The sequence below is a fragment of the Halichoerus grypus genome, chromosome 9 (assembly GCF_964656455.1).
Source record: "Halichoerus grypus chromosome 9, mHalGry1.hap1.1, whole genome shotgun sequence".
Taxonomy (NCBI): domain Eukaryota; kingdom Metazoa; phylum Chordata; class Mammalia; order Carnivora; family Phocidae; genus Halichoerus; species Halichoerus grypus.
This window is the reverse complement of record NC_135720.1, coordinates 73,714,245-73,947,994: the sequence shown is the minus strand read 5'-3', so window position 1 is coordinate 73,947,994 and position 233,750 is coordinate 73,714,245. Positions and strand designations below refer to the sequence as shown.

The window sequence follows — 233,750 nt, the reverse complement described above, 5'->3', positions numbered from 1 at the left end:
CCAATATTCTTCGTTATACACACAAAAAAGATGCGGTTTCGTGCCTACAAAGTGTTCCACAAGTAATGTGTACTGGCAGCCTTCCCCTGTGCGCCAGGATACATTGCTTTGTAGGGCGGGAGTGTTGAGGAGGACCACGATGGATGGCTCTGCTCCATCACCTTGGGGGGAAAAGAATCAAGCTCTGCATTTTGGTGAGAAGTCACTGCCATCTCCTCTGAAAATTGCCGGCTTCACCAGCCTTTGTCAAAAATGAGAGTTTATTTTGATGACAGTGACTTCTATTTAACTAGCACCTGCCACACCTTTTCCTTTTCATTGCAAAGTAGCCACCCTCTCCAGGAATTTCTGGGAGTCCCACCTGTGTTAAGAGATGTCCTGAGCTGACTCTGCAATTTTCTCTGGTTTCCATGGTCTCTCTTTAACCACTACTGCCCTTTCTCAGGGAGCATTTCATTCTCTGGCTGGTCTCAGGCACCCCACTGATGCCCTGGTCCCACCAGGTTGCCAAAAATGATGCTGAGAGTTAGTACCTCAAGGGGAATGAGTGCCTCACTCCCTATGTTGTGATACATTCTCTTAGATGCCAAACATTGCTGCATGTGCCGGGGGGCTTACAGAATTTTTGGTGAAATGGTACATTCTGGTTTTACTCTCTGTGTCTAGGATACAGACACATGTCCTTGAGCTAGGGCAAGGATATAATGCAACAGCAGACCCTGCACTAAGCTGACTGTCTTGACCTTGAGGCCTTGGAACTGGGTCTACTCTGCCCTGCCCACATACTCATAGCTCAGAATGAGTTTCTTTTCAGGGCACAACTCAGACCTTCAAACCAAGGCTCTCGTCATGGGCCTGCCCTGCCAGATGATCCAGCTTGCCCATTCATGCTTTAATCCTAGCCTTGGATGTGGCTGGGACCCAAGCAAGGGCCTTATACTTTACCTTTACCTATATACAAAAGGAATAAATAGGACTTACATTGCCAAAGACTCATTTCTCAATCTTTGTCCGGACTGAAAACAATATAGTATGGGAGTCAGTATCCTACGTATTGTCCCCAAGACCATCAGTAAGTAGCATTCACAAGTTTTTAGACCCTAAACAGATGTGACTGTTAATTTTTTTTTTCCATATTAGATGCCATCCACCTAATAATGTGCCTAAACTTCTCATAGAGGATTTTTTTTCTATGATTAAATTAGCAGAAGTAGTGATGAAAAGATAAAGAAGCTTAAAGAAGTATAATATAGAATAAAAAATTATTTACGTAATTCACTAAATGAAAGGAATAACTTATGAACTCTTTACTGCTTCTGGAGCTATTTCTGGTGGTAATTTTTCAGAACCTATTTTTACATGCTTGGTGTTACCATGCAGCAATACTTTTTTTCCTATCAGAAACACTAATAATAGACATTAATTATGGAAGAAGTATAGGTTTTATAGAAAAAAATAGACATATATGATAATTCAAAGCTTAGCTTTGTATATATAGTAGACTGCTAATTTTCTCTGCCCAGCCTGATAGGAGCACAGACCACCCTCCTCCTCTAGCACCTCCCATCCCCCTCCAACCCCCCCACTCCCACCGGCCACACACACACACAGAGACACACATACAACACTTACTCTGAGGAACCGCCCTTTCTCTGTGTGGTTTGGGAGAAGTAATTGGGAGCCTTCTAGAGAGATGGTTTTGACTCTTGCTGCTTAAATCCATAGTGCCACCCTCATTTCTGGCCTACTGAATGTTCAGTTGTTCAACACTTCTTTTGAGCTACCCAACATCTGCCCTTTTTTTCTTGAAAGTCAGAATCAGTCTGAATCGCTTGGAATTTAAGAATCATGATATTGTATACATTATATTTTTAAATGGTTATTTGGAAAGAATGCTCTTTATAAATATTGCAGTGTCTTTTTAAAACTTACTGATTAAATCAATCTTTCTTCATGTATGTTCTCTGCCTCTCATTCCTTACTGGTCTGTCTTGGGCTAAAGGCTGAGGATACTTGCATAGTGGATTAAGGAGTGGACCAGATGAGTTGACAGACATAATACAAGGACCTCTAAAACATCCCTATATTAAATCAGAAGTATGTTGCCTATGAATTTGAGTTTCCATATATGACTGTTTAACATGCCAACCATCCCTTCAGAGAACTTGTGAAGGCCTGAGGGAGCCTACTTGAGGTCTTCACAGAACCCTTTTGAACAGAACAATTTTCTTTCATTTGCTTTATCTTATGTAGCCCAGTAGTAAGTTGAAAGAATAGGTATTTTCTGAAGATGACATGGTTTGTTCAAAAATCCTTGTTTTATACAGAATCCTGATTTGCCTCAAAATTCTGAGCCCAGTGGGTCTCCCTCATAAGGTCTACATGGTAGAACTACTTTCCCTGCAGCCTGGGCCAGCTAGAGCAGACTTTTTCTGGGCCCAGTTAAAGCTAGAAGCATTTGGATCAACCCATAAATCAGTTGAGCAGTGGACACAAATTTCAAAGAAGCCCAGCAAATAGTGAGGGGCCTCCTTAGTCATAGATGGAACAAAGTACACAATTAGTTATTCCCTAAGGAGGTCACATCCTAACATGCATAAGACATTCGACCTCCACAAATTTGGCTGAGGTGGCAGACTCTTGTGCTTTCATGAGATCTTAGCAGGTATTCAGGAAATCTAATGATGCCTGTGCGCTAGGCCCAAGAACATAATGTCATCATCAGTTTGTTAGACCAGTGTGATACCCTGTCTAGCAGTGAGATGATCAAGGTCTGGTGTCAAGAATTATATTCTGGCACAGAGTCAGAGAGTTAATGGAACATTGAAAAAAGACAGTCTGTAATATTGTTTATTGGTAGAACAAACTGCTTCGGTGGCCCTCTACTTAATGGAATATAGGAAAAAGAAAAAAGCATTGGCCTAATCAGTAGCTACAAGAAAGATAACCTGTCTGTCAGCTACAGTTGGAATCACCATCTGATTATGTTAATATGATCCAAAGATCATATTGAGTCAAGATGTGGTAAGAATCACACCCGCTTCTTTTAAAGCTTTTGACGGCGAGACTTATCGCTGCAAATCATTGGATAGTTCCAGTCAGAATAACCCTTTTGTGTGTGTGATTAGGAATCCAATGTGGTGATAGATGATGAGGAAATTAATTCTAACTCTTCACTGAGAAAATGACTAGACGATGGATTTGTTCCTATATAAACTTAGTCCTAAGCATACACTTAGTCCCATAGACCACAATAATTTCTGAGACCCTAGAAATTTGTATTTGTTCAGAGCTCTTGTTGCCAGGTGATTTCCAAAAGGACTAGTGGTTTCCTTTCTGCAATGTATTGTTATTCTAGTAAATGGAACCTCAAAGGAAGATTTTGGATATTACAGAGTTCATCACCTTAGGGGTCTTTCATTCATATCTATGCATGGCAATTTGCTGAAGGCCTTGACACCCTATATTGGTGGCTCTAGTCAGGTTTTTCTGCTGTTGTTATTCATAGCAAGTAAGCCCTACATTGGGTTGCCCACCTGTTTGGTCCTAAGCCCAGCTGATATTTAGCTGATATACACTGGTGTGTTTGTACCAGTTGTATACACTGGCACTCGTTTTTCTTGGTCAATAACTGTGCTATCCTAGTTGTTAGATTTTTCAACATCATTTCAGGCTATGAGACCCAGTGATTTACTGGCCACCACCAAAGATTTCAGTAGGCCAAACTATGCCAATTACAGTGGACCAGCTTCCTTTTATAACTGTTTCCACTGTGTCTCCATTTGGAAGCACTGCTATTCAGCCTCTATCAACCCTAAGATTCTGATATCTCCATTAAAATAGGGAGCCCCCCCAAAAAATAAATAAATTAAAATAAAATAAAATAGGGAGCCCATTAAAAAAATAAAATAAAAAATAAATTAATAAATAAAATAAGGAGCCCATTTTAACCACAGCATTTCCCACAAGTCTCCCAGAGTTATTAAAATGTCCTCAATTTTAAAAAAGTCCTCAATAAAATGCTGATTCCATTAATACATTAAAAGGGTCATATACCATGAACAAGTGGGATATATTCGAGGGATGCAAGGATGGTTCAACATCAGCAAATCAGTCAATGTGATACATTACATTAACAAAATTAAGGAAAAAATCATATGATCATCTCAATAGATGCAGCATTTGACAAAATTCAATATCCATTTATAATAAAAACTCTGAACAAAGTGTTTACAGAGGGCATAAAAAAAGCCACATATTATAAGCCCATAGCTAATATTATACTCAGTGGTAAAAAGCTGAAAATTCTTCCTCTCAATCAGGAACAAGGCAAAAATACCCATTCTCACCACTATGTTATTCAACATAGTATTGGAAGTCCTAGCTAGAGCAATTAGGCAAGAAAAAGAAATGAGGCATCTAAATTGGAAAGAGAAAACTGTCTCTATTTGCAGATGACATGATACCATATAAATAGAAAACCTTAAAGACTCTACCAAAAATCTTGTTAGAACTAATAAATGAATTCAGTAAAGTTGCAGGATACAAAATCAATATACGAAATCTGTTGCATTTCCATACACTAATAACAAACTATCATAAAGAAAAATTAAGAAAACAATCCCATTTACAATTTCACCAAAAAAAAAAAAAACCTAGAAATAATTTTAACCAAAGAAATTAAAGATCTGTACACTGAAAATTATAAGACATTAATGAAAGAAATTGAAGACAACAAAAATAAGTGAAAGGTATTCCATGCTCATGGACTGGAAGAATTAATATTGTTAAAATGTCCATACTGCCTAAAGCAATCTACAGACTCAATGCAATCCCTATCAAAATTCCAATGGCATTTTTCACAGAAACAAAAAACAATCCTAAAATTTGCACAGAACCACAAAGAACCCAAATAGTCAAAGCAATCTTGAGAAAAAAAGAACAAAGCTGGAAGCATCATACTCCCTGATTTCAAATTCTATCACAAAGCCATAATGATCAAATAGTATGGCACTGGCATAAAAACACATATAGATCAATGGAACAAAATAGAAAGCCCAGAAATAAACCCACGCATATATGGTCAATTAATTTACAACAAAGGAGTCAAGAATATACAACAGGGAAAGGAGAGTCTTTCAATAATTTTGGAAAACTGGTCACAAGCAAAAGAATGAAACTCAGCCACTATCTTATACCATTCACAAAAACCAACTCAAATGGATTAAAGATTTGAATGAAAAACCTGAAACCATAAAAATCCTGGAAGAAAGCATAGGTGGTAATAAGCACCTTGATGTCAGTTTTGGTGATGATTTTTTGGATTTAACACCAAAAGCAAAGGCAAAAAAAGTAAAAATAAACAACTGAGACTACATCAAAACTAAAAAACTTCCACACAAAGAAACCATCAACAAAATGAAAAGGCAACTTACTGCATGGGAGGAAATATTTGCAAATCACATATTTGATAAGAGGTTAATATCCAAAATATATAAAGAACTCATACAACTCAATAGAAAAAAATCCAGTTAAAAAATAGAGAATCTGAATAGACATTTTTCCAAAGAAGACATACAGATACATGAAAAGATGCTCCACACCACTATCATCAAGGGAATGCAAATCAAAACGACAGTGAGATATTATGTCACACCTGGTAGAATGGTTATCATCGAAAAGAAATAAGTGTTAGTGAGGCTGTGGAGAAAAGAGAACTTATTTGTGCACTCTTGGTGGGAATGCCAATTGGTATAACCACTATGGAAAACATATGGAGATTCCTCAAAAAATTAAAAATATAAATACCATATGATCCACAATTCCACTATTGGGTATTTATCCAAAGAAAATGAAATCGCTAATTTGAAAAGATATCTGCACATCTATGTTCACTGCAACATTATTTTCAACAACAAGATATGGAAACAACCTACATGTCCGATAGCAGATGAATTGATAAAGAAAATGTATAATACTGTGTATATATTCATATATATATATGTAGTTCAGTCATAAAAAAAAAATCTTGCCATTTGTGACAATATGGATGGACCTTATGGGCATTATGCTAAATGAAATAAGTCAGAGAAAGACAAATACTGTGTGATTGCTCTTATATGTAGAATCTAAATAAATAAATAGGGATGTTATGTACAGCATGGTGACCATAGTTAATAATGCGGTATTGCATATTTGAAAGTTGCTGAGAGTAAATCTTAACAGTTCTCATCACAAGAAAAAAAATTACTGATGGATGTTAACTGGACTTACTGTGGTGATCATTTTGCATTAATATATACAAATATCTAATCATGTTGTGTATGCAAAACTAATATAATGTTAATTATACCCCAATATTTTAAGAAAATGCTTTTCATGGATGCTGATATTCCCATCACCATTGTATTTCTCAAGGCTTTAGTGAAAGGAGGGTCAGTGATAGGTCTTCTTGGGAGACTTAGGAGATCACCAGGCTTAAAATGGTCTCACTGCACATGACAAATCCACTCCAACATTCCTATCATTGAAATCTTTGAATTCCTCTAACATTATTTCAAGGAATGCTTGCATTCTCGATTTCATTTAATGTGGGCCATTATTAAGTGTACAGTTCAGCCAACTAAAAGTAGAACCAAAAGTAGAATGACTTTCAGCTGCTCAAGGCAACACACTGAATCCAGAATCTATGGCAAGTGCACCCCTATCAATCAATTCTATCCAATCCAAAATTGCACTTCTCCTTTCTCAGTACATTTCAGAATCCCATATATTTTCCCTCAGGTTTTGAAAATATAAATAAGCTAAGTCAAGAATTCTTTTGGTGGGAGTCTTCTTATGGGTTTCCCTTTCTAACTATCTACCACAGCTCCTCTCTGGCTCTGATATTTAGTGTGTGGAGGTAAAGAGGAATAATGTGGGAAGAGCAGGAGGTAAACTGAGGGAGCTGATTACAGGATCTTCAAGCAAGGCAGTTAACAACCTCTTTAGACAGGAAGAGCTCCCACTTTGATTAGCAAGGGAGGACGTGTCCATTCTTCCAGTTTGCCTAGGGGAAGACAGATTTCCTGGGACACAGGACTTTCAGTATTCAGACCTGGGTTATTGTTCACACTAGCTTAGGGTATCACACGTCTTCCAAATCCCTCTACCCATAAATCCCCTTTCCAGATCAAGGTCCTCCTGTTTCTGATCAATATTCTTAAATACAAGGCCTGGTGAAAGCTGTGAATGCAATTCCTGGTGGAATCTGGCAACCAGTAGGATCAAGAATGTTCTTGTTTTCAGTTATTTCATCCTTACAGCTAGCAAGACAGAAAAGATTCTTCAGGCAAAAACATAGGCATTTTTCTCGTTTTTATGCCATGCCTTGAACTGATTTAAGCCTTTGAGCCTCGATAATCGCTTTCTTGACGAACCCATCTCTGTAGAAGCAACCACCCTTTCCCACAGTCCTGTATTTCTCCCCACTTTACCCTGTTTGATGGCAGCAGCCGTTTGTCGGCCTTAACCTTCCCAGCCTCACATAACGCATTCCATCCATTTTTTGTTTCATGGTTGTGTTTTTGAGGTCCCAAAGATATTTTGCTACATTAATTTTTAACTTTATATTTTTACTATTTATATTTAATTCTTTAACCCATCGGAAGTCTCTGTAAGGTAGGGTTCTAGTTTTGATTTTCTCCATGTGGTAGGCCCGTTTTCCCAATTCTTTTATTAAACACCCTATTCCTTTTATCTGTTGATTTTTGGGCTACCTTTGTGATTCACATACTCAGGGGGTCTGTGGGCTTCCATGACTTTGATGTACATGAAATTATCTGGATTTTGGAGGTTAGTATAAGGTAATGTAAAATATTTCATTAGTATTTTTATATCAATTACATATTGAAATAATATTCTGGAGGTGTCAGTGTACATAAAATAAATTATTAACATGGATTCCACCTGTTTCGTCTTTTTATGAGGCCACTAGAAATTACACAAGTGGCTCACTTCCTTTTTCTATTGGACGATGCTATTCTAGACTCCATCTAGTGAAGAGAGAACAGACTATGAAGCAAGATTAAACAGGGAGCTCACCTCCTTCACTGATTAGCTCTGTGGACTTGGTAAGTTCCTTCAAATACCTACTTTGTAAGGAACTTGTAGGGACTACAGTAAATAAGATAATCTATACAGAATACTTGAAACCTAGTAAGTAATCATCCAATGCTTGTTTCATTATTTTTCTCTGAGGATAAGAAAATAGTTCATTTATCATAATATACAGCAAATATGACAACACATGTATTAAACGAAGGTCATGCTGGAATTACCTATTAGAATATTTTTAAAATGTATAACCCGTCACATGACTGCTGAGATGCAGCATTATCATTTTACAATGTAACAATATTTTAAGAGAAACAGACAATCATAATTTTATTCATTCACTTTTTCTATGCTTTAATCAATCCTTTGCATAGGTAAATACATTTAGTTAGAGCTACAAGACAACATGAAACAAGAAATCAGCATTCTGGATCTTTTCAAAGTAACTATATTGAGGAAACTCTTGACTAAATGTTACTTTCTGAAATACCCCCACCCCTTCTATTCACACCTAAAACAATCTGTGTAACCGTCAACCTTCAATAAATCATTTTATAGTATAGTTTATCTTGAACATCTTCTTATACTTTTTAAAAGCTTTACTTCAAAAACAAAATCCTCCAAATAATTCTACAAATAAATAGCAAATGTTACTGCACCTGAGCTTAAGAATTTAAAATTGTTTCCATTCGTTCAGTTATGAACATCTAAAGTAAAACTTGAAATTAATATTAATTTCTGGGCTAGAACTACTGATGGTAATTAGAATATCTCAATACCTGACGTCAAGATGATTTCTGATACTGGGGAACTGGTTACAAAATTTCCTCCAAACCCAGAGGAAAGTGAGTTTGTTGTAACAAGTGAGCTCCTCATTACCTGAGCTAATCAAGGCAACACGAGGGCAGGTCACTCATGTCGGAACCCAGCTTGTCTGGGAACCATGCTCTCGATCCTGACTCTGGAGATCTCTGTCCTAAGAGGTCGGCTCCACAGGCAGCCCTTTCTCAAGGAGATTATCTGCTCCCTCTCTCAGCTCTTCCCATGGCTCGAGCTATACGGAACTGAGGATACCAACCTCAGGACAGGGACCACAGGCTGCAAATGCCTGGCAGCAACAGTGCGAGGAGAGGACATTCACCCAGGGGCCGAAGAAAGGTGCTTTTAGAAGGGATATCTGACTGAGGACCAAGGTGATAAGAAGATGTCACAATGGTGGAAGAATATTAAAATCTAAGGCTGCACAAGGCATTGTAAACAGCAACGATCTTTCTTAGAAATGTTAGAGTTCAGTTGCACTAAAAGAACTAATATAATCTAGGATTGGAATAAAAATACCTGATAAGTTATTTTTCTCTAGGCAACAAAGTAAGCGTCGTTTCTGTTTTTAGCAAAAGTTCACCTATGCCTAAATTCATTTGTCTTTATAAAAAAAGAGTAGATTTTTAACAAAACAGTCAACAAAAGAACTATGGATTTTAATGTTGAGTATATCAATTTATTACTAATTTTGGTCTTTCCATTAGTTCCCTGTATAAAAATGATGTGTTTCTCAGTAGTACGTACAATAGCTTTTAAAGAGAACTTGGGCAAAATAATGAAGAGAGAAACCATAAATAACAAGAAAGTAAATGAAGCAAAATTGTCTAGTGTGATGTTTACCCTAAAGTATATTAATATCCTTCCATGAACTTTTATTGTTAAAGTAAAATTCTTAGTCTAATGAATTATTATAAAAGATTCCAATCTTTAAAAATTATGAAAGACTTTAAGATCTCATTAACAGAATTAGAAATGTCAGTTATTATGCTACTGGTCAAGTTTGGTCTGTATTTTCTGGGCCTCTTTAGGCCAAGAATAACAATCAGGTAGAATCTGGTCATAATTAGTATTATACATCTGAGAGCGGACAAAGGCTTCCTTGTTTGGGGGTTCAGGATAAACTGTGGCTGTCTTTTCTTGGTAAGCATCATTCACAATCTAGGAATAAAAAAGAATATTAATTACTTTAATGAATAGAGTTGATGATGAGTACATGTCAGTTTGTATCTGTTTCAAAAAATTAATTTATGTCTTGTCTAAAAAATTAAGTTAGATTATAATAAAAGCACACATACACAAAGAGGGTATAAAATAAAAATGCAATTTTAAATCATATAGCAGGAGGAGAATATGATCTCAGCAACAGAAAGTGTGCACAAGAGCGATTTATCAAATGTAATCATAACAGGATTTCACAGATAATCCAGTGGTAAAAGTCTTGACATGACCTGAATGATAATTAACTTGAACTAAATACCTTAATATTCCTGCTAAGTTTGAACTCAGTGTGCAGTTTCAACAATCCCTATGCTGACCACAGCCTCCTACAAAATGTCCTTATTATAACCCTGCTCACCTAATCAGCTGGACTCTGCAGTCAGTTTGAACGCTCCTCGCCAGTATCACAGAATCTCGTCTCCCTGTCTTGCTGTCACACTTGCTATTCTGGTCCCCGGTCTGGGGAACCCTCAGTGCTGGCTTTCTTCCTTCATGGTTGCCTCCTGAGATGCCATACTTTTCCTAATCCTACCTGGGTCCACGTGGTCACACATTATGCTTTTATCCTTTTCTTTAAACAAACAAGAACCCTTTCTCTCCTAGTTCCCACAAGGCAATTTCAAACCTTCCTCTGTCAAATCTGCATTTGACTGTCATCACTGGAATGAGAACATTGCAGCTAATCAGAGAAAACAATCTCAATTTCCCCTTCCAACAACTCAAAACTATCTCCTCTGTATCTTTAAACATTCGCTCTTCCTTTACTTTCTTTGAAAAGAATGGATTCTCCCTCTTGTCAAAATTAATCACTCTATGCTCTTTAATTCACTCCAGTTGTAAAAAAGTAGTCACTGGGGGTTATTTATGTAATAGAGTTATTTGGATAAGTCCGATTTTGAAGACTATTGGAATGATTAAGTATCTCTTCTCAATGCAAAATTATGCCTTTATGAAAAATTATGGTTACAAAGACTGTGCCATATTATGGAGAAATGTTTGTGAAAAACATGAAATAGATGTATACGCCATGATTAGGATGATGTTAGCAAAGAAAGCAAGCAAATGAAAAAAGATTGGAGGCAAATACACCAAAACAATAAAACTGCTTATGTTAGAAAAATAGAGTATTGGGTAGTTTCTTCTCTTTTTCCCAAAGTACCTATAAATTACTTTTTAACAGCTTTTTTGAGGTATAATTCAGACTACAAAATCCAAACATTTTAAGTGCACGATTAAATTATTTTTGTAAATTGGCAGAGTCGTGCAACTGTTATCACACCCAGTGATCGAATATCTCCATCACCCCAGAGGCCCCCTGTGCTACGCATTGTTGCGTTCCTGACATAGACTATGTTCATCCCTCTTTCTGCTCCCAGGACACACTGTACCAATGACGTCCTCTCTCAGTGACGTCTTCACTCTCTCCTTGTCAATGCCAGACTCCGCAAGAGCAGCTTGTATTCTCTTGCTTTCTGAATTCTCCCTAACTTCTGTGCTACTGAAATTGCTTTTGTAAAAGGTTCTGATAACTTCGTAGGCACTAAAAAGTTCACCTGTGTTTCTCACAACCACAGCTGTGTCGATCATAACTTCCACGCCCATCCTGACACTGTGCCTTGTCTAATTTCTGACCCGCTGCTCCGTTCTGAGTCTCTTCTTAAAATCCTGACTCTCTTCACTGGCTTCTTGCCTCCGTCTTCTGGACAGTATAACAAACCATGTTCTATCCTTGGTTCTCACCTGTCTATACTTGCTGTCTGGGTAGCCCCAGCCACTCCCGGGCCTTCCCCTGGAACCACACGGAAATCCTGCCCACACCTGGACATCTAGTGTCTCTTTAAGTTTCAGTCATTTCCATAGACTTGCAGGAATTGTGGGAATTGTATACGAACGTGCCCTGAAACCTCAAGCTTGAGGTCCACTTAGACCATCTTCCTCCCTCAACTTGATTCTTTGTCCTGACTTGCTAGTTTCTGTCTCTGCTCTCTGCGTTTTCCCATTATTCTAGGAGTAATATCTGAGTCTGTCTGAACTCCCCTGAGGTTCCTTGCTTTTGTACTTTCTCCTCTAATCGTAAGCTAACACCTTCTCATTTAAATCTTCATATTGAACTTAACATGATAATGTCCTGTTCCGTGCATTAACAATCCAAACTCGTTAAAAACTAGGAGATATAAATAGTAGAAAATAGGATACTCTTTCGGGATAGGTAACTAAGCAGATTATCTAAACTTTTTTGAAGTATTATATGGTTTTTGAAGCATGTGCCCTCAATCAACAAGACAAATAATGGTATGTGAATCCTAAATATGGTATTGCTTTGATAAATTTGCTAATGGTTTTGATTTTCAACCAAAAGTAATTTTGCCCCTGAGGGGACACTTGGCAATGTCTGGAGACATTTTTGGTTGTCACAACTGGGCAGAGGCTACTGGCATCTAGTGGGTAGAGGCCCAGTATGCTAAGCATTCCATAATGCCCAGGATAACCTCCACAACAGAGTTATCCAGCCAATATGTGCATAGTGCTGAGGTTGAGAAACCCTAGTTTAAACATAAAACATATAAACATAACCATTATGGGCTGACTTCTGTCACCCAAAATTCATCTGTACTAACCCCCAGTACCTCAGAGTGTGATTCTCTTTGGAGACAGGGCCTTTAAAGAGGTAATTAAGTTAAACTGAGGCTGTTTGGTGGGCCCTAACCCAAAGTGAGTAGTGTTCTTATAGGAAGGGTAAATTTCTCATACCAAGAGAACCAGGGATGTTTGTACACAAAGAAAAGACCACACGAGGACACAGTGAGCAGTCATCTACAAGCCAAGGAGAGAGCCCTCCAAGAAAATCAAGCCTCCAACTGCCTAATCTTAGATTTTTAGCCCTCAAATTGTTGTTTGAGCCATCGGGTCTGTGGTATCTTATTATGGTAACCCTAATAGGCTAATACATTTATATTGCATAAAAAAAAATCAAATTTCTCACTCATCTTAATTAAAGAAAATTTCTCTGAGTTTTAGGTTCTCCTTGGCTAATTGTTCCAATAGCTCATCTGTCGGCCCAACAGCTTTGAGTTGCTTGCCCTCATTGTTTTGCCCCCTGCCCAGTATTATCAGTTGTGATCTTGAAGATGCCATACATCAAGGCAACATGGATAAGACAGGTGACTCAAGGTCTAAATATTACTCTACCACATCTGCAGTATTTTGGTGACTATCCCAAGTGTGATATGGAAAACAATAAGTAAAAAAAAAAAAAAATGAAGTGGGGGAAACCTAACTGAAATGAAACCCTACTAACTTAGATTATGGAAGAGAAAAAGAATGATAGGAAAATTAATGATTCAGCCCAATTCTTCAATTCCTAGGGATGAAGTGTAGTTCTTAAGTTCTGCTGAGGCACTGTGTCTCATTTCTCTGACTTCTGACAAATAAGTTGATTCAGATATACATTTCAAGGAAGTGAATTTTCAGTACCTAAAAATGCATATTTAGCAATAGAAGGAAGGAAAAATAATGAGACTCAAACAAGAGTGGTTTTACCTTTGCTGCGATTTTCAGAGAAACATCTCTAATGGTGTCCAAAGGAGGATAAAGCCGGCCCTCTTCCAAGTGTTTATCTGATACTTGCTGGGCTATAACCTTTCAAAAAAAGAAAGACAAAAAATGTTTTACTTATATTTAAGAGGATAACTAGGTGAATGGTCACATATGGTGATGTACAGAAGTGGGTCACATTAATGTGATCACCTAATTTCATCTCCCCCTTTGTCAATGGGAAAACTGAGCCCAGAGAGACTTGGGGATTGGTGGGATCACACCATTAGTAAGATGGGAATAGAATCTGCATTGTCTGCTACTCCAGTTCCTTTTCTACTGTGCCATGAAGTGCTGGAACCTTTCCTTCTGATATACTAGAGCAACGGGGCGGGAGAGGAGCAAGGAAGGCAGAGGAGGATGACGGAAGTGAGGGGAAAAGTAATCTGAGAGTATAGGAGGGAAGGGGGCCAAGGCTGATCACGCTGCTTCTCCCGGCTCACATATTCTTTTTTTTTAATTAATTAATCAATTAATTAGTTTTTAAATTCAATTAATGAACATATAATGTATTATTAGTTTCAGAGGTAGAGTTCAGTGATCCATCAGTCTTATATAACACTCAGTGCTCATTACATCACATGCCCTCCTTAATGTCCACTACGCAGTTACCCCATCCTCCCATCTCCCTCCCCTCCAGTACCCCTCAGTTTGTTTCCTACAGTTAAGAGTCTCTTATGGTTTGTCTCCCTCTCCAATGTCATCGTGTTTTATTTTTTCCTCTCTTCCCATATTCTGGCACAAGCGGTAGAGCAGGAGGCTGAGACAGCCATGTTGGAGCCACACTGCAAAGAGGATTTCAATTTACCCAGATTCTGGATTATCTAAATCACCTAACTGGCCGCGGCATTCACTGTCCCCAGACCCTTCCCTATTTCTAAATCAAACGGCATATACTTAAACATCTGCTAAGAGGGTAGATCCTAGGGTAAGTCTTCTTATCTCCCTCTCTCAAGCACTCTCTGTCTGCCTGTCTGTCTCACACACACACACACCACAAAATAATAACAATAAAGAGAAGAGGAAATGGCTTTCGGCAGTGATGGAGGTATTTATGGTGCACGTGTTGGTGATCATTTCACAGGTGTATTCTTATCTCCAAACTCATCTAGTTGGATAACTAAATATGTATAGCTTTTTGTATGCCAATCAGACCTTAATAACATATTTTTTTAATTAGACAGATTGACATTATATGCCTCCTGAGGTAGGATGCAATTATTAGGCTGTTGGTGCTCCTAACAAAACCGCACACCAGGAATTCAATCATGAGGAAACAATCACATCAACCCAAAGTGAGGAACACTGTAAAAAACAACTGGCCTATATTGCTCCCAAATGTCAGCGCCATAAAGAAAAGACTGAAATATTCTTGCAGATTAAAGGATTAGTCTAGAGGCTAGAAAGGTCTTTTCTTATGGATAATTGGCAAAATGTTAATTTGGACTGTACATTAGATAATACTATTATATCAGTGTTAAAGTTCCTGAATTGAAAATGGTAGAGAGACCACGTAAAAAAAAAAAAAAAAAAAGTCCTGAAATATCTAGGGGTAAAGGGACATAATACTGTAAGTTGCTCTCAAATGGTTCAACAATAAAGTTCTATATGCTCAGTTATTTGCGAAACCTTCTGGGGCACAGAGGCGGACTCAGCAACCTTGAAGTTCCCTCCAGCTCTAAGACTTTGATTAGGTATTTCAGCAGGGCAAGTCTAAACCAGTGATAGACCTGAGGATGCAGAGAGGAAGGAGAAAATCTTCCTCGTTTGAAACATTTTGAATAATCAAACACTTATTTTTCAGTATCTCTTAATATCTTTGAGATTTTTTAATCATGAAATTATTTCTGCTATTCCATCAGCAAATATGAAAGACACTAGGCAAGCATAACACCAAGAGAGGTTAAAAAGGCAGTTCCTGCCCTTGAGAGAGTTATAATTTAGTGAGGGAGAAAAAGAAAATGCTGAGAGAGGACAGCCTAGGCTAAAGGTGAAATGTGAGTGTTAACGATATCCAGAGGAACACTGGAGGGAGCTTGAGTACAGGACTGAAGGAGAGCTAGAAGTTATACGAACATGGAAGCGGTGGCCCTCCAGAAAGAAGATTCAGACCAAAGGCAGAGATATATGAGCTGGACTCAGTGAGCTCAAGTGACCTGATCTGTGGGGGGGAATGTATAGAGAATAAGGATTGGAGCATTGTCAATGCCAAATTAAGGAGTTCTGGTTAAATCCTATGGGTAACTGAGGACTTCTGAATAAGGATATTTAGGCCGGTGTGTGGGGTGAAAGAGAGCAAGATGAAGTTACTATTATAACTGTTATTTGATTAATAGAACATCGCATATTATGCAAAATATTATAATGTATAATTATATTCACAAAAGTTGATCATAAAGAATTTTATAATAAAGACACTGTTTAACTCATTTATTTCTTGTCTTTATAACAGGATGTTGAGTAAAACTTCTCCTTTGCCCCAGATTTGGTGATCAGGGCCCCCAACTCTAGCGCAAAGAGAATTAAGTGTTTGACATTATAATGAAGCCACTAAATAAGTGGGGACTGCCATCTTCCTCAGAACCTAAGAAGTGGCAGAATCAGCCCTGCCACCCCCACAAACACAGCCACCCCTTCCCAGAGGCTGAGATGGGGAGAAACAGGGAGAGTCGCTAGAACCATGATTTGGCCGAGTGGATAATGCAGTGGCTTTTCCTCCTCCTTGCTGCATGCTGCCTCCTCTCGAAAGCTTGAGGTGCCTTCAAGAAGGAGAGACTGGCATTCTGTTCTCCACTTAGCCTGAGCAGTTAGAGACCTATGTATATAAGGAGAGGTGAAGAGAATGGGAAGGGGGGGTTGCTGGGGAGCAGCCCATACCCCTAGAAGGCATGCGCTTCAAAGGCTGAGTGACCACTGCAGAGGATGATCCAACAGGCTGGGAAAGCTGAGGAAGGGCAGGGAGGCTGAGCTAGAGCCAAACCACTCATGTCTTGCCCTAGAGGGTCCTTTAAATACTTGTATACATGCCCCATAAGAAAGCCAGATCTTGGCCCCTGCCTCCAATGGTTTCATGGCCTAAAAAAGTGGAGAGTTAATAAAAGCCATGTTTGCCCTTTTCCATCTCCTTCTTTTCTGTATCCAACACATTTGAGGAGATAGGGCTTGATGAGAAGAGGGAGGAGGTTTTTCAGAGCCTGGCCACACTCTTTGCCCCAAGCCCCTCGAGGTGCTGGAAGGCAGGGGGGGAGAGAAGGTGGCTCTCTGCCGGCGGCTGTTGCAGGCCTCTTGTACTGAAAGGAGAGGGCATGCTATCTGAACTGGGTACATATTCTGAACTCGACAGATGTTTAATTATTGTTCACTGAGGTAGCCCCAGCACCCAGAATAATGCCTAGCACATAGTAGGTACTTAATTAACACTCGTTAAAAGAATGAGTGAATTGAAACAGAATTGAATGTTACTGAGATGCCATTAAGAGAAAGAAAAGAGAGACCTGAAGGAGAATTATTCCAAACAGTGATTAGGGCAAAATAAAACCATTTTATGTTGATTCCCCATTGAATATAGGCTGCTTAGAAAATCATGTTACTTCTTGTTTTTCTTTTTTTTTTTTTTAAAGATTTTATTTATTTATTTGACAGAGAGAGAGACAGCGAGAGCAGGAACACAAGCAGGGGGAGTGGGAGAGAGAGAGAAGCAGGCTTCCTGCCGAGCAGAAAGCCCGATGCGGGACTCGATCCCAGGACCCTGGGATCATGACCTGAGCCGAAGGCAGACGCTTAACGACTGAGCCACCCAGGCGCCCCACTTCTTGTTTTTCTGCAAAGGATTTTTAGCAGATTTAAATCAGTTGGCATTTCTTAGATGTTAAAGCAAAAACTTGCATGGGGATCCAGTATTGTTATTTACCCAGATAGAGAAAAAAATGAGTAGCGCAATCTTGAAAGGACAGAATTTCATGGTGGTTGAAAGCTCAGGCTCTGATGGGAGGTAGGTCCATATTCAAATTCTAACTGCAATAATTACTATTTGCTTGAATTCAGGCAAATTAATTAACCTTCCGAAGCATAGTTTTCTCTTCAGTGATATAAGACTAATAACAATTCCTAAATCAGGGGATTAAATGAAATAAACACCAGTAAGGAATTTACCACATTGTCTGGGAAAGTAAGTGTTCAATAAATCTTAGCTATTTCACTTTTAAAAGAACAGTTGGCAGCCAGCATGGTAGAATGGAAGAAGATGGCTGAGTAAAGAAGAATCAGTCTGAGTCTTTGCTCTCCATGGATGCCTGTCATACAGAGAGGGAGCCAAGAAACCATGGAACAGAGTCAAGCAGCAACAGGTGACAACGGGGAGCCTACTGTTAGGAACGAAATCACTAAAACGGAAGGGACTGACCTGGGGAAAAGAGAGAGTATAAAACAGTCTTAGTGTCATTCTCACCTATTAGCTCATTCACTCAAAAATTTTTTGCTGCTCTTGATATGCCATTGGTGTCTCTCTAACTACACTGGGTCCACTTTCAAATGATCTCTCTTCGTTTCTAGATTTTCACTTATCCAGTGACTTAAATGAATCCGTTTCCTCCAGATGCTGTTGTCTATGGTGATCATCTCTAGTGTCCTCTGGACAAACATCAGAAAGGGGTGGGCGAGCCAGGTGAGAGGACACAAAGCAGGTGACTCAGGAGGAATAGTGTAAGGATAGGAGGCCAAGGCTTGCTTCTCAGATGTGGACAGGAGGTGAGGAATCTGTTCCCAGGCTCCTGTACAGACAATGCAGGGCCAGGGGGGCTAACCCAGGGGAGCACTAAGTGTTCTTATCAGAGGTCCAGAAGGCTGCCAGAGTACCAGGAAAGCCAGGAATCTCTTTGTGATATAAAAATGCCCAGAAAATCTTCAGGACTGATGTTGATCCATGAGATTTCCAGTTCCATTAAGAGACCCAACTAGTATTTCAGCAATAATCCTAAATTAACAAATTTTGGGTTGCCAAACAAAAAGATTCACCTAGATCTCCCACATGTAACTTTTGTTAACTACAAAATATAATCTAGACAAGGACTTCCCTCTTTGGGCCCTCTAGCAATGAGCATCTGTGGTATTGTATTTATTCTTCTTGCTAAGATATATGACTAGTTCTATTTAGCTCCATTCAGTATTCACTAAGTTTCTATTATGTGCTTTAGCATTGTACTAGGTGCTAATGGTGTTTTTAAAGAAGTATATGAAAAACTGTCTTTAAAGAAGATAATTTACAATTTAATTGTAAGGCAACACTTAACTGTTTAAAACATAAAGCTATCAAGAGCATAATACAAGTAGAAATTAAACTAAATGTCAAAGTGTTTGATAAAGACAGCCATGGCTAAGGAGAAAGATCAAGATGAGCCACAGTAGTCACAAAAGGATTCAAATGTGAGGTGGGACCTAAGCAGTGTCCAGAGGGATAGGCTTAGATAGGTGGAAAATAGTTCTCAGAGTGTCCAGGCAGGATAATAGAGCAGTTATACAGGCGTATGTATGCACAGTGTGTCTGAAGCTTTGGGATAAGGGAGAAGGAAAGAATGTCAGGCTTCTAAGTTTTAGTGTCTGCTTAAAAAGGGGTGTCACTAATAGCAATGCAAATATTGAGGGTGAGGGAGGGTGAGAAGGTTTTATGCATTTGTGTTTAAGGAAAGAGCAGGGGATTTCTGTGGAAATATCCATCAGGTAACTGGAGACATGGGAAAAGATGAAACCAGAAATACATAGATTTGGCCACTTTTAGAATTAAGATAATGGAAACAAGAATGGATGAGATCCCTAAAAGCATAACAAAAAGGGAAGAAAAAAGGACAAAAAAAAAAAAGAATGCTAGAAAAAAGCTCTCAGTTTAAGGGACAGAAAAGAAGACAAAGAAAACAATGAGGTGGTATGAAAAACAGGAATGTTGTGTTGAAGCCTGAGAGAAAACCAAGGGAAAGGTTAAAAGATTTCACCAGAGAGATCACTATCTATGATAAGAATAAGACTATTGACATTACATTTTTTTTTTCTTCAAAATTTTTTGGTAGTGATTATTACTTTGCCTGGATAGTAAATGGAAGGATTTTTTTCATGAACCTTGTCACTAGATGGTGCTGGAGTTATTTAGGAAAGCAAACATGGACGGCAATGAGTAAAAGATTTTTTTTCCCCTTTGATGTGTCAGTTACATAGAACAACGATTACATTTTCCTTAATGTATAAACAGCTTTGAAAAGCTCTCTGAGTAATTAGACATCTACTTATGTTTAACAAGATTTTTGAGGTAAAGAAACTCTGAGACAATGTGTCAGTTACATAGAACAACGATTACATTTTCCTTAATGTATAAACAGCTTTGAAAAGCTCTCTGAGTAATTAGACATCTACTTATGTTTAACAAGATTTTTGAGGTAAAGAAACTCTGAGACATCAGCTGTCATGCTTTTAGTGCAGTGAAGAAAGAAAGGAGCAGAACATTATAGCCTTCAGACACCTGTTCTCACAGAATGAGGCCAAGTGTTAAGCACTGGGATTATAATCCTTGGATCACATTAATAGCATAAGACTCTTTATCTATATTCTTAGAGTTCCCCTTCAAAACAGAAAGAATAGTATGTTTGCAAGATGAAAATATTTGAATTTTAATCAATTTTTATTTTTATTTAGCTCGGTTTAGTTATAATGTTGTATAGCGGTTTAATTTTAGAGGAAATTCACTCAAATTTCTCAATCATGAATTGCATCCTGTTCAAACATGGTATCAACCAGATGAACGTTCTGATTATCAAAAGCTCATGATTTTACAAATATATGCCCAATCATTGTATCATCCCCCCTGAAGCTTGTGGGGTTAGGGGAAGTGATGGGAACCTGAAGTTTGTGGTACCTCTTATGCCGTAAGTAATAAAGGCATTTGTCTCTGACCTAAGGGTTTTGTGCAGTATCTATGAAACTATGGCAAGCTAACTTGTTAGCTTCCAACTCAGGTAAATTTTAGATCCTTCAGTTCCTAAGAGTAGCTTAAAAGTCCCTCTAGTGGGTCTGCTCTGTGATATTTTGAGAATCTTTCCCGAAGGCCCACACTCAAACCCACATCTGTCCTTTTAATGACTTTATAAACACTAATTCCCTGTTTTAATTTTCTTTCTGCTTAAAATATTAGAGTATTTACTGTTTTCTGCCCTGAACCCTCAATGATAAATAAGACTTTCATCTTCAACCTCCAAAATGCTGTTATTTAGGAAGGTTTGGAGAAATGGAGAAATACTTACCACTTCATTATGATGTGGAAACAGTATTTTTAATTGTGTCACTACTGTCACAGAATTCGATTGGAAGTGTGAAGACAAAAAAGGGTTCCTTGTAAGAGATCAGAACAATTTTTCTACTGGCCGCTGAAGAACAGTCTTCTATTTAGTGACTCAATACGAACCTGCTACCCACCCCTTACTGTCCACTAGGAGAGATTTTCTTCCCCTTTCGACTTTGTACCTTATAGGGAGCGAGATGAGATGCTATATAAATAAATCATTAAACCACCTACACTGAGCTCATTTGGTGTTTTATAGCCTTGGTGAACACAGAGTATTTTACAATACCTCAGCAGTTGTGAGAAAAATCTTATCTGTGATATGTCTCAAGCCACACGCCACGACACCCAGAGCCACTCCGGGAAACACATAGGAATTGTTTCCTTGGCCAGGATATAGGGTCTGTCCATTCGGAAGAGTGACTGGATCAAAAGGACTGCCACTGGCGAAAATTGCACGCCCCTACAACACAGACACACAACCAACTTTAAAAAGAAGGGCGATATTTGAAAACAAATGTATCATAACAGAACTACGCCATAGTTAAAGTACTGAGTGTTTAAGACTAATTTTCATTAACTCTCTAATAAATCCGGGCAAGTTTATATGATGTTGGCAGTAAGTTCTGGAGTGGGTGATTACTACTCTTCTCTGCCTCACTCGCCTCAGAAAAGTGTGCAAAGCACAGGATACCCCAAGACCACCACTCTGTTCTCTGCAGGGGTCCAACCCAAAAGCCTATCAACCATTTCTATAGGGGCTTCAGATTATAGACTTCTGAAGATAAAAAAGTGATATGTTAACATTAGAGCAGTGGAAAGAATGACATTTTAGGTTAGAGTTTAGGGATCTACGCATTTCAATATAATCACTGGGACAAATTTTATGTATTTCTATATTGTAAAGAATTATATAGAAAATCATGTAGGAAACAAACTCATTAGCACAAATGGGATTGGCAAATAAGAGGAAGGTTAAATTATCAATAATTGTCAAAAATTATCATGTTTTCCCTAATCTTCATATTTTGTCACACTGTTTTTGAGAAACCTCATATATTGCATGCTTTAGATGGCAGTGACCTAGGGCCTACCAGGTGCTGCAATTCCATACTGCTAGTCAAAAAGGAAGAGGGGCACCTGGGTGGCTGTCAGTTAAACGTCAGACTCCTGCTTTCAGCTCAGGTCATGATCTCAGGGTTGCAAGCCCCATGCTGGGTATGGAGTCTGCTTGGGATTCTCTCTCTCCCTCTCCTTTGCCCTTCCCCACTGCTCACGTTTTCTCTCTCTCTCTCTCTCTCAAAAAAGAAAAAAAAAAAGGGAGTCTGTTTGATCTGCGAAGATGAGGGTGGAAACATAACTGAGAACAGTCAGGCTTCTAAAATAGGTATAGGAAACCCTTGACAAATAAAGCATCACAATCTAAGAAATCCATTTGAGAGGTCCACAGCACCAAATCCCCAAAGCATCATTTAAATTATCACAGGCCGGGCTGTAACTTTCATCCCTATTTAGAGTCTAAATCCCTTATAATGTTAATAATATTAACTTAATATTCATTTTTAACAAAGACCATAATATACTTTTTGTATATAGGTAAAGTTCAACCTTCATCAGGGTATAAAAAGATGAAGACAGATGAGAAAGAAAATTGAAATTCTCATCTAGATGTCTGTAGGGCACTTCTATTTTATAGAACATTAGGTTTTGTTTTCAGACAAGTCTGATACCTTCAGCTCTGTTTAGCAGATAAAATAATTACAAGCAACTTTCTAATATAACTTAATTATTACTTGATATATATATTATATATCTTTAAAAAACTGTATTTGAGAAAAAGACCTGCAATATTATATATATGTTTATCTCCCTCCCTGCCTTCACTTCCTGCCTACTGTTTTAAAATCATCATTTTAAGGAGGAAGGGCACTCAATAAATGACAGCTATTAGACATTCTCATGGATATGGATTGTTAATATGGAGAAGAAAATCTCTCCATACTATTTTTGGATTATAGTGTTTCATGATTCAATAATCTTTCTTTTTTTTTTAAAGATTTTATTTATTTATTTGAGAGAGAGAGAATGAGAGAGAGAGAGCACATGAGAGGGGGTAGGGTCAGAGGGAGAAGCAGACTCCCTGCTGAGCAGGGAGCCCGATGCGGGACTCGATCCTGGGACTCCAGGATCATGACCTGAGCCGAAGGCAGTCGCTTAACGAACTGAGCCACCCAGGCGCCCTCAATAATCTTTCTGCATTTTGCATTTTTAACCTTTCCTAATGACCTTTCACCTGTGCCTGAGTCTCTACTCGTCTTTGCTTTGCTGTAATCCTTTGGCTGAACCAGTATTTAAATTTTTAGCCTCAAAATGACTTTCAATTTTATTTCAATTCTTTTTTTTTAAGATTTTTTTATTTATTTGACAGAGAGAGACACGGTGAGAGAGGGAACACAAGCAGGGGGAGTGGGAGAGGGAGAAGCAGGCTTCCTGCGGAGCAGGGAGCCTGATGCGGGGCTTGATCCCAGGACCCTGGGATCATGACCTGAGCCGAAGGCAGATGCTTAACGACTGAGCCACCCAGGCGCCCCTATTTCAATTCTTTTTAAACAACACAGAACATTAAGTAAGAGGATAAGAAAGAGTTTAGGCCATTTATATCAGACACATTCAAATTTAAAAATACAACTACATAAATTTGGCTAATTTTGTTTATGTCTATTACTGGTGAGTCTATAAACTCTTCACACCTATTGAAATACGAGACAAAATAATTACATAAACATTTATTATGTGCTTACTATGTGCAATGCACCATGCTAAAATTTTATTGCCCAGAGGAATCTGATTTCCCTTGTAAAGACTTAAGAACTACTGAAGGGATGCCAGGCAAATTCCCCAAATCTTGAGATGGGTTGAAAATTAAAATTAAATTTTAATTAAATTGAAAATTAAAATTAAAATTATTGAGGACACTGATGTCATTCCAAATAGATAAGAGAGTAGCTCCTTGCCAACAATTTCAATAATTCTAGTAATGAGCTTTTGAGGTTATAATATTAAAGAAGCTGAGCCATCAAGTTCTGATTTGTGCAGAGTGACTTAACTTTGTGTCATGTTTACCTTTTCTAATTCATTTTGGATTTATTTCCAAAATAAATGTGCTAGATATATATGACTCAACCTCTATTTTGTTGTAATGACATTTTCAAGTCTTTGAAGGGAAGAAAGCTCTTGTCAACCTATCAGTCAAATATATATTAATACAAACGCAGTATAAAATAAGCCATTTTTTTGGAAACAATAAAGTACTGAAGCTCTGAGGACTCCTATCCCAACCTGGCTGGATGTCAAAAGAGCTGCCCAAATGTACCACCCATGGCATCAAAATCCAAACCCAGGCTTTAGCAAAGCAAAAATAACACTGTGGTTTTATACTGTATGCTTCAATGTTCAGAAATAGCTAGTTAAGAGTTATTTTAATAAGCGTCTAGAATCAAACTTTTTCCTTTTTAGCTTTCATATGTAAATCTTAGATACTTCCAAATCACTTGGGAAAAATTATCAATAAACACAGCAGAGTTTATTTTGTTTTACTGAAGAGGAGGATTTATACAACAACATTCTAGAAAAGGAAATAGCTCTTATCCCTTCTGACTTACTCACTTTTCTTTCAATCTTGGTTGTTTAATTTTTAAAGATTAAGTGGTAAGAACCTTAGATATCCTTGGCTCCCCTATAATGGATAAGAATTAGATTATTAAAATATCAGAGTCTACGCCAGCATTGGTGGAGCTGGGGAATGGGGGGGGGGGTAGAAATCAGTTATACTTTTGCTTTACCTTGGTTAGTTTATAGCACTGCTCTGCAGTACATTCTGCTTTGCTAGTTGGATTACTCAAAGCAAAAATAATAGGCCGTTCATTGAAGGCAGCCATATCTTTGAGAATTTGTTCTGAGAATGCACCACCAATTGCAGCAACTCCTAATGTAAAAATGAGAAACCAGTGAATAGACTATTATTGGTTAATTAATCTAAGAAGTTCATGCCCTCAAAACAATGAGACATGTCAGGTCACTGTCTAATAGACCCTAAACAAACTATAGAATATTTACATTAAAGTGACAAAAACAGATAAGTTTACTAATGCCAATGATCTTGAGGGTTACAAATCTACAAGTATCTATACAAAAAATCACAGATATAACATTTGGCTCATAATACATTGAGTTAGTGACCCATTTACTAGGTATTTTGATTACAAACATTTATATCAGGAAATTAAAATGTGCCTAATATTTATTATTTCTCTATAAACAATTCTATGAGTATATTCCAGTCTCTCAGGCTATAAAGTAATTATGTTTTATAAACCAGCGCTAATACTTAAGACAATCATCCAATTCAATTGTAAAATTGAAGTTATCACTCAATGAAACAAACCTAACAGAAGAATAAAGCAATTAGCATAATGGAAATGGAAAAAAATCATATTCCTAATATAATATATTTTGTTAAAAACAACAATAAAGGCTTACTGCAGTTTTTGTTATAGAGTATTTGCTTTTATTATGATTATCATAATTGTTCTCAATGCTGTCATCTGTTTCACAAGAGCTTCTAGGTATGAAGTATAATACAAAGTAAGGACTAACATCATATACACACAAAAATAAGGCATAAAGTTTTATAACTTCGACTGAGTTTTTTTAACCACATTAAATTTATTGACTATATTAAAGATCATATGTGCACGTGCACTGTGTAAGCTACTGTGTTAAGTGCTATGAGGATTGTAAGTATGGTCCCTGTCTTCAAGGAGGGTCCAGTTAGTTCAGTGTTTCTCAACCTCTGGGATATTAACATTTTGGGTTGGATAATTGTTGTCAGGGGGAGGGCTTTCCTGTGCATTGTAGGATGTTGAGCAGCATTCTTAGTCTCTACCCACTAGATGTTAGTAGCCCTGACCACCCTACCCCCGACCCCTCCAAAGTTGTGACAACCAAAAACATCTACAGACATTGCCAAATGTTTCTTTGGGGGCAAAGTCACTCCCATTTGACAACCACTGTCTATCTGGAGTTATTAAGCCTGGTGAAGAGTTGATTATGCCAAGGATCAAGAGGTTGACCGAGTTAGCAGAGGGGGACCCCCCACTTCAGCTGGCATCAGTAAAACTGAGAAGACAGTAAGTACTAAATTTATAAATCTAGGTGTCCATGGGGTACTGTTGATTCAGTGAACGTGTAATTGTGTTTGTGAATTCCAAAGGTTAAAATTTCAAAAAGTTAAATTATGCCTCAAAAATCAGTATGAAAATGAATCAGGCCAAAATGGGGTTAGGGTAGGGTTTACTGGAAAGAGGGAGAAGTTTACCTATGAGGGCAGTTGGTTTTATTTCTCGAACAATGGCTTCTAGGTTCTTCATTTCTTCATGTTCATGGGCAAATTCCTCCTTCTCTTGTGTTAAGGCAGCTCGTCCCTAAGTAAAGCAAATAAAAAGAAATGTTAAATCTGCCAAACGTATGTGGGCCAAAGAAATTTCAGAATATTACACATATTACTGGTATTTGTGTTCAATATCTTCATGTATCATGTGTTACAGCTGTTCTTAAACTCTCTTCTCCAATTATCGGAGTATTCTTTCATTCAGTCTTTCAACAAATACTGTGTCTCAGACAACGTTCTAGGCAATGGGGATGTAACAGTGAACAAACTAAAGTCTTTCCCTTTCTTAACTATTATTTAATATTAAAAATTTTAATTCTACAGACATTTGTGAGAAACTGGCACTAATAAATAGCAATGCGAAATGTCATTTAAATATCATTTACAAAACATTATTTGTGTTAAATAACACTGTCTTAGAATGCAGAGCTGGCTTTAGCCACAGCACTTCCAAATTATGTATCATTGAGTAAAAACAGAACTTGATGCCATATTTATATCATAGTTTGATTTTCTGAACAAGAACTAGCTTTGTGTATTTTTATCTTAATGTTTTGTTTATGAATGTATCATGTATTATCTAGGAAACATCTAATTATAATTTTCTAGCTGCAAATTTTTAAGATTTTGACTTAAAATAATAAAGCACTGCCTAATGTTATATCATACTTTAGGACTTACAAGTTGTTTTCATATATTTCATATGATCCCCTCAACAATTTTAAGAAGTAGGGCAACTATGGAGTGCCTGGGTGGCTCGGTCAGTTGAGCGTCAGACTCTTGATTTTGGCTCAAGTCATGATCTCAGGGTCGTGAGATGGAGCCCCTTCCAGGCTCTGAGCTCAGTGGGGAGTCTGCTTGAGAGTCTTTCCCTTTGCCACCCCTCCCACCCCAGTCCTGTCCCCGCCCTGCTCGCATGCACTTCTCTCTCTCTCTAAAATAAATAAGTCTTGAAGAAAAAAAAAAAAGAAATAGGGCAACTAATTAGAGTCATTTTACATGAGGAGACAGAGGCTCTGAGATGTTAAGGGACTTGCCCAAGGCAGATGCTGGAACTCAGTCTCTAATAATACAGCACAGTCCTGGAGAAAAAGCTTTACAAATGGTATGTTTGTTTTGGTACATTTGTTTTTAAATGGTATATGTCAGATTGCTTATAAATTGTTACCCCTGAAGATGGTACAATTTTCTTGTTTTGAAAGGTTATTACCATTTTATTTCTGTTTTTAAAGATTTATTTATTTATTTTAGAGCGAGAGAGAGAGAGAGAGAGAGAGGGAGAGAGAGCAGGGGGAGGGGCAGACGGAGAGGGGGAGGGAGAAGCAGACTCCCTGCTGAGTGTGGAGCTCCATAGGGATCCCACAACCCTGAAATCAAAACCTGAGCCAAAATCAAGAGTTGGATGCTTAACTGACTAAGCACCCCTAGGCGCCCCTATTTCTGTTTTTAAAATACACAGTCTGCTTGGGATTTTTTCCCTCTTCTTCTCTCTCCCCCTTTGACCCTCCCCCTGCTCGAGCTCACTCTCCCTCCCTAAAATAAATAAATTTTTAAAATCTTAAAAAAATAAATAAAGTACTTAGGATTATGCCAGGTTTTTCTTTCTTTGTGTGTGTGCCAGTTTTTAACAAGAGCTCAACATTAGTTGTAGTTGTAATTAAAATTATTGTGAAGAAGAAAAAAAGTCATAATTGCAACAGTTATAATTTTGGTACGTTTCTTACAGTTATCATCATTAGTCATTTCTGAGTTCTACGAGGTTATTTATCTTACCTTTTCTTCTGAGACACTGTGAAAAATAATCTTAACACTAACTAGAAAAGATACCTGTATCCCCATGTTCACTGCAGCGTTATTTACAATAGCCAAGACATGGAAGCAACCCAAGTGTCCATCAATAGATGAATGGATGGATAAAAAAATACACACACACATATACACACGCACACAGAGAATACTATTCAGCCATAAAGAGTAATGAAGTCTTGCCATTTGCAACAACATGGATGGACCTTGAGGGCATTATGCTAAATGAGGTAAGTCAGACAGAGAAAGATAAATACCGTATGATTTTATTTATACGTAGAATCTAAAAAAAAAAAGGAAAAAAGAACCAAAAAACCCCAACAACCCTGAATTTATAGATACAGAGAACAGATTTGTGGTTGTCAGAGGTGAGGAGTGGTGGGGGGAGGGAGCAAAACGGGTGAAGGGGAGGTCAAAAGGTACGAACTTCCCGTTACAAAATAAGTCAGTCTTGGGGATATAATGTACGGCTTGGCAACTATAGTTAATACTGTACTGTATATCTGAAAGTTGCTAAGAGAATAGATCTTAAAAGTTCTTATTACAAAAAAAAAAATTTCTAACCATATGTGATGACGGCGTTAACTAGAGTTACTGTGGTGATCATTTTGCAATATACACAAGTACTGAATCACTGTGCTGCATACCCGAAACTGGCACAAAATGATATGTCAATTATATATCAATAAAAAAATCTTACTTCATTCAGAATCAAATTTGAAGCTTACCATTTCACATTCACTTGAGAGAACATTCTAGTTTTCAGTAATATTAAATTGAATATAGTTAGGTCACATTCATCTTATTTATTAAGAAAAAGTCAAAAGTGTCATATAAATTCAGTTTCCAATTTTATCAGGAAGCATCAAATTGTTCAATAAAACCTATCTATCATCATAGGCTTTACAGAATTAGTTATAAGTCTAACAACAAATAGCTTACGCAAACCTAGACTGATTTCATGAGTTAAACACTAAATATTCTCAATTTTTCTTTTGTATTTATGAGACAAGATTTTTTTTTTAAATTGCCTTTTAATAATATAAAGAAATGTATGACAATACTGAAATCTTTACAACTCTCACCAAATTGAGGGGAAGGCCTACCTGGTGCCCCCATCCTCGTCTCTCTTAGCTTCTCAGCCAGAAAATCTATTTCACTTACATATCTCAATTACAGAGATTAATTCAACATTATCCTAGTACATAAACAAAGGCTAGGTTTAATAATTTATTAGTCACAAATGAAAAAACAGAGCCACTTGGAGTACCTCAGAATTCCCTCCAAATATTTTGATAGTTCAGACTTTGACTCAGGCCCCAATTCCTCATCATCCATTTCCTGTGTCAATGTTCTTTGTGCTGTAACCTGACAGTTCCTTCCACAAAAGGCAGTTTATACTTTCCAAGCTCTTGTCTTTGGACTTGTACATGTAATTTCTTTGGTCAATAAAATGTATGCTGAAATGAGAGTGTGCCAGTTCCAAGCTTAGGCCTTAAGAATAACTGGTGTTTCTGCTTATTCTCTTGTGCCTTTGCCATTGTGCTTTAAAAGTGCGTCACCTGGCTAGCCGGCTGGTCCAACGAGGATGAGAACCTTGTGAAAAAGACCTGGACCCAACCTATGACTTAGAGCCACCCAGCCAACATCATCAGAGCTACTCTACCTAGCCCTCAGGGGTGTGAGAAATAAATTATTATTGTTGTATGTCACTGAGATTTTGTGGCTTTTGATAACCCAGCAATAGCTGAGTGATACAGGGGATAATTTTAATTTTGATTATACATCCCATCATTTTTTTTACTCATTGTTCTTATCTGTTGCTTTGGGAATAAGAGGTTCCCTTTCCTGAAATGATTTAATGAAAGGAAAGCTTTTGCAATCTATCTGCTACCTCAATGCTCTTATTACTGCTTAGTTATTTGGCAAAAAAAAAAAATAATAATAATCTTGCATTATTGGAAAAGTAGGAAAAATTCTGGTCCTGGATAGGAATAAGAACTTGGAACCATTTGAGAGTTACAGTATTTAAATTATTTCTGAACTATTTCTGGAAGTCATATAAGCTAAAATTCATGACTATTTTTGTTCTCACAACAATGAAATTTCTAGGACAGGTACTAAATAAAGCTGCAGCTTGGGGAGACATATTTCCTGGGAATAATAACTTTTAGCTTCCAGCATTCTAAACTAAACACGGCATAGTTTTGGCTTGTTGCTCTTTCCCAGAAATGCATATACTCTATTTCAAGTATAAAGGCAAGAAATTAGACTAACGTCTACCTGAGGCTCTATATGGCAAACACTACAGAACTCCAAATTGCTTTTGGCATGGTTCCTGCACACTTGAGGCTAAAGGGCTAAACTAGATCTTGCAGCCAGAGTTTCTACTTTCAACACAGCAATCACCAAGCTGAGGAACCTTCATAGGATCTTGAGGGAGAAAATGCACATCACGAAGTAGTCGCCATATGGCTCTTCCCGAAGCTTGTGGTAGTGCTTTTTATTTATTTATTTGAGAGAGAGAGAGAGAGAGAGAGAGCAAGAAAGAGCACATGAGCAAGGGGGAGAGGGAGAAGCAGGCTCCCGCTGAGCAGGGAGCCCAACGTGGGGTTCCATCCCAAGGTCCTGGGATCATGACCTAAGCTGAAGGCAGACTAAGCTTAACGCACTGAGCCACCCAAGTGTCCCATGTGTCTAGTTCTTCTAAGGTTTAAAGATTTGCACTTCAGAATGTTTTTATGGACAAGGGAACTTTAATGTGTGCTATGTTCTCAAACAGAGAAAAAGATCCCAGGATAATTATTCAAACTACTCCAAACCGGCTAGAGTCACCTCAGCACAATGTTATGTAGTCTAGAGAGCTGCTGAGAAAATGGATAACTCTTAGAGAAGACAACGTATCACAGGGTTTGCCTACTGGTCTTTTTGATTTTCCACCTGACAAAGTATTAAGTATTATGCAAATATAATTCAATAAATTTACTATCGTATCTGAAAATGTCATATTACATTTTTTTAAAGATTTTATTTTTAAGTAATCTCTACATCCAATGTGGGGCTCAAACTTACAACCCCAAGATCAAAAGTCACATGTTCCACTGACTGAGCCAGCCAGGCACCCCTTGAAAATGTCATATTAATTTTATGTCCAAATCCTGAAACCCTTTTCATGCTATGGTAGAGAATCCTAATTGTCCACCAATATTCATGCTCTCCTTTTTTAATTCTTTTTTTTAAGTTTTATTTTTGTAATCTCTACCCAGTGTGGGGCTCAAACTCACGACCCCAAGCTCAAGAGTTGCATGCTATTCTGATTGAGCCAGCCAGAAACCTCGTGTTCTCCTGGGTTTTTTTAAATTATATTATTGTGAAAATACAATATGAAATCTTAGATTTTTAGGTGTATAATCTCTCCTTTTAAAAAAAAAAACTTTTTTCATTCACTCCTTTTTAATACTAAGATTTTCCAGTTTTGGCCAATCACATTGCTACCCAGGTGGAGACTGTTTCTTAGACTCGTTGCACGTCAAGTGGCATGAGACTATCTCTGGTCAAGAGGATGGAGTGGAAGTGATGTGTGTAACTTCGGACACAGCCACCTCCCCAACCATGCTCCAGCCAGCCCCCACACTCTCCCCCCAGCTGGCTGGGACAGTGAGAACTGGAAAGCTTCTTTGTACCCCGGGACAGATGGATGCACAGATGCCTCTCTTCTGCCTACCTCTATACTATTAGGTGACAAAGAAATAAATTTTAACTTGTTTAAGTTACCATATTTTGGGGTCTCCTTGTATAGCAATTTAACTTAAAATCTAACCAATCCATACCTTTAGGCTAGTAGTCTCTTCATTTCATATCTGAAAATAGCACACACAGTCAGGAGGAAATTGCCTTGACAAACCCTTTTCTTCTGGGAAGGCCAATGACCAAAACATTAAAACCAAGAAATTGTCTATACATTTTTAAAGATTCAAGGCAATGTAAATTCTATCATTTCTCTATACTTAAACAATTGTTTTTTATTCCCAAATTCCTGCTTACTGCAATTTAATACAATTTCTTTTTGTTCAATTTTGTAACATTGCCCTTAAATAATCTTTTGTGTTGGAGGTGGTGCCTGGGTGGCTCAGTCGGTTTAGCATCTGACTCTTGGTTTCAGCTTTGGTCATGATCTCAGATCTCGTGATCAAGCCCATCAATGAACTCCGGCACTCAGCATGGAGTCTGCTCATCCCTTTCCCTTTGCTCTTTCCCCCCCTTCCCCGCTTGCACTCTCTCTTCTCCCTCTCTCTCTCTCAAATAAATAAGTAAAATCTTTTAAAAAAATAATATTTCGTGTATTTGAAAACAGATACTGAATCACACTGTCTCCTTTCCCAGGTGAGGAACCCCAATGTTTTTAATCTACTTTCCTACTTGAACCCATTTCTCTTCCCTATCATGGGTTAGTGGCTCAACTGAACTCTCAGATGCTCTTGTTCCCCTTTATATACCACAGAACTGAAAACTGCACTCCATCAAAGGAATAAACCAATGTTGCATATGGTCAAGGAAGACCACACTTCCTAGATCTGGCTTTAAATGTTGTATTACTGCATTCTAGTATCATGTTTCCTTCTTTAATAATAGTAAAATATAATCAGTCTTTCCTTGGGATTTACATTAAGTAGAAAGGAGAAACCCCACAGAAAGGATGGTGAGAGAAAAGAACATTTTTAAGATTTTCAGAATTATCAATAGAATAGGAATAGGAAATACTAAAAAAGAGGAAAATACGCCACTGCTTTATTTATTTTTTTAAGTGGTTAGGCTCGTCAAACAGTAAGATTCCACACAATCCATGGAAAAACAGCCTTGGCCCAAAGCATGAAGTAGAAGAATAAGGACCTCACAGTGAAGGCTTGCTGAAAGCATCTGGTGTTCCCAGTCTGAGAAAACAACCAGTTTTTGACCATTCAACTGCTGACAAACCACATGGCAAGGCAAATACAACCAAACTGCTTCTGGTAAGTTTAAAATAAATTCACATACGATCTCCATAAAAATGGAAATCTGTTCATTTTCATTAGATCACCAGGCAAGAAATAGCCTCCCACATGAGAAAATAAAACTAGCATAAAAGTCTTAGAAATGATTTTTTTTAGCAGCTGAAATAACTGAATTCAACCTGGTACAACATGAACTGTGCTGCTGCAAAATGCAAACAAAAGAAGGGGGTCTTGTCTATTTATATTGAATGTGGACCTGCAAATCCATGATGTAAACTGCAGTCAAATGCTCTACCACTGAGCTATACCCCCGCATGATGTAAACTGAGTTTAGAAGACACTGAGTAATCTGAAAGTGACGGACATGATTCCCATTCTTAAGTCAATAATTCAAAGTATTTTCCTGAGAACTGTGTCTCCGATTATCCAAAACTATAAATTTAAAAAAATTTTAAATGTAGGGGCATCTGGATGGCTCAGTTGGTTAAGAGTTTGCCTTTGGCTCAGGTCATGATCCCAGGGTCCTGGGATCGAGCCCCACTTTGGCTCCTTGCTCAGCGGGAGCCTGCTTCTCCCTCTCCTTCTGCCCCTCCCCAGCTTGTACTCCCCTCCCCCCCAATTCTGTCAAATAAATAAAATCTTCAAAAAAAATAAAATTTTAAATGTATTTTACAATGTTGTCCACACAATTGATTGCTGTCAATATACAATTAATTTGTGATAAATTTTGTTGGCTAGGGACATGAATAAATCACTAGTAGCAGAATGCATTCTAATAGCCAACAGCAAATAAATTTATGTTACTCCTGATAACTACTCATGATATTCAGAAAAGTAAATAAAAGCTCCCGAGTGAGACACAGAAAATGCCATCTACAAATGCTGGAGACAGAATATGGGACTAAGGCTCAGGATCACAGTCCCCAGGCTCTTCCCTTTACTCATGACCTAGGGCATGTCCTTTGAGACTTCCATGGATGTTGACTTCTCCATCTATTGAAACAGTCTGGATTAGTGAGGATGACAGTGTGATGAAAGTGAGCCAGATCTGAACTTTCCAAAGCTAACTGAGCACCAGACTCACCTCAGGAAAGAGAGATTCCTGAGCCCTGCTTTCAGATATTCTAATTCAAGTCCAGGAGGAGGCTCTGGAATCTGGGCATATTTTTTTTAAAGTCTCCCAGGTGACTAGGATGATTACCAGTTTGAGAAACACTGCACCAAACAATTTATCAGATTTCTACTAGATGCATTTTAAAAAGATACGTGGTATGTTTTCAAAAACATATAAAATGATTTTTCTTTTACTAAAGAAGAGAAGTTTCATAATAACAAATTATTAATCACAGATTTCTAGTACTGCTTTTTTTGACTGACAACTTTAAATATAATGAAAAATATTTAATGTGGTTTAAATCCCCTATATTTCCTGGAATGAGAAGCAAATCACAAAGAAAATGGATACATATTGTATGAAAGGCAAAGATGTATGCTTTCAGCATGAACACTTTACTTTCTGAATCACAGCAACAGCATGGGTAGCTCCCAGCCAACCGAAGCCAGATCTTGACCAGAAGACATCCACCCAGTAAGAAACATAGATTACCCACAGCCTCTCCCCCAAAGGATTGATTCTTGCTGGAGATTTAGGAAGGCCAGGAATCATGAAATGGAATACTAGCACTACCGAAAGCCTCTACTTGCCAAAAACAGAATAATCAAAAGACAAAAATAAAGGTCTCTCTGGTAATTTCTATACCATTTTCAAAGTCTATCTGAAGATCTGGTTTAGATGAATAAACTGCTGGAATGTGACCTCTATATCGGCAACATTAAGGCGAATGCCCACACCCTCATGAAGACGTTCGGTTTTCTGCACCAATGGCTCATTTTCCTACTTCTTGCAAAATCTAATTGGGAATCCACATTCTTTACACTACTCCTATCAGTTGGATATGGATATAGAAGACTTCTTTTCTGTTCATTCCCGCTTCCAGGATCCCTTACTGAAATGCTTTTTGCCTTCCTTTGGCAAAGTGCACATAGGCATTTCTTACCGAAGAAATCCCAAATCCTGTGTGTTTCTCTTTTTTTTAAGAGTCTTTAATTATACCAAATGTATCACGGATAGCTGAGAATTTCTTTTGAGTGTTATTATTTCCTCAATCTCCCCTATCCCCTTATTTTGTGCTGATTCTTAGGAGAGGACAAAAGATACGGCTAGCCATACTGAATTACCACCTTTTTCAAAAGCACAGATGTTCTGGTACGGGTGGAGAGGATAGGTGGCAAAGACCATCAAGATTTGGGGTTAGCACTTCATGACCCAGAATAGGTATAAAAAATTAACTATGGATTGTTTCTGATAAATATTTATTCCTTCCCACACACAGGCACTAGAAGACCTCTTCCACAAGTGCTTTTGTTTGCCTTCTCTTGGAATCCACGCCTGCTTGGACATTTTGCCCCATGGCACTGGCCCAGTTCTGCTGTCAGGTCATTAGTTCATCAGAGATGAATCGGGCCTCTCTCTGCATCTATAGACAGGGCCCTCCTTGCGGATACCAATGCCATTTCACTGTCAGAATAATTATCATCTGGTCTGATGATGATGGAATTCCATAAACTAGGCAACCACACAGTATACTTTTTAGTTTTTGGTTTTATGTCTTTAAAAAGTGAAGGAGTTTGGTATATTTTTCTGTATTATAAACAATTACATGACAAGTTAGTGAAGTTAATAAAATGATTCTTACTGGTTCTCAGGAGAGGTTGTGAAAGTACGAAGGATAAAGAACAACAAACAAAAAGTCATGAAAATTTGAAAGCAAGATTATATTAATTTACTAGTTATCCTCAGACTTATTAGTTCCGCAACAAAAATCAACATAATTTTGACTTTTTAAAAACTTGAAAAAAAAAGTGGTTAATTGAAGCTTCATGTTTCTTTTATATTAAATAGCGCACAAGCTGTTAAATATATAACAACGTTTTAAAATGTAACTTTATCTTGGCAAGCAGAATATATGCAGTTCTTTATTTTGGCAAGTAAAAGACATGAGGTAAGAATGACCGATTAGGTCTAGGCAACAAACTTCACAGTTATTCCAAGTATTGTAATCCATGGAATTTGGAGTCTCAGTTCAGTAAGTCTACACTAAAATTATTTGAGATGCTAAAATCTGTATATTTTTATAAAGATTTCACATAAAAATGTCATTAGAAATCACAAAAGAAATCCATAGTCACAGACTTTCACTTTTTAAGATATTTACATGTATTACATCCCTAAATACAATGCAATTTGTATAGCTTTTTCCATGGCTCCAACTTTTTACATGCAGATATTCCCGAAATCTCTATCTCCAGGAGCCCAGACCCTTATCCTGAGCATCAGTCTTGTACCTCTGATTGCCAAGGGGACCTCTCCATGAGATGTGCAAAGGTACCTTAAACTTGCTATGTCCAAACTGGATCGCGTTATCTTTGTCTTAAACTTGGTCTGTTCGTTATTCCTTTTCAACAGTAATGGTCACATCATTTTCCAGACACCCAAGAAGCCCTGCTAGATTCCTGCCTGTACTCTACCCTACTCCTCCTTCCATATTTAGTGGTTACTAAGCATGCCAATCCTATTTGCTAAACATCTACTGAATCGATGTCTTTCACTCACCCCCCATAATCACTGCTTTATTTCAGGCATCAATTAATTTTTATCTGTATTACTACAACAGCTTTGTAACCAGTTTCCTTTACTCAGTTACACCTCATTTCAATCCATCCTCCACAATGCCTAGATTGACAAGACACAAACCTCCTCTGTATAAGTTTCTTCAATTGCTCATTGTCAGGATTTAGAAGAGCCTTCTGCTTCCTTTCAAATCTAATCCCTAAATACCTCTTATAGTGAAATATTTCCTTTTGCAAATGCTGTTCTTCTGCCTGGAAGACCGTTCATCAATCAATTCATGTATTAACAAAATATTTACTGTCAATTATGTGCTAGACACTATGTAGAGCTTTGAAGACACAGAGATGAAAGACATGATCCGCAGGTTCAGCCAAGATCTAGTGAACTTTCCATTATACTTCCCTGTCTCACTTTCAGATAGGAGATATTTCAGATGTCCATGGAGACTCAAGATAAACTCCTAACTCTTCCTTTCAAACTGAAGTGAAGAGACACCTTTTCTAGCAACCCTCCTCGGCATTCTTATTATTCTTGTCAGTGCAGCTGGGAACATCATTTCCAGGGCACCCATGGCACTAAGGACATATTTCTTTTCTTTTCTTAAGATTTTTTTATTTGAGGGGCGCCTGGGTGGCTCAGTTGGTTAAGTGACTGCCTTCGGCTCAGGTCATGATCCTGGAGTCCCTGGATCGAGTCCCGCATCGGGCTCCCTGCTCGGCAGGGAGTCTGCTTTGCCCTCTGGCCTTATCCCCTCTCATGTGTTCTCTCTCATTCTCTCTCTCTCAAATAAATAAATAAAATCTTTAAAAAAAAAAAAAGATTTTTTTATTTGAGAGAGAGAGAATGAGAGAGAGAGAGAGAGAGAACACATGAGAGGGGGGAGGGTCTGAGGGAGAAGCAAACTCCCCACTGAGCAGGGAGCCCAATGCCCGACTCGATCCCGGGACTCCAGGATCATGACCTGAGCCGAAGGTAGTCGCTTAACCAACTGAGCCACCCAGTGCCCAGGACCTATTTCTATAACATTTTCATATAGAGACATAACTTTCGGCTTGTTTGAGTTTTTCCCACTAGTCTGTGAGCCTCCTGAGATCAAGGGATTTACTGAGTCCCAGAGTCTAGTATAATGCCTGACCCAGGGGCAATTTCATTCAGTAAATCTCATTTCATGACCATAATATGAGTGGCCACAATGTACAACTTTTTCTATTTATGCTGATTCTTGAAAGCCATAGCAGTTTTTAAGCCAAAAAACTTTAAACTTTATGCTTTCTTATATATTATAAAAAATTACATTTCAAGTTAATACAATTAATAAGATGATTATTATTTGGTTCTCAGGAGGTATTGTAAAAGTACTTCCTGTCTTGTTTTACTTCCTTATAGATACTCATTTGCCACAAAGAGTTAGGCATACACTCTTTAAGGCAAAATCTGTCTGTATTAATTAAAAAAAATTTTTATAGCTCTAAAAGAACACAACTGCTAAGAAGAATTTGGAATATAGAGAAAGGCATTAAAAATAATATAAGTTTTAAGCTAATACATATTTTATACATTTACTTCTGTAATTTTATATGCAACTCAATGTTTTTTAGATTTATTTATTTATTTGAGAGACAGCGTGCATGCATGCAAGCAGGGGTGGGGAAGGGGCAGAAGGAGAGGGAGAGAGAGAACCTGAAGCAGACTCCCGCTGAGCACGGAGCTCTACACAGGGCTCAATCCCATGGCCCAGAGATCATGACCCAAGCCGAAATCGAGAGTCAGCTACTTAACTAACTGAGTCACCCAGGCAGCAATGCAACTCAATTTTTAAAATAAAATAGTAACATATAACATGGTCTTTTCCTTTTTTCATCTAACATTATATTGCTAATCCTTTAATGTTATTTATTGTTCTTTAAAAAAAAAACCTTAAGACTGTATATTCTATTCATCTGGCTACTCCACAATTATTTCACAATCATCCTTTATTTAGGTAAACACATCACTTTTTTTTTCTTCAGCTAAGACAGCAGAAGACAGCATATTACTATTATAATGGCTGTATAATAAAACATATCACTATTCTAAGTAATGCTGTGATAACATCCTTAAACATAAAACACTGTGGCACAAAAACAGACACATAGATCATTGGAACCGAATAGTTTGTTGTCAATCTCCGACAAAGCAGGAAAGAATATCCAATGCGAAAAAGAGTCTCTTCAATAAATAGTGTTGGGAAAACTGGACAGCAACATGCCAAAGAATGAAACTGGACCACTTCCTTATACTATACACAAAAATAAATTCAAAATGGATAACAGACCTAAATGTGAGACAGGAAACCATTAAAATCCTAAGGGAGAACATGGGTAGTAACTTCTCTGACATTGGCTATAGCAACCTCGTATTAGATACGTCTCCTGAGGCAAGGGAAACAAAAGCAATAATGAACTATTGGGACTACATCAAAATAAAAAGCTTCTGCACAGCGAAGGAAATAAACAATGAAACTAAAAGGCAATAAAATGGGAGAAAATGTTTGCAAATGGCATATCTGATAAAGGGTTAGTATCCAAAATACATAAAAAAATTTATAAAACTCAATACCCCAAAAATGAATAATCCAATTTAAAAAATGGGCAGAAGACATGAATAGGCATTTTTTCAAAGAAGACATACAGATGGGCCTACAGACACATGAAAAGATGCTCAATATCACTCATCCCCAGGGAAATGCAAATCAAAACTACAATGAGATATCACCTCACACCTGTCAGAATGGCTAAAGTCAACAACACAAGAAACAACAGGTGTTGGCGAGGATGTGGAGAAAATGGGACACTCTTGCAGTATTGGTGGGAATGCAGACTGGTGGAGCCACTCTGGAAAACAGTATGGAGGTTCCTCAAAAAGTTAAAAATAGAACTACCCTATGATCCAGCAATTGCACTACTAGGTATTTACCCAAAGAATACAAAAATACTAATTTGAAGGAATACATACATACACCCTGATGTTTACAGAAGCATTATCTACAATAGCCAAATTACGGAAACAGCCCAACTGTCCACTGACTGATGAATGGATAAAAAAAGATGTGGCATCCGTGTGTGTGTGTGTGTGTGTGTGTATTCATATATATATCTGGATGAGATGTGCAAAGGTACCTTAAGCTTGCTATATCCAAACTGGATTGCATTATCTTTCTCCTAAACTTGGTCTGTTCGTTATTCCTTTCCTACACTAATGGCCACATCATTTACCCAGACACCCAAGGAGTCCTGCTAGATTCCTGCCTGTACTCTACCCTACTCCTCTTATATGTATGTATGCATAATGGAATATTACTCAGCCATAAAAAAGAATGAAATCTTGCCATTTGCAACAACATGGATGGAGCTAGAGTATTATGCTAAGTGAAATACGTAAGTCAGAGAAAGACAAATACCATATGATTTCACTCGTGTGGAACTTAAGAAACAAAACAAATGAGCAAAGGGAAAAAAGAGAGAGAGAGAGGCAAACCAAGAGAGAGACTCTAACTATAGAGAACACACCGATGGTTACCAGAGAGGAGGTGGGTGGGGGATGGGTGAAATAGGTGATGGGGATCCAGGAGGGCACTAGTGATGAGCACCAGGTGTATGTAAGTGTCAAATCACTACATTGTACACCTGCAACTAATATTACACTGTATGTTAACTAACTAGAATTTAAATAAAAACTTAAAAAAAGAAAAAAAAATAAAAGACTGTGTACATCTCTAGCCTGTAAGATATATTCTTACAATGGAAACTATTGGATCAGAAGCATAAAATTTTATTTTTTATTTTTTTTTTTTAAAGATTTTTATTTATTTGTCAGAGAGAGAGAGCACAAGCAGGGGGAGTGGCAGGCAGAGGGAGAAGCAGGCTCCCTGCTGAGCAAGGAGCCCAATGCGGGACTCAATCCCAGGACCCTGAGATCATTACCTGAGCCGAAGGCAGATGCTTAACCGACTGAGCCACTCAGCCGTCCCAGAAACATAAAATTTTTAAGGCTTTGGATACACATAAGCTAGTTTTCCAGAAAGTTTGTACACCTTCACGACATTTGCTTCTATATTACATTCCTGAAGTCTGTGCTTATCACTGGTTATTTTAAAAATTCATCTTCATGTAGAAAGGAAATTTACAAGTATTTTTTTCTGTCGGTTTAAGGAAGAGTGCTTAATGTGCACAGATGGTAGAAGTGATATTAATGCCTTGTAACTATGTAGCAACATGGTCAACCTACCTAGTCTTATTTGGTTCTCACAATAACCTACGAAGTAGTTCCTGTTATCTCTATTAGAGCTGAGGAAACAACCTTGTAGTTAACATTGAAACAGCCCATTTATTAAAGAGCTTCTCAGAATTCCCATTCAAATCCTCAAGAATTTAGTCGAGAGAAAGTAGCAGGCTAAAGAGCAGCTATTTCATCATCTGTTGTTTGTTTTCCTTAGGGTGCAGTTTGACAGACAGCCCTTAATAAAAGGCGTTATACCTAGGTGTTCAGCTGTATCAGCATCGAACTGCCTCCTCTGGAGACTAATGCAAATGCACTGACAACCCACAGAGTTGGAAGGGGCCTCCGTACTTCACGGGCCAATTCTGTAGCTGAGCCAGTCTTCTTTTTCAGAAGAGTATCCATATTATTGTACGACATGGCTATGCATTTAACACAGTGTTGGGGGTTAGGACGAGTGGAAGTAGTAGTAATCTTTGAGATGGGCATCCAGAATGGCATATTAATTTTTATTCAGTTGAAAATGACAAATTCTTACCTTAACTATTAATCCTTTTGAGTCGACCAACCATATCTTTTTCATGGCTTTCTCTTTTGGTAAACCTTCTTTACTCATGGCCATAACAATCAGGTGTGCAATCCCTAAGGCAGCCTGTGAAGGGCGTTATGAAAACAAAACTTTAAAAAGTTGTTCCACATAATAACTTACCAAGAGTTACGCTTCACTCCATTTTATCTGTGTTAATAAGATGGAAGAGAATGGATCTACTGACCGAAACAGTTATATTCATTCCTTTATACTGGGAGCCAAGTATTTTTGTCACATTTGGGGTAAGCTAAAGGACAAGTATTTACTCTTCTCATCACAACAGAACCACCATTATGTGGCTTGTTCTATAGCTACAGATAAACCAGTGATATCCTTGATTGTCATCATCTTTAATCCTGTTAATGCAATTAAGGTTTGCTCCAACGAGGAAATACTGAACTTAAAAGAATGACCTGGTCAGCCTTGCTTATTGGACTGTATTGTTTATTGTTGGGCCCCAGCTCCTCTAATTGAATTTGAAGAATGAAGCCTGGTCATTTGGATGGGAACCTAACCAATTAGACAACAGAATAAAACACATAAAATCTCTGTCCCCAAGCATTTATTTACTCTATTAATTTGGACAAAGAAAGTACTGTGAAATCTCTTGCAAGATTAAAGGAATCAACTTCTTTGGTATTTGATAAATTTTGTGATAATCTGTGAATGTCCAAAACCTTTTCAGGGACAAACAAGTGCCAGTTTTGAATCATCCAACCATGAATACCTCTGCCCTGCTGAGTATTAAGAACTGGCCTGTACCATTCATCAAAAACCCTTTGGAAATTCAAAGAATTTGAACTCAAAGAAGTTGACTAAAATTAAATACAGCATGTAACAGCCACACAAATAAAAAACTCAAATTTTAATAAGATGTAATTTAGCCTTGATTTTTATTTTGATGTGAAAATGAACTTGTGATTTATATTCTGAATACTCTGACATGTTTACATCTTGGCATTTAAGTTTCAGCTTTGTGTATTTCATTTTAAGAACAAGTAAAATCAAAACCAACACTATATACACAATTTCTACCAGTGTAATACACTTAATCATATTCAATTTGTTTATTTTTAAAGATTTTATTTATTTATTTGACATAGAGAGACACAGTGAGGGAGGGAACACAGCCGGGGGATCGGGAGAGGAAGAAGCAGGCTTCCCGCGGAGCAGGGAGCCCGATGCGGGGCTCCATCCCAGGACCCTGGGACCATGACCTGAGCCAAAGGCAGAAGCTTAACGACTGAGCCACCCAGGCGCCCCAATCATATTCAATTTGAAAATTTAAAGCTTCTTAAAATATATATAGCCACAAAGTATTTCTCCATTCATTACATTCTATAATTCTGAACAGATTTGGGCAGTTTTCTCACAAGAAAAAAACTCAATTGACATTTTAATTTCTATTTTGGGGGTGAATTATCATTGGAGTCTAGTTTTCTTCTTTCAAATGATTAACTCATAGCAAAAGAGAAAAGAAAACAGCCCACTTTTGTCTTGCTGCCATCTCCTTCCAGCAACTGTAAATGTTTTGGTTCTTTTGCATGTGAACAGTTATAAATCATGATAAGTCTCCAATTCAAATATTTTTCTCTTAAAAACTTGTATATAGTTATATAAGTGCGCACTGACTCGTGAGTCAAATTAAGAAAACTCATATGTGCCACTGGAGGATACTAAAAGCATCAGATATAATAGCTTAAATACTTAAAGGCTTTTTTACATAATCACACAATGTAAATTTTTTGTTCCCGCAAAATATGAAAAACAAAAACCCACGCCACCATTTGATAATCTCCAGAAATTTAAGATTGTGAAAAGTATACCTCTATACTAAGTCTCCTATGGCAAATGAATATGCCTCAACACTTAACTGGGGAATCTTTCAATAAAACCTATAGCCTGCAATATACTAAAAATTGAAAGAATACCTCAAACTTCAAATTGATGAATAATTAAGATAAGCTCTGTTCATTAAGGGAAAGAAAGTATTGTATAAGGCAGGTACCTCTCCAGCTCCTTGGAAGAGTACTGTTTGATCAGACAGTTTGTTCTTGGTTATTCGAAGAGCCGCAAGGATGCCCGCCACTGCTACAGACGCTGTTCCTGAAACAAGTAAGAAATCACCTGCAGTGATCCTCAAACAGATCCTGCCAAATCCAAAGCCTGCAATCTTTATTCACATCTTGAGCTCATCACACAACAGGGTAACTGGTACAGAAAGGGAACCTGCGGTTGTCTGACCCCATGTTTATAGATGAGGTGAAATTCTCAGGCTACTGACATCAATATTTTAGGATAGCCACTCACTACTATTCTTGATAACTTCCCAAAAAGATTCTGTGACTTAATGTGGTGATTTAATGAATAAGAGCATGGGGTTTGGATTCTTTTTTTTTTTTTTTAATGTTTTTTTTAAATTTATTTATTCATGAGAGTCAGAGAGAGAGAGAGAGAGAGAGAGAGGCAGAGGCAGAGGGAGAAGCAGGCTTCCCGCTGAGCAGGGAGCCCGATGCGGGGCTTGATCCCAGGACCCTGGGACCATGACCTGAGCCAAAGGCAGACACTCAACCATCTGAGCCACCCAGGCGCCCCTGGGGTTTGGATTCTTATGTGGACTCCAGCTCAACCTGTTTACTAGCTGGATGAATTTAGAGAAATTATTTTGTTTTTTTGTTTTGTTTTGTTTTAAAGATTGTATTCATTTATTTGAGAGAGAGTGAGAGAGACAGAGCACAAGCTGGGGGAAGCGCAGAGGGAGAGGGAGACCTTGGGATCATGATCTGAGCCCAAAGGCAGATTCTTAACTGACTGAGCCACCCAGGCACCCCTAGAGAAATTATTTTGTATATCAGTTCCCTCATCTGTAAAATAGTTGCACTGTGTGAGATAAAACAGTACTAAGTGCTATTAGATTCTCCCACCTAATTACTCTAGGGACTCTGAAACCTACTGCTGATCCCGTCTACACAAAGTAAGTGCCCAGTAAATGCCTGCTGATAACGGTGGTGGTGGTAATGAGGTTTTCAATACATTTGAATTTAATCTTTTAATCTTCAATCTGAAAAACTGATAGTTAATAGCAATTAAAATCTGATGTTATGCGTCCTTTAATTGGCTTCCTACCTATGATAATCATGGGTGGATTCCGAAGGTGCCAGACAAAATTAACGTAAAATTTATTTAGGATGAAGACTGAGTTGTTTTCATCATGCCCCAGGGTCACAGAAACTTCACCAATTCTACATTTACTACGTTGACATATAAGCTTTCACGGATCACAGAGCAGTTTTCTTGCTTTTAAACATAATTACATAGCTCAACTACTTTATTGGCTCATGTCTGAAATAAAACTTTGGACCCTCCTGCAGTACTTTCCAGCTGTATCTACATTTTACTCCTCTAAATAACACTCTACCTATAATGGTTCCAAATCACTCACAAGGTAGCAAAACTTAGTTAAACTTTAAACACCCATATTTGGTTTAAAAAAAATAGATTTAGAATAGGTTTGATGAATGACATAATGATGAAGTGTTACATATGCCAAGTACCAAAGATGAATTAAACATTTTACCATCAGTATAGTATGTTTGTTCTTTTCAATCTTTTGGTTCTTTGTTTCTTTCTTGTAGAATTTGGTAGTCATAAATAAGATCACGATAAATGATAATTATTGAAGACCTGTGTGTCGCATGTTTTTTATTTAGAAACAATGGAAAACATGAAAATAAAATGCTTGCAATTTTGAGCCACCATTATAATAAAGTATGAACTGTGGTAAGTCATACATTAAGTAGAGGCTACTCTTCTATACATTATTTAAAATGAAAACCTGTTTTCTTTGGGGAAATACCTAACAATGGAATTATTGGATTATATGGTATTTATATTTTTAGGTTTGGGGGGAATCTCCATACTGTTTTCCACAATGGTTGTACCAATTTGCATTCCCAGCAACAGTGCACAAGGGTTCCTTTTTCTTCACATACTTGCCAACACTTGTTATTTCTTGTCTTGTTTTATTTTAGCCATTCTGACAGGTATTTATAATCTTATTGTAGCTTTGATTTACATTCCCCTGATGACGAGTGATGTTGAGCATCTTTTCATGTGTCTGTTCGCCATCTGTATGTCTTCTTTGAAAAAATGTCTGTTCAGGTCCTCTGCCTATTTTTAATCAGATTATTTGTTTTTTGGTGTTGAGTTGTATAAGTTCTTTACATATTTTGGATATTAACCTCATATTGGATATATTTGCAAACAAATGAAAACACTAATTCAAAAAGATACATGTACCCCTATATTTACTGCAGCATTATTTACAATAGCCAAGATTTGGAAGCAACCCAAGTGTCCACTGATAGGTGAATGGATAAAGAAGGTGTGGTGTGTGTACACACACACTCACACACACACACACAATGGAGTATTACACAGCCATAATGAGATCTTGCCATTTGCAACAACATGTATGGACCTAGAAGATATTAGGCTAAGCGAAGAAAGCCAGACAGAGAAAGACAAATACTTATGTGTGGCATCTAAAAAACAAAATGTCCCGCTGTGTGGACATCGCAGGCAATAAGTTCTGGACAGGAGGTGAAGACACCAGACTATATTTCTGGGACCTGAGGAGCTACCAGAGGTTGCAGCAGCACAAATTACGGCATGAGATCTTAGCATTACCCACGGCCCCAGTGAGGAGTGGGTGCTAATAGGCCTGAGAACAAGCAATATCATAATTCTCCACAAGCACCGGAGGGAGAAGTTTAAGGCAGTCCTTATACGTCCACCACCACAACCTCAAGTTTGCCTTCTATGGGAGCTATCTTGTGACCACACTGGACGAGGCGATCCACTGAACAGCCACACCTTCTCTACAAAGGCTGTTTCAGGTAGAGGAGCCTACGGATGTCCTGTGTTGTGATGTGTCTTCTGACAACCAGTATCTGGTCATGGGCTCCAAGAACAGTGCCATGGTTTACGAGCTCTTGCACTGAAGTTTGCTTGCCGTGTTCCTGCTGGTGAAGACCCAGAGGAGGCTGGTAGGCTGAGGGGATGGCAGCCCCCACGCCCCAATATCTCTGCCTGATCCTTGGTGGCCAGGCCTCTGTCCATTCCCTGCCCCCAGGACACACCTCGCCCGTGCTTGAAGGTTTTTATGATATGGTGTAGGGGTTTTTCCTATGTTATTATTCTTACCACTGATTTCTGGGTTTGGGTGGGGAAATTTGCCTTTATAATTAACAAAATAGAAAAGCAAAAACCAAAATAAATAAATAAAGAAATAAATAAACAAAAAGTAGAGTCAGATCTATAAATACAGAGAATGAACAAACTGATGGTTGCCAGAGAGGGAGGATGGGCAAAATGGGGGAAGGGCAGTAGGAGATACAGGCTTCCAGTTACAGAATGAACAAGTCACAGGGATAAAAGGCATAGCGTAAGAAATATAGTCAATGGTAACGTAATAGTGTTGTATGGTGACAGATGGCAGCTACACTTGTGGTGAGCACAGCATAACATATAGAGTTATTGAATCACTAGGTTGTACACCTGACACTCACATAACATTGTGTGACAACTATACTCAAAAAAATAATAATAAATACAATAAAATGAGAGCCTATGTAAAACTACAGCGATCTATGTAGAAAAGACAACACAACGGTATCAGAATGGTTTGTTTCTTACATCAAGACAGACTCACAGAGCTGTTAAATAGAAAAAAAGAGAATTTTAGAGAGGTGTTAAGTATCCAGTCACTAGATAAGTAGTTATTCACTAACAGTAGCTCAAGCTATCTCAATCTCAGGCTTTTTGAAGTAAACTGGCCCAAAGTTTGGATTTGAGGGACTTTAAGCTCCCTTCCAACCCTGAGATTCTATCATTTTAAGGGTCTCTATAGATTCTACCAGAACCACAAGATTTAACCAGCTGAAGAATCAAAGTTGAAGTATTATCAGCAATCACTGTGTTTGTATTATCATTTTGATTTTAAATAGACCTGGGCATTTACGAACAGATAGAATAAAAATTTCAGGAGATCCAAACTATAATGTGGTGACATCTTTTTATGGTTATGCTGGATCATTCTGTATTAAAAGCCAAGATGTTTTAAGTTTGTACATATTACCTCAAATAAGAGAAAATAAACCTCTGTCTACATTGGATGGCAGAGCCTTCTATTTAAAAGTATATTCCATAACATCTCATGAGGACATAAACTTCTCTTCATAGAATTAGTTAATAAAAATCAAAAAGATACTTTTAGCACTACCAAAAAGTTAATTGAACATGATTCTTGCACATGTCCTAGTCCTACTTCCTGGTACTACTTTGATTTAAATTTCACTACAGTCAAGGGAGTAAATGCAACTGAGCCACCCAGGCACCCCACGGCAAGACAATATTTCACAAAAATGCAAGTTTCACAATAAATTGTTCCAAAGTAATTTTTGTTTTGAGATTGAAAACTAAAGTTTTAGTTACGCAAAGATAGGCTGAAGTTTATGTCTATACTATGACTTTTAGAGTACTTAATATTTAACACTGATCAAAGGATGACGTTTACTAATGCAGTAATTTGTTAAATCTGATTAGAATTACTATGTATAACTAGCAAAGGAGACTGATATGTAATCAATTATAATCCTCATGTGCCATTAACTAAATAGATCAGACAGAACTAGAAGCAAGGGGAGCAGGAGTAACTTTGTTGCATCAGGGGCCACAGCATTAGGAGTATATGCTACCCGAGCACGGTATCGAAGGATTAACATAAGAGGTCCGGGACCTCCGACAGGGCAAGCATGTGCAAAGACATGGAGGCAGGGTGGACTGGCCAAATGAGGGACTGAACACATAATTTAGTTCTCCCTCCCCCAAATAAACTCTACTAAAACAACAGAAAGACGATTAAAAAAAAAAAAAAAAAAGATCAAGGAACCAGAAGAGGATAGTAACAAAATTTTAGAAGCTAGAAGGCAGATGGGCAAATGGCAACAGAGAGTAGATGTAAAAAAGCTGAATTCTTGGCCAGCCATGGGGAATGCTAAGAAGCAACTGGATTGAGAAAGCAGAACTCTCAGAAGGCCTGGCTTTAGGAGGCACCAAGTACCTCTGAAAGTGCAGATGGAGAAGAGGCGAAAAACAGGGGGCTGCTCAAAAATCTGCTGAGTAGTAGTTATAACCTAGGTCCATTTTCCTCACCTTCTAGCAGATGGCTGACCCTTCACACTCTGGAGGTTTATTTAAAAAACTACAAGTTTATTTTCTAGAAAGGATATCTGGATTGTAAGACAACAGGCATAACTGTCAGGCATCAGGTATAATTGGGTACAAGGATGCCATACTTGAAAACAAGAAGATTAAATGCAAATTTACATACTCAATATGGAGGACCCCCAATCTTCCCCTACTTGGCTCAAAGAATACTGGCAAAAAGCTCATCCTAGCAGAAAGCTACTATCAGGGGTGCCTGGGTGGCTCAGTCAGTTGCTTAAGTGTCTGCCTTTGGCTCAGGTCATGATCCGGAGTCCCGGGATAAAGCTCCGCATCTGGCTCCCTGCTCAGATGGGAGGCAGGGAGTCTGCTTCTCCCTCTGCCCCTCCCCACTTGTGCTCTCTCTCTCTAATAAAAAAATAAAATCTTAAAAAAAAAAAAAAGAAAGCTAATGTCAAGAAAGAAGACTGAAAAAATCTTCTCTGTGGAATCTGAGCAGTGTAAGAGAAAAAAAAAAAAAAGAAGAGACTGGTAAGGAGGATTTCCTTAAGGAAATGGCTCAATCAAGCATCTTACAGTAACGACCCAGAATACAAGCTCCATTTGTATACCAAGCCTCCCAAAATGTAAAAGGAGCAAGAACACAGAACAGATATGAAACTGTAGGTATTATAGTGTTGCTGATGCTGGAGAAGTGTTGGGATAAGATCATGCAGGGCCTTCTACTACATACTAATAGTAATTATATATATGGTTTTATATACATATAAATATATAATGTATACATATATATACTACATACATAAATAAAACTAAAATTATAAACTATATAATTATAAAATTATATAACTATAATCTATTACAGGTAACAGACGGCTGCTGAAAGAGTCTAAATTCAGAAAGCAGTTGAGGGGGAGTAGATTTGAGAGTTGGAGGCTGGTGGTATGTAGACAAGTTAGGAGGTCTTGCAATTACTGAGGAGAGAGGATATGGCAACAATCCAAGAGAGAAGCAAGTTGAGAGGGAGGAAATATTTAAGAGATAAAAATCAACAGGCCTTAGTGATTAAATGCATAGAATGGGTGAGGAAAAAGTCAAGAATGATCATACGTTTTCTTGTTTGGATGACTAGAAAAAAAGTCTGCAAGGAAAAGAGTTCAGTTTTGAACTTACGAGCTTGTGCTTCCTATCTGTGTGCTGCTGGCGGGGCAATGTCAAGAAGGTAGTTAGATAGACAGGTCTGGAACTCAGCCTAGAAATCTGTCACAGATAAAGCTCTGGAATTTGAATACCTGCAGTTGTATTTAGGTCATGTGGATTGATAACACTATTCAGTGAGTGGCTAAAGGAGAGAAGCCAAATGAAGATAAACATTTAGGGAAAAGGGCAGAAGAATGTGATACAGGGGAAGATGGCTAAGTAAAAAAAAATGATCAAAAAGGAGTGGGAAGCAAGAAAGTATATGGTACCATGGAACCAAAGGGAAGAAGTAGCAACAAACAGAAGAAAGGTCAGTCAAGAAAGAAAATGCTAAATAACTACTGGATCTGGTGATTCCATCCTGGTGATCTTTCAGAGAGCCATTTTAGTGATATATGCTAGAGCCGAAGCTGGAGGGCAGTGTGCTGAGGAATAAATAAAAGATGAAGAACAGAGACAGCAGGTGTACAGTAGTCCTTGGAAGAGTGTAGATAAGAAAGAATGAGATGGAGATGGAGAAGGAAATGGGAGGGAAACAGGGTCAAGAAAAATATTTTATTTTTATGTTTTTATGGGAAGAATGACAAGGGCTGTTGGAGGAAAGAATGTTAGGGTCAAGGCAATTATTTTCAGAATTAAAGCAATTTAAGCATGGGAAGAAGGCAGTAGAGAGGAAGAGGCTAAAGACACAGGAAAAGAAGCTATCCACTAATTCTTTTTTTTTATTTTATTATGTTATGTTAATCACCATACACTACATCATTAGTTTTTGATGTAGTGTTCCATGATTCATTGTTTGCGTATAACACCCCGTGCTCCATTCAATACATGCCCTCTTTAATACCCATCACCAGGCTGACCCATCTGCCCACCCCCCTCCCCCGCTAGAACCCTCAGTTTGTTTCTCAGAGTCCATAGTCTCTCATGGTTCATCTCCCCCTCTGATTCCCCCCCTTCATTTTTCCCTTCCTACTATCTTCCTTTTTTTTTTTTTAAACATATAATGTATTATTTGTTTCAGAGGTACAGGTCGGTGATTCATCAGTCTTACACAGTTCACAGCGCTCACCATAGCACATATCCTCCCCAATGTCTATCACCCATCCACCCCATCCTTCCCACCCCCCACCACTCCAGCAACCCTCAGTTTGTTTCCTGAGATTAAGAATTCCTCATATCAGTGAGATCATATGATACATGTCTTTCTCTGATTGACTTATTTCACTCAGCATAATACTAATGAGCTTTTCCTAATTGGTCTGGTTTCACTATTAGGAAAGCAAAGTCATGTTTGAAAAATTCTGCTCAATTAAATTCTCTTGTAAAAAGAATATTTGACAAAATAGTCCTGCATTCTAATTCATGTGCCTCTTTTTTTTTTTTTTTTTGGATAAGTATTTGACAAATTCTAATATAGCAAAATAGTCTACACACTTTTTTGTCTTCTTAAGATAAAGACATCTTAGCGGAAATGCAGGGAAATGTAATTATGGCGTCTACATATAAAATAAAGTCCTTTGGAATATTAATGTTAAATCAACGGAGTATTAACCTAGAATCTACAAATAAGAGGAAGGAGTGTCATCAGAATACTATTTTCCTTTTTTCTCTGTATAACTTATCTTGTATGATACAGTTATATCTAATATTCCTTCATATAACTGGTATCGATTAAGTGGTGACATGAAAAGTGTCTCTTCTAAGAGATGACAGCAAATACCAAATTACAACATTAACTAGTAACAGTACCACTTTGAAAAGAACACTAATCAAAGCAATAGGTTTTTGGTACTAAGTAACAAAAGATTACATATTTTTGTGTTATGGCTCAACAACTCAGTAAAAAGTGCTGTCTTTTTACACTTGAAAAATTTATTCATAAGTACATGCCCATTGTAACAAATGCATTAAACAGTTAAAATCCAGATGGACAAAGATGAAAATAATCACCTATAATCCGACTGCCTAGGTCGAATCATTTACAACATTCTGATGAATATTCTTACAACTGTTCTCTATATCTGATATATGCAAACTAAAGAAAATTTTAATTTGTAAAAAAATATCTCATGCCACGCCTACTATTTTAACATACTTTCTGTCACTTAAAAATATCTTATGACTACCGTACCATGTCAATAACATATTTTAAAGTATTTTGTATAGTTATAATATTCCATAATATAAGTCATAATTTATTTAATGTCTATTTTTGGATAATTAGAGGGGTTCTCATTTTTTGCTATTAAAAATAACATTACAATAGAGATTGTATTCCAGAGATGGCAATGGGTAACGAGGGCCATCCTCGAACCTAACCCAATCTCCTTCCCCTGCCCTGGGGGGCAGCCCTGTCACCTGCCACCTGGAAAGGGATATAGGAAGGTTTGACCCAGACTCAGGACGTGCTGTGGTTAGGCCAGGCTCCAAAGAAGCTAAGTAACTGATGCTGGACTCATTGGCTCTGCTCCTGCCATACTCACACTGCTTGCTCCAGAATTCCTTGCGTGTGGCGTCAGGTGCCCCATTTGGTATCAGCTGAAAATGGGTCTCTAAAATGCAAGCTCAGGAGTGCCTTGGGTGGCTCAGTCGTTAAGCATCTGCCTTCAGCTCAGGTCATGATCCCAGGGTCCTGGGATCAGGCCCCGCATCGGGCTCCCTGCTTGGCGGGAAGCCTGCTTCTCCCTCTCCCACTCCCCCTGCTTGTGTTCCCTCTCTTGCTGTGTCTCTCTCTGTCCAATAAATAAATAAAATCTTAAAAAATAAATAAAAAATAAATAAAAATAAATAAAATGCAAGCTCAGCTTAGGAGAAATCTTTGGACAGTCTTGCCCTATCCTCTAAAATTGGATCATGAAGGGATTAGAAAAAATGACTTCTGGATGTTGCTTCTAATGCTTCATGTGCTAGTGGATGCTGTGGAACCAGAAGAGGTATCAGAACACGTCATCAAGTTACAGCTTGATGAGGCAGAGGGGCAGTTAGAACTCAGAGGAAGCAGTGGGTCCTCCATAGTTGCAGAAAGCCCTCTGGGCGTCTTTGCTAAAAGACTATGGTTCTTTACCAACTGAAAAGGGCAATCAGAGAAGTGGAAAAAGATGCTGGCCTGTGGGATGAAGAAACAATGTTCCAGGTGCACACATTTGAAATTTTCCAAAAAGAGCTGAATGGAAGTGAAAATGCACAGTCTTCCAGGCTATCTATGGCCTCCAGAGAGCCCTGCAGGGAGATTATGAAGATGTGAGCAAGAAGGAGAGCAGCATGCAGCACCTGGAGGCCTTGTGCAAGACTACAATAAAGGAAAAGACAGAATGTGTGGGACTTCCGGCAGCAGGAAAACACCAAGGTGAAGCCCTCAAAAATACACATCAAAACAAAAGTTTATCCATGCTTGATGATATTCTTGAAGATGGGAGAAAGGCAGCATATTGCTCTGAGGAAGATATGGAAGAATACACTTTCGATGACAATACCTTCTTTGACCCTTCGGTCAAAGAAGGGGTCAATTTTGAGGCAGCTCTGAGGGTGGGTGGAGGTAGAGTCCAACTCCAAGCAAAATCGCACAAAATGAGAAATGGAGTATGATGTGGGTCTTAGTGTGCTGACTGACTCCCAGAACAACCCCAGAGAGGCAACAACCCCAGCTGCATTGCACCACTTCACAAAGAACACAGTTACCACAGGAATGTTGTCTTTACTTGTAGCCGGCTGTTCGCAACAGGACCGCCTACAATGTTTCATTACACTATTTGTGGTACACTTGGGAACTCCAGGAATAAATAGGATTAAGTTTATAGTACAAGTGGAGACATTAGGAGAATTTGGGGTTCTTTACTCTTTTTCTTACTGGCTTAGAATTTTCCCTAGCAGAGCTAAAAGGTAGGGAAGATTGCCCTACCAGGACTGTGTCATATGACACGACTAGTGATTGTATTTGGCTTATTCTGGGGACACCTCTTACAGATCAGACCCACTCAGAGCATCTTTATTTCTACTTGCTTGTCCTTATCGAGCATACCCTTCGTGTCCATCATGGGTAGTGCCTGGGGTGCAAAAGTAGCCCTGACCATGCTGCATGAAATGCTCCAAGTGCAGAATGTGCTGCTGGGCTTCCTAGTCATGGCTGGCCTGCCGACACTTATCCAAGCAGGGGCCAGTACTGATTTCAGTATTGTCATGGCTGTCCTGTGAATACTGGCTTGTTGGTCAGATTCTTTTCTCCACATATGCTGCTTTTCTTCTATAAAATTGTTATAAAGATTTACCTCATAGGACCATATTGTCTAAAGCTGTGTATGTAAAGCAAAGGGAATAAAAAAATTCGTATCTTAGGAATCTCTGCTTTCATCTTTTTAATGTTAATAGTCATGGAGCTGTTGGATGTCTCCATGGACCTGGGCTCATCTCTTCCCAAGGCCACATGGTTACCGAGGAGATCCTGTCTTAAATTAAGCCTCTTTGTGACTTCTTGGTTTTCATTTTCTTGGCATCCATATGTAGGTCTTCACCTGTTTCCCACTTTTGTGGTGTAGGAGCTCACCATCCTGATGGTCCCTACTTTGTCAGTGGTGATCATGAAGTTTGCTCTGGCATCTCTGGTTCTTGTCTCCTCCTGCTAAAGACCAGCGTGGATGTCAAGTGGATCGTGGCTGCGGGGGCCTAAGGGAGCGGGTTCTCTTCCATCTTGGGGGCAAAGCACACAGAGCAGGCATCGTTTCTCAGAGGTGCACCTCCTAAACCTCAGTGTGACCATGCGCCGCCTTTTACTGGCCCCAGTGCTGTGGGGAGCTGCATTACCACGTATGTGCCACCTCCAGAGAGAAGGTCAAGGCCCTGAGGGCACCAAGATGGCCCATGACTTCACAAAGTGAAAACTGTGTATGGGAATGCAGAAGCTTGGGACACTTCTGTGAGCCACCTACATCAGGAACAAAACACTACTGGGCGGGGGGGGGCTTCATATCAGCACTGCTTTACAACTATTACGGCCATAGTTTAGGCTCCTCCAGAATAATTTACTGCATTCAATTGATCAAGAACAGAACAAATATAATGCTGCCTTTACAAACCATCTTTACTATTTTTTTGGATGTGTCTTTTCTTTTGAAATTAATGTTAACTTTCTATTGTTATTCATTAGTTCATGATTTTTTGGTAAAAAAAATAATTAGGGTTTTATTTATTGTTCAACTCTAGTGTGTTAAGATTTGTTATTAACATCTTCGTGATGTGAAATTTTAATTCTGGGAATGAGTTTGGAAAGTTATTTTTAAGGCTTAAAGCCTATATTTTCTACAATGAGACAAGTACCTTCTAAATGTCTTTGTTTTTATTATAATAATTTAAAATAAAACACTCATGTCAATTTTTATTAGGTATATCATTCTTTTGAAATATTTGTTTTGAATCACAAGAATATGCACACTTTAAAAAAGATCATTTGTGATCAGAGTATAATTAATTGAAAAAATAACACTCAATAATAATGTTAACAATAAATAATGTTAATAACAGTAAATATCCTTATCTAAACAGACATTTCTCCAAAGAAGATATATAAATGGCCAACAGGTACATGAAAAGGCTTTCAGCATCACTCATCAGGGAAATGCAAATCAAATCCACAAGAGGTATCACCTTGTGTCTGTTAGAATGGCTATTACCTGAGACAAGAAGTAACAAGTATTGGCAAGGATGTGGAGAAAAGGGAACCCTGGTGCACTGCTAGGGGAAAAGTAAACTGCTACAGCCACTATGAAAAAAAAGTATGGAGATTCTTCAAAAAATTAAAAATAAAACTACCATATGATCCAGCAATTTCTCTTCTGGGTATCTAAAGGAAATGAAATCACTATCTTGAAAAGATATCTGCACCCTCATGTTCACTGCAGTATTATTTACAATTGCCAAGACATGGAAACAATGTAAATGTCCATCAATGGATGGAAGAATAAAGAAAATGTGATACATTACACAGACAGGCACATACACAATGGAATATTATTCAGCAGAAGGAAATCCTAATATTTGCGACAACAGGAACGGATCTTGAGGGTATTAGGCTAAGTGAAATAAGTCAGATGGAGAAAGACAAATACTGTATGAGCTCACTTATATGTGGAATCTAAAAAGAAAACCAAAAACCCAAAAAAACAGACTCATAGATATAGAGAACAGATTGGTGATTGAGATTGGGGGTGGGGGGGGTGGGAAAAGGCATTAAGGTTGTCAAAAGGTACAAACTTCTAAGTAAGTCCTGCAGATGTAATGTGCAGCATGGTGACTATAGTTAACAACACTGTATTGTACATTTGAAAGTTGCTAAGAGTACATTTTAAAAGTTCTCATCACAAGAAAAAAAATTGTAACCATACGTGGTGATGATGGATGTTAACTTATTATGGTAATCATTTTGCAATATATACATATATTAAATCATTATGTTGGACACCTAAAACTAATACAATGTTCTATGTCAGTTATATCTCAATTAAAAAAATATATACATATTTAAAATAAACAAATAAATACCCTTGTACATTTTCTTTACACACCTTTATTTGCTCAGGATAAATTTCTAAAAAGAGAATTGTTGGATCAAAGAGCTGTAGACTTTTAAGGTTTTTGACACACACTGCCTCCCCAAGAGTTGCACCAGTTTATATTTCCATAGATATATAAGGGTGCATATCTTCTTACAGCATTGTTAACACTGGGATTATAATAAAAATCTTTGCCAGCTTGATAGAGAAAATCAGTTTCTCATTTGCTGTTTTATACATTTTTTAAAACTTAGTGGCATTAAATTCTGAAGCTATTAAACTGTTTTCTGGCCAGTGGTCTCCCTTCTTTTGTGAAAAGTCTGTTCTACCATGTCTGATTTTGATCTTTTCAATTATCAAAGCATTTAGTATAAGATTAAGCTATATTTACCTTATTTTTAAAAAAATCTTAATAATCATCCCAGGGTCCTGGGATCAAGCCCTGCATCGGGCTCCCTGCTCATCGAAGAGCCTGCTTCTCCCTCTCCCTCTGCCTGCCACTCTGCCTACTTGTACTCTCTCTCTCTCTCTCTGTCAAAGAAATAAATAAAATCTTTAAAATAAATAAATAAATAAATAAATAAATAAATAATCTTAATAATCAAACTAGTTTATTATGGCTAACACTTCTACATAAAATATTTACAATGTCATGGTAGAGAATAGCCATTCCAGAGAGGCCATTATGAGAACAACTCTTTTTATAATGATTTTAAATGACCAGAGGATGAGACCTTATTATTTTGATCTGAATTTGCTGAATTCTGATGGCCTCCTGATTATATTATTAAATGTCCAATTTCTTAATAGATTTAACCAGCACACTTTTCCGGTTAAAAATAATTTATAGCTAGAATGCATTAAAGTCTAAATCTCTATCCAAGACCAAAATCTCTATCATTTAAAATTATTTTAGATCACTAATACAGAATTTTAAGTATTTTTAAAATCAAATATTTTTCATAAACTATCTTTAAATAACATATCTGTTAAAAAAAAAAAAGTTCTCCCAAGGGTTCAGTGTGAAACATTTATTTACACGGTGAGGTTGTAATAGCTACATAATTATTTTCCTTGGCACTGGAATGCAATTTCTATGCCCACAGTGGGGAAAGTATTACATTGTGAGCAAAATGGCAAAAAACATAAGGTTAAAAAGGTAAAATAGAAACATATGGGGAAAAAGTGTCATTAGGGACACTATTTTGGTATGGAGAAATGCACAAAATAGTTTGGTCATTTCTAATCAGAACCCCACTAACTTGCCAAAAGTTTTCTCTAGTCAGAGATTGGGCCCATTTTTCTCAAATCTGTCTTTTTGTTGGCTAAGGCAGTAATACTCTTAAATTCCTATGTGTAAATACGTAAATATGCAGATGGTATTTTAGGACAGATTAGCTGGGGTGAAAAATTAATTATTTAATGCCTCCACTGTGGTGACCCGCTGGGTGCAGGAGGGAATATTCTGCAGTGGAGCCTCCAAGGCAACTCCACATGTAGTGCTCTTGGCCTTGGCTTAGCATCTGCCTCAGATTTTCTGTGCTCCTGACTTTATTCTGATGCAGCGCAGGCCTTGACCTCTAAATTCTTAATCCTAGTTGATAGGAGTTCTGACCCTAATTCCAAAATGTTCATTTTGTTTGATGATTTGAATTTAGCATTCTCTGTCTTAAACTGAACTCTGATGCCTATTAATTCTGCATAATGGTTCAAAAGTATGTAATATTAGTCTTTTAACTTCTGCATGGACATTTCTGTGGGACCCACAAAATCAAAAGATAAGAATATTAAAGAAAGGACAGCTTGTTTAATAGTTTATGTGGCTATTTTATTTTTTTTAAGATTTTATTTTTAAGTAATCTCTACACCCAACATAGGGCTCGAACTCACAACCCCAAGATCAAGAGTCACATGCTCTACACCAACTGACCCAACCAGGCGCCCCTAACGTATTTTAGAGACCACTGCAAAATGGACTGGTAAGTGACTCAGACACTGGTCTACAAAATCTGTTTGCAGCATCGAAGGCACGTTATCATTATACATGTATCCTCAAGTTAGGGCTATAGCTGTGTAAAATTAGACTCTTTTCTTCCCTTCTGAAATCCTCCAAATATTCACTTCTCATGAATAAATTCTCAAAAACAAATTTAATAAAACAGGAAGAAAACAAAGTTGAAATAATGTAAAGCGTCTTTGTCATGAAAATGGCACTAAAGTAACAATGTGATTAACATCACAAAGGATCTGGGGAAAAGAAAGATTCAACCCATTACTTTAGTGTGCCCCAAAAGGTACAGAGACTCATCATTTTTAAACACATTTATCTAGCTATGTCACACCATAGATTTTAAGCATAGTGAATTTTAAAAATTATATTTGTAAAGTACATTTTAGTTCATAAAGTACAAATGAATATTTGTTCTCAGTAACGAACTATGGATAGAGAAACATTATCATCCTCATCTTACATTTAAGCTTTTCTTTGACCACCTCATTTCCAATAGCATTCATCTTATTTTACTTTGGCTGTCTCCCTCCAAAGTTCCATGCTGGTGCTTACCATCACTCAGATCTAATCCTTCATGGAAATACTATATTAGAATACCTCACTCATGGTCTACAATCTCCCACCTTTCCAGTTTATTCAATTGTTCCCATTATATCTATTCTTTAACTTCATGGGAGTATCTGGGCCCTCCTGTCTTGTATCTTCACTTCCCTCCCCATCCAGCTTACCTTGAATATCATCATTGAATGTGCAATACTGGTTTTGATATTTCTTCAGGAGACGAAAGGCATTTATATTGGCAAAATCTTCAAACTGAATAAGGCAATTCATCCCATACCTATAAGACAAAACATTCACATGAGAAGAGGTCTGTGAAATAACATACAAAAATAAACCTTTAAAATTAGCCTATAGAAAAGACAAAACATTTTCTTCTAAAGGTCCTATCTTGCTACTTAGTATAAATACGTAATATAATGTCCTTCAGAAAATATTCACTGTATACTTACTATAGGAAAAGCATTGTGTTGGCACTGTGAAATAAAAAAATGACAAAAATACAGTCCCTACCATCAAATAATTTAAAATTTAGTATAAACAAAGTATTTTGAAATAAATGAAAAGTAATGTAAAAGTGTATTAAACAAGGAATTATAGATGTTGAGAGGACAGATACCACTTCTGGCTGGGGTCACAGGCCAGGTAATAAATGAACTGAGTTTTAAGGAACAGCTATGATTTCAAAAATAGAGATATAGGTTTTTACAAGCCAGGTAAATACTAGAAGCAACACAACTGAGGTGAAAACTCAAAGAGAAAACATTTTTCAAAAAATAGCAAGAAGCCCTATCTGGCTGTCATGTGGTGATACATGTGAGGGTGTACTAAAAGAAAAGGTCAGAATTTTATACTGGAAACCCTAAAATTCAATCCTAGGGTTCTGGTTTTTATTCTACAGCAATGGCCAAACACTGTAGGGCTTTGAGCTTTTGAAGTATATTGGACAGATTTTTATTTCTGATATGAACAGCTTCCTTGTCTGACCCTTTATTCGTATGATCATCCACCTACCTAACCTATCCAAGGCAAAAGAAATTAACATTACTGATAACCCAAGATTCTAAGCATTGCCAGAGAAAGCCATATAGCCATGAACATCCTTGCTATTACCAATTTATGGTCTCTACCCTGGGCTAGACTCCCACTGCTACTCTATGTGTGATTCCTCTTATTTGTTCTGGGTCAGCTTTCACTTCCAGTACACCCAATGGTTACTCCTAATGTTTCCCAATCCTTTTAAATCTTGCTTTCTTCACTTGTCTCCTACATGTGCATATGGTTTCCCTACTCTAGTATACTGCGCCATTAATCATGTACACTGTTCCTGTTTGTTTTTACAAAAGGAATTTTAAATTTTTTTTAAAGATTTTATTTATTTATTTGACAGAGAGAGACAGCGAGAGCAGGAACACAAGCAGGGGGAGTGGGAGAGGGAGAAGCAGGCTTCCCGCTGAGCAGGGAGCCCGACGTGGGGCCCGATCCCAGGACCCCGGGATCATGACCTGAGCCAAAGGCAGATGCCCAACGACTGAGCCACTCAGGTGCCCCAGGAATTTTACATTTTTATGTAGTCAGATCTATCTTTTTATTTATAGTTGCTGTCCTTGATGGTATGCTTATTACAGTCTTCTCCACAAACGTTTACTTAAATATTAATCGAAAACTTCTTCTAGTGATATCATCAATTTAGGAAATAATTTCTATATCTGGTATTATTATTATTTTTTTTTTTTTACTATTTTGAGGTAGTTTTTTTAAAAAAGATAATAAAAATTTCTGTTTTATATATTTACAAGTCAGTATATACAGTTGGTAATTAAAACCGTGAGACTCTATTAGGATGCACACACATCTATATACAGTAGCCAAGGACAGAGTAATAGGAAACACCAATGTTTAAGAGCTGAGGATGCTACCAAGGTGAAAGAAGAAATTATCACATGTTTAGGAGAAGGCACAGAAAAGTATGACATCCCAGATGTCTAGGGAATAGAATTTCAAGAAAAAAAGACAGTTCACCCAACTATGCCAGCACTAGTCTACCATTTCCTCTCATCACCTGTAACCAGATACTATATTCTGTTATATAGTAAGGTTGGTTTCTGTGCTTTTCCTCTTTTATTCTACTATTGCTAGTGGCAACAAATATTTTTTCACTCCTAATATGCATGTGTCTGTATACACTTGTTTATTCTTTACAACCACTCTATGATGCAGATAGTAGTATTATCTTACATATGAGAAAACAGGCACAGCATATTGATGCTGCCTTGTAATAATAGTCCAATGGTAATGATTAGTGTACTGATCTCTTTATCTAGAAAAAAAAAAAGCCTGTTTTCATTACTACAGTTTTTTTTAAGGATTTTATTTTATTTATTTATTTGTGAGAGAGAGAGAGCACAAGAGGGGGTAAGGTCAGAGGGAGAAGCAGACTCCCCACCGAGCAGGGAGCCCGATGCGGGACTCCATCCCAGGATCCCGGGACCATGACCCAAGCTGAAGGCAGTCGTTTACCAATTGAGCCACCCAGGCACCCACTACAGTTTTTAAATATCTTTAATACTTAGTAATATTTATCTCTCATCTTTCTCTTTATGTATTCACTTGGCTGTGGCATTGGTTTAAAACACAGGCTTTAGAGTCAGAGCTCCTGGGGTGTAATCCTGTCCTCACTTATTCTGTATCCTTAACTGTCCTGTGCTTCTATGTCTCCACTAGAATAAATGAGAATAATAATGGCATATTATCATAAGTTTGTTATCAGAATTAAGTGATTAATATAAGTTCTCAGTGTGCGAAGACTGACACGAGTGCCCTATAATCACGAAATATTTTTTACTTAATAGCAACAACAGAAGCAATAGACAGTGGGTATCTTCAAAGGCCTAACAGAAAATAATTGTCATCTTCGAATAGCATGTCTACCAAAGCTATTCTTCAAGAGTAAGGTTGTGATTCAACTATACTTCAATAAAAAAAGTGAAAATAAAGAATGTTTTTTTTAAAGTAGGGTTGAAACAAAGACATCTTCAGATAAATAAAAACCAAAAGACTTCAATTAAAGGAATTTTTCAAGGGTATATTTCAGGAAGAAAGAAAATAATCCTGCAAAAAGTCTATGATAATATAAAACAGTAAAATATAATAACAAGGAATTTTTATCCCTATAAAATATTAAGGGAGAACAGGCCTGACAGAGTGAGGAAGCTGGGAAGATTTTTCCCCAAACAGCAACAGTAGAGCAGAACAAATCCTTCAAAACAACCATTTCAGGGCTCTGGAAATCAACTAAAGGCAAAAGGGGCAAAAATTTAAAAGTAAAATGTGGGAGTAAGGTCAAATCTTGAAAGGAACATAACATTTTTATGCTCCTTATATATATGAGGCCATTCTAGTAAACTCTTTAGCTAGCTTTATTAAAAATCAACTAAAATGTTTTTAAGAATGGGCAAAAAAGTGTTTCTCTGGTTAGAAATTACTACTTTTCTTTTACAACCTTAGCAAAGAAGCAAACTTTGTGGTAGCAACTGATTACCCCAAACACAAATATCAGTCGATAATCATCTGGTGCTTGTAATGGCTCCTTCCCTACTTCTCTGGTTTCCACACAGGCCTTTAGAAAGTAAAGGCTGCACGCTTTTAGACGGTGTCCTCATACAGTTTGCTCCTGATGGGTCATGTACTGATGGTCTAGCAACACTAGACGATCTGTCATTATGTTCAGAAGCAGCAGAACCTGTGGTTTCAGTACGTGAAGACGAATCAGAGCCTTCTCAGTTCTATTCCCGGATCTACTACTTACTTGGGTCCTGCGGTTTTGGACTTGTTACAATTTCTCTGCGGTTAAAATGAAATCCCCACATTATGGTTTGCCTTCAGTGTTTAGGACACAATGTGGTCAGGCTACAGTTTTATAATATTTTCTAAGTAAAATCTAGGAAGAGCCAGCCATAGGGAGTAAAATGCTACACTAGATACTTTATCATTTACAAAAGTTTATTTTAGAATTATCCCCTGAAGAATATTGTGTACCTTTTTTAATTTCGTGACTTTTCTCTACCTGATAGTTAACTCTGATTTGACTCTTAAAGATTTAGAGAGAGGCATCCTGGATTCATTTTGTGATACAGCATCCTGCATCATATAATAAAAGAAAACCATGTAGGAGATATTTTGTTTCACGTTGAACCAACCTTGTCACTATGAAATTATAAGTAGAGGAACACAAGGAAGTTAGCCAATTCAATTCTACATAACTATGAAAAGAACCTACTATTTTATGATCAAAATATCACATAAAATAGTGGGTATAAATGGTTTTAAAAGTTAACAGAAATACCACCCATAAAATTAACCTGTGAAAACTGCAAATTTTCTCTTGTGGCATTGTTAAATCACAGAAAACCTCATTATAGTGACTAATCACCACATCTAGCACTCAGTGAGTGCCACGCATTGTGCTCCACTCTTTACATGGATTATGTCATTTAAATTCTCTCATCAACCCAAAGAAGAAGGTAGTTATTACCCATTTTACAGATGAAGAAACTTAAGCTCAGAGAGATTAAGGGCCATAGCTGAGTGCACTACTGCTAATAAGTGGTAGGGTCTGGACTGAACTGCAGGGCCCAGGGTTTTAACTACTATATATACCGGCTCCCACAGAGCACCAATGTCATGATCAAGTCAACGAAGTGAACAGTATATTTACAAATAAAAGGACTGCAGTGATAAAGGAGTTATCATTTTATAAAACTAGCAAGACAGCATTTGTATGTATTCAATAATCTAGGTATTATCATTATAGAAAGTATATAAACAGATATTGGTGAAAACAATTAGTCTTTCTTTGATTATAAACTATTAAGAATTCACTGTAACCAGGTCAACCAAACACATTTTGATTTTCCCCAAGAGATACAGTAAATGTCGTTCTTTTAGGATTTATTGCATACATGGCACTGTGTAGTAGTTAAGATCTAGAGCACTTTAGTTCTGATGGGTACCTCAAAGATAATTTGTTACAAATTACTCATTTTTAATAATGTAATTGAGGTCTGAGGGTGCTCAAAGAATTAAGCAGCAACAGGACACATGGATCTGGTACTTAAAATGCTTACAGTCTCACTGGGAAGACAAAGGATATAAGCAAAAATTTAAAGGTTCAGGTTAAAAGGAAAATCAGGAGTACAAAAGAGACCACTATGGGATTTAGGGAAGACAACATGAATTAGAGGAGGCTTCAGCTGGGCCCTTGGCTAGGATTCAAATGAGGAAAAGAGCCGGGAGGGGAATAAAATCACAGAGGCCTTAAAGTTTGTGCTGGAGGACATGGAGGATGTTAGTTTGAGGAACTTCAGAAGATCAGTACTGGTTGCCAAGTTTCAGATTATGAATATTCTAGAATTCTAGGATAAGTAATTTGAAGTTCACTGAGGTTCCCTCTGGCCAAGAACCACCCAAGTGTAATTCTTCCTTGTAGGTAAGAACTAAGAACAGAAAATTGTTCACTCCCGTGTTAGCTCACTGTACTAGGGCTCTACTTCCTACTACTTTACTTTTGTATCATTGTGTAACATTTAGATATTCCTCTCATTTTTCTTATCACCCCATCTATTATATTTTGGCGACACCTCTTAATTATTCTCCATGAGTGTGGAGATGATAAAGATTCAGCAGTAATCATCTATTCGTTCATTCTTTTCCCTCTACAATCTTCTCCTTATCAAGTTCACTGATTCTTAGGGATTCATTCATCCGTCATCTTCAGACAAATGACTTCTAAATCTCTATCTCTGTTGCTGATCTTTCAAAGAAGCTCCAACTCTCTGTTGTCAAAATGCCAGTAAAAAGGACAGAGAAATGTTACATTATGGATCTTTTTTTCTTTAAATGAGAAATAAATATTTAAGATAATGTTTTTATATATTGTCAACCATTCTTTGTAATGGATTTCTGTAAAATTTTCTATAGCATCAAAAAAAAAAATTAAACTCTTTTATATCAAGGACAACCAAGAATCACAAACAAAACTGAGTCATTTTGTATAGGTGTCAACTGCTTCCCCCAAAAAAATAGCAGTTTGTGAGACTGTGAGTTCCTTAAAATTCAACAAATTCCAAAGCTGCATTTATAACTTAAATTTCCACTTAGTATATTTTACTGAAAAGCATTTTAAAAGTTACTTCTTGCCTCCAAAATCAGTACACTCTTTTCCTTTACGGTTTTAATTTTATATGTATATATAAAGCTCCTAAAAATTTTAAACTTTTTCCTTACAAAACTTACTATCCAAACTTTCCCTATTTCTATCATCGGCACCACCAATGTCAAAGCACTATAAGCATTTTCTTTTTTTTTTTTTTAATTTTTTTTTATTAACATAATGTATTATTTGTTTCAGGGGTACAGGTCTGTGATTCATCAGTCTTACACAATTCACAGCACTCACCATAGCACATACCCTCCCCAATGTCCATCACCCAGCCACCCCATCCCTCCCACCCCCCACCACTCCAGCAACCCTCAGTTTGTTTCCTGAGATTAAGAGTCTCATGGTTTCTCTCCCCCTGCAGACATCAAAAAAAATAAATAAATGAAATAAAAAATAAAAATGAAATCTTGCTGTTTGCAACGACGTGGATGGAACTAGAGGGTATTATGCTAAGCGAAATGAAACAAGACGAAACCGGAAGAGCATTTTCTATTTTGCCTTTCACCTCACATCCCAGTGGTCAAGTTCTGTTATGCATTCTTCCTTCTTTCATATTAATTGTTATGCTTTCTCTTCTAAGTGCCTCAATTCAAGGTCAGGCTCTTTGGACCACATGATTGCAACAATACTACAATCTCCTGATTAGTCTCCTTGCTTTTATTTTCTTTCCCACTGCAATCACTTACATACTAAAAAAAATTTTGTCATGGTATTTTAATAGGTACTATGTGATGAGATCTTGTCCAACCTTATCTCTGCTATTCTCAAAAAGAAATCGTATCCTTCCTTCTTTCCCTTATTTATTCATTTATCAAGTAACATACCAAATGCCAACTAGGGGTCAGGAATTACCCTAAGTGCTGTTGACACATTCCTGCCCTCACAGAGTTTATAATCTTGTGGAGGATACAGTAAATAGGAGATTACAATGCAGTGTGATAAGAGCTGTAATAGAGGAAATTTAAGGCACCATCTAGAATTAAGGGGATTAGGAGAGGCTTTCTAGAGGAAGCTAGAGCCTAAAGGATTAGTAGGAACTTGCCAAGTTAAAGAGAAAGAGGAAGAATTTGGGAGGCAGAGAGAACATACTCAAAGGCGAGAGTTAAATAAATCAACATCATATTCCAGGAACTGAAGTAAACTAAATATGATTGAATCACAGTGTTTAGAGGGAAAGAGACAAGAATTAAGGCTAGAGAGGTAAACAGGGCCAGATTATGCAGGGCCTCTCACTGGTATTAGGGGGTTTATACTTGGCCCTAAGAGTGGGACGTTAAATCGGAGTGTGACATGATAGTTTCCACTTTAGACTCACGGTGTGTGATCAGGGTGAAGAATGGATACCAGAGGGGCAGGACTAGAGCAGGAAGCTTACTTAGGAGGCTACTGCAAAAACCCAGCCCTGCACTTGGAAACGAGAATGAGGGCAGGGACAAATAGATGGATTTGAGAAACATTCATGACACAGAATAACAATATCAAGTGTAGAGAAGCAGATGATGCGAAAAAAAGAAATCAAGAATGAATTCCAAGTTTATAGCTTGGGCAACTTGGTAAAGGATGGATTATGTTTAAAAAAAAAAAAAAAGGAAACCTCAGGAGAAGAAGCAGGTTTGATAAGGACGATTTTGAGTCCAGCTTTGGGTAAGCCACATTTGAGCAACCACAGACATATGTAAGCAAAGGAAGTTGTCAGGAGATATTAAGATGTATGACTTTGGTATTTTAGAGTCTGAACAGCTGCAGGGGAAGATTAGGCCCATGATAACGGCCATGAGTGTGTATCTCAAGTGATGTAGCACTAAAGGCCATTAGAAATGAAGATCTTAAGAACGAGAAAGGCCAACATACAAGAAAGGTCATTGACATGAAAGTTAAAGGGAGCTGAGAACAAGACTTTGAAAATGGGCAAGAACGGGGGAGAGTAGTTAAGAAACTGGGCAAAGATACACAGATGATAAGCTACTTCACATAAACCTCAAAAAGCATGTGGGGGAGGGGGGTTACCTAAGGACGGAGGGCTGATAGTCTGAAAGGGACAGAGGAGAGAAGCCACTGATCTCATCTCCCAACCCTAAAATGTTGTGTGGACCAATAAGCATCACTGAAAGCACTACATGAAAAGTGGAAGTCTTAAATGGGAGCCATGTTGCCATGAAGCAAGATGGGAAAGGGAACATCCAGTCAGGAAGTGAGGACTAAGGGAGCCTTTTATTAGCAAGACAGTGGAAAGGTTTGAGAGGGAGGGGTGTGTTGGGAGTGTTGGTTCAGTGGACATGAAACACAAAGCTTGAAGTATGGAAAAGCATCAAGTATGTGAAAGAGTATATGGAACTAGACAAATGATATGTTACTTTTACATTGTAACAATTTACATTTTAACAGGAAACCAATTATAATGATGACATGAAGCAAGATTTTCTAAGAATTATGTCTAGAGGCCATCTAATGGACTGCAAAGGTGGCGTGTGGAGAGCTGGGTATCTGGGAAGGGGCAGATTGCATCCCGGTCTCTCCAGTTTGAGGGCAGCACCCATATAGGCTGAAATGCTCAGGGCAATTTTGGCTCTAAAGGACCGATCTGTGCTTCTGCATACCACTGCATTGTGACCTTCCACTTCTAGCCTGCATCATTTCTCTTGGCCAGAACGCCTTCACAGAAACTTAGAAAATGTTTTTATAAACTCCATCTGCAGATTTAACATAGAGAATTAAAGGTCTCCTCAAATGCAGGTTTCAGTAAATACCTTATCCCCAACCTCAATCATGTCATTTACTTCTGCAGTTTGAATCACTAAATCTGTCTATGTCTCCTTCTCAATTTAGTCTAAATCAAACTGCTTATTTCTAAAAGCCAACAACTTCCACAAAACACTAGGGATCAAGTTTTGAGCAGCAAGAGAATTGTATGTTATTTTGCTGCAGGTGATTAGAGTCATAAGATTTTCAAACTAGAAAGATCCTTAGACACCATTTAGCAACAAGTAATGCCCAGGAATGCTGATTAACACCCAAGATCATGGGAACAGACATATCAGTGAGTACTGCCCCTAAGAGAAAGACAGAAAAGTCAAATACTTGGTATTAGGATCCTAGCAGATAGTAAAATCCACTAAAAATCTAGTAAATCTACTATAACCAGTTGACTGTTTCAATGTTCTATCTTGTAGGTATGGATTTGAACAAATATTTTGTAAAATAAGAACTAGATCCAAATACTGACTTGGGGGGCGCCTGGGTGGCTCAGTCAGTTGAGTGTCTGCCTTCGGCTCTGGTCATGATCCCAGGGTCCTGGGATCAAGCCCCACGTTGGGCTCTCTGCTCAGCAGGGAACCTGCTTCTCCCTCTCCCTCTACCTGCCACTCCCCCTGCTTGTGCTCTCTCTCTCTGTCAAATAAATAAATAAAATCTTAAAAAAAAAAACAACAAATACTAACTTGGATCAATATCCTCATTCTTATTATTCCCAAGAATCAATATCAGCCTCAAAGGATTTTTCTTAAAATGTCATCATTGTGATATTTAAAAGAATTGCTATAGGTTCTAAGGATAATTTTTAAAGAGGCATTCCAAAAGTATTGTGAACATTAACAGTAATTATTTACAGAGTTCCAGGGTATTACTTTGGAAAGAGATAATACTCATTCAGATTTAGCTTTGCTTTAAAAAAAAAAATCCATCACATTATTCTATAATGAAACCTCAAAATCAAAGTAAAAATGAAAGAAAGACTGCATGTGTAACTACTTAAAATAAAAACATTGAGAGATTATATACATTCTTGTGCCACTGAGTAACAGAAATCTATATTCATCTAATATAGATTTAGATCTAATAATCATATTATTCAAGACAAATCTGAGAACTGTACATTTAGAAATAGCCGAAGGCACAAATCCAATGTAAATTACAAATCTGGCCTTTTTGGCACAATCATCAGGACTAATGTCAAAGTTTGAACACTAACCATCTTCTGTAACTAGAGGCCACCTACCAATAATGTGTCCTGAAGTTATGCCTATTTATAATTCCATGTTAGTGGTATTTCTTATGGGAGTATTATTGCCTAATACCAATAAAAATACCAGAATATCATGTTCCCTGCTTTATTAATAAGCTCTTTTCTTCGCTGGGGGCCTTAAGAACTAAGCTATTATATGCTCCAGGGGTACTGAAGGTCTTTTAAACCCAAACTGGTTTAAAACTATTTCTTTTGGCAACTGTATGGGTACATTTACCTGCATGTCAATGTTTCTCCTTTAAAATACCTTAATAAATTGGTTGAAGTGATTTAATCCAACATACTAAAATTAGAATTCTATTGTAGAATCCCTACTTAATTTTGAATAATTCTTAGGAACAAAATATAATCTAGTGCTAAGAATTGTTTTAACTTCATTTTGCATTAAACCATTTTTAAATGACCATGATACTTTTTTGAATTAACAAGTACACTTATATTTCAGTCTAAATTTTTAAGAATGCAACTCTGTCTCTGACAAACTGACATATTTCCAAAATCTGATTAACAAAGATATCTTTGTGTTAGGAGGGTAATTTTGGATAGTTTACCGAGTTTACTACCACAGGGGTGTGTGGAAGTATAATTTAAGATTTGTAAACTACTAATTTTATTCTGGTATCACTGGGAAATATAAGCCAAGACAAGTAATTTCTGTGCCTAAAATAATACTTATTGAAAGGAACCCTTAAAATGAAGTTTATAATCCAATGGGTTTAGAACCTAACTACCAGGATTTCAGTTCTGCCTTTTCACTTATAAACTGAATCTTTTAAGTCAAATTCTCAGTCTTTCCACTACCCTTCTAAGAACTTCTTTGGCAATTCTAAATCTATAAAAAGAACTGGAAAAATATACTCAACAGAGGTCAAATTAACAACCCAGTCCACATAATTGTATGTAAAATACTCAGTTTTTGAAAAAATTTGACTCTGTTACCAATCTGATTTGTGAAAGTGAGAAAATAAAAGTCTGATAATTTTGTTCTCACTTATTTCGTCTTTTTGATATGAGCCATCCTGACAGGTGTGAGGTGATAGCTCATTGTGGTTTTGATTTGCATTTCCCTGATGATGAGTGATGTTGAGCATCTTTCTATATGTCTGTTGGCCATCTGTAGGTCTTCTTTGAAAAAATGTTTATTCAGGTCTCTGCCCATTTTTTAATAGAACTGTTTGCTTTTTTGGCATTGAGTTGTATAAGTTCTTTATATATTTTGGATATTAACCCCTTCTCAAGTATATCATTTGCAAATATCTCCTCCCATTCAGTAGGTTGCCATTTTGTTTAGAAGATGGTTTCCTTTGCTGTACAAAAAAAAATTTTTTTTATTATTATTTTGGTGTAGTCCAACAGTTTTTCTTTTGTTTCCCTTGCCTCAGGAGACATATGCTGCTAAGGCCAATGTCCAAGAGATTATAGCCTATGTTTTCTTTTAGGAGTTTTATGGTATCAAGTCTCACATTTAGGTCTTTAATCCATTTTTTAAAAGGTTTTATTTATTTATTAGAGAGAGAGAAAGAGAGCACGCGTGTGTGCGCATGCATGAGCTGGGAGAGGGGGAGAAGGAGAGAGAAAAGCACACTCCTCACTGAGCACGGAGCCCAGAGCCCACATGGGGCTCGATCCCAGGACCCTGAGATCATGACCTGAGCCGAAGCCAGATGCTTAACCAACTGAGCCACCCAGGCACCGGGTCTTTAATCCATTTTGAATTAATTTTTGGGAAGGTGTAAGAAAGTGATCTAGTTTTCCCAGTACTATTGAGTAAAAAGACTATCTTCCCCCATTGCATATTCTTGCCTCCTTTGTCATAGATTAACTGACCATACATGTGTGGGTTCATTTCTGGGCTCCCTATTCTGTTCTGATTTATGTGTCTGTATTGGTGCCAGTACCATCCTGTTTTGATTACTATCATTTTGTAGTATTTCCTGAAATCTGGGATTGTGATACCTCTGGCTTGGTTCTTCTTTTTCAAGTGTGCTTTGCCTCAAAAAACTTTTTAACAAAGGATTTCAGTGAAATGGTATAGTTTCCTGCAATGTATTATTTTATTTGGATCTATAAATAGGATGCCTGCATGTGAATAACTTTTAGATATGCACCTATTGTTTCACTACTAAATACCTATTTGAAAGAATATTTTAATCGTAGAGAAAAGCATTAGAGAATAATATTAGCTAACATCCTTGTGCTCCCTACACAATTTTGTGAAATGCTGACACTATGCCGTATTTATTTCAGACCAAAAACAGGACCACACATCACTTGAAACCCCTTCTGCCCCTCCTTGATCCCACTTCCCTCAGGTAACCATCCTCTTAAATTTGATGCTTATCATTCCCATACACGCTATACTTTTACTACAAATGTATGCTACCCAAAAGCAAACCTGACATTGTTCTTAAGCTTTATATACATGAATAAACTGTATATGCATCTGATGGGTGTTGAATGGTATCTCATTCTTATGAAATGACATCGGAGAGCCACTATCAACAGCTCAGGGTGAGTGGATTGAACTGTTTCCTTTTGCAATTTTTCCCTCAATCCTGTAATTCTTAGATATATTCACATGGACATATGAAGCACTAGTTCATTCCATTTTTATGTGCTGTACATTACTGTACACTCTATATACAGCACAATTTATCAATTCTCCTGTTGATGGGACATTTAAAATACTTTCCGTTTTTCACTACTTAGAAACAATGCTGCTCTGAACATTTCTTTTTTATTATGTTATGTTAATCACCATACTGCTCTGAACATTTCTGAGCATGGCTCCTTACGAACAAGTTTCTCTGGGTGCAAATGCCACACAGTAGGTTATGATATTCCTAACTATACTGCCCAAGTGTTTTATGAGTTTGTGCTCCTGAAAGCAGCGTATTCACCCGCCCGCAGTCTTCACGCATTTGGCACTGTCAGATTTAAACATCTCTGCCAGTCTGACGGAGGTGATATGGTACTTGGTATCCATGCAATGGCTGTGCGGTGCTGGGCAGCCAAGGAAAGAGGTTGCTTGGATTGCCCTTCAAGAAAGAACTTGCCTAAAGGTGCAGCTAGACAGCTGCCTCCACCACAGTGGTTTAAGATCAGAGATACAGCATTCCATCCATAGCCACACTCTTCCCGGGGGCTCCCCAGTCAATTACTGAGCACAGCAGTACTACTAGGGCCAGGTCATTTATACTCAAGGTGAACTCATCTAACAAGCAATTTTGGCTCTGGAGCGCCCTATTAGGTTGGCTGAGACTTTGTCAGACATATATTACAGTCCGAGGTGCTCTCTGCCCAATTCTGCTTCCCAGATGTGCATTATGGTCTGAAGGCTTTTTTCCTGCCTAATCCTCCCTCCTCATTAATGTGTCACAGGCATTACCCCTAATACACTTCTCACACTTCAACACCATCTCAGGAACTGCTTCACGGAAAATACAAACCGATATAATGGGTAGATTAGAGCTCAAGCCTTTACTGAATCAAACTGCTTCTTATTACCTCTAGAAATCGGGCAGGTTATTACTCTGTATCTCAGTTTCATCTCTGAAATAGGAATAATAACAGTACCTGCCTTACAGCTTTGAGGGAATTAAATTAATAAAAGCCCTTGGAACAACCTCAGGCACATAATAAGCACTCAGTAGGTATCAGTTTTTATTTGTCCAATGTGATTTCCTTATTTATCACAAGAGTTGTGATTAAGCTTGAGGATATGTGAAACCATAATTGAGTAAACAATGACCTGGGAATATTTATGGGTCCTTTCCTTGGATATGTGTGTGTATTGAGGTAAGTATTATAACATGTTGGTAAAGATAGGGCAATCTCAAATAAAATACTCCATGATAAATAGTTGCAATCTGATTATTGTTGTCAATGATAAATCTATATTCTTTTTTTTAAAGATTTTATTTATTTATTTGAGAGATACAGAGAGACAGAGATAGTGAGAGAGAGCACGAGTGGGGAGGAGAGGGAGAAGGAGGCTCCCCGCTGAGCAAGAAGCCCGATGCGGGGCCTGATCCCAGGACTCTGGGATCATGACCTGGGCTAAAGGCAGTGGCTTAATCGACTGAGCCACCCAGGCACCCCAATAAATCTATATTCTAAAACGTGTTCCTCTACCATTTGTGTTTTGATTTTTTTGCTCATAATAAATTACATATACAGATAACATTAAGGAATGCTAACTATAACACTTAAGAAATATTCTTGGGAGGTTTTGATTAAATAAATGCCTTTTCTATCACAAACTACAGTATACATTAGGATTTATAGTCTACAAATATTGAGACTGTTCTATTAGTTTCCTTTAGGGGTGATATTAAGAATCAGTCAAATAATATCATAAAAATTTCCTAATACAGAAGTCAGAGCTAGTATTCTTTTTTAAATCGATTTTTTCCCTGAAATTATTTTCTCAGTAATGTCCACCAGTTCCCCTCTTCTTTTAATCAGTAATTTTTCTAAAATCTAGAATAATTATAGCCCCAAATTAATCTATCTATGCAGAAAGATTAAGAGCTCAGCAACTAATGCATTCTTCCTATACTCTTGTCCTCAGAGACCAGGTTAATAAGAATTTGGAAAAGAATTAAGTCTTTAAGAATGACCCAGTCAAACACTTATTATAAACAGATTCTATTCCCTATCTTCAGTTTTAAAACTAGGGAGTTTGGCCAAATATAAACTTCTAGAATAAGTAGAGGCTTATAAAAATAAAAGTCTTCATTAATTTTATGAAATGTTATTTTCTGTCTCATTCCAAAATTCTATATTTCTCCATAGCAAGACAAATAACCTCTGTATTATTCCAAAACCCCATATGAAATATATACCCAGAGGTCTGGGCCTACAGACCTCTGTAATGCATTTGTGAAAATAGATCATATATCCCATTCTTCAATCCACCCAATGGAAAAAACACCAGGATAGTATATCAGTAAATAGTGCTGAAGCAAGTGGTGGAAAGAGAAAAAGATTTGCACTATCTTACCAGTAAAATGAGTGATATTATCATCCTTCAATTGATTTGCATAATAAATTTCTATTGGGTTTTCTAAGACATATGTTATTAAAATATATTTATTATCAGACTGTATCTGCTTTTACATACTATAATTTAGCTCATCTTCTTCATTACCACTTTCATTTCTTTTTTAGTCATTAGCTAAACTTCAGAACAGATCAGGGTCCAGGTTTCTGGGTAAATGAGCAATGATAAAAATCCCTCTTCTCTCTAAACCACCCCCCCAAAAAATTAAAAAAAAAAAAGCTTAATCTTTATGCAGGACACCCTATTTAATCATTAAACTTTCCTCTGAGTAAAGTGATCACCACTTTGTTTAGTGATTAGAAACATCTAAGAAACTGGATTTTCAGAACCATGTGCTACAGCATGTTAACTGGGATTTTGCAAAAATAGCAATCCTTGAGCAAATGATTTTGAGAAACACTAGACAAAACAAAACAAAACAGGTCTCCTTTACCCAGCATTTGAGTTCTCAGAACTCTAAAATACTATTGTGAACTGATAATCTCTGAGAAGAGGCTACATAATATGTGAATTTATCATTCTCATTTAACTAGGAAATACCCTTTCATAGCCCAAAAAGAGTGGAAAACAATACTGAAAGACCAAGCATGTGTAACTGTTAAGATAGGGTTAAGAAAGCCCTTAAGTTGTTCAAATAGTTTATAATAAAGATAAAAATCTATAAGAGATAATTATTATTCTATACTGGTAAAAAGAATAAGGATGTCATTTTTTGAAGGAGAAAATTTTTAGTCAAAATGAGGTATATGTATCATTAAAGACAAAAATTGACTTAATTTCAAAGGAAGAGAAATTTGTGGCTGAGCTAAGAAGTAAAAAGTAAGTCTAACAGGGGACCCCTACATAAAATTTCAGGAAAGGACTTTCCACTTTCTGGTAATACAAAATAAGAACATCTCAAGAAGAAATGGGCTTGCAATTTGAGGATATTCTTATCTTGGGATTATTTATTGGTATAGCTCTCTTTTCAAAGCTAGATTTATTAAACAGTAAGAAACTTCACAAAGTTTCACAAAACTCAAGAGGGATCAAAATTTTAAAAGTAAGTCAAATACAGTTTATAGACATGGTTTCACGAATTCACCAGGTTTTCTGTTCTGTGGGCTGGTCCTATCAGTTAACAAGAGAAGTGCCCAGCAGCTGAGCAGGGGAATGTGGCTACAACTGAGTGATGCAGAGGCTGCAACTGGTTTAGTAAAAGCTGGCAAAGCTTACATCATAAGCATATGTGGAGTAATGAAATCCCCACTCTTCTTTCTCATATGAGCTGTATTAGTCACTTTGTTTTCCCATAAGCTGATAACAACAACATTTTGTGGATTCTGTGGTATCTGGAAAAAAGGGGAAGGTTTATATTTTCAAATCCCCAGTTAAGAAGGAATTTTTCAATAGAGGAGATTACAGATTTGGAGTGATGCTGGTTGTAAGCAAAATATCAACTATGGGACATTCCAAATTCTTCACATACCAAGCAATGTAAAGACAATATGAAGATTATGACTTCAAGGAAAAGTTTTCAACTTCATAATCTGAATGTAAGACAGTAGGGACAACATTTAAAAATGGGCACATCATTAAACCAACTCATCAGGGTAGGCTAAAGGACCTTAAAGATATGAAGTATCCCTGATACTCACCACCAAATAAATAAATAAACAAATCCACAAAATCTCCTTTGAAACCATGGCATAGCAATTTTTTTTTTTTTTAAGATTTTATTTATTTATTTATCAGAGAGAGAGAGAGAGCGCACAAGCAGAGGGGAGCGGCAGGCAGAGGGAGAAGCAGGCTCCCTCCTGAGCAGGGAGCCCGATGCGGGACTCGATCCCAGGACCCTGAGATCATGACCCGAGCCGAAGGCAGAGGCTTAACCAACTGAGCCACCCAGGCGTCCCAGCATAGCAAATTCTTAACACTGTCATGAATCCTAACAAAGAGAAGGATTTTTTCCTGAAACATAATATGCAACCTTACACTTCACATCGCTGTGTGTTAAATTTTAAAAGGTTCCAATTTCAAGTGTTATAGAAGATAATCTGTGTTTAACACCCTTTAATTGTATCCCAGCACAATATTCTAGGCCTTAACACAGAAGTGTGTGACAGATTTCTAAAAACCATCTGAAATAGGTTAGAAAGTGAAACAAAGGATATCAGGATTAAAGTTGGGGAGATTTCTATATTATGCTTTCAAATAATCCTATGGTTCTATGTCTCATGGAAGCTGTGCTTTGTTCCATTTTGGGGTAATTGGAAATGCAGTCAACTGCTTACTCTGCCTGGCTCCCTAAATCTGAGGATTAGATTCACACAACTAAAGCGAAGGTGAAGCTTTCCTTTAAAACTGAGGACATACGTATCATGTATTTACAAAATGAGTCTCTACTGATTTAGCATGCATATACTTAGCATATCTACAGCTATATGCAAGTAAGTTTTTATATATATATTTTATATTTCTATAGTTCTATATATCTAGATTTTATATTCATATTTATTTATCTGTTTATAGAATTAATCTTTACATGTAGATTAATTCTATATATCTAGATTTTATATTCATATTTATTTATCTGTTTATAGAATTAATCTTTACATGTAGATTAATTCTATAAAAGCAACTAATAGCTCCTTGGAATAAAGGCAAAAGCTGCAATATTAGTTTCTAAAATGAGAACTGCAAGTGACCTCTTTTAAGAAGATACACAAAATAAGAAGGTTTTAATATTCCCAAGAGCAAATCTTCTGCAAAACTCCAGTTCAATATAAACAGTGACTAAACATATTACAGAGAAATGCTATTTTCTCCAGCTTGGATTCACAAGAGCCTTGGTTTAAAGACTGCTTTCCAAGTTTTCCACTATTACCAATTTTTAACAAAATATTTAAAAAGTTATAAAACAATCAAACGTCTCAACTCAAAACATATTTTCAACAAAAAAAACCCTAAAAGTTAAGCCTTTTCCTGTGACCAAAAACAACATTCCATGACTGCAAACAAGTTTTTCTTCTATGGCAAAGTATTTTTTATCTAAAAAAAGACAGAGGGTGGTTTTTCCTTAAGCTCTTTAAATATAATTATACTAATAGATGCAGATGATTGATTTTAGAGTGCCAAATCAGGTAAAATCACTACCATTTTTGAAAGGAGATTCTGTCTGCCAACAACAAGAATGTATTTCATGTCATGTGTTAAGAAATGAGTTACATGACACCATCTCTGCTGCTTCAGTTAAGTCTTATTCTGCTGAGGACCGCCCCCCCCGTTTTTTTTTTTCAAGTTATTTCAATTCCAGCTAGTTAACATGCAGTGTAATATTAGTTTCAGGTGTACAATATAGTGATTCTGCCAAGCCTTTTAACTGTCCCCACAAGTATGCCTTTGTGACCTTATTTAGTTAAGTGCCTGTTAACCCCTTAGGTCAAGTACACTATTTTTATAATGAAAAAAAGTGGAGTTTTAAATTGCAATTTTTAAATCCCTACCTTGCTTGATTCACTTCTGTGCTGGACCCTGTTAGTCCCTCTTTCCTGAAACTCATCATTTAGCCTCACCGCTACCTTTCCAGCATATGGCTCCTTCCCTCTGCCAGGCTAATACCCATAATCTGCTAACACTGAAATATGGAAAGGGAGAATATAAAATTATTTTACGCTTACTACCTGACTTTTTAATTTCTATTCTCCTACAGTATTGATAGGTGTACATATCCATGGTTATGTTAAAAAGAAGAATGGATGGAAAGTACATTTTTATTAATTTCTTGATTGTAAAAAGTTCTATCTCTAGTAACAAACTGCAACAGGAGAAGAGGCTAATATGCTATACTTCTCTAGTTCTATGATAAACTGTTAAAGATTTTTAGACTGAATTCCAGTACATTAAGTCTTAAGACAGCCATCTGTTTTGAAATAAACTTAATCCCACCTCAAAGAAATACTTAAGAGAGGAATCATAGCATTCCTTTATAAGAAAATACAGCAATAAACATTCTCTCAAATGTAACTCTTAATATCGTTTGTGAACTCCATAATTAAGCAAGCCACTTAGATATCCATTATAATGTCTTTTATGAACAGAACACTTATATTCTCAAATTTACTCACTCTAAGAGACAAGATGTGTAGTGCCAACCACTTACTACCCACTTTTTTTGTAGTGTGTGAAATTCAATGGCTTTTGAATCTGAGCTCTCAGCCCCTACTTTACTCAGAATCAAGCCAACAATTCTACATTCTCAGGAAATGCACCTGAAAACCAATGCTCACAGTACCCACCACAAGTACAATGGCTCTGGGTCATGGATAATCACAGGTCATGGAAGATCAGAGGTTTAGTTGGGCGTGTGGCAGAACAGTTAGAACACTATGGAGTTCAAGGTAATACAACATGGGGAAAGGATTCATACAGGATGTGCTAAGGCAAGGTCAGTAGTTTGCGCTGTCAAACTAAAACTGAGAACAAAAATAAAATTTGTAATTCAACTCAGTGTGCTGCAAAGGGTCCTCATCTTCTTGGACCTCCTGCCATCTGCATCCCAGACTTCTGATTCTAGGGTCAAGGTTTCTGGTCTAACAGGAAAAAAGCTTGGAAGTTGACACTACAGCCATCACAACAAGAAAAATGCTGAACAAACTCAAAATTATTACAACTCTTCGTAGACAATCATGCTGCCCACAAAACTGGAGAGACAAACAGGCAAATACAGATAATCATAGTTTACTGGGAGCAGGAGGCCAGGAGCAACCCTGCCACTGGGGCCAATGCTTTGAACTCTAATTCATGGATTGCTGGCCACCCAGTGAAGACTAACTCAAGAGTTAAAAACTCCCAGAGGGCTCACTCTTGGCGGGGGGGGGGGGGGGGGGGAACCCCTCACAGTTTTATCCTCCAGGAACTTTACCAGGTTCTCATGGTGAAGATCAGAGAAAAATTCCCTTATGCTTACAGCAGAAGGAAGGCAAAAGTAACCATTTTGAAATACTCCCAAAGTTTCTGTTCTCCTTTAAAAAAAAAAAAAAAAGGCCGCGCTAGCCTTCAAAATGGGGGAAGGGGTACACCCATCTTAGGCTCACTAAAGATTGAGACCTAAACATAGGACTGGAGCATCCTCCCCTCCCCCCACATCTTATTAACATGTCAACAGGGCTCCGGTGTAACAGGAGATTACAGGTAAAAGAACTATAAGCCTCAGACTCTATTTAAGAAGGATGTAGGAAAATCCAAAGACAGCAAGGGAGACAAAAACAAGGACACTGAGAAAATTTTGCCTCTAACACCACAGCTACAGCAGACTATAACCAACCTAACTCCTAGCCAGAGAACGAAACCCTTACACCAAAGACCTGTCTGCCTTACTTAGTTCCTTTTACACCGTACATCATATCCAGCTTTCAACAAAAAATTACAAGGCATGCTAAAAGGGCAAAAAATACAGTCTGAAAAGGCAAAGCAAGCATCAGAACTAGATTCATATATGAGAGAGATTTTGGAATAATCAGACCAGGAATTTAAAATAACCTATGATGAACATGCTAAAAGATCCAGTAGAAAAAGTGGATGACATGCAAGAACATATGAGTAATGTAGGACAGAAATGGAAATTCTAAGAGAATCAAAAAGAAATCCTAAAAATCAAAATCACAGTAACAGAAATAAATATTGCATTTGATGGGCTCATTAGTAAACTAGATACAGGAGGAAAAAATTAGTGAACTCAAAGATATGTCAATAGAAACTTCTAAAACTAAAATGCAAAGAGAGAAAAAGAATAGGATAGTCAAGAACTGTGGGACAAAAGGTATAATGTATGCCCCTAATGTGTATACCAAAAGGAGAAGAAAGAAAGGAACGGAAGAAATATTTGAAGTAATAACGCTAAGAATTTTACAAAATTAATGACACATGCCAAACCAAAGATCTAGGAAACTCAGAGAATACTAAGCAGGATAAATACCCTACCGCTCCACCAAAAAAACCTATAGGTATATCTTAGGTATAACATATTCAAACTGCAGAAAATCAAAGACGAAGAGAAAACTATGAAATAAACCTGAGGGGAAAAAACACCTTACCTACAGAAGAAGAAAGTTAACGATACATCAGACTTCTCCTCAGAAGCCATGTAATCAAGAAGAAAGTAGAGTGAAATATTTAAAATGTTAAAAAATCCACCATCTAGAGTTCTGTATCCAGCAAAATTATCCTTCAAAAGTAAAGGAGAAATAAAGACTTTCTCAGACAAATTAAAATTGAAGAAATTTGGGCCAGTAAACCTGCCTTGCAAGCAATATTAAAAGAAGTTCCTCAGAGAGAAGGAAAATGATGTAGGTCAAAAACTCAGATCTACATAAAGAAAGGAAGAACATTACCGTTTCTGTCTTAATTGATCTAATAGATAACAGTTTGTTCAAAATAATTATGGTAATAATGTATTTGGTGACTATGGTTTATGGACAAGTGAGATGAGTAACAGCAATGTTAGAAAGGATAGCAGGAAGGAATTGGGAATATTGTATTATAACATACCTAAGAGTGTCCATGAAGTGATATAGTGTTATTTGAAAGTGGACTTGCATTAGTTGTAAATGTGTATTACAAACTCTGGGGCAACCACTATAAGGTTTTTTTTTTTTTTAAAGAAGTATCAGTGATACACTACTGCAGAAGAGAAAATGAATCTAGGGTCAGAACTTCTTTCTTCTTATACTAATTAACTCTTTGGCCTGCCCTTACTTACAGTATCTGTTACATGGGTCTTTTGGAGCTCTGTGTACTTCAAGTTTTGGATCCTCCAATTGCTCTATTTTTTGTTCATGTTTCAGCAAGATGGTGAACACATTAAGGAAACAAACGAAAAAAGCTGCACACAATAATGAAAGATCCAACAACCACACTGACTAAACACGTGGAAGTTTGGCAGAATTCTATAGCCTTTGCCTCCCCATGAACATATAATTGGGTATTCATTGATTATAACAGAACTCTGTACAGATGTGTCTAATAATACTAGTAGTAAAAATATATCTCTATCTACAGTGTCCAGAACACCACCTGGCATATAGCATACACTCAATATTTATTGAATGAATAAATGAATTGATGTTAAAAAGAATATTTGATACCTGCTGAGGAGCAACAAAAATTTTTTTGAATGTTATTTGTCAGCTTGTTTTAACATCCATCTTACAAATAAGATGAAGTCTCCCATATTGGTTTGTATTTCTGAAGTCTAACTTTACACAAGTATTTAAGAGTATGCCTGGGAAAGATCTTACATCTGGCATATTAAAAGGTGGTAAGACCAGGTGTCTAAGTCTTTAAACATAAAAACATTCACTTGTGAAAAAATACTTTGAAAGCTTTCCAGATATGTTTGCACATTTAGGCAGCCTTTCTCCATGATTAAAGCCAATTTCATGGAAATTCAATATAACTTTTCAAAATATCTAGGCATGATGGTGAATCAAAATGTACAAAGTGAGTAAAATCTGCCCCTACTTTTAATTTCATGTGGTTTGGCACTTAAGAAAAAGAACAGTTAATACTATTCTTTCTACAAAGCCAGAAGAGACAAGTGAAATAGGTCTTCTCTGACAACTCATCTCCCCCACATTATTTATTAGGTACACTATATTCTCTTAGAGCACCCTACACTCATTTCCACTGGAGGCTTATTAAAAATGTCTATTTATTTATCTCTCTCCCCATTTACACTGAGTTCCTTAAGAGCATTTAGCAAAATGATTGCTTGGCACATAAAGATGCTCAATGTGTTTGTTCAATGAATATATAATTCAAAGTACCCTAAACATTTTCTTCAACTAAGTTTACAGGGATCATTGGTATGACTGGGGAATAGCTCTAGAAGACTAGGCTAATTTCTTGGTTTACTGGTCAATAATGTTTTTGTTTTTGTTGTTCCCCTTGCCCTATCATTTATTTGTTTTCCCTTAGATCAATATAGCATACCCAAAGGGAAAGTATAACTTAGACAGCTATAAAAATTATTGGTATGACTGTGAACCCACACCAAAGTGCACATTCACATTATGTCCTGTTCAACTACAACAAGCTCTTTTCCTGCATACAGAAGTATATTGCTAAAAATCGGTGAAACTATCAAATTAAAATGGCTATCTTTCTATTTGAAAAGATGTCTGGGAAAATTTTTTACCTCTGCAGGCCAGCATTTACAATTTCAGACAATGACTTCCATCCTCACTGAAAAATAACACATAGCTGTAAACCAACATCTAATGGCAACCAATGCACATCAGAGGTATAAGGTGATTCCAAAGTAAAACATGACTTCTATTCTTTTTCAGTTTTTACAAAAAAAAAAAACCCACATGAATTCTTATCAAAGTGACATGTCAATAAACATCAATCTAAATTGAAATAAAATTTAGGAACAAAAGCCAAAACAATGTGATGACTTCCAGAGCATTAGCTGGATGAAATCTGTTTATAAGGCAGAATATAATTTCAGAAGAAATCTATTTACTCTGTGTTTACAATTTAATATGCATAATTATGGAATATATTTGCTTGTTTTGTCTTTTCTTGACATGAGAATGAAAGAATAGAAATGGGAGTGGAATAGATTATAAAACTAACACAACAACCTTAACAACTGTAGTATAATAGATATTTAAAGTTCAATCTTACTATGTGATAGGGACTATTCAAAACCAAGCGGATTGGTTTTCTCAATTTTGTTCTTTTACTTGCAACAAAAAGCATGAATACTTTAATTCTAGTTAACAACCAGATAAATCTTTTTTTCCCTTTTTTAAAATTTAGATTCAGTTAGCCAACATATAGTACATCATTAGTTTCAGATGTAGAGTTCAATAATTCATCAATTATGTATAACACCCAGTGCTCATCCCATCACGTGCCCTCCTTATGCCCATCACCCAGTTACCTCGTCCCCCCCGCCACCTCCCCTCCAGCAACCCTGTGTGTTTCCTACAGTTAAGAGTCTCTGATGATTTGTCTCCCTCTCTGATGATTTCCCATTCAGTTTTCCCTCCCTTCCCCCATGCTCCTCTGCGCTGTTTCTTATATTCCACATATGAGTGAAACTGTATGATAATTGTCTTTGTCTGATTAAGTTATTTCGCTCAGCGTAATACCCTCCAGTTCTAACCACGTCAATGTAAATGGTAAGTATTCAACCTTTCTGATGGCTGGTGGCTGAGTAATATTCCATTGTGTATGTGTGTATGTATACCTATATATATCTCACATCTTCTTTATCCATTCAGACCAGATAAGTCTTAATGTGAAATATTTTGACATCAGAGATAAACTGAATGCACTCAACAAATATTTCCTGAGTGATTCCTAGCAGTCAGGCTCTGGGGATATAGCAGTGAGCAAAACAGACAGAAATCCTTGCCCTCACAGAGTATATATATCGCATTTGTGGGAGATAGACAACAAACAATAATTATCTAACATGTTATGAGGTGATAATTAGCACAGAGAAAAACAAAACAGAGAAGGGAGACAGAGAAAGCCAGCCAGCATGAGAGGTGCTATTTAAGACAGAATAATGCAGGGAAGGCTTCACTGAAGTGATAAATGAGGAAAGACTTGAAGGAAAGGGGGAAAGAGAGAGAGAAAGGCACGCAGGTTCAAGAGAACAGTAAGGGCAAAGACCCCGAGGTGGGAGTACACCTGAAGTGTACAAGAAACAGTAAGATTTGGAATGCCCATTGAATGAAACTTCCACTGAATTCACATAGATTTCCTGTTTGTTTATAACTCAAATACCACAAAACATCATCACACTGTTTTGTTTGTTTAGAGAATTATAACATTTAGGGAAAGAGAGAAATTTATAGTTTTCAACCAAATTACCTAGTTTTCCATAACTGCTTTTTCACAGTTGTTAGGGTACTGCTTATCTTCACGGCTACCTGTTTAAAATTCAGCCAAAGGCTTACAATTGTTGTCATTTCTCTCTTCACCATTATACCAAAAGCTGCATTTATAAGATGTCTGTCCTACAGATGCCATGTCATTTGCATGTGACATATCTGGATAACACTCCTTTAGATCAGAAAGGAATGTCATGCAATGATTAAGAGTGCGGGCTCTAGAGCCAGACTGTCTGGATATGAATCTCAGCCCAGTCACTTTCTGGTTGGTTGGGTAGATGTTGAAATTTACTTAATCTCTTTGTGTCTCTGTTTCTTATCAGAAAAAAAATGGGGATAAATTGTAAGAGTCTCATAGGGCTGTTTTGAGGATTAAGGGAATGTAAAAACACTTAGAGCCTGGTATATGCCTTTAAAATGTGCTAGGTGTTGTGGTTATTTTTACTGTTACTAATACTGATGGAAGACAGCTGGGTTTTGTTTTTGTTTTTTCAACTGTCATAACCAAACTAAGAAAGAATTACTCAATTTTTCATCTTGTTTCTCTTGATGGCAACAATAAAAATCGTTCTTTAACTTTTTAGGATTCAAATGCATGATAAGATTTGAATGCATACGCATCTGTCTCTTTAAAGAGCTATTTTTATTTATTTTTTTTTTTAAAGATTTTATTTATTTATTTGACAGAGAGAGACAGCGAGAGAGGGAACACAAGCAGGGGGAGGGCGAGAGGGAGAAGCAGGCTTCCCACTGAGCAGGGAGCCTGATGCGGGGCTCGATCCCAGGACCCGGGGATCACGACCTGAGCCGAAGGCAGACGCTTAAAGACTGAGCCACCCAGGCACCCCTAAAGAGCTATTTTTAAACGTCAAGAAAATGAACAATACATTCAAATCAGGTCACCTTCTGATAATTTCTAAGTCAGAAGAAAATATGACTTTTAATACCTAATATTTATGAGTGCTCAGCAGAGCGTAAAAGGTATACTTAAAAACAAATTCTTTTTATTTTATAGCATTTAGGAGAAAAATACAATCAACTGATAAACAGAGAAGCAGGGAAGCTATTCCAAGGATCTTTAGTCCTTACAAAGTATAAAATATTTCTGGAAAATGTATATTTATATTAAAAGCTTCCTTATAGGGGCACCTGGATGGCTCAGTCATTGAGCGTCTGCCTTCGGCTCGGGTCATGGTCCCGGGGTCCTGGGATCGAGCCCCCGCATCAGGCTCCCTGCTCGGTGGGAAGCCTGCTTCTCCCTCTCCCACTCCCCCTGCTTGTGTTCCCTCTCTCACTGCTTCTGTCTCTGTCCAAATAAATAAAATCTCTAAAATAAATAAATAAATAAAAGCTTCCTTATAGCCTCGGTATTCTTTGTCTATAAATATCCCATGTGAAATACTAATTTCCCCACATTCTTCTCCCCAGCCCTTGGCAACCGTCTTTCTACTTCCTTTTTTTTTTCTTTTCTTTTAGAGAGAGAGAAAGAGAGAGCTCATGAAGTGGGGAGTGGCAGAGGGAGACAGAGAATCTTAAGCAGGCTTCACACCCAGCCAGAGCCCAAGCAGGGGCTCAATCTCACAACCCTGAGATCATGACCTGTGCTGAAATCCAGAGTCCGATGCTTAACTGACTGAGCCACCCAGGCGCCCCAGCAACTACCTTTCTACTTTCTATTCCTATGATTTTGACTAACTTAGATACTTCACATAAATATACTCGTACACTAACAATTTCTTACAGGCAGGATTTTATTTAAGTTATGTTTTACTAAAACTGCAGATTCAGTGCCTAGCATTTTAACCTAAACTGAATGAAAATGATTTTTCCAGGTAAATCAACCACATGTCCATGTGGGATGGGGCAAGGGAGTCAATGGGAGGGGGAAAGAGAGGTCAAACTATATCTGCTCCTGGGCCAGTTGTTTCACTCCATTTGCCCTCATTCTAGGGTAACTCCTCAATCTCCCTTTTGACAAATTCCTATTTCTAAATAACATCTCCCCCATACAAATTCTCCAGGGTCACGTTTAACACAAACACCACTAAGATGAACTAAACATTTTAATTCTTCTCGTGCATTTACTTGTAGCATCTCTATTCTCTGTGCACACATGAAATTTACAATAGTTGTAAATTTCACTGTGCAGAGACTACAGTCTGAGTAATCCAAATATTACAGTAATCCAGAGTTTAATTAATAAAACTAAAAAAGGTTAAAATTATTAGTTATTACATCTTTAACTGTTTGTAACTGAAAAACAACATAAATGCTTGCTGATTACATCATACGTTAAGTACGCAACACACATAAAGCTAACCTTTCATTTCCTATGTAAAAATCCTATTACCTTGAAATAAACAATACTAAAGTTTGCATTGAACAAATACACAATCACTCTATGTTTCACTCATTGATGAAAAATTATTAGTTTTACAATACAAAGCCATATTTCCTTCTAGAATTCAGAATCAGTTTCAAATAATCATCCAATATACATTCTCTTAAGGTTATACAGTCTTCAGATATGACATCTCTGACATTCTGACATTCCAGAACAGAAGATTTTACCTCAGCCCTCTTTCGACAACCATTTGTTGAGCATCTATTATTTATTATGATAGGTGTTCTAAAAGAAAAGAAAAAAGACCCAATCCTTGACTTCTGGTATCTTCGACTTAGTGCCAACTCAGGTGAAGAAATGTAATTAAATTCAGTGTGATACATGCTATTATAGTGTATCCATGCTCAGGAACCATATAGGAAGCTTCTTTAACCTAGACTGGGATAGTCTAGACATTTAAGCTGAGTTATGAAAGAAAAGCAAGAATTAAATAAGCAGAAACAGTGGGGCAAGAAGCAGTATGTACATAGAAGTGTGACAGACAGCGACATGCACAGGCAATTAAAATTGGTTCTTTTTTTCCTTTTAAAGATTTATTTATTTTAGAAAGAGAGAGAGTGCAAATGAGGAGTTGAGTAGGGGCAGAGGGAGAAGGAGAGAATCTCAAGCAGACTCCCCACTGAGCGCAGAGCCCTATGCAGGCTTTGATCTCATGACTCTTAAATCATGACCTGAACTGAAAGCAAGTCTGGTGCTTAAGCAACTGAGCCACCCGGGTGCCCCAAAACTGGTTCTTCATAAGTGGTGCAAAGAATACGTGGTAAGAAAGGAAGGTGAAGTGCATGGGCCAGATCAGAAAGGGATTTATACGTAGAAGATGAAAACAGTTAATACAAAAGTAAAGATAAGTTCATGAAAACTTATTAATATAGCACAAAAGACAACAAGAAGTTACTGAAGGGTTCTGAGATGGTGATAAATGGCTAGGGAAGTTGGGTATGGCTACGCAAATGGAGTCATGATATGGATCAGGGACATAACAGAGGAACTGTCTAGATGGATTTAGTAATGGATCTGTTCTTAAGGTAAATGCACAGGAAAACATTGGGGGGGTCATAGAAGATACTCAAGAAGAAGAAATTACTTCAATTTGCTTTGGGATATAATCACATGATACAGATATAGATGTTTGAAAGACAGAGAAAGAAAGAGAGAAAAGACTGGTCTACTTGATTGGCATAAATGGTTTATATAGGCCCAAGTCTCATTTTAATTCTTTGCAAAGTTAATTCAATAGTTTTTAGTATCTTTGTATCATTTTGATTGTATTTACTTTTATTTTCCATTATAAGCCTACTTTGAAGATGACTATAAATTAATATGTAGCATATGGAATATAATGCAAGGCAAATAAAAACTTTTTGTGAAATATTTTCTCTTGAATTCATCACCTTGCCATCTGTCTCTTGAGCTCCTAATGAAATAAACTTTGAATTGCAAGGGAAAGCTAAAGTTTATGTAAAACAAAATAGTTTAAAATGCTGAGTGAGAAGCTTATTCCTCTGAGTCAAGCATAATTATATAATGTGATGATCAAACATTTCCAACTGACTCATAATGATAACAATGATCAATGAACTGCTGAATTTTATGATACAGATCAATCCTGAATGCTGAAGGAAAATACAGCTTCTTTAATACTTTCCTAGAATTCTAAAGTTCATTTCATTTCAGAGAATATTTAGTTCTAATCCATCCTCCACTTAAGGCAGAGATCTTCATATATTAAGCATATCTGCCCACATACTTAGAGTGACAGAGAGGTCACAAATAATATTAACAATAAAAACAACAAAGAATAACAACTAGTGAGTGATTTTTATGTGCAAGCATTGTAGTAAGTACTTTTACATACATTATTTTGGGATAATTCCAACTATTAAGTGTTCCATCTAATATTAAACCAAATTTGCCAGCCTATAACTTTTAACTAAATAATTGGCCTTAATCATGCTTCCTAGGGAAAAAATTATAATTATTATGTATAGCACTTAATAAAAGTAATTTTGGGTTTTTTAATGTTTTATCTCAATCATCACACCAACCCTGTGAAGTAGGTGCTGTTACTATTTTTCACACTTTTCAAAAGAAACTAAGCCATAGGGAAGGTTAGTAACTTTCCCAAGGTTGCAAATGTAGTAGTTGATGGAGCCGAGGATTGATTTCAAAGCCCAGGTTTTACTTACCACTTGTCCCTGAGACATGGTCTGTGTAGGCTGGCAAAACCAGTTTTCTAAATTTCCTGAGCTGAGTCAGACCTCAAACCACTGAAGTAAAAAAGTCATGCCATGAAGCCTCTAAAGAAATGGGTTATGAACCTATCCAGGCAATACCACTCCAACATGTGCTCAGTATGACTGAACCTTTTTTCCATTCAAATTTCTACACATCTCAATCTAACCATATCGGTTAACAGTAATTGTAACAGTTGCTTGTTTTATTTTCTGTTTACAGATGTGGTGATCGTTACCATGAATACTATAGGATATGGTATGATTTTGACTGAAGATGTAAAAAAAAATGGGTCACCATCTGTGAATGCCAAAAAGAAAAACAGTCTTATGACTTAATCCCTACATCACAGTTAAATCAAAATCATGGCATGCTGTGTTAATTCTGGCTTGTTTTACAGTTTGTGAAATAAAAACAACAGTCAATGATGGAAAACTGACTTAGCCAGAAAGTGATCATCTTGGCAATATAAATGATTATTTTGTTTTTAACTCTTGATTATAGCAAATTTTATACAAATTTTGTTACAGCTTTAAATGACAGAACTTTTAAATCTATTAGCTTAAAAAAATATTTACCACCAACTTACATTCAATGTAGTTGCTTTATGTGACATACCAACCTCAGTACTTATCTCCACCCCTCAAGGGATAACCTGTTCATGAGGCCTGAGAAAATCAGGTATTCACCCCTCACCATGTCCTACAGTTCTCCCTTCCACATAAAAATGATGCTAGTAACTCATCAAAAGTAAAGTATGATTAAAATTTAATTTTCTAGTAATGGTGAAAGATTTGTGCCAATGCACTCACATTCTCTTGTGTGGCCTCCCTTTGAGTAGTACAATTCAACAAAGATTTATTGAGTATCTATTCTGTGCCAGGCATTGATGTAGGAACCTGTTCATAAAGAGAACTAGATTCCTGTCCTTAGGGTGCATATATTCTAGTGGCTGAGACACACAATAAGCAGTAAATGCAATAAATGCTAAATTATATAAAGTCATAATAAGAAAAAATAGAGCAAAGCAAGAGTATCAGGAGAGCCAGGGATGGGTAGAAAGTGGGGCAGAGTTCAGTATTATCTGGGGTAATCAGGATAAGTCTAGAAAAGCATAAGATTTCAACAAATACTGAAAAAGATTAGGTTGTTAACAAGTCAATTTCTGGGGGAAGAATATTTCAGACAGAGGGAAGAGCGAGAACAAATATTCTAAGTGGGGAACCTGGCTCAGGAGGTCCATGACTGCAAAGGCAGTACAGACAGGATGGCTGGGAAAGGAGGTCAGGAGCGGGGGCGCCAAGGACCAGGTTTTACTCGCTGAAATGCACTGCCTTATCAACAATAAGGTTAGGTCAACACAGGGTATTAACTGCAAATTATTTTCACATCTCCTACTGAAGAAAAAAGTCCCCTTAATTTCTGACCTTACCCCAAACCAACTTTCCAACTTTGCTTCTGTAACAATTATTTTCCTTTCAGCATCTTTAATCCCCATTAATGAAACTACATCTTGTTCAAATATTGTTATACTATTCCCCCCATCAAACTGGCCACACAGATAATCTTTAAAAATAAAAACTAAACTGCTTTCATAAGCACAATCTTGCTTTATCTTTGCTTATAAATACATTTAAATTAAGGAGGGCAAGAAAAGATTACAACAAAGGATCTTATTTTGACCCATAAAGCATTGCTGCTGATGGTGGTTTTTTTGTTTCTGTTTGTTTGGTTTGGTTTTGTTTTGCTTTTGTTTTTAATCTATGAGCACAAATAAGGAAATCTACACTGAGTCTCCTTTTTAAATATTACCAATGACCAGATATATTCCTTCTTATTTTCCAATTTATTACACACGGTAATATACATGGAAAACTATAAGAAACACAAGCTTTTAAGGAATTAGCCTGGTTTACCTGGCTAAATAAAAGTCAAGAGAATAAAGAAGAGAGACAAAGAGGAAGCAGGATACATAGACTTTGTCAAACCTTAATGATCATCTTTAATAAATATAATTTACCTTTAATAAACTCAGATAAAATATTTAGGGATTCTACTATATAGACCTTGATGTCATTCAAAAAGAAAAAGTAATGTGTCTGTTGGCCATCTGTATGTCTTCTTTGGAAAAATGTCTATTCATGTTGTCTGCCCATTTTTTAACTGGACTATTTGTTTTCTTGGTGTTCACTTTTATAAATTCTTTATATATTTTGGATACTAACCCTTTATCAGATATATCATTTGCAAATATCTTCTCCCATTCCATAGGTTGCCTTTCGTTTTGTTGATTGTTTCTTTTGCAGAAGCTGGAGGTTCCTCAAAGAGTTAAAAATAGAACTACCCTATGACCGAGCAATTGGACTACTAGGTATTTACCCAAAGAATATAAAAATACTGATTCCAAGGGATACATGCACTCCAATGTTTATAGCAGCATTATCAACCATAGCAAAATTATGGAAAAATATCCATCGACTGATGAATGGATAAAGAAGATGTGGTATATATACACAATGGAATATTACTCAGCCATAGAAAAGAATGAAATCTTGCCATTTGCAAAGATGTGGATAGAACTATAGAGTAGTATGCTAAGTGAAAAAAGTTCAGTCAGAGAAAGACAAATATCGTATCATTTCACTCTTATGTGGAATTCAAGAAATAAAACAGATGAACACGGGGGAAAAAAGAAAGTCAATCCAGGAAACAGACTCTTAACTACAGAGAACAAACTGATGGTTACTGGAGGGGATGTGAACAGGAAGATGGGTTAAATAGGTGATGTGGATGAAGGAGGGATTAAGGAGGGCACTTGTGATGAGCACGGTGTTATATGTAAGTGCTAAATTACTAAATTCTACACCTGAAACTAATATTACACTGTATGTTAACTAACTGGAATTTAAATAAAAACTTGAAAAAAAAAAAAAAGAAACAGTAATGATGGATGCAATAGAAATTTATTGAAATATTTTTCTTCTTTAGAAAAACTTCAAAATCTAAAGCATAAATGTATCTATGCAATTAAAACTCAAATCTTCAGTTTACACAGGCAGAATTACTTTATTTGGAAAATTGTGTGTTTGTCTAGCTTACATTAGTGAACCACTTTTCCTTTATAAATTTGTCACTGTAGTTTCATGGAAGTCGGATTCAACGTTTAAGGCATGCTTTTTCAAAAGCAGTTATTTTATACCCAGTATGTGATAGAGTATATTGTGGAATACTCTGAAGAACAGTAACCCCTTGATAATAAAGTTCTTTTTCTGACACAATTCATACTCTAGTAAGGAAAATAGGGCACAGTGGAATAATACATTCATAAGACTGAAACAGAATAAAATCAGTGTAAAACATTTATACCCATATTAAAGGAATGCTGAAATTAATGCAACTAGAATTAATAATTTGAATAAAAATGATTAGGCAAAGAAAGCACCTAAAAGGAAAAAGTTGTAAACCATGTTCAGCAAGATATAGTAAATCTGACTTGTTCCTCCAAGTCAATTGGCACCTCTAATGGTGGGCCAGGATAAAGGCAAAGATGCAAAACTAACAAAATATCCACCTTAAATCTTTGAAGAAATAGAAATCTATGTACATACTCTTACACACATACCCATAAGGCATACCTGCAGATTTCTAATTCTTATATGACCTACCATCTTCAGTCACTTGAAAAAAGTTGAGAGTGAGATATAAATATAGAATTTTTTAAATAAATTTTTCTCTTTCTTTTTTTCGGGGGGTGGAGAGAGTGCAAATGTGGGGGAGGGGAGGGACAGAGGGAGAAGGAGAGAGAGAATCCCAACCAATCCCCCTCTAACATGGAGGTTCAATCTCACAGCCCTACGACCATGACCTGAGCCGAAATTAAGAGTCAGACGCTTAACCGACTGATCCACTCAGGCACCCCTAGAAATATAATTTTTAACAAAAATATGGCTTTGGTTAAATTGTCAATCTGATCTTTCTTTGTACGGAAAAGTGGAAAAAAACTCTGAGTCATAAATTTGATTTGAGTCATGTTCCTTGGTAAGTAACATGGTTGCTGATTTTTCTCATATTGACATTCTTTCCATTTGATTTTTTTTTTTTTCAAATGGTTTACATCACCTTTGGACCACAGAGAAAAATAGCAGATGGTGTCCCACAGAGTCATATGTTTTCATTAAATGTCTTATGAAAACCAAAGTAAATTATGCTGATTAAAATGACGGGTAGAATCCAAAAGGCCTCACAGATTTATAGATAAAATCATGTAAGTCATAAATATATCCATTTAACTAAAAACAGTATCAGGCATAAAAGGCAATGATTGGAACAGGTGGAAGAAGGCAGCATAGAAAGTTAGCCATGGAATTCACTGCAGCAGAAATGGCAGAAAGACAAACAATAGGAATGTTAAGGCCAAAAATTTAGTATAGAATGGTGAAGAAACTATTAAATTGCAACCTTGTGTAAGGGTGAAGAGCACATAAACTTATATTTCTGATGACTTCTTTAAAAAGAGAGAATATTATCAATAATAATAAAAATAAATTTAGTAAAACTGGCCATGATAATCAGGGGCTATATATCTTATTCCTTTGAAATCTGAGATATGACCTCCAAGAACTTTGACCAAATTAATAGCTTCTTGAATAGTGTGAATGACATACAGAGGCTTTATTTTAATACTGAATGAGTAAAAAAAAAAAAGCATCACTTTAGGAAAACACCATCATCATACACTACAGTATACGGCAGATGGTATGGTTTCAGACTAAGATTATTTCTCTTAAATATTATTTGACAGATCATACTAAAATTTGTGATGGCAGCCAAGGTTGGGGAAGGTCATCTAAATATTATAATAATCATCTCTGTGGCCATTCCTAGTGCTTCCAATTGACTTTTAATTTTGATCATTTAAAGTAAAAAAGGGGAAACAATTTAAAAATAGAGATCTTGCTGAACACTTTTTCTTTCATTAAAAAATTTAATACTAGCTTTTTAAAAACTCACTTGAGGTACAGCTATTTTTCTCATTTAGTTAATAATCATCAATTAAACAGAGAATTTTAGGCAGCAGAGCTAAAGCAGTCATTACTTGTCTTATTAACATTCAGGGGCAACTGATTCAGGAAAAAGAGGCTACTATATTGGGGGGTGTAAAAATGTAAAGTTTGGGAATGTGTTCAAATTTAATGTTTTATCAATTTACTGTTTTATCAACCATTATAAACAAGGATGTTATATGCAAACCTCGCAGTAATCACAAAGCAAAAACTTATAATAAATATATAAGATAAAATGACAAAGAAGTCTGAACATAACAATAAAGAAAGCCATCAAATAAGGAAAAAGAGCAGTAATAGAGAAGAACAACAAAAACAGCCAGAAAACAACAAATTGGAAATAAGTAAATACCTAGCAATAATTACTTTAAATAAAAGTGGACTAAATTCTCCAATCAAAAGACGGAGGGGCCCAATAAATGAGAAAACAAGATGCATCCATATGTTGCCTACAAGGAACTAACTTCAGAAGTAAGGATACACACAGACTGAAAGTGAAGGGAGAGAGATAGATATTCCATGCAAATGGAAATAAAAATAAAGCTGGTGTAGCTGTACTCATATCAGACAAAACAGACTTAAACAATGTAATAAAAGACAAGAAGAACATTACATAATGTTATACGGGTCAATCCAGCAAGAAGATACAACATTTATAAATACATATGCATCCAACATAGGAGCATCAAAATATATACAGCAAATACTAACAAACCTAAAGGAAGAAATTGACAGCAATACAATAATAGTAAGGGATTTTAACATCCCACTTACATCACTGGAGAGATCATCCAAACAATAAATCAGTAAGGAAACAATGGCCTTAAATGACACATTAGACCAGATGAACTTCATAGATATATCAAGAATATTCCATTTAAAAGCAGGAAAATACACATTTTTCTGAAGTGTTCATGGAACATTCTCCAGGGTAGATCATATGTAAGGTCACAAAACAAGTCTCAATAAATTCAAGAGGACTGAAATTATATCAAGCATCTTTTCTGACTACAATGGTGTGAACTAAAAATCAATTACAAGGAGAAAACTGAAAAAAGTATATGCGAAGATTAAACAACATGCTACTGAAAAACCAATGGGCCATGAAAGAAATCAAACGAGAAACCAGAAATAGCTAGAGACAAATGAAAACAGAAACACAACATACCAAAATCTAGGGGATGCAGCAAAAGCAGTTGCAAGAAGGAAGTTCATAGTGATAAAGGTTTACCTCAAGAAACAAGAAAACTCTCAAATAAATAATTAACTTCATGCTTAAAGAAACTAGCAAAAGAACAAATGAAGCCTACCTAAGGTTAGGAGAGGGAACAAAATACTAAAGATCAGAACAGAAATAAATGAAATAGAGACTAAAAATTCAATAAAAATGATCAATGAAACTAAGAACTGATTCTTTGAAAAGATAAACAATACTGACAAAATTTTAGCTAGACAAATCAAGAAAAAAAGGGGGGGCTCACATAAAATTAGAAATGAAAAAGCAATTACAGAAATACAAAGGATTATAAGAGACTACAACAAACAATTATACAACAAATTGGACAAACTAGAAGAAATGGCTAAATTTCTAGAAACATACAATTTTTCAAGACTGAATCATGAAGAAATATAAAATCTGAATAGACTAATTTCTAGTAAGAAGACTGAATCAGTAATCAGAAACCTCCCAACAATGAAAAGCCCAGGATCAGTTTCACTGGTTAATTCTACCAAATACTCAAAAAAGATTTAATACCGATCCTTCTCAAACTCTTCCAAAAAATTGAAGAGAAGTAAACACTTCAAAACTCATTTTACAAGGCCATCATTACCCTGAAGCCAAAACCAGATAAGGACACCACAGAAAAAGGGAAATTACAGGCAATATTCTTGATGATCATAGAGGCAAAAACTGTCAAAAAATATTAGCAAACCAAATTCAACAAAACATTAAAAGGATTATACAGCATGATCAAATGGGATTTATTCCAAGGATGCAAAATGGTTCAACATCTGCAAATCAATGTGACATACCATATTAACAAAATGAAGAATAAAAATCATATGATCATCTCCATAGATGCAGAAAAAGCACTTGGCAAAATTCAACATCTAATTATGATAAAAATTCTCAACAAAATGTGTATAGAAAGAACATACCTCAACGTAATAAAGGCTATATATGACAAACGCACGACGAACACATACTCAATGGCAAAAAGCTGAAAGCTTTTCCTCTTAAGACCAGGGACAAGATAAGGATGCCCACTCTCACCACTTACACTCAACATAGTATTGGAAAGTTCTAGCCACAGCAATCAGACAAGAAAAAAACTAAAAGGCATACAAATTGGAAAGGAATGAAGTAAAACCATCTCTATTTGTAGATGCCATAATACTATATGCAGAAAACTATAAAGTCTTCACCAAAAAACTGTTGTAGGATACAAAACTGTTATAGGATATAAAACTGATATACAGAAATCTATGGTGCTTATATACAATACTAACAAACTACCAGAGGAGAAATTAAGAAAACAATCTCATTTAAAATTGCATCTTAAAAAATCCAGTAATAAATTTAACCAAGGAAATGCAAGACCTGTACATTGAAGACTATAAGACACTGATGAAAGAAACTGAAGAAGAAGGGGGGAAAAAACTAAATTGAAGAAGACACAAATAAATTGAAAGATATTCCATGCTCATGAACGGGAAGAAATAATTTTCTACTCTGAAAACTATAGAACACTTATGAAAGAAATTGAGTAAGTACACAAAGAAATGGAAGAACATTCCATGCTCATTGATAGCAAGAACAAATATTGTTAAAATGTCTATACTACCCAAAGCAGTCTAAACATTTAATGCAATCCCTATCAAAATGATACCAGTATTTTGCACAGAGCTGGAGCAAACAATTCTAAAATTTGTATGGAACAAGAAAAGACCCTGAATAGCCAAAGTAATGTTGACAAAGAAAACCAAAGCTGGAGACATCACAATTCTGGACTTCAAGCTGTATTACAAAGCTGTAATCATCAAAACAGTATGGTACTGGTACAAAAACAGACACACAGATCAATGGAACAGAATAGAGAACCCAGAAATGGACCCTCAACTCTATGGTCAACTAATCTTCAGGAAAGCAGGAAAGAATATCCAATGAAAAAGGTTATCTCTTCAACAAACGGTGTTGGGAAAATTGGACAGCCACATGCAGAAGAATAAAACTGGACCACTTCCTTACACCATACACAAAAATAAATTCAAAATGGATGAAGGACCTAAATGTGAGAAAGGAAGCCATGAAAATCCTAGAGGAAAACACAGGCAGCAACCTCTGTGATCCTGGCCACAGCAACTTCTTGCTAGACATGTCTCCAGAGGCAAGGGAAACAAAAGCAAAAATGAACTATTGGGACTTCATCAAGATAAAAAACTTTTGCACAGCAAAGGAAACAATCAGCAAAACTAAAAGGCAACCTATGGAATGGGAGAAGATAGTTGCAAATGACATATCAGATAAAGGGCTAGTATCTAAGATCTATAAAGAACTCATCAAACTCAACACCCAAAGAACAAAAAATCCAGTCAAAAAATGGGCAAAAGACATGAACAGACATTTCTCTAAAGAAGACATCCAAATGGTTGACAGACATGAAAAAAAAGCTCAACATTACTTGGCATCAGGGAAATACAAATCAAAACCACCATGAGATACCACCTCACACCAGTCAGAATGGTTAAAATTAACAACTCAGGAATCAACAGATGTTGGCGAGGATGCAGAGAAAGGGGAACCCTCTTACACTGTTGGTGGGAATGCAAGCTGGTGCAGCTACTCTGGAAAACAGTATGGAGGTTCCTCAAAAAGTTAAAAATAGAATTACCCTATGATCTGGCAATTGCACTGCTAGGTATTTATCCAGAGGATACAAAAATAGTGATTCGAAGGGGCACATGCCCCACAGTGTTTATAACAGCAATGTCCACAATTACCAAAATATGGAAAGAGCCCAGATGTCCACTGACAGATGAATAGATAAAGAAGATGTAGTATATATACATAATGGAATATTACTCAGCCATCAAAAGGAATGAAATCTTGCCATTTGCAACAACGTGGATGAACTAGAGTGTATTATGCTAAGTGAAAAAAGTCAGAGAAAGACAAATACCATATTTCACTCACATGTGGAATTTAAGAAATAAAATGTCCATAATACCCAAGGCAATTTACAGACTCAATGCAACCCCTATTAAAATTCCAATGGCATCTATCAAAGAACTAAAACAAATAATTCTAAAATTTGTTTAGAACCACAAGAAATCCCAAATAAGCAAAGCAATCTTGAGAAATAACAACAATGCTGGAGGTATCACATGCCCTGATTTCAAACTATACTAAAATCTGGTACTGGCATAAAAACTGACATATAGATCAATAGAACAGAATCAAGAGCCCAGAAATAAATGCACACTTATACAGACAATTTATGGCAAAGGAACGAAGAATATAAAATAAAGCATAGTCTCTTCAATCAGGGGTGCTGGGAAGACTAGACAGCCACGTGCCAAAAAAAAAAAAAAAAAGAAAGAAAAGAAATGAAACTAGAACACTATTACATAAAATACATAAAAATTAACTCAAAATGGATGAAAGACTTGAATGTAAGACCTGAAACTATAAAATTCCTAGAAGACATAGGCAGTAAACCTCTTGACAATGGTCTTAGAAATCTGTTTCTGGATCTGACTCCAAAGGTAAGGGAAACAAAAGTCAAAATAAATAATTGGGATTATATCAAACTAAAAAGCTTCTGCACAGTGAAAGAAACCACCATAAAAACAAAAAGTCAACCTACTGAATGAGAGAAGAAATTTGCAAATCATAAATCTGATAAGAGATTAATATCCAAAATAAACAAAGAATTCATACAGTCCACAATAAAAAAAACTCAAACAACCTGATTAAGAAATAGGCAGAAGATCTGAATCGACATTTTTCCAAAGATGACATACAGATGGCAAACAGATACATGAAAAGATGTTCAAAAATCACTAATCATCTGGGAAATGCAAATCAAAACCACAATGAGATATCACCTCACACCTGTTAGAATGACTATCACCAAAAAAAATGACAAGTCTTGGAGAAGATGTGGAAAACGGGGAATGTAAATTGCTGCAGCCACTATGGAAAAGAGTATAGATTCCTCAAAAAATTAAGAATACATCTACGATATGATCTAGCTATTCCACTTATGGATATTTATCCAAAGAATATGAAAACACTAATTTGAAAAGATATATTTACTCCTGTGATCACTGCACATTATTTATAATAGCCAAGATACGGAAGCAACCCAAGTGCCCATTGACAGATGAATGGATAAAGAAGATGTGGTGTATGTACACAATGGAATATTACTCAGCTGTAAAAAGAATGAGATCTTGCCATCTGTGAGAACATGGATGGACCTAGAGAGTATTAGGCTAAATGAAATAAGTCAGACAGAGAAAGACAAGTATCATCATGATTTCACTTATATGTGAGCCTAAAAAGTACAACAAACAAAAACAAAAAAAGCAGAAACAGACTCATACACACACAGAACAAACTGGTAGTTGCCAAGAGGAGAAGGGAGTGGAGGGATGGGCAAAATGGGGAAGGAGAATGAGAGATACAGGCTTCCAGTTATGGAATGAGTATGTCGCAGGGATGAAAGGTACAGCATAAGCAATACAGTTGATAGTAGTGTAACAGTGTATGGTGACAGATGGTAACTACACTCGTGATGAGCATAGCATAACATACAGAGTTGCTGAAACACTATGTCGTACACCTGAAACCAATGTAACAGTGTGAGTCAACTATGCTTCAATTTTTAAAAAATTGAACACATAACCAAAACAATAGCAACAACAAAAACAGAAACATCTCATAAATACAGAGAACAAACTGGTGGTTGCCAGACAAGAGTGGGGTAAGGGGATGGGTGAAATAGGTAAAGGGGATTAAGAGGTAGGAACTTCCAGTTATAAGATAAATAAGTCACAGGGATGAAAAGCACAGCATTGAAAAAACAGTCAGTAAAATTATAATAACGTTGTATGGTGACAGATGGTGACTACACTTACCGTGGTGAGAACTGTGTAATATATAGAATTGTTGAATCACTGTGTTGTCCATCTGAAACTCAAAAATGTTAAAAATAGAACTCCCTCTGATCCAGTAATTGCACTATTGTGTATTTACCCAAAAATACACAAACACTAATTCAAAGGGATACATGAACCCCTATATTTATTGCAGCATTATTTATAATAGCCAAACTATGGGGGCACCTGGGTGGCACAGTGGGTTAAGCATCTGACTCTTGGTTTCATCTCAGGTCAAAATCTCATGGTCGTTAGATCGAGACTTCTGTTGGGCTCTGCACTTGGCACAGAGTCTGCTTAAGATTCTCTCCCTCTCCCTCTGCTCCTTCCACTCGTGTGTTCTCTCTCTCTCTCTAAAATAAATAAATCTTTAAAAATATATAGCCAAATTATGGAAGCAGCCCAAGTGTCTATCGACTGATAAATGGATAAAGATGTTGTATCTGTATCCACAGAATATTATTCAGCCACAAAAAAGAATGAAATCCTGCCATTTGCAACTACATGAATGGAGCTAGAGAGTATAATGTTATGTGAAATAAGTCAGTCAGAGAAAGACAAATGTGTGGAATTTAAGAAACAAAACAAATGAGCAAAGGGAATAAAAAAGAGAGAAAGAGACAAACCAAGAAACAGACACTGAACTATAGAACAAACTGATGGTTAACCAGAGGGGAGGTGGGTGGGGGGATGAGGGAAATAGGTGACGGGGATTAAAGAGTGCACTTATCACAATGAGTACTGAGTTATGTATAGAATTGTTGAACCACTACAATGCACACCTGAAACTAAGAGAACACTGTATGTTAAACATACTGGAATTAAAATTTTAAAAACTTATTAAAAAAATGAAACTAACATAACATTGTATCTCAACTATATTTCAATAATAAAAAAAAATGAAAAAATTTCAAAAAAAAAAAAAAGATGAATGACTACATGAGGTCCCTAAGGAAGTGAGGATAAATAGTAAAGAGAAGAGATTTGAGCTCCAGACCTGAAGCACTCTGAAGTGTAGCGGTTTGGGGGATGAGAATAAATAAGGTGAGGAAAGTGTGTTGGAGCAATCATGGAGGTAGAAGGAAACCAAGGAGAGGGGCCTATTCTGGAAAATCACGTAATAAAAATGCTCAGTGAGCCTATTTGGGCATAAAATTCATTCCTTATTTAGGATTATTTTCTTTTTTTCTTTTCTTAGGATTATTTTCTTAACCTATATTCTCAGATGTAGAATTACTAGGCCCAATTGATAAAACTGTTGAAAAGGCAAGTTCCAGGAAAACAGACCCATAGTATTCCACTAGAGTGCTAATTAAAATCCAGGCTAATTAATTAGTACTTTCTGAATTCAGTTTTTCCATTATTTGTTAATTTACCTAACTATAATCAAAGAGTTCATGTTAATTTTCAACAAAAGCATCATGACCGAAAAAGTATCAGGATTTTGGCAATAAACTTCATAAAACAGACAACTATATCAATTAATAAAGTAAACAGAAGAAAAGTAAAATCTGTGCTCAAAAAAAGAGATAACTATAACATCCATCTGATTTACATAAACTGTCACCTATTATTCTTAGACAGCAATTTGTTTCCTTTGTTACATTTATACGATTTCATTGTTTCATTTGATTATTTGCTTGTTTACTTGTTATCTGTCTCCTCTAGTAAAGAATAAGCTATATGAAAGGGATTATTTTTGTCTTATACGTCCCTGTATCCCCAGCACTAAACACAGTGCCTGACTTTGCAAATAAAAATGAATCAAAACAATAAGAAAGAAAAACTAGGTCGTTTGACAAGACATTTGTACTAGAGAAATCTAGATCCTGTTAAGGCACAGGTAGCTAGGGCAACTCAATGGTTTGCTCCAATGGCCAATTTTTCTAACCCAAAAATATTCTGCAGAGGCTAGCATTTGTCTGTCATATGGCTTGATAACAGAATATCAGACATGGTCTATTCAACAGATTCCAAGACACGCCATAATTACAACCTTGAAACCTTTTTTCTGCTCAATTTTTATCTTGATCTAAATGTCCTTGTGCTGACCACTGTGACATAGCACTCAGATCCTCCACTGCTGTCCCAGGGACGATGTCAGCTGCAGAGAGTACTATACCACAGGTCATGCTCTTTTCCCAGGGTGACCCACATCTAATGACTAAACAATTCAGGACTATAAAGGCTTGGCCATCCCAGCCTAACTGGGGACAACTCTGAAAAGCTACTGTTGCACCAAAGTTCCCCATGGGGTGAGTGGAAGGTGTCACTGTGCCTGCATCCCTCTGCCCATACCTGCCTCCTTTGTACCCCTTCGATAGGGGTTGATCTCTAGGACATGTCTTAGAAACCTCTTGAACACTAAAGTTTGGTTCAGAAATCTGCCTCTCAGGTAACCTCATCTGTGACAATTAGCACTGGCAGTGGTCTGAGAAATCCAGTGACAAGATGGGGCTTTGGAGCTGTATCACTCGCTGCCTGATTGGTGACGTGGACCCTGTTACTGGTGGCAGGTGGAGCAGAGAGAATGCCCGGCACAGCGGGGCAGTCCAACTGTTCAAACTCTCACCATAGGAGGATTAGATAGTATATCCACAGAAGGGAACACTTCAGCTGGAATGACGTGTGAGGTGTTTGAGAAATATGGGAGATATATTAACTATAAGGACAAGAGGAAAAGATCACAAAAAGCTGAGGACAAGCAATCACCAATGTAAAAAGCAGAGGACCTCCCAAGTAGATACAAAAATGCTCTCAGATCCTATAGCTCCTGGGCAGAGAGAGCTAATCACCAGAAACAGGGAGTAATCATCACAGTATTCAGAAAGTCCAAAACTTCAGCAAGGTAGATCTGCTAAGTCAGGATCCTGATTGGATCCTGACACACGAGATACCTGGTTTGATGCCTCCCAAAATCTTGAATTCCCAGATTCCCTAAAACTTCCTGAATCCACAAAAATGGTCTGCCCTTTCTCTCTTGGGAATCATGTACACAGAAGCTTCTCCCTCAAACAACATGTACCTCCCTTACCTCCATCTACTACCTTCACCTCCTCTCCAGACCCTGAGGCCCATAACGAGGGTTATGTCACAATATAACCCACCTAGGACATACTAGGCCTAACAAAGGAAGAAAGGGGCTATTCCACAAAGGAACTGCGAGATCTAGCTGGTTTATATTAGCTAGAAGAGTATATATGAGATTAATTTCTGGGGGTTTTTGCTCAAAGGGGTTGGAATTTAACTATTAGATAAGAAAAAGCTTATTGATTTGAGGTGCTCTCCTGAGATACAGGATTTACAACCAGTAAGAATCTCAGATGGTATAAACTCACTGCTAGGGTGGTTCCTGGAAACATGGAGAAAGTAATGGCTCATATTAAATGTTGTTGAAATGCCAGAAATGCTGTGGCAGATGGCAGAAGAGGGGATCACAAGGCTCTGAGAGTACATTCTAGAATGCAAGTGCTTTGTAAGGCCAGAAAACCCATCAGATATTGTGAAGGCCCGGGAATCACACCATTTACCACAGCCATAAGGAAGATGCCAGCGAGAAGAATCCACATTAGCAAGTTTTGTGGTGGTTCTCTTGCGAAGGCCAGAACTGACAGAAGGAAAGGCTGTTCTAGAACTAGGCTCATTGATAGAAATGGGGATGATAGGTCCAGGTGAGGATCAGAAGCCATGAAAAGCTAGACGGGCCTAACTATCCTAAGAGTGGCAAGCCTGGGGTTAGTGGGGGACTGACCCACAGAGAATTATTGAGATAATTAAAAGAATACAGCATCCCTAGATGCAAAACAGACAGCTGACAAGGCTATAGTCAATGTGTACAATCAAAATAAATCAAAGATGAATGAAGAAATCTGAGGGAAGTTGCCCCAATGAAGTCAATATCTTTTTCAGCTTCCATGCCTCAGCTAATTTTTGGACTCAGAACCCTCTAACGTAAGAGGCCTAGAATCCAGAAGGAAAGATCTTGCAATACCATGGTAAGAATAGAGGGTAATAATTCCCTCAATCCTTCTCCAGTGGGACCTATAGCTCTTTATTCAGGTAACTGTGCTCTGGGGGGCAGGGAATACCCAAACATTTCAAGGGCACAGAGTTGACAGTCATACCAGAAGACCAAAAGCATCTATATGCCATCACCCTCCTCGTTAGAGTAAAGGCATTTGGAAGTCAGTAATAAATGGAGTCTTGGCCAAGGTCTAGCTCATAATGGGTCCATTCATTAGGACCACAGACTGGCTTGGTGATTTTCTCAGTCCCCAAATGTATAATCAGAATAGACTAACATGATTAGTAAGTCCCACAACACCCATATCAAGTCCTTGGCCTATGAAGTAAAGAGTATAATTATGAAAAAAAGTCAAGAGGAAGAATTTGAAACTGCCCCACCCAACACTGAGAATGTAGTAAGTAAAAAACCAATATAGTATCGGGGGGGTGGAGATTGGCAGAAATTAGTGTCCCCTTAAGTATCTAACTGGCACACAGGGATGATTCTAATGAAGTTATCCAAGGCTGTTGGTTCCACGGTGAAGCTCGACTTCTCCCTTTATCCACTCCCATTACCCACTTTATCCTTCTCCCTTTATCCACTCCTTCTGTCCCCTCCCTTCCAAAGGGGTTCATTCCAAGGGCACACTCCTTAATCAACTCCATCTTAGAATGTGATTCCTGAGTAGCTCAACTTGCAACAGTCATTTTTCACCTTGAATTTAGGTTACATTTTCTTTTTAAATAATCTTGGGCTTATCTTTAGGACCACTTCCCAATTTAATTGGGTAGTGCTGGTGTCGCTTCTAGAAAACTTTTCCCAAAGCAGCAGCATGCTAGAAACTATTTTTGAAAAGTCTTTGTGATTCTTCTCTGGGAAGAGTCTATGGCATAACTCCTGATCTATAGGTGCTCTCTGCATTTAAAATTATTGACTTTTGTCAATCCTCATTTCTTTATCAAAGATCTTAGGTAATCCTTCAATTCACCATTTTTTTTAAAAAAGCTTTTCTGACTCTATATTGACACAGAGCATTCAAAATTAGCTCAAATCTCATTTTCTGAGCAAAGCTTCTCATCAATTCCAAATGGAATTATTTCTATTTTCATTTCATCAGCACTTAAGTATATAGGCCATATAAACTATGTTCATAAACTTGTTTAACAGTTTCTTTCTAAGTATACTGAAGTTGTATATATAAAGATAGTCTCTACTTACACAGACAATAAAAACAAATAATTAAAGAGGGCACATACTGCATGGAGCACTGGGTGTTATACGCAAACAATGAATCATGGAACACTACATCAAAAACTAATGATGTAATGTATGGTGATTAACATAATAAAAAAAAATAAAAACAAATATGATAAGAATTGCATTTCCTTTTTCTTTTACATAGCATCACAATGTTCTCTACATAATCTCCTGATTAATGTTACTATCTAAAGAGTTACGGGTAATTTCAAAACATTACATTATATATGAGAAACTACTAGACATTAACTGTACTATGCAATCTTGAGCTTAAACTGTACAGTTCCTCAACTATTTCTATGATTAAGTACAGCTTAACCAAATAAGTTAATAATTACAATAAATAAATCAGGCCCATGTTTTTAAAAAGTAGCCCATACTAACTGGCAAATATACCCTGCCCTGAAACTTTAGGCAATGAGAGGTTCAATATATTCTAAATATTGTGCAAGCTGATGAAAGCACTTTCTGCTGTTGCATACAACTTTTTAAAATTAAACCTTATAATTAAAAAACCCTGAACTATGTCTCTAGTTACAGCTGGTTCTAGTGATGAGTTTATTTCTATGAAAAACCAAGGCAGCATATAGGTTTTAAAATAGTCCATGGTTTTTGTGGCTGTATAGTAACCAATGGGATGGCTGTCTCATTAGTGTGACAAAATTCCCTCAGAATACATTACTAAATTATGGTGGGAGTCTCTTTGCTGAAAGAAAAAAAAATTGGAAAACTTTATAGTAGCACTTGGCCCACAATTAAATGTTACCTAAATTAAGTGTAATAGAGTACTGCATTTTAACCAAATAGTAGACATTTAATCAGAGACTCACGAACTGTGATTGGATGTCCTGGTTCTTAAACACCATTCTGGACTTGTGGATTATACTAACTCACATTCAGTCCCCACTTCCTACCACAAAAGGGTCAAATATACCCACAAAGATGACTGGAGATCACATTTTATTAGCAGCCAGAAACAAAATACAGACTGCCAATCATAAAATGGCTTACTTGGGTAATTTGGTCAGTGACCACTGCCTCAGTCACCATAATCATGCATTTCAATAACCACACGATCTAAAGATTTTCATAAAAGTATCTTCAGGGATAGCAACAAAGACAACCTTTTTTGAGATAGATGCATGACTTTATCATTTGGTCACTAATAAAGACAGTATGTGTGTATGCATTTCATACAAATAATTTCTCTTTTTTTTTTAAGTTTTTAAAAATTTATTTATTTGACAGAGACACAGCGAGAGAGGAAACACAAGCAGGGGGAGTGGGAGAGGGAGAAGCGGGCTTCCTGCAAGCAGGGAGTCCAATGCGGGGCTCGATCCCAGGACCCTGGGATCATGACCTGAGCCGAAGGCAGACGCTTAATGACTGAGCCACCCAGGCGCCCCTATACAAATCATTTCTAATTACTAAACATACTACACCAAAGTTGGATACCTTTATAGTTCATTATGTTAGGTTATTTTTAAATTTTTGAAATTCAATTCAAATATAGATAAAATAAAGATTATACATACTTGGAAGAAACTGCCTCCATGAATTCATCCAAAAAATCATCATATTCAGGACCTCTCACTCTTCTCTGCCGTAGCCCAATGTACAATGGATCTTTGAGTAAATCCTATTAAAAAAAAGTTACCACAGATATAGAAGTAATGATAGGATGTCATTCACACTTTCTGAGCTCAGTTTCCTCATCTATAGAACGAGAGAAATGGAAATAAAATCTTTCCATACTGAGTGAGAATTAACCTACAGTATTATTTTGTATCACACAGAATATGTCTATAGTATTTATATGTCAAATAAGAAAAAGAATTATTAAACATTAAAACATTCTGCCTTATTTGGGGGAAATAAAAGGAATTAAAATCTTTCAGTGGTGCTAATTAGAGAAGTTCAATTCTTATTTTACAAGCAAAGTTTATCACATAGAAAAGTAATATTGAGTTTTGAAATATTATATTAGTTTAAGAAATGGAAAGATACCAATTCTTTTCTTAGATTTGTTTCTGAAGGCAAAATCTTCAACAAACATTTTGATTATATCTTTAATATATTAACTGGTGATGTTAAAAATAAATTTTTAGCCTTAACTAAAGGTTTCTTAAACTTTTTAAGCTTTACAAAGCTTAAGTTTTTTCTAAAACTTGACAACATTACTCTGTTCAAGTTTTAGTATATGTAATACTGTTTTTTATGAGACCATTTTCATCAAGGTATAATTTATATACTATAAAATACATATATAACAAAAGCTCCCAGTAAACTAGGAATAGAAATGAACTTCCTCAACCCAACAGAGGGCATCTGTGAAAAACCCACAGCTAACAACATATTTCATTCACAGTGAAAGACTGAATGCTATTCCCCTTAGACTGGAAACAAGACAAGAATATCAACTCTTTTTTTTTAAGATTTCATTTATTTGTCAGAGAGAGAGAGAGCGCAAAAGCATGGGGAGGGCAGGCAGAGGGTGAAGCAGGATCCCCACTGAGCAAACAGCCCAATGCAGGACTCAATCCCAGGACCCTGGGATCATGACCTGAGCTGAAGGCAGACGCTTAACCAACTGAGCCACCCAGGCATCCCAAGGATATCTACTCTTGCTACTTCTATTCAACACTATACTGGCGACCCTAGCCATTACAATAAGGCAAGAAAAACAAATATAGGAATACAGATTAGAAGGAAGAAAGTAAACTTTTTATTTGTATATGCATGATCATGTACATGGAAAATATTTAAAAATCTACACACAAAATAACCCACTAGAAAAAATATGTGAATTTAACACAATAGTAGGTTCTAAGATTAACACATACAAATCAACTATATCTCTACATACTAGCAATGAACAGGTGAAAATGAAATAAAACACACAACTCCATTTATAATACCATTCCAAAATATAAAATTCATAGGGACATATTTCACAAAATATGTGTAAGCCTTATACATTGGAAACTACAAAATATTGCTGAAAGAGATTTAAAAGGACACACTGTTTTTGTGGGCTGGAAAAAAAGTTCGTAATCTATGTCATGTAATAGTGAAAAAATGGACCAAACTGTTATTTTCAGTGACCTCAAAAGACAATGTACCTAAAGAACTTATGAATCTGGTGGAAGAGATATCCGGGCAGAATGCCTAATGTGTAAGTTGGCTTCTCATAGCTGTATGATAAAGTTAAAACAGGGATGAGATAGAGAAGTAAAGTCTAGCCTGTGAGCAAAAACTAAAGAGAATATAGAGGGCACAGGACTTGCTTGTAAAAGATTTCCAAAGTAAAAGAAGGCCTACAATCAAAGACCAAGTGTGTGGCTGGAACACCTTTTGTGAAAAACTAATTTAAAGTGGAGCCCAACAGATCACCATGGCTAGCTAAAAAGAGCTGGTTCTGCAGCACACTGACACGCCAGTCAATATAGGGAGGTCTGTTTTGAAAAGAATTATGAGTAAGTCCTTTCTCTAACAGGGTAGACACTGGTCTGATACATAGCCTAAAAAATATTTAAGGGTACTGCACTATTGAGATGATTTGGGACAGAGACACGTCAAAATGAACATTCTACTCTGGGCCCCCAACTTTCCACAGGCAGAAAGCAGACAGAGAAAGCTATTCAGTGGCAGCACCACCATGTCTTATGGAAAAGGAAAGATATCTCAAAGGACGGAGCCAAGAGCTCAGAGAGCAGATCCAAAAGCCTAAAAGAACAACGAACTATAGAACCACTCTAAGGAAACAGAACTAGGCCCCATTCAAAAAATATCCCCTGACCCAGGGAAGGTGGCCTGGCAACTTGAGTCCGGGGGCAATTCAGAATTGCCATGAACCACTGAGGGCAATATGATGCCCAGTCCTCCCATTTTGAATTGAAGTGTGGATTATGGTTATTCTGTCCCTGCCTCACCACTGAACAGCGACAAGGAGCCACACCAAGGAGCAGAACACAAGAAGCTTCATTTGCATCTAGAACTTATTTAGATGACAGGACCCTGAACTTTGGGCCTGCTGTTGTTAGTGGGATGAAACTTCTGGGAACCTAGGATGGAGATGTGCATATTTTACATGTGGAATGTGAACAATTTGTGAAGGATGAGAATCTAGATGGAGAAGGGCTGTGCCAAGCATCCTGGCCTTCCTAGCCATCCCAGTGAATCCTAAACATTAATAAAACAGTGATTGTTTTAAGTCACTAAATTTGGAGGTGGTTTGTTATGGATAAATGATGTTTTTGCAGGTGTTGTGATGTCAAAAGGTTAAACCATTTGAATGATCTGAGTTGGGATTTGCTTAAAGCCAAAAGAAATTATAGCCCAGTTCATACGTATTGTCGTAGTATAATTATTAACAGCATCCTCTTTCAGTGTGTTTGGCCAATAGATTCTGTGGTCATCCAACTTATACTGCACAACAATGAGTTAAGGCTTTCCAGCTAGCTGTAAGTTAACATATTTAATCATATAAATGTATTTCAGATAAAATGTAAAATCTGAAACAGTGCTGCTGTAAAGCCCAGCTATTTTGTGAGGCCTAAAATCTTTAAGCAGTCTACTGGCAGGCTTCTGAATGGCTGAGGTGGAAGCACCAATGAGCTACTAGTGGCTGCCAGAATTAAAATACTTTCTCCATGTCTGGAATATATTTGGACTTCTAAAATGTGAATTAGAGAAAGAACACAATTGAGAAAAGATGCTATGGGTTTTGCCTTTTCTCTCATTCTTTCCCATGCTAATAATTAAAGTATAATTCATAAAGAAGTCTGACTACAGTGAAGAGTCAATTAGGAAGACTTATGAATACTTTATCTCGTTATCTTTGAATTAAATCAGGAAGTGATAAAATTCTTCCAGTCATAATGTCCCTGCCAAAGTTACTGTTTTTTAAAAATTTCATGATAATTAAGGCTTGAATAATGAGTGCATGCTTGGAAATCTGACTGACCAAAAAAATTAGTATCTATAAAAAGCAATTTAACAAGATTACCCAGTTTTGATAATGGCTCCACAGACCAAATAGCCTGGCACAGAAGTGATATTAACTCATTGGATTAAAAACTTCTTGTGGCCAAGAGTAAACACTTAAGAGATCTTTGTTGGAGAATAAATGAAAGACTTGAAATTAAGCAAGCACTTAAAAAAGGTTAGGCTTCCTTTAGCAAGAAGGGTCATATACAATACATGTGGTGTCACCAAAGACTTGGAAGCATGAAAGAAGGGAAGAGTAGGGGAAAAATAGTAAAAGACAAAATATATAGGAATAGAAGAGAGTTCCAAAACGGAGATAAGGAGGGAATACACTGGTGAAGGTAATTACTTACTCATTAGAAATATCTCAATTCTAGAAACTTGGAAATTTTTATTTGAAGTATTCATTTATTTAATGTTAATAGAAATCATTATCAACTCTCACCTGGTTCTAGTTTCTTACATTCCTACCTTTCCAATCTGGAGTTTGAGAATTAAAAAATATTTTCTTAAGAATGAAAAAAATCATTTATTTTTCATTCCTAAATAGACGGTGTGTGTTTAGGGTTGCCAGGTATCCTATATATGTGGACATGTCCTGAATTTCATGATTTTTATCCTGTGTCCTATATCGACTTTGTCAGAACACCCTAAATATTCTGTATTCAGCTTTTTTTCAATAAATTACAAAAATTTAGTAGTCAGAAAAAATATTTTTTTAATATTTTAGGGTCTTCTTTATCATTAAAAAAGCAATATTGCCTATCAGAAAATTTCAGAGGACTGAAAAGTAAAATTAAAAACAAAGAATACCAATAATCTCTACCCACCATTAGCATCTTGATGCATATTCTTCTAGGTCCTTTTCCCTATGTCTATGCATGTAGAATACTATCTCTCTAAATGTGTGACAATATCATAGACTGTTTTATAACCCCTTTACACAGAGGAATATATTATGAAAAGTTTTCATGTCACTAGATGAACATTTTATTTTTTTTTATTTTTTATTTTTTTAAAGATTTTATTTATTTATTTGACAGAGAGAGACACAGTGAGAGAAGGAACACAAGCAGGGGGAGTGGGAGAAGGAGAAGCAGGCTTCCCGCTGAGCAGGGAGCCCGACGTGGGGCTCGATCCCAGGACCCTGGGATCACGACCTGAGCCGAAGGCAGACGCTTAACGACTGAGCCACCCAGGCGCCCCTGACTAGATGAACATTTTAAAAGCTTGCAAACTGTATTGAAACTCTGCCCTCCTAGAGAGGATGAACAAATTAATCTCTTAACCCAGTGACATCTAAGTACAGATCTTCCTGAACTTACAATAGAATTACATCCCAATAAGCCCATCATAAATTGAAAATATCTTAAGTAAAAAATGCATTGAATACACCTAACCTACTGAACATCATAGTTTAGTCCAGCCTCCCTTAAATGTGCTCAGAACACTTATATTAGGCTACACTTGGGCACAATCATCGCAAAAAGCCTACTTTATAATAATGTGCTGGATATCTCATGTAATTTCTTGAATACTACACTGAACAACAGAATGATTGTCTGGGCACAGAATGGTTGTAAGTGTATTGGCTGTTTAACCTCATGAACACATGGCTGACTAGGAGCTGCGGCTCGCTGCCTCTGGCCAGCATCACAAGAGAGAGATCATACCACATACCACAGCCTGGAAAAAGATCATAATTCAAAATCTGAAGTATGGTTTCTACTGAATGCATATAGCTTTGGCACCGTTGTGAAGTCCAAAAATCCTAAGTCAGACCATCATAAGTCAGGAACTGTCTGTGTATCTATTTTGTTGCAGCATCGGGTAAAAGTATTATCTTTCCATATATATGTGTATATGTATATGAAATACACACATAAATATATAATATACAAATATTAAATATATAAAAATATATATATTTGCATATATAAAATGTTGTCAAGTAGCATTCATTTTTATTTCTCTTCTAACACTGTTGAATACTTTTTATAAGTTTATTGACCATTTTTATTTCTTCATTTGTAAATTATCTGTGCCCATATGCCCTTAGGCAATTTTTATATTTCACATTTGACTTTTCTTATTGCCTTGAAAGTGTTCTCTGAATATTAAGAACATTATTGTGCTCGCTTCGGCAGCACATATACTGAATATTAAGAACATTATTAATGTTTATCTGCCATAATGTTATGAATATTCCCCACTTTAGCATTTATTTTAAAAATTTTATTTATAATATACAGATAATCATCTTCTTTGTTGCCATTTACTCATTTTCATATGAAAAAATCAGGTTCTGTAAAGAATATATAATTTTGGCTGTTTTGCTGGCTCATATAATCAATACAATTATGGAAACTAACTGCCAGGGTACCTGGGTGGCTTAGTCTGTTAAGCGTCTGACCCTTGGTTTCGCTTCAGGTCATGGTCTTGCAGTCCTGGGTTCAAGCCCCGTGTCAGGCTCTGCACTCCGTGCGGAGTCTGCCTCAGACTCTCTCTACCTCTCCCTTCCATTCACTCTCTCTCTCTCTCTCTCTCTCTCTCTCTCTCTTAAATAAATAAATAAATAAATAAATAAAAGGAAACTAGCTGCCAACATTTAGCCAAGCGTCTGAGGCATAAATTTTTAAATATTGCATAAAAGCAATACTTTAAATGTCAGCATGCATATGAGCTGGCATGAATCTTAAAAAGTGGTAGAAATAAAAATGATTAAAATCTGACTGTGATTCAGTTAAGTCTGGAACAGGGCCCAGGATTTTGCATTCTTAACACAAACCCCTGGTAATTCTGAAGTGGTTGGTTCATAGAACATATACTGAGAACCACTAATTTCAAATTTATATTATTAAGTTAAAATAAAAGTATTCTACTTCCCAAAAGGTTCCTGTCTCAGGTAAATATCTTGTCTATTTTAGTTTATATAATGAGTATTCCTAAAATATACCACAAATTTCAAGGACTTCCTGATAGTTTCAGTGCATATAAAGCCAAACTGAAGAAAGGCCCCACCTCGTTCCCAAGACATTGGTGTAGTATCTCAAAAAACAAAGAAATTCTTGATACAATTACATTATCATCTAATTTAGAGAGGGTGAGATAAAAAGAGACAGCAAAGAGAAGCCCATGGCACTACAAACTGAAAGCGTGGAAACTGAGGGACCTTCTTCTCTCCTCTGGCTTTATGTAATGATTAGTGCTCATTCCAGTGCAGGACCACTTGTCTGAAATGACAAGCAATTCCATACTATGAAAGGAAAAAGACAGCAAAGAAGGAGAGTGGAGGGACAAATGATGACATTCTGGCTGGGACTCTGTGGTAGGCAGAATAATGACTTCCCCCATCCTTAGACCCTGTAAATATGTTACCTTATGTGGCAAAAGAGACTGGAGATGTGATTAAGGGTGAGTCCTTGAGAGTGAAAAATCTTTCCTGGCTGTCCTCAGAGAAAGAGCTGTGATGACAGAAGCAGAGCCAGAAAGATACTACATCCCTGGCTTGAAAATGGAAAAAGGGCACCATGAACCAAGGAACAGAGGAGGTAGTCTCCAGAAGCTAGAAAAGACAGGCTATGAAATACAGCCCTGTGGACACCTTTGATGATTTTAGCCTTATGAGACTTGTGTCAGACTTGTGACCTATAGAACTATAACGTTAATATATTTGTGTTGTTTAAAGCCACTGAGTTTGTAATAACTTTTTATGGTAGCAAGAGAAAACTAAAACAGGCCACATTTTAGTGCCAACACTAGCTTCTGACATAGGGCAGCTACATGTGACAGAAAGTCTATTAGGTTTTTCTTTCCTTTCCGTTTCTCTCCATCATAGCCAGTTCATGCCAAATATGAAGAGTACTTTCTGGAACACAAGGGTGAACTTTCTAAATGGGAGGAGGCTTCAACTTTGTGACTTCAAGTTCCAGCAAGGATTCTAGATCTAGAAACACTGTATACATGAACTAAAGGCCAGACTAAACATAAAACCAGAATCAGAAATCTGAGACCTGGAGCAATGATTTAATAAATGAAGAAAACAACTGTCCATGCCCTCTTGAAGACTAACCAAATGTTATGCGCCAAACTGTGTCCTCACCAAAATCGTATGTTGAAGTCCTAACTCCCAAAACATCAGAATATGACTATATTTGGAAACAGAGTCTTTAAAGAGGTAATTAACTTAAATGAGGTCATTAGGCTGGGTCCTAATCAAATATAACTAGTGTTCTTATAAGAAAAAATTAGCACACAGATACACACAGAGGAAAGATCATATGAAGACACTAGACAAAAACCAGACGAAGAAAAGCCAAGGAGAGAGACCTTAGAAGAAATTAACCCTGTTACACCTTGATCTTGGATATCTACCCTCCAGAACTGTGAGAAAATAGATTTCTATTGGTGCACCATCCAGTCTATAGTACTGCTATGGCAGCCCTAGAAAACTAAGACACCATGTAATACATGAAGCAGTCTTCAAAACCTAATAAAATCTAGACCAGCATGTAGGGGACACAAGGAACATCTACTCACATCTTTAGTCAAATAGCAAACTTTGATATTTGTCACTTATAAAAGGAAAAGAGACAAATAATAAACATAATTACTATGAAAAGATTTTGTAACAATGATTTAAAAAGAAACTGATATGCTCTTTTTTTTTTTTAAGATTTTATTTATTTATTTTACAGAGAGAGAGAGCCAGAGAGCACAAGTGGAGGGACTGGGGAGAAGCAGGCTCCCCACTGAGCAGGGAGCCTGATGCAAGGCTCGATCCCAGCACCCTGGGATCGTGACCTGAGCTGAAGGCAGACACTTAACCATCTGAGCCACCCAGGAGCCCCAACATGGTATGCTCTTAAAAGATAATTGAAGAAAATTTACTTCAGGTAACAGAAGTAAACTGTATATAGCTACAGTTTCACAAGTAACATAAAGAAAATGTTAACTGTGAAATAACAAATGAAAGATAATATGGAAACACAAACATCCTACCTAAATGAATGCTTTACTTTATTAACCTAAAGAATAAGAGTATTTTTTAGCCAACCACTTTAATGGTTTGTTTTCATTGTCTCTGGCTTTTTTTTTTTTAAGATTTTAAGAATCTCTATACTCAATGTGGGACTTGAGCTTACAACCCCATGATCAAGAGCCACACGCTCTACTGACTGAGCCAGCCAGGCGCCCAATCAGTGTTTTTATTCTTTAAACATCCTTTAGGTGAAAGCTGCAGAGATTAAAGAAGTCAGGCCAAGTGTGAGTTTACAGCAAGTGAAGAATGTCCTATCAATTGGCTCCTCATTTCTTTCCTGTTTTCATTACTACTCAACATAGGTATTTATGATAAAAGAGGAAAGTGTTTATAAAAAAGGTATCTAGTTCTCATTAAACTTTGCTAGAGTACTCTGGATAAGAAAATAAGTGGTGTTATCAATTTGTTTTTATATTTTTACGATAAGGTGTAAAATTGGACAGAGATTCACAAAAGAGATGAGATTAAAAGTTTTTACAACAGGTAGAAAAAAAGTTTTTACCACAGGAATGTTTCTACTGAAAGCAGCTTTCCACATGTGAAACTGGAACATAAAGCAGCAACATAAAAACTCCATTACATTTTACACTTAGTCATATTTTAGTGAATTAAATTTTCTATGTCTTTTCAGTAAACCAGCAGTACAAAATAAAAAGAATAAAGTATCAGAATGAATTAAATAAGAATATTAAGAGTTAACAACTCCTCTCACTCTAAATATTTTTCTATTCTCCCTTACGTATTAACTAAGAGCTATAAACATAAAAATTTAGGTTAGATTGCTTATAAGTTAGGATGTTACTAACAGCGGCGCCTCGGTGGCTATCATTAAGCGTCTGCCTTCGGCTCAGGTCATGATCTCAGGGTCCTGGGACTGAGCCCCGCATCGGACTCCCTGCTCAGCAGGAAGCCTGCTTCTCCCTCTCCCACTCCCCCTGCTTCTGTTCCCTCTCTCGCTGTGCCTCTGTCAAATAAATAAATAAAATCTTAAAAAAAAAAAAAAAAGAATGTTACTAACATATTTTGAACACCAATAGCTCACAGGAGAAAAAGAAAGTCATGTGTTGGCAATTCCAGACTTCAAGCTCTATTACAAAGCTGTCATCATCAAGACAGTATGGTACTGGCACAAAAACAGACACATAGATCAATGGAACAGAATAGAGAGCCCAGAAATGGACCCTCAACTCTATGGCCAACTAATCTTCGACAAAGCAGGAAAGAATGTCCAATGGAAAAAAGGCAGTCTCTTCAACAAATGGTGTTGGGAAAATTGGACAGCCACTTGCAGAAGAATGAAACTGGACCATTTCCTTACACCACACACAAAAATAGACTGAAAATGGTTGAAAGACCTCAATGTGAGACAGGAGTCAATCAAAATCCTTGAGGAGAACATAGGCAGCAACCTCTTCGACCTCAGCCACACCAACTTCTTCCTAGAAACATCGCCAAAGGCAAGGGAAGCAAGGGTAAAAATGAACTATTGGGACTTCATTAAGATAAAAAGCTTTTGCACAGCAAAAGAAACAGTCAACAAAACCAAAAGACAACCGATAGAATGGGAGAAGATATTTGCAAATGACATATCAGATAAAGGGCTAGTATCCAAAATCTATAAAGAACTTATCAAACTTAACACCCAAAAGAACAAATGATACAATCAAGAAATGGGCAGAAGACATGAACAGACATTTTTCCAAAAAAGACATCAAATGGCCAACAGACACATGAAAAAGTGCTCAACATTGCTCGGCATCAGGGAAATCCAAATCAAAACCTCAATGAGATACCACCTCACACCAGTCAGAATGGCTGAAATTAACAAGTCAGGAAATGATAGATGTTGGTGGGGATGTGGAGAAAGGGGAACCCTCCTACACTGTTGGTGGGAATGCAAGCTGGTGTAGCCACTCTGGAAAACAGTATGGAGGTTCCTCAAACAGTTGAAAACAGAGCTACCTTACAACCCAGCAATTGCACTACTGGGTATTTACCCCAAAGATACAAATGTAAGGATCCGAAGGGGTACGTGCACCCTGATGTTTATAGCAGCAATGTCCACAATAGCCAAAATGTGGAAAGAGCCAAGATGTCCATCGACAGATGAATGGATAAAGAAGATGTGGTATATATATACAACGGAATATTATGCAGCCATCAAAAGGAATGAAATCTTGCCATTTGCAACAACGTGGATGGAACTGCAGGGTATTATGCTGAGCGAAATAAGTCAATCAGAGAAAGACATGTATCATATGATCTCACTGATATGAGGAATTCTTAATCTCAGGAAACAAACTGAGGGTTGCTGGAGTGGTGAGGGGTGAGAGGGATGGGGTGCCTGGGTGATAGACATTGGGGAGGGTATGTGTTATGGTAAGCACTGTGAATTATGTTAAGACTGTTGAATCACAGACCTGTACCTCTGAAACAAATAATACATTATATGTTAAAAAAAAAAAAGAAGATAGTAGGAAGGGAGAAATGAAGGGGGGGAAATCAGTGGGGGAGACGAACCATGAGAGACTATGGACTCTGAGAAACAAACTGATGGTTCTAGAGGGGAGGGGGGTGGGGAGATGGGTTAGCCTGGTGATGGGTATTAAAGAGGGCACGTACTGCATGGAGCACTGGGTGTTATACGCAAACAATGAATCATGGAACACTACGTCAATGTTCCATGTTCCAGTGTTCCAACTACAACTAATGATGTAATGCATGGTGATTAACATAACATAATAAAAGAAAAAAAAAGAAATCAAGAAAAAAAAAGAAAGTCATGTGTTGGATCATTTCTATCTCTTCGAAGCAACAGAAAAGTTAATTTAGAATCTAAATGGCTTCTATTCTTCCTGAAATGTAAATGCTTTATTGTTAATAGAATACAGTTGATATGTCTGTCCCAAAAGTGAATAAAATTATGAGAAAGAAGGAAAAGACAAAAATATATTCTGCTTTATAAATCCAACATACCTCTATTAGTTCTTGGGAAAGACAAGGCAGATGTGTACTTAAAAAAAAAAAATCATTCTTCTAATGAACCAAATGAAATGTACTATTTCTTTGCTTAGAAATTTTGAACACCATATAACATTAGCAGAATAAACTACTGTTGCTATTGCAAATGAAACAATTTTTGTAAATTAGTTATTACAAATACCTAGGAAAGCTTTTGAATTTTTAAAATTTATTTTGTAAGCAATCACATTACTGAGGGCTCTAATTTGGTCAGGATAATCTTTACTTGATTTTCTTGGGTTTCATCAATAAACTTATTACCTATAAATAATGATAACTGGGTCTTTCCAGTCAGTCAACTACCCCATTTGTTTTTCTTGTCTTACTGCAAAGGCTAGCACTTTCTGAACAATCAAAGAGAATAGTGATAACAAGTGTCTTGATAATTCTTTAAAATAATGCCTCTAGGGGCGCCTGGGTGGTGTAGTCAGCTAAACATCCGACTCTTGGTTTCGGCTCAGGTCACGATCTCAGGGTCGTGGGACCAAGCCCTGTTTCAGGCTCTGCACTCAGCGTGGAGTCTGCTTAAAAGATTCTCTTTCCCTCTTGGTCTGCCCCTCCCCCCGCCCCACATGCGTACTCCCGCTCTCTCTCAAATAAATAAATTTTTTAAAAACAATAAAAGAATGCCTCCATCACCATTAATTATGATGTTGCTAATGGTTTGAGTAGTTTTTGATATTAAAAGTATGCTGCAAGATTCAGTCTGCCAGTATTTTATGAAGAATTTTTGCTTCTACATCTATATTCATATAAGCTAACATTTACCAAGTGCTTACAAAATGCCAATCACAATCATAAACACTCTAAGAGCATTAAATTTTGACAACTCTGTAAGGTAGGTACTCATTTTACATGAGGAAACTAAGGCACAGAAGAGCTAAGTAACTTTTTCAAGATTACACACCTATTATGTGGTAAAGGTAGGAACATGGGTAAACATGAGACAAATTAGCAGTTTCTTATTATGTGCTATTTTTTTTTTTTTACCAGGTTTGGATATCAAGCTTATGTTCTTTTCATAAAATAAAATGTGAAGCTGTGAATTTTAATATGCTCTGGAACATTTTATAGAGTACAGGAGCTACAATTCCTTAAAAGCTTGAATGATCAAATTCATAATCTTATAGGAGTTTAAAACTGAATTCTATTTAATTTAACAATAAAATTTAGACCTATTTTCCCTTTTGTGTGTTTGTCTCTTATATTTCTGTCTAATGCTTGCATAAATCTGGTGACTGTTTCACGAGCATTCAACCATTTTGGATAGAGCCTGATCATTTTACCTAACAGCCTAGGAGCCCCAACTAATTGTCACAAGGTGGAGGCTAGCCATGCCAGAAAAACTAACCATGTGACCCAGGGTGAGGGGCTTTGGTTCAAATGTAATCAGTCAGACTGGTACCTGAGTTCACATGCACAATCAATCAATCAATCATGCCTAGATCATGAAGCCCAATAGAAACTCTGAACAGTGGGGGTACATATCAACCCCACACATTAACACCACAGGGTAACTTGCCCCTGACTCCACAGAGAGGAAAATAGAAGCTTCACCCTTGGAACCCTCTGAGACTCTCCCCTATGCCTCTCTTCCTTTTGCTGATTTTAATCTGTATCCTGTCCCTATAATGCACCATAACTGTGATTATAATAGCTTTCATTGAGATCTGTGAGTCCTTTTAGTGAATTATCAAGCCTGAGAATCACCTTTGGGGAATCTCCCCGCCAAACTTGCAGTTGGTGTCAGAAGTAGACAGATGTGGGGACTTTGTAGTCTGGCTAACTCCACATACAACTAAGTTATCTTTTTAAAAGGAACAAATAATTTACTCTTTTTAAAATATGAACTCTAGCTGATCACATATTAATATACATTTTCACCATTACTAAATATGATTTATAGAAAAATGGGAGTTATAAGCAGATAACAGTAATATAGAGACTAACAATATATTATAACTAGCAGAGAAATGGTTTGCTGACTGTCCCTAATGGTTTGCCAAATGTCCTTATCTAAGCATTTAATATATTTTGAAACTAGTTACACATGTATCTCCTTTTCTAGCTTCAGAACATCTTGCTGGCAAGATCTTAAATTATTAACTCTCTTATTACCTAGGTTTTGCTTAGGCCTTAACAGATAGTAAGTGCTCCATATTTGTCTAATTCAAGTGAATCTATATAATGGAATTTGAAGAGTTTTGGAAAGGTCTCTCAAGCTAAAAAGATATTCTCAGTGACCTGTCAAAGAGTTAAAATTCTACTATTCATTTTTTCCCTAATATCTCCAAAAGTCCACTAGCAATAAGTAAAAAATCTCTAGAAATAACACATAGCATTTTAATAACAGATTCATTTAAATTATCAGATTATTTTCTAATTTAGTAACTTGAAAATCTTTCAAATGTAGTAAGCACCAGGCCATGTTTAATGAGAGAAGGGCAAAAGAAAGCAAGATCTACAGCAAAGCAAAGTAAGAAATTTGATGAAGGATCAGTGGATATGGATTCTGTAGGCTGAGGGGGGTAGGACACTGGACAGAAATGGAATAACATAAAAGCACTGGATGCCAAAAGAGGAAAGCAATACTAGGAATACTAGCAGATAATGTGAGAAAACTCAAGACAACTGGCCAATTTGACAATTTTAAGACCTATTTTCATGAAATAAAGTATTTCTTATAACTAAAACTATCTATCAGTGCAAGAATCCTAGTGTTATGGTGTAATCATTAGTGCATAACTTTATGTCCACATTACACTGACATCTCAGTAAAAGACCCAAGTTTAGGGGTGCCTGGCTGGCTTAGTCAGTGGAGCATGTAACTCTTGATCTCAGGGTTGTGGGTTGGAACTCCACACTGGGTGCGGAGATTACTTTAAAAAATAATAAAATCTTTAAAAAACAAAACAAAAACCCAAATTTAAAACTGAATTCTTAACATCTTTGCATGCCTTTCTCATCACTCCTCACTCCTCTTCATCTCTCCCTAAAATTCTTAAGATGTTTACAGATTTTGTAATTTTAAAGATTTTATTTATTTACTTATTTGAGAGAGAGAGAGAGCGCACAAGCAAAAGAACATGAGTAGGGAGAGTGGCAGAGGGAGAGGGAGGAGCAGACTCCCCACTAGCGGGGAGCCCCATGCGGGGCTTAATCCTGGAACTCCAGGATCATGACCTGAGCCAAAGGCAGATGCTTAAGTGACTGAGCCACCAGGCACCCCCAGATTTTGTAATTTTAAACTTTATTTGATGTCACTGTCATTTACCACAGAAGAATGTTTTTTAAATATGTGAAAAAATAAAGAGGAAATCTTAATGTTCAATGTATATACATAATTTTTGGGTGACTGTTCTAAGAGGTCAGCTTTGATAATTTCTAAGTCATTTCTATTAGTATTGAAAAAGAAAATATTGGATAAGCAGTGTGCTTTTATCAAAATGTTTCCTTTATAAAGGTTAAATGAGCACTCACATATATAGGAAATCAAGTATTATAACTTTCTTTATTAATGAATATCAAAACTGTTCAAGTTAATATTATACTATTAATGGGTCAATTGCTTTAGAAGGGAACCAAAGACTATAAAAACTACATATTCTACCTTTAATTTCTGTATCTATCACCATAACTGAACCTAAATATTAGCAATAAAGGATGAGCAAAAATATGTACTGATATACAACTTTAAGATTCTAAAATACTGATGCAGGAATGAGAAACAATAAATTCCAAATCATCAGGGGCATCTGAGTGGCTTAGTCGGTGAGGCATCCAACTCTTGATTTGGGTTCAGGTCAGGATCCCAGGGTCCTGGGATCGAGTCCTGTGTCCAGCTCCCCGCTCAGCAGGGAGTCTGCTTGTTTCCCTCTCCCTTTGCCCCTCCCCCAGAGCTCTCTCTAAAATAAATAAACCTTTAAAAATATATAAAAAATAAAAAATACATCAGATAAAGGGCTAGTACCCAAAATCTATAAAGAACTTATCAAACTCAACACCCAAAGAATAATCCAATCAAGAAATGGGCAGAAGACATGAACAGATATTTCTGCAAAGAAGACATCCAAATGTCCAACAGACACATGTAAAAGTGCTCAATATCACTCGGCATCAGGGAAATCCAAATCAAAACCTCAATGAGATACCACCTCACACCAGTCAGAATGGCTAAAATTAACAAGTCAGGAAACAACAGATGTTGGCAAAGACGCGGAGAAAGGCGAGGATGCAGAGAAAGGATCCTACACTGTTGGTGGGAATGCAAGCTGGTGCAGCCACTCTGGAAAACAGTATGGAGGTTCCTCAAAAAGTTGAAAATAGAGCTACCTTACGACCCAGCAATTGCACTACTGGGTATTTACTCCAAAGATAAAAATGTAGTGATCCAGGGGCACCTGGGTGGCTCAGTCGTTAAGCGTCTGCCTTCGGCTCAGGTCATGATCTCAGGGTCCTGGGATTGAGCCCCACATCGGGCTCCCTGCTCAGCGGGAAGCCTGTTTCTCCCTCTCCCACTCCCCCTGCTTGTGTTCCCTCTCTCGCTGTGTCTCTCTCTGTCAAATAAATAAAAAATCTTTAAAAAAAAAAAAAAAAGTAGTGATCCAAAGGGGCATGTGCACTCTAATGTTTATAGCAGCAATGTCCACAATAGCCAAACTATGGAAAGAGCCTAGATGTCCATCAACAGATGAATGGATAAAGAAGATGTGGTGTATATATATACACAATGGAATATTATGCAGCCATCAAAAAAATGAAATCTTGCCATTTGCAATGACGTGGATGGAACTAGAGGGTGTTATGCTAAGCAAAATAAGTCAATCAGAGAAAGACAATTATCATATGATCTCACTGATATGAGGAATTTGAGATACAAGACAGAAGATCATATGGGAAAGGAGGGAAAAATCAAACAAGACAAAACCAGAGAGAGACAAACCATAAGAGACTCTTAATCTCAGGAAACAAACTGAGGGTTGCTGGAGTGGAGGGGGGTGAGGGGGATGGAGTGGCTGGGTGATGGACATTGGGGAGGGTATGTACTATGGTGAGTGCTGTGAATTGTGTAAGACTGATGAATCCCAGACCTGTACCCCTGAAACAAATAATACATTATATGTTAATAAAAAAAATTTTTTTAATTAAAAATAAAAATAAAAATAAATTCCAAATCATCTACCACAGATTTAAAACAGACTTTTAGAACAAGATTTCATAGTGATTAAACTTAGTAAGTCCTTTGGGATTAGTTCCTACATAGTACCAAAACAGTAATTTTGAAAAGAAACTATGATCTTCTGAAGTAAAACATACACTCTATAGACTGATGGTGTGAATGTTCATCAAAGAATAAAGCACTAAACATGCTGGTAAAAGATCGATCACATTATAGAAAAGGGGAAGAAAAAAGGAAAAGAGAAAGAATAAGCTTCTTGTAATAGTTGGGGGATGAGTTTGAGGAGGGAGGAAGAACCAGACAGAAAAGAATGCATGTCATGAAGTTCTGGGAAAAAGCTCAAAATATAAGAGCTGGTGCTATTTTTTAAGGTGTACAGCTGTCTTACAGACCTAAATTGTTTACCTTATTTTCTGTTCCCACGTCCAGAGTAATGGGCAGACATTCTTGAGGATTCATCCCTCCGCAGGCTGTATACAGCGCCAGCTTACCCACGGGGATGCCCATTCCATTACAGCCAAGGTCTCCCAAGCCAAGAATACGCTCTCCGTCAGTCACCACAATAGCCTAGAAGAGAAAAAAAAGTGCCTCCTAATAGATGTTTACAAATCCAGGGGCACAGTTCCTTGTCTCTGCTTCTGAAGTTAATACTTATGTGATGGAATATTAAGCTGTCAAAAAATATAAATTGAATATACATCTAAGAGATTTCATATGATCTTCAGTGTGGATGATTGGAGAGAAGAAATAAAGTTGATATATATTTTTAAATGATTTTTTAAAAATACAGATATATGATTACTTTGGTCAGTGAAGAAAGAAGAAACGGTACACACATAAAGATTCAAATGACTTTGGGGCAAGTGGGAAGAGTACAGGGAATCAGGAGCTAAAAGTGGGAACTAAAGTGAAACCAGTCCCATACACTTTGAGCATAATTTTGGGAGTGCCCTTGTTAAACAATGCATAATTGTTAAGTAGCCCCCAAATGCTCTGATGTTTAGTTTATGCATCTTGGCACCATCCTCCTATTTTCACAGCAATGTTGATCCATCCTCTTTAACTCCTACAACCACTGGATATTTTTCTACCATTTCTGAAATATACAGAGTACATACAGTCTGCTACTTCTCTTACCTGATAATCTCCCACTAGGCTTAATGAATTTTGTTTAGTTTCTTTCCAATCACCCTGAATATCTATGAGCCATCCATTTTAATCATGAGGAGATTTTATTTCTATTTTATTTGATATCTGTACAAAATTAACACATCTAACATCTTGTTCCGTGATTCATGGCCATTATATTTAAGCAAAACCAATCTTGTGAAACACAATTTATTAGATTTTCTCTAAATTCGTACACTCATCGTTTCCATGGAGCCTTGGGAAAATGTCAGTCATTTGACCTTAAACAGATGGATTAAATCTTCTGTTTCTTATTTGTAAAACGGGAATAATAAAGGTACTTTTCAGAAGAGCTGCATAAAAATAGGAACCAACTCTTTTGTTCACTACTGTATACCAACACCATGCACAGCATTTGGCACATGGTAAACAATGAATAAACATTAGTTAATTGAATAAATCTGTGATTCAATAAAATGAGAACATGATACACAAAGTACTTATCATACATAATACCTGGTACATCGCAAATTCTCAACAAATTGTAGCTATCAAGACTACTATTACCATCAAGAGCATTATGCAGAGTCATGGTATATCAGAAGGGGAATTTAGAGTATATTCAGTCCTTCCCTCTTATTTTATAGATTAGGAAACTGAAGATCAGAGAACTGAAATCATCTGCCTAAGGTGGTTGACCTGGTTAATACCAAAGAATAGGAAACTGGGTACGTTAACTCCTAGTACAATGTTTTTCCACTATACCATAGTGTAGAACATATTTTAAAGTATACTTTTGAGATCTTTTTAATTTTCTTTTTTTTTTAAAGATTTTATTCATTCATTTGAGAGAGAGAATGAGATAGAGAAAGAGAGCATGAGAGGGGGGAGGGTCAGAGGGAGAAGCAGAATCCCTGCTGAGCAGGGAGCCTGATGTGGGACTCGATCCCGGGACTCCAGGATCATGACCTGAGCCGAAGGCAGTCGCTTAACCAACTGAGCCACCCAGGTGCCGAAGATCTTTTTAATTTTCTGTTCACCTATATTATGCAGCTCTTAAAGAACTGCCTTAAAAATAAATACATTTGAGAAGTGGGTGAAAATTATTTTTGCATACCCCATAAAGCTGACCTCTGTCAAATTTTCCATGTCTAATTGCAAAGGGTCAATAGGTTATGCTGTTTTGAAGAAGGCAACTTGATACCACTGGTTTAGTTGGCTCTGATTTAAGATAAGAAAGATAAATACTACAGAAAATTGTAACTTTGCTTTTTAAATTAAAACCAAATTTTCAAAGTCCAAATACTGCAAACACATTTTTGACATTGTTCTATTTATCATGCTATCACAGAGGTACTTTTATCTATTGCTGACAATGTATACTTTTCTGTATGTGTCCTTCAAACAGGTAAAGTCCAGTTGGCCTGCAAATATTTTAAAAACATTTTTAGGAGAGATTTTATAAGGAGAGCAACATTGTCCTATAACTTAGGTATGATCTGAGCAATAATTTATATAATGCTTTCTAGGTTCATTAAAGATTAGACCCAGGGAGTTGCTACTTGTGATTTTCATCTGTTTCAACATTTTTGAAAAAGGAGTTGAAAATAACATTTCACTTATTTTTTATAACACATCTAAGTTAAACTAAATCTATTTCTTGTATATAAAGTAAGGAAAAGTGTTATTTTTCTTCATTTCTTCATAAGCTTTATTCCCTAAGCTCTCCTCTCATCCGGAGCTATTAATTTTATTATATAAATATGCCATGGACATTTATATAGGTGGTAGTTATTTGAGTAATTTTTTTTAAAGATTTGCTTATTTATTTGAGAGAGAGAGAGAAAGAGGGAGCATGAGGAGGGGAGCGGCAGAGGGAGAGAGAGAGAATCCCAAGCAGGCTCCACACCCAGCATGGAGCCCGACATGGGACTCGATCTCAGGACCCCGAGAGCATCATGACCTGAGCTGAAATCAAGAGTTGGATGCTCAACCAACTGAGCCACCCGGGCCCCCCTAGTAATTTTTAAACTCTGTTTTGAGGCATTTGCTATTTTATCTGCTTATGCCTTGTTACAAATATACATTTGTAGCATTAATTCACAAACATCTCAACATTAAAGTGTAGATTTTAATAGTGAAGGAATCCTCTGAAAAACAAAAAATGTGCCATCTACATAGTTTATCATTAAAGTGACATTCCCTCGGCTTTTGTTTTTACCTACTTCATCCCCTGCTTAAGGAAAATAAAGCATCTGGATGTCTTCTACACAATAATGAAGTTACAACAGGAGGATTATCTCAGTAGGACAACCATACTTCTCTCAATGATATCTGCATCTCAGAAATTCCATCTTCATGCTACTGTGTCAATTATTACCTGGGCATTAGCTGACTAGTAACTCTGCATGAAGTATGCAGGGGTTCTCCTGAGCACACACAGACACCCTCACCGTGTGTCCTGTCTTCATTCCTTCTTTTCCTTCCCCAGGGCCTTTCTGCTGTGGCCTACACCTGGATGCACAACTCTTGCCTCTTCCCCTTTGTCTCAGAAGCCTTCCTCAAATATTACTTACATAAAGTCATTTCTGCCTGTAAATATGACCTTCTATTATTTCAAGTCTAAATCCCTCTTGATGAATTTCAAGACCTTCCATAATAATTTGAGCACTTCTTACTTAAGCCATCTTAATCCCACTATTTCCATATTAACACTTAGCTTTAGTTAGGCCAGCCGATTAATTCACTTATGGCACAAAACCACGCCATTCTCTTCCGGAACTAGAGTCTTACATTCATCTGTTCCCTTCTTCAGATAATATCTTCTTCCCTTTCTAATTTTCAAAGGCTAACTTTAAAGACCAACTTTGGTACAAAAATTTCTTACCTGTTTCAGCCTTCTCTGAATGATCATCTCCTCTGAGTGAATATGGCATTTATAATTTACACCAGTTTAATGATATATTGTCTAATAATTGATTGCTTTTGTTTCATGCGTGCTTGCAACTACACAGTAGAGACCACATCTTACTCTTCAATACTCTATTACAATAAACAGCTGCCATTTAAGTGCCTAGCATGTGCCAGATACTATACTAGGCTTTTAAAATAATAGTATAGTTAGGATCAGGAATATCAGTGAGGGCCCAATTTTAAGAGTTAAAAGAATAAAGGTAGGCTACTAATGAAGATAAATATTCAGAGATGAGCTAGTAGGAAGAACACAAAGCAAGGTGACTGTGTACTGCCTAGCTATTATGATTATGTGGATATTAATTAGTCCTCTCTACCCCAGAACTATTTCCTTTACTGACTCACTCTTAAAATCCTCTCTAGATTCCAGTTAAAATGTAAGCGTCCTTCTCAGACATTTTACACTTCACAGAATTAACACACTTTGGAGTAGTTTCTGAGGATAGCATCCAAGGATGCAGTCTACCCTGTGGGAGAAAAGTTAAGGAAGCGAGTTTGGTAAGAAAAGTAAAAAAATTGGAAAGATTGGAAATCATGAAAAACATTTTGCTTTACAAGTTTGCCTGGCATAAGCCTTACAGAGCAGAGTGAATCAATTCTAGCATGACTGCTCAAAAGAAAGAGAGCAATGCTTCAGGAGTCATAGCTGAAGTGCCTCTGTACCCCTAAAAGGCATCAGTTTGTTCAGCCTTACTCCTAAAACACAGTGATGTGGGAAACAAAGGCAGAAGAGAAATTATTACATTCCCTTACTACCTACAGCCCATTGATAAGTCCTTGAAACAGGCAGAGGGACATTCCTCTAGGAACTCGAATGCCCCGATGTTAATACTTTGCTGACGGCAAAAGGCAATCCTAGCCTGACCCCCCACCCCCAGCCCCTGGCCACCAGGATCCTATAAGTCTACTTTAACATATAAAAATGCCTTTGGAAACTTCATCTCTAAAACCCCCAAGATACATGTTGGCAATCATCCCCCAAGCACGTGGCCCATCGATATACATCTGAAGGGTCTCATGACTACGGTTTTATTAGACGGTAATAAATGACCTTTTCCCAACAACAGCTAGCCCCCTCAAGGTCCTGGAAACGTTGCTTCCAAAACTGCTTACAGACTTACACTATCCCTAACCCCCTCTCAACCTGAAAGTATAAAATCGTCACCCCTCATGACCGGGTTACAGCTCCTTCTGCCCACGGGTCCTGTCCCTGGGCTTTAATAAAACCACCTTTTTGCACCAAAGACCTCTCAAGAATTCTTTCTTGGCTGTCGGCTTTGAACCCTAACGTCTTTCCTACATCAACATAACAAAGTTGCTTGGCACCTAACAGAAAGTTTAAAAAAAAAAAAAGGAGCCAGGGAAGAGACAAGTACATCTCACTTTCCTTCGACAAGGAAGGCCATAGAGACCATGCTTAAGAGCAAGGGCTCTGCAGCCTGTGTTCCGTTCCCATCACCACCAGGCACTACTGTGTAGCCTGCCCCTCCTTCCTCTCCTCACTGAATTATCACGGTAACTACAAGAGTCAATCCAGGTAGTGTCCCACACAGAAGGCTACTAAATGTTGGATACTATCCTTATTTTATTTTCATTAGATCACTCAGAGAGGGGAGTCAGATGAACTACTGAAGGTCATAATGATAAAGGAAGTGAATTAATGGATTTTTTTTTTGTCTGCCTGTGTTCCTTTTAGTGGATGATTATACCCAACAAATGTGAAAAGGGACTTTGCTTAAAGAAATTCAGAGGCAACTTCAACATTTATTCAACATTTATCATCAATGGGTCAAGAAATACTAAGAAAGCAGACAGAAATAACAGGGATAGTGAGTCTCTAAACGGTACCAAAATAAAATTAATCCAGTATGCAAAAATCGAAGAGATATAAATTAGGTGACATTCACTAGAAAAGACAGTGAATGCTGATGTGAAGAACAAAGGCAAAAAGGAAAGGTAGATAAAATTAAATGTCCTCACAACCTGCAGCCCATTGACAAATATTTGAGGCAGGCAGAGTATGACATTTCCCCAGGAACTCCCAATCTTAATGTTAATGCCTTGCTAGAGGAAAAAACAACCTTAGCCTGACAATAGCCAGGCCTCCAGGATCCTGTGAGTCTTTTTTAGCATATGAAAATCCTTTTGGAAACTTCCCTTGTCTTTACCTCCCCCAACTCCATAGTATATAATCAATTGCTCCTCACAATCCCTGGTCAGTCCTTTCTGCTCACAGGTCCCGTCCCCAGGCTTTTAGCACCAGAAAGGTCTCAAGAATTCTTTCTTGGCCATCAGCTCCGAACTCCAACATTTCCACATCAAATGCTATCTGGTATCATGAAAATTATCAATATGTTACGGAATAGGAAAAAGAACAAATTTGCCATAGTGGAAAAATTAGATGACTTACCTTGATGACATCTTCTGGCCATGCATTAAGAACTGAAGCAATATGCCCTCGATCATGGATACTAATGAAGAGACCTCTGACAGAAAAAAATGAGTTTTAATTTACTTCAGACTTGCCAAAATATCATGAACTTTTAAAATTTTTTCAAATCAGTTTAATACACCTCCATTTTTATCAAACTAGTGAAAATTACTTCCTTAAATAAAAGCTAGGAATCTTATAAATAAGGGAGAAATTACTTTAAACAATGTATTGACATCTATAATAAAGGTAGATTCATTCTTATATTACATATTCCTAAATATTTTGTAATTAAAGCATTCACTCTTTTATATAGAGAATTTAAGTAGCATTATCAATTCCACTCATAGATTCATTTAGTTTTTTATTAAATAATATATGCAAAAGCACCTAGAAAAACATGAAGCACGTGTAAACAGGCACTTTCAGTATATAATCCACTTACTACATATTCACAGTGTGAAGATGAGAGCCTGTATTAGAAATGGTTTTAGTGAGTGACTAATGCTGAGCAGTCCTTTCATGTGAAACATACTTGATTTTTTTTAAGTTCAAACATCCAAGTTATAATTCTTTGAGTTGCTGTTTGCAACTCTGTTTTTTAGACTCAACTGAAGTCTTTAACACCCATCTCCCATTCCCTATGAAAGTCTAACAAGGAACTAAAAATTAAACTTAAAAATAAATTTTAATGTCTTAATCTCATTTAAAAGTTTTACTTTAGTATTGTTAAATGTAACTCAAATACAGAGAACCACATACAACCAATGTACAGCTTAATGAAATTTTATAAGGCAATCACCCTTGTACATAACACCCATTTAAGCAGAGAGAGTCTTGTCAGTATTCCAGAAGCCTTCCACATGTTTCTCCCAATCAAAACCACTCCCTCTTCAGAGTAACAACTGTCCTGACTTTTATGGCATCATTTAATTTATAGTTCTATCATCCAAATGAGAAGCTATCCCTAGACACTACAATTAGTCTTCTAAAGTTTCCCATAACCTGGATTTTGCTGATTACATTCCTAATGGTATAGATTAACAAATTAATCTTTCTTCCCTACTTCTTGAGAAATTAATTGAATCTAAACACTTAATCTGATTCATATCCAATTTTTTATAAGACACTTCATGGTTTGGTGTTATCAGAAGATACATAGTACTGTCACCAGCTAGGTCCCAAGACCTGACCTTTACTGCCCACCTGCTTGTACTCACCAACCTTTGTTCCACATTTTTCCTAAAGCTCATCTTTCCAGCTTCTCTCTTCCACAAACAGAAAGCAAAACAACTTGAGCCATAACAACTGTCCTGGCAAGACCTCCAGCCGGCCCAGGCCAGCCAGACATGTTTAAACTTAACCCCTGACTTGGGTCTGCACAGATGGACCATGGAGTGAGCTCTAAAATGATCAACAACTACCTTTATCCTGTTATAATACTAAAATCTCTACCCCAGGAGGAGCCTCAACTCCATTTACATAATGTGTGTATAGCCATGTTTCCTTAATGGCACATGCGCGACCTTATGCCTGCCTCTACTTACAAAAACAAGGCTTCCCTATCTAAATATTCACGCCACCCCTAAATAAAAGGAATCCATCGGGGGAGGAGCAAGGTGGCAGAGGAGTAGGAGACCTAATTTCGTCTGGTCCCAGGAATTCAGCTGGATAGGGATCAAACCATTCTGAACGCTTACGAACTCAACAGGAGATCGAAGAAAAGAATAGCAGCAACTCTCTGAACAGAAAAGCGACCACTTTCTGGAAGGTAGGACGTGTGGAGAAGTGAATCCGAGGCAATATTCGGGAGGACAGACGGCGGGGAAGGGGGCCTCCGTCAGCCGATACCGGCAAATGATAAAGCCGTGGAGCACAAAATCAGAACTTTTACCAGTTGGCTCCGCTGAGGGACGTCGCTCCAGTGGCTAAGCGGGGGGTGGAACCGTCGCGGGACAGTGTGGTCTCAGGACCCTCGGGGTCACAGAAAGACCGGAGGTGCCTGAGTGCGGCAGAGCTCCAGGTATCAGAGCAGGGAAGCCGGCTGCAGAGACGGAGCCGAGGAGCGGGCTCTCAGCTAGGGGTTGCCATAAACCATGAATCTCAGCACAGTAGGGCCACTGCTCTTCCAGCAGGGACCCAACAAGCGGCAGATCTGGGGAGACTCCCATTCCTCCCCCGGGAGGAGTGGCGCGGGAGCGCACCGCAGGAATCTGCTGGGTTTGGAGACTCCACACGGGGTCGTGCGCCAGAGATAGAAACACTCTGTCACAGGCTGGGTGAACACGGAGTGCGGCCAGAGACCAGGAGACGGGAGTAACTGACTGCTTTTCTCTGGGGGCTCACTGAGGAGTGGGGCCCCGAGTTCTTGGCGCCTCCCGGGCAGAGATTGGGAGGCCGCCATTTCACTCTCCTCCTCCAAAGCTGTACGGAAAGGTTGCAGGGAACAAAATCTCCCAAGAGCAAACCCGAGCCAATTACTTAGCCAGGCCCTTGCCCGGCAATTCCGCCTCTAGCAAAGACATTTGGGAACCACGGCAACAGGCCCCTCCCCCAGAAGATCAGCGAGAACAGCCAGCCAAGACCAAGTTTATGGATCAATGAGAATGGCAGAACTCCAGCGCTAGGGGAATAATGCACATAGAATTCATGGCTTTTTCCCCATGATTCTTTAGTCTTTCAAAGTTAATTTTTTTTTAACTTTTTCTTTTTTTTTTTAATTTTTCCTCTTCCTTTTTTCAACAAACATCTTATCAATCCCTTTTTTAAAAAAATCTTTTTTATTTTTCATTTTTAGAGTCATATTCTATCCCTTCATAGTAGTTAACCTTATTTTTGGTATATACATACATAAGTTGTTCTCTCTTTAATATTTTGGGATACAGTTTCTTCTAACAGACCAAAATATACCCTAAATCTTTAGTGTATGGCTTTGTTCTAGTCTCCTGCCTGATCACATTCTCTCCCTTTTTTTTTTTAAATCCTCTTCTTTTTTCAACTAGCTTCTTATCTTATCAATTCCTTCTTGAAAATCTTTTATAATTTTCATCTTTACATTCATAGTCCATCCCTTCATCGTATTAACCCTTATTTTTGTACATATATAAGTTTTTCTTTCTTTAAAATTTTGGGAGGCACTTTCTTCTAACAGACCAAAATATGCCCAAAACTAGTGTGTGGCACTAATCTATGCACCAGCCTGATCATATATGATCATATTCAGTTTTATTTTTTTTGTTGTTATTGTTTCTTTTTATCTTTTTCTTTTTTTTTTCTTTTTTCTTTCTTTCTCTTTCTTTTCCCCCGGTTTCAGTCTCTTCTGAATTGTTTAGTGTATATTTTCTGGGGACATTGTTACCCTGTTAGCATTTTGTTCTCTCATTCATCTATTCTCCTCTGGACAAAATGACAAGACAGAAAAATTCACCTCAAAAAAAGAACAAGAGGCAGTACCTACTGCCAGGGACTTAATCAATACGGACAGATGTAAGTATTAGTAAGATGTCCGAACTAGAGTTCAGAATGACGATTTTAAAGATACTAGCTGGGCTTGAAAAAAGCACGGAAGATATTAGAGAAACCCTTTCTGGAGAAATAAAAGAATTAAAATCTAACCAAGTCGAAATCAAAAAGGGTATTAATGAGGTGCAATCAAAAATGGAGGCTCTAACTGCTAGGATAAATGAGGCAGAAGAAAGAGTTAGTGATATAGAAGACCAAATGATAGAAAATAAAGAAGCTGAGAAAAAGATATAAACAACTACTGGATCATGAGGGCAGAATTCGAGAGATAAGTGATACCATAAGACGAAACAATATTAGAATAATTGGGATCCCAGAAGAAGAAAGAGAGAGAGGGGCCAAAGGTATATTGGAGCAAATTATAGCAGAGAACTTCCCTAATTTGGGAAAGGAAACAGGCACCAAAATCCAGGAGGCACAGAGAACCCCCCTCAAAATCAATAAAAATAGGTCAACACCCCAACATCTAATAGTAAAACTTACGAGTCTCAGACACACAGAGAAAATCCTGAAAGCAGCTTGGGAGAAGAGATCTGTAACCTACAATGGTAGAAATATTAGACTGGCAACAGACCTATCCACAGAGACCTAGAAGGCCAGAAAGGACTGGCATGATATATTCAGAGCACTAAATGAGAAAAATATGCAGCCAAGAATATTATATCCAGCTAGGCTGTCATAGAAAATAGAAGGAGAAATAAAAAGCTTCCAGGACAAACAAAACTAAAGGAATTTGCAAACATGAAACCAGCCCTACAAGAAATCTTGAAAGGGGTCCTCTAAGCAAAGAGAGAGTCTAAAAGTAACATAGACCAGAAAGGAACAGAGACAATCACCTTACAGGCAATACAATGGCACTAAATTCATATCTTTCAATAGCTACCCTGAATGTAAAAGGGCTTAAAGCCCTAATCAAAAGACACAGGCTATCAGATTGGATAAAAAAACAAGACCCATTGATATGCTGTCTGCAAGAGACTCATTTTAAACCTAAAGACACCCCCAGTTTGAAAGTGAGGGGGTGGAAAACCATTTACCATGCTAATGGACACCAAAAGAAAGCTGGGGTGGCAATCCTTATGTCAGACAAATTAGATTTTAAAGCAAAGACTATAATAAGAGATGAGGAAGGACACTATATCCTACTTAAAGGGTCTATCCAACAAGATCTAACAACTGTAAATATCTATGCCTCTAACATGGGAGCAGCCAATTATATAAGCCAATTAATAACAAAAGCAAAGAAACACATCGACAACAATACAATAATAGTAGAGGACTTTAACACCCCCCTCACTGAATTGGACAGATAATCTAAGCAAAAGATCAACAAGGAAATAAAGACTTTAAATGACACACTGGACCAAATGGACTTCACAGATATACTCAGAACATTCCATCCCAAAGCAATAGAATACATATTCTTCTCTAGTGCCCATGGAACATTCTCCAGAATAGATCACATCCTGGGTCACAAATCAGGTCTCAACCGGTACCAAAAGATTGGGATCATTCCCTGCATATTTTCAGACCACAATGCTTTGAAACTAGAACTCAAATACAAGAGGAAAGCTGGAAAGAACTCAAATACATGGAGGCTAAAGAGCATCCTACTGAAGAATGAATGGGTCAACCAGGAAATTAAAGAAGAATTTAAAAAAATTCATGGAAACAAATGAAAATGAAAACACAACAGTTCAAAATCTTTGGGATGCAGCAAAGGCAGTCCTAAGAGGAAAGTATATAGCAATACAAGCCTTCCTCAAGAAACAAGAAAGGTCTCAAATACACAACTTAACCCTACACCTAAAGGAGCTGGAGAAAGAACAGCAAATAAAGCCTAAACCCAGCAGGAGAGAGAAATAATAAAGATCAGAGCAGAAATCAATGAAATAGAAACCAAAGGAACAGTAGTACAGATCAACGAAACTAGGAGCTGGTTCTTTGAAAGAATTAGCAAAACTGATAAACCCCTGGCAAGACTTATCAAAAAGAAAAGAGAAAGGACCCAAATAAATAAAATCATGAATGAAGGAGGAGAGATCACAACCAACACCAAAGAAATACAAACAATTATAAGAACACATTATGAGCAACTATATGCCAGCAAATTAGACAATCTGGAAGAAATGGATGCATTCCTAGAGACGTATAAACTACCAAAACTGAACCAGGAAGAAATAGAAAACCTGAACAGACCCATAACCAGTAAGGAAATTGAAGGAGTGATCAAAAATCTCCCAGCAAACAAGAGCCCAGGGCCAGATGGCTTCCCAGGGGAATTCTACCAAACATTTAAAGAAGAATTAATACCTATTCTTCTGAAACTGTTCCAAAAAATAGAAATGGAAGGAAAACTTCCAAACTCATTTTATGAGGCCAGCATTACCTTGATCCCAAAACCAAAGACCCCATCAAAAAGGAGAATTACAGACCAATATCCTTGATGAACATGGATGCAAAAATTCTCACCAAAATACTAGCCAATAGGATCCAACAGTACATTAAAAGGATTATTCACCACAACCAAGCGGGATTTATTCCTGGGCTGCAAGGTTGGTTCAACATCCGAAAAACAATCAACGTGATACAATACATTAATAAAAGAAAGAACAAGAACCATATGATCCTCTCGATAGATGCAGAAAAAGCATTTGACAAAGTACAGCATCCTTTCTTAATCAAAACTCTTCAGAGTATAGGGATAGAGGGTACATACCTCAATATCATAAAAGCCGTCTATGATCCAATCAAGAAATGGGCAGAAGACATGAACAGACATTTTTCCAAAGAAGACATCCAAATGGCCAACAGACACATGAAAAAGTGTTCAATATCGCTCGGCATCAGGGAAATCCAAATCAAAACCTCAATGAGATACCACCTCACACCAGTCAGAATGGCTAAAATTAACAAGTCAGGAAATGACAGATGTTGGCGGGGATGCGGAGAAAGGGGAACCCTCCTACACTGTTGGTGGGAATGCAAGCTGGTGCAGCCACTCTGGAAAACAGTATGGAGGTTCCTCAAAAAGTTGAAAATAGAGCTACCATATGATCCAGCAATTGCACTACTGGGTATTTACCCCAAAGATACAAAAGTAGGGACCCGAAAGGCTACGTGTACCCTGATGTTTATAGCAGCAATGTCCACAATAGCCAAACTGTGGAAAGAGCCAAGATGTCCATCAACAGATGAATGGATAAAGAAGATGTGGTATATATATACAATGGAACATTATGCAGCCATCAAAAGGAATAAGATCTTGCCATTTGCAACGACGTGGATGGAACTGGAGGGTATTATGCTGAGCGAAATAAGTCAAACAGAGAAAGACATGTATCATATGACCTCACTGATATGAGGAATTCTTAATCTCAGGAAACAAACTGAGGGTTGCTGGAGTGGGGGGTGGGGTGGGAGGGATGGGGTGACTGGGTGATGGACACTGGGGAGGGTATGTGTTCTGGTAAGCGCTGTGAATTGTGCAAGACTATTGAATCTCAGATCTGTACCTCTGAAACAAATAATGCAATATATGTTAAGAAAGAAAAAAAGAAGAAGAAGAATGTAGCAGGAGGGGAAGAATGAAGGGGGGGAAATCGGAGGGGGAGAAGAACCATGAGAGACAATGGACTCTGAAAAACAAACTGAGGGTTCTAGAGGGGAGGGGGTTGGGAGGATGGGTTAGCCTGGTGATGGGTATTGAGGAGGGCACGTTCTGCATGGAGCACTGGGTGTTATGCACAAACAATGAATCATGGAACACTATATCTAAAACTAATGATGTAATGTATGGGGATCAACATAACAATAAAAAGTTTAAAAAAAAAAAAAGGATTAAGAAAAATAAAAGAAAAAAAAATAAAAAAATAAAAGCCGTCTATGAAAAACCCATAGCGAATATCATTCTCAATGGAGAAAAACTGAGAACTTTCCCCCTAAGGTCAGGAACATGGCAGGGACGTCCACTATCACCACTGCTATTCAACATAGTATTAGAAGTCCTAGCCACAGCAATCAGACAACAAAAAGAAATAAAAGGCATCCAAATTGGCAAAGAAGTCAAACTCTCACTCTTTGCAGATGATAGGATACTTTATGTGGACAACCCAAAAGACTCCACCCCAAAACTGCTAGAACTCATACAGGAATTCAGTAAAGTGGCAGCATACAAAATCAATGCACAGAAATCAGTGGCATTCCTATACACCAACAAGACAGAAAAAAGAGAAATTAAGGAGTCGATCCCATTTACAATTGCACCCAAAACCATAAGATACCTAGGAAGAAATCTAACCAAAGAGGCAAAGAATCTGTACTCAGAAAACTATAAAATACTCATGAAAGAAATTGAGGAAGACACAAAGAAATGGAAAAACGTTCCATGATCATGGATTGGAAGAACAAATATTGTGAAAATGTCAATACTACCTAGAGCAATCTACACATTCAATGCAATCCCTATCAAAATATCATCCACTTTTTTCAAAGAAATGGAACAAATAATCCTAAAATTTGTATGGAACCAGAAAAGACCCTGAATAGCCAGAGGAATGTTGAAAAAGAAAAGCAAAGCTGGTGACATCACAATTCCGTACTTCAAGCTCTATTACAAAGCTGTAATCATCAAGACAGTATGGTACTGGCACAAAAACAGACACATAGATCAGTGGAACAGAATAGAGAGCCCAGAAATGGACCCTCAACTGTATGGTCAACTCATCTTTGACAAAGCAGGAAAGAATGCCCAATGGGAAAAAGGACAGTCTTTTCAACAAATGGTGCTGGGAAAATTGGACAGCCACTTGCAGAAGAATGAAACTGGACCATTTCCTTACACCACACACAAAAATAGACTCAAAATGGTTGAAAGACCTCAATGTGAGACAGGAGTCAATCAAAATCCTTTAGGAGAACACAGTCAGCAGCCTCTTCAACCTCAGCCACAGCAACTTCTTCCTAGAAACATCACCAAAGGCAAGGGAAGCAAGGGTAAAAATGAACTATTGGGACTTCTTCAAGATAAAAAGCTTTTGCACAGCAAAAGAAAGTCAACAAAACCAAAAGACAACCGATAGAATGGGAGAAGATATTTGCAAATGACATATCAGATAAAGGGCTAGTATCCAAAATCTATAAAGAACTTATCAAACTCAACACCCAAAGAACAAATGATCCAATCAAGAAATGGGCAGAAGACATGAACAGACATTTTTCCAAAAAAGACATCAAATGGCCAACAGACACATGAAAAAGTGCTCAACATCGCTCAGCATCAGGGAAATCCAAATCAAAACCTCAATGAGATATCACCTCACACCAGTCAGAATGGCTAAAATTAACAAGTCAGGAAATGACAGATGTTGGTGGGGATGTGGAGAAAGGGGAACCCTCCTACACTGTTGGTGGGAACGCAAGCTGGTACAGCCACTCTGGAAAACAGTATGGAGGTTCCTCAAAAAGTTGAAAATAGAGCTACCATATGATCCAGCAATTGCACTACTGGGTATTTACCCCAAAGATACAAATGTAGGGATCTGAAGGGGTACGTGCACTCCGATGTTTATAGCAGCAATGTCCACAAAAGCCAAACTGTGGAAAGAGCCAAGATGTCCATCGACAGATGAATGGATAAAGAAGAGGTGGTATATATATATACAATGGAATATTATGCAGCCAGCAAAAGGAATGAAATCTTGTCATTTGCAACGATGTGGATAGAACTGGAGGGTATTATGCTGAGCGAAATAAGTCAATCAGAGAAAGACATGTATCACATGATCTCACTGATATGAGGAATTCTTAATCTCAGGAAACAAACTGAGGGTTGCTGGAGTGGTGGGCGGTGGGAGGGATGGGGTGGCTGGATTATAGACACTGGGGAGGGTATGTGCTATGGTGAGTGCTGTGAATTGTTTAAGACTGCTGATTCACAGACCTGTACCTCTGAAACAAATAATACATTATATGTTAAAAAAATTTAAAAAAAAAAGAAGATAGCAGGAAGGGAAGAATTAAGGGGGGGGTATCGGGGGGGGAGATGAACCATGAGAGACTATGGACTCTGAGACACAAACTGAGGGTTCTAGCGGGGGTGGGGGGGATGGGTTAGCCTGGTGATGGGTATTAAGGAGGGCACGTACAGCATGGAGCACTGGGTGTTATATGCAAACAATGAATCATGGAACACTACATCAAAAACTAATGATGTAATGTATGGTGATTAACATAAAAAAAAAAAAAAGAAATCCATCCACCCTTGCTTGGGGGAGTCATGGCTCTGGAAGCTATTCCTGGTGATCTCCTTATTTGCTACAAATAAAGCTGACAACTCAACAGGGTGCAGTTTCTGACTCACCAAGGAACCAACTCACATTGGTTCATTTATAGTATCTTGTAGTCCTTTATTTGATTTTAACGCTATCGATGCTCAATATCTAAACTCATTAATTCATTAGGGGTTACAAAATGGAGTATTCTAATTCTATCAATCATTCCTCATTTCTTTGCTGAAACTATTATTTAAAGAGAAATTTCACCATAACTATTGTTTGGTTACTCAATGATAAAGCTGATACAAATGCTGGATTCTTTCTCTTTGCCAGTTTTTGAAATAAAGAGCTCACTTGCAGGGCACCCTGGGTGGCTCAGTTGTTAAGCATCCCACTCTTGACTTCAGCTCAGGTCATGATCTCAATGTGGTGAGAATGAGCCCCGAACTGTGCTCCACACTCAGCAGGGAGTCTGCTTGAGATTCTCTCTCTCCATTTCCCTCTGCCGCTCCCCCTGCTCACGTGCTCTCTCTCTCTTTCTCTAAAATAAATCTTAAAAAAAAAAGAGCTCATTTGCTAGAATCCTTCAAGAACCTCCACTAAAGTGTGTGTGTGTGTGTGTGTGCGCGCGTGCACGCATGCGTGTATTGTGTATGTGTTATGTGTGTCTATGTTTTGGATCAATATGAACTCATGGATTTAAACATATTTGATGTGTTTTAATCCACTGCAGTTATTTTCTTTATTGAACTCAAATTGTCTCATACTTAGCCAGTGGAAGACTCTTCGTGTTGGCCTCGGAATCCTTTTGACATGACTACAGTTTGTTGGTTTGCCCAATGCAGGGCTTGAATTCATGACCCTGAGATCAAGACCTGAACTGAGATCAAGAGTCAGACGCTTAACCAACTGAGCCACTGGGGCACTCTATGATGATAGTTTTTGACAGCTTCCTTGTTCTCTGTTATGACAAAGTGTTCCTGGTTGTCTTGAAAATGTCTGCCTCAGGCCTGAAATGAGCCATTTCTCTAAGAAGTCCTGGTTTGTTTTAGTAGAAAATGGTATTTCAAGACCACAATATAGGTAATAGACATCCCACCTGCTAATGGTTGGTGAAAGTACTGTTACAGAAAAATTACAAAGCAATGTTAAGATTCACTTCCTATTTATGGCCAGAAATCTCAAACTGGCTCTCCTTTTTTATTAAGTTTATTTATTTAAGTAATCTCTACACCCAACATGGGGCTTGAGCTCAGGATATCAAGAGGTGGACACGTTTCCAACTAAGCCATTCATGCACCCCCACGTTGGCATTCTTCTTTTGCAAAGTTTACCACTATGATTTCCTAGCAACTTCGACTTAGCAGTCTCTGAGAAGCCATTTCACACTTTCTCATTTCTCTTCACCTCCTACACCCATCTCCCTCTCACGCTCTGTTTGTAATCCATTTTGAGTTGATTTTTGTGAGAGATATAAAGTCTGCCTCAATTTGTCTTTTTGTATGTGGGTGTCCAGTTGTTCCAGCATTTACTGAAAAGACTACCTTTTCTCCATTGTGTTGCCTCTGTATTTCTGCATTCCCTCATATTAATGGAAGAAATTTCCTATTTTCAAGGCCATTGTCTCACATGTGCTCTAGATTCTATTCCAGGTCAGCTTTTCAAAGGCTTCACTCCTACAATTACCCATCTCTCTGCTACAACGTCACTTTCTCTACTGGATTATTCTTATTGGCATAACAACCTGCCCTAATATTACCCATCTTTTGTAAAAACTGGATTTTGTCCCCTACCCTTCTCTCTTCATAGCAAAACCCCTCAAAGACTTATGTTTTCTTATTGTCTCTATTTTCTTACCTCCCATTCTCTCTTCAATCTCTTAATAAGGCTTTTCTCCTTCACTGCTCCACAGAAACAACTCTTCCCAAAGTCACTGATGACTCATATCTGCTAAAGGCAAAGGTCAACTTTCAACTCTCCTCTTCCTTGACTTCTCAACTGTGTTTGACATGGCTTCAAATATCATGTTCATAATGATGACTCTCAAATTTCTATCTTCAACCTAGACCACTTCCTTGAGTCTCAAACTGTAAATTTAGCCAACTAGTTAACTCCTCTCATCATTCAGGCCCCAACTCATAGCTTAGTTCTTTAGACAGATCTTTTCTGATAACAGCTATTAAAGTACCTTCACCTTAACATTTTGATCATCTTCACAATATTTAGAACCCCCAATGCCTGTAACTGTGCTGGTACATAGTTTGTGTCCAACCATATGTGCTGACTTCAGTACTGAAGAAATAAGGCTTCTATAATTAAATTTTTTAAAAGCACAGAAAACATGAAATAAACCCAGACTTACACTGACTTAAGTAACCAAAAATTTTATTATGATAGTAAGTGCTACAGGCAGATTACTGATGACTTTCTGACTCAACAAAAATATTAGTTTACCAAGTTGGCACTAAATTATATCTTTTCCTGGGTTTTTTTTATATGAATTTATTTTGTTTCTCCAAAATGGTAATAAGATCTGTATAAGTTACATTTTTTTTTTTGGATCCCTGTCATATCCAACTATGCAACCAATAAGAACTCAATAAATTATTCTAAAATTAAAATGAAATGTATTTGGACTTTTTGAAGAAGGCAATTTTGCTGTATTATCTAAAATGTTCTTGGCAATATACCATTAAATAATATTTCTTGGGAACTTGTTAGCCAAGGTTTTTCAAGCATCACTAGTCTCAGGAAATAGTATCATTTTCTTTTTCAACAAGAGGGACAATGAATGATATTAAAATTTACATCAATTAAATATAAGAGCCATTTGGTCACCTGTAATCTCTTGCACTGAGCAGAGATTTGTGGCTAACGTGCTTTTTTTTTTTTTTTTTTTTTTTTTAGAGAGGGAGAGAGAGAGATAGTGGGAGAGGGGCAAAGGCAAAAGGAGAGAAAGAGAATCATAAGCAGGCTCCATGCCCAGCAGCTCAATCTCACAACCCTGAGATCATGACCTGAGCCAAAATCAAGAGTCAGACACTTAACCAACTGAACCACCCAGGTGCCACTAAAGTGCTTACTCTTACAGAGAGCTCAATAAATGAAGGATCTGTAATGTTCCACCGAAGTCAAGCATTTTGAGAGAATAATTTGTAAAACTTCATGGAATGTGATCCGAAGGGGTACATGTACCCCAATGTTTATAGCAGCAATGTCCACAATAGCCAAACTATGGAAAGAGCCAAGATGTCCATCAACAGATGAATGGATAAAGAAGATGTGGTATATATATATATACACACAATGGAACATTATGCAGCCATAAAAAAACCCCGAAATATTGCCATTTGCAATGACGTGGATGGAACTAGAGGGTATTATGCTAAGCGAAATAAGTCAATCAGAGAAAGACATGTATCATATGATCTCACTGATATGAGGACTTCTTAATCTCAGGAAACAAACTGAGGGTTGCTGGAGTGGTGGGGGGTGGGAAGGATGGGGTGGCTGGGTGATAGACATTGGGGAGGGTATGTACTATGGTGAGCACTGTGAACTGTGTAAGACTGATGAATCACAGACTTGTATCTCTGAAACAAATAATATATTATATGTTTAAAAAAAAAGAAGATAGTAAGAAGGGAAAAATGAAAGGGGGTAAATCGGAGGGGGAGACGAACCATGAGAGACTATGGACTCTGAGAAACAAACTGAGGGTTCTAGAGGGGTGGGGGGTGGGGGGATGGGTTAGCCTGGTGATGGGTATTAAAGAGGGCACGTACTGAATGGAGCACTGGGTGTTATATGCAAACAATGAATCATGGAACACTACATCAAAAACTAATGATGTAATGTATGGTGATTAACATAATAAAATAAAAAAAAAACTTCATGGAATGTCTCCTTGATCAGAAACCTAATGAGATACCCAAAAGTCAGCAGGACAGGACTCATACTTGCTGGTATAGAGCTGAATATGAAACATTAATCCTCAACATATACATAGAGTTACAGTTATAAAATGAAAACTTTAGACCAGATTATCAATGATATTTTTAAATGAATGGAATTTCAATAAACACTTTTTCTCCATCCATGTTCTTGTTGGTCAATTTGTTTAGAATATTTAATTTTTATTCAAAGTATTTTAAACATGCCAATTAAAAATACTCATGCTTTTGTGTCTATTTCATGTCAGAACTAAGATAATTTTAAAATATGAATCATTTTCTCATGTACATAGTTCAAACTTTTCTCATAACCTCTAACATCGTATACATTGCACTCTCAAAACAGATTTGTAAGATGAGATAATATTACTTCTTCATGTTGTCTCAGATAACATCCCTAATGAATTCATATCAAAATAGAATTAATTTTCTACCATGCAACTGTCTATTATAACTAGACTTGTATTTTCTTCTGGAAATTAGTTCATGACCCTGCTCCTGACCCAGTGAAGGAGGCAACCACTCTACAATTTTCTGTAAGAATCCTCTCTTCCATACAGAAGCTCATTTTACGATCTTTTGAAATAAGAAAATTAGACCCCGTATTTTTCACAAAATGTGAGTATGCATTAGTGACTCCTGGTAGTCAGCTCAAAGTCATATCAGCAGATCTGAGCTGTTGGGGTAAGAAGTGCTAAAAAAAAAAAAAAAAAGCTAAGTTAAGGTAATATGTAGGTCTAATCAGGAGATACTTTGGATAAACATGCAGAGTTAGGAGGCATACGCCTAACAGTTGAAAGGAGTAGACTAGGTTGCCAAAGGAGAAAGAAGCAAAGGCCAAGGGGAAAGCATTACAAACTAGTACCCATATAAAAGAATAGGATGATTAAGAAGAGTCCTAGAAAGAAGGAAGGAAGGGAGGGAAAAGGAGGGGGGATGGAGGAAAGAAAGAAAGGAAGAAAGAAACAGAAAAAGAGAGAAAGAGAGAAACAAAACAATCTAACAGGACAACCAGTGTTTCTAAAGCCAAAGGAAGTCAAGGAAGGAAGGACAGTGTTAAGAAGGCATGATCAATATTATCTTCCTGCAGTAAATACTTAGAAGAATTCTTCTTCTAAGTATGTGTCTATGTGTGTGTGTGTATTTTTTTTTTTTTTTTGAGAAAGAGAGAAAAAGAGAACACATGCAAGGGGGGGAGGGGCAAAGAGGGAGAGAGAGAGAATCTTAAGCAGGCTCCATGCTCAGTGCAGAGCCCGATGCAGGGCTTGATCCCACACTTAGACAACTGAGCCACCCAGGTGCCCCAAATTCTTCTAAGTATATTAAGAATTGTTTTTTCCTGAACTATTTGAGAGTCAAGTAGCCAACATGATGTCTCATCACTACCAATTTAGTGCATTTCCTACAAACAAAACATTCTTTTACATAATTAGAATCAGAAAATTCATATTGATACATTATTAGCATCTGATGCTCAGACAGCATTCACATTACACCATCTGTCTCAACGATGTCCTGCATAACAAAAGTCCAGCTCAAAATCCCATGTTGTGTTTAGTTGTCACGTTTACTTGGTCCTCTTCTATGTGGAATACTTCCTCAGTCTTTCCATGACTTTCATGACCTTCATACTTTTAAAGTTACAAGTCAGTGTTTTATAGAATGTCCCTCAATTTGGGTTTGTGTGGTATTTCCTCAGGACTAGATTCAGATTATACATCCGCTGTAGGAATCTCACAGAAGTGATGCTGCTTCCTCTCATTGCACCCTATTAGGTGATAGTGATCCTGGTTTGTCCCGTTATTGGTGAAGTTCACTCTGATCACTTGATTAAGGTGGTGTCTTCCAGGCTTCTTCACGGCAAAGTTCCTCTTTTTTCCCTTTGTAATTACCAAGCATTTTATGGGATGATGCTTCAAACCTCCCTGTTTCTCTGTCCAACTTTCAATTTATTCATGTATTTATTCATATCAGTGTGGCCTCCTGTTTATTATTTTATTCAATCCATTTTACTCCATAGCAAATATTTATTTGATGCTCAAAATGTCCCAGATGTGGCCAGTAGGAACCCTTTCAAGCTGGCTGCTGTGTCCTTTTGACACATCCCCCTCATTCTTTGAGCACTTGCTTACTTACTGGTACAAGATGTCCCAAGCTCACCTTTAATTATCCCGGTGCAGCCCTGGAATCAGCAATTTCTCTAAGGAGCTCTGGTTCCTTTTGATGGAAATAGTACTTAGATTTGAGTGTCAGGTGTGTTCATTGTTACTGGGGTACTGCTACTCCCAGGGCAACTCAACGGACAGAAAAAGAATGTATGTATATACATACATATTTTATACATGTATGTGTATATGTGTGTATATATACATACATACACACACACATATATTTATATAGCTACCCATCTTATCTACCTATACACTGAAAACCATATGTTCACACTAATACCCTCAATCCCAATTTAACACCAGAAAGTTCATTCTAGTGTTCTTCCTTCAGTTTTCACACTTTTAACAACTTTCTCCTACAATGAGAAACCTAGTTCCCATTATGCTTAATATATTTACTTATTTGACCAGTCCTCTTGCATGAAACCAATCTTGTCCCCTCCCCATGCAGACACCCTGCTCACTTCACTAAGTCTCCGATCTCTGAAGCAGGCAGCCCTCCTACACAGATGTCCTCTCCATCCACTGGAGCTCTGACACCCAGCACTGGACCATCCTCCTACAAGGACCCTCCCTTCACCTTGCGAGGCTCTCACACCCTGAGTCAAGCTGTCCTTCTATGTGGGTGTTCTTAATCCTGCCCAAGCTCCAACACTCCTGGCCGGGTCCCCACCCTTTGCACTGGGGACTGAAGCACCATGAAGCAGAGGGAGGGTACAGCCAGACTGCTGCTGTCACCTCTAAGGAACATGAGAAAATGGCCCTGGCTGTGTAAAAAGAAGCTATAATTATCCTCTGCTGCTAGAAAAATACCAGCCTCAAGCACATCTTTACAGATTACGGATTTTTAGCTTGGAAATATTTCCATGTCCTCAGCTCATCATACTTGTGGAAATTATTTTCCTAATTTTTTTATCTTTCACTTTTGTTTGTTGTTGTTTCCTATTTATATACAGTGAAACAAGTGATTTTTCTCCTTTTAGATTTCTTACATTTCTTTTAAGCATACAAAGTCCTGCCTCATCAATTACTTTTCTATATACTCTGTGATACGAGGATCTAATATCCCACCTCATACTTTTCCAAATATCACACTTCTGCTGTAACTACACTTTGACCTCGTTAATGTCTGTCTTTTGACATCTGCTTTTATTTTTTCCTCTTCAATTATCAGTCAGTCCTGACTGAATTTCCTTCTTTATTCATCTAAATTTTATCCATTCTGCCAACTATTCTTAACTCCCCTACCTTCCTCTCTTTCCATCACACCCTTTCTGAAAACCTCCAAATCTAAATCAATCCATTTGCCTTCTCTTTTCCTCAGGCCCTACTGGAGAATGATGCTTGAAAAAGCCATTCAGGGCGCCTGGGTGGCTCAGTTGGTTGAGTGTCTGCCTTCAGCTCAGGTCATGGTCCCAGGGTCCTGGGATCGAGTTCCGCATTGGGCTCCCTGCTCTGCGGGGAACCTGCTTCTCCCTTTGCCTCTGCCTCTCTGTCTCTCATGAATAAATAATTTTTTTTTTTTTTTAAAAAGAAAAGCCCATTCAATCAGGTGTGTTAGATCCATTAAAACCTCATGGTCTCCCACCAATATAGATAAAAAGGATGTGGTATATATATCAAGTGGAGTATTATTCAGCCATAAAAAGAATGAAATCTTGTCATTTGCAATAACATGGATGGAGCTAAAGAGTATAATGCTAAGTGAAATAAGTCAGTCAGAGAAAGACAAATACCATATGATTTCACTCATATGTGGAATTTAAGAAGTAAAACAAACGAGCAAAGGGAAAAATGAGAGAGACAAACCAAGAGAAGACTATTAACTGTAGAGAACAAACTGAGGGTTACCAGAGGGGAGGTGGGTGGGGGGATGGGTGAATGAATGATGGGGACTAAGAGTATACTTATCACAGTAAGCACTGAGTAATGTATAGAATTGATGAATCACTATATTGTGCACCTGAAACTAATACAACACTGTATGTTAACTATACTGGAATTCTAAGATTAAAAAAACAAAACAAAAAACAAAAAAAACCCTCATAGTCTCTCCAGTGTTAGCTAGGTCCTCATAACCCAACATGACTTTCTTAAGTATCTTCTACTGGCTATTCTTAGATTACCCATTAAATCTACTTCATATTTCCCCTTGCCCATTCCCACCCCTCTACACTATCATCAGATTAGCACCCTTTTTACTTTAACTCATTAGGAAAGAAACTTCCAGCTCCTAGCTATCCACCAATAAACTTCCTTCCATTATTCATTGGTGAATAGAGTGTCCATATCATTGTCCTCTGGTCTAGTTTACCCTCATGCTGTCACCCTCTGGCCACTTAGTCCTCTTCATTAAATGCTGGCATTCTCCAGGCAAAAAAGTTCCCTTTTTCACTCTACTGCAAAGTGAAGGCCTAGGGACTCTGCTTTGTGCCCGTCCTTGGAGTAATTTTCGAAGTCCCCTTTGCCTCAGCTTCAGCTGAATGTCTGATCTATCTCCCTTTTTGGTCCCATCCTTGCTTTTGCCATTTGATCAACTAAATCAGCCTGAGAACTATATAGTTTCCAACTCTGGATGATCTTTTAGGGATTCTTTTAGGCATTTCTCCAATACCTCCAGTTCCTCTTCATGGCCAGGCTAGCTCCTAATTGCTTATCAGAGATAGTTCAAGTGTTACCTTCTCTTGGAACTATTTCCTGACCCACATTCAAGCTGTTGGAATCTCTCTGCAATCCCATAGAACCTTGCTGTTTTTCTCTATTATAACATTTATCATATTTGTCATATAGTTTTTCACTTTATTATATGTCTATCCTACAAGATCATGAACTCTCAAAACGAGGAATTCTGCTTTTCTTACCGAAAGAAAAGAAGAAAATAGGGAGTTTATAGAAAGAATATAGGTAAGGAGAAAAGAAGGTCATTCAGATGTGATTATGGTACTAGCTGACCCAATTTTCGGTAAAGCACTAGAGCAAAAGAAACCAAACAAACAAAAAACTGGAATGCAGAACACTCGGGAGCTATGTGGTCAATGTATATACTTTCGGGGGTCTTCTGAAAATGACAAGACCAAGAAACAGATAGAAGAACTCAAAATTTAGGGGAAAAGTCCCTGGGAAAGTATAGCAATGCCCAGCTCTAGGACATGGAACATGCAGAGGCCAAGAGATGACCAGTGTAAGACCTCTGTTAATACAGGAGCAACAGATCTTAATGACAGCAAAGGACTTGAGAAATAATGAGGGAACCAGAGCTGCTAGGTCTAAGGAAGAACCATGAATTATAAGATCATGCTAGCTTTAAAGTGGTTCAGGCTTCAGTCTTGCTTACTCAGAAATAAAACTACGATAAAACAGAGGCTATCCATGGAGAAGGACTCAGGAGAAGGTGTGGGGGGCAATGGATGGTGACATTCTTGGGACTGAATACCAATTCTATTATAGAAGTACAGAAACTTTTATTGAGGCCAAAAGAGAAAGGTAGATTTCCCATTTCCTCTAGTCCCCTACTTCCAAAAGCAAGTGTCTTATTTTTTATTATCACATAACATCCTAATATTACTAACATGAGTGATATTTTTCTTGGTGTAACTAGTTGATTTTGCTCTGTGATGATAATTTTGTGAATTTGTTTTGTTTATTGTAGACAATGCTTAAAGTTCTATTTCTAGTCTTAATCCTCCTGAGGAGGGAAAATCAGTGTGGTGGGCAGATTTCTAAGATGGGCCCCAAGATCTTCCAGCTGCTGGAGTTCATATTCCCAGTATGGCACACATGATGGATTTTACTCTAATTAAGTTACATTAGAGGAAGGAATAAGCTCTTTCTCAGGTCAAAGCCTGGCAGTTATTAAGTCAAAGTCCTATATATTTTCAATCAAATCAACTTAGGTACAATAAGATTTAAACTGATTATAGGTAATTTTTTAAAGGGACTTCAAAGAACAGCAAAGAGAATGCAATGTTTTAAAAGGAAACCATTAAAGGATGAGTTTTAAAAGAATGCAGCAGAGGAGACATAAAGGAAAAATGTAAGTTGGTTTTTTTTTTTAAGATTTTATTTATTTATTTGACAGAGAGAGAGACAGAGAGGGAACACAAGCAGGGAGAGTAAGAGAGGGAGAAGCAGGCTTCCTGCAGAGCCCTGGGATCATGACCTGAGCTGAAGGCAGACACCTAACGACTGAGTCACCCAGGTGCCCCAAAATGTAATAGTTTTTAAATATTTATAAGATTATTACAAAAAGTATAAATCATTATTTTTAAAACCTCAATCAAGAATAAAAACTTAGATGGGGCGCCTGGGTGGCTCAGTCGGTTAAGCATCCAACTCTTGGTTTCGTCTCAGGTCCTGATCTCATAGCTCCTGAGATAGAGCCCCGTGTAGGGCTCCGCGCTCAGCAGGAGCCTGCTTAGATATTCTCTTCCTCTGCCCTTTCCCCCACTTGTGTGCACTCTCTCTCTCTCAAATAAATAAATCTTAAAAAAAATAAAAACTTAGATAAAACACAAGTCATTCATGCTTGCGTTTGTAGAAGCTCTTCAATATCAAAGGGGGTAAGTTTAGGAAGATTGTAGAAGTGTTAAAGGTTTTCTGATATTGGAAGTTAAGGAAATAAAGTAGCTAATATAGCCAGGTTTTTCTCAGTCTGTCCTACTATTATTCCAAGATACTATATGATGAGCAGAAAAGGCACAACAAATTTTACAATTTAACTCCGCAAGGCACAACACCAGTCACCCTAACCTACCTTGTGTTCAGTCCCTTAGGTGATACTTGCTTCTTCTAAACTCCCTTGTAGTCGAGACAGCGGACACAAAGACACCAGAAATATCTGCTGGACAGACTAAAAGTCTTTGAATATGACATTATAATGAGGAAAATTAAAAATGCCCAGAGCTAAGAAGAAGTTAAAATGAGGACAGAGAAACATGGAGAAAAGATCATAGAATGGTAAACTCCTAAATGCAAACATAATTGCATTGGCACCAATAACTTGCCAAGCATCCCTCTTACTTACCCTGTCTGAATTAGCAAATTCTATCAGAATAGAATAATTATCTAGTCTCTCATCTAGGCTGGTATCTCAAGTCTCCTTCCCAAATTATAAAGAAGAGAAAAGAAGTAAAGGGGAAAAGCACTTTTCTTCTCACTTTTAAGGGAAAATATATATATCCTATCAAGTATTTATTGGCAATGCAAGGGAAAAAAATCCTCCAGTTACTTGATGTCTATGGAATGAGAGTCCTATCCAGGGCCAGAATAAACTGACTATTGCAGTGGGATCCAAGAACGGAAATAATAGAGACACTGGACGATGGCACTACAGTTATGCCACTGATTTCATGCAAGAAGTCAAAGCACTGAGGACAAGGAGCAGCAATGAAAACAAGGAGATGGGAGAATTCAACTGCTTCTACACATATAACACTTTATTCAGACCATTAAGATTTGCCCCAGTGTTTCCATGAAATTTACCCACTCAAGCTCATTATCCCAAGTCCAAAATCTTTAGGGAATCTCTACATTAATGTAACAACCTCTATTAATCATATTGTTGTTGCTATAAATGGACTAGAGTTTAATTCTTTCATTCTCATTTCTCTGATAAACAGCATTCTTGGATAGCAACAACTTCTTAGTTGAAGCTTTGTTTTGGGGTTCCTTTCAAATAGCTAATAAAGTAAATCCCACAGCTTCAACTCTGGGCCTTTATCCAGAAGCCTTTCCTTTTGCTAATCTTTACTTTCTTTGGAAGTATTCTTGCAGGCTATTTTATCCAAACCCAAAATTAGTGATCAAAGCATTTAACCAATTAGTCTCATTTCCTTTTCTAATATTAAAGAAAACTGAGAGACCCATGTGCATATGCTGAGAATTTCAGGGATAGGTCTTTATTAACCTAAAAGAAAAATACTGCTGTGTACAGGCATTGTCCCTAGGTAGTCTTTTTTTTTTTTTTTTTTTTTTTTCATTTTCAGAGAAAGAAAATTCATCAACAGAAAAATATAAGCCACATGGGCAGACTTGGTATACTGCCAAATACAGTTCAAGTAAATTCCTTTAATATGAGGCCACTTCTCCAAAGAATTTTCCAGGGAAGGTTGCCACTGCTGGGTCCTAAGAAACAGGTTCTCTCCAATCTTACTCCAAGAACCAAACACTGCCCATTTTCCCTCAGATTTAGACCATCCTTCCACAAATTCAAATTTGTACTATCACTGGAAATCTGTCACTGGTTTCCTTTAAGTCAAGTGTAAGTGAGAAATATGCTTTCAAAAAGCCAAAGCTGTATTATCACCACTCAATAAGACTTCCAGAAAATTAAAGGACAAAATTAAACAGCATTAACTCAACATGATAGAGTTTGCGGGTTACCTCCTTTGGGAGTTGTCCCTCAATTCCAGTTCAGTCTGGGTTAGGGACCCCTCCTCTGATACCCTAGTACTTTGTACTCTCCTATCACAGTGCTTGTCACATGGTGTTATAATTGCTTGTTTAGGGTTCATCTCCTCCAGGAGACCATATGCTTCATCAGGCAAACTGTCATGTCTGTTTTGTGCATGATTTTACTACAGTGACCTAACAGCTTGTTTGGTAAATAGTAGCTGAGGCAGATTAAAGTTGGCCACAGATGCTTTGAGACTCCTACCATAGAAAATGGGGTCTATGTCCCCTCCTTGTTTCTGCCTTGACCAACAGAATATGGCAAAAAGTAACACTGTGCTAATTTCTAACAAGCTAGCAACTGTCTCTCAAATAAATAAAATCTTGAAAGAGAAAGAAAGAAAGAAAGAAAGAAAGAAAGAAAGAAAGAAAGAAAGAAAGAAAGAAAGAAATGAAGGAAGGAAGGAAGGAAGGAAGAGAGAGAGAAAGGGAGGGAGGGAAAGAGAGAGAAACAAACTAGCAACTCCGTTTCCAGTCTGCTAGAACACTTGCTCTTAAAGCCCTAAGACTGACAGATGCGGCAGAGAAGTATTTGTACAAGGAGAACAAAATACATGAATAGTTTTAAGGGAATCAATTTCCAGATATTTACCTTCTATTTCTCTGTTTCCTAAAATTGATCTACTATGACCTGGTGTGGTTCTCTAAAGACTAATCCCCTCGTGCAGATTATCCACTTTTTCTCTCCTTTTATACCAGGCCTTCTATTTTATAAAAGAAAGACATCAAATTACCTATCCTGAATTTTACCAAAATGCACTGTCCCAAGGTAGAAAACTTTTGGGATTCTATTGGATCTGGTAAGGCTTCCCTTGCCCTGTCTTTTACATAATGCTCTTACAAGTAAAGTGTGGCACTAGAATGAGGGTATTTTGACTCATAATTCAGACAAGGTATAGAGTGAATCAGTGGGAGCTGGCCTCAGTCTTGAAGGACATACCAACAAAAGTCAAAAGAACCACACGCTGAAAATGCATTTTCTTCCTCTCATCTATTTAATGAGAAGTATACCTTTTCAGTTACTCTCAATAGTTAGGATATGTCTACTAGAAAGAAAGAAATCTTCAAACAGCTGGAAGCAGTAAATGGTTATTGATATTGATTAAGTATACACTGAATATTTCCCCAAATTACTAAATATTTCTGGATATGCTGGATATCTTTTAATAAAGTATTATATAATTTTATCAAAGTTATAATCTATTCCAATTACAGTTAATCCTATTATTGTACTTTATAAAATAGATATTTTCTACTCTTTGTCTCAAGGGTAAAATTATTATCTACCAAATCAATTCATTTTTAGCAATATGTATTCTTATCTTTCACTAAATATGTAGAAAGTTTGATCATTATGTCTGACAAAATTAATGATTTGTTATTTACATATATTTCTTACCTAATTATTTCTAAAAGCTCAACACCAGAATTTAATACATGCATACATACATTCTTACCCAAGTAATATCATGCTTTCTTTCATACTCCGTACTTCATAAAAACTTATAATTTCAGGTATATATTATATTCCTGTATAATAAATGAATGGGATACCAGTATCTTGTTTTATAGTTTATCTTTTAAATGGATAAATCAATTTAATTATCTGTACCATTTTAACCTTGACATAAGGACTTTCATTAATCACCATCTATAAATTATTTCTCATTTTTTTATAATATGCAAAAAAAGAAATATTAACACATGTTTTGAACTGGCAAGTCTTTGGATGAAAGACTTGATAAAAAGGACTATTTAGGCCAATAAGGGTATATGGCAAGTACTTTACGTGAATGAGCTAAATCTGCAACTTCCAGGTTGTGACAAAAGCGTAAGATAAAGATATTTTCTATTTAAAAAGTCTGTACTGTAAAAGATGTATTGAAATTAATGTTTCAATTCTCCCAACACTTTCTGAGTATATCAGGCTAAACAAAATGCTGATGAAAGTAAAAAATATTAGTGGCTATTTGGTAATATATAATATATATAATAAGTCTTGGTAAAGACTCTTGGATACTTCTCAGAAATTAAAAAAACTGTGACTCTCAACTGGGTAACAAAGCATTTTGCAATTCAGGTGGTTTCTAATTCTTTGCTTTCAACATTTTTGAAGGACGAAGTAACTGAGTTGTCATTTGGCAAGTCATTCAAAATAAATGTTCATGATATATCTCTATATGATTTTCGGCACATAACTTGGAAAGAGTTCAAAGAATTAAGTGATATTACTACAAAAAAATTCTCTCCAGTCCCATCTGTTTATTTGCATGAATAAGGTTTTGTAGCACATACATGTGTAAGTTTAAGAAATAGGAGTAAAACTGATCCTAAGAATTATCTTCTACCCATAACTAACATATGTCTAGATATACATGAACCAGGAGGAGAAAAAAAAATCCCCATTTCATTAAATGATTTATTCCCAATAAAACTGTTTTTATGTTAATAATCAAAATTTAATACACATATCTATTGTTAAATCACCTGTATGCCAGTTATAATCTTAACAAATTTTTAACACTTGGAACTTTAATTACAGAGAATAAAAATTAAATAATGTCACCTCATACACATGGTTTTGTTGCACAGAAGTATAATGCTTGATCAATAAAAGTCTTTCAAGCATTAAAATGTAGATTAGTACAAAATCATCAATAGGAGTGGAATGAAAATATAAATACAAGGAGATAAATGAATATTATAATATTTCTGTTAAAAAAGCATTTGTTTTTATATATTTTAAATAGATAATGGAATATATAAGACTGTATTCCTTTGGATATATTTAAATGAAAAATAACAGTTTTATTTTTATTTGTCAATAATCGAAATATGCTAGAAACTACATTCCTTGCAACTATTCAAATTTATGATATAAGTTTTTAGATGTCAAGTTAAGAAGGGCAAGGGGTAAAGTTTTTCAAAATTCTCTTAAGGGGTCTGCAAGCAAAATAGTAAGATGATCACTGACACACAGTAATTCAGTGCTGTTGGGAATTTTCACAGATGTTGACAGAGATCCCACCTTAGTTCCCTAAAAGTTCAGTGTTAAGTAACATTTATTCCTTTATATGACCGGCAACAGAATTGATCAAAATTCTTAAACAAATCAGTTGAGTGGCAAACCAAGAAAATGTACTTTGATAGGGATTAACAATGACTTAGAATCCAAGAAATAGAGTTTTCACTGTTTTTAAGATGAAACATATGAATTTTGAAAGTCATTTTTTACTATTTCTAGATTGTTCTTATTAAGGATTTATGTTTCCCATATATTGTGAATAGCTGCAGAATCCTCCCAATGATGTAGTTATACACTGGCCCACTTATAATATGACCTGAAGTATCAGGAAAAAAATTAAGTTTCTGTCAAGCATGCCCCTTCAGAAAAGGAAAGAAAATCATTTGGCATTGGTGAAATTACCACAGCTACTCTCAAGCATGCCTGAGAAATTTTAAATTTATACTAATATTTGGCAGTATATTGGTAATCAAAAGAATTTAATCTTTTAAGCTCCCCAATATATAACAAATTAGTTTAAAAGGGAGAGGGAACAGGTTGATGAAGAATTATTTGAAAGAAAAATGTAGGAAGCCTTTGGGATCTCAGCCATCAGGCTCTCTCAAGACCTTGCTAATTAACTATGTCACATGTTCATAGCTGGGAAAACAAAGGGACTGGTGCTTAGAACACATTAAAACAAAGGCTAGAATGATGGTTTTCATTTCTGGTCTTTTGTTTTTCATTTTAAACTAACAGAAAACAGAAACAACAAATTGATCAATGTTTTCACTAAATTAATAAAGGTTTGAGGCAGTAACCAACACAAGTTATAGATTCAGGAAAACCATGAACTCCTTAGAAAAGTGACGTGAGCACAGAAGTCCAAGAGACTGGCAAGCTTTAGTCTGTTTTCCCTGAGCTGCAAGAAACCACTCACCCTGGAGGAGAGAGAAGATGTGAAATCCTAATAAGATGCCATTAAAAAAAAATTTTTTTTAATAGAGGACATGGGCTTTTCACTTAGCTTTTCACTTGGGGGCTAATGATTGTCTAAAACCTGGGTTTGCAAGACATACTCATTAAAGAGAACATAATGAGGGGGAGGGGAGACAGGAAAAAGAAAATGGTCTAAAAAAACCTACTGCAATTGAGTGCAAAATATAGCCAAAGCCCAAGTGTGAAAAGGGAGTTAGTTTCTCAAGTCTAATTAAAGGAAGTATACCATGGCATCTGGGAAGGGGGGAAAAAGCATTTCTTCAATTCTGAGAGGAATTTATCAAAATGGTCTTTATATAAAGGACATTGAACAATATGTTAGACATTGTTTCCATCAGAAGTTTTACTAAAAAGATATAGAAGAATCTTCTCTATTTGGCATTTCTTTCTCATATGAACCCTAATAAAAATATAATGTTATGAATGCCTTCATATCAGGTTGAATAAATCAAAAATACACTTCACTGAGAAGTTTGCTGTATTGTTAAAATATCAAACCAGGAGGTATATTCTCTACCTGGTAATTATTTATCTACTGATTGGGGGCATACGAGTAGAGGGAAGGTTTTATACAAATTCAAGGTGGCAGTTAGCAGATACTTGGACAACGGAAATCCTTCATATAAAAAGTTTCTTGTGGGGGGAGCACCTGGGTGGTTCAGTCAGTTAAGCATCTGCCTTCAGCTCAGGTCATGATCCCAGGGTCCTGAGATCAAGTCCCGTGTCAGGCTCCTTGCTCAGCGGCGAGCATGCTTCTCCCTCTTCTCCTCCCTCTCCTCACCATTCGTGCTCTCTGTCTCTCTCTCTCAAATAAATAAATAAAATCAATATAAATAAATCAAATAAAAATCAAATAAAATCTTTTTTAAAAAGTTTCTTTTAAGTAGCTTTTAATACATAGATGAGACTTCCAGCAACATATTCATCTGTTTTCCAACCACAAGGTATTCTTCCCACCATAGTCATTGGTGGTTTTCTCTGGGTAAGGAGTGAAAAAGATTGTCCTCTGAGATTGTTTTGTATTTTTTATTTTTAGAGGAATGTATGTCATTCCAAATAAAAGAAGAAAGCTGTTCTATATATATACTCTCTGGTATTGCTCATGTTAGTGAGTTACATACTTTAATATACACACAGTGTTCAAATTACTTCCTTACTTATGTTACTAATAAAATGAATTTTATTAGTACATTTCACATTATTTAGTGAACTTTGTGCTCTATTTGCTACATGAGAAATAATGGAGAGTAATAAAAGAAAAAGAAACCACATTGACACATCCAAAACTTTAACAGTCACATGTTAGGAATGTCTTATAAGTGCAAAATAATAAATTAGAAGCTAAATTTGGTAGAGAAACAATCTTTGCAAAAAGAAGTATGTGACATCAGTATCTCATGTATCTTACTGGAAAAATTAGTGAGCTCACCTTAAGTTAAAAAAAGAGAACTCTTAAATATTAAATAGATTTTTTCTGGGTGAGGACTTCCTTGAGAAACTTTATATACTATCAATTATTGCTTAGACTTAACACTTTCCATCTGTTTTCAGAAATATTTGTATTTCCTTGGGTGTACCCCTAATGTAGTATACTGATCATGAGTCTGAATAACATACAAACTTCCTTTGTGCTCTATGAATACTCATAAAATCATGTTCTTGGTAATTTTTTTATAAGTCTTTACTTGCTAGTGTCTTAGAAATATCTTCCTTAATTATATTTATAATACATAACTTGTATTTGCATATAGTTATTTTGAAATCTTCTAATCCTAAAAATAATTTGGGTTGATGATTCACATGATACCCATACTTTTCTATTCTTACATTTATCTAAATACACTTTATAATGGAACTAGATATATTCCATTTATAGCTATTGTAGTCAGTGTTAAACTAAGTTTCAATACTTAGAAAAAGAAATTTTGCCTCAGAAGATACTTGAGAACTATAGATACATCTGAATTTCAGATAAATCAGTTTTTAATTTCTGCTATACACTTCCTGTCAAAATAGGTTTTAAAAAGATCATCTTATTTAAATATAATCACAATATTCATTTTACAAATGAGGAAACTACAGATTAAGGAGTTTATGTTACAGACCCAAGATCACATAGTTAATAAGAAGCAATAAAGAGATTTACACCAAGCCTCTTCAGATCCAAATCACACTATAGGCTGGGTATATTTATTCACTCTCTTGCCCATTTATGCACTCAACAAAGACTGTGCTAAGTTCTGCTAGGTTCTGGGATAGAGGTAAAGGGTATAGTTGCTACCCTTAAGAAAAAAATGGTCAAAAGACAGATAAACAGAAAAGAGTCAAGTGTGAAAGCCCCCACCCAGGGGCTTGGGAGATACTTGACTTGAGGTGGGGAGCTGGGTGTGAAGAACAGGAAAGGGGCAACAATGAAGACAGAGAGGTAGGCAAAGGAGCCAGATTACAAAAACCCTTGAAAGCCATGCTAAGGAGTTTGGATTTTATGGTAGTAAAAATGGGGAGTCATTCAATGAGTTTAGTCAAGAAAGTGACATAATTAGACATCCCTTTTTGAAAACTCACTCTGAGAAGAGCCTCATCTAAAGGAGTGGCAATATGATTGAATGGACAAGAGAGATTCGGCAGATAATTAAGAGGTAAAACTGGCAAGGCTCAAAAAGGGAAAGGAAAGGGAAAAACTCCTGACTATCTCTGAGGTGTCTGGTTTAGGTGACTGAGTGGGTGGTGTTGCAACTTACAACGTTAAGAAACGCGGGGACTAGGACGTTAAGCTAAGGAGTAACAGGACCAAGAAGAAAACGTTAGAGAGCACTGACATTTTAGTGGGTGGAATGGATCACTGCACTTAGCTGTACAGATGAAAAAGGAAATATATTAGGTTTAGATCATGGAAATAAAATGTTATGCCAATGAATTCATAGGGGACATGGGAAAGAATATACAAGATAAGAAGGATAAAGTTGCAGAGTGTTTACATTCTTACAACCACAAGAGTGAGATGAGCCAAGAACACAGCTGGAGTTAAACACTGTGGAGTAGAAGGGCCAGCTGAGACTGAACCATGCAGGCAGGGTTATAGAACTCCACCCCCACATTAATAATATTTTAATTTAAAAAATAGGTACACAGAAATGCAATGAATAGTGTTTTATGGCAGCATAAAACATGGTCTAATTATTCTTCCTTGGGGGAAGGGTTGGTTCAGGATGGATTTGTGCAGTGGACAAAGGACAAGATCATAAGAGTATTGACTTGGGTAGTAAATGAAATGAACTGTACCAGGCCTGCATGCTTGAGAAATTCTTATGTACAGCAGATCTTCTTATCTCCTGCTAATGTTTTTAGGGGCAGTTAAATACGCTATGTGTTATATATCCACATCACCTCACCTACTTACAGCCATCACTGCAGGACTAAGGGACTTGCTTAATTTCCTTGCTCCATATCCTAAGAGGATCAAGTCCACTCAAAGCGATGAGGATTGATGGAAGGAGAGCTAATATCACAACAGTCTTCTTATTGGTCTTCCTATTTCCATTGTAGCCCCTCATTTTTAATCATTTATCCACACAGCAGCGGATAATCTTTTAAACCTTTAATAGAATGCTATTATTCCTCTGCTGCAAATACTTCAATGGCTTCCCAAATGGATGAAGAATAACAATGAAACTCTACCATGCCCCATGAGGCCCTGCAAGGGACTCCTGCCTTATTTGAACCTCATCTCCAACCACCCTCTTCACTTTCAGACCTTTTGAACATGGTACTTCCTCAGCCTCAAATGCTTGCTTTTTTCCTGGTTTTCACAAGCCAACGCCTTACCCTTCAGGTGTCAGCTTACATACTGTCTCTTCAAACACATCTCTGAATACACCATGAAAGGAAATTCCCTTGTTATTCCTTATCACTGCCTTCTGTTCATATCCTTCATAATATAAGCTGTTTGCATGTATTTCTTTGTTCACTTGAATATTACCTGTAAGTTTCATAAAGGCAGGAAATATATCTTTTATTTATCTGTACTCCCATTAGTAAAGTGTCTGGCATACAGTGTACACTCTCTACATTTCTGTCAAAGAAAGGAAGGAGAGGAGAAACAACGACCACAGAGAATCAGCAAAAAGAATTTGAAAAGGTGGCAGAGTTGGGGAAGAAAACATAGCAAGAACCTTGTGGAAGAACTGAATGATCAACAATGTTATTTGGCAATTTCTAAAACTAGGTTTAAATCTTAAATTACTGTCATTAATTCAATTAGTGCTAGAAACTTTTTAAAGAAAAACCATATTTCAACAATATTCATATTAACTATCTATTAGGATTAAACTCTTCTAGAAAGCAAGATATGAAATTCTTTGCATGTAAATACTATCGTATTTGGGAGAATAATCTTAATTAACAAACATAATATATAATTTTAGCTTTTGAAAATCACAACACATATTAGTCAATGAGGAAAAGTCTAAGAAACTACATGATTAGAGTGCAGCTTCTCTGAACAGCTCAGACCCCAGGTAGAAAAACATAATCAATCAGAGATAAAAAAAGACCCAACACTGGTCTGAGAGGATGTGATGGTTAATTTTCTATGTCAGTTTGGTTAAGCATGGTATCCAGAAATTTGGTCAAACACTACTCTATATGTTTCTGTGAAGGTAATTTGTGTGTGTGCGTGTGTGTGTGTGTGTATGAAGGTGATTTGTAAGTGAGATTAACATTTAAGTTAGTAGACTTTGAGTAAAGTAGATTACCCTCCATGTGGACAGGCCCCATCCAATAAGTTGAAGGCTTTATCAGAAAAGACTGACTCCTCTCAAGGAAGAGGGAATTCTTCCAGGAGACTACTTTTGGATTTGACTGCAGCATCAGCTCTTCCTTGGGTCTCCAGCCTGTCAGCCTACCCTGCAGATTTTGGACTTGCCAGTCCCCACAATTGTGTGAGCCAATTCCTTAAATAAATCTCTAGAGACACACACACACACACACACAAACACACACATACACACACACTGATCCCCTTCCTCTGGAGAGCTCTAATACAGAGGTCTAAAAGGTAGAAAACATAAATTCAAGTCCCAGCTCTGGTACTTACAACCAGGGTGATCACTGAGTTTCCTTGGAATGATTGTTTTCAATTACAAAATGAGTGGATTAAAAAAAATCAACAATTACCAAACGTTAATGACTCCACCTCCGTATACCACAACTCAACCACTGTTTCCAAATAAACATGAAATGAAAATGTACATAAAAATAATTTTAGGTAAGCTATTATTCATTTATTCATTTTAAAATTAGTACGAGCATACCAAAGTTAAAATCCCAAGTACTTTCCATGGTAGAAATCCCAAGTACTTTCCATGGTAGAAAATACTGGAAAGAATCCTAAGGTAACACTGAATTCAACAGACAGATGGCATTTATTTGGCACACTGTCAATAAAAATTAACTTCTTCCATGAGAGAAATAATATACTTACAACATTTTCAGCTTTTAAAATAAATTACCTCAAAAAAAAAAAACAAATTACCTCATTTCATAGTGAAAATGTTTTACTTCACAAGGTAACACTATTTTTGTAAAATATGATAGCCTCTAAATTATTATAAATGTCATTCATTCAGCCATGAGACAATCATATTAAGACTAGGACTTATATTGCTAAATGAGAAAGTTCTTAGAAAAAAGTGGAATTCAATAACTTTCATAGGTAATTAAATAATTTGGAATTCTATCAAATATTTTATAAATTTTACTACAGTGGATGTAAAATATATATATGGAGCTAAAATTGATGATTTCAATTATGCCTTTAAATAGTTACATACATTTTTTAAAGATTTATTTATTTGAGAGAGAGAGAGCACAAGTGGGAGGGGCAGGGGGAAAAGGAGAGAGAATCTCAAGCAGACTCCACACTGAGCACGGAGCCAGATGTGGGGTGGATCTCACGACCCTGAGATCACAACCTGAGCCAAAACCAAGAGTTGGATGCTCAACCGACTGTGCCACGCAGGCACCCCTACATATTTATATTTTATACTATAAAATTATCTAGGCATATAATAGCCAACATTTTTAAAAGTATATAAAAGAATTCTTAAATGATAATTATAGATTATTTTGTCAAGAAAACTGATGAAAACAAATCTTCAAATTTCAGAAGCATACCTTAAAGGCACGTAGGAAATTTTGGAAAGGGTAATACAAGCAAATTCTAACCAGGCAATTTCTCTTCAACTACTGATTTGGGCAGAGGGAGCCAGTAGGGGAAGTAGAAACATTGCCTTAAAGAAAATTCTTCCTAATAATGTCTTTACTAGCTAAACTGCAACTAAGTTTAAAAATATATATAAAAATACAAGAGTTTAAAAGAATATACAGAAAAACAAATAATCTGAAAAAAACTACAGAAAAGATTAGATCAGAAGGATCTAATCAAGTAAGAAAATGTCAACACTAAACTTTTTATCCATTCAAACTAGAGAAATCTTGAAACCAAAACATTGTAGCCAGGATACAGCTGTGTAAACTGACACGTAGTTTGTGTGTTTGGGGGAGGGAGTAGGAATTTTGATGAGATGTGTCATCAAATCACTTTAAATCTGTTTAAAATCTTTTTTATTTGAATATATATTACTTTTAATAATTCCTAAAATTGTGATTAAAGTCATCACTAAAAAACTTTCTGAATTAGAAAGCAGGGTTATTTGAATGAGGTGTGAGTTAGTTGTCAGATGTTCCAAATACCTGGAATTATTCATCTGTAGGCTGCTTTTATAAACACACTGAATTTTCTAGTTAAAAGTAACCTTGGAATTCAACTAGTTTACAATCAACTCAATGCAAGAATCTCTTTTATAATGTATATCACCAATAGGTTATCCAAACCATGTGAATATTTCCAATGAGGGAAAGTGAGGAAGTCTATTCCAATGTCAGAGTTCAATTACCAGAAAATCTTCCTTTACACTGAAATTAAATCTATACCCTCTGTAATAATGTCCATCTTCTGATTTCAGCTCTGCACTTGGAGGCTATACCACGCAAGTTTATACACTTTTTTTCCACATGAAAATCTTTCAAATAACTGAAGACTTAGTTATATCCCTTTCAAGTCTTGTCTTTTAGGCTAACTACTTCTATTTCCTCCAACCCTTTCTCATATAGCAAGTTTTCAACAACTGTCACTGCTTTGGTCACTCTTCTCGGTTTGCCAACAACCCTGAAAAGTATGGCATCCAAAACTAAACACAATATTCCAGATGTGATCTGGGTATGTGATGAACTACTGCCTCCATGTGAAAAAAAAAATCTTTATTCTTAGTAATAAAGATGGGGATTTATAACCCCTCTTAAAAATACATTATGATGCCCTAATTAATATGTTTTCATAAACACTACTCGAGATAAAACCTGGCAATTTTTAATTCTTTGTATGTTGTGTGGAAATTTAAATCAAAACACCTGGATGTACCACACAAATTGTAGCAGAGTTATTTTTGGATCCTAAACTTACATTTCCACTCAAGTTTTCCACACTTAAAGTCTCTACATGATTATAGTGACTTGATGAACTGTTACTTTACACTTCCAAGGGTTTTACAGTAAAAGATAAGTTTCACTGCCTTGCTAAGGAGATTTATGTGTCTATGCATACACTCAATCTTTAGATCTTGATATGAGGAATTAATGTTTGAATCATGCCTACATTCTTTCCATTCTCCAAATTTTTCCTAATTATGGCAATACTTAGGAAAGAAGAAAGTTCGGAATTTTAAACTACTTCTGGGTACACACTGAATTTCCAGTACTAAGATACAGGATATTCTACCTCACTCCTATTTAGCACAAGTCACATATAAATTTTCATAAATATAGCATTTAGTATGCTCAGAAAAAAAAAGTTAACTTGAATTACTAGTTCTAGAAATCATCATCTACATCTCCATAATAAATGAAAAACAACTTTTTGCAAATAATTATCTCTAAGAAATCATTGAAGTAACAGGTAAGAGACTTGAACTAGTCCAGACATTCCACCTAACTTGTTTCATATCTTTGGGGAAAAAAAAATTCTAACACAATAGTGCTTTTTCTCATGCTTTACAGTTGAGTAGATGCAAATACTGGGCCTATCAATTACTATAAGAATATTTTGAAGTAAGTATAAATCAAGATCAAAGGCTTATTACTGTAGGTAAATGGTAAAAAGTTTAACATCTAACATTAAAACGATCACTTTTCTAGAAGCATTAAAAAATTACTCTCTTAAACATCAATTATTTGAATTTCTAGAAATATAGAAAATTCTAATACAGTGAAAAATAAAAATTACAAATTAAACCAGAGCTTGAAGCCAAAAATATTCCCCGGTTCTCAAAAGTCTCCTAAATATTTCTAAAGGTTCCAAAGCGGCTTAATTAAAGAAAGCCAAATCCAATCAAGAACAGTCCTATCCAGGACTACCCAGAACGGTAGGACCGGCTCTTACTCGTTCCCAGAAACTCCTTTATCCCTGAGAGTGAGGTGATGGAGGAGAGCAGGAGAGAGCTATTAAATCTCTGGAAGCTAGATCACTTGACTGTTTACATCACAATGGTCCAGTAACAACTAGACAGCATTAAACCACTGAAAGATGCCACAACCTTCCTTCAAGGGTTCAACATTTTCTTTACAGCAATTAAAACTGTCTATGAACCCACGTTTCTTTTCCACAAGCAACTTAAACTCTATTTATAATTAATTACTAAGGTATTGAAGTACTTATAGCTTAGTAGAGTGAAATTCCCATCACACACCTGTATAGTACATCATAAAAATAGATTATGTTTAAAACCAGGTAGATTTAACATGAGAAAATTTAAAAACAAGAACAATATGAAAGTGTCCATTCTAAACTGTTCAATAATAGTTATTATAGTTATAATCTGCACTATATAATGAGAATATTATTGAGTTAAAGGGGTGTTTAGCCTTGGCTAGGTTTCTTTTTATATTGATTTTTTTTTTTTAAGATTTTATTTATTTATTTGAGAGAGAGAATGAGATAGAGAGAGAGAGCATGAGAAGGGGGAGGGTCAGAGAGAGAAGCAGACTCCCTGCTGAGCAGGGAGCCCGACGTGGGACTCGATCCCAGGCCTCCAGGATCATGACCTGAGCCGAAGGCAGTCGCTTAACCAACTGAGCCACCCAGGCGCCCTATATTCATTCCTTTTAAACTGCTTTTCTTCTGCTGTTTCACAGACCAAATGTCAAAAGCAACACTCCACCATATAAGACTACAAAATTTGCTGAACTTCTGGCACATCTGCAGAAACTGTGTTTCCATGGAGTAAATAATCTCCATTTCTTTTTTTATTTCCAATCAGTTGCTTATTTATTTATTTATTTATTTATTTATTTATTTATTTATTTAGTAGGCTCCAGGCCCAGTGTGGAACCCAGCATGGGGCTTGAACTCACGACCTTGAGATTAAGAGTCAGACGCTTAACTGACTGAGCCACCCAGGCGCCCTTTATTTATTTATTTTTTAAGTAATCTCTACACCCAAAGTGGGGCTCAAACCCACGACCCTGAGATCCAGAGTCAGATGTTCTACTGACTAAGCCAGGTGCCCCAGCAACCTCCATTTCTAATCATGGTCTAATCATGGTACGGTTATGACTGTTTCTATATCACTAGGTATTCATCCTCATACAAAATTCCACTTGGGGTAATAAAAGCTTAGTCCTCACAATTTAAATAACAAACACTCTAAGTCCTTTTTGGAATTCTGAAAGAAATATGTATACAAATAAACTATAAATGTAGAAAAACTATTTTAGTATTTTGTTTTGGTTTATCTCAACATTTACTTTTATTCATTTCTCCAAGAATTTTCTGGAAAAAATAAAACAAAAAATAGAACATCTTATTGACTGACTCTCTGACCATTAGTCTTGTTGATAATCTTAGTCATTGTCAAAATCAAAACAGGTACCATTTATGCAGCATACGTAATGTGTGAGTTTAAATATAAGGAGCTTCAAATATATTATCTACTAAGTCCCAGGTCCATACATTTAATTGCTTACCAGACTCCCCGACTTGGAAGTCGCACAGACATTTAAAACTCAACATGTCCTGGGGTGCCTGGGTGGCTCAGTCGGTTAAGCATCTGCCTTTGGCTCAGGTCATGATCTCAGGGTCCTGCAATCAAGTTGAGCCCTGCATGGGGCTCCCTGCTCAGCAGGGAGTCTGTTTCTCCCTCTCCTTTGGCCCCTCCCCACTGCTCATGCTCTCTCTCTCTCTCTCTCTCTCTCGCAAATAAATAAAATCTAAAAAAAAAAAGAAAAAACAAAAACCCTCAACTATCCTGAAAAGAACTTTCTATCTCCCTTATAAACATATTGCATTATTCTGAGACTCAGTGAATGATACCATCGTCCATTTGGTCATCAAGAAACCTGGGAGTTATAACAATACCAGTTGTAACAACTACTACTTGGGAACACCTACTTTGTGCCAAGAATTATGCAAGGTATATTATCTATATTAAATCTAATGCCACCCTCCAAAAACTTGCAAAATAGGTATTATTCTAAGAAATCTTATAGTAAAGAATCCTGTTTAATTTCAGTTAATTCAACTTTTCTTCAATTAATTTTAGCACTGAATGTTTTTTTCACCTTAACCTCTGGCAAACCAATTAACAGTACTAATCGGATCAAACTTTGGAAACGCCTTTTTAAAAAAAAAAATCATCAAACTGTTTTATTAGCTCATTCTTTTTGCCAAAGTCATATTAGTGATCTACTCAATCAAGATGAGTAATTGAAAGGAGGATAGTATGAGTTTAAAGTTGTATTTTCTGGGGCGCCTGGGTGGCTCAGTTGGTTAAGCATCTGCCTTCAGCTCAGGTCATGATCCCAGGATGTTGGGATTAAGTCAGGCTTCCTGCTCAGTGGGGAGCCTGCTTCTCCCTCTGTCTGCCACTCCCCCTGCTTGTTCTTTCTCTCTCTCTCTCTCTCTCTTGCTCTATCTCAAATAAATAAATAAAATCTTTAAAATAAAAAATAACAAAAATAAAATTGTATTTTCTATCTGTAATCAAAATTTTACTTCCTCATAGTCTGATTCCTTGGTATGAGTCCAATTTTTTCAGATCAATTATTTATGAAAATTTACCTTTTAGAATAATACGCTTAAATAGTAGGAGAAATAAAGAACATACCAGTACTTCATGTTTTTTTATGTGAGTGGATAGAGTTAGTATTAAGTTACTCTTTCTATGAGGTAGCAGGTAACATATACTAATTCAGCACTAACCAGGCACTAAACTTAAAAGCATGGGAAATACAGGAATAATTTTAAAATATGATCCCTTTTCTCTAGATGCTTATAATCCAGTTGGGACTAAATAAAGAGTAAAATGCCAACAAGAGAGACCAAAAGGAGAAAAAACAAAAAACTGAGCTCACAGAGCAGATTGTTATTGCCAAACATGGGGGATGGGAAGTAGGTGAAATGGGTGAAGAGGTTGAAAGGTACAAATTTCCAGTTATAAAATAAATAAGTCATGGGGATATAATGTACAGCATGGTGACTACAGTTAATAATACTGCATATAATAAATAATGCTGCATATAATAAAAATGTACATTTGAAAGTTGGTAAGAGAGTAGATCTTAAAAGTTCTCATCACAAGAAAAATAATTTCTTGTTACCATGTATGGTGACAGATATAACAAGACTTATTGTGGTGATCATTTCACAATACACAAATACCAAATCATTTTGTTGTGGACCTGAAACTAGTATGTTATATGTCAATTATACCTCAGTAAAAAAATTAAAAAATAAAATAAAAACAGACCAAGAATACTTTGACAGAGCATTAGAAATACCAAAAATAGCAACATGATTAATTGCCAAAGGCATGGTAAAATGATATGTAGCTAATCAGAGCTTATAAAAGAGAGAGACGTTTCTTGGAAAATGCAGTGTAAAATATAACAGGTAGAAATATTTCCAAAGAAATTACATAAATCTGCTTTAGTTGTCCTTTATGTATACCTGCATTATCAATTTGCACAAAATGTTTCTTTAAAAAAAAGTTTTACAGAATACAAGTAATTTAAGTAACACAGTAAGCTCAGCATTCTGCAAAAATACAAGAAGAATCACCTCTAGCTCCAAAAATCACCCTCTATCTACAAATTAGCCACAGTTAGGTGTGCTGACACAAGCATATTGCACTACCAAATACTGGAAGTTCTGCAAGAATTAAAATGTTATGGGTACATGAGAACAAGATAATCCAAACAAACTCGACATTCTTAAAAATCATTATCTGCAACATCTTGAAAAACCCAGAGTATCTATGGCCAAGAAAAAAGAAATTCCACACAAGACCAATAAATGAATACTCCAGCATTGTACCTTAGGGGGAAAAAAAAAAATGCTGGAAGAGTTATCCATATAAGAATTTATTTTTGGATACCTAGTCAGATTTTAATGCCATATTCAAAATGAAAAATAAATATCTAGCCATAGAAAAATATCATATTGAGACAGGGAAACTAAAAGAACCCCATGAAAAACTGCTTTATTCACTCTTTTTCCTGCTTCCACTCTTGCTGGGACCTACACCGCACCCCTCTTACACACACGGTATAGAACACAGAATAGATGTCCTACTCATAAAGGTCAAGGATTTAATGATTGCTTTGGGGTCCTCAAGCACAATAGATAACATCGAAGGAGTTACTTGGAGAGGGTCATCATGAACATTTTCTAAGACCACAGACTCCACAAGACCCCTGGCTGAAGAGCACAAGTGACTTATGGAGAATGCCTAAATCCTATTCTTGGTTCCAGGATTACTGAGAAGACATGTGCACCAGACCACTATCCTCAATAAAAATCCCAGGCCCCAAGCAAAGACAAGACTTACTCTTCCTTCCTTTCTCAGTCTCTCAGACACTCTGTCAGTATCAACATTCTCTCTATACCTTTAATAAATTCTGCTCTCACCTCCTCTTGGCTCAAGTTTGATTTTTATCCTGCATGAGGTCAAGGACCCTCTTGGTTGGGCCTGTGAGAACCTCCCTTTGGGTCCTTGGAAACAGCCAGACTGCATCAATATCACGAAGATATATTAAAAAGTATGAGATCAAAAGATATACCTCTTAGGGGAAGAGCAAGATGGTGGAGGAGAAGGAGACCTACAGTTCGTCTGGTCCCAGATATTCAGCTAGATAGTTATCAAACCATTCTGAACACCTACAAACTCAACAGGAGATCAAAGGAAATAGCAGCAATTCTATGGACAGAAAAGCAACCACTTTCTGGAAGGTAGGATGTGCGGAGAAGTGAATCCAAGGTGATAATATGGGAAGATAGACCGTGGAGGGAGGGAGCCTCCTCAGCCAGCTACCAGCAAGTGACAGAGCAGCAGAGCATAAAATCGGAACTTTTACAAGTCTGTTCCACTGAGGGACGTCGCTCCAGTGGCTAAGCAGGGGGTGGAACCCTTGCTGGGACACTGTGGTCTCAGGACCCTCAGGGGCACAGGAAGACCAGGGGTGACTGAGTGTGGCAGAGCTCCCAGGTATGGGAGCGGGGAAGCTGGCTGCAAAGACGCAGCCAAGGAGTGGGCTCTCAGCTTGGGGTTGCCATAAACTGTGATCTGTGAACGGTAGGGCCACTACGCTTCCAGCAGGGACACAACAAGTGGCAGACAGGGGGAAACTCTCCTTCCTCCCCCCAGGAGGAGCGGCGCGGGAGCGCACCGCAGGAATCTGCTGGGTTTGGAGACTCCACACGGGGTCGTGCACCAGAGACAGAAACGCTCAGTCACAGGCGGGGTGAGCACGGAGTGCAGCCAGAGACCAGGGAGGCAGGAGTGATTGACTGCTGTTCTCTGGGGGCTCACTGAGGAGTGGGGCCCCCGTTCTGGGTTCCTCTGGGGCCAGAGATTGGGAGGTCGCCATTTTCACTCTCGTCCTCCAAAGCTATACGGAAAGCTTACAGGGAACAAAAGCTACCGAGAGCAAACCCGAGCAAATTACTTAGCCTGGCCCCGGCAAGGGTAGGGCAATTCTGCCTCAGGCAAAGACATCTGAGAATCACTGCAACAGGCCTGTCCCCCAGAAGATCAGCAAGAACATCCAGTCAAGACCAAGTGTAACGAGCAATGAGAACTGCAAAACTCCAGCGCTAGGGGAATACACACAGAATTCATGGCTTCTACAAGTAATATTGAAAGGGGTCCTATAAGCAAAGAGAGAGCCTAAAAGTAATATAGACCAGAAAGGAACACAGACAATATACAGTAACAGTCACCTTACAGGCAATACAATGGCACTAAATTCATATCTTTCAATAGTTACCCTGAATGTAAAAGGGCTGAATGCCCCAATCAAAAGACACAGGGTATCATATTGGATGAAAAAAAACAAGATCCATCGATATGCTGTCTGCAAGAGACTCATTTTAGACCCAAAGACACCCCCAGATTGAAAGTGAGGGGGTGGAAAACCATTTACCATGCTAATGGACACCAAAAGAAAGCTGGGGTGGCAATCCTTATATCAGACAAATTAGATTTTAAACCAAAGACTGTAATAAGAGATGAGGAAGAACACTATATCCTACTTAAAGGGTCTATCCAACAAGAAGATCTAACAATTGTAAATATTTATGCCACTAACATGGGAGCAGCCAATTATATAAGCCAATTAATAACAAAATCAAAGGAACACATCGACAACAATACAATAATAGTAGGGGACTTTAACACTACCCTCACTGAAATGGACAGATCATCCAAGCAAAAGATCAACAAGGAAATCAAGGCTTTAAATGATACACTGGAGCAGATGGGACTTCACAGATATATTCAGAACATTCCATCCCAAAGCAACAGAATACACATTCTTCTCTAATGCCCATGGAACATTCTCCAGAATAGATCACATCCTGGGTCACAAATCAGGTCTCAACTGGTACCAAAAGACTGAGATCATTCCCTGCATATTTTTGGACCACAATGCTTTGAAACTAGAACTCAAATACAAGAGGGAAGCTGGAAAGAACTCAAATACATGGAGGCTAAAGAGCATCCTACTGAAGAATGAATGGGTCAACCAGGAAATTAAAGAAGTATTTAAAAAATTCATGGAAACAAATGAAAATGAAAACACAACTGTTCAAAATCTTTGGGATGCAGCAAAGGCGGTCCTGAGAGGAAAGTATATAGCAATACAAGCCTTCCTCAAGAAACAAGAAAGGTCTCAAACACACAGCCTAACCCTACACCTAAAGGAGCTGGAGAAAGAACAGCAAATAAAGCCTAAACCCAGCAGGAGAGAGAAATAATAAAGATCAGAGCAGAAATCAATGAAATAGAAACCAAAAGAACAGTAGAACAGATCAACAAAACTAGGAGCTGGTTCTTTGAAAGAATTAATAAGATTGATAAACCCCTGAACAGACTTATCAAAAAGAAAAGAGAAAGGACCCAAATAAATAAAATCATGAATGAAAGAGGAGAGATCACAACCAACACCAAAGAAATACAAACAATTATAAGAACATATTATGAGCAACTCTATGCCAGCAAATTAGATAATCTGGAAGAAATGGATGCATTCCTAGAGACGTATAAACTACCAAAACTGAACCAGGAAGGAATAGAAAACCTGAACTGACCCATAACCAGTAAGGAAATTGAAGGAGTGATCAAAAATCTCCCAGCAAACAAGAGCCCAGGGCCAGATGGCTTCCCAGGGGAATTCTACCAAACATTTAAAGAAGAATTAATACCTATCCTTCTGAAACTGTTCCAAAAATAGAAATGGAAGGAAAACTTCCAAACTCATTTTATGAGGCCACCATTACCTTGATCCCAAAACCAGACAAAGAACCCATCAAAAAAGAGAATTACAGACCAATAACCTTGATGAACATGGATGCAAAAATTCTCACCAAAATACTAGCCAACAGGATCCAACAGTACCTTGAAAGGATTATTCACCACGACCAAGTGGGATTTATTCCTGGGCTGCAAGGTTGGTTCAACATCCGCAAATCAATCAATGTGATACAATACATTAATAAAAGAAAGAACAAGAACCATATGATCCTCTCAATAGATGCAGAAAAAGCATTTGACAAAGTACAGCATCCTTTCTTGATTAAAACTCTTCAGAGTGTAGCGATAGAGGGTACATACCTCAATATCATAAAAGCCATCTATGAAAAACCCACAGCAAGTATCATTCTCAATGGGGAAAAACTGAGAGCTTTCCCCCTAAGGTCAGGAACATGGCAGGGATGTCCACTATCACCACTGCTGTTCAACATAGTACTAGAAGTCCTAGCCTCAGCAATCAGACAACAAAAAGAAATAAAAGGCATCCGAATCGGAAAGAAGTCAAACTCTCACCCTGATATATGATACTTTGGTGGAAAACCCAAAAGACTCCACCCCAAAACTGCTAGAACTCATACAGGAATTCAGTAAAGTGGCAGGATATAAAATCAATGCACAGAAATCAGTGGCATTTCTATACACTAACAACGAGACAGAAGAAATAGAAATTAAGGAGTCGATCCCATTTACAATTGCACCGAAAACCATAAGATACCTAGGAATAAATCTAACCAAAGAGGCAAAGAATCTGTACTCAGAAAACTATAAAATACTCATGAAAGAAATTGAGGAAGACACAAAGAAATGGAAAAACGTTCCATGCTCATGGATTGGAAGAACAAATATTGTGAAAATGTCTATAACACCTAGAGCAATCTACACATTTTTAATGCAATCCCTATCAAAATACCATCAACTTTTTTCAAAGAAATGGAACAAATCATCCTAAAATTTGTATGGAACCAGAAAAGACCCCGCATAGCCAGAGGAATGTTGAAAAAGAAAAGCAAAGCTGGCGGCATCACAATTCCAGACTTCCAGCTCTACTACAAAGCTGTCATCATCAAGACAGTATGGTACTGGCACAAAAACAGACACATAGATCAATGGAACAGAATAGAGAGCCCAGAAATGGACCCTCAACTCTATGGTCAACTAATCTTTGACAAAGCAGGAAAGAATGTCCAATGGAAAAAAGACAGTCTCTTCAACAAATGGTGTTGGGAAAATTGGACAGCCACATGCAGAAGAATGAAACTGGACCATTTCCTTACACCACACACAAAAATAGACTCAAAATGGATGAAAGACCTAAATTGAGACAGGAATCCATCAAAATCCTTGAGGAGAACATAGGCAACAACCTCTTCAACCTCAGCCGCAGCAACTTCTTCCTAGAAACAGCGCCAAAGGCAAGGGAAGCAAGGGCAAAAATGAACTATTGGGGCTTCGTCAAGATAAAAAGCTTTTACACAGCAAAGGATACAGTCAACAAAACCAAAAGACAACCGACAGAATGGGAGAAGATATTTGCAAATGACATATCAGATAAAGGGCTAGTATCCAACATCTATAAAGAACTTATCAAACTCAACACCCAAAGAACAAATAATCCAATCAAGAAATAGGCAGAAGACATGAACAGACATTTCTGCAAAGAACACATCCAAAAGGCCAACAAAAAGTGCTCAGCATCACTCAGCATCAGGGAAATACAAATCAAAACTCAATGTGATACCACCTCATACCATTTAGTCTGAATGGCTAAAATTAACAAGTCAGGAAATGACAGATGTTGGCGAGGATGTGGAGAAAGGGGAACCCTCCTACACTGTTGGTGGGAATGCAAGCTGGTGCAGCCACTCTGGAAAACAGTATGGAGGTTCCTCAAAAAGTTGAAAATAGAGCTATCCTACAACCCAGCAATTGCACTACTGGGTATTTACCCTGAAGATACAAATGTAGTGATCCAAAGAGGCACATGCACCCCAATGTTTATAGCAGCAATGTCCACAATAGTCAAACTATGGAAAGAGCCTAGATGTCTATCAACAGATGAGTGGATAAAGATGTGGTGTATATATATACAATGGAATATTATGCAGCCATCAAAAAACTGAAATCTTGCCATTTGCAAAGACGTGGATAGAACTAGAGGGTATTATGCTTAGCGAAATAAGTCAATCAGAGGAAGACAATTATCATATGATCTCACTGATATGAGGAATTTGAGAAACAAGACAGAGAATCACAGGGGAAGGGAGGGAAAAATGAAACAAGATGAAACCAGAGAGGGAGACAAACCATAAGAGACTCTTAATCTCAGAAAACAAACTGAGGGTTGCTGGAGTGGAGGGGGGTGAGAGGGATGGGGTGGCTGGGTGATGGACACTGGGGAGGGTATGTGCTATGGTGAGCACTGTGAATTGTGTAAGAGTGATGAATCACAGACCTGTACCCCTGAAACAAATAATACATTATGTGTTAATAAAAAAATAAAATAAAAATAAACACACATACACACACACACACAAAGATCTATCTCTTTGCAACTGTATTAAGCTCAGTACTTGGACTATTATCCCCTAACTTTTGCTTATTATGTTCCTAATTGCTATCATCAAATACACAAAGTAAATGTAACAAGGGGTATAATCCTCCTGTTCATTTTCTGAATGTCTTAGAATACTTGCTGTTGCAGTAGGAAAGATTTAATAGACATCTGCCAATTTTGGCTTTAAAAAATAGTGTACATGCTAACTAAGGTCTGAAGATCCATCATTATTCAAACAGAATCTCAATTTCCTTTCCAATTAAATACAATGTCTAAATATATATGCCACCTAACACATTTTTAAATAGGTTCCTTTTTTTATAGTCATGGGAGAAGCCAGGAGAATTATTCCATTAAATAATTTCAAAATCATCAGAAGTCTAGCATGATATACACATTAAAAATCAACATGACAAAAAAACTGCCATAAAGAAATCATATAGAAATAATTTTAGGAACTTTACTTTTTCTGTCAGTAAAGCATTTCTTTACCTAAATTTCAAATACTGTGGAAAAGTTGAACGAATAAGATGAGTATCTCCACCTACATTCAACATTTGTGAGCATTTTGCTACAAATGCTATGCTACCTCTTCCCTTTCCCTTTATGTATCAATTTAGTTTTTATAAATCCCCATGTAATCAAATACATTAACACTTTTAAAGAAAAACAGATGACACTGAGTCAGATAAATACTATAAATATCTGTATATAAATTCAGTTCCACTTGCCACCAAATGGGTTCAGACAGATCAAGTTTATCCCAAAGGAGAATTTTCCTAATATTTAAATTTTAAATATGTAGATAAAGGATGGTGGGCTGTAGTTTAATCCCATGTTACAGAGGAAATTGAAGCATAAAAACGGTCAATAATTTATTAAAGACTCAAACAAGTAGCAAAATCAAGTACATGAAAACAGGCAATCTACTCCAGAGGCCATACTTCTAACCACTGCTCCAGGGAGCCTCCAATCCAACAGGAAATCCTCATGATTTTCTTTATTTATCCAGAATAATTCCATTATCCCTAATTACAATGCTGCCCTAATCTGAAACACCATCCTCTCTCACTGGGTTTACTGCACTAGCCGGCTAACTAGCTATCTTATTCTTCTATCCATTTAACTAATAGTAAAAGCCAATGTTCTCTAACCTACAATAAACTCCAGGTTCTGTACCTTCTCATTTATTTTCCATCAGTGACCTCCCCCCACTCCTCTCCCCTCTCTCACACTGCCAGCACACTGGCTTCTACGTTGCTTCTCGTCCTCAGGCATGTTCCCCTTTAGGGCCTTGGCACTGACCAGTCCTCCTGCCTTGCACACGGTTCCTTTTGTATCTACCTGACCACCCCCTCACTCCTGTACTAGCATTTTCTGCCCACTTTATTTAAAATTGCAACTGCCCCCCACAAAGAAATTGACTCTCCAAATCGCTCTTTCCTGCTCTAGTTTTTCTTTCTAACACTTTTTACCCTCAAACATTCTAGACAATTATTTTTTTATCTCCCTATCTCTTCTGCTCTTAGATTTTACATGTACCCTAAGCCCTTAAAAAATCATCTAGTGCATAGTAAATGCTCAAAAAGTAATTGCTGCTATTAAGACTTCTATGTCAACTTCAACCCAAATACTTTGAGCTACACTCTTCTACATCTATAGTTGTTAGCATTTCTCAGGATCTCACAAAAAATTAGAATTTCAAAAAATATGCTTAAATTACATTTTAAAACAGCCAAGTGTTATACACTCATCCTTTTTACTAAGATTCTTTATGTAGAAATATACTTTATAAACATGGAGATGTTCATGACGTCACTCAGAGAAGACAGGGAAGGAAGAGCTTATATAGTATGATCCCTTGTATAAGGAAACAGTATGTATTTGTATTTACGGGTTTTCTGGTATGATGACATTAGGTATTCTTAAAGCATTTCTCCCTTCTGTATATTCGTATTTTCTCATTTTTTCAATAATGAATATGTATTATTTGTATGATTAACAAATAAATATACTATGCTCCCCAAAATTATCTTCACAATACAATTACCAGCTAAATTGTAACTCTTGCTCTATGAATAAAATATTTATTCACTGTTAATAAAACTGTTTTATAAATGCAATATAGATATGTGCTTTTAATGTAATTTAAGACACCACCTACAGATATTTATCTAATTATTTTCTTTATAAGAGGGATGATGCAGCTAATTCTTTTGTTTATACAGAGTAATGTGGCACAAATGTGCTAAATATTACCAATATATCAATATATCTATAGGAAATCCACATATTCAATCTAACTTTCAAATATTACCTTTGAAATACTCTTTTCAAATACTCTTTTCAAATACTCTTACTTTGAAAACTAAGTACTTTAATAGGCTTTTATATTTGCAGTATAAATTTATAAACATTTCTTTTTTTACCTTTAAATTCAGAACTGTAACATAAATATATTCAACTTGAGCTTTTCTTGTTGCTGTGAAAAGTATTAATATTTATTTCAATTGTTCCCTGTTTCAAAAGTATTTAAAGTAATGTAATTAATAAAGTAAAGCTATGGATTTAGAAAAACTGTATCCTATATTTTACACATCTTTAAAGGCTACTACTATTTCGCTTAAGGAAAATCAACAAAAAAGCTACTTTAATGCCAACTCTTAATTTAGAAAATATATTCATTTTCAGAAAAATTTGGAATCCTTGCTTTAACTTCTAAAATGTATACATAATAGTGTTAATTAACATCTCAAAGAAAAGCTTAATTATGATTAATTACTTTATTTCCAAACAAAACACAAGCTCACTTACTGTCTATAAAAGGAAACCTAAATAGGTTTGTAATACTTTTCCATGATCTTAAATCTAGAAAGAAAATATATTTTTTAGTGTTTACATAATTTATATCTGAAGTTCTTTTAAATGAGATTTGATTTAGGTTTTTCCAAACTTAAATTCCATTCAACAATTTTTTTAATAACTGCAAAAACTTTACAAAAAAATAAATACACAAGGGTATTTAAAATCAAAGTTTACATACCTTGGCTTCCGAAATGCTAAACTATATTGCTGGCAAGCCAGACCCACAGTGGGAGTGTAAACAATAGGCATGAATTTCTCAATGTCAGACATTAGCACACTATAAAAGAGCTTTTCGTTTCTGTCTTGAAGATCCATTAAGAGAAGATACCTGTGGAAATTGGACATAATGAGATCTATATTCCAACAAGTTATGAAACAGCTGCTTAGAAATATAAACGTTTTTCAACAAAGTATTTTTTATGTCACGTAGAAGACATCTGATCAAAAAAGACTTTAGAAATATTCTTAAACACCTCAAAGAATGAACCACAAACCTGAGCAGTTGTCATTCAAACGTTAAAATCATTGCTGAAACAGCACAGTTTTATTTAATACCTGGAAAGACTTTATCCCTTTTTTAAAATAAAAATACCACTATAGATATAATTTAAACATTAACTTAACTAAGTAAATAGACTTCATCCTGTAACTTGTAGTACTGAATAACGAAGGGAAATGACAAGTAGAAAATAAGGAATTTAGCACCAACCCTAAAAATTACTAAGGTAGGCAAGTTCAAGAGACTTATTGTTTGTATCAAATGGCCTTTTTCCTTCTAGAGGCATTTCTAACCCAGAGTTCTCTTTCTAAACATCAACCTTATCATGTTACCTGTAACCTTTGATAATTCATAGAATAAAACCCAAACTGCTCAGTACAACTTAAAATAGTCTTGCAAAATTGTACTTAATCTTACCAGCATTTTTAAGTTGATTTCCACTCCCTGGAACAGTTGAAAATGCACGGAATTTGGAGTCAGAGATCCAAGGATTCTAATGTTTGGCAAATAGATGGGTTATAGCAAACCCTGTAACATCTGGGAAGATGATGACTTTCAGGCATGCTAAAACTGATTTAGTAATGTGGAAATCATCATTGCTAAATCAATGATCAATTCTCAGACCTCATCTTATTTTACCTGTGAAAACATCTGACACAGGTGCCCTTCCTTAGAGCTCAATACCCTCATTTTCCAGGCCATCATATTTTTCTTGGTTTTCCTCCTGTCTCACTAGTCATTCCTTTCCTGTTTCTTTGTTGCTTCCTCCTCTTCTCTGAAAGCTCTCGAACACCCATATCTAATATGTTAGGAAATTAGGTTGGCTTTACCTTTAACATATATCCAAAATCTATACATCTTCATTACTACCATCCTGGGTCTAATCTCTTACCTGAATTGTGATAGTCTCCTAAATATTCTTCCAGCCTACATTCTATTCTCAACATTGCAGACAGTCTTTTTGAAATATAGGTCAGATCGTGCTGATCTGTTCAAAACCCTGACTGGCTCCCATCTCACCCAGAATAAGACCAAAGTCCTTTAGTGGCCTTCAAAGCCACTCACAATCTGTCCTCCACTACCTTGCTAACTTCCCCTCCCAACCTACCATTTTCCCCTAGCTCATTCTGCTGCAGACACAGGTCTCTGCTGACCCTTGAACATACTGGCTGAAGAACACTATTCCTCAGATTTCCTCATGTAGTTAATTACCTCACTGCCTTTGATTACTCACTCATGAATCACCTTCTCAATGAAGTCTATCCCGATTGATATAACAATATAACTACACAAACTGACCATCCTAACCCCCAGCATTCTCAGCTCTTCTTACCCTACTTTTTTTTCATCAGCACCTGTCAATTTCTAGCATATTAATTTATTATTTTACTATTTAGTATCTAATAATTTTAAAAAATAATTTATCTAAGTTCCCTGAGGGCAGAGATCATCATCGATAATCCCAATATCTCAAAGAACACCTGACACTCAGTTGATGCTCAATAAATATTTGAGGAATAGACTGTGGTAAAAACATGAATGTGACCAGCTCTTACGAGGCAGAGGTAAATGGCCCAGGAAAAGAATATAAAGTAAAAACATCAGAGTCTGAAGAAAAGACTTATGAACAAATGAAAGGGATTATAAAGGAGTTTAAGAAGCAGCAAACATATACATTAGGCAAACAGGCCAGCCTCTTTCCCCAGCTGTCCCTGTCCTCACTCATGGGTTCATGAAAAGTAGCCATGGCAGGGATGGAGGTTATCCATGGGCTCAGCAACATGGACTTCCACTCACCAAAGCCAACCTGGCTAGAGACACTGCTAAATACCCCATCTGCAAGAAGAGACCACTGCTAAAGAGCTGATATGGCACCATTCTAGGGGGTGATCAGCAAGCTAGCGGGTGGCAGGCTAATTACACTGGACTGCTTCCATCATGGAAGGTGTGGTGTTGGTTCTTACTAGAATAAATATTCTGGATACAGATTTGTTTCCCCTACACACAATACTTCTGCCAAAACTACAATCCAAAGATTTACAGAGTGCCTTAAACACCATTACAGTATTCCACACAATACTGCTATTAATCAAAGAACTCACTTCCAATGAGAGTAAATGAAGTGTGGCAATGGGCCCATATTCATGGAATTCACCATGTTTCCCACCATCCTGAAGCAGCTGCCTTGATAGAATGGCAGAATGGCCTTCTGAAGACTCAGTTACAGCACCAGTTAGGTGGCAACCTGCAAAGCTGGGGCAATGTTCTCCAGGATGCTATATATGCTCTGAATCAGTGTCACTATATGGTGCTATTTCTCCCTAGCCAGGATTCACAGGTCAAAGAATCAAGGGATGGAAACGGAAGTGTGCGGCACCACTCACTATGACCCCCAGTGACCCACTAGCAAAATCTCGGCTTCCTGACCCCATGAACTTATGCTCTACTGGCCTAGAAGTCTTAGTTCCAAAGGGAGAAATGTTTCTACCAGGAGACAATGACTCCATTGAACTGGAGGTTAATACTGCTGCTAGCCACTTTGGCCACCATACGCCTTTGAATCAACAACCAAAGAAAAGAGTTACTGTGCTAGATGGGGTGATTGATCCTGACTACCAAAGAGAAGCTGGACTGCTACTCCATTATTATTATTATTCTAATTATTATTATTTAAAGATTTATTTATTCATCTTAGAGAGAGAACGAGAGAAAGAGACAGCACAAGTCAGGGAGGGGCAGAGGGAGAGAATCCTCAAGCAGCCCCCCTGCTGAGCGTGGAGCCCAACACGGGGCTCGATCCCATGACCCTGAGATCACGACCTGAGCTGAAACCAAAAGTCGGCTGCTCAACTGAGTGAGCCACCCAGGTGCCCCATCTACTCCATAATTATTACTAATCTTCAAACCCCAGCAAAAAGGAATTCTGCCAACAGACTGCCTTTGGACTGGAACTGCAACTCTTCCCTTGGTTTCCAGCCTGCAGATTTAGGACTTACCTAGGCTCCATAATGATGTGAGCCAATTCCTTAAAAATCAATCAATAAATCAATCAGTCAGTTAGTCAGTCAGTCAGCCTCTCTCTATAGAACCAGCAGGATATGTGTATGTTTTGGTTCTTTTTCTCTGGAGAACCTGACTAATACAAATACTAGGTACTGGTATTGCTACCTCTTCCAACCTTTGCAATTATATTTTCAAATAACTATTATTTCTTTCAACCCACAAATAAAAAAACCTCAGGTTTAGAGAGTTGCAGTGCCTTAGTAAGAAAGGGCCCAGCCACAAGTACGGGGCAAGACAGACACAGTGGTCATGGCAATGATTGCAATAGTTTGCTTAAGGCCCCTAGTGAACCACAGCCCGAATTTCAACTGAAGGCTACCCAATTCCAAAGGTAGGGAACAATATTACCTTCATCTTTGTGCAGACATGGAAGCCGAATTCTAAAAGTAAGTGACCCAAGTTTGCAGTAGTGTTAGAACCAAGCCTGGATGTTGAAAAAGTGTGCTTTTATCTACAATGAACTTCAAGTCTGACTGAAAGCCATTATGTCCTGTTTTACTCTGTCTTAAAGGGCATTTCCTGATAATTCACCTTCACAGCAACCATCTCATCACAAGAGAAAAGCAGTCTCTTTGAGGATATATTTAGAAAGGAGAATTTTATATTATTCCAATGCTCCTACCAAGGGTAAAATTTTTTTTAAAACATCATTGTATTTATGGGGCGCCTGGGTGGCTCAGTCACTTAAGTGTCAGCCTTTGGCTCAGGTCATGATCCCGGGGTCCTGGGATTGAGTTCCACATCAGGCTCCCTGCTCAGCGAGGAGTCTGCTTCTCCCTCTCTCACTCCCCCCCGCCCTCCGCTGCTTGTGCTCTGTCTCTCTCTCTCAAATAAATAAAATCTTTAAAAAGGGGGTGCCTGGGTGGCTCAGTTGGTTGAGCATCTGCCTTCGGCTCAGGTCATGATCCTGAAGTCCTGGGATCGAATCCCACATTGGGCTCTCTGCTCAACAGGAAGCCTGCTTCTCCCTCTCTCCCCACCCCCGCTCATGCTCGCTCTTTCTCACACTCTCTCATGCTCTTTCTCAAATAGTTTTTAAAAAAATATTTTTAGGGCGCCTGGGTGGCTCAGTTGGTTAAGCAACTGCCTTCGGCTCAGGTCATGATCCTGGAGTCCCTGGATCGAGTCCCGCATCGGGCTCCCTGCTCGGCGGGGAGTCTGCTTCTCTCTCTGACCCTCCCCCCTCTCATGTGCTCTCTCTCATTCTCTCTCTCTCAAATAAATAAATAAAATCTTTAAAAAAAAATAAAAATAAAAATAAAAAAATATTTTTAAAAACATCATTGTATTTATACGTAAGTTCGTCTCAAACTTGACTACTCTTTCCAAGTCACTAGATATTTTAACTTTCTCAACCAATAAAAAATAAACCAGACAACTGCCTAAGAGAAATATAAAAATCATCTTCAGGAATGTGTTACCTGTCAAAGTCAGAGGTCAGACGCTCAAAATTTTTAATTACTCTAAGAACCTGGATATCCTGACTGATGAAGCAAGGTGGCAACAATCCATGAATATTCAACTGTTGTCTCTCTTCCAGAGTAAAAGCCAACTCCTATGGAGAAAAGAAAAACACAATAATTTGAAGGGAATAAAAACCAAAACCTATATACATATACACACATAAGATCCAACAGATACATGGAATAAAAAATCAGAAGATCTGGTATTATCTAAACACGGCCATTCAACTGTGAGATCATATCATCTCTCAATACCTCAGTTTCCTCATCTTTAAATATTTGAATACTATAATATTTTCAGATCTGTGTCATTCATATTGTTAGTTTTGAAATTAGGTAATGCAGAAAATGATGTGAAGATATGCAAATGAAAGATATAAATACTATTAACATTATTCAATATATAAATGAGAATTATAAGAGATTTTAAAATTATGAACATGAGTAGGTCACCTATGACCTGCTGTGCCTCCCCTATAAAATAGATTTTAAAAAAAAAGCCTTATATATGATTGGTCCAACACTCCTCTCTCAAATTATCTCCTACTATTTTCTTAATGTTGATGCTTTTTTTTTAAGATTTTATTTATTTGAGAGAGAGAGAGCACAAGCAGGGGGAGCGGCAGAGGGAGAGGGAGAAGCAGACTCCCCACTGAGCAGGGAGCCCAACGCGGGGCTAGACCCCAGGACTCTGGGATCATGATCTGAGCCGAAGGCAGATGCTTAACCGACTGAGCCACCCAGGTGCCCCATCTCCTACTATTTTTTTTTTTTTTTAAGATATAATGTATTATTTGTTTCAGAGGTACAGGTCTGTGATTCATCAGTCTTACACAATTCACAGCGCTTGCCATACCACATACCCTCCCCAGTGTCCATCACCCAGCCACCCCATCCCTCTCACCCCCCTCCACTCCAGCAACCCTCAGTTTATTTCCTGAGATTAAGAGTCTCTTATGGTTTGTCTCCCTCTCTGGTTTCATCTTGTTTCATTTTCCCCTCCCTTCCCCTATCCTACTATTCTTATTATACTCCTAGCTACACAAAATTTTTCACCATTGCCTGAACACAGCACAGTCTTTTATTCTTTCATGACACCATGGACAAAAATGTTTTCCTTGCTTTTCCACCTTTCAAGTCTGACCTCAAATGCTCCCTCTTCTCTAAAGCCCTTCCAGACTCAGCCAATATGTCCATTAGAACCCTATTATTATTCTATGTTACTTGTTTACATGAACACTTACTGAATAAAACATGAGGCTTGAAAACAAGCAATGAAATATAACTAATGGATTGATACAAAAATCCAGAATGGACCGAAGAGATTTGCTGGAACATAATATGAAGGAAAGTAATAGCAGAGAAACCCTGGTAGTCATTAATCTGGGAGAATGGGATGAGCAGCACCCCCTGGAGAAGACTGCCCCTGGAGCTACCAAAGCCCAAGAGGCTTCTCTGAGCAGACGCGGTGTTCCCCTGGGTCTGGCAAAAGTTCGCCAACAAGGTGATGGTTGGGTTCACTCACGGTAACCACACCTGATGCTTCTTAGACAACCTGGATGGTAGAAATGTGCTAACTTTTATTGGGTGATTTTACAGCCATCCTCCTCTGCCCCTGAAAGCTTCCCACAATGGCAGAATAGTGACTCCTGAGTACTACTCTGGGAAAAAGACAATTTGGTTCATCCCAGAGGTAGATTACACATCCTATCTCAGAAAGTAGGTGAAGGAGGTCAACAAACAACTCTTTCTTCTAATTTTTTATATGTTTAGGCCCATTCATTCATGTCACTGGTGGAAAGCTTTATGTTTGATTCAACTCCTGGGTCCAGGGGGCAGCCTGAAGAAAGTCAAATAGATTTGTCCCCTGGATGACCCCTGGCGAGGCTCTCTAAATTGCTGACAAGGGCTAGCTGGGACCAATGGCTCCAGAACCTCCAGTATAAGAAACTGTTTATAATCTTGACTTCTCAGAAGGTCTCCAAGTGCTATCAGCACAGGTGGTGTCCAGTTCCCAGATATTTTTCTCCAATTGTAGCCACTCTTATGACTGCAAAAGCCCTCATTGTTACGTGTTCAGTTGGGGGTCCTCTGGAGCTGCTCTGCTCCTTAGCAGTTGGATGGGCCCTTTCTATTTTTTTTTCCTTTTTTTGCTTTTTCTTTATTATTATGTTCAATCAGCCAGCATATAGTACATCATTAGTTTTTGATGTAGCGTTCAACGATTCATTAGTTACATATAACACCCAGTGCTCATCACCACACGTGCCCTCCTTAATACCCATCACCTGGTTATCCCATCCCCCCACCCCCACCCCCCTTCTGTAACCCTCAGTTTGGTTCCCGGAGTCCAGAGTCTCTCATAGTTTGTCTCCATCTCCAATTTCTTCCCATTCAGTTTTCCTTCCCTTCCCCTGTGGTCCTCCACGCTATTCCTTATGTTCCACATATGAAACCATATGATAATTGTCTTTCTCTGCTTGATTTATTTCACTTAGCATAATCTTCTCCAGTTCCATCCATGTTGATGCAAATGGTGGGTATTCATCCTTTCTGATGGCTAAGTAATATTCCATTGTATATATGAACCACATCTTCTTTATCCATTAGTCTGTTGAAGGACATCTCAGCTCCTTCCACAGTTTGGCTATTGTGGACATTGCTGCTATGAACATTGGGGTGCATGTGCCCCTTCTTTTCACTACGTCTGTATCTTTGGGGTAAATACCTAGTGGTCCAATTGCTGGGTCATGGATGGGCCCTTTCCTAAAGGATAATCTGGTGTGTTCAGCTGGGCCTAGCCCCACCACCCCTCCTGCATGCCTGGGGAAGAGCAGACAGTGCAGCCTGTCAGTCCCTTGCCTAGGAGTTCCAGCAGGCACCAGGAGACACTCATGGTACTGCTGGAACTTTTCGCATGCCATTTTCTTTTTTATCTGTGGTCTGTGTCCCCCAATCAGAATGTGAAGTCCATGAGGTCAGGGAATTTTGTCTGTTTTTTTTTTTTTTCACTGCTTCATCCTTAGTGCTTAGAAAAGCACCTGATATAACTAGAATTCAGTAATGTGCTGCATAAACAAAATAGAAAGCTTTAAATATTTAATTTTAGAGAAACAGTAAAAGTTTTAAAAACAGCAAAATTATTGCTCTGGAAACTGATTAGCATATTAATTCTTGGTAAATTTAAGTTTAAAATTAATAGGAACTGGGGCACTTGGGTGGCTCAGTTGGTTAAGCGTCCAACTCTTGATTTCAGCTCAGGTCACAATCTCAGGGTTGTGAGATTGAGCCCTGCATCAGGCTCCATGCTGGGTATGGAGCCTGCTTAAGATTCTCTCTCTCTCTTTCCCTCTGCCCCTCACCACCCAAAATAAATAAATATACACATAAATAAATAAATAAATAAATAAATAAATAAATAAAATAAATAAATGGAACAAAAGAGGGATATTTGTATAAAAAAGTAACTATAAAATGGAAAGCATACTTCACTTATTACAGATATAACTGGGAAGACTGATCATTTAAAGCAAAATGTCACGAATAACTCTTTGGAATAAAAGAATTATATACAGTAATGTATTTGAAAAGGAAAGAAAATTCAATAGATGTTTCTCTAGCTTAAAATGAAAAATTTGGAAATTAAAAATGGGAAAAAAACTAAAGTTAAAACTCTCAAAAATACATGGACATATGTAAAAAGTAGTAAACTTCTGAATATTATGCCTTGAAAATCTGCCTGCAAAATAAAAATCAAAATTATCAATATTCTGAGAATAAGGCTTATTATCAGAAGCACTAACATATGCTCCTGCATTCACTTAATAATGGCACTTAATCATTTATTGGTATATCAGTCCTTCTTTTTACATAAATTTCCCAATCTTGGTCTGACCTAACAGGTCTCTCATATCTTTTGCCATAAAATGACAATGCCATCTGGCTATCTTTTGCTGTCCTTTGATGGTCAGTAACTACAAACACCCACACACTGTTAGACAAATATTCTATGGCATAATAAAGTGTCAATTCAGCTCTTAAACAACAATAACCACCAAAAACAAAACAAAAAAACTAGGGCTTAAAAATCTGGGAAACTGGGTCAAGTTAAAGTCCTATGATAAGGTTCATATTCTATTACTACACTTTACAAATAATAAAAAAAAAACTAAGTCAGTGAGTAAGCAAACTTAAATCTTAAAATCCCTGAAAATTTAAAAATATATATGGCAAGACTTCACTTAAACCAGTTTTTAAGAATGACACATCAATGTGATTACCAACCAGCAACTTCCCAGAAAGTATTCAGAGAAACAATAAATAGAATTTTGAACCATTTAATAATCCTGGCTCGATCTTTCATTTTTTCATACTAACAGAGATATATTCATATATATTTTGTAGAGGTTATAAACAGTAGCTTAATACATTCTCCTTATTAAACACTAGCTTAATACATTTTCCTCATTAAAAGCTGATGTAACAAATATCTGCTTCCAAGAATTACCTTAGAGTTACGCTGTGAGGCCTATCCAACAAAGGACAGTGTATCCCAAGTATACATGCAGCTTCTAACTTTCATTTGATTTCTCCTGAGTCTTTCATGTAGTTAAAAAGTTTAGACTTCTATACATATATTAAGTTTCCAGACCACCTATAATTCTAATTCCCCAAAAGCTTTCTCATACACCCTAGGTTCAACCCTGGTTTTCTCATTTTCTATCTTTCTTTTTCTCTCCCTCCTCCTTACAAAACCTTCTGGACCCGATTCCTAGACAGCAGAATGGTATGCTGTCTCAATACTTAGGACAGCACAGGACAGCTATTCTTCTGGGCTCTACTAATTGCTCTATGTATATCTTCTTGAGAAAACTGAGACTATCAAGCAGAAAGGAAAACAAAATTCCTGACATAACAAGAAACTTATATCAGAAACTACGTTTGCACCTGAGAAAGAAACTTTGTCCTAAGTAATTTATCAGAAATGATTACCATAAAAACAGAAGAGATACAACCTGAATTCCATGCTAACCATCTTTAATGTTTGCAATAAGCTTCAGTAATTTGCCGTTTTTCCTGAATAAGGAAAATCAAAGTAATCAAGTGGAATGGCAAAAAGGAAAACACTGTCTAAATCACAAAAATCTTTAAGTAATCTATATATGAATAATTCATTATAAAATGCATTTATTGTAATGTTTGTTTTCATTATTTATTATTCTGAAATAAGAGATCAAAGTGAGCTTTAGATTTAAATGTCAATATTTTCAAATGTATTAGCATAGTTTATGTGCATATTCTATAACTATAGAAAGAAAAGTGATTCTGATTTGTCCTGGACATATACTGAAGGGTTCCTTCTTCCAAGTCTTCCACAGTGCCAAATATTGTTCTTTGAAACTGATTTTTTTAATTCTAATTAACAATATAAATAATGACTTCTAGAACTTTCCTGGTGTATGTAACCTCATTTCTTCAAAAATACCAATCAGCCAGATGGGATACACATTTCCAAGGTAAAGTTTTTAAATAATTATTTTGCATGCATTCAGCTATGCAACCAAATTCTCTAGTGATCATCTCCTTTAAGAGGCAGAAAATTAATTATTTAAAACCAATAATACAGTAACAACAGCTTTTTAAAAAAAAAAATTTGGTGTCATTACACAGCAATTAATTTTAACTCATATTTATATAGCGTAATTTAAACTGGCAGAAGTAATGATTACAAAAATAAATCCAAAATACACTTGGCCCTAAAGGGAGGGAAAAATAAAATAAAATCAGAGAGGGAGACAAACCATAGAGACTCTTAACTACAGGAAATAAACTGAGGGTTGCTGGAGGGTGGGGGGAATGGGGTAACTGAGTGATGGGCATTAAGGAGGGCACTTGATGTAACAAGCACTGGGTGTTATATGCAACCGATGAATCACTAAACTCTACCTCTGAAACTAATAATATACTATATGTTAATTAATTGAGTTTTAATTAAAAAAATAAATATACTTGGTCCTAGATACCCTAAAATTTACAGCAAAATATCATAACCATAACACCTAAAAATCATTTCATCTAGGTATTATAGGATATCAGCAACTATAACTATTTTGTAGTTTAAGTGATATGTTTGCTTAATTAATGAAAAGAAAGAGCATCTCTACCTAAGAGAGCAAATGGATTTTTAAAATATTGGATGAGAGGTTTAATTAAATAGTTTAAGTATTTCTCACTTAAAACTCAGATTACTAGTCTTTATAGATTCCTTATAAGGGTGAGAAATTATTAACCATCAATGTTAATACTACATTTTCCAAACATAGCTCTTAAAATCACTAATAAGATTTTTAAATTCTTGGGGCACCTGGGTTGGCTCAGTTGGTTAAGGATCTGCCTTTGACTGGGGTGGAGATTGGGGGGTCCTGGGATCAAGCCCTGTGTCAGTCTCCCTACTCAGCTGGGAGCCTGCTTCTCCCTCTCCCTCTGCCCCTCCCCCCGTGCGGGCATGCACCTTCCCCCTCAAATAAAATCTTAAAAAAAAAAAAAAGATTTTAAAATTCTTTCAGCAAAATCAAATGCCTGTGTTCCCAAGGAAGTTTTAAGGTAAATTTCACAAAGTCACCAAATCAGTAAAGTACCTGTTAAGTAAGTAGACTGGAGGTGAGCACACTGGTAATTCTTAGTAAACTATTGAAACTGCCAATGCACACAAGTGATTAAAAAAAGCCAAATCTCATCCAAACCAAATGGGTAATACTGATTGCCAGTAGAGGCCCTAATAATCACATGCAAATTTACACCATTCTAGATATGCCTATGATACTACATGTAGTAATTATCCATATAGTGAATCAGAAACATTGGGATTACAAGATAATCATGAATTGTGACTTTGTTTGATTTCTTAATTCTTTGAGCTAGTCGAAGAATCTACGGAGTATGAAAAATTTAACATTAAATTAAACATGAATTTGTAAATGTCTTTTGCCTATTCCTGAATGATGAGGAGGAGGAGGCTTCCCTCCTCCTCTCTGGATTGGCAAGGCATCCTCCAAGGTCCTCCCAAAGCATCAAGTATTTTCATCATGCAACTTCTCATACTTCATTATTTCTGCTGAAGTGCTGTTTTACCCAAAGGTCTAGGTGCTTCTGGAGAACAGGAACTATGATATTCATGTTTGAACAGCACCCAGTAAAATGTCAAGATGGAACAGGGCCTCAGTAAGTTTTAAGTAAACAAATGGATGACTATATGAATCTGAAACAACTTTTCATTTCCATGTAGTTTGGTTCTATGTACAGCTCTTCCTCAACTTACAATGGGGTTACATCCCGATAAACCCCTCGTAAATTGAAAATGCCATTAAGTCGAAAATGCATTTAGTATCTCTAACCTACCAAACGTCACAGCTTAGTCTAACCTACCTTAAATGTGCTCACAACATTTACACTGGCCTACAGTTGGCCAAAATTATCTAACACAAAGTCTATTATATAAATAAGCACTTAATATCTCGCGTAACTGATTGAATATTATACTGCAAGTGAAAAACAGAGCAGACGGATGGGTACAGAATGGTCAAGTGGACCAGCTGTTTCCCCTTACACTGACGTGGCTGGTCGGGAGCTGCGGCTTGCTGCCACTACCTAGCGTCGCAAGAGACGACCATACCTCATAGCATTAGCCCAGGAAAAGATCAAAATTCAAAATTCAAAATACAGTTTCTACTGAATGCGTATCACTTTCACACATGGACCTAATGACAGACATGCAAGGAATCAGTAGACATAATTCAGGAATCTTTAAATGTGGGCATCTTGGGGCGCCTGGATGGCTCAGTCAGTTAAACGTCCGACTCTTGGTTTTGGCTAAGTTCATGGTCTCAGGGTCGTGAGATCAGACCCCGTGTCGGATGGTGGGCTCGGTGTTCAGCATAGAGTCTGCTTGAGATTCTCTCCTCCTCCTTCTGCCCCTCCCCTGCTCATGCACATGCGCTCTCTCTCTCTAATAAATAAAGAGAATCTTAAATAAATAAATAAATGTGGGCATCTTTTTGCACTGTGAAACTTAGTATTTCCTTCCATTGTAAAAGAAGATAATAAACAAAAGAAACAGTAGTAGTAGTAGTTCCTGTGACTGTCATAAATAGAAATATTTTTTATCACATTAAACTTCTGGCATATATCTTGAAATAACACTTATGTTTATCATTACTTTGAAATTACAGTAATTTTAGACCCACAATAAGGTTGTTTGTAACATGAAAAGGCACACAAGCTAGTCATGTCAACGACCTTCACACCAATCTCTTTAATAAATGAAATTTTACTTTAAATTGCTCACATTTAAATATACTGTCTTGCTATTTAAGTCTTTCATAAAGAAGAATATATCTTATAATATCACATATTTATTTTTTAATATTTTGATACCTATATCATACTTGGTTTCTTTTATAACATTATGCATTCTATTTTCTGAAACCACTGCTTTAAGAAAGCCATGGACTTCACCAAATTTCCAAAGGGTACTTGGTACAAAATATCTTAAGAACTGTTGCAGACAGTGAAGAAAAAAAACAAAACTAAAAGGCAACCTATGGAATGGAAGAAAATATTTGCAAATGATGTATCTGATAAAGGGTTAGTATCCAACATCTATAAAGAACTTACAAAACTCAACACCAAAAAAAACAATTAATCCAATTAAAAAATGGGCAGAAGAGGGGTGCCTGGGTGACTCAGTCAGTTAAGCATCTGACTCTTGATTTTGGCTCAGGTCATGATCTCAGGGTTGTGGGATCGAGCCCCGTGTTGAGCCCCACATTGTGGGGGGGACCATGCTCAGTGGGGAGTCTGCTTGAGATTTTCTCTCTCCACCTCTCTCTGCCCCTCCCCCCCTAAAATAAATAAATAATTTTTTTAATAGGCAGAAGACATGAATAGACATTTTTCCAAAGACATACAGATGGCCAACAGACACATGAAAAGATACTCAACATCACTGATCATCACGGAAATGCGTATCAAAACTACAATGCGATATCACCTCACACCTCTCAGAATTGCTAAAATCAGCAGCACAAGAAATAACAGGTGTTGGCAAGAATGTGGAGAAAAAGGATCTTTCATGCACTGTTGGTGGGAATGCAAATTGGTGCAGCCACTCTGGAAAACAGTTAAAAATAGAACTACCCTATGATCCAGCAATTGCACTACTCTGTATTTACCCAAAGGATACAAAAATACTAATTCAAAGAAATACATGCACCCTGATGTTTACAGAAGCATTATCTACAATAGCCAAATTATGAAAACAGCCCAAGTGTCCATCAACTAATAATAAAGAAGATGGGGGGGGGGGGTGTATGTATAATGGAATATTACTCAGCCATAAAAAAGAATGAAATCTTGTCATTTGCAATGACATGGATGGAGCTAGAGTGTATAATGCTAAGTGAAATAAGTCAGTCAAAGAAAGGCCAAATACCACATGATTTCACTCATATGTAGAATGTAAGGAACAAAACAAACAAGCAAAGGGAAAAAAAAGAGAGAGGCAAACCAAGAAACAGACTCTTAACTATGGTGAACAAACTGATGGTTACCAGAGGGGAGGTGGGTCAGGGGATGGGCTAGATGAGTGATGGGGATTAAGAAGGGCCCTTGTGATGAGCACTGGGTGTTGTATGGAAGCACTGAATCACTATATTATACACCTGAAACTAATATTACACTATATGTTAACTAATTGGAATTTAAATAAAAACCTAAAAAAAAAGAACTGTTGCAGAGAATAATGCTTCAGTTTCCAAGGGATATATACTTCACATATCAACATGATATTCCCAGAAACACCACAAGATGGCTTTCTTACTTCAGATCCACAGTTGAGATTTTCAGAAATGTTTTGTCTCCTCTTAGTTACTTTATGGGAGATTGTCATTGGTATTGGTCAAGGGTCTCCAGAGAAACAAACCAAATAGGGTGTGTGTATAAACATCACATATATGAAGAAATTTATTATAAGGAATTGGCTCATGCAAATATGAAGGCTGACAAGTCCTCAGATCTGAAGTTGGCAAGTTGGAGAACCAAGAGAGCCAATGGTGCAATTCCAGTCCATTCACAAAGGCCTGAGAAATCAAGAGAGCTGAGAGTACAGTTCTACTCCAAAGGCCAGCAGGCTTAAGACCCAGGAAAAGCCAGTGTTTCAGTTCAAATCCAAAGGTAGGAAAAAAATTGATGTTCCCAGCTTGAAGGCAGTCAGACAAGAGGGATTCCCTCTTCCTCACAAGAGGGTCAGCCTTGGGGCACCTGGGTGGCTCAGATGGTTAAGCGTCTGCCTTCGGCTCAGGTCATGATCCCAGGGTCCTGGGATCAAGTCCCGCATTGGGTTCCTTGCTCAGCGGGGAAGCCTGCTTCTCCCTCTGCCTCTCTCTCTCTGTCTCTCATGAATAAATAAATAAAATCTTTAAAAAAAAAAAAAAAAAGAGAGTCAGCCTTTTTGTTCTATTCAGATATTCAACTGACTGGATGAAGCCCACCCACATTAGGTAGGGAAGCCCGCTTTACTCAGTCTACCAATTCAAATGTTAATCTCATCCAGAAACACCCTCACAGACACATCCAGAATAATATTTCACCAATTGTCTGGATACCCAGTGGCTTAGCTAAAATCATCCCACTCACACCAAATATTTGTTGAGTGAATGCTTACACTTGTAAGCACTAAGCCAATGAAACAGTGATACATCAAATATGGTCCACAGCCTCATGAAGCTAACAATCTAAAGAGTTTAACAGGATATTACATGAATAGCTACACAAATAATTATAAAATAACAATGTGATAAGTACAGGGGAAAGAAATCTAACTTATCTATCTAACTTAACTTAGGGGCTTAAAAGGAAAGTGATATTAAATTAGATCTGAAGGACAAGGAGAAGAGTAGGAGTTGACCAGGTGAAAGGTTCAGGGTGATTGGGCAGGGAACAGCAGGGGCACAAACCCCGAGGCAGAAGAGCTTGGCTTCTTAGAGAGGGTACTGGGAAGGAAACATCAACTATGAGAAGAATGATGAAAGATGACCCTGGGAAGACAGGCAGGAACCAGAGCAGGCCAGTCCTTGTTAGCTAGATAAAGTCCTAAACTTTATCCTAAGAGTAATGGCAAGACCCAGTTCTTTGCCTGACTCATGATGCCATTTTGTGAAAACACTACAAGTGAGTTAGCAGCACTCACCCACAATATTTGTTATTCACCATACTAAGGAATCAACATACAAAGGCTAGCTCATTAAAGAAAGAGAAAACAGTGCTTCAGAACCAGTTTCTGAGTACCAGGCAGATGACAGAAGGTTCCATCTGGGCTCGTTTGACTCTCAATCTGTCTTCCATGTCTCCCAACTGCATCATTTGTCTTCATAACACAACCTCGTAGCCACCACACCAAGGACAGCTCTGATTCATGCCCTACATCAATAACGTTTGAGGGCGCCTGGGTGGCTCAGTTGATTAAACGTCTGCCTTCGGCTCATGTCATGATCCCAGCGTCCTGGGATCTGAGCAGGGAGTCTGCTTCTCCCTCTCCCTCTGCCCTTCCCCCTGCTTGTGTTCTCTCTCACGCTCTCTCTCGAATAAATAAAATCTTTAAAAAAATCAATAACATTTTAACTTAGAAAATTAACTTTAGGGGTGCCTCAGTGGCTCAGTCGTTAAGCATCTGCCTTCGGCTCAGGTCATGATCCCGGGGTCCTGGGATCGAGCCCCGCATTGGGCCCCCTGCTCTGCAGGAAGCCTGCTTCTCCCTCTCCTCTGCTTGTGTTCCCTCTCTCGCTGTGTCTGTCAAATAAATAAATAAAATCTTTTAAAAAAAAAGAAAAGAAAATTAACTTTAAAAATATTTACTTTATACATTTTAATATATAATGGAAACACACTAATCACTAGAAACCATAGTTGCATCTAGAAAAGGGGAACAAACTAGCTGGGGCACCAAAGTGGGTGGGAGACAAACTTTTCACTTTTTTGTATTTTTATTTTTATATAGTCAATTGTAAGGCTATGAAAAATATTAAAACTATTAAGAACCATTTATCTCAATCTCTAAGAATAATATAACCATACTTACTATTTACATTTGTTAAATCTCTATTCTTATGTTTCTGGCAGTTCTAGATATGGCAGAGACTGTGATTTGCCTACTATAACATCCGTTTCTCCCCTTCTTCCCCAGCAAGAGGACCCCAATATTATTTGGGGTGGGAATGTATCAGATAAAAGACTAAAATTCCAAACTCCCCTATAGTTAGATGAGGCCCTGTGGCTGAGTTCTGAGCAATGACATGTAAGTAGAAGTGATGGATGCGATGTGGGGCAGGACCCTTAAAGAGAGCTGACCCCACTGGAAAGTGGCCCTTCTTGTGTTTCTCTCATTTCTTCCAGCAGCCAGCTTGGAATATACAAATGATATCTATAGACCAATTGTCAGGACCATAAAGTGTTCTCGAAGGCGGAAGAGCAGCAATGGTCCTGATGATTCTGTGACCCACCAAACAGGCCTAGACTGTCCACCTTTGATTTCCTTCATGTGCCAGAGAAAAACAAGCTACATCTTAACCAAGTCACTATTATTTGTTTTTATTGGTGGTGTTGTTATATATATCAAAACCCAATCCTAAATGATACACCAGTCATCCCTATACCCACTACAGGAAAGAGATTCTCAGACACATACTCAATAGCATATTCACCCCGCAATGTAGAATGTGATCTGTGGAGAGGTTATAGCCACATCTGAAAGGCAGAATAGAGCTATAAAAAGTTACTTCAACAAATAACCCTCATTTTTCCATTCAACAGACTTTTACAGAATACTAACTATATTCCAGGTCCCATGGGCAACTACATTAAAAGATAAAGCTATGATATAAGCCAGTATAACAACCTACACACCTCCCCAGAGGAATTTTGAACCTTGTAGTTTCTATAGTATTTTCTCCATCACAGCATAAAGAGAAACAGAAGTGAAACATACATTATCAAAAAGGCCAAGTGGGGCACCTGGATGGCTCAGTCAATTTAGCGTCTGACTCTAATTTCGGCTCAGGTCATGACCTCAGGGTGGTGAGATCGAGTCCTGCATCCAGCTCCTTGCTCAGCAAGGAGTCTGCTTGAGCATTCTCTCTCTCCCTCTGCCCCTCCCCCTGTTCTCTCTCTCTCAAATAAACAAATCTTTTTTAAAAAGGCCAAGCATTTCTAAATCCTTAGAATATAGAAATTTTATAAATTATGTTGAGTTCTTATTTTTACATAAACCATTTTCCATAGGATAACCTTTCTTACTAATATTACTATAGCAAATATGTACCCAGTAAACGGGGGGGGAATATATATTTGAGAGGAGATTCCCTGATTTTTCCCCCTGAAACTTAAAACCAAGTTAGACTGAGTTTCACACGTTCACATCCTAAAAATAACAATCTAAGGGTTCTGGTTCTGTGCAAAATGGTGTAAGCATATTTTATCTTGTCTCTCCCAAAGAACCCAACTATAAACTCTGTACAGACTGCATTGGGCAGCTATCTGAAGACTCTGAAAAGTAAATGGCAGCATAAGAATGGGAAAGAAGACCAGAATCCAAGGTAAATTTCCTGGAGACTTGCCCTTCAGTGCAGCCTGGCTCCCCGCGCCCCCCCCCCCCCCCCCCCCGCCATCTGTAATCAACTGGCCTTGACTTAAAAAGCTAAGCAACGGAGTGCAGACAAAAAGAATGCCAAGAGCTTTCTTTTTCTGGTCCAAGAATCAGGAAAGGAGACTCCTAAAGGTCACAGAAGAGGGAAATCCACTATTATCTTCCATTCTCTCCAGCCCCAGCCCCCATGGGAATCTCAGAGTGGGTGACAGGAGCACAACCACCACAGATGTCTCAAATTATAAGAAAGGAAAATCATTCGTTTTAACCAGAAGAGCAATTGTCCCAAAATCATGGATCAAATGTCTGTTGCATTTATCTCTGTCTTCCAGTTACTTGGCCCTAAGTATAAATGCAGGTAGAGGAAGTATACTGCCGAGCAAGGAAACTAAAGGCCCAGTTTTCTGGCTAGTGGGCTGGGAAAGGGGGGCCTCAAGGAGACAAAGTATCAGCAAGATCACAGAAAGAAGGGAACTCAAGAGAGCAATCCCACAAAGTTTTATGTGAACTCCTGAACTCACCTCTGAGCTATGCATGTATAGACCTGATCTTAAATAGTCTTACAAAGGATTTGAGAACTAAACTATCGTGTAAACCACTGCACAGATCCTACCCTAGCTACAGGGCAGTACACATGATGGAACAGATCCAAACAGCACTACAAAGTGGCTTTGAAAATGGAATATTGGAACCACAAACCATAGAAGATGGGTCTGACCTGTGAACTGACCTAGTCAGGTTGAAAATTAAAAATGAAAAAGAATAGTATTCCCTTTGGGATTTAACCAAAACCTAGAATATCATAACATGCATATGTCCAGGATATATGCAAAAATTACTCAGCAAACAAAGAAACAGGAAAATGTTTATTTCAAAGGAAAAGAAAATCAATGATGATACAGAGAATGGAGTTATCAGACAAAGATTTAAAAAGTTATTATAACCAAACCCCAAATCATAAGGGCAAAATCTTTTGAAATGATGGGAAAATAGAAAGTCTTGGCCAAGAAATTAAAGCTGTGAAGAACCAAATGGAAATTTTAGAACTGAAAAATACAGTAACTAAAATAATAAATTCCTAGGATGAGCTCAAGAACAGAATGGAGATGTAAGAGCAAAGAGTCACTGAACTTGAAGATGGATCAACCAATCTTAAAAACAAAGAAAAAAACAGGAAAAAAAAAAGTCAGAGCCCAGGGACCTGTGGGACAATACCAAAAAGCCTAACATTTGTATCAACACAATGCCAAAAGGTGAGGAGAAAGAAAAAATATTTGGAGAAATAATGGCTAAACACTTAACAATTTTGGCACAAGATGTAAACTTACAAATTCAAGAAGCTCAGCAAACCCCAAGAAGATAATCTAAAAAAAATCTAAATCCAGAAAAATGATTTCAAAATGCTAAAAACGAGAAACAAAGAAAACATCTTTAAAGGAGCCAGAAAAAAATGACCCACTGCATGCATACAATTCGAATGACTGCAGATTTCTCATCAGAAACAAGGGAGGCCAGAAGAAAGAGGAATGGTATTTTTTTAAAAGATATTTTATTTATTCATTTGAGAGAGAGAGAGAGAGAGTGAGTGAGAGCAGGAGCAGGGGTTAGGGTCAGAGGGAGAAGGAGAAGCAGACTCCCCAGTGAGCAGGGAGCCCAATGCAGGATATGATCCCAGGACCCTAGGACCATGACCTGAGCTAAAGGCAGACGTTTAACCAACTAAGCCACCAGGTGCCCTGAGAAATGGCATTTTTAAAGTGTTGAAGGTAAACAACTGTCAACCCCAAATTCTACAACTGGTGAAAATACCCTTTGGAAATCAAAGTGAAATAAAGACATTCTCAGATGAAGGAAAACGAAGACAACTGGTCTTCAGCAAACCTGCTCTAAAAGAAATGCTAAAGGCAATTTTTTTAAAAGAATTTTAAAATTTATTTATTTTAGAGAGAGAGAGACAACATATGTGTGAACAGGGGGAGAAGCAGAAGGGGAGGAAGAAGCAGACTCTGTGCTGAACAGAGTCAGGCACTTAATAGACTGAGCCACCCAGGTGTCCCGCTAAAGGCAATTCTTTAGATGGAAAGGAAATGATACCTGAGGAAAACCTGAAATGGCAAATATCTGGGTAACTGTAACAGGTTATCCTTTCCCTCTTAAATTCTTTAAAATATGTATGACAGTTAAAATAAAAAATAATAGGACGCCTGGGTGGCTCAGTCGTTAAGTGTCTGCCTTCAGCTCAGGTCATGATCCCAGAGTCCTGGGATAGAGCCCCGCATTGGGCTCGCTGCTCCGCAGAGAGCCTGCTTCTCCCTCCCTCTCCCACTCGCCCTGCTTGTGTGCCCTCTTTCGCTGTGTCTCTCTCTGTCAAATAAATAAAATCTTTAAAAAAATAATAATAAAATGAAATAAAATAAAAAATAATAAACATTACCTTAAATTATTACATCAAAAAAATTTTTGTAACAACTCAATAGCAAAACAAACAATCAAGCAGAGGATCTGAATAGACATTTTTCCAAAGAAGATAAAAGATGGACAACAGAGACATGAAAAGAAGCTCAGTATCAGTAATCATCAGGAAAATGCAAATCAAAAGCACAATAAATCACTTCATACCTGTTAGAATGGCTGTTATCAAAAAGACAAGAAATAATAAGTATTAGTGAGGATGTGGAAAAAAGGGAACACTTTTTTTTGCACTGTTGGTGGGAATGGAAATAGGTATATCCACTACGGAAAACAGTATGGAGTTTCCTCAAAAAATTAAAAATAAAACTACCATATGATCTAGCAATTCTACCTCTGAGTTTTTATCTAAAGAAAACAAAAACACTACATGGAAAGGATATATGCACCCACACGTTCATTGAAGCATTATTTGCAACTGCCAAGATATGGAAACAACCTAAATGTCCATGAATGGATGAATGAATAAAGAAAATGTGGCACATATATATGTAATGTAATCTAATTCAGACATAATAAAAAAGAAGGAAATCTCACCATTTGCAACAACATGGATGGATCTTGAAATCATTACGCTAACTGAAATAAAGTCAGAGAAAAACAAACGCTATATATGATCTCACTTATATGTGGAATCTAAAGAGAAAATCTTGCCATTTGCAATGACATGGATGGAACTAGAGGGTATTATGCTAAGCGAAATAAGTCAATCAAAGAAAGACAATTATCATATGATCTCATTGATATGTGGAATTTGAGAAACAAGGCAGAGGATCACAGGGGAAGAGAGGGAAAAATGAAACAAGAAGAAACCAGGGAGGGAGACAAACTGTAAGAGACTCTTAATCTCGGGAAACAAACTGAGGGTTGCTGGAGTGGAGGGGGGTGGGAGGGATGGGGTGGCAGGGTGATGGACACTGGGGAGGGTATGTGCTGTGGTGAGCGCTGTGAATTGTGTAAGACTGACGAACCACAGACCTCTACCCTTGAAACAAATAATACATTATATATTAATAATAATAATAATAATAATAATAATAATAAAAGTACTCAAAAAAAAAAAACAAGCTCATGAATACAGAGAAAAGACTGCTGGCTGGCAGAGGTGGGAAGTAGGTGGGTGGAGGAAATGGGTAAATGTATTCAAAAAGTACAAACTTCCTGTTATAAAATAAATAAGCCATGGGGATGAATGTACAGCATGGTGACTATAGTTAATAATACTGTATTGCATATTTCAAAGTTATAACAGAGTAAGTCTTAAAAGTTCTTATCACAAGAAAAACATTTTTCATAACTATATACAGTGACAGATGCTAGCTAGACTTATTGTGATCATTTGCCAATATATACAAATATCAACCCATTATGTTGTATACCTGAAGCTAATTTAATGTTATACGTCAGTTATATATCAATTTAAAAAATTCTATGTAACGTATGGAGATATAAGCGGATGTAATATACCAACTATAACATAATCAGAGGAAAGTAATAAGACATGATAATAAAGTTTCTACATTCCAACTGAACTGGTAAAATGGTCATTTTAAGTAGACCGAAAACTTATGTGTAGCATAATTCTTAGAGCAAGTCCCAAAAAAGGACCATAAAAAGAGATACTGTCAAAAACTCAAAGATAAATTAAAATGGAATAAATATTCAAACAATATAAAAGAAGACAGGAAAGGAGAAATAAAGAAATGAAACACAGAGGAAACAGACACCTAATAATAAAATAGTGAACAGAAATCCAGACACACCAATAATCACATTAAGTGTAAATGGTCTAAAGACAGGAGTTAAAAGAGATATTATCAGAAATTGGCAACAGCTACAAGCCAAATTGATTAGATCATTACTATCTCTCACCTACATGTTCCTATAAAGATTAGGAAATATCAACCTTAACCTCTGACTCTCTATGTCACTATTTTCAGCTCTTCCTTTTGACTTACATCATTGGATCTTTCAAACCAGTAATATCTCTATATTATTTATTAAGCTTTGATTCTCAAAGGTTAGTTATAATACTGTTTTCCATTTTCCCACTTGCTTAAGTGAATTTTCTCATTATTTGGTAAAACAAATTTCCTGAGAAATTTGAGGAAGGAATTCCTATATGGAAACAGTTTTTGTCCCTTTGATATTATATGTCCTGCACTGAGAGCAATATGTTAAAGCCTGCTAGTATTAATGTTTATTTCTCTTTGCATGTTCTGTAGCAGGGTCTTTTTTTATGAAGGTAGCTGCTGTGTTATTTGGTGCACAGATATTCGTTACTTTTTAACTTCATTCAAAATTGTACTTTTCAGCATTATAGAGAGTATTTTGTCTCACTTAATGCTTTTTGATATGGATTCTACATTGTCTGATGTCAGGTGTAACCCTGTTTGCATTTCCCATGTCTTTATTTTTAGTCTTTTTACAGCATTTTGTTTCCAATATATCTCTTACCTATAGCATCATTTGCTTATGCTTTGTGGAATGATCTGAAAATAATTTTATTTTACAGGTGAGTTATTCTCATTTATATTTACTGATATACTGATGAGGGACAGAAGCAGAAAATGTTCACTTTAAGCCCAGAAGGCTGATCTATAATATCCATAGCTCCAATAAGGATCAAATACATGCTGGTGGCTAAGTTCTTTTTTTTTTTTTTTTTTTAAGATTTACTTATTTATTTGAGAGAGAGAGAGAGCACACACGCGCGCATGCATGCCCGGGGGGGCGGGGAGAGGATATGGAGAGGGAGAATCTCAAGCGGACTCCCTGCAGTGTGGAGCCTGATGCAGGGCTCAATCCCACAATCCCAAGATATGACCTGAGCCGAAATCAGGAGTCAGATGCTTAACTGACTGAGCCCCTGATTCAATCAGGAGTCAGACGCTTAACAGACTGAGCCACCCAGGCACCCCTGGTTGCTACATTCTTAAAGAGTCTCATGACTGCCTGGATATCTCACCAATAGTTAATATCAAACTGAATGATAAACACCAGAGAAATCTTGTGAAAGTAGTTTTATGAGCAGAAATTCAAAGAAGACATTTATGATTTAATACTTCTTGCACATCTCCTGTCCAAGTACCAAGCATATAACCACCAGCTTCATACAGCAAAAGTGCAGCTCTTTTGCTCATGGGTCCTATTGCCGTGCTACTCAAATAAGTTTACCAAATAGCACCATAAAACGTCTCAAGAATTCTTTCTTGACTGTTGGGTTTGACAACCCCACAACAATATGACCAATATATTTGCTCTCAATTCTGTCACCATTATGTTATAGTTACGATATGTAAAAATTAAGTATAGGATTTTGAATAAGTAAAATTTTAAAAGCTTACAAAAATGCTAATTAACCAAGTTTTAGTTTTTCCTGGCTCTGAGCAACCAAGTAAGCACTTACTGTTTTGCTAACTAACCAAGATCTGCCACTATTAGTAACAATAATGTTCTCATCATTTCAAGATTATTGGTTTAAAAGATTACCTCAATTTGGACATGTAGATAGAAAAACAGAAGGAGGCTGGGCCAGTACCGCCAAGGCAAACTAGAGGCTCATATGTGCACCACTAAGACACGGAAAAGAAAGTTACTCTCTAATCACTTCCTAGGTATGTGAATGCACTACTTAAAGAAGTTATAGAGCGTAATTTTTTTTAACTATGGGTTGTGATTCACATTTTTTTAAAAGATTTTATTTTATTTATTTATTTGAGAGGGAGAGTGCATAACTGGGGTAAGGGGCAGAAGGAGAGAATCTCAAGCAGACTCTCTGCTGAGCACGGAGCCAGATATGGGGCTCGATCTCACGACCCATAAGATCATCACCTGAGCGGAAACCAAGAGCTGGACGCTCAACCAACTGAGCCACCCAGACACCCCTTACATTTTTAAAAAAATTGAAATAGAATAGGTACTACTAGGGTGCACTAAACGCAGCAAAGTATTGTATTATGATATTTTGTTTCTACTATATGTGTATTAGTTTGCTAAGGCTGCCATAACAAAGTACCAGACTAAGTGACTAAAACAACAGAAATTTATTTTCTCATAGTTCTGGACGCTGGAACTCCAGGATCAAGATGTTGGTAGGGTTGCTTACATTCTGAGGCTTTTCTCATTGACTTTTCTCTTTGTGTTCACGCCGTCTTTCCTTTTCTTGTAAGGCCATCAGCCACATTGAATTAAGGTCCACCCTAAAGACCTGGTTTTAACTTATTACCTCTTTAAAGATCTTAGCTCCAAATATGGTTACACTGTGAGATACTAGGGATAAGTACTTCAATACATGACTCTTGGGAGGGCACAATTCAGCCCATAACATTACATTTATACATGTATTATGTATGTGTGCAATCAAAAAAGTTTTAAAATACCTTTTTAGAGGACTCTGAATAGACAATTCAAATGTATTAAATATATTCTAAACTTAAAGGGCCTAGCTGTAATTTTACAATGGAGTCTTAGAACTTCAGTCTCCAGATTTCCAAGTCTTCGCGAGGCAGTTCAGAATTTAACTACCCCAGGGATACTCATAATGCAATTATGAAAATTTGTATGAACATGTAAGTACTTTTGCTGATATTCTTACTCAACATTACCTGATTTAAAAAAATAATCCTAGTGTTTTAGGTGTAGGGTTTATTAGTATAAAGCTCTAATAGTTATATTTCCATGTTTTTAGAGACTATTATTCATTATTATATTGACTTCCCAAGCTACCAGATTAAACTATAGAAACTTAAAGCCATATTGTCTTTCCCCTCTCTTAAAACTCAAAAGCCTCAAATATCTAACAGTTTAATCAATGGCTAACCTAGATATATTTTTAAGGCCTGAGGGAAAATATTGATGTTTCAAATTCTCTAAATTCACTTAAGGCAACAATAATCCTTTGTTTAAAATGTACTACTTTAAATCTTTAAAAAAAAAAAAAAAAAGGGACGCCAAGTGGCTCAGTCAGTTAGGCATCTGCCTTCAGCTCAGGTCATGATCCCAAGGTCCTGGGATCGAGTCCCTCATCGAGCTCCTTGCTCAGTGGGGAGCCTGCTTCTCCCTCTGCCTGCTGCTCCCCCTACTTGTGCTCGCTCTCTCTCTCTGTCTGACAAATAAGTAAATAAAATCTTTAAAAAAAATAAATAAAATAAAATGTACTACTTTATATACAGTAAGCTAAAAACAGGTAAAAATTAACATATAAGCCATAAAATATTTTAAATATCATTTTAAGAATACAAACATCCACATTTTACATTTAGGCCCCACGTCCATGTCTAAGAAAATTTCCTAATCATTTAGGTTGGAAACATTTTCAAATTTGTCCTACTTAATTGTAACATATCTTATGATTTATTCTGGATCTATATACTATCAAAGTTGGTTGAGTTTGTTCAATAACATAAAATAATGAAGTAACAAATAGGCCAAATCAGGGCAATCTTGAGCCTCTCACAATATTTGGTGATGTCAATTTTGAAAACTATTGGAAAACAGTCCAAATATTTGTTTTGTCAGAGTAACTGATTTTTTCCAAAGTCAAACAGAATCAAGTAAAGGCTGGTTTCACACCACTGGAACTTTTAAATTTCCTGTCTCTGCAATTCACTCCCTCTTTTCCCAATAATTTTAACCAGCAAAGCATACCTCTACCTTTCTCTAACAAGCCAAGTTCTTTCATACTTCCAAGCCTTTACATACTTTGACAGAGTACTGAGAAGCAAAAAGCTTTCCTTTTTCTATTTCTTCACAAATACATTCTTTATACCTGGCATTCTGTGAAAGTGTATGAAAGATTGCAAAGGTCATGTGACATCAGTCAAGCTCAATTATATGAATCTGAGGGTAAAATATAAATCTTTCTCTCCCAGAGAGAAGATATATTTTTGTTTTTTTACTATAAAATAAAGAGGGAACACAATCATGTCATCAAAAATTCAAGAGAAGGGGGTTAGTACACTAAAAAAAAAAATGTACTTTATAATTGCTCCAGCTATGAGCTCAGACTTTCTATACAAAAGTACTATATTAATAATGATAGTACTAAAAGACCTCCTGTTTTTAGAATATATAATTTAGCAACAATTAATATTCACTATCTCAAATAATCTTTTCAATATCTGAGTGAAGAAGCAAGGTAGAAATCATATTACAACAGAAGTGTAAGTATACTCACAACAAGAATCTTCTTCATTGCTATATTCTTTGAACCAGAATATTACCTAGCATATAGTAGGTTCTGAACAAACAAATATTTTCTAAATAATAAATGAAGTTATCACTTAACTTTGTAAGGACAGTAACTGAAGCTAGTTAAGAAAAGTTCACTCAAAATCTCACAACTCAAAATCTCACAACTTGGGACTTAGGCTTTCCTCTAGATAAAATGTCTTAGAATGTTCATTCCATTACACTGAATTTCTCGTACTTGCCCAAAAGTTAGAAGGAAATTAGAACACAAAAATGAAAAATCTCAGACTTTCTTCAGGATTTCCTATACTCCACATCACCAGTCTCAAAAGTTCTCAAATCAAACTCATCTTTCTACTCATTCGAGCACATTATTTTCATTTTGTGCTACCCTACGCTACGGCTGCTGTTGGAAGCACTGCGAGGTAACAGGTATGGAGGCGTCTATGTACATCCGCATCACAATGGCATTCCTATCAGTGGGATTCCATTAAAGAACACATCAGTTTCCCATATTGCTGAGGCAACTCCAGAGATTGTGGTAGGTAAAAATTCCTGGATGATTAACTCTGGCAGAGTTTACACTGAAGAAAAAGAGGAGGTTTAAGGTATCTTTTCTTCATAGTCATGACTCTCCTTTCCCTACAACACCTCCAACTAGGTCTTGACATACCAAGACACAATCATCTACAAATGCACTTGACTGGAAGCTCATTTTTTTTAGATTTAAAAGTTAATAATGTTAGCCAAAACGGACTTTAAAACTGGATTAAAATGCCTAAAACATTAAAGAATGGTATCTTTTGGAGACTTACTTGTAGGTCATGTTATTATTTAATCTTAAAGACATGGAAACAACGTAATCACAATTATGATAGAACTATCGATTAGTATTTTCTACCACTGTTAGAGAAACAAACTAATACATTTAGAAATAAAAAATAAGAGATTTTTATTGTGTGTAGAATTTTAATTCTGAAGAGTGCTTTACAAAACATTATTAGTCACATGAAAATTCCTGAGGAAAAAACTGAAATACAACTCATCTAAATCAGAAGGTATCCTTGAAAATCATAAACATTAAACATTAAATTAGATAAGCACATATAACACAAAGAAAAATACCTCAAAGATAGTTTGGGCTATGTACAGAAAGATACTGAATCTCAGAAGTGTAAGGTACTTTCCCAAATACTATGATGAAATCCTACCTGGAATTATGTAATTTGAGTATAAGCAAATAGCAAGAATCATATTACCAATGAAGAAAACCTTATTTCCCTTCGGTTTTTATAATTTTTTATTTTTTTAATTTGGATCACATCTACTGTTAACCTTGATTTTACCAAGACTAATCACCTCCTTAATGTTACCTAGCAAGTAATTAAAATTTCACGGATGGTCAGGTTTAAACTGAATTCCAACTATTCTCCTGTATCCAATATACATTGTATAAATGTATAGAGAGTCAACTGAGCTTTAGATTTCAATGTGATTTACTTCCAAGAAATTACATTAAACAGGATGTCTTAATGTTCAATCTACCACTCTAAACGCTTCTTGCTTTAAAAGCTGAGTACTGTTTAAAAGACAAAAGAAATAAAAACATGGTTCATTCATTCATTAAATAAACATTTATTTAAAGCCCAATGAGCAAAATTCTGTACTAAGTATGATTCCTGACCTATGACAATCAAAATAAGAAAAAAATAAAATGCAGTAAATACAAAATGACATGATACTACTGAATACATATAAACAGAGGTGTCAAGTAATAATAATAAGACTGAAATAATTAGGAAAGTCTTCCCTAGAGAGATCATTATTAAATCAAGTAATGCCATTTTAACTATAGGAAATTACACAGAGACAAAAAGGAAAGCATTAAGTAAGAGATTCTGCAAATATATTTCAAGTGGAAGACTAAATTGGGGAACTAATGAGATCAATTTGGATAAGATAGTAAACCTGACAAGACTGATTTTACATTCAGCATAATAAGAACTATTATAAATACTTGGATGACAGAAGAGTAACATGAAGAAAACACTAATTGATGAAGATATGTTTCTCCTATCTACATGTAGGACAGACTATAATACTGAAAATAAAACCAGCAAAATTGTTGCAGTTACCAAAAAGGTGAGGTGATGAAGGTCTGTGTTAATTTGGCTGAAGAAGGCTTCACGTACCCAGATGACAGGCTGGGGTTTTAGAGGGCATGATGTACTAGCGAAAGCTATCATAAAAATCAATAAAAATTCCTGGGTTATCAGAAAACTTTAAAGCCAAGAGATCTTCAGTGCAGGGCAGATCAAGAATGTCCCACAGCCATAGTTTCAAAGGTACATGTAAAGCAATTCTGTGACTTCTATAAGGCACCACACAACTATCTTAGAACTGAGTAAGAAAAGTAAAGCTTATTCCATTAATCACCCCGGAGCTGGTGAACTAGATTTCAAATCCAATTTGACTCTATGCAGACAATAAAGTTCAATTATAAACTCAAAAATGTGCTCTTAACATATTATGCTGCACCTTTCAACTTGGTGGAAGATCTCCGTGATATTATTGTTAAATAGGAGTTAATCCTTACTGGTGCACAGGAGCCAAAAAAGATTTTAAGAACATGTATTCTTGATGCATACAGTAAAGGCATAATGACTCTTGCTCAGTGACTACCTATTCCATCTACCCACTCGAAACACTCATACTTGCCCATGACTTTGGGAAATCCAAACAGGTTATACCACTCATGCAGTCCTTCTTAAGTGACAACCCATTATTTGGTCATAAATTACAGGAAGCAGATACACATGAAAGTCACAAATTGTTCTGTCACACCAGATTTTACCTTTGTTCTACTGAAAATAGCCCCCAACCTGCAGAATAATAAAAAGAAAAAATCAAACTAGCAATTAAATTCATTTTGAAAAAAAATAAGTAGGAACTATTTAAAATTTCATAATGTCTTATGACCACAAATACTACATAACCATGTATTTGTAGAAGTTACCTGTCACCACGAAATCAAAAAGAACTCACACTAGCTACAATTTATTAAAGAAATCACAAGTCTTCAAGCCATTCATAATGATCAACAAATCACCGGCAACATGACCAGAAGGTAAGAGCTGAGGTCCAGTTCCTAATGAAGAGTATCTACTAAAGAGACGACCAAAATGACTAAACAGATCTCTGGGCTTACTGATGGCATTTCCCATATCTTAAATAAGGATAGGTCAAAAGCACAGTTACACAAAAAGAACTATCTAGAAACAAACGTGGTTATAGAGTGTGACTGCTTAGTATCTACATAAGCAAAATTATAAATTAGGTATATTTCATTTGAGAGAAATATTAGGTGTTTACAGTGAAGAAAAATGAAACGTTTCCAGGATCTGAAAAAGGTTGTCTAACTACACTGAATTCTTGTTTTAATAAAAGGTCTTAAAAAAAAAAAAGTTTTAATTTCCAGAAGGCCAGATTCAAAAAAAAGGAATGGCTTTACCCACAGTCCCATGTCTAGGACAAGGATTTTGTACCAGGCCATGCAAAATGTCCAAGGCAGAAGTCACCCACCAGGCATTCCCAGCCTCTTAATCGTGTCGCTCCAGAAACCAAGAGGCCTCGACTTCGAGCTTGTTAATGTGACCTGAGGCTTTCCTGCTCAGGATTGACCAGTAGGGCCACTTCTCTCCAGAGCAGCCTCCAATAATTGCCACACTGAGTGGAACCAGTAAGTGGGTGGCACAGACAAAGCTGAGCTGGCAGCCTACCTGCTCTCTTCACAGAAACAGTCAACTCACGCACTTAGCCTGATGCTACTTTCTTTGGCTTGGCTCTTGAGAAGCCAAAAAGTACTGTAAACAAGTTACACCTTCCCTCCCAAAACGGGATGCCGAGGTGGACCAGCACCGAGCGCCCATCACACTGCCGGGGCACAGAGCCTACTGGGCGGCCCCTCCATTCTGCTCGCACCGAGGGCCGCGCGTCCCGGGAGAGCCGGCAGAGGGGCGAGGCCGAGTCCGGGACCCTCCCGAGGGCCTGCGTCGGACCGAAAGCGGCCGCTGGGCCGCCAGGTGGGCCGGCGGACTCACCTTGTTGAGGTGGGGGTTCCGCGTCACGGCGTAGCCGCGCTGGTGGGTGTGGCGGCGGCGGGGGGCTGCGGGCTCCATGGCCGGTGCGCGGGTGGGCTGCGGGGTCGGGCCGGAGCGTGCGCCGAGCGGGGCCGGCGGCGGATGCTGTGGCGGCGCCCGCGCTGACTGCGGCGGCGGCGGCGGCCGCGCTGGGAAAGAGCCGGCGGTCGGGGGCGGGCGTGGGTGGCGAGAGGGGGTGGACGCGGCGGGAGGAGCCCGCGAGAAGCCGGTGTCCCCAGCCGGGCAGCCTGCGAGAATCGCTGAGTCATGGCAGGAGATCAGCCGAGCCGGCGAGTGAGGAGGAGGAGGAAGAGCGAGGCTCCGGCGGCGCCGCGGGAGCCCGGGGAGGGAGGGTGGGGGAGGCGGCCGCGGGAGTCGCTCCCTTCCATGCACAGGGCTTCTGATCACAACTGTCCTCGCCCGTCCCTGCGTGGGGCGTGCCTCCGTTGTTCAGGGAATGCTCTTACCCCCGAGACCCACGCGGCCAGCAAGGCCAGGTTTCCCCGCCAGCCCCGGGGGCCTTGCGGGTACCGTCGCCCCTGGCCGAGGTGGGCCCTTAGCGGGAGCCCCTGCGAAGCTGGGAAGGTGCAAAATGGAGAGGTGCAGGCGGACACAGCGGCTGCGGGACCGCTCATGGGAGCACTCACGAGGTGGACGCAGGGGCTGTTTGCAGAAGACCCCGACTGACTGAGACTCAGATCTCTCTGTCCCTTCCTACTAGGGGCTTCGAAGTGCTCTATCCACCGTCCCGAGGCCGGCCACGCCCAGGGCCAGACAGACTCAACCTTGACCCAGAAAGCAGAGGCCGGAATAGAACTGGGAGAAAGGAGAGAGGGGGGCCAGAACACTGAGGGTCTCCAGATAATCAGTGGGAATTTTATTTTAATTTAATTAAAGTAAAAGTCAGGGTGTGTTACGCTGCAGATATGTTAGGGCCCACTGAACAGTCACATTTATCTCGCATATAATTTTGGTGAGAGTTCAGAAACCAGGATGTTGATGAACCTCTTTGAATATTAATGGGTAATTCAAACTTAAAGGGCTTCAGTTTCTTCTTTGGTCAAAGGAGAGAGTCAGAATAAATGATCTTCCAGCACTGGAATTCTGTTATTATTGATATTTATACTTGAAGTTACAAGGAATGGAGGAGGAGTCAGAACAAAGCCAAAAGGAGTGTGTGACACGCAAAAACCACTAAAGCTTTCTGTGCCCCAGTTTCTTTTCCAGGTAAGTAGGATCACTAGTTTCTGCCCTGCTCATTTCTACCTCATGGTGGTACAAAAGATAGTATTAGGGATTGATTAGGGGTTCATTTTATATATCCATAAACTAGACACACATCTAATGTTTTATGAAACTTTATCAGAAAGATTGCTACAATTGTATTTTTGGGCCACACTTATATCCAGAAGCTTCTTGGGCCTATTCTTTGAATTCCTTAGAATCATTTGTTTCAAGGGAGAACATTTTATTAACGGGGAACATTTTATTGGCATCAGAGTTCTTTAAAACCATTCCTTGCATTTAAGTAACACTTTCACCATGAATGCTACAATCCATAAATAGTTAACCCTACCTGGGATACCTGAGAAGGTATGCTTTACAAAACTCACTCCGGGGAGTTAACTGAGGCATGTTACAATTAGAGTCCTTTATCAGAAACAGAAACAGTTTAATTACAGGCCTAGGAAGCAAACATACGATGCTGAAGAAACAAAAATGTCAGTACGCCAGAACCTTATTATAATGCCCCTCGTATAGAAGTTTAGCTATGTTACCTGTCTATTCCTGTTTCTGTGATGTATGATGTACAGATCGGAAAACTGACATAAATATAGGGAGAAGACCAAAAAATATGTGGGCTCTTCCCCCACACCATAACTACAAAGGAATTACAAGATCCTGGCAGTGCAGGTAAAGAGAAGTAAACATAGGGGACATGTGAATTTATGAAAGGAAGTCCAGTCATCTTGAATGCTAACAGTATGAGGCCTAACTGGGGGATCCACTTTTTATATTCATGTGCAGTTCTAAGAGAACTGGGAAGAAGCTCTTTTTCCATGCAAATGCTAACCAGAACATCAAATCTCAGTCCTTTTTACTTGTTTGTAAGGTTAGGTTTTAATGTACAAACAAAACAAACCCAAAAAATTTCGGACAAGAGAAAAAAACTTGTTTTAATTTTCCTTTTATGAAACTACAGTTGTGCAGTCACTCTTGTCATAATTGGTAATGTTAAGAATGGGTAGGATTCACAAACTAAAGGATTAGAACCTGTAAATTTCTGTTACACAGGTGAGAATACTATCAGTCAAAATAAGTTTTTCTTGCCCAATTTGATGCACAATGAACTCTAGTCATTAAAATAGGATTGTAGTATTCTGATCTAATTTCACTGAGATTAAGTAAAAAAATTCAGGGAATATAGCACATACAGCATTTCAAGTGTTTTACTTTCATGGTAAACTTAAAAGAGCATAAAGTCCCCACAAGGAAGGATTAGTCTACATCATTGGTGTATATTTGCAAAACATTTCAACACTACAAACACTAAGTTTCAAGATGGAGCATTGGAGATGTTTTACTTTCATGAGAAAAAAGATAATCTGATAGAAAGATGTAGCTATATATTAGGTAAATGATCCTTATTTCTTCATACAGAAAGCATGTTACTGCTATGTAAAATAAGTGATTTTTAAGTTGAAAACCTCAAGATGCTTAGTTCTTGATGTGTTTCTGCATGAAGGGAGGACCTTTGACCTTTTGGGGTTTTAATTTGAGAATTCCAGTGTTCAGTGTATTAGAGAGGAGAAAGTCCACCAGGGGAGCTAACCCAAAAAGTGGAGAATTTAGTGTAGGCAGCTGCATCCTTGGGATGGCCAGCCCCAGGGTAATTGCCAACCAAGGAAAGAGTTGACTTTTTGCCTGCATTCTGCAGTGAGGATACGACTAGAATGAGTGCTGGTGTGTGTGGGGGGGCGGGGGAGCTAAACTCCATCTCTACCCATCTTAGGTTTTCACGTGGCACTCTTTAACAAGAGGACATTAACAAGAAGTTTATTAATGCTTGCAGTGCACATCATACCCAAGAAACAGAAAACAAAGTAACTCAAAGCAGCTTAAAACTGTGGTCTATGTGACATCTTCAGCAAAGAACAATACATTTGTAGAGAAATGACAGCACAAAGGAAAGCAGTTTTAGGCTTTCCAGGCTGGCAAACTGGAAAGGTAAATATATGGGAAGAAACTAACAGTAAGATTTGTTTCCCAATTCCTCTTCCCAAAAATATTTATTTTGGGGTGACCTATGCTGGTTTCCTTCACTAGGCTTTATAACTGGCTCAAAGGAGTCCCTGATGAACCAAGCTCTAAGTTATTGGTATTTTGAGTATTATGGGTGAAATGGGTGTATGAATCATTTCATTAGAATGTTTTAAAAAGATGTACCCTTATTCTATTCTTCAAGCAAAAGTTTGTGCAAAAGCCCTAGAATGTCTGGAGCTCTACAGAGATGTTTGTTTTTCTTTTTTTCCTGAGGAAAGCAATATTACTCTTTAACAGTTAAAAGCGTTATTCCCATTAGGGATAATGTAACCCCACCTCATTCTTACTATGTATGACAATCATTACATATTTGTATGCATGTACAGACACTGCATGGTGGCTAATTCTGGAATAAATCCACAGACTAAGTCACGGCATGTTTATATCATTTATATCTTAACTGCTCACTTATACCTGAACAAATTTCCATTAAGTATGTTAATTTTCCAATGACATAATTTGGTTGCAATATTTTCTTTTGCTGAAGTCTATTTGAAAAAGAAACCAGCTGTCTCACTTATTTTAATACGAGTATATTCTGGATCATGTTATACAGTACTTGTATAGAAACTCAAAAAGATATATTTCCCATGAGGAGACACTTAGTCTATGTCGTTGGTGTGTATTTACAAAACATTTTAACACTACAAACATTAGCAGTTTCAAGGCGGGGCACCTGAAAAGGTTTATACTCTGCTAAAGTGATGCAGGTATACCTTTTACACAAGACCTGTTAGTGAGGTCGATCATCTGAAAGTTAGAGCTGTGAAAACCAATAAAGAAACTGAGTTGAAAATGGAGTCTGGAGACAACGAAGGGAGAGTTCTCACTTCACTCAGAAGTGCTCCTGGCAGCTTACTTAGCATACCTCGGCAGGAAGATGGAAGATTCTTCTTGTCCAGCAACAACCCAGCCAATGAGAAACCACATGAACTTAGCCAATGAGAAGCCCTACAACCTCAAACTCTCCCTCTTCTCCGATGAACTTTTGTTCAAAGCAATCGCTCCCAACTTCCTTCTTTCCTCTATACAAGGATACTCTTTTTCCTTCCATTTTGGGACTTGCCTATGGTTTGCCATAATTTGCAGTCCCAAATTGCAATTCCTCTGCGATTCCTAAATAAATTCTTTTTTTTTTTTTTTTTTTGGTGGTTAAATAACTGGCTGTTTTGTTTTTAAGGTTGACAAAGTTCATCAATGAACTGCTTGATATCCATCATTTCCCGGTGACGTGAACCGTGCATAGGTTTTTAAGGTTACATTGGTTAGATTTACCGAATGTTTTAGCTTCCAACAGTGAGAGAACCAACCATTGTGGAAACTAAAGTGTGGCACTAAAGTCCATGGCACTAAGGATAGAAATCTCTGTTAGCCTTTGCTAGGCCTGTGTGGAATGAAATCCCACAGGGGAAGTCACTGAGTGCGGTGATACCCGCTAGCTTCTGCTGTGTGGAAGAGCAGTATGTAAAGATAAAGCTCTGTCCTGGAGAAAATCCTCCCCAAATAATAATGGTAAAAGGAATACCATTCTTCACTCCTGCTCTATCAAAGCTTTTACATTTTCCGCTGTCTAATTCCAGGTTCACCCTCCTTTGAATCTGGTGAAAGCCCAATAATGTTAAACCAAGAAAGCAGAGCCAGGTTCACAGTTAATGTAACAGTCATAATGGACACATGTGGGTAAATAGCTTTGATACGTGAACTTCTGATACCTACAAAGTCTCCCGCCCATCCCTGCCCAGTATCTCCATGGCGGGAAGACATACAGACATCAATGGTACCGCCTTGTGAGAAGCAGGAAGTGGTGCCTGTGAGCAGCATCCCCTCTAGAAAGCACAATTCGAATATCATGGAGCCAGACCAGTGGTTTTCAATCTTTATCCCATTTTAGAATCACCTGGAGAGCTTCAGCGAACACTCTGGACTGGGCCAAAGAGTTGTTGGTTTGATTCGTCTGGGTTGTAGCTTTCGCACCAGGACTTTTTGCCCTAAGCTCCCCAGATGATTCTAGTTTGTAGCCAAAGTTGAGAACCACTGGCCTAAAATAATGGTTCTCAACCTTTTGCATAGATCAAAATCAGTTGGAGGGTTTGTTAAAACAGGGCCTCACCCCCAGAATCTTTGATTCAGTAAGTCTGAGGTGAGGTCTATAATTTGCTTTTCTAACAAGTTCCCAGGTGATGCTGATGCTGATGGTCAAGTTACCACATTTGAGGACCACTAGTATAGAGCAATGCTATCTAACAGGAACATGATGTGAACCACAGATATAATTTAAAATTTTGCAGGGAGCCATATTTTTTTTAAAGTGAAAAAAAACAGAGGCACCTGGGTGGTGCAGTCGGTTAAGCGCCCGACTCTTGGTTTCGGCTCAGATCATGATCTTGGGGTCTTGGGATCAAGCCCCGAGTCTGGCTCTATACTCAGTATGGAGTCCGCTTGGGACTCTCTCTCCCTCTCCTTCTGTCCCTACCCCCCTAAAATAAATAAGTCTTTTTTTAAAAAAGGAAAAAGAGGGGTGCCTGGGTGGCTCAGTTGGTTAAGTGTCTGCCTTCAACTCAGGTCATGATTCCAGAGTCCTGGGATCGAGCCCAGAGTCAGGCTCCCTGCTCAGTGGGGAATCTGCTTCTCCCTCTTCCTCTGCCCCTCCCGTCCTCATGCTCTCTCTTTCAAGCTCTCTCTCTCTCAAATAAATAAATAAAATCTTTTAAAAAAAGGTAAAAACAGGTGAAATATATTTTAATAATATATTTTATTTAACCTAATATATCAAAAATATTATGTCAATGTTATCAATATAAAAATTATTAATGAGACGTTTTACTTTTTTTGTACTGTCTTTGAAATCTAGTGTTTTACACTTATAGCACATCCCAATTTGGACACCAGCTTTGTATTAGAAATACTTGTTCTGCCCTTAGATTTTATAAAATTTACAGTTGAAATAGTAGATATAAATACCCAAGTTGTTACAAACATACTTAGAAGCTTCCAATGACTAAATTGAGTATACATTTTATATTTAAAACCAAACAAAATCTATTTTTTCCTATTTGAAAAATACATTAAGACTATTTACTGAAGGTCAGTCATTAATACTATCTACCTGTTTCTACCTGTTTGTACAATTTCCATATTGTTAATACATTGTGCTTCCTAAAATTCATAAGCAAGCCAATGATTTAGAAATCAGGTTGCATTTTACCATAGAAATAATACAACAAATGCTTCCAGGGTATCCTATTAATGCCTCTTTAACACCTAACGGCTGAAATATACAAAGAATCAAAGAGTAATTCCCTGCAGTTTTTTTTTTTTTTAAGACTTCTTTTGAGAGAGAGAGAGAGAGGGAACACCAGTTGGGGGAGGGACAGAGGGACAAGCAGACTCCATGGCAGGCACAGAGTCCCAGGACCTCAAGATCATGACTCAAGCCGAAGTCAGACGCTTCACCAACTGAGCTATCCAGGCACTCCTTCCTGGCAGTTTTTATTTTATTTTTATTTATTTAAAGATTTTATTTATTTATTTGACAGAGAGACAGCGAGAGAGGGAACACAAGCAGGGGGAGTGGGAGAGGGAGAAGCAGGCTTCCCACTGAGCAGGGAGCCCGATGTGGGGCTCGATCCCAGGATCCTGAGATCATGACCTGAGCCGAAGGCAGACGCTTAACCGACTGAGCCACCCAGGCGCCCCATTCCTGGCAGTTTTTAAAATAAAATGTTTCTGAATAAAATATCAGACAAATTCCAATTCAGTATTCCATGAGTAGAATTCTCTTCTATATAGGCCCTCTGAAAATTGATGCGCAATATAAAGATTTAGTTCCAAATGTGAACTATATAACTTGCTTTAGAAGGCAGAATCAACTACAATCACATTTGGTTTTAAATAACAATTGTTTTCATCTCACTACATAGAGGACATTCATACAACCTATGCATTAAGAAAGAAACCACAGGAATATTTCCAAAAGTAAAATATATTTCAGATTTTCTCTACTAAAAAACAAGAACTAATTCTAAACTTAAGTGCTCTGCTCAAAATTTTCCCATGGTACCCCACTCATGCATAGAAGCAAAGTTATTAAATGACCTACAAGACCCCCCATGATCTGCCCCAGTCCCCTGTCTCTATGGCTTTGTTACCTTTATCTTTCCCCTTCTCACTTACTCTGCTCCAATGGACACTGACCCTCCCCCAAAACAGGATAAGCATATTCCTGCCTCAGGGCCTTTGCTCTTGCTATTCCCTCTAACTGGAACACTCTTCACCCAGATCTCTTGATGGCTCCCTCAGTCCCTTCAAGTCTTTACCTAAATGTCGTTTGGGCCTTTGCCAATCATCCCACATAATATAGCAATTACTATCCCTCCTTCTCCAACCTTCCTTACCCTCTATCATTCTTACTTACTTAATTTTTCTCCATGTAACTTTTCACATTTAAATATAAAATGCAATTCACTTATTATTTGTCACCTCACTGCTACCACCATTAACATGTTGACTCTCTGACAGTGATGATTTAATATTTTTTGGTCTTTTCTGCAGAACCCAACACTTTTATGTTCCTAAACTCTACATAAGCAACTTTTCTAACTTATTTCATAATCTATTTATACACACACTTCTTTCACATGGACAATTTTTATTTGACTGTCGCCTTTAAGTTCTCTGCATAAAGGGAACAGATAATTTTCTCTTTGGCAAAAGATTTATCTGGAAATAACTAATAAGTCATCAGAATCGGAGATGGAAACTTCATTGTTGCAATAGCTGGTGTAACAGCCTTTCAAATAGTTCTTGGTCTTCAAATCATTCTTGAAAAATTAATGTTTTCAGGATGCCTAACTGGCTCAGTCAGAGGAATATGTGACTCGATCTCAGGATCTTGAGTTCAAGCCCCATGTTGGGTGTAGAGATTACTTAAACAAATAAAACTTTTTTAAAAATGCATGTTTTCTGTATTCCCATAGAATAACATAATTTTGGTTGAGGCTGTTCTCTCATCAATATTCATTTGGATTGTATGATTGTGTAATGTTTAGCACCCTGTAGAATTATATCTGCTGTCAATAAAGTACCCATTCATGAATAACATGTATTATATTATTTGAAACCTAAAAGTATAACTATTATGATGAAGATCCAGTTCAATGATTTTTGTCATTTGATTTCACTGAATTAAAATTTTACTACTTTCTTAAATCTGTTTTTTTACCAATTAATCTAGATAAAAACCAATTCCCATCATTGTCATGAATGAGTCTGTATCATTGCTTCCAAGTACTTTTCAGTATAGCAACTATCCCATTTGTTGGTGTGATTTCTTTTTTTTAAATTCAATTTATTAAACTAAAAAAAAAGAAAAACTGTTCACCCATTCCTCCCCCCCCACACACACACACTCCCCCACCTCTGGCAACCACCAATCTATATCTATAAGCTTGGTTTTATTTATGTATTTATTTATGTATGTATGTGTTTATTTATTTATTTATTTATAGATTCTACATATAAGAGAGATCATATGGTATTTGTTTTTCTTTGTCTGACTTATTTCACTTACCATAATGCCCTCAAAGGCCATCCATGTTGTCACAAATGGCAAGATTTTATTCTTTTTTATGGCTGAATAATATTTCATTGTGTATGTATATACATACATACGCACATACACAAATACCACATTCTCTTTTTCCATTCATCCATCAGTGGAGACAGATTGTTTCCATATCTTGGTTATTGTAAATAATGCTGCAATGAACATAGGGATGCACATATCTTTTCAAGTTAGGGTTTCATTTTCTTTGAATAAATATCCAGAAGTAGAATTGCTGGGTCATAGGTAGCTCTATTTTTAATTTTTTGAGGAACCTCCATACTGTTTTCCATGAGAGCTGCACCAGATTATATTCCCTCCAACACTTCATGAGGGTTCCCTTTTCTCCACATCCTTGCCAACACTTGTTATTTCTAGTCTTTCTGGTAATAGCCATTCTAACGGGCATAATGTGATATCTCATTGTGGTTTTGATTTACATTTCCCTAACGATTAATGATATAGAGCATCTTTTTGTGTAACTGTTAGACATTGGTATTTTTTACTCTTATAACTAAATAAATATTTTTTGAACGTTGAATTGAGGGTCTCATTTGTGCCAGCCACATTTCAAGTGCTTAATAGCTACGTGTGGCCAGTGGCTATCAAATTCGCACAAATCTAATCCAATGCGTTTGGGTTCTTAAATCAATGTTTTAAGTGATTGAAGAAGGTCAAATATACATATCCATATTTTTGTGATATTCCCTCACAGAGTTATTTGTCCCTTAATTTACTCAAAACGTTTATTGAACACTTAATATGCTAAGCCTCAGGCTAGGCCCTATATAGAGACGGACTTACGAGGGGAAACAGCTAATACATAAGTAAAGAAGTTGATCATTGCAAAACATGAAGTGTGAAAGGAATTAGTGTGCACTTCAGCAATTAGTAACATGAAGACTAGTTTTAAATATTTATAATGTTTTTTCAACTGTATTTTTTCATAATACTTGGGATGTTTTTTATTTAAGTACTTCAGAATATTTCTGAATGATAGAAGTATTTCTTCAGGTGTAGCTACAGATAACATCAGTAAGGCTTCAGTTACATGTGCATAGCAGATTTGTCCCCAGTGGGGATATTTCCAGAAATACTCCATCAATTGGGGCGCCTGGGTGATCCAGTGGGTTGAGCATTTGACTCTTGGATTTGGCCCAGGTCATAATCTCAGGGTCCTGGGATGGAGCCTGCTTGAGATTCTCTCTCCCTCTCCCTCTGCCCCTCCCATCCCTGCTTGTGTGCACAGATGTGTGCGTGCGCGTGCGCGCGCGCGCACACACACACACACACACACACTCTCTCACTCTCTTTCTCTAAAAAAAAAAGTAGTAGTTTGGAATATAGACATACATACTCTGGAGCCAGACTTCCTAGGCTCCTATTCCAGCTTCTCCACATCCAGCTTGTGTGTTCTTCTTACATTACTTACCACCTCTATGTCCTCTGGTGATTTATCCTCACCAGCAGTAACACTATATGAATATTTCTCAAATGAAAGCAAACAAGATAAAGAAATCAGGTACACTATATACTTAGCTTGAACTTTTAAAAAGAAAATACTATCCATTCACCATCTCTAGAAGAAATTAAGTGTCCCAAGAATATGATTTTTACTTAAAATTTCAGCAAATAGATGTTTTGGCAGAATTGAGACTTGACAGGTGTTAATACTAATCCTGGAGTATTAACTAATGCACTCGATTCTTCTGTGTATTTTTTACTCTTATAACTAAATAAATATTATTTGGAATTGCCTATTTTGTTTAAATTTCATGTTTTTAAATTTGGAGATGAAGGTGCTTGAAAATACAGCTGAATCCACGGAAGTTTTTTTAGTTTGTTTTGTTTAGATTAACTGTCTACATGTTGCATGTGAAGTTCACCACTCGATTGCCGCTCGCACCTGTACCAGTCCAAACCTCTTCCTTAGACTGAGGAGTGGTAGAGCTGTTCAGGTTCTACAAGAAGCAAAGAAATTACATTACTAAAAACTTGGAAAAGCTTATAGGGTATTCCAGGAGGGTATTGGTATGTAACATGTTACTCCAAAACTTAGTAGTGCAAAATGATAATAACCATTCTGTTATCTCTCATGGATTCTGTGCGTTCAGAATTTGAGAAGGCCGTAGCTGGTTAGTGCTGGCTCAGGATCTTTCCTGTGGTTGCAGTTAAACAGTAGCTGGGAGCAGCTGGGGGCTGTGGAAGCACCTCTCTCACTCTCTCCTGCCCTCCCTCCGTTTTCATGTATTCTCAGGCTCTCCGTGTGAGGTCTCTCACTGTGAGCTGGTTTCCTCACAAACAGCATGGCCACCTCAGGACAGTGAAGCTGTTTACATGGAGCTTGAAGGCTTCCAGAGCAAGAATTTCAGAAAAACAGGGTAGAAAGTACTTTTCCTTTTGATTACCTAGCCTTGGAAGTCACATAGTGTCCCATACTCTCTCGATCCAAACAGTAACGAAAGCCAAAGAGGAGTGCCAAAGTCACATGTAAGAAGAGCTTTTGTGATAGGAGATGTGCCATTTGAAAACACCATCCGCCACATAGGAGTGAAGAGATCTATTTACATTTATTCCCATCACTTTATATATATATATATATATATATATATATAATCATTAGTTCATCTGAAATATGCAGTGGGTGGTGCACTTGACATAGACAAATTATTGGCACCAATGTAAAATGTACATAAGTAAACAAGTTGAGAAAAATTTATTCCAGAAAAGCAATTTAGAGGGTATTTCATAATTCAATTAGATTCAGGCCCTATCCCTTACTACATCTTCGGTGTATCAGATTTTGGAGTCACTGATGATTCTGAATACAAAGAGATTTCCAAGTGCTTTCTAAATTGTTTTCAATGTGTTTTAATGTGGTATGTTTTCTTCTAATACTTTGAAAAATGGCAACTCCTAGGAAAATATGTGTTAGTGCTCAGCCAGAACATTAAATTAGCCATAATACACCATTCTGCAATATCTTAACTATCTTAAATAATTAGGAGATTATTCAATTGGGCTAGCTTCATAGACTGTTAACAAGGAACAGTAAAAGAATTTTTTTTTTTTTTTTTTTTTAAGATTTTATTTATTTATTTGAGAGAATGAGAGACAGAGAGCAGGAGAGGGAGGAGGGTCAGAGGGAGAAGCAGACTCCCTGCCGAGCAGGGAGCCCGATGCGGGACTCGATCCTGGGACTCCAGGATCATGACCTGAGCCGAAGGCAGTCGCTTAACCAACTGAGCCACCCAGGCGCCCAAAAGAATTGTATATTAGAAACCAAAGACATTTGGCTTTATTAGAACCATGTACTGATTTAGCTGTATAGGAATACCATATTAAAACTAGTAATGGACACTAAATACTGACTGAATAGAGAATTCCTTTCTTTTAAGAATTCTTTTTTAATTTGAAAAAATATGCCCCAAAGTTATTGATGGTTTGTTTCATTTTATAGTTCTGTAGTGTTTGAAATTTGTATAAAGAGTATATATACTACTTTCATATTCAGAAAAAAAAAAAACCAACTTAACAACTCAGAACATACCCAGGGGAGTGTATATAATTAAAGCAATACGCTGTAAAATTTTAGGAACCTCAATTTTTTTCTTTTGTTCTAAAGGTAATTAGAGGTGATGATTTGGCATCCTACCTCATTACCTTTCTTCAGGATGGATGCATCAAAATCTCTCACTGTTCGTCAGTGGGCACTGGAGCTAACAACGTAATGCAGCTCTGAGACAGGGAGGAGAAGTTTCATAATACCATACTCTTCCAAACACTTGTGCAGATCCACCCTGCTTTTCTTACTTCGAAAAAGCCAGACTAAAAACAAACCAAAGGAAAAAAAAAATCTAAAGTTAAAAAATTAAAGCTAAAAAACTTCGTAGAATGTAACCCTTTTTCATAACTATGTATAATAAAAATTACCACTTAACCCTGACTCACCTACAGAACAGATTTGCATATAATTTATTTAATAAATCATTGATTTTCAAATATAACATGATGTTAACAGGAATTCTCTAAATTGTGATATTATATGGCTTTTTACTTCTCAGTATCTGCTACATATTTTGAAAACGTTGATGTTATAATTAGAGAAAATAAACATTAAATATGATTTATTTCCAAGTCATGTTTTCAATCGCAAAAAGGTAATGTTTCAAAAAGCCTCTTAACTTTCTCCTTGGATGGAATAGCTAGTCATTGCTTTAAAATTGCCATTAGTTTCTGACACTATATGAAATTGTCTTCATATCTCAAACAAATATTATAAAAAAAATTATGAACCAAAAAACCACACACACGAAGAGTTAGCCCGATTAAGTTGCTTTATACTTAAGTGGAATTTTAAGAGATAGAATATTCTTTGTTTTGGAGATCAACTCAAAGTACATTGACCTTGTCAATCCGGAATCCATGGGCTGCATCTAGTGGTTAGCATCCAGTGAGCTGCCAGAAATACAACTAACCTAGCATCAGGCACCAACTCTCAATCTGTAACGTCACCAGAAACTTGGCATTTCAAATCTAGCTCTAAGCTGAAGCTCCTAATGCAGGGGCAGAGCTCCAGAAGCTCTGGTTTATGGGAAACGGAGAATATGTATATGAAAGGTTGTACTCAGGAGAGTTATACAAGAGATTCATTCATGACAGATGAAGAGACCCGAGAGAAAGCACGTAGGCCAGAGGGGAAAATTGAGAACTAAAATAAATCTTGCCAGAGTGGAAACAGCATGACCAAACCATTTTTTCTGAACATATGGTACAATTTCTGAAGGGAAATTAGGTATCTTTGGGCAGGGGATAAACACTATATGGATTTGGTAGGAAAGTTATTAAGTCATTCTGGGGTTTTGAAAAAATAACCAGTCTTTAAGTACTTGTTTTCCACACAAATCCATGCCATCATTCAAGATTTCCCAGGTAGAGTAGAATTTTTATTGACACAGGAAATTTACATGTAATTCTTTGCCTTCTGATTTGGAGATACATGTCCTTTGCTAGAACCGTATGCAAAAACCCAAAAACTGTTGGAGGAAGAAGTCAATCACTTGTCCTGTACTTCCGCCACCCTCATCTCCACCCCCAGAGCCTGTTTATCTTCTGTGGCTAGTGGAGCTTCAAAGGTGGGTTCTTCTTCACCTTACACTGTGGAGGCTGCTCTATCCCGCAGTTAAAATGGGCTTTGGAGAGACCTGAGACCATTATACATCCCCCACACACCCCCCATAGCCTTATTGTGATGGTGCAAAAGGGCCAGGCAGGAATTAAGTTTTATCAGGTAAGCCAGAACCATACAGAGACAGGAGTAATCCCCCACACTCTTTGGCCTCTTCCTTTCCTTTCTTCATCCTTTACGAAACCATTCTTAAGGCAATGGAAAAAATAAGGAGCAAGAAATGACAAGACCATGCCGAGCAAAAAGGGAGGACACATTCAAAAACACAGGCAAAATTAGAGCAAAACTATAAAAATCACTGTGTTAAAAGGAGTATCTCAAAATGCTCTCAAGGTCTTGGAATGAAGTTCAGACCCTGATCTAGGTCTGTCAGAGGATAAATGTTTGAACGTTTTACAGGTCAAGTCCCAGAGACTCATACTTTGATTCATACTTTGACTTGTTTGCCCTGTCTACAGAGAAAATAATATACAATTGTAGAAAATATATTACTTAATACAGATACTAAATTACCTGCACTTTGTTTTCTATAATTTTTCTTGCAATTCTTCCGATGATATATATTGAAGAGACACTAAGTCTATCTCATGAGGCTAAAATAGTTTTTCATTCATAATATCTTTCTCCAATCTGTATATTTTCTTCATAAGTAGATCAGCACAAACAAAAAGTAAAAGGACATAAGAACAAAGCCCTATACAGTTGAAGCTTTATAGTAGTTTCTGAACAATTAAAAAGTGGCAGAGAGAGAGCCACACTATACTAATTATTAATTCTCTGGCACCTAAAGATCCCACTTTTTCATATGCCTCCCACACCTCTGAGGAGATAATGTTTTACAAATTTTCTAGAATTAGCCGCTTTGAAATCTATATCAAACACAGAGGAGGGGCGCCTGGGTGGCTCAATCAGTTAAACGTCCAACTCTTGATTTCAGCTCAGGTCATAAAATCAGTCATGATATGAACCCCATGTCGGGCTCCGCCCTTGGTGTGGAGTCAGCTTGAGATTCTCTCATCTTCTCCCTCTGCCCCTCCCCCACCCTCATACGAGCACATTCTCTCTCTCTAAAAATTAAAAAAAAAAAAAAAAAATAATGACATCAGTGTGTTCCTGGCAGTAGATAAGGTGGTTCTTGATGTATTTGTTATCTACTAATATGTAAGAAATTACCACAAAACAGTGGCTAAAATAACAGCATTTTTATCTCACAGTTTTTGTGGGTCAAGAATCCAAAGGCAGCTTTGCTGGGTGCCCTGACTCAGGGCCTCTCACAAGGATGCGGTCAAGGTGACAGGCAGGGCTGCTTTCATCTCTAGGTTCGACCCTGGGAGAGTCAGATTCTAAGCTCACTGATGTTGGCAGGATTCAATTCCTGGTGGGCCGAGCTTGCTCTTTGAGGCCTTCCATAGGGCAGAGCAACCATAGAAACTTGCTTCATCAGAACAAGCAAGCAAGAAGATCCAGAAAGAGAATACAAGCAAAATAGAAGTCAGTCTTTTATAACCTAATTTCAGAAGTGACATCACATCACTTTTGCCATATTCTATTCTTCAGAAACAGGTCACTAGTTTTAGTCACACTCAAATAGAGGAAATGGCACAAAACATGTGAACACCAGGAGGCAGGGATCTTTGGGAGACATTTCAGAGACTGCCTACCTCCCGTGATGTGGAAAATTCTTTTTAACTCCAGAGGTTTTTCACATTGCAATAGTTTTGGATAACTATTTCCGAAGGTTAGTGGGTTTTGTTTGAATAAAACGTGGTTTATTTTGTACTCTAAAATATAGGAAAAAGGTGTTTTGTTTTTAAGATTTTTATTCATTTATTTGAGAGAGAGAGAAATAGCAAGAGAGTGCAGGAGCGGGGGTGGGGGGGCAGGGAGAGGGAGAAGCAGGCTCCCCACTGAGCAGGGAGCCCAATGTGGGACTCTATCCCAGAACCCTGAGATCATGACCTCAGCAGAAGGCAGACGCTTAACCAACTGAGCCACCCAGGTACCCTGGAAAAAAGGTTTTTTGAAATAATTTTTTATATACATTTTAAAATAGTTCCTTAGTTTTCACATATTAGTGGTATATCTGAACACTCGATAGATCTAAAACACTTTTTTTGGCTAACCAAAATTAAGGCGAGTCAGAAGGAGGAAAAAAAATTATATATATATATATATATTTTTTTTTAAGATTTATTTATTTATTTTAGAGAGAGAGAGCACGCGAGCAGGGGGAAGGGCAGAGGGACAGGGAGAGAGACAGAGAATCTCAGGCAGACTTCCCACTGAGCCCGGAGCTGGATCCAGGGCTCCATCTCACGACCCTGAGATCATGACCTGAGCCGAAATCAAGAGTCAGACGCTTAATTGACAGAGCCACCCAGATGCCCCTCAACCAGATACTTTTCTGTATTTATTGATGTCAAAACTTGATGTGTATGTACATTTTTCTATAAAGGGAATTAATAGCATTCATGAGATTCTCAAAAGACTAAGAACCATTGCCCTAGGCAACAAAAATTGAGGCACTAGGTTCTCATATAGAGTCTCATGAATTTATTGGATTGTCTTTTAAACTATTTCATCAGTGTAACTAGTGTTGGACTCCACATTCATTCAACAAATATTTATTGAATATCTACTAGATGCGAGCCAAGTTTTAGGCAAAGGAAGCACAAGTCCCATTCTCAAGGAGCTCACATTTCTGGGGGAGGGGGCTGGCAGACAATAAATACACTAATATATATGATATTGGGTGTGATAAGTGTTGTGGGAAAAATAAGCAGTATAAACCTGAATCCTCTGAAGCATTAAGGGGAATATACAGTTCTTCTTCAATCAGCCCTCTGGTCTTGCATAAAACCTTTAACGTCAATAAAGTACACTCAGTTCAGTCTAGCAGTTGTTTATTAAGCACTTACTATGGGCTAGGCCTGGAGCTAGATGCTAGGGAGGCAGGGATGAGCATGCTGCTCTGAGAAGTGAATTTTCTGGGCTTGGAGGGTATTATTTCCTCTGGGAATCTCTCTGGGCTGGATTAGGGTTTCCTCTGTGATCATAAAATAACGCAGGCATACCTTTATCGGGTTCACCTCCAAGGCGCATCTGTTTTAGTGTATCTCTTTCCTTCTTGACCTGTGAACTGTCTGAGAGCAAGATTTACATTTCATTCTGAATCCCTAGTGCTTGGGGGCTCAGCAGGAGTTCAGGAAATGTTTGTGGAGCCACACCTGAAGAGACAGGCTGACGGGAGGGATTGCGCGTGCCCCAGACTTTCTCTAGCTTCAGTGGTCAAATACAGAGTGGCAGTTTTCTCTCTTAGGTTTCAGTCAAAACCAATGAGTGTCATTGATATGAGATCTGATACGATGTAAGACATGTATTTATCAAGACCATATGCATTCTTTCCAAGGAAAACTAGTTAGAAACCCATTGCTGTGTTTTATTAACCAAAAATCCTTCTTTATTTCAGCCCTCCCCATCTTTCCTGACCCGAGCCTGTGCCAACAGTTTCACCCATCATGCTCTACCTCAGCTCTTGCCCTAAAATGAGTGAGTGATCTGGGTGCCGGAGAAAAGAGGACCATATCGTTAAGGGGATGACCCTTGCTTTTGCCGATTTTACTGACAAGTCTTAGAAAAAAACACACAGATTAAGTTTTAAGATAATTTTTTTTTTAAGATTTTATTTATTTATTTGACAGAGAGAAACACAGCAAGAGAGGGAACACAAGCAGGGGGAGTGGGAGAGGGAGAAGCAGGCTTCCCGCTGAGCAGGAGCCCGATGTGGGGCTCGATCCCAGGACCCTGGGATCAGGGCCTGAGCCGAAGGCAGACGCTTAACGACTGAGCCACCCAGCCGCCCCAGTTTTAAGATAATTTTACAAAAAAAGAATCAGATTCAAATGTCAAGTTTTGAGGGAAATGAAGAGATAGATAAACATTCAAATAGAACTGAACTTCTCAAGGTCAATGTGTTCTGTGTGTATATTGTATCAAAACAATTACATCATGTAGCCGTTTTTCTCTGAATAAGGCCTAATATCTGCACACACCCAGCAAAATGGTTTTTTTATTCTAAAGTTTTCTCAAAGGAAATGCTTTCCCACACTCAGAAATGTGTTCTTGGTCCTCTGAGTATTCGTTTTATTTCAAGTTTCAAAGTTTTGATTCTAAATTCTTTTGTTAAGCTTTTTAAGCATGTACTATCACAGAAGAGAACATTATTTTTTTTCTGCTTGATTGCTCAAATAGTTAATACTTATTTCTAGGAATTCTTGATAAAAGTACTTTTAAACCAGGAAGTAGGAAGAGAAATTCCACCAGAAAATCTCATATTTTGAGAATGTAACAAATAGGAGGACTTAGAATCAAAGGCCTACCTTTTTCTGGATTATTATTTTGTTACCATACCATACTAATAAACTATGCATATGGGACGCCTGGGTGGCTCAGTCGGTTAAGCATCTTCTTTCGGGTCAGGTCATGATCCCAGGGTCCTGGGTAGCCCCGCATCGGGCTCCCTGCTTCTGCCTCTCCCTCTGCCACTCCCCCTGCTTGTGCTCAATCTCTCTCTATCTCTCTGTCAAATAAATAAATAAATAAAATCTTTAAAAAAATAAACTATGCATATGTTACTATGGAAGAGTTGGATTAAATTAACAACCCTGATAATAAATCAACAACCCTGAAGGGAAATCTCTAATTGAATGTCACAGGACTCTATCATTGTCTGTATTCTTTAACACTCATCAACTTTTTAGATGAAAATGTGAAGGCACACCTTTTGAAAAAGTAATAGGATATGTCTTTTTATAGCTTTTTATCCTGATTTTAAAAATAGTTCACGCTTACTACAGATAATTTAGAAAACATCAGAGGAAATTATCCATAGCAATGTGTCTTTTCTTTCCCATGGGCAAATTATATTTCTTGAATAATTTAGCATGGCTCTGAAATAGTTTTGTATTTGCCAGACATCTATTTGACAGTCCTAGCAACATATCAACTAAATTTATGAGTGACATGGAGATTAAAAAGAAGAGTTAATATGTAGAGGAGAGTTCTAAGATTCAAAAACTCTCTGCAGGCTGGAAGAATTAGGTTTTAATGAACAAGATAAACTGTAGCAAAAGTAAATGTAAAGCTCTGGCACAGAAACAAGTGTGCATACCTGGGGAAGAGGCAGTGTGTCCAAATAGGAGTTCCTATGGAAAAGACCAGGCCCTTCTAGTTGATGACAATTTAGTCAGCATTTTGCTGTAGTCACTACAAAAAAAAAGCTAACGCAAGCTTATGTACCATTAGTGAAGCACAGAATCCAGATGAAGGGATTCTATTTCATATGGTTTGGGCTACATCTAGATAATTGTTTTCATTCTGCATGCACGTTTAAAGACAGTGTTGATAGGGGAGACTAGGTGGCTCAGTCGTTAAGCGTCTGCCTTCGGCTCAGCTCGGGGCATGATCCCAGGGTCCTGGGATCAAGCCCCACATTGGGCTCCCTGTTCTGCGGGAAACCTGCTTCTCCCTCTCCCACTCTCCCTGCTTGTGTTCTGTCTCTCTCTGTCAAATAAATAAATAAAATCTTTTAAAAAAATAATTAAATAAATAAATGGAATAAATAAAGACAGTGTTGATAAACCCAGAGTCTTCTCTGTTAAAAATTTTTTGTAAATCATGTGATATAAGAAATAGTTGGAGGGACTGGTGATGTTTAGCTTTAAAAAGAAAAATCTAAGGGAAGACATACTAGCTGCCTTCAACTATTTGAAAGGTTTTTTGTTTTTGTTTTTGTTTTTTACTGGGCTGCTATAAGGAGGATAGAGGGGTACAATTGTCATTCAGATTTCAGCATGAGATTTCCTCAGCAAGGTCTTGCCTGAAGTAGCCACCCAATAATGAGTACATTACTCTATTTTAATTTTCCGTATAACGGGTTATCACTATCTATTCACTTGATTTTTTTCCCTGTAAACTTAATTCATTTACTTATTGTCGGTTGGCCTGTTTTTTCTCACTAGAATATAAGCTCCTTGAGAATGAGGTTCCTTCTACCCTGTTCACAGTTATATACAGTACCTTGAACAGTGTTCCTATAACTGTTTATTGAATGAATTAATTTATAGAGAGGCAGATTTGGGCTTAACAGAAAAGTTTTCTTTCTGTGGGGACAGAAAATTGGGGGGGCGGCTATCAATCATAAAGCATATTTTATATTAACTAGTTTTATCTTCATAGTTTACCATTAGCTATCTTTTGAGCACTTATGTGCCAGAAATAGGCAAGGAAGTGAAAGCTCAGAGAAGGTAAGTAACTTTGCCTTAACTCGTGTTGCTAGAACTGGGATTGTAATCCAGCCTGTTTCCAAATCCATTGGGCTTTGTACTATACCATAAATAGAGCAAGATGTTTTGGATTTTATGGAGATGAACTTCCCATTACTTAGGCCAAGGCTAGATGGTCATCCATCAAGGGTGCTAAATTATGCTAGATAATGGATTCTTGAACTGAGTGAGATGCTGGACTAGGTCCAACTCTAAGAGTGTGTGATTCTATGATAGAATCAGCCCATTCATGATAGGAACTGATTCTGTAACAGGATTTCTTTATTTTCCATAACAAAGAAGAAAAGAAAGCTTTTCTGAAACTGTTGCTTGGAACCCAAGAATGTGAACTTACACAATTGCTGAGACATTAACCCTTAATCCTAGCTGGATGCTGTGGAAAGTGCACACAGAAATACACCTGTGCTGCAAATGCAATCGCTCTTATAATCTGCAAGTAAAAATAAAAACTAAAACTTTGAAACTATAAAATGGAAAGTTTTCAATAAAGAAAGCAAATTGTAGAATGATCGGGGTGATAATTGTTCCAGATGAATGTCTAAGCAAAGCTCATATCACAGACTGTGAAAAGAAGTCCAACAAAGAGAAAAGAATATTGGTAGTGTGCCAGGAGTCATTCTTGGGAAGAATTAGTCTGCCTATTACAGTATTAGCCATTATAGGATTAGCTGATACAAATCACTTCAAAATGAGAATACATTCTATAGAAGCTACTTATTACCTTACACCTTGAATATATTCAGAATCATTTTTTAAAATCAAATACTGAAGTTTCTTTTAAAGGGTAAATGTAAATCAGATACTGGTGAACAATTCATTAATCAGAAATCTTTAACTCAGGTGTTTGAGGGGAGTTACGTTTAGACCTGTGGACAAAAGATATTCTGCGAAGAGATTATCTATGATACAGAGGTTAACAATATATCAAGGCTTCTAAATGATCATAAAGGACTAACTTTGTGAGAGAATTTTTTTTCTGAAATCTTAAGCACTTCCCAATTTTTGCTAATATTTTTTGGTTTAGCTCTTTAATGCTTATAAATAAGGATATTCCTATATAATGTACTTAAAAGTCTATGCTGAGTTCAGTAGCTATCTGTGAAAACTAATATGCTTTTTAATTGATATAAAAATTAAAAGTGAAAGCAAGTTATGTATTTGTAGACTATAAAATATTAGTATGTTTAGTCAGACATCACAACACAAAGGTGACTTGTGGTATCTAAAGGAATCATGAAATGATCGTCAGTGAAAAAGTCAAGTGAATTCAGGGCAAGGTAGATGGCGACTAAAAATATCTTTACAAAACAGGATTAGAAGAGTCTTTTCCATATGTGCATCTGGCACACGAAAGTTACCAGGCAAATGTTAGTTTCCTTCCTTCCAGTTTATTATATGTTCAACTCTGGCAAAGGAAACATTGTTACATACACACGGGTCCTGACTTATGATGGGTTGACTTCCAATTTTTCTGACTTTACAATGATGCAAAACCAATACACATTCAGTAATAACTACTTCGAATTCTGATTTTTATCTTTTCCTGGGCTAGCGGTACGGGGTACATCCTCTGTTGTGATGCTGCGCAGAGGCAGTCGTGCTTCTCATCAGCCATGCGATCATGAGGGTATATAACCCGTACACTGACAAGCGTTCTGTACGCACACAACCATTCTCCTTTTCACTTTCAGTACAGTAGTCAATAAGTTACATGAGATATTCAACACCTTATTACAAAATAGGATTTGTGTTAGATGATTTTGCCCAGCTGTAGTCTAATGTAAGTGTTTTGAGCACGTTTAAGAGAGGCTGGGCTAAGCGATGATGTTCAGTAGGTTAGGTGTATTAAATGCATTTTCAAATTATGATATTTTCAACTGATGATGGGTTTATTGGGATGTAATCCCATTGTAAATTGAGGAACGTCTGTAGTTGTGTCTTGTTTTATTCTGTAAACTAAATACCATTATTTTGTAAACTAAATATCTTAAATGGATTATTAGCTTTTACTTTAGAGATATGTAGCAAAACCTTATCATTTCTACATTGTGTAAAATTGTATTGTTTTAAGTAAAGTTTGCTTAAACAAAAGAAACTTTTTAAGCTATTGAGTAATGGGTCATATCTGCTTGGCATAAGATTCAGAATAAAAAGGTAGTATATGACATCTCCATATTTAGACCAATGAAATAAACTGCTAAACTGATGTATTCTTACATGTCACTGTGTTGGGATCTGAGATCAGATGCTCCATTATTCTGCTTTTGGTTGAACGGAACATTCCAAACTCCTGAATCAGAAGGGTAAATGTAGTTCATTCAAAATAATTATTCTTTCATATAAATACACTGATCAAGTTATAAAAATGTTACCATCTCTTGGGGCAACTTATCACTGTACAGTTCCCAAGGGAATATTGGGATGGCACTCTTGGACACAACTGAAAATACATGACAGTGATCAACAGAGGAGGGAAAAGTCAGACATAGGAGAGAACAGTATCTGGGAGAAACCAGCCGTGTATCTTTAGCTTGGTAATGGAATTCCTGATGGCTTAGGCTATAGCAACTTCACTTCAGACTAAAGCTAATTGCAGTATGCCAAGATCCTCATATTCTGCTGAAACCTATTTGCCAAAATTATTCTCTTCCCTCCATTATATATGCTATTTTTCTTTTCCTCTTCTGTGTATCCCACATTTCTAAATATATAATTCACTGCAGTAGAATTTTTAAAAACACACACATATATAATTTATATAATATAAAATCATGTCTTTGGATCAGAGGAAACTTCAGACCATGCATGTTCTGATTTAGTGTTTACATAGCTTTTATTTCAACTCTTCCGTGGGAAAGAGTACATCAATATCATGCAATAGGTGATTAATATTAAATCAATATTGAGAGTAACCCAAAGGCTTGCAATTTCTGATTTTAAAATTTGGCATTTTTATTGGAGTCAATATAAAGCAGGTGATTGTGTCCAAGATTAACTAACTTCCTGTACATCACAAAAGAGCAAGAGCATCTGTGCCTTGTAACAAGGAAGAATATGAACACATCTGTTCCTAGACATCCACGTAACCAGGGCCCTATTGTTTGTTGTGCTCTAGATTGTAAAGACCCTGCCACATTGATTATGTGCCCCCGAAGACTGAAAAGGAAACTAACATTATTGGCTATTTTGTAGGAGGCATTTTGCTAGGCACTTTACATACAGTATCTTACTTAATTCTCACCACCATCCTGCAGACTGAATATAAGTATTCCCATGCTCCACTGATAGCCCAGGTCATAGACACTACATTTGGTAGTAGCAATTTTTCTGCAGATATAATGATAGTGAGGTAGATTTGGAGGCTGCAATGTCCAATATGGCAACCACTAGCTACATGTGATTATTTAAATTTAATCAACTAAAATTAAAAATTCAGTTCCACAGGGTCACTAGCTATATTTCAAGTGCACATGTGCCTAGTGGCTACTGGATTGGACAGTGTGCGTTATAGGACATTCCCCTCATTGCAGAATGTTCTATTGGGTGGTGCTAATTGGAGTTTTGCAAAAATTAAAACAGATGGCATTTTCATTGCAGAAA

The 233,750-nt window shown here is 37.3% G+C and overlaps 1 protein-coding gene and 2 pseudogenes across 2 annotated transcripts; 1 reads left to right on the top strand and 2 right to left on the bottom strand.

Moving 5' to 3' along the window:
- Positions 1-8,422: 8,422 nt before the first annotated feature.
- On the bottom strand, positions 8,423-210,012 carry ME1 (malic enzyme 1). 2 transcript variants are annotated; one of them, XM_036101021.2, is made up of 14 exons: positions 209,654-210,008; positions 183,155-183,288; positions 178,350-178,499; positions 130,435-130,510; positions 124,329-124,490; positions 107,229-107,332; positions 59,541-59,650; positions 43,841-43,938; positions 41,782-41,895; positions 26,427-26,532; positions 24,892-25,034; positions 21,339-21,512; positions 13,675-13,773; positions 8,423-10,074 (listed from the first exon to the last, which is right to left on the bottom strand). In XM_036101021.2, the coding sequence occupies exons 1-14, from the start codon at positions 209,729-209,731 to the stop codon at positions 9,904-9,906; spliced, it is 1,719 nt and encodes a 572-aa protein (XP_035956914.1). In that variant the 5' UTR covers positions 209,732-210,008; the 3' UTR covers positions 8,423-9,903. The 2 variants fall into 2 exon arrangements, with proteins under 2 accessions (XP_035956914.1, XP_035956915.1); XM_036101022.2 differs by lacking the exon at positions 21,339-21,512 and having other exon boundaries at positions 209,654-210,012.
- LOC118541341 (transmembrane and coiled-coil domain-containing protein 3 pseudogene) lies at positions 53,052-55,096 on the top strand (annotated as a pseudogene).
- A 4,179-nt stretch (positions 210,013-214,191) lies between the features above and the next one.
- Positions 214,192-214,837, bottom strand: LOC118541403 (acyl-protein thioesterase 1 pseudogene; annotated as a pseudogene).
- Between the last annotated feature and the right edge of the window lie 18,913 nt (positions 214,838-233,750).

Excerpts from the sequence above, each read along its gene's own strand:
- ME1 (XM_036101021.2), bottom strand. The coding sequence starts at position 209,731 with ATGGAGCCCGCAGCCCCCCGCCGCCGCCACACCCACCAGCGCGGCTAC. Across the intron at positions 25,035-26,426 it reads AAAACCAACTGCCCTCATAG|GAGTTGCTGCAATTGGTGGT; the intron begins GTAAACTTCTCC and ends TTTTTACATTAG. Across the intron at positions 13,774-21,338 it reads TTTTTCTCACAACTGCTGAG|GTTATAGCCCAGCAAGTATC; the intron begins GTATTGTAAAAT and ends TTTTTTTGAAAG.